The sequence below is a fragment of the Anabrus simplex genome, chromosome 10 (assembly GCF_040414725.1).
Source record: "Anabrus simplex isolate iqAnaSimp1 chromosome 10, ASM4041472v1, whole genome shotgun sequence".
Taxonomy (NCBI): domain Eukaryota; kingdom Metazoa; phylum Arthropoda; class Insecta; order Orthoptera; family Tettigoniidae; genus Anabrus; species Anabrus simplex.
The window spans coordinates 109,303,940-109,585,494 of NC_090274.1; the positions used below are offsets into that span (position 1 = coordinate 109,303,940).

The window sequence follows — 281,555 nt, forward strand, 5'->3', positions numbered from 1 at the left end:
TTTTGTTTATAAGGCAAAGGCGGTTAAAGATGCGGTCGGCCTAGGGATTCGAACACGTATTCTCTGTCCTCAGGATTATCAATGATCATAAATCCACCATAAGACTCACTCGGCTTCGGTTATAGTAAGCTTGGGATCTAAAATATAAATATAATGATGTCACTTGCAATATTGATAACCTAAAATACAATCCCATTCAACGGAAATTTTTCAAGCAAATTCATCGTAGTACCTACCTACCTACTTCAAAGGATTTTTGTTGCAAAAAACAGGGCAGACATGTGAGAACTTCTATTCCTCATCCTATATTATAAAATATTAGTTACCAGTAGGTACTTATGTTACATTTTACGGTACGGGACACCTTTATGTTACAAGATATTAGAATCATTAGAATCATATTGTGTATTGTTTAAATATGGCTGATGATGACCCCGAGTAGGGTTGATACCTTTATGGGTAAAAAATAACTAATTCTTCAATTAATTTTTTCTCTGTAGAATTTACTTTCCTAATAAATCTAATGAAAAAGAGCATTTATATCCAGTAAGTTACCGTACTTCAAAAGATAAGGGGTTCCTTAGGTGAGAAGTGCCCGGCTCACCAGGAGAATATGGCTTTATTTCACCATCAGGAAGGCGAAAAATTCTGGAAAGGTTCATTCAGCATACACCAAAAATGACTGCCAGAATAATTCCTGGGGTCAAAGGCAGCCAAGCTAACTCTTTGTTAATTATATATTTGTTTCATACTGTTCTTACTGCTTAGAAACATGTTTTAGGGTCAAATATTGTGTATTGTTTAAATATGGCTGATGATGACCCCGAGTAGGGTTGATACTAGTCCCATGTAATGTAAATACACGCAGTGTAAATATAACTATGTATTGAATAGGTGAAAAACTTTTATGTTTATAATTTATATGTAATTGAATCATTGGTGACACTTCCGTAAGCATTGGTAATCATTAGTAAAGATCCAAAAGTGAAGTTTTACAATACCTGAAGCACCAGAGAGGAGAGATCCTTCCTCTACGCTTGCTATAATCCCACCGTCCTTCCCCAAAAACTATTCTTATATAGGAAAATTGAAAGCAAGACAGCATGAAAGAAGAAATTGCCACCATCGTCATTAATCCTATTGGCCAGCTCTAATCAGCTGTGAAGACGACATGGCATCATTCCCAGAATTCCTAACTCGCTACTTCCGTCACCAACCCGCGCAAAATAAAAACACTCGTGCGTCAAGAAAAAAATGTAATTTAGTAGCTGTAACCTATCTTTGTAAATCCAGGCCAAGCTCTGTCATAGGAACAGTGGCTCCCTTTGGGGGCCACACTCCCTTTGAAAGGCTCTTAACTATCGGCGTGGCGCATACTGCCCGCACGGCAAGAAAAATGTTAATTTAGTGGTTGTAACTCCTGTCGTCACGTTTTCTCAACAGTTGGTGACAGCATCACCCGCCGCCAAGCCTCTGTGTACAGAGTGTGAGGCGTGCCGTGCCCGGCCCGCTTACGGAAGTTTTACTATGCAGGCCAACACACCACAGACGGCTTCAAATTAAGTTACACGTGGTGGAAGTTATATCCCATAAGCACGCTGGACATATTGCAAGGAGTACATCACAGAGTGAGCGATGAGGATGATGTTTGTTGTTTAAAGGGGCCTACCAGCTAGATCATCGGCCCCTAAGGGCACGAGATGCAACAAAATGAAAATTAAAACTTCAAAATGTATCCACTGACTAGAATCTAAAATGAATGATGATGAAAAAAATGATAGTGAAACAAAAACAATCAGTGGATCCAGTTCGCATTGTCTTAATTACTGGGACGATACTCATTATCTAAAGGGGTACAAAATCCAGGTCACTGGCCCCTCAAGCAACGCAGGCCCACGGTTTTACTCGCATAGTGGTACTAATCACAGGCACCAGCCAAACCTGTAGTGTTCCTTGCATAATGGTACTGCTCCTACATAACATAGACCCATGGTTTTCCTTGCAAGGTGGTATTAATCGCAAGTAATGTCAACCCATGGTGTTCCGCACATAATGGTACTAATCACAAGTAGTCTCATGGTCCTAATGTCATCATCCCTTGGTCACCCCTTTTAGTCACCTCATACAACAGGCAGGGAATACCATGGGTGTATTCTTCATCTGCTTCCCCCACCCACACGGGGTACACAGAGAGAGCATTGAAGGGAAACGATGAATATGACTTGTATTTTTTTTTAAACGAAGAGTTACAAAGCCGTAGAATATTATTGTTTACGTAAAACCACACAAATAATAAACACTAAAAATCCGAGACTTTCTAGGGACGAGTGATTAAATCTGGGGAGATTCCAGGGACGGGGGCAAAAAGCGAAATTTGGGAAACAAGGACTTCAGGCCTAGTCTAGTGACAAGCATCTCGGGTTCGAGACGCATCGACGCCTCATTTTTTTCTTAAATCTGTTCAGATTAAATAAATACAAGTTGCGTCTAAACACTTCGGTGAATGATACCTTTACACAAAGAAGTTGCAAACACAATACCTTTACTCATCTTTAAAGTACTCTCAATTGGCCATAACACACTTTTGGCAGCATGTATACAGCCGATGGAAACTGGCAGCGCAGGCTCCTTTAGAATCGAACTGCTGATGTTGGACGTCTTTGGATGTCTGGTACGTCAGCACTGTTTGTGCCTTTCAGGATTCCTTTGAGGTGGGAAAACAAAAGGAAGTCTGCAGGTGACAGATCTGGGATATTCGGTGGGGGTTCGAGAACAGTTACACGCCATTTAAGGCAGGATTCCACTGAGGCAGCATTTGGGTGACATGGAGCAAGCGACAGTGATGTATGTTGCAGTCGACTTTCAATTGAGGAAACACGTCGCGACATGTAGCGTGCGGCTTTGTGGGATGAGACACGTTGTGATCTGTCAAACACACTCTGGTGCTGCATACCTAAAAAATATGCTTGTCGCACAGTGTCGCCTGGGATCCAACAGTGTGTGGATCAGTGCTAGAATTTGTGTGCGACAAGATTCAGTGGGCTATTGAAAACACTGTGAATTTAATTGAGGATTGCCACAATGCTCTGGAATTGTGGAATGTAACTTTGAGTGATTATAAAAACAATAGCATTAAGATGGGTACGTTGAAACGACTCTTAGAAAAATGTGACTGCAGTGTCCAGGAACTGAAGAAGAAAATTTAAAAAATGCATTCAGCTTTGCACTGCGAGCACAAAAGAATTCAAAAAATGAAAACTAGTGGTGCTTCTCCATTCAGAAGAAAAATATGGTTCAAGTATAATAAACTTACCTTTCCTCTTGACATCGATGCCGCAAGGAAATCTACTTTAACATCAGGTGACAATGAGGTAAATTGATTTTAAGCCACTGTTTTCCTTTAATAAACAAAATAAGTTAACTGCTTATGAACTTTTGTAAGTAAGAATGTGATTTATTCATTGCCTGGTTTTCTGGTTATTAGTACTGACAACAGTTTGCACTAGAAATAAATAAATTAGAGACAGCAATGAAAATAGAATTTAATGACATACTTCTACTATTACGTGCGTCTCACGAGAAGTCGCTGCAGCTTGTAGGTACGGCACGAGTAACAGAGCTACCAACAGTGCGTGTTCATCATGCAGTACTTACAGTAAATGTGTACCTAAAGCACAATTGCACTTCACAACAGCACTTTAGTTCACGAGAATCACCGCGGCGGAACAGATGTTTATTGTCAGGCCTTGAGTCTTGAGATTGGCGCACGCACAGCAGCCAAGCTTACCCTCCTCACCCCTCATCCTCGCGACTTCTCGTCAGACGACCACAGTACTATTACCAACAACATATTCTACGTATCAGTATCGTATGACATTTTCATCCCTATGGATTTCTTGTAAATACGTCAATTAACAGCATAACTACAAACGGTTCTTGTTTTTACATGCAACAATTAATCTACTTTTTATTTAAGAAATCCATTCGCTGCTACACTAATTACGCAAAGTCTTCCAACACTGTTTCATCACACTCTTTTTTTTCCTCACTATGTCTGCTTCTGGTCATAGTTGCCACGAGTTATCTTCATTCTCCTGGTATAAATTAATGAGACTTGTGAACTGTAAGGGGGTAAAGTAATCAGAATATGGTTAGGATATTCTACTTAAAACTAATACATTTTAATTTAAAAAATGATTATTATTAAATTCCTATGTTCAAGAAGCTTCTAAAACTCCTGTACCGTGGTACACGGCCTTCATCTGACAAAGTACTCCATAAATTCATCCCTAATGGCTTTCGTCGCTTGAGAATTCCAACGTAGTTTATTTCCAAGAGAGTCCATGCCTTTATCAGCTTGAATCACTCCGCACCTCTTGAGAATTCTGACGTGGTTTATTTCCCAGAGGGTCCGTGCCTTTATCAGCTTGAATCACTCTGCGCTATGCGTCGAGATAATTCGTGAGATCCTAGGTTCAGAAACTCGAAACAAGTACTCCAAGGAAGCCACCGGTAGCTAAAAATTGAAGGGTAAGCAACATTCTAACCTTTGGCGGTACTGCTTCACGAAAATTGGTATCAGACTTTACAATCATCGGTCCAACCTTCTCTAAGAAAAATTCAAAATCTTCCTGGGTCATCTGTGTAAAATTCTAGCCTCCACTGCCGGGACAGTTTTCTGCTACGACCATGCTGAATATCAGTGTACGGTCCTGCTGCAATAGTCTGCAAAGACATCCTCCTCAGTCAAAGTTGGGTGAAAAACTGTTGCCTTGATGGAATAACGTTAATAGTTGGTGACACGTCTTCACACGTGACACACACTACATCCGGCAACACATGTAGCATGCCACATCTTTCCTGCCCCACTGATAACAAGCCACATGCTACATGTCACCCTTTGCTGCAGGCAGTGGAATCGAACCTTTAGCGAAGAAGTTGTGCACATACAGTAGATCAGTGTGTGGGCAGGTGTTGTCGTGGACTAGTGATGGGATATTTCATTTATTTTACTGAATAAATTCTTTTGATTCCGTTCACGTTACTGAATCAATACAGTGATCCGACTCACAGCACATTAGAGTCACCATTCCTATTCCATCTTATGTACTGATAGCAGCAATGGCATTCAATGCTCGCTGCTGCCATCTGGTCTTCATTGTATGAACTACATTCCTATGCATTTTCCAGGTTTCAGTTTCAGGTTTCTCCTGCAGCCATCTGTTTGCATCAGGGTTTCATGGTACAAAGTCTTTCCCTCCTAATGACAACTCCACTAATTAAGTACATAGAATTAGATGAAAAAATATCTGCACACAATTGACTACATACAGAGCTATCGCCAAGGTGGCAGATTTCAAAGAACTTACAAATTTTATTGTGCTCGTGGTTTTCTGTTCAACATTCTTTTAGTTAGTTATTGTGTCAGTCATCTCACTTACTCACTGTCCACATACACCGGTGATCTCGTTATTCAATGATTGAAGTCTTGTGCAATGATGCGATGTACGAACTGAGAGAATACTGGGCGGTTCTTCCCAATATAAATAACAGATACTTTTGAGTGGTCACGAGCATGACTCATAATCATAGGGTAGCCTAGAGAGCTGGGTTGAATTCATTGTCGAATGTTAATCAGTATTATAAGTTATGAATTTCATTATGGTCCGTATTGACAATTGATCACTATCAATATACTTAAAATGTAAGGCGTTTTTTGCAATCTGCCAATAACTCCGCACTGGGCCAATTTTTATGAAATGTTATTTAGATGAAAGGCACTTACATGTATATATGGCAGAACTACAGTAACTCACATCAAGATTTTAAAATAGAATAAACTAGAGGACCCGTGTTGCTCCGCAGCATTCGTTATAAATAGATCAGATAACTTGTCTTGATGCCTTTGCTGGCGAGATGTAGTGTTTACTGTCTTCTGGTATGGGCTAGAATACATTTGTTACTTTCATTGACCTGCCTCAGTTTTTCTCCAGGTACTCCGGTTTTCCCTGTCATCTTTCTTTCATTCCAGCAACCGGCACAATTCCTATCCTCGCTGCTAGACGGGGGCTTCATTCATTCCATTCCTGACCCGATCGAATGACTAGAAACAGGCTGTGGATTTTCATTGATCTATTATAATTTTACCTTCCGCAGCCCTGCATTCAGCTGCACGCTGTACGACTGTCGTTTGTTTGCACACTTGCGTAGAATGTTGTCGAGAGGCAATCAGGGCTGCCAACCTCTGTACTTAGGAACTAATGAGTGGTACTGTTTGGTGGTGATTATTGTTTAGGATTCTTGCCATGGACAAGACCATTGGTCTGGACAGTTAGGATTCTTGCCGTGGACAAGACAATTGTTCTGGACAGTTAGGATTCTTGCTGTGGACAAGACCATTGGTCTGGACAGTTACGATTCTTGCCGTGGACAAGACCATTGGTCTGGACAGTTACGATTCTTGCTGTGGACAAGACCATTGGTCTGGACAGTTACGATTCTTGCCGTGGTCTGGACGGTTAGAAGCCGTGAAGCGGCGTTAGGCACCTAGTTTCGTGAGGAAACACGATTGGTCTGGACGGTTAGGATTCTTGCCGTGGACAAGACCAATGGTCTGGACAGTTAGGATTCTTGCTGTGGACAAGACCATTGGTCTGGACAGTTACGATTCTTGCCGTGGTCTGGACGGTTAGAAGCCACGAAGCGGCGTTAGGCACCTAGTTTCGTGAGGAAACACGATTGGTTTGGACGTAAGTATTCAATTAAATTACTGCTGTTGTGTATTTCACATTGTTTCCTTTACATGGTGTTTTTCCTTTGTGCTTTTATTCAGCCGGGGTTGGTAACACAATGTACCTATCAGCATTGATGGCAATGACGTCACATTCCGTTCATGTTCACCAATGAGAATGTGAGTGGTTACGCTAGCCATGGCCAATGGCGGCTACTGCTCTTATTAGGTTATAAACGTAAATGTACTTCTGGGGGCGGGATGGTGGGTTCCTAGACAATGCAATGAACACATCTGTCCTTTACAAGGTATTCCAAGTAAGGTTTGCATTATTTTAGCTTCCTTATAATGTTATAAACTCTGGGTTGCGGAAGAAAAAATTATACCGGCTTGGCAGACTGATATGTAATAGCAACTTCTGGTCCGGTGAGGAAAGCAATGGGAAACTACCTCACTCCTCATTTCCCTAGTGTGCCTCTTCAGTGACACCTAGGCTATCTATGACAGCTGTTGCGATTATTGGAGTGATCATTTAATGATTTGATTTTATGATTACTCAAAGTTGGCTGAACTCAGAGACCTGTCAGTGTCTCATGATTCACTGGCAGGTAATTCCGGAGAGAATAAAACAAAAATGAAGTGAATCGGTCCTGTAGAATGGACGGACGGATTTGCCAAAGTTGTTTTTAGTAAACTCTTTTAATATATAGAGTCTAATCCTATCCTGTCTAACCTGTACTTAACTAGAACATGAATTTAAAACAAAGTATGTTCAATTTGTATTTTATCCTAATGCTGTTATATGCAATGTGTGGGAAAAACACTTACTAACCAACCTCTCTGCTTATAAATTTTATGATAATTTGTGGTGTAGTTTACTCTCCAGCACGTCAACATTGGCGTAATACATAATTACATGCTTGAATCCATTGTTACGCATCCATTTGAGGTAGTAACAAAGTATTAGGGTTTGTGTTTGGGCAGCAAGGAAATTTTATATATAACAATTAGGATCGTGAGTCTTTTAATGTATACACATACAGGAACAATCCTGCAATGATCTACAAAGTTTGTGTAGGAATTCAGTACAAGCCAATGAATGCTGTCTTTCGGCTAATCCACACCAAACTTAATAAAAGTTTGTTAACAAACTTCTTCAACAATATGTCCACACGAGAAAAGCTGTTTGTGAGGTTACGATGCATAGGGTCAGGAAGAAGAAAATAGACCCAAAGTGCGGCAAAGAAAAAATTGGGAAGACGTTTAGAATGAAGTTTGGAGAGAACACTTGATGTGTATTAAGTGGGTGGACCAAAACCTAACATTGTTTCTTAGTTTTAACTGTATCAATACGGATCTACATGATAAAGTTCGTAAATTGAGAACATTTATGTCAGAACTTTTAATTTGTGATGCAGCAGGCTTTCTTGAGAATGCCCCCACATGACTTTCAATTACTGCTGACCGTAACTGGGCCAGTAATTGCAAGAAATTATACAGACTATTGGAAAGCGGGCTCCACTAATGACTGGGTATTTTTTTTTATAGGTATACCTATAAGATTCCTAGCGACTGGTGACTCGGGTATTTCACTTATATATTTGTGTAGAGTATCAATACAAAGAAGTTCAGTTATTGTGCCTGAGTTGTCTGAAGCTTTGTACAACAATCTCAAGGAATTGGTAAAGGTACGAAATAAAGAAAATCTTCATTCAATCTAGTTAGGATAGTATTACTTTGATGATATACAAGTGATTATGGAGGATTAGGTTATACAGCGAGGAGTGAAGCTGGAAATGAAACTACACTAGAACACAGCTAAAAGAATATCACACAGAATTAAAAGAACTGTATATTAGAACTTTTGCTTGCGATTTGACTGTGAATTTTTAGAGGAAATAACAAAAGCATCATATTCCGTGCTACAAATTTCCCTGCTCTAATTGCGTCCTTACGCATGTGGGAATCGAAATGTTAACAAAAACACAAAAGTTAGCGAAAAGGTTCATTCACAAAACTTAAAGATATTTTGTTTATCAACATGCTTAAAAAGTTTACGGACACGCTATTTTTATTATTAACAGTCAAAAGTGTTCATGAACATTGTTGGTTAACAAAGTTAATGAAAACATCTTGGTGTGGACGCACCTTAAGATGTTGATAAAATATAAATTGTTTCCAAAATCGAGGTGCAAACTGTTACGTATCTTAACTTTTCGCCAACATAACTACTTAATGATCAGTGTTAAAGTACAGAGTTTTATATAAACTTGACACAAAAAAGGATGTAACAATATAAACATTGAACAGTCAGGAATATATCTTGCGAAGAATAACAGTCTTCAAAAAGGTAAATTAATATAAAAATGCTTTTGATCAACTGACCTGTTACAAAAAAAATATCAAAAACACTCTTAATAAACATATATAACAAACTCTAACATTACAAAAAAATGTATAAAATGTGCCTTTCTAAGCCTTCCCCTTAATTCTGTTGATAGATGCTTCAGAACAAGCCAGCTCTTTCAGTAATACTCGGGACCTGACGTCTTCATTACTGGCACGGGACATCTTGTTCAACACTTCGTTCTTACTGTCTTTATAAACCCCGACTGGATCTTGTAACTCGATCTGAAAATAAACAGTTTTCATGAAGCGACTCAAACATGTAACTGAAGAATTTCATTTAGAATATTTTAATATCCTTTTATCTTTCCCAGGTATTACAGTCGAGTTGCTCACGGTCTGGCCCAGATGTTTCTCAGACAGCGTTGTTCATTATCAAGCGAGTAAATGCAAACTCGTAAAAGCATTTTGTGCATATGTAGTTCAGATTCTGTGGTAATGCGATGGAAATGCGATATGGAAATACTGTACGTGAAAATTATCTCTTAATATATTGAAAACTAAGAAAACCATACTACCAAAACGTTACAGTCAAAATTAGTCACACTCCAAGAATAGCATAACTGCAACAACAACAGAAAGAATTAGTTTAAATGTAATAATAAAATTACAACATTAATGCTGCCATAATTATAAGTTGGAATAAAATGTAAACCTTCTGAATACAGCTGAAAATGTTTATTGCGACATCGATTTTAACGAGTTTATTATCTTAACTATATTGGTTAAATATTTATAATTGGTCCGTTGTTGTTGTTGTTTCAGTCATCAGTCCATAGACTGGTTTGATGCAGCTTTCCATGTCAGCCTATCCTGTGCTAACCTTCTCAATTCTACATAACTGCTGCATCCTACATCTGTTCTATCTGTTCTTATCTGCTTGTCATATTTATACCTTGGTCTACCCCTACCGTTCTTAAGGCCTACACTTCCCTCAAAAACCAACTGAACAAGTCCTGGGTGTCTTAAGACGTGTCTTATCATTCTATCTCTTCTTCTCGCCAAATTTAGCCAAGAAGTTAATATAAAGAACCACCTAACCGATACTTTATTTTTTGCCTCAGGCAAAACTGAATATATATTAACACTTACAGAACATGTTTTGACCACTTAGTGGTCATCTTCAGCTGTATAAAGAAAAAACTAAGATGTGAAAACATTAGGATAATAAGCACAAGTGATACTCTTAGGTTATAATGAAAAAAATTGCTGTGTTGACTGTTTGGTAAAAGTTCTTTGGAGACTCCTTTGTTATAAAATGGCGGTCACCTGATCAGAACATCTTGCCTCTCGTTCCTATTTGGAAAAGATGTTTATTCTGTGCTGTCCAGATGGTCTGTCTTTGAGCGTGATCTAGTGTAGTAGCGATGTGACACAGTCTTGACAGTTCGTGCAATACTCTGGAGAGAAGGGAAGTAGAGTTCTTTTAAATCTAAGAATTTCATTTTTGTCCGTATTGAACTGAGAATGGAAGATAGGAAACTTAAAAGGGTCCACCTTTTCAATACAATAAATGTTATAGTTTATTTACAACATATATTTACACTTGGAACCAGTTTCGACGCTGTTTGGCGTCATCTTCAACCAAAATGTGGGAAATAGGCTAGCATGTAGACATTTATATTACACAAGGTGTTACATCAGTGTGAATAAATGAGGGAACATGAAGACACAAAGTACAATGTCAGTTTCAAAGTGGTCATGAAGGGTGAGTCAAAAGTGTATAAACATGAGATAACATAATCACTTAAACAATAAACATATAAACATATAAACTGTAACAAAACCATGCGGAAGTATGAGATGATTGGTATTGGAGATTCAAATTATTTCAGACACTCTTCCATTGAATGTTGCCTGCCGCGAGTGTAGTACAAAACATCGGTTATATTTCAGTAAACACAATCTTCTCAAAAATGCACATAACATTATAAAATATTTGGGTTGAGATGAAATTTGGCAGTTAGGGATTGAAATCACTTATTCAATAAGTGTCAATTCAAAAAACAGCTGTGAAGGGTTAGACAAGAACTTCACAAGCGTGAGTTTGGACTCGATAAATGCAAAAAACACATGAAACACACTTGAAAATGTAGGTTCGTGATGGATTTGGCACAAAAGGTCTGCGTTTAATCATTCATTGAATGGCACCGGTACGAGTGTAGTTCAAATGTGAGGTAGGCTTTAACAGCCTCTTAGAATTGCACGTGACATCTGAACTCATGTTGCGAGATGAACTTGGCAGTGAAGGTTTGAATTGAAGATATTCAGTAATGTCAATTCAAAAACGGTCCATGAAGGGTGAATGCAAAAGCTATATCATACGAGTTAGGACTCATTAAATAATATTTTCAATACAAATAACATATTCAACTTTTCGTAGTACAAGGTGAAAATGTCAGTTAAAGAATTAAATTTTTTTGTAGAGTTCTGTCGTCATCTAATATATCAAGTGAGGGAGGAGGAAGTTTAGGCTGTGCAGAAGCAGACTGTGTCACATCGCTACTACACTAGATCTGGAGAGCGTAGAATATACATCTTTTCCAAATAGGAATGGGAGGCAAGATGTCCTGATCAGGTGACCACCATTTTATAACAAAGGAGTCTCCAAAGAACTTTTACCAAACAGTCAACACAGCAATTTTTTTCATTATAACCTAAGAGTATCACTTGTGCTTCTTATCCTAATGTTTTTTCATCTTAGTTTTTTCTTTATACAGCTGAAGATGACCACTAAGTGGTTGAAACATGTTCTGTAAGTGTTAATATATGAGGCGTATAGTTTCAAACATGGCCAAGTCCGTTGAGCTGTTTTTTTTCAGGAGAAGCAAAAAACTCATTTAGGTTATTAGTTCATATATATTCAGACACTTTAATCTTTATGTTGCTTAGCAGAGGCTTCTGATTCATTACCATACAATTTTTACCATCTAAATGTATTACATGAATTGAAAAATGTATTTAAAATTTGGACTTGACCATGTTTGAAACTAACTGTGGGACTTGGCCGATTTTGAAACTTACGTAAGAGGACTTGGCCATCTTTGAAACTTAGATTAGAAAATTTGGCCTAATACCTAAAGAAAAAAGAAATCTAGATTAGGCCTATTTTCCAACTGTGTTCATCTTGACTTTATTTAGAACAAATATGATTAAAAATGTTATACGATTTAGTGAAAAATCTTTAAAGATTATTATTTTAAACATTATGTTTGTGTAAAATTACCCAATATTGTAACCAATGTAGAGGCTAATTAACATTTAAACAGTGTATATTTTGCAAATATATGGATTCATGTAGCTACTTCAATGTATATTCTTCACATTATACCTATTCAATACCATCGCGCCTTCGAAACATATCACCGAGCCTTGATTAAATCACCACTAACAACACGTTGTTGATTGTACTCATCTCAGCTGTTTTTCCCTCATGCGCTTCAAGGTGGAAAGATCACGTTGCCGCTTTCTGGTATGGCGTTTATTAATTTCCTCCATTTTATTGCACAGCAAATATGAATACTATTAAAAATGACCAATTAATTATGTGTATATTTATTATTTATAAAATATTTATTAAAATACACACAAACAAAACCACCACATGTGACTCGAAAAAACATCAGGCCGCCATATTACCGGAAGAAAACACGAGACTGGATAGCTCAGGATTATTGGCCCGTGCGCGTTAACAGGGACTTGGCCGACTTTGATATGAAACCCCATTCTTTGCTGCAATTTTAAATGTGATCTGGCCGGATTTTAAACCCACTTTCGTTCCCGTTGTATTCATCTTGTAAAGAGGAATCCATGGAAGTCAAAACATCAGAACGTGAAAAAGATGGACTTGGTCGTGTTTGAAACTATACGTCTCATATATTCAGTTTTGCATGAGGCAAAAAATAAAGTATCGATTCGGTGGTTCTTTATATTAACTTCTTGATTATACTCATTGATACGGTCATGAAATGGACGACTTGTAACAAATTTAGCCAAATCGATCTCCTCTCACCAATTAGGTTTAGTATCTCTTCATTCGTGATTCTCACCTTCAGCATTCTTCTGTAACACCACATTTCAAAAGCTTCTATTCTCTTCCTTTCTGAGCTAGTTATCTTCTATGTTTCATGTCCATACAAAGCCACACTCTAGACAAAAGTCTTCAGAAACATCTTTCTAATTTCTATATCAATGTTCGAGTGAGCAAATTTCTTTCCTTAAGAAAGCCCTTCTTTGCTTGTGCTAGTCTGCATTTTATGTCCAGCCATCATTAGTTATTTTACTACCCAAGTAACAATATTCATCTACTTCCTTTAAGACTTCATTTCCTAATTGAATATTATCTCCATCGCCTGTGTAACCGGTTTCCAGTGGTTACACAATATACAGTTAAGAAAAGAGGAAAATAAATCAAATTACACAGCACTTTAAAACCTTAACACATAACAAACATCAGATGAACTGCACCAATACACAAATAAATATCAGGTTGGGCAATTGACGACTATAATAAAGGAACAAAAGTTGAGGGTTTCCAGAAAAATCAATGGTGATCCCTTGATTCAAGATATTATTTTCCAAAATAAACATTACAAGGTAAATTCTGAACAAAACAATCAAGTTACACCATTTCCAAAATACAAATTAGATGTACCTTGCCAAGAGCTTTGCTATTAGGTCAAGAGATAAACTAGAGATCATCATCATCATCATCATCATTTTCCTTTATCCAGCTGTAGCCGGGTAGGGGCAAATATGGTTCCTCTCCACTTTCTTCGGTCTTTCCACCACTCCTCCTCCAACACTGTGTCCCAGTCCAGGTTTCTTTCTATAATGCTGCGTTGGATGGTATCCTTCCATCTCAATCGTGGTCGTCCACGGCCTCTCCTTCCTTGGATTTGCATTTCCATCACCTTTTTTTGGCATTCTTTCGTCGCTCATTCGTTTTATGTGCCCAAACCATCTTAGTCGGCTCTTCTCTATTCTATCATTCATTTTTTCCACTCCAATTTCTTCCCGGATTTTCTCATTCCTTATTTTGTCTCGTCTACTCTTCTGTATCATACTCCTCAAGAATTTCATTTCGGCTGCCTGTATTCGACTCTCATCCTTCTTTGTCACTGTCCAAGTTTCTGCTCCGTAAGTTGTTATGGGTACATAATACATCTTGTACATAGTATCCTTTGCTTCCATTGGCACATCTTTGTCCCATAACATATTACTTACACTATGATAGAAACAACTTCCAGCTTGGATCCTTTTACTAATCTCAGCATCCAGTCGAGCATTCTCCATTAATTCACTCCCCAGGTATTTAAACGTTTCCACTACTTCCAGGGGCTTGTCTGCAAGTCTAATCGGAACTTTCCCTTCTTTCTCCCCTATAGTCATAACAAGAGTTTTACTCTTTTCTACACTTATTTTCAATCCACATTCTTCAATCTTCCCATTTACCACATTCAACTGTTCTTGAACCTTCCTGTCGTCTTCTCCCCAAATCACAATATCATCTGCAAATAACATCATGTTCATTTCTCTTCCTCCATATGCTGCTTTTGCTGTTCTCATGATGTCATCCATTACTATTGTAAACAGGATTGGTGATAGAACACTTCCCTGTCTCAGCCCACTAGTTATTTTGAACCAACTTGTCCTGCCAACTTGTGTTTGTACGCAACTACAACATTCCTTATACAATGCCATGATCATTTTTATTAATCCCTGTCCAATTCCTTTTTGCACCAGACTGTCCCAAACTTTCGTCCTAGGGACACTGTCATATGCCTTTTCAATATCAATGAATGTCATCACCATATCATTCCCGTACTCCCAATGCTTTTCCATTAGTTGTCTCATAATGAAAATGGGCTCTATTGTTGACCTTCCACTTCTGAAACCAAACTGATTTTCCTGTACCTGCTTCTCAACCCTCAACCTTATTCTACTTTCCAGTATCCTTTCCATTATCTTAGCAACATGGGATATTAACATAATGCAACTTCTACAACACAGTTTTGGTGATAAGAGGGAACACAGGATTCACATACAATATTAAATGAAAGTTAACGTGCTTTCTAAGACATCTGAGCCACATAATGGAAATGGGGGAAATCAGAAATATTTGAACTTGGTGTAGAAGCCAGTTTCAACTTGCTCCCACAGCAAAAACACTTCTGAAGCGGGGCAGCGGAAAAACTAGCGTGCATCAAGTGACCCTGAGGGAAATTAAATTAATCTACAAATTACATGTTTAGCTAAACAAAGGAAAGGGGAATGCCTCGAAAGCAAACAGGCAGGCCCAGCTGAAAAGCTAAGACATCTGAAGTAACTGAGTGGCGAGTCAGGGCAAGTAGGGTAAACTCCTATGTGAAAATACAAGCGAATATTAAATGTAAATTAAAGTAGAACTGAGATCAACAGTGCTTGCCCCAAGGTAGCCCATCCCGGAAAGGAGGATTCGCCGACATGCGTCTAATCGCTGGACTGACAAGAAAACGAAAGACCACGAAATCTTGCCTCGCTCTCTTAAAAAGGCAAGTCTGGCCCCGGTGTGATTACCAAGTGACCAATCAGAGCACAGGAGCTTCCCTATCACCACCCAGATCCACCAATCAAAACTCTTTATCAAGTAGCGATGTTTTCACAATATTCCGGAACATAGGCAGCCACTAATCGCAAACTTTCCATCTTTCAGAATTAGTAAGGACATGCTTCTAAAATCGACAGACACCGGGCTGAGTGGCTCAGACGGTTGAGGCGCTGGCCTTCTGACTTCAACTTGGCAGGTTCGATCCGGGCTCAGTCCGGTGGTATTTGAAGGTGCTCAAATACATCAGCCTCGTCTCGGTAGATTTACTGGCATGTAAAAGAACTCATGCGGGACAAAATTCCGGCACCTCAGCGTCTCAGAAAACCAGAAAAGTAGTTAGTGGGACGTAAAGCAAATAACATTATTATTATTATTATTATTATTATTATTATTATTATTATTATTATTATTATTATTATTATTATTATTATTATTATTAGAATCGACAGGGGCCTACACACCCTGATGGAGGAAATATTAAATTAGGAAATGAAGTCTTAAAGGAAGTAGATGAATATTGTTACTTGGGTAGTAAAATAACTAACGATGGCAGAAGTAAGGACGACATAAAATGCTACTAGCACAAGCAAAGAAGGCCTTTCTTAAGAAAAGAAATTTGCTCACCTCGAACATTGATATAGGAATTAGAAGGATGTTTCTGAAGACTTTTGTCTAGAGTGTGGCATTGTATGGAAGTGAAACATGGACGATAACTAGCTCAGAAAGAAAAAGAATAGAAGCTTTTGAAATGTGGTGTTACAGAAGAACTATTCATCTCCTTCATTTAAGACTTCATTTCCTAATTTAATATTACCTCCATCATCTGACTTTGTTCGACTGCATTCAACTACTTTTGTTTTGAACTTATTTATTTTCATTTTGTACTCCTCACCCAAGACTCTGTCCATACCATTGAGCAATTTCTCCAGATCTTCTGCAGTCCCAGATAAAATAACAAGATCATAAGCAAATATCAGGGTTTTGATTTCCTTTACTGCCTGTTCTATATAAATATTGAAAAGTAGGGGAGACAAACTGCAACCTTGCCTCACTCCTTTCTGGATTGCTGCTTCTTTTTTAAAGCCCTCGATTCTTATCACTGCAGACTGATTTTTATACAGATTGTAGATAATTCTTCGTTCTTGGTATCTGATCCCAATCATCTTCAGAATCTTCAATAGCTTGGTCCAATCAACATTATCGAATGCCTTTTCTAGGTCTACGAATGCCATGTACATGATCTTGTCCTTCTTAATTCGATCCTCTAAGATCAGACGTAAAGTCAGGATTGCTTCATGTGTTCCTACATTTCTTCTGAAGCCAAACTGATCTTCTCCCAACTCAACTTCAACTTGTCTTTCCATTCTTCTGTAAATAATACATGTTAAAATTTTGCAGGCGTGAGATACTAAACTAATGGTGCGGTAGTTTTCACACCTGTCAGCACCGGCTTTCTTGTGAATAGGTATAACAACATTCTGATGAATATCGGATGGCATTTCTTCTGTCTCATACATCTTACACACTAAACGGAATAATCTTGCCATGCTGGTTTCTCCTAAGGCAGTCAGTAATTCAGAGGGAATGTGCTTTGTTCCTATTTAGGTCACTCACAGCTCTGTCAAACTCTGACCTCAAAATTGGGTCTCCCATTTCATCAGCATCAACAACCTCTTCTTGTTCCAGAACCAAATTATCTATATCTTTACCTTGATACAGCTGTTGGATATGTTCCTGTTTTGTCTTCTTTCCCTAGAAGTGGTTTTCCATATCAGCTCTTAATATTCATACACCTAGATTTGCTTTCTCCAAATGTTTTCTTGATTTTCCTGTATGCAGCATCTACTTTTCCCAGGAACATGCAACCTTCAACATCCTTGCACTTCTCTTTCAGCCATTCTTCCTTAGTTATCCTGCACTTTCCATCCACTTCATTCGTTAATCGCCTATATTCTTTTCTGTCCTGTTCATTTCTTGCATTCTTGTACTTTTGTCATTCATCAATCATGTCTAGTATCTCCTGAGTTATCCATTGATTCTTAGTTGATCTGTCCTTTCTTCTTAACATTTCTTCAGCAGCCCTATTGACCTCATTCTTCACGATTTCCTCTATTGTGTTTCCTTCAGCTTTTTCATTTAATCCTTGTTCAACATGTTCCTTTAAACAATCTCTCACACTCTTTTCTTTCAACTTGTCTAGATGCCATCTCTTTGTATTCCTTCCTTTCTTCAATTTCTTCAACATCAGATGGCATTTCATAACCAACAAGTTGTGGTCAGAGTCCACGTCTGCTCCTGGGAAAGTCGTACATCCAACACCTAGTTACTGAATCTCTGCCTAATCATAATGAAATCTATTTGATACCAGGTTTCATCCACATATACAGCTGTTGTTTGTGGTGTAACCAAGTATTAGCAAGGACTAAATTATGATCAGCACAAAATTGTCGACTTCCTCTTTCATTCCTTTGTCCCAATCTGAATTCTCCTACTGTATTACCTTCTCTTCTTTGGCCTACCACTGCATTCCAGTCTCCAATCACAATTAGATTCTCGTCACCTTTTACATATTTTATTAAATCTTCTATCTCTTCATGTATTCTTTCGATTTCTTCATCATCCACTGAACTAGTAGGCATATAGACCTGTACTATTGTGGTGGGCGTTGGTTGTCTATCTTGACAGCAATAATCCTTTCACTATGCTGGTCGTAGTTGCTTACCTGCTGCCCTATTTTCTTATACATTATTAAACCATTTGCTGCATTTCCTCTGTTTGATTCTGTGGTCATAATTCTGTAGTCCCCTGACCAAAAATCCTGCTCTTCCTGCCAATGTACTTCATTTATACCAACTACATCTAACTTTTAGTCTATCCATCTCCGTTTTCAGACTCTCTAACCTACCACAACGATTCAAACATTCCACACTCCGGCTCGCAGAATGTCAGTATTCATCCACCTGATGATCACCCCCCTCTTGTTTAGTCCCCACCCGGAGATCCGAATGGGGAACTATTTTGCCTCCGGATTATTTTACCCGGGAGGAAGCCATCATCAATACATCATTCATACAGAGAGAGGTGCATGTCCTCGGGAGTTAGTTACGGCTGCAGTTTCCCGTTGCTTTCAGCCGTGTAGCAGTATCAACACAGCTAAGCCATGTTGAGTATTATTACAAGGCCACATCATTCAATCATCCAGACTGCCATTATTGCAACTTCCGAAAAGCTGCTACTCCCCTTTCTATGAAATATTCATTATTCTGGTCTCTCGACAGATACCCATCCCTGCGGCTTGGCTATCCTCTTTATTCGGACGCGCAAGCCTCGGCAGAGTCGCATGGTTCGCAGTGTTGCTTACATCTGCTGTTAAGCAACACTCTCTCGCAGGAATTGTGGTTGCCTTTTGATTGCATTACTGCAGGGGAGGAATTGGTCTGTCAAAACACATATGTTTCAAAATAAATTCTGAATTTTAAGTTGCCTTATCTTCGACTTCCATTATGCTAGTCTCACATTCAAAAGACACATGTTCAAAATAACTTTTAATAAAGATGTGTAACCATAAGATGGTGTATATTATAATGTTATAGATAATATTTCTAAGATTTTTGGATAATTTTATAACCACTGGAGAAGAGAGAGTTGATGTTCTCAAAACATGTACATGTATAATTTTGGGTATTGACTAGGCTGATGATATATGTATGTATGTATGTATGTATGTATGTATGTATGATTTTAACAATGTATTGCATATAATGACAAAATCTAAGAAATGCCAAAAGAGTTTATGGCATTAATTACATTACATTTTCTTGAAGATTGCTTGTAAATCATGTTAAAATATTCATAATAAAAGTCAAAATTTGAAATGTATGCACATTACTTCTACCTTTATTCTGCTATTGTGATGCTGTATTCATAGATGCAACGAAAGAACAAATTAGAAAAATACAAAGTTCCATGAATTCCTGCATCAGATTTATATTTTCGTTACGCTACAACACTCATGTCATACCTTATTACAAGCAACTTTCCCTCCTGAAATTTGAAGAACTCTGAAATCTTCATGTAGCCCTGTTGGTGTACAGATCACTAACTGAGAGAACTCCCCTGTACCTGGCATCAAACTTTACATACCTTTCCTCTTTTCACTAGCATAATACACGCTCTGTTACTACACTTGCCATTCCCTTTAGCAGGTCAGCTGCCTATAATCGCTCATTTATTGCGACGGGAAGTAGATTATGGAATTCTGTTCCAAATAACATTTGAAGTAGTAACTCACTAGAGTCTTTCAAGTCTTCCTACAGAAGGTATCTCTTAGATGCATAAGCCCACGGTGTGAATCTTGATGGGTGAATGGTGATGTATGGATGTGTGTATAATTTATTGTCGCGGCCACCAAATTAGGCGGGTCAGAGGAATTACACTGTAGCAACTGGCGAAGAAATGTCTAACTGAACACATCATTTCGGAGTGCGAGGCAAGATGTTCTCTCTCAAGCTCCTGATGTTACTTCATATAATGTTTCAAAAGAAATTATACTACAAGCTTCAGAAAAGACTGCTGATTTCAGTGGTTTAACTATTTTCCATATAAACCACTTCAAATAACTATTAAAAATAACATCTTGAGCATGTAAATTTAAATCTGTAGAATCATGCATTGAAAATTTCAGTAAGCGGCCAAGTTTTTATTTCTTCAGCCAATAAAATTTTGTCTGCAGGAAAAATGTAAAAAACTGCCTGACTTATTTTTATCTGAAACATATTTCCGTGAGTTTTGTAGTTTTCCTGAAAAATGGCCTGGAAAGCGATCATGTAAATGGCACAGGCTGCAGGACGCCGTAAATACTTTCGGATTACATATTAATCCGTATCAGTTTTATTACATTATAACTTTAAATATTTTAATACTGTATATTGTACTGAGTAATATGGAAAAAGAAGAATAGGTTAACATTAATTTACAATGAATTAAGAATAGGTTTCTAGCTTCAAGGCAGTATAATATTTCTTAGTCACTGTCATCACACATCTCACTATCTGTCGAGTCGTCATTTACACTGATGATGAATGGCTCCATTCTTTCGTCCCTTACTATTTCCTTGGCCCAATCATTTGTTTGAAGATTTTTCGCGCGATTGAAGCACTTTTCCCAATTAGCAGCAGTCACACGGTCGATGGCTTCTGACGTGAATTTTTCTACGTCCTTTATTTTGAATGTCTTGGTCCTCTCTGCCACTTCTCTCTTGACTTGAGCCCAAATCAATTCACATTCACTATCCATTTTAACTGCACTTACGATGCGAGCTCAACAGCTGCATGACAGGGAATGACTCGGGTAAGGTGGCCTGGAGCGGATGGGCTTCAACTAGACAGCACTGCACGATCAGCTTTGCCAATCCGTGCTCGGAGGTAAGCGACTCTCGACCATTATTTCAGATTCCCTATGGAAATCAACATCTGTATCATCTCGACCATCTGTCGCTTTGCCGTTCCCATATCTGAAGACAGTGCAGTTTTCCTCACCCGCCTAATTTGGTGGCAGCGACAATAGTTAATTTTTCTTTAAATTAATTTAAATTTATCATTAAATTTCATTTAGTAGTGTGACAGATGATATGTTCATATTGGTATAATTATGATGTATTTATTTTGAATTTATGATACAAATTAGTTTCTTATAAAATATTTAATATTCTCTACAGTTTTTCTGTATAATGACATGGTTAAGTGTAAGAGAGGACCATGAGTCCTAACTTCGCCACTATTAAAGACAAATAAATAAATAAATAATCAATATATGCAAATGTGCACATATATGCACTATTAAACTCAATAATTTGTCCAATTTCACCTTGTCAGTTTTGGAGGTTTATATATCGGCAAACAAAATATGCATTTGCAAACAAATCCAATGTTTAGTTAAAATGGGAGCCGTTCTTCTTCAGTTTTGACTAAATTTACAACTGTTAGGTCTTTCAGTCTGTTGAAATTAATTCAGTTTGACACAAATTTAGAAAATACCTAAATAAAAAAAGAAGACATTTATTAGCACATTACAGCTGTAAAAGATACCTATTGGTTTCAACAGGCTGAAGAACCTCACAGAATGATTCTTGAGATTAGCCCACACAAATATCCCATGGACTTTATGGTACAGAGCTTTTAGTACCTTAGGCAGAGGGTACGGCGTGGGAAAGACCGAGGACTGGCGGTAGTAGATGTCCACGAAGGTGGTGACGACAGCCACATCCTCGTTCCACACTCCGTACTGCAGCTGTCCGCTCAACAGGTGGAAGAATCGCCCTTTGCCGTGCTTCACTCCTTGGTACCACTCGCCCTCGTAACGGTTACCATTAGCTACAACAGAGAGCAGTGCATTCTCATCAACAAAATACACTGTGTTTGTCTCATCGGTTGGCCGACAAGCGCGCCCAGATTATCTGCACCCCGTTGACTCATCACTTCCCGTGCTTAGAACGTGTATTAAGTGTTGATCTGTCACTCGAATTGTTCTCGAGTTGTGAAGTGTAATTATCATACAGCCTCCATAAGTGTACACGGTAGAGGAAATGAACGATATTTATGTGAAACAGAGTCTTGCAGGGAAGTCGTGAGGCGATTTGTAACACAATTTCCAGGTGTACGCCTTCCACATAGAAATTGAGAGGGACTGGTTCTTTACTTGGTACGGAGAGAAGTGTTAAAAAATTAGAATGTATGCCTTCAAAATCCCTAAGATGACTTGGACAAGAAGCCGGGGTTTGAAAGAGCTCAGCATGGCGGGCCACAAAAATGTTAACATTGAAATAGCCTCAGTTACGGAAGACGAACTTGTGTGTAAATCAGAGTTTCCTAAGACGACGCCAGAAATGTGTGGATGCAGGAGGAGAACTTTTCCAACATTTCCTGTCCTATAGTGATGGGATATTTGATTCATTTTACTGAATTGATTAATTTTGATTCTGTTCACGTTACTGAATTGATACAGTGAGCCGATTCACAGCTAATTAGAGTCATTGATCCTATTGCATCTGTGTAGTGTGTACTGATTAAACAGCATCAACAACATTCAAAGCTTGCTGCTGCCATCTGGTCTTCATTCTATGAACTGCTTTCCTATGCGTCATCTAGCTTTCAGATTGTCGATCCTCCTGCAGCCACTAGTTTGCATCAAGTTTTGATGTTACAAAGCCTTCCCTCGACAGTGACAACTCCATTAAATAAGTATATAGATGTATATAGATGGAAAATATCTGTACAAACAATCATCAATGATCTGCTGTCGTGCAGGTGGGAGATTCCCTATCAATTGTTTGCCTAGTCTTTTCTTAAATGATTTAAAAGAACTTGGAAATTTCATTATATTCTCGCTAAATATATAATACAAAATAAATAAGTTAAACATTGAAATGCAGGAAAAAAATAGGTACTTGTGCAATACTATACACGTTTATTAAAACACAAAACTTATGTAGTTAATAATAATAATAAATATACTAAAATTTTATACACTACCTTACGGTTTTCCACAGTTCCCTGAAAGTCACAACTCTATTATATATACATAATTAGATGTAAAAATATCTGTGTCCACAATAAGTAGCCTACATATTAAATATAAATCAAATAAGTTGCTTTACGTCGCACAGATAGGTCTCATGACAACGATGAAATAGGAAAGGCTTAGAAGTGGAAAGGAAGTGCCCGTGGCTTTAATTAAGGTACAGCATTAGCATTTGCCTGGTGTGAAAATGGGAAACCATGGAAAACCATCTAGCTGATGATGATGATAGGATTCGAATCCACCATCCCCCGAATGCAAGCTCATACCTACACGACCCTAAACGCATGGCCAACTAACTTGGTCATCTTTGAAAAATGTCTCTTTCTATCAGCAGAGGATTTTTCGAATCATCATATTCTGTATAGGCTACCTGAGATGTACAGTAGCCCACTGGTTTTCTGATTAAACATCTTTTTATTTAAGCTATTGAAACAGTTGGCGCACTTACTCACTGTGGTGATCTTGTGATTAGATTACTGAAGTATTGTCCAATGATGCGACATACGAACTGAGGGAATACCGAATGGTTCTTCCCAATATAAAAAGCAGACAATTTTGAGTGGTCATGAACATGACTCATAGGGTAGGCTAATTGGCTTTACTTCCCACTAACTAATTTTACAATTTTCAGATACGCTGAGGTACTGGAATTTAGTCCCACAGGAGTTCTTTTACGTGCCAGTAAATCTATCGCGTATTTGAGCACCTTCAAATACCACTGGACTCAGTCAGGATCGAACCTGTGAAGTTGGGCTCAGAAGGCCAGGCCTCAACTGTCTGACGAGCCACTCAGCTAGGCGGGTAGACTAGAAGAGCTGAGTTTAATTAATTCTCTAATGTCAACTAGTTATAAAAATACTGATTGATTAAACTAATATGATAAATAGAATAACCTAATAGCCTACCTACTAACAAGCTAGGTACTTTGGAATTATGTTTTGACTACCTTTTTAACAGCTGAGCGCAAGAGTCTGTTATAGCGAACAAATCTTTCATTGTGCCACGGCTCTGTATGTCTCACTGCAATGGAGGTTCGGCTCCCCACCAATGTCCAGTGTTTTTTTCCTTTGTAAAGTGAAAACCGTTTATACAAAATGATTCTAATATCATGTAATGTCCAGTGTACTGATAATGAACCGTGTATGTGTGTTATGTCTCACTGTTCCGTGGCTGCATACGATTCTTTGAGTGTGCGATGGCTCTATATGTCTCGCTACTGTGGAAGTTCGGCTCCCCGCCTATGTCCAGTGTCCCGCTAGTGAGCCGTATGTGTATTGTGTCTTGCTGATCCGTGAGTACACTGAATTGTGTGCCGTGAGCTTGCCGTTCCTGTGAATCCATTCACTCGGACACTTGAATGAATCGACACACTGCTCCGAATCATACACCCAGTAGCCAACACTACTGTCATAAGGTACAAGCTTATTTTCTTAATTACTAATTTACTTATTCCTTATTTTCTTAATTTTCATTGTTATCTCGTGTTATGCACGGATGAAGTGAGTGAAGTAATGAGTCAACGGGCAGCAGATAAGCTGGGCACGCGATGAGAGAAACTCGCTGCACCTTGTTGTGTGCCTGTTGGTAGTATAGTTAAATCGGACCAAGGTTGATGTTGCGGATGTTTATTCTATTATTTATCTACAAAATCTTTATAACAATATTTACATATAATGACGAAAAACACGCAAGAACTTTTCCACAAAAGAAGGTCGCAGTGAGAGAACATAAGAGTTAACAACATTGTATGTTAAATAAGGCGGATAAAATTGCTATATTTTAACCATGATGAAAATGAATGACTAGGTTCTCTGTTATGCAACACTGTGAAATTACATGAACCTAACAATTGTTTTCTTCTTATTCCTCTTCTTAGTGATCCAAGGAGAGTAAAAGTTGTTATATTTCAGAAGGTACAACTGCCGTAACACTGCTTTGAATGGCTCTGAGGCCACAATCAAGTGTCGACAGTGTGCAGGATCCGCAGCTGTGCCTTCGTTCAAACCAGTGTTATGGCAGTTGTACCTTCTGAACTACAGAGGACTTTAAATTATACTACTGTAATTCAAGAGGAGTTGATTTGATGATGATGATGATGATTTGACTGAGGACACAGTTGAGGGATTCAAAGTAATCCTCCAGAATCTGGCTATTTTCTTTGTCACTGTGTGCTGTTTAAGTCCACGGGGTTGTGCCTGCTAAGATTTTGTTTGAAGGTTCTGTAGGTCTTGTATGTTATTCTTCTGTAAGTCCTGCTCAGTTTGTGCCAACTGGTTCTTGTTGAAAGCACATTTCACTCTGCGGATGTTTCTCACAGCATATTTTATTTCATTCAGGAAGTCTGCCCAGTTACTGTAATTTGGATCTTTTGAGTGTTCCATCTCTGTCATTGCTTTACCGCAGCATCACAATCACTGTTCCAGCAGGCATGTTTTCTTGGCTTTGTTAGTGAGATTGTCTCCTTAGCTGTTATGACCAGGGCCTCTTGTAATTCTTCCCACTTCTGGGGGTCAATGGATTCTAGCTTTTGGATGAACTCCTGACTAGATTTCCATTTTGTTTTTTGTATCAAATCTAATTATACCAGTCTCAGATGGCTCTTCCTAGTGTTTCACGGGAGCAACTTAATTTTGATTGTGGATAGATAGTGATCTGAATCTAGGTTCGTGTTTCTTAGAGCCTTCACATTTTGGATCTCTTTCTGAGCTTTCCGGGTGGTCACAACGTGATCTGTACATGGAATTTGCCAAGATTTCTGCTTACTGGGCAGGTGTCTTTAAGTGGTTGATTTCAGAAACAGATCGAGTACTTTATGTAATTCCATAAGTCTCTCTCTTCATTCAGGTATATATATATTTACTGTTGCACCAAAAAGAAAAGAAAAGAAGACAAATGAAGTCCTCAACATCTTGAACAAGAAGAAAGAGCTTCTCATAACCATCAAGGAGCATAAGCTTAGCTACCTCGGGCATGTCATGAGAGGTGAACGATATGAACTTCTCTGACTGATCATTCAAGGGAAGATTGATGGGAAAAGATCTGTGGGAAGACGGAGAAATTCTTGGCTGAAAGACTTGCGGTGGTGGTATGGACATACTTTAAAAATATGGTCAAATGTTTCACCTTTACAGTACTAAAAGTTTTATTATTTAATTATTTAAATAACATTAACGTCAAAACAAATCTTCCGTGCTGCCGTTTCACGTGTAATCATAATCAATTGAATCGCCAACTTTCGGAGGGAGACAGCGTCATAATAAGAAGAAGACTGACACAGATAGGTCTTATGACGATGATGGGATAGGAAAGGCCTGGAAGTGGAAAGGAAATGGCCATGGCCTTTATTAAGGTACAGCCTCAGCATTTGACTGGTGTGAAAATGGGAAACCACAGGAAACCATCTCACGTTCAAACTCACTATCTTTTGGATGCATGCTCAAAGCTGCGTGCCCCCTAACTGCACAAATCGCGCAGTCCATTCAGATTTGTTCTTTGGTAAAGCGGATAATTACCTACAATGTTTTGGAACTTCTATGCTTTGCCAAGCTGGGCACTGAAATCCCCAAGCACGATGGTTGTATGTTTGTCTGGGATCTTAGAGATGGTGTTTTCAAGCTCTTCCCACAATCTGTTTCTTCCGGGTCTTTCTTGTTTGTCTGATCGGTGCATACACATTCACGATAGCATACACTTTATTGCTGCTTCAGAGGGAGAGGGTTGAGACCCGCCTGTTGGCGGATGTAAAGTCTGTGACTGAACCCAGAATCTCCCTGCTGATCCAGTGCCTAGGTGGGGGATGACATATTTACCAGCTTTACTTGTAACATTGCAACTTCAGGGCATGTTCATCAGTAAATCTTGTCTCCTGAATTGCTGCTATCATGATTTGATGTTGGGACAAGGTATCGGTGAGTTGCTTTGGCTTGCCAATCTAAGAGAATTTGCAGAAATTCCGGCATTTGTCGCTGGTCTTTGCCGGAATCTCCAAGCATGTTGGTGCAGGCTCCCCAGAATCCGAATGCCTGCGTCCATCACTCAAGGTAGTGGTCTGGTTAACCACCTGTATAGTAGCTCCTGCTGAACTTTCCACTTTTTTTTGACAATAATCACAAGACTGAAAAAATCACTGTAAATCTTGGTATTGTCCCCTTCAAAATTGGCAAAATCATTTATTGGAAAGCATTTATTTCTACTGTGTGTTAAAATATTATTTTATGAACCAGGAAGGGAGTTTATCACGTCGAGTTGACTGAGCGAGATATGCCAGGTGGCTGGGAATTCCACTCAAGGCCAGGCGAGGGGAGAACGCAGAGACAGCTAGCCAAATAACCTTGGAATCAGCCGTGAATGACACGTGACCAGGCTGAATGTGTGTCAAGTGCTCGATCGATAATTGTGAAGGTGCATGACGTCTGACTATGGCAGCCAATCAAGCGATTAATTTGGTGCTAAGTTAATAAATTAACCAATCGCTTATGAGGAAAAGACGCACCCCTGTCTTAAGACAGTGAATAATGGATTTTCCTAGGGAAAATTTTCACAGAAATTTCTACCTCTGAACACGTCTTGTGGAGGATTACTCTAGCTTCAACAGCGGACGGAAGAAGACGTATTTCGCTTACTGAGAAGAATTACTCTAGCTTCGACTACAGGCAGAAGAAGACGCACTTCGCTTGCCAGGGAACTTCGTCGTTCAGAGCCTACAACTGGTTACAACTGCAGTTCAGATGTTTGCGGATTCCACCTATAATTCAGCAGATTTTAAAAGTTAAGTTTCCTTGTCATCTTATCAGATATCGGTGTGAGTTTTGGACTTTGTCTTAGACGTGATTTTTAGTTTCAGCTTCACAAGATTTCCACAGAAGAGGTCACCGGTTCGAGTCCGAGTCAGGATGTCAGTCTTCTTTCTTCGTGAACGGTGTGATTTCCAGCGCGCCAGCATGTCTCCAATGCACGAGTAAAATGTAAGGCAGTCCAGACGGGCGTGACGAGGGTCGATGGTGCGTAAGGTGATAATGCACTAGGTCATCAGCCCGAGTTCTACAACCGACAGTCACCACCAAGTAATATTTAAACTTTGTTATTCTTTCTTTCCTTTTGTAAAGTAATTGTAATGACATAGCCTCTACTTATTTGTTTAGACATTTTCTATTAGTTAGAATTTTTCCATCTCTTCTTTCTTGGAGATGGTAGATTGAGAATGAGTGAGTATTTGAACCTATTAGTTTGTTTTGAGTGGATGTCTTCGAGAAGTGTTTCAACTGTCCCGAGTTCATTGTGGCAGGAGAAATAAGTGTAAATTGACCCCAACGTTAAACTTGGACTATTTGAATATTTTTGACTTTTAATAAGATCAAATGGGACAGAAATTCCGTGGATTCTATCATGTCAGAGTTCATTCTTCAATTATGCGACATATGGTTGAATTTGTGTGCAATAGAGTCATCTGAAATATTATTGTGTAGTAGCTTCCGCACGTATGATCTTGTGCGGCCAGTAATAATAATAATAATAATATTAAAAATAATTTAACTAAATTACCGCGTAAAAGAACACCTAAGGTCATGAGCATAAAATTAGTTATTATTGAAAATGGTTGATGTGCGCTCATTATTGTAATTTAGGCCTGGGAAATGGCAGTATCTGACCGATACAATTTGTTATATATTTGCTGTGCTGTGATGATTAGTTGATTTATTGATGGATATTATTGAATGCAGCAGTCGAGCTGTGCATCCATTAATGAGTCAATGATGGAATAAATATGTTACTTGATGTAATGTCTTCGTTATGAGTGCAGATTAATCGAGAATCACAATTATAGTGGAGAAGTAAAAATAAATGTCGTAGCTCATGAACCGCGTGCGCGGAATGTTTATTCTGGCCTATGTTCAAGCGATTTATCGATGATTTTTTGGATGATTTTGTGTTCGTAAATTTTCTCTAAACGTTGTCGTATAACTGTGTTCTATAATTAAGTGATAATCCTTGCTCTGTCACATTTCCCAGTTGATGAGAGGAGGTCACCACGATAGTGTCATCGTGAGAATAATTTTCCTAACTTTGTCTAATCATAAAAATTAATAATCAAGGGCTAGCGTTCGTGTAAATATGTATATAATATTTTCGTGTATCCTTGTGTGAGTGTAGTATGTGTGATTTGACTGTGTTTTGCTTAATGTAAGTTTATAATCCAGATTTGTGATGATGCTCTTCATTATTTTGTGGAATTTTCGGCCTAATTTACGCCAACTTTAGTGGTTCACCATTTGAATGAATTCAAACCTTTAGTGAATTTTATTCGTTTTTAAGGAGGAATAGGATCTTATTTAACAAATACACATGAATAAGTATAGGCCATGTCAGTGGATTGAACTCACAAAGTCGAAAATTGTAAGAGTAATTTAATTAATTGTTTCGAGTAACGGATAAATGTAAATTGACATGAGGTCAAGTTCCGAGTTATTATGTGAGAAGCAACTGCTAAATAATTATAAAGTTGAGTTTATTAATTAATTTAAAGATCAAGGAAGACGACTTAACTATAATTTTATAAGAGAAAATTTTTTATTTAATTTTCAAAGAGAAATGAAAATGATCATTTTCAAATTTGTTTAAAATCAAATCCATGAAGGAAGGAAGTTTATTTTCAAATTATTAAATTATAAATGAGAGAGATCATCTCAAATTAATTATTATTAATTATTTAATTAATTTTTCACTAAAAATATGAATATTATATTTGCAGATACAGGCATTTCCTGTTTCGTTTACCGATGAAGTATCTATGTGACTACGACGTAAAAGAAGACAATCATATAAACAGAATACCTAGATTTTGTTAATTATTGTATAATTTATGAAGAGCAGTAGTTGTAATAAATGTCTAAAACCTATTTAGCTTTCTCTCATTTGCCACTAGTTCATTATCTATCCCTGTACTTTAAAATTTTCGCACAGCCGATAAGCGAACGATCTACACCCTGGAGATCTTCGCTCACCGGCCGAGCTGAGCCCGGCATGACGGGTGCAGTATCTGCCTTGTTAATACTAATAAATAGGGTTCGGAAGTTTATGGCCTAAAGAAGTACAAAGTATACAAGCAAATATGATGTAAAAACTAGCTAAATATGACTTGAACATTTTAGGGATAGGTAGAAAATATTAACCCTGTTTTCTTTGAAATTCACTTAAAACACTTGTAATCCATAGTAGAACATAACTATATTATATTAAGCCCTTACTTTTCAGGGTTTCATCAGCAAGTGCCATGTTCATATGTCACGCTTGGCGGATGTGTTAGCATTTCTTCAATATGTATAGATCTCACATCTTGGTATTGATAAATATGAAAAAAGTATACTAAGAGAGATTGAAGATAATAATTTATAATGAATATACACTAAATACACTCCCAAATGTCACAAGATTATTTATATACTGATTGTTGTAATGCATTACATACTTATGGATCACCTAATTCATAGAAATGAACAAAACCCCACAGTTCGCTTTGAAAGCCAAGTTGCAGCCGTCAGATGTCAACCTCGAGAAGAGGAATATTTACCTTCCAACAATTCGTTATTACAGGGAGAAATATCAGCTGGAGGAAATCGACATAGTGGGTCTGATAATTGGAGCGAGGGGAACAATTCCCATTTCTGCCGCCAATTTCTGGAAACAGATGTCTGCTAGTTACAACGTTACGGGAGATTGCCATCATAGCCATAAGGGGTTCATTGATAATTCTAAGAAATCACTTAACAGTTAGGTTACGATCAAAATTTCTCATGTATCTATTTCTCTTTGAAAATTAATGTAAAAGTACACTTCGTCACAAGGCAGCCTCTGCATGAAAGGAAGTATTTAATAAAATAATAAATAAATAATATGAAATAGCGCAAAACATGAAACAGAGATCAACAATGCATTTTCTGCATTTGGGACAAACAGTGTTGAAACATTTCTTTCCAGCTCAGCATTGTCAATTGTACGGTGTTACGAGGTGATCAATCCCATTGAAGTGTATGTCGTCACACACTGCTCTGCTGAATGCTATATCTTCTTCCTATTTGGCATCATTTTAAATTTCTTGAGATATGTCTGCACAATTTGGTGATTAAATTCTAAATGTGATAAATTACATCCATACCACTTCAGAAGGAACCAAGAATAGTGAACGGAAATGTCCATGAGGCATGTGACCAGCAACCACCATAATTTCTTTTCACATATGCCTACTCTGTAGTACAGAATGACACATTCTGGTCCATCCTGTCTGTTCTGTCCGTTTCACCATCATCAGCCAGTTGCTTGACATGTACCTTCCTGTCCTCTTCCTGGGAGTGTTGTGTCACTATAGAAACTGGTTCAGTACCATGGCAAGTTGATGTTATGGTAACTACAGAGTTGTCAGTCCAACAAACAATAGTTTTGCCACCAAGTTCTTTACCATGTTGTATATCCCTCGACCTTTTTCCTTCATCTCATTTAAAGATATCTGCAAAATTGCAAAATTTTAGATGAGCCGAAGTGCCATTTTGATAAAAATAATATCAAAACATAATCAAAAGGGCACATGTAACTTATCACCAGGTGGCTGATCAAGCATCAGTACCACTGGAGCAGCACACATTCCAAATCATTGTTCACAATCTATTACCATGAGGATTCTTTCCTTGGTAAATATGAACATTTATGAGATAGCCTGAGGAAGTGTTCGCACACCTGACCTTGTACCAAAAGCAGATGGACTTCCCATGGATAAATTGCTTGCAGCTGTTGCTGCCATGATATTCCACCATACATCCTTCAAAATCTAGATCCTGTCCTTGTTAAAAGATGTATCGTATTACTAAACATTAAACATGCCAAAAAGTGCTTAGCAGTAATACAGTAGACACTTTTAATCATACAAAGTGACAGAGCTGCAGTAGGTACGTTAAAACTGTATATGTTCATTCAGTATCATAACCATGATACCCAGTTCTCACTCTGTTAAAAAAAAAAAAAAAAAAACTCAAAATATTAGTATGCTTTTTTGTATCTGTCATCATACGTTTGTACGGCATCTCCTTCTCAGAATCATGTCTTCTAAATGTGCTATCTTTATGTTTTGGGAAAAGAAAGAAAAATACATCCAGTACAGTATTTTTAAATCCTGTGTTTGAAAGTCATTTTAGTGATATGAGCATACTATGAGCATTTTGGTTTGAAATTGAGGCATCATAAAGAATAAATTAATTCCATTCCCTTATCTATGAAGATTGGACAGCCGAAGTAGGGGACTGCTTGTTGTAGGGGTGAAGTACAGTGGGGACTTTGAGGGCCCTGGGACTGCTACGGTAGCCGTGAAGGCCCTTGGCTGTGGTTAAGACACAGCAGGTCGTTATGCAACTTAGGTACAAAAATGGGTAAAAAAAAAAAAAAAAGTGCAATGTAAATTTAAACCTTATTGAAGTTGTATAGTATTATTTGAAGTGATTCCACATACTGCATATGAGTTGATTATCTGTGTAAGTGCAGAAGAAATTAGTAGAATTTTGCAAATAATATACATTTATTAATGATGAGCTGTGGGTTTAATAGAAACATTGTTAGTGTAAATTGTATAATAGTGTATTTTAGGAAAATGTCTTCTTTTCTTTTTAATTTGAAATAATAATGTACTTTTGTGTATCATTTGCCATAATAATGTACTTTTGTGTATCATTTGCCAAGGTAGACACCTGATTTGCAAATAAAGTGATTTTGAACATACTGAAGAACAGGTGTTTAGTGTTATCTCAGTGGAACCTTTATTAGTTTAAAACCTTTTTTAAGATGCAACAGCTATATTTCAATTATTTGTTTCAAGTAATAGTTGACAATGAAATTAATTTGTCATTCTAATCAAGTCATAGGTAAATATTATTTCGGTGAAGAAGAGTATGATATTTTCTCAAAACATGTACAGTTAGATTTTATTTGTTTGTATCAGAAGCACTTACAATGATTGAAGTTAATACGGTAATAATGCATAATATGTTCATGATACATGAACAATATAACATTGAATTGAGAGTTCGTTTACACTTTTGCCGCCCAGAAGTTAGCAACATCGACTGCATGTGGTGTAGCACAAATCAGGTCTTCCAGAGTATATGATGTTGGACACTGACTAAATTGGAGCAGGTGGGAGGACATCTGCACTTCGCCACATTCACATAGCGGCGACTCCGTACGGAAATTCCATTTCATTAAGTTATTCTTGCTTTTAGTAACACCTGACTATAATCTATTGAGTGATCTCTATGTGGTCCATTTCTCTGTGTATCCAGCGGGAAGTCATCCCTCAGGGCTGTTAAACCTTGCATGCCAGAGATCAGTTCGGGAATGCTGTGGTGTCCCGACAAGAACCTTTGCTGTTCTGAGGAAGCTGTTCCTTGATTTTAGTCTTGGAGTTTCTGGTTGATATTCATGTAAAGGATGTGCTTGAGAAGTTTGCACCATGTACATCTCACATTTTGCCGCTATCTCTCTACGGATGTCAAGCGGAGTGGGCTTTAAGCACCCGGTGATGCTCCGACAAGTATCATTAAGGGCAACATCTACTAATTTGGCATGACCAGATCGAGACTACACTGGGCTTGCATATTCCCCGGCAGAGTAACAGATTGTAAGGGAAGATGTTCTTACAGTGGTATGGTTAGCTCCCCATGTTGTGCCTGTTAATTTCCTTATAATGTTTTTTCTGGCTGCCACTTATTGTTTGGTATTCAGGCAATGCCTCCTGTAAGTTAGAGCATGATTGAAGGTGATTCCTAGATATTTTTGAGTTGTGCGGTGTTCTAGTGTAATTCCTTACCAGGTATTATTAAGGGTTCTTGCTGCCTGTCTGTTTTTAAGGTGAAAAGTGCAAGTCTATGTTTTACTGAGATTTGGTCTCAGGTGGTTCTCCCTATAATAGTCAGACAATTCTGTCAATGCCTTAGTAAGTGTCTGTTCAACATTTTCAAAATAATGAGCTTGGGCGAGTATGGCACAATTATCTGTGTAGATGAAACTCTGCGTTCCCTCAGGTAATGGTTATCTTTAGTATAAACGTTGAACAGTACTGGAGCAAGCACGTGACCCTGCGATCTCCATCTGTTTCTTTGTGCTTGAAATTAAACAAAGAATCTTCTAATTTCAAGGATTATTCCTTGTGAAGCAAGTTAGTTGATAATCTTTGGTAGCATTATAAAGTTTCATCAGAAGTAGTCTGTGATTTATTGTATCAAAAGCTGCTGTTAGATCAATAAATACAGTTCCTGTAATCTTTTTCTTTTCGAAACCATCTTCTATGTGCTGTGTTAGTTTCAATACCTGAGATATGCAACTCCTCCCTGACTGATCTGAATCCAGCCTGTTGTGGTGTGTAGACTGCCTCTAGTTTCCCCGTTATTCTGTTTAGAATGAGCCTTTCAAGAACTTTATACAAATTACAGATGAGAGAGATAGGACTGTAACTTCTAGGATCATCCTTATCCTTTCCTGGTTTACGAATAGCTATAACTTTTGCTTTCCTCCAAAGTTTAGGAATCTTACAAGACTGGACACAGTTGTTCATCAGATCTAGCAACCAACACTTAGTTAATCGACCCAAAGTTCTTAATTGGCTCAACATTATATCATCAAGGCCTGCAGCCTTCCCATTTTGACATATACTTAGGGCGAGATCTAACTCAACCTGAGTAAAGGGTCGTACAAGGTAGTAGTTTCTTGGTGAGGTTGTCTCTCAGATGTCTTTCTACCGGGGACTTGGTTGTAGAAGGTGGTTTCCCATTTTCTAGGAGTTGACGGGCAAGTTAATCGACTCAAACATTTGCATATGTATTTGCCTGTGAAGGGTCATTACGTAGTCATCTTAGAAGTCTCCAACCTTCTTGGCTGCTCCTGCTAATATCACATTCTGCCATCAGTGTTTCCCGCTGTTTCTTCTTTACCTCGGAGATTGAGGAGAGAACGGATCTAGCTGTGTACTGTCCTCATATCGTGAATAATACTCCTCAAGCAGTGTAACTGTTTCTGAAGTCACACGCTGAAGAAAGGTCATCCTGCAACCTCTTGGAATACATGCTCGAGAACAGATTGTAACAAGCTCAACAAATTGATCATAACCATCAGGTACAGGTATGATTCCTTGAACTTTTCCATCCAGGGAATTTCAGCCAATCAGCCTTGTTGAAGTTATACCTTCTTCTGAAACCAGTTTCTTGGGGTCTTATGATGGAAAAAAGTCGACACATTATTGATCTGTGCTGTGTGCTGGGGATAGGAGAATGCACTGATTTATTGCAGTGCTGTGCTACGTTTTCACTTACAAGAGTAGATCAGGGTTGTATCCTCATTCTTTACTATCATGAATGAAGGATAGAGAGTAATTTTCGGCCCATGATAAGAACAGCTTCACCGTTTTCATCCTCATGTGTTACAATCTCCTGTTACTACAGATGTTTTCAAATCAAAGTATCAGGAGGAACAAAAGAGAATTTTTCTGAAGGTGATGTTATTCTCTTGGGTACAATGGGCACTCTTGACTTGGATTCCTGGTTGGACAAAAATAACACTTCCATATGTAGCATGTGAAATTTCTACCGCTAACTGCACATATCTGTATGAATTTCTTGTATGCAAAGGACATCACACTTCTCTTCACGGCATAATTCGTGTAGCAGTTCTTGTTTAGACATTGAAATGCCTTTGATATTCACTGAAATAACTGGCAAAATTGGTTCTGAGAAGAACCATTTATTTAATCGCATCTTGAGCTCATAAATGCTTCTGGAGTGCTGATGTTCACTTCAGTAATGGAAATTTAATTCCAAGTACCTTAGCAGGGGCACCACAAGCAGGAATCAGCTTCACCCCCTACAATTAGATTGTTGTTGTTAGTCATTTACAATTTATTAAAATTCGTATCCACCTTATTCAATACATTAAAATGTTGTTAAGATGAAATTACAACATATGTTTTATCAGAACTAGTTTCAACGCCTTATTTTGCATCATCATCAGCTGAAATACATTCTAGGAAATATTTGGCAAACATATAAGTTTATCTACATCACATAAAACAAATTTTAAAAACATATTGATGATTTAAAGCATGTTGTAATTAAACTATTTCCAAGTCCATATTATCTAAGACTTGCAAGTATTAAACTTTGAATTGATAAAATCCGATGTAAGATAGTTTATATTATCGTGGGTTTAACAAAAAAAAAACGCTGTTTAAGAAACGGACACCACGTTGCTTCCGCAGAACCATATTCGGTACTGGACAGGCTACTGTGACTCAGATCACTGCCCAGTTGAATGTAAGGAGGCAATTGCACCGCATAGGGTTCATCAGCCGACAACCAGCTCCTGTCCTTTTGCTGACACCTGGACACAGAGCTGAAGGACGTGCGTGGGCCCGTGAACATTGGCAGTAGACCATGGAACAGTGGCGGCATGTGGTAAGGTCCAATGAATCCCGGTTGAAGTTGTATCGAGCTGATTGGCGTGTGAGAGTGTGGCGTGTGTCGCATCAAACTATGGATCCTGCGTGTCAACAAGGTTGTGTTGAGGTGGAAGGTGGCTCAGTTCTGGTCTGGGCAGCATTCTCATGGTCACAATTAGGCCCCATTGTCCGGCTGCAGGGAGCACTGACAGGTGCACATTATGTGGACATTCTTTCAGACTATATGCATTCCTTTCTTGACCTAGAGTACCCTGCCATGTTTCAACAGGACAATGCACCCTGTCACCGCTCTGTGGTGGCCTGCAGGTGGCTGGAGAAGCACTCCAGTGGAGTTACGACCATGGATTGGTCCTCCAGATCCCCCGATCTTAATCCAATCGAGCATGTATTTGATGCTGCCGATGACGGTGGTACGCTCCATGAACCCTGCACCAGCTACAGAAGACCAGTTGTGGGAAGCAGTGCAAGATGCTTGGGTCCAGATCCCTCCAGAACGATTCCAACACCTTGTAGAGTCGATGTCTCACCGTATTGGTGCGGTTTTGAGGATTCACAGAGGAGCAACTCGTTATTAACATCACATACAGCATCTTCCCATGACTTTTGGGCGCTCAGTGCTACTGAAAAAAATTGAAGTGAATGAGTGGATTTCGAAACAAAAAATGTAAAAAAATAGTAATGCAGCCTGAGTAAGTATTTTTGACAAACCAAGTCAATGGGAGGTACAAACTGGCACATCTTTTAGAATGAATAGTTTGGAAAGGGGCCTCTGTGTAATAGTAGACAAAAAACATGCACTTTGAATACCACTGGTATAAGGATTACAGTATCTGTTCACATTGAGGTGGCATACTGCTGGTCTCGTGTCAGTAGCAGTAGCGCCAGTTAAATTGGGAAAAGGAGTCTTACAGGGATGCTAAAAGGTTATGTCAACTATTTCACACTAATCCTATTACAGTACTACTACTTCTTCATCACTCCCTCATCAGGCCTTCGAACCATCTTTGGACTCTGTTCTGCTCCGTGCCAATTGCCTTACTTCATTCAGGTCTTTTCCTTGATTCTCAGTTTCACTGAACGTCAGATCCTAATTCATCCGTGGACATGCCTCTCTTCTGGTTCCCTCATGTCTAGCGTGAAACACTTCAGAACCCAGTAGAGCGACTTCTTGGCTTTGTTCCAGACTCTTGTTGACGTTACTCTGCTGTCATGTCTATGAGCCATACAATAAAGTGGGGAGGAATGCAGTCCTGTAGATCTGAAGTTCGGTCTTCTGTGACACTTCCTTCTTGCTGACTAAGCTCTGACAATAATATATAAGTAATAATAATAACAACGTAAACGTTTCCACCTTTTCAATACTACAATATATTCACAAAATTACAAATTACACGGTACTAGTTTCGACCCATCTAGGGGTCATCATCAGCCGTATTGGAGCAAAGATCACCCCTAGATGGGTCGAAACTAGTACCGTGTAATTTGTAATTTTGTGAATATATTGTAGTATTGAAAAGGTGGAAGCGTTTACGTTGTTATTATTATTACTTATATATTATTCTCAGTTCAATACGGACCAAAAACATGAAATTCATAACCATCAATAAGCTCTGACAGCCGGTAATAAATGACATTAGTTTTCTGAACTCTGTTATTGATTTCATGTTCGATCTTAGGCTCTTCGGGAATGTGCCCAGATAATTGTAAGAACTGACTTGCTCCAGTTGTTCTCCATTCCAGTTGTTGATATCTTTTTTCCATGCCTCCAACTTTTATTACTTTGCTAGTAGATGTGTTAACCTGCATACCTGATTCTTCAATTTTTCTTGCCCACTCTATTACTGCTTCCTGTAGATCTTGGGGATTGCTGTTAATTAAGACGTCATTTGCATAGACCAAACTCTCGAGGCACAGGGGCTGTAACTGGCGGTTGCCTACTTTTAAATTTCTTTGTTCTTTATCACTTGGTTCATCAAAATGAAGAATAACAGAAGACTCGGGCAATATCCTTGTTTCATGTCCTCTTCCATTAATCCTGACCATTTCAATAACATCCTTATAGTTGCTGTGAATTCCTCTTAACAATCTTATCTCGAGCTTTTGAAGGTTCTGAAGGGCTTTCCATTCTTGTTCCACAGGCACAAAATTAAAATGCTGTACCTATATCAAAGAATGCCGGTTTTTTTCTCTTCTACTTTGACTGTTCATTTCCTCAGTCAACATTGTAATACAAATAATACAGTCTTGAGTTAGTCGCCCAGTTCTAAAAGCAGCCTGTTCTTCCTTCTCGTCTTATAGCCCACAGAGAAGCCAGACTAAACTTGCATAAATCATTGTTTTATTATTCATTTTACATCCCAAAACTACTTTTATGGTTTTCTGAGACACTGAGGTGCCAGAAATATTGTCCCGTACAAGTTCTTTTACATGCCAGTAAATCTAACGATACTAGGATGACATATTCGAATACCTTGAAACACCACCGGATTGAGCCGGCTTAGAAAACCAGTGCTCTGCCATCTTGTAACAGGTTATTGGGCGAGTTTGAGTTCAACAATTGAGAACAGGTAAGGAGGGCAACAATAGTAATAATAATAAAAATCAGTTATTATAATAGGCATGTGCAGGCCCAGAGGGTTCCAGGATTGTAGTGTGTGCCAACGATAAATAAAGTTAAATTAAATCAAATGATAGTTTCAATAATAACAGTTAGCCTACTTATACTGTATACATTTCCCAACCAGTGGGAGATAACAACTTACAATAGCAAGAATAATTTCCAATCTGAGTTTAAGATTATAACTTCCACTAAAATGTTACCCCAGGATGATCAGGTAATTACAATCAAAAACTGGTGAGGGTCAATTTGAGTTAAGAAGTTGACCTAGCCTGTACATGTGTATGCATCTCTAATGGAAAATTAACAAACTCTAATATGCCACAGGGAATGTATTTGGACAATAAATAAGAAGTGGAATATTAATTTATTCAAGAAAATAAGCTAATTATTTAACAAGATCAACCAAAAAATTTAATTTACCAACAATTAAATTCAGTGAAAATACCTAGATGAATGAGTGCAAAATACTACACGACAAGGTTATAAATAAGTGTAAGTAAAAGATATTTCCAAAGGGGGAATATTTAAAGCAAATAACAACATACATAAACATAATACAAGAAAGGTTAACGGACCAGAGGATCGAGTTAAATTCTTCTACAAAAAATATCCAACGGAAGTGTGCACTCTGAATCGATTTTAACAAGACAGACAATAGAGTAGGGAATGAAGGCAGTTAGGAAGCTGAGAGACATGAGCACAAACATTTCGTTATTAGATACACGCAGCAATGAGTTCGAAACACACGAGAATTTCCATAATGCATTAAAAGTTAGAGCTATTTGGATGCACTGAATGACAGAATTGGGTGTACAGCAGTTCAGAAGTCTGTAGCACATTCACACACAATGCAAAATAGTGGCCTGTGACTCCCTCAACTCCGTCAGTAACTTGAAGAAGAGAATAATCAGTTCAAAAGGCAGCGTTTCAGGAGCGGAAGAAACCAACAACTAAAAGAAAGTGGACTCAAGAAGAGAAGGAATGACACTCTCAAAGGATGAAGGAAATTTGGAAGCAAAGGAAATCAAACACAATGAAAAGTAACCAAAGTTGATTCATCGTACCCTCCAAATGGGTTATTCAAAAGAAGAAGAAGGAGGAGGAAGGTATATCACATGTTATTTTTCTCTCTATATCTGATCTGAAGACATTTGAAGTTGATGGAACAGAGAACCAGCTCTGTCCAAGAAAAGTAACGTGCTCGCCCATCCAGCCAGTATAGCACTCTTGTTCAGCCTGCCAGGTAAGGCAAGTGGCATGTAATTTATGTCATCATAAGTTCCTCATGGAAATTATGAGAGATAGAAGTGACATCATGGGAGCGGAAGAGTTCGGTGATCAACAAAGATGGCAGCCAAGGAGGTAGTTTTAGAATGGTGTACGGGGGATATGTGAAGTAAGTCAGAATATATGTATCGCAGTACAACCTGAGCAAATAAATCCAGTGAGCTGTTGTAAAAATGGGGTATTTCTGAAGTCATAGCCTTTGTGAACCTGTGAGAGACTGATAAGAAGAGAGAGATGAGTTTACTCACTATACACCATCATCCCTTCTCCGTGGAATTTGTCGCGAGCCCATCTTCCCTCATAATAGGAACCATCCTCGAACCACTGTCGCCCGTAGCCGTGCCGCTTACCCCGATACCAATTCCCTTCGTAGTAACTCCCATTGGCATAGTGACCCACACCAAAACCCTGCAAAGAGAAACATCACCAAGTCAACAGTTCTGTATTAAGTATGGTAATATACTTGGGGTACTTTGTATGTGCAAATTAATATACTTCCGGAGTGCATTACCTTCTTCCTACCATTTTCCCACTGTCCAAAATATTCCGTAGCATAATTTCCATCTTCTTGTTCGATGGTCAGAATTCCATAACCATGTCTGTAGCCTCGTTCCCAGTCCCCCTCATACAGCTTGCCTGAATGTGTGTAGAGAGCTCCTTTACCTGCAGACAGTACCATCATTCATTAATCACATCATGTGAGTCACTTTATTAATAATAATAAATGGGGATCCACAGCAACAACTTAACGAACTTCTGTGCTAAGTCTCGTGTATACAACAGCCCTTCCGTCTGGCTGAACAGCATAGAAACTGACACCGTTCTGAATCAGACAACACTAATTATCAGTGCTGTCATAAAAACAACCCCACTGCACTGGCTTCCACTCCTTACTACATCCTCCCACCAGGTCTTTGTCACATGTCTGAGAAACTCAAAATATAGGCCAAGACACCCACAGAATTGCATCGACCTGGCCGAAATCCAGACACTGTTATCTGCTGCTGGCAAAAAAAAGGATGAAAGAAAATTACCCTGGATGGTGAGTCTGGAATGAAGAATAGACTCCAATGAATGGAGAGTGATTTTCAACCCTATACATCCCCCGCCCAGATTTCATCTTCCGTGGAGAGTATGGGTCCCACTAAACAGACTGCACATTGGGCACGGAAGTTTGGGACCTACGAACTTGTCCAATCTGCGATTGCACGGAAGAACCTATTACCTCCAGATGCCCACACAGACCTTTCTCCAGGACTGTCGACGACCTTCTGACAGACATCCTAGTTTATTTCATCTGTAAATTTATGGGTATTTCATGGTGTGGGTTACTATAGTCACGCTCTGGTTTGTGAAGCATGGGCAACGGCTCAGTGACCTAGAAGTGCACCTGAGAGTTGGGATGCAGGTTGCCATGGAATGGGAGTGGGCATCTCAAACATATTCTGAATCATGGCCATCCTTGTCTTCAGGCAGCTAAGACTATGCAATCCACCAGTGGTCTCTAACCCGTTACAGGAGAGATACTCACTTGGACTATGTGTAAGTAAGGGTAGCATCCTGCTTCACAGAATCTTCATCGAGCACGCTCAGAATGTTTGAAGCAAGCCTCGGACCTATGGGAGCAATGGAGTCCCACTCCCATTTGACAGATGAGGGACACCTTAGAAACAATTTGATGAACGAAATAGAATTTGATGGGGAGCTATCAATATTAATGGGAAGAAAGTAGAACTGGCTGAATCAGCAAGATGGATGTGTTAGGAGTTAATGATATTCGGGTAAGGGGAGATAACGAGGTAGATATACGAGATTATAAAGTGTACCTGATGGGTGTTAAAAAGGGAAAGGCAGAGTGTGGGATAGGACTGTTCACCAACAATACTATTGCACGCAACATACTTTCTGACATGATATATGATACTGTGCCCTGCATCCAGTTCCCTGCAAAACATTAAGAATTTCACCTTATTTTCTTGGCACGGCATAAAAGCCTATACAGTATCATGCCTTTAAGTATGGGCTGTGAACGTGTTAATGACAACATAGATTTTGTGGTTGGAGAAATTAGTACGAGAATCTCAGTGTATTCAGGATGTGAGGGTGCAGATGAGGATGAAGTTGACAAGTTTTATGAAAATGAGTGACATCGTAGTCAGGGTCAACAGCAAGGATAGAATAGTGCCAATGGTCGATTTCAATGCAAGAGATGGAAATCGAACTGAAGGATACGAAAGGGAGATTGATAAATGTGGGGAACATATGGAAGCTAATAGGAATGGGAAGCATTTACTGGACTTCTGTGCTAGTATGGGATTAGCAGTTACAAATACATTCTTCAAGCATAAGGCTATTCACCGCTTACGTATGGGAGAGTAGGGGCATCAGATCCATAATAGACTATAACATAACAGACTTTGAATTCAGGAAATCTGTCAGGAATGTGAGAATGTGAGGGTATTCTGGGGATTTTTTGATACAGATCACTGATATGTTAGTAAAGTAAGTAAATCTAGGCCTCGGATAGAGAAAGTGAAAACTGTCTGCAAACGAATAAGGGTAGAAAAGCTCCAGGATGAGGAAATTAGACAGAAATATATGGATGTGATTAGTGAGAAATTCCAAACAGTGGACAGTAAGCAGGCTCAGGCTACAGAAAGAGAATGGGTGGCATACAGGGATGCTGTAGTAGAAACAGCAAGGAATATCTTGGAACAACTGTGTGTAAAGAAGGGAAAAGTGAACATCTTGGTGGAATGATAAAGTAAAAGCAACTTGTAAACATACAAAGAACGCATATCAGAAATGGCTCCAAACAAGGACTAGTGCTGACAGGGAGAGAGCGACAATCCAAGAAGTCGTGGGAAGATTTTGGTAATAACCTGGAAAGGCTAGGTCAAGCAGCAAGGCAACCTTTCTGGACAGTAATAAAGAATCTTTGGAAGGGAGGGATTTTATTTATTTATTTAGTGAATGGATTTTTGGATACATGTTGAGAAACATAATTACATTCATCACTGTAAACAAACATCTAGTTCTTGGATGTAACTGATAGAATTTAGGGTTGCCGTTGGGAATTCGTCATACTCTCCTCCGTAAGCTCTATCTCTGCAGTCTTCCCTAGCATGTTGAATGGTCTGCCGTGGTGCACTGCAGTCACATGTGGGTGAGGATTGCACTCTCCACTTGAAGAGCGAGTCTCCACATCTTCCATGCCCTGTTCTCAACTGAATGACTGTTGTCCATACCATACGAGGTAGATCAAACCCAGGGACCATCTCAGAAGATGCAAGGTAACGGCTGAAATGTTTCCAGAGCATTTTGAAGCCATTCTCTTCTCCAGGAATCAATGATGTTAAATCTAGTGGGACTGTTCCCAAGTGTGAGAGGAGGATGTCTTGAATGAAGTCTGTTGATTTTAAGATCAGGAATATCAGAATGCAGTGGTAGTCCAGGGTTTGCTAAGATTTTATGGTATTCCCTAATCAATGCTTTTTTCCTTCGAAGATTTGAGGCTTAGGACAGGCAGCCAAATGGTGGGTGTAGACCTAATTGTTCTTGAAGTAATACGCATAGTATTATTAAGTTGGGCATCAATTTTTTACTTGGGCACTGTTCAACCATACTGGCACACAATATTTTGACGCAGAGTATATCAGGCTCAATGCAGAGGTCCGCAAAGTTGTCACAGATGATGCCCACGGGGTTCCACAAAGATTTGATGTTATTTCACAGTTTAGCAGCAGTTTTTGTGAGGTGTGATTTATAAGACAGCCATCCATATATACTTCCAGTGTTCTATTGGATTCTCTATTATTAAGATAAAAACAAGACACTTCAGTTTTAGCTGTGTTTGGATGTATCCTGCTAGTATAGAGAGATCAGTTGTCAGTACTTCTTCCATGGTTTCAAACAGAGTTGTCAGCATAGCCAAATTTCTTACAGGCTGTTTCTGGCATATCAGCAATGTAAGAGAATAAATAGCAGAGGGGCTAGTACTGATCCTTGAGGTAAGCCATTTTTCAGAAACTTCTGGATGCTAATATTGTTTCTTATGGTGACTTGGAATCCTCTGTTACCAGTCATGTTGTCAATAATCTTTGTAATTTTTTGGCATGGAATGATCTTCATCAGCTTATAGAGTAGGCCTTGTCTCCATACAGTATCATAAGCTCCTGATGGATCTATGAAAGCCACAGATGTTTTCATCTTCTTCTGAAAGCCCACTTCAATATGTGGTGTGAATGCCAGGACTTGGGTCTGCACAGCTTCGGTTGGGATAAAAGCCGGCTTGTTCTACATGGACTGCCGAAAGTATTGTTTGTCCAATCCTGTTAAGTATTACTCTTTCCAGAAGTTTAAAAATCACACTAAGCAATACAACAGGATGATAACTTAGTGGAAGATCTCCAGGTTTGCCTGGTTTTAGGAGAGCAATTATCTTGGCATAATTAAGCTCTTCAGGTATGTGTACTGTTTTTAATAGTTTAATTTTGCTAGCCATGCCTTCATATATTTACCAGACTTGACAAGAAACTGTGGCAGGATACCATCAAAACCAGGAGCTTTGCCAGGTTTTATGTCCTTTATTGTCGCTGCATCTTCAGGAGTGATGCCATGCGAATATTCACTGTTACAATCAGCTGCTGCTTTCAGCTCTTTTAGATCCGGTTTATATGTGGGTTGTTGTCCCTTGGTGATTTGTTCCTTTAGATGTTTTAACAATGTGTGCAGAAATTTTGCAGGTGCTACGTGGTTTTTTTGTCATATGATATGACTGGCTCACTAGGTGACACGCGAACACGATTTCGGTGGCACGCCACATGACCATATTTTGTAATATAGACTATACATATCTCGTGCATTGCATTCGGCGACTCACGGTAGTCCGGCTTACTGGCAATTGATAGTTGCAAACGGAGAATTAACATATGAGTAACAACACAGAAAAGGTTTCCACCTATTCAATACAAAATATATTCACAATATTTTAAAATTACATGGTACTAGTTTCGGCCCATCTAGGGGTCATCATCAGCCACATCAAAGCAAAGATCACTCTTGACGAAATCCTAAGAACATGCTAATTTTAACAGTAAGATTATAACCCTTAAAAACGGAGAATTGTCCATAATTTGAACGATTCCAGCATCCTGTTCGGAAGTAGTTCTTCTTTTTTTAGCTATTGGCTTTACTTCGCACCGACACATACGTCTTATGGCGACAACGGGACAGGAAAGGGCTAGGAGTGGGAAGGAAGCGGCCGTGGCCTAAATTAAGGTACAGCAGCAGCATTTGCCTGGTGCGAAAATGGGAAACCACGGAAAACCAACTTCAGGGCTGCCGACAGTGGGGTTTGAACCTACTATCTCTGGAATACTGGATACTGGCCGCACTTAAGTGACTGCAGCTATCGAGCTCGGTAGTAGTTCTTCTAGGAGCCTTGTTACGTGTCCTATGATCTACCAATCCTTCTTCACCTCGTTCTTGCCATATTTCTACCCATCTTCAAACTGTCTTAAGACTGCATGGTATTGCTTGAGCTATTGTTTGGGGGACCATGTGAGCCTCCCACATGCCAATAATACGGCCTCGATTCACCTGTGATAAGATAGGAGCCATCCTACAATGTTTATAACGAAATGTAGGCCGGAATACACACACTGTGTATTGAGCACTACCTGCTCACTCCCTTCCCCTCTTTCTCGGTACTGTTGTTGTTGTTGTTGTCAGAGAGGTTATGGGCTCTATTATTTCACCCAGCCACTACACTTATTATCGTGATATTACACTTATAATGTGAAATCACACGCAATTAGTCCACAACGAAGGTCACACGCAATAAATTTCACTACGAAGGTCTCAAGAACAGTTGAGCATCAGGTCTATGTGCACATCTTACGTAACGCGAAACAGAACAAAGGAAGTGCGTAGAAGCAAAAAAACAGTGGAAGCAGGAGTATGTAACGGTGCAAACAAGAAACAGACAGTAATTTACAAATGAATATGAGAGTCATCCAAATATTGATTGATAGCGTGTATTAGAGCAGGAGACATATCGGTAAGCAAGCAGGAGACATTGGTGGGGAGAGCTTTCTGAAGACTGAGAAGACGAGAAATAAAAGCCGGACGAAAAGAATCATACACAGGGCATTGGAATAATAAATGATTTACATCAGCACTCAGAGTACCACATAAACAGGAGGAGTGAGGGGAGAGGTTAAAACGATGTTTATACAGAGGAGTAAGAGCATGGTTAAAGCGAAGACGAATAATGTTGGTAATGTGACGGCGAGAATAGTTACCCTTCAAATACCAAGGATAGGGAGGAATACAAGGCTGAATATTGTAATAATAGCGACCTTTATAAGAAGCTGATCGAGTCCAATCTTCTTGCCACTGAGCATAAGCATAATGTTTAAGAATTGGATAAAAATCGGGTAGAGGAACTGCAAGTTTAAGTAGGGATTTGCCACCACGAACAGCTCGCTTAGCGAATAAATCTGCCTGTTCATTCCCATAGATACCTATATGACTAGGGACCCAGACAAAAGTGAGAACCACCCCAGATTGATACAAAGTATAAATGAGACTTTTAACATGATACAAATACCAGTTAAAAGAAAGATGAGATGACTTGAGCGACTGAACCGCACTGAGGGAATCCGTATAAATAGCTGCGTTAGGTATAGAATGATGCTTAATGTACATGAGAGCTTGACGAATAGCAAAAATTTCCGCAGTGTAGATAGAAAAGTCACTGGGTAAACGATAGAGTTCAGCAACATTGGTATTGACAATATAGAACGCTGCTCCAACGCCAGAAGAGTTTTTTGAGCCGTCTGTATATATGTGGACGCCAGAATCACTTGGAGCAAAACGTAGCTTCTTAAAAGGAGGGCCAGTCAACGAAGAACCAGGAAGAGAAGAGGAAAAAGAATATGTAGGGGAGATAATGATAGAAGGAACAAAAAATAAACAATCAAAATTTACTGAATAAACGGGGAAAGAAGCAGTGCGTAAGATAGTGTTTTTATAGGAAAGAAGAAATTGATATGCATACAACAAAGCAGGCATCTTACGACGGCGGGCCTGTGAAAGAAGAGAATATTCATCTAATAACTGCAATTTAGGAAGCAATGGGTGTTGAGCCAGAGCAAATCTTTTAAGTAAATATTTAGATGTGATCATTTTACGGCGAATGGGAAGAGGGAGTTCACCGGTCTCGACAAGGAGAGCATTAGTAGGGGTAGACAACAATGCTCCAACACAAGTTCTCAGGGCTTTAAATTGTAAAGTATTTAAGTGGTTAAGAACAGAATCCGACGCAGTATCTATAACATGCGCACAGTAGTCGAGTCTAGAGCGAATAGTAGCGGAATATAACAACTGAGCTGTGCCAGGGTCAGCACCCCATGATCGTCTAGTAACCACTTGGAGAATTTTAATATACATATCAGAAGAATGACGTAACTGAGTAATATGATGTTTCCAAGATAATGAGCGGTCTAGCATAACACCAAGGTATTTATGGGAGGAACAAAAAGGAATGACATGTGAATCGAAAACAAGTGGCTCAGAGTTAAACCTACGCTTAGAGGTAAAAAACATTGCACAGCATTTGGAGGTAGAAAGTTGAAGACCATGGAAAGTAAGCCATGTAATGACTTGCTCCATTAGCTGATATATATGGTGACGACACACATCGACATTACTATGAGAGTAATAAAGAACTATATCATCAGCATAAAAGAGAATGCGAGCTTGTTGGGTAACCAATTGTTCAAGATTACTCATATACAGGGCGAAAAGCAGACCACTTAAAATGTCTCCCTGAGGAACACCGACAGATGACAGACGACAAGGAAGAGAAGAATAAGCAGATTTAAGTGAAAGTTTCCGATACGTAAACAAATTACTCAAGATGTGGAGAAAATGAGCAGGAAAACCTTTCTGTGCAAGATTAGTCCAGAGAAGATGAAGTGGTATGGAGTCAAAAGCTCCTCGTATGTCCAAAAAAATAGCAATAAGACAATCCTTACGAATTTGCGCTAATAAAATATCGATAAGTAAAATGTTAATAGCATCTTGAGCACAACGACCTTTAAAGTAGGCGAATTGATATTTGGGAACCAAATTATAATATTCAAGAGACCACAGGATTCGTTGAAGGAGAATTTTTAAAAACGTCTTGCGGATACACGAACCAAGGACAATCCCTCGAAAGCCGTTAGCGTCAGTTTGAAGGTGACCAGGTTTGGGGATAGGCACTAAAAAAAAATCATTCCAAGAAGTAGGGACAGAAGTAGTGAGAAGTATATTATTATAGAGAGCTAATAAAGCTTGTTTAGCACGTAGAGGGAGAATCCGAAGCATATCATATGATATATAATCAGGGCCCGGAGACGAACTCTTTGCATTACACAAGGTGGCCTCAAGTTCAGAAAGGTGTATAGGTTGGAGTAATACAGAAAAGCGGGAAGAGCATGGAGACAGGGGGATAGTAAAGTCAGGCACGACATAATCAGGAGTGAGGGAGTTGAGAAAAATAGATAGAATCTGAGGAGGGGTGACAGAGGGTGGAATGTATTGAGAAGCTCGGGTAAGGGAACGAATTGCACTCCATAAGTGAGAAGACGAAGTATGAGGGTTTAGGGAGGAAATAAAAGATCGCCATGCAGCACGGCGTTTAGAAAGAAAAACTCGTCTAGTATGAGCAATATGTTGTTTAAGACGGAAATAATGGTGGGGGGCTAATGTTTTCCTATATATCCGGAATAAACGGCGTCGTTTAAGAACCAGATTATGGCACTCCGAGTCCCACCATCGTAAAAAGGAAGAGGGGCGCGCAGAGTGGGAAGAAATAGGTTGATAGGGATGATAAAGATCGAGATAATCTTGTATAAATTGAAAGAGAGTAGAAAAGGACAAAATATTATCCGAAATAAGCTCAATACGATGGGTAACATAAGAAATAAAAGATACTCTATCAAAGTGACGGAAGGAGCGAACATTACTGAGACATGTAGGAGCAGAAGAAGAACTAGGAAACCTACCAAGACCATACGTAAGAATAATAGGGAAATGGTCGCTAGAATGTGTATCAGTAAGACGGTGCCAAGTTACAATCGAAGCCATTGCAGGACGACATAATGATAAATCCACAGCGCTGGGAGGAGAGCCAGGGGGAGTGAGGCGCGTGGGAGAACCATCGTTTAAAATGACAAAGTCATGCAATTGGGAGGCGGTGAGGAAATAAGAACCCAGAGAAGTATCACTACTGCTTCCCCACATAGAATGATGAAGATTGAAGTCCCCTAAGAGGAGAAGCTCGTTATGAGAAGAAAATTGCTGCAAGAAGCGACACCATTGAATGTGAGAAATAGAAAGATCTGGAGGGCAATAAAGGTTAATAATGGAACAGCGATTATATGAGATACCAATAACAAATGTATGGGGTAGACAATACGAGATATGAAGACGTTGATAGGATAAACTATGGTGAATAAATAAAGCAACACCACCGTAACCAACACCATCACAGCGTTCAACATTAAAGCCATTTAAATAAAACTCAGAGGAGGGGGAAAACCAAGTCTCCTGTAATGCTATAATGAATGGGGAAATTTCATTTATAAAAAATTGTAACTCATACCGTTTAGAAGAAATACTCCTAGCATTCCACTGCAGGATACGTAGCATCTAAAGAGAACATAGTGTGCACACAGTCACGAAGCTTAAGTGTATGTGCGACATGCGGCTGGTCCCCTAATAATTGAATAAGTTGTAGAAATAGTTGATGAATACCACTTTGGAGATACGCCTTTTGGCGTAGTACAGGGGAACTAGATGATTGAGAAGGAGCTGAAGGTAAACACTGAGAATTACGGGACGTAGACGGAATCGGGGACGGGGAGGATGAAGATGAAGTGGATGGAAGGACCGAGGTATGTGAAGACACTGGAGGGGGTCGGATGAGATTAAGATATCCAGACTTATCGAAACCAGGTGTTGGAATGGGACGGGGCTCTGTCATAACCACCTGAGTAAATTTACGTTTCCTCGGGGTTTCCACAGGTGAAGTGGAACTAGTAGAAGGAAGAGGTGGAAAAAGATGGGTATTATTGGACATGTCAAATTGGGTCGAGGGTATTCTAGCAGACGCCTCGGAAAAGGATAGATTTTCGGTACACATAAGCTTTTTAAGGGCAGTTTGCTGTTGATGAGTAGGGCAGTTTGATGAGCCAGTATAATGTTCCTGATGACAGTGAACACAGCGGCGAATATTTTCCTGACACTCTGATGTAAGGTGATGTAACGCGCAATGTCCACATCGGGGTGACTTAGCCTGACAGTTTTTAATCGTGTGTCCATATCGCTGACATTTTGAACAGATAATCGGGGAAAATATGAAAGGGGAAACCTCTAAATGCACTTGAAACAAAGAGACATATTGAGGAAGAGTCTGAGAACGAAAAACAATCTTAACTGTGCCAGTAGGAACATAGTTCACTCCACTGGGCTCCACAACCTTGCGGTTAAGCCGCTTGACCGATTTGACCCGAACATCAGATTTGAGGTATTTAAGAATGTCAGCATCAGAAACATCCTTTTCCACACCGCGTATAAGTCCAACACGAAAGATATTAGAACTGGGAATATATGCTTTCAAAGAGTGAGTTGCAAGTATTGAATGACGTAGAAAGGAATTAGCTTGGATCGCGGAACTAAATTCCACCAATAATCTATTGCGTCCTTTGGGCGTTATACCTTTCACAAAAATATCATGATCGTAAAACAAGCGCCTAAGCGCCATGGGATGTAGCCCACCAATATTTTTCGACTTAGTTGATTCAACAAATACAATAAATGGGCCAAAATGAGCCTGTTGATAAACCTCCAACTCTTCAGGAGGTGGGGGAGGTGGAGGAGGCGGCTGAGCGGCATTAGACTGTTGAGGTTGTAAAGGCTGCTGTAATGAAGTCGTATTTGAAGTGAGATTAATCAAATCGGTTTGCATCGGCACAGTTTCTTCACGGCCAACATTGGCATTAGATGAGGGATCCGGTGCCTCATCTCCTCCACTGTCAGTATCCATCACCAAAGCGTACACAGACACACACTCGCCAAACGGTCACACACTACTTGTCACCGCAGGCAAACACCAGACTGCAACCAAAGAACGATCCGCACCGTACGAGACACACGAACGGACTCGAAGGTTCTCGGTACTGGAGTTGCCTTCAGCACTAGTGTTGGCTACTTCTTCTTCTTCTTTCTTTGTGTTGTTGGGCGCTGCACACACGCAATTTACCCAGTCACCAATTGAACACTCGCTTGAACACTTTAGTCACTATGTTTTATTATTAATATGAAAAGGACATTTATACGATTAGACAATTTATTATTAGTAACAAGAAAAAGAATGTTGAAATTACGGAAAGCTAGATACATCACATTGAGGAATTTCAAGTGTGTGGGAGGATTCAAAGACAAATATTACATTGGTTTAAGTAGTCCGTGATGGCTAGTACAATTTCCGGTGTGGGATTGGATACCAGGCAAGAGACACATGTGGGAAAGGCAACCTTTTGTTCTAATAATCTACGAAAGAGAATATTTTGTTGTGAGTTAAATATTTTACATTGAAGAATAATGTGATTAGCATCCCCAATAGCGTTACCACAGTTACATAGCGGTGAGTCAGTTAATTGTATTTGAAATTTATAGGCCGGTGTTAGTACATGGTTAAAACGAAGGCGAATGATAGTGGTAACATGCCGACGTGTGTAGTTCCCTTTAGCAAACCATGGCCGTAAACAGATAGAAGGTTGCACTCTAAAATAAAAACCACCCTTAAAAGTCGCAGATCCTGTCCAATCGTCCTGCCATTCCTGACATAGTGCTTGTTTGATGAGAGGTTGAATATCAGTAGCGGGAAGAGCAATGTTACATTTGAACCCATTTCCTAAAGCAGCGTCTTTGGCAAGAAAATCAGCTTTAAGATTACCATGAATATTAGAATGTCCGGGAATCCAGACCAACGTTATATCCTGATGGTGTTGATCTAGGTTAAATAATAGTTTTTTAATATTGAGAACATACCACGAACTGTGATTTTGAGTTGAATGTATGCATTTCAGAACACTCAGGGAATCAGAAAATATGATGGTTTTGGGTATAGCATGAAGTTTGACATATAATAGGGCCTGTCGAATAGCGAATGCTTCAGCAGTGAAGATAGAAGCATGTTTGGGGAGTGAGAATTTACCGGATGTATTGGAGGAAGGTATATAGTAAGCTGCTCCAACACCTTGGTCATTTCGAGAACCATCCGTATAAATGCTTAAGGTATCCTGTTGAGGAGATAGGCATACTGGGAAGGGAAAAGAAGTATTAAGAGACGATTGTATACGTTGATGGGTATTGAATCCGAAATGGGAGATAATAAGTTGTGGTTTGTACAATGATATAGAATATGGGAAAGAATAATGAGGTAAAGAGGGACATTTAATGACTTGAGTGTTATAATCCCGGATGTTTTCAAAGGCTGTTAAGAGAGCAGGTGGTTTTAATTTAGTATTAGGGTATTTTTGAAAATATTCCGAAAGAAGTTGTAATTTAGGAAATAACAAATAGGATGTAAGCGAGATTTTTCTTAGTAAGAACTTGTTTGCAAGAAACTTTCTACGTAAGAACAACGGCATTTCTCCAGTTTCAACCAGCAACGCGTTGGTGGGGGTTGATTGCAATGCACCAATACATAGTCGTATCGCTTTGTATTGAATTACGTCTAATTTATGAACAAGGGTGGCAGCTGCCATGTTAAAAAAGAAGCAACCGTAATCTAACCTGGATCGTATGGTATTCTTATATATTGTCAACGCCATGACTGGGTCCGCACCCCATTTTCGCCTGACGATAGCTTTGAGAATATTTAAAAAAAGGTTTGTTTTATAAGATAGGGATTCAAAATGATATTTCCATGTTAACTTATCATCTAAATATATACCTAAATATTTATAGGTTGTACGAATTGGAATGCTTAAATTACTACTTTGTATTGGTGATTGATCATAACGTCGTTTATTGGTGAATACCATGGCAGCACACTTATTCTGTGAAACTTCAAATCCATGTTCATTGAACCACTGATGTGCGTTGTCGAGTACATGTGAGATGGTTTCTCTGGCTTCCAAAACGGTACTTTTAGTAACATATATTAGGACATCATCAGCATACGTAATTATACGAGCATCACGAGTAATGAGTGTTTCAAGATCCTTTAGGTATAATGCGAATAAAAGACCACTTAGGACATCACCTTGGGGTAGGCCCTTAGAACTATAACGAATATTAGGAGGCTGCCATGATGATTTAACGTGTAGGCATCGATAGTATAAAAGTTGCCCTATGATAGTTATAAAGTTGGGAGGGAATTTCATAGCCATTAGTTTTTGTAGTAAGACATGAATATTAACATTATCATATGCCTGTTTGATATCTATGAAAAGGGCAAGAGTATCATGTTTGCGAAATCTAGCTAAAGTAAGATCAGTTAAGAAAATGTTGATAGCATCAAAAGTACTTCGTCCTTTGATAAAAGCAAATTGGTATTTGGGCAATAAATTATGATATTCTAAACACCATAATAAGCGACTGAGCAGTATACGTAGAAAAACTTTCCTAATACAGGATCCCAAGGTTATGCCTCGGTACCGTGGATATACTTGTCCTTCAGTGGGGGATTTCTCTAATGGCACTAGGAGAAATTGATTCCAGTCCTGTGGAATTGTGGCGGACGTTAAAATCGAATTGAAGTACATGATTAGAATTTTTTGAGCTTTGTGAGGGAGATGATGTATCATTTTATAGGTAATGCAATCCGGACCTGGGGAAGTGGAAGTCTTACCTTCAACAGCGTTGAGGAATTCTATTAGTTCAATAGGTTGCAGAAGTGTGTCAAATTGTACATTATGTACGGACGTAGACAACGGAAATTGGGGCATTACAAAATCTGGAGTTAGTTCATTATAAAATGTTTGGAGATTATCATGATGAATGGTAACAGTATTGTGTCGTCGGGGTATACGACCTATGGATCGAATAGCAGACCAAATAAGTTGAGGATTAGTATTTCTATGAATAGTAGAAATGAATTTTTTCCAGGATTCCTTTCGTTTATGATTAAAGGTGCGTTTCATAAGTGCAGTATACTTCTGATAAAGGATATAATTATAATAGGTGAAGTTAGTTCGAAGTTTTCGAAATAAAATTTTGCGGCGTTTGACCATTGCCTCACATTGTTTATCCCACCATCGAATTACAATTTGTTCAGGCTTGGACTTGAATGTTGTGGGGTGTATAGGGTGATACATATTTAGATATTCGGTAATTGCGGTAAGAAGGGATGAATATTGTATGATAGGGGAAGAACTGACTTTGAGCTGGGCATTCAAATAGCTATTAAACATATCGAAATCAAAATCATGGAGGGACCTGTCAAGCCGGTGTTGGTTAGTTGTAGGGGAATCAAAATGCAGAGATCTAATATTCCCACTAAGTGAAAGAAATATGGGGAAATGGTCACTGAGATGAGTATCTTTAATAGTTTGCCAAAAACTTCGGTGACCCAATGAGAGACTACAAATAGAAAGATCGACAGCGCTTTTAGCTTGCCCCGGTGCTGTGAGTCGTGTTGGGGAGCCATCATTTAAGATAAGGAGGTCTAGGGTTTGTGTTACATTAAGAATTTTCCTACCTTTTGTAGAAATGTGTGGAGATCCCCATGCAGTGTGATGGGCATTCATATCACCGGCAATTATAAATTGAGAATAAGAAGTAAACTGATAGAAAAAATTATACCATTGTGTGGCTGTACCCTGTATACGCGGGGGACAATAAAGATTCACAATGACTAAGTCATTAATTTTTACTACTACAATAAAGGTGCCTGTTATATATTGAGCAACCTCCAAGCGTTGATATGGTATTCCAGTGGCAATAAGGGTTAGCACGCCGCCATATCCACCACCATCCATACGTTCCGCCTTATAACCAGCAAATCGAAAAGTATACATGGGTTTCAACCAAGATTCTTGAATTAATATGATATGGGGATGATATTCAGTAATAAGGTTAACTAACTCATGTCTCTTACCTAGTATACTTTTACAATTCCACTGGAGAATCGAAATTGCCATGTTCGAAAAGACTATTGACTTTATCATTGATACTCTTAACTAAGTGACTCCATTGGGGGTTACCCCCTAATAATTCCATGAGTAGTACAAACTCAGCACGTAGGGCCGATTGTAGTTTACTCGGGTTAAAGGATAATGAATTATCCTTCTGGAAACTACTTCCAGGTTCATTATTAGAGGATGAAACTGTAGACCGAGTCCCGGAACCACTCGGGGCGTGTGTAGTAGGAGTGTTGTGATATGTACGATGTTCAATTCTGGGAGTTCCAATTAATTGAAGATAACCTTCCTTATCATAACCAGGTGGAGGAGGGACCCGAGGTTCACGAGAGATAACTTCCGTAAATTTCCTTTTCCTAGGAAGCTCAACAGTTGGGTTGGATTCAGAAGAGTGTAATGGTGGAAACTGCTGCGTAACTGAAAGTGGGTTATATACCTTTGGCTGTACTTGAGTTTGTGCCTCTTCGAAATATATATTTTGAAGGCACATAATTTTTTTAATAGTAACTTGTTTGTGATGTACTTCACATAAATGTGATCCCACAGAATGATTAAGATTACAGTGGAGACATTTTAACAGCGTTTGCTGACATTCCCGTGTGGAATGGGATAGTGAACATCTCCCACAACGGGAACTGCTGGCTCTACAATTTTTTGCACTGTGACCATATCGCTGACATTTTTGACAGATAATAGGATTATAAATAAAGACTTCAACTTCTAAGAGCACATTAAAAATAGAAACATGTTCCGGTAGGTGTTGAGATTTGAAAATTACTTTTACAGAACCGGTAGGAACGTAATCTGTTTTATCACCAACACTAATCTTCCTGTTCATACGCTGCACTTGTTTAATGGGTTCGGGAGAATCAATAAATTGCATGATGTCTTCGTTGGATAAATCTTTATCCACACCCCGAATTATTCCGACACGATAAAGGCTGGAAGAGGGAATGTAGGCTTTAAGTTTCTTTTCTGGTAAGAGGGGATGTTGCAAAAAACTGTTAGCGTGTTGGCCAGACTTAAAGGCAAGTTGAATCCGGCGAGCACCTTTACGACTGACAGTTTTTATGCCACTGATCTTATTGTCATAAAAAAGGCGACCCAAAGCCATCGGATGTAAATTGCCGGTATTATTAGTACCAACAGGTTCAACATTAATCAAAAATGGTCCCCTATGAGTACGCGGATACAATTCGAGAGGTGTTGAGATATCGTTATTTGTAGAGAGATTTTTGTCGGCAGGAGGCCGTTCATCAGTAGAGTTCACTGCAACCTGTTCATTCTTTGCGGGAATTTCTTCTTCGTGATCGACCTCCAAATCCATGTCCAGATTCGGGGGACGGTTAGTGCCACCGCCTCCAACTGCTGTCGCCATGTATCTCACTTCACTCACCACTAACAAAACTACACGAAAGCACACGTCAGCGAAGAAACGATGTGTACCGCACCGCAGGTACTGACGAACTATGTGTTGGCTACTGAATGTATGATTCGAAGCAGTGTATCGATTCATTCAAGTGCCCGAGTGAATCGATTCACAGGAACGGCGAGCTCACGGCACATGATTCAGCTTACTCCCAGTGGACAGTGCTGAGTGGCGCACTCGCTGGACGTTGACGGGGAGCCGAGCTTCCGCTGCAGCGAGACAGTGAATCAGTGAATCATGGTACATCGAAAGAATCGTGAACGAGGGCGGCTCAGTGAGACACAAGATACACACGGCTCCTTATCGGCTCACTGTAGCGAGACACACAGTGAGCCATGCTACACTGAAAGAATCGTATGCTATAATGGACTCTCGAGCTCAGCTCCTTTGAAAATAATACCCATTTGCATTCACTGTCCTCTTCTTACAGGGAGGTTTAAATAATAGATGGATTTATTTGCAGTGTTAAAAAGGTAGTCACAACATAATTCTGAAGTAGCTAGTAAGTAGGTAGGTTATTAGGTTATACTATTTATTAGTTTAATGAATCTTAGTATTATAACTTAGTTGACATTTGACAATTAAACTCGACTCTAGCCTGTCCTATGACTATGAGTCATGCTCATGACCACTCAAAAGTACCTGTTTTATATTGGGAAGAAGGGCTCAGTATTCTCTCAGTTCATATGTCACATCGTTGCACAAGACTTCAATCGTAATTATGTGGACATCTCGGGTAGCCTATACAAAATATGACTATTAAAAAAAAATCCTCAGCTGATAGAAAAATACTTTTTAAAAAAAATGACTGAGCGAGTTGTCGTGCGGTTAATATCGCGTGGCTATGCGCTTGCATTCGGGGGATGGTGGGTTCGAATCCCACCGTCGGCAGCCGTTAAGATGGTTTTTCCGTAGTTTCTCCATTTTCACACCAGGAAATGCTGGGACTGTACCTTAATTCAGGTCATGGCTGCTACCTTCCTAATCCTAACCTTTCCCACCCTGCGTCACCGGAAACCTTCGATGTATTAGAGTAACTAGCATTTTTTCTAAGAAAGGAGTTCATAGTATGAAGACCAGATGGCAACTGCGAGCACTGAATGCTGTTGCTGCTGTCTTACCAGTACATAGGTCTACTTCACAGATGCAGTAGGAGCGGTGACCAATGAGCCGTGAATCGGATCACTGTATCGATTCAGTAACGTGAACGGAATCAAATGAATCGATTCAGTAAAATGAATCGAATGTCCCATCACTATTCAGCACTATCCCTTCACTCTCTCCCCTCCTTTTCAGTACTGGAGTGGGGCAGTGTTGATTGTTTATATCGGGACACCATTAATGTGCGTGCGTGTACTCTGTTAAGCGGCGGCTCTGTGCGTCGCCGACAGCGGGAATGTCACGGTCCGCTGAGAGACAAGACTTCGAATCTACAAATCACTAGCTAGACGAATCCTCACACATGGAAGTGAAGCATGAACAATTAAGAGACAAGATGAAATCAGGATCAGAGTTAGTGAGATGAAATTTATGAGACGTACAGCAGGATACATACGATGGGATCATAAAAGGAACGAAGATGTGGGGAAAGAACTAAAAATTAGAACCTGTATTAATGTACATAGGAACCTACAGAAAGAACTGGCAAGACCACATGAACAGAATGACTAGTGAGTACGATACCAAACCAGGCGGGGGCACGATCTATTGGACGCCCAGCTAAAGGATGTGTTGAGACCGTAACAGGCCACCTCACTGGCGTAGCCAAGGGGGGGGGGTAGGGGGGCCGGGCCCCCCCAAAATATTTTCTGAAACTAGAGCGAGGATCAGCCGTTGTTTTACGTACGGTACGAACAACTTAAAAACGTACGCCAAAATGTTAAATTAACGTAGCGACAAGAATCTACTAGCAGGGCTCAATAGGGCCATACATAATTCTCCATATTGTACTGCTTGAATGAAAGGAAAACACTTAGGATTGTGATGCGCGGGGATATTTCCCTGTAGATGTCTCGGTATTGGGAATGTAACCGTGTGTTGACAAATGTCAAGACATGAAGAAAGGGGCAGTTAGCAAGGGATTACTCAGTAGGGGGCCGGAACGTGACCACCGAGATAACGGGGGCTACGTGCAGAAACAGTTGCAAGCTCACAACATCGTGTCATCTTTTGCATATCGGTTCCAGGAAACAACAATGTCCTAGGGATCCTCGGGTTGTACCGTGGTTGAGAGATGTGCTGTGTTTAAGTTGCAGCGTTAGGAAGACTGTGACAGAATTGTGAGCTGCACGTTAGTTCCTCATTTTGTGCCGTATAAGTAACTTTTTTTTAAGAGGGGCCGTTTTGTCACTGAAAAGCCAATACTGTGCATCCTCGGTAAGTTATGAAAAAGTTATTTTTTTATTCTTACAGTAGCAAGACAATCGCGGATGCGTGCCTAAGTTCGATAGGTAGGCCTATATATTTTGTCAAAAGCCCGAGGACTGACTGAAACCTCAAATCGCACCTTCAAAAGTGCGGGTAATATTTTGTAATTGGCTGAAGAAATGTCATTTAAAGGGGAGTTTTAGTCGGATTGAGATTCAGAAGCTTCAAGATCAAGCACTGAAGGATGAAGTTCAGTCAGCTCTACGTGTAAAACTTGCGGAAGTTCAAAACAGCGTTAATATAAATGATGTTGAAGGCACTTGAAATCACATCAAATGTGCAATTAACGACGTAAGTCAAGTAAAATTAATGAATGCTGGAAGAAGGAAAAACAAGCCATGGATGACAGAAGAAATCCTAAAACTGATGGACCAGAGAAGGTCTTTTAAAAACAAAGATCCTGTAAAGTACAAAAGTTTGCAGAATTTAATACGACAAAGAATAAGGAACGCAAAAGAACAACAACTCTCTGAGGAATGCAACGAAATAGAATTAATGAATTCCAAACATGATTTTTTTAACATGTACAAGAAAGTGAAACAAGTAACTGGTGCATATAACAGGAAGGGTAGTGGAGTCCTCCTTAATAAGAATGGTGACATCTTAGCGAGCACAGAAGAGAAACTGAAGGAATGGATGGAATATGTACAAAATCTCTTCTTGGATCGCAGAAATGTGGATCATGGTGTTTGGGCAGACGATGGTGTGGAAATCACACGTGCAGAAGTAGAATATGCCATAAGAACAGCGAAGAATGGGAAGGCTCCAGGCCCTGATGAGATGTATGCCGAGATACTGAAACTCCTTGAGAAAGAAAAATCCCTTTCATTATTAGTTGACCTATTCAACAGTATCCACCGCAGTGGAACCATTCCTCGAGACTGGCTCAAATCGACTTTCGTAATATTGCCTAAGAGAGCCAATGCAAAATTCTGCAATGAATATAGAACAATTAGTTTGATGAGCCACGTTCTGAAAGTATTCCTAAAAGTCTTGCATGCGAGAATTTATCATAAATGTGAGGAGAATATCGGAACCTCGCAGTTTGGCTTCAGGCATGGTTTTGGTACTAGAGAGGCATTATTCAGTCTGCAGGTATTAGTCCAACGGTGCCGAGATGTCAATGTCGATGTTTTTGCTTGTTTCATCGATTACGAAAAGGCTTTCGATACAGTCCGCCATGATGAACTTATGAACATTCTTCGGGAATTAGGACTTGATGGACGGGACATTCGTATTATTGGTAATCTCTACTGGAACCAGTGTGCTGGCATAAGAGTTGATGGTCGTGTCTCGGAAGAAGTCTCAATTATGAAAGGAGTTCGCCAAGGCTGTATTCTTTCCCCCATGCTTTTCAACATCTATTCAGAAAAGATTTTTCGAGATGCTCTTTACGGAAAGACTCAAGGAATTGTGGTTAATGGTTTCATCATAAATAACATCAGGTACGCCGATGACACTGTGCTACTTGCAACCAATCTCCAGGATCTACAGGAACTACTTAATGCTGTCACTGAAGCCAGCAGCGCAATGGGCTTGAAGCTTAATGTAAAGAAGACCAAGTGGATGGTTATAAGTAGGAATGAAGATGGCATTCGAGGTAATCTCACAACAGCGAAGGAACAGATCGCGAGAGTGGCAACATTTAAATTACTGGGATGTCACATCAATGATGACTGGGACCTTACTCACGAGATCCGATGCAGAATTGAGCAGGCCAGAACTTCTTTTCAGAGACTTAGGAAACTTTTGACAAGCCGTGACCTTTCCATTTCACTACGGACACGACTACTCCGGTGCTACGTTTTCAGCATTCTGTTGTACGGCGTTGAGGCATGGACAATAACTGAGACCATGTGCAAGAGATTGCAAGCATTTGAAATGTGGACGTACCGAAGGATGCTTAAGATACCTTGGACAGCTAAAATGACCAATATAGACGTTTTGCACCGTATGAACAAAGAACCAGAAATTCTCACTACCATCAAGAGAAGGAAACTAGAATACTTTGGTCATATGATGCGGAACTCTAAATACCACCTTCTGCAAGTAATACTCCAAGGGAAAATTAATGGAAAACGTGGTCCGGGGAGAAGTAGGACATCATGGCTCGGCAACTTGAGCCAGTGGTTTGGGGTGACAAAGCTTACTCTGTTCAGAACAGCTATGAACAAACAACAGATCATGCTACTGATCGCCAACGTTCTGCGAGGACATGGCACATGAAGAAGAATAAGAATAAGAAGGGAGTGATAACTCAGCTCCAATGGTTCTATCAAATACAGTAGAGACAATACACGACACTTACGGATTTCGCCTTGCTAAAATGGGAGACAATTCGACGGTGGCGCTCCTAATGACTTGACCTGAACAAATCGCGCTAAATTCAAATATCAATGGAAATGTATATACGGAAATGGATAAATAAATTACGTCTAGAAAGAAAGTGGTATTGAGATACTAACTTCGAAGTTGCTAAAGCAATTCTGGATAAATGAATGAAGAATTATTTAAAAGGTTATTATTCAAAGACTGAAATTAGACATATCAACAAGGTGTGAAATGGACTGCTGTGAAATGGCTTGATCTTCCATTTATGCATTACTTTTTTAGCTTTAGCATACCTGCCTGAAATCTTACGGTTGGATTTGTCTTTTTTCCTCATTAAAAAACATTGTATCATCACATTAAGACATTTGTCAATAAAAATATCGGCACATTCCTTACACATATGATGCAATGAATTAACGTTTAATAGCTGGACAATTTTCCTCTTAACATGAAGCCTACTAACAGAAAGAAAATCTATAAAATCTCGGCTTTAATCTGAGAAGAGGGATAAAAGAAAGAAAAGTTTGAAAATGTTGTCGATAGTATGGCTGTATAGCCGAGGATTTTTAAAGTCGCTGGCCTGGAAATGATCTGAACAGATCTTATAATTCTTATACAAGCGTAACGTCCCTTCTTTCTTGTACACTTTATCCAAATCGCTTCTGTGACATTTCAAAACCCACAGATCACACCTACAACAACACATCGGTATTGAAGGTTAACTGCTACACTATACAATAAAATATGCGTATTATATTTTAAGCCCGTTAAAACATGGGTCGAGCAGGTCAGAAGATTATGAAGTACTATAAAAATCTCTGTCACTGGAAGAATATATATGCAAACGCAATATTACTTACATGTTCTTGTCACGAGGGAACCTGAAGAACGACCGCGCATTTTTCTCTACTTCGTAATTACTGCAGCCAAACACAGCACATACCTTTCCCCTCATGTTGAGACGAGATATCAAGGAATGACACACGCTACTATTTAATTATGCCAACTCACTGAAAACGCATAAATAACACCAAAAACTTCACACAAAAATACACGTGCTCTTATGAGAGAATCAGTACCGTTCAGGTCTATCCGCTAGAGTGAGCTCCAATAGCTGTCCCTCGATATCTCGCTCAGTGTCGTGTATTGTCTCTACTGTATTTGGTTCTATCTTCTCATCAGAACGGCCCAGGCTTGAAACACAGTCGATACACGAAACATTTTTAAGATGGGAAGTCAAGTTCTATTGATACGGATTCTACTTAAAACACAAGATCCTCATCCCTTACCTTTCCTTAAACTTTTGAGCCAGAACCGCATTTTTGAGTATTTTGTGTATCCAACAATTCTTTGGACTTACCTTGTACCTTAAATGGTGAGCGGATGCAGTGGCGTACCCACAAAATGATTTCATTGTAAGTCCAGGCCAGTAGTGTGGATACAACTTTTCCTTGGAAGGGGTTGTGAAAAGATTTTTTAAATTTTTTATTTAGAATTTGCTTTACGTCGCACCGTAGGTCTTATGGCGACGATGGGAAAGGAAAGGGCTGAGAGTGGGAAGAAGCGGCCGTGGCCTTAAGGTACAGCCCCAGCATTTGCCTGGTGTGAAAATGGGAAACCACAGAAAACCATCTTTAGGGCTGCCGACAGTGGTGTTTGAACCCACTATCTCCCGGATGCAAGCACACAGCTGTGCGCCCCTAACCGCACGGCCAACTCGCCCGGTGGATATGAAGAGAAAGCCGGTCCTACCGAGTGCAGTGACGGATCTTCAGTAGATACTGTTGGTTTTGATTGTTACCATGTACAATCATAGCTTCTGTACTTTTAACATAAACCGGCTGCATTATTGAAACTGTTCGTAAAATTGATAATATTGTTCTTCGTTTGTGAGGAAGTAGAATCTTCGTTTAATTTGTCCTCTTAAAAAAAGGAACCACTTTGGTACAACACCCCCTGAAGGTGACTACCTTCCAGGCCGTAGATATTTCGATTACGGGGGACTCAAGGAAAATTCTACTGCACCCAAAAACAAGGCTGCATCCTCCCCATCCCATGCCTTTCTTAACTCTGCCAGTGCCGGGAATCGAATGCAGGATGCCTTAAGTCAAATTCTCGGCCAGGTCAGGGAATTTTACCTGGATCTGAGGGCTGGTTCGAGGTACACTCAACCCACGTGTTTATAATTGAGGAGCTATGTGATGGTGAGATGGCGGCCCCGGTCTAGAAAGCCAGGAATAACGGCGGAGAGGATTCGTCGTGCTGACCACACTACACCTCGCAATCTGCAGGCCTCCGGGCTGAACAGCCGTCGCTTGGTAGGCGATGCCGCTTCGGAGCTGTTACGTCATGGAGTTTGGTTTGGAAAAGTGAACAGAGAAGGAAGCGACACCCCTGCAAGGCTCCTTAGCTACCAGCTGTCCGGCCTCGTGCATTTAGGACAGTAAGAAAACGTATGCCTTAATAAAGGCTCCTCATAAAACCTTTGCAAAAATCCTAACTGCATCTATTTATAACAATAATCACAAACGCCTCCTTTTCATGTGGCTCAGTTGGTTGAGTCGCTGTCCTTCTGAGTCTGAGTTCGCAGGTTCAAATCCCGGCTTGGATCGGTAATCCTTAAAACGGTGTTGAAATGGCAACAGCTCAATTTCGTTGGTTTCTGGCACGTTAATAAAAATTGTACATACGAATATTAGCGTCACAAAACTCTAACTTTATATTACTATATTCTCTATCCCAAGCTTGCGTGGAAAAGTAATTAACAATTTACTTTACGTCGCACCGACACAGATAGGTCTTATGGTGACAGTGGGATAGGGAAGGCTTAGGAGTGGGAAGGAAGCGGCCGTGGCCTTAATTAAGGTACAGCCTCAGCATTTGCTTGGTGTGAAAATGGGAAACCATGGGAAAACATTTTCAGGGCTGCCGACAGTGGGGTTCGAATCCACTATTTTCTGGATGCAAGCTCACTGCTGTGTGGCCCTAACCGCGTTGGAAACTAATAGGAGAAGGTAAACCCTACAAAGCATATGTTGTAACGTGTATCTATACCCATACGCTTTACATTATTTATTTATTTATTTATTTATTTATTTATTTATTTATTTATTTATTTATTTATTTATTTATTTATTTATTTATTTATTTATTTATTTATTTATTTATTTATTTATTTATTAGTGCCTTCAGTACAGTGGCGAAGTTATGGCTCCAGGCCCTCTCGTACACTTAACCACATACTAATCAGAATCTTAAATAAAATACTGAGATACTTAAAAACAACATAAATTAATAGAATTGAAAATAAATTTAAATAAGTTACTTACTAAATTAATATTAGAACTAATGAATATTAAAACTCTTAAAAATGGCTAATCCTCAGGAACGCACATTCATACTTCAACCATTCAGTCAGCTGTCCTCAGCAGGTAGTCACGGCAGGTGACCTTAAATCGTGATTTTAAAAAGCTAGTTTCTCTGACCTGAACTGGCAGGGAATTCCATAATCTGGCGACAATCGCCACAAATGATCTATTAATTTTATTTGTGCGTTGCAGTGGAATAGAAAGATGAATTTAGAAGAAATATACAGTGACTGACTTTCAGTTACCACTCTGATCACCATCGTTAAAGTGTGTAGCTGCGACGTTTATCAGACATCAGTCATGAGACAGCATGATAGTATGGGGTGATATGAACATCGTACCCGATATTGTAAATAAATCGCAGGCAGGAACTCAGTGCTCGTTGAAGTTTAAGTGTTTCTTCTCTCGCCATGTCCACTAAAACAACGTCACAGTAATCAAGAATAGGGGGAATAAGTGTCTATATTAGTTTGGCCTGTAGCTCAAATGGAAATACACCCCTCTGCCGTTTAAGAGAGCGAAGAACTCCAAAAATGTTTTTACGTATTTTTTCGTGTGATCAGACCAATCAACTGTTTCATTCATAATTACGCCGGGGTTTTTAACCGTTTTACTGTAGGGAATAATGTTACCATTCAGTAGGATAGGCGGGATTGCGACATTGTTTGAGCAGCTCCGTAATTTTCGGGATCCAATTATAATTGTCTGAGTTTTTTTGCAGTTTAGTGTAAGAGAGCTTCGTTGTGCATATACACTGAGTCATCGGAGGTCCCTGTTAATATCTGTCTTGCAGTGTCGATATATTTGAAGATCGTTAGCACAGAGGTCACTTGTGTTATTTCCTGTCACAGATGGTATGTCATTGATATAAATACAGAAAATTAGGGGCCGTAGAATACTGCCCTGTGGGGCAAGACTTAAGTTTCATTTTCCATTTAGAGGCCTTGTCGTTTACTGTTAAACGCTGTTGAGGTTGCTCAAATACAATAAGAACTAAAAACCTTAAGCGCAGCCAGGTCGAAATTTAGCAGTTCCACTTTCTTTATCATAGTCGGAAGTACTATAGTGTCATTGGCGCTACTGAAGTCAAGAAGGATACGTATAGTGAGCAGTCGCTTGTCCATGGCGTTTCTAATGTCTTCAGTAATCTTCAAAAGTGCTGTCGCGGTACTGTGACCCTTCTCAAATTCACATTGCAAAGGGTCCAAAAGAGCATTTTTATTTAGGTATTCTAGAACTTCATCGTATACTATACGTTCAAAGTTTTTAGAAAGCGCAGGGAGTACGGACATAGGACGATAGTCTGAGGGTGATTGTGGATCTAAACTCTTAGGTACCGATATAATATTGACTGTTTTCCAGACAGTAGGGAAAGTTCCGTTTAGTAAACAGTAGTTCAGTATATGCGTCAGTATAGGCGAGATAGCACCCATAATCTACATATATAAAATAAGAGTTTTGTCTGTACATTGCTCAGAATTTGAAAATAATGGTATTTCTGTATCGGTCATGTCCATAGTAACAAGAAAATGCATTTTTTACTTTTCCGTAATTTCTGTCTGTCTGTCTGTCTGTCTGTCTGTCTGTCTGTATGTATGTATGTACACGCATCACGAGAAAACGGTTGAAGAGAATTTAATGAAAATCGGTATGTGAAGTCGGGGGATGAGCCTCTACAATCTAGGCTATAAATCATTTTGCTCACGCTGAGTGAAATGGTAGTTTAGGGGAAGGCCTAAAATTGAATTCTCAACTATTTATGTTATTAGTGGTCTAATGAAAATCGGTATGTGAAGTCGGGGTATGAACCTCTACAATCTAGGCTATAAATCATTTTACTCACGCTGAGTGAAATGGTAGTTTAGGGGAAGGCCTAAAATTGAATTCTCAACTATTTATGTTATTAGTGGTCATATTTTAAAGAAAATGGGTATGCAAAGTTGGGGAATAAGTTGCTATAATCTAGGCTATCAATAATTGTATTCACGCTGAGAAAAATGATAGTTTAGGGGAAGGCCTAAAATGTAATTCTCAAATATTGTTGTTATTAGTAGTCCTATCTTGATGAAAATCGGTATGCAAAGTCAGGACATAAGTCGCTATAGTCTAGGCTGTAAATTATTTTATTCACGCTGAGTAAAATGGTAGTTTAGGGGAAGGCCTAAAATGTAATTATCAAATATTTCTTATTAGAGGTGTAATCGATGAATGCTACATAACTAAGGTAATATAATATTAAATTTCATATTTTTCATGTCTTATGCATTGTTACCGTACTGGCTATGATCACAAAGATATTCATGAATTTGGAGTTTTGTTAATAAGTCCATATCAGCGCCGAGTAACGAGAAAATGGGTAAACAGTATTTAATGAAAATCGGTATGTAAAGTCGGAGAATAAGAAACTACAGTTTATGGTATAAAATATTTTACAAATCACAGAGTCGAAAGAAAACTAAATGTGAAGGCCTACAATGTAGAAAGCTCATAACATTGATCAACAATAACATTATATTGACCATTGTTTGTCGTGATGTGCTTTGTGTCTTCTGTTGCCCCTCATCTCCGGTAGATAGGATTACTGCTGCATACAGAGTATTTTTTATTCGATTTACGTTGCACCGACATAGATAGGTTTTATGGCGACGATGGGCTAGGAGTGCCTTAGGCCTTAATTAAGCTACAGGCCCAGCATTTGACTGGTGTGAAAGTGGGAAACCACGCAATACCATCCTCAGCGCTGCCGACAATGGGGTTCGAATCCACTATCTCTCGGATGCAAGCTCACAGCTGCGCACCGCTAACCACACGGTCAACTCGCCCAGTCGTACAGAGTGTAACAGCCTGTCTGAATATTGATGGGAAGTAGCTGGGGAGTTAGATAACTTTCTTCTTTAGCATGCCATTCCCCTGGTTTATAAATTTTCTGATACTACTGGTACGTAACACACTGGATCATCATAGCATTCGGGCTATTCAATGCCTACTCTGAGGCACTGATTGGAATGAACAGTGTGCATATTTAGCGGAATAATGGCAGATGAGTGTTCATGGAAATCTGCGGCCTGGTCACCCCAGCTCTGGAACTTTGGACTATTAGATTAGCACCGCAATCTAACCGCAGCACTGTTCGTTAAAAGTGATAAAACGTGCGGCTTTCCATTTGATCGAGTATTTTATATGATAGCATTGCTTTTAATCGCTACATTCATACTTACGTTTTTGTAATGACCTATGTTGATCTCAGGTTAGGAAAACCACAAAGTCATTCTTTCTGAGAATCCCGTAGCGAAGCACGGGTACATCAGCTAGTGTTATGTATAAAAGTAATAGGAATATCATCTACACCTGTAGTCTGATTTAATCGAGTACAAAGCCTTTTAACCTGATTTTCTGTGACAATGTGAAATGTGAATCGTGGATTGGCTGGAGGGGAGGGCGGTGAGTCGGCGCAGTTAATTTGGGTAGGTTGAATATTTGGTTCGCCAAGTGGAATGTCAGGAGTTGTCTGTCTCCGTTGATTATTCCCAGAGCTCTAAGTTGGTCCCATGCGCGATTAGAATTTAAGTTGTTAGCTAAATTCCGAAAATATATACATTTTTTAAAATTGCTGATTAACTGCTTTGTGCGATTTCTTAAGATGCGGTTAGATTCGAAGTCTGTGTCATCTAGGGTTTGTTTATAATGTCGAAATAACGAGTCACGGTGGGCCATCATTCTCTTGCCTTTATCATCTAGCCATGGACAAGAAGGACGAGAAACCTGTATTCGACGCGTGTATGTATATCTTTGCCACATTATTTGTATAAAATGTCACTTCTTTATTGCTTATCGCATGACCATTATTATAATAACATTACCGTATTTATTCTAAACCAGAATATTGCATCCTTACTCAAACTGTTTATTCTTGCATTAATTTCACTTGTACTCGGAATATATGAAATGCTGCAGTTATGTCCAGGGAGTCCAGACACCCCAGGAGTTTTAACGAATGTACTTTTATTGAGCATTTTATATATAATGTACATTAATATTAGCTTCCGGAGTCCGACTCATTGGCTGAATGATCAGTGTTGAGGCCTTCGGTTCAGACGGTCCCGGTTCGATTCCCGGCTGGATCGGGGATTTTAATCGCATCTGATTAATTCTTCTGGCTGGGGACTGGCTGTTTGTCCCAACATATTCAGACAACATACTACACTACCAACCACCAAAGAAACACACAACACAGATTACATCCCTCTATATAGGGTTGGCGTTGGTAAGGACATCCGGCCGTAAAACAGGGCCAAATCCACATGTGCGACACAGTTCGCACCCGCAACCCCACAGATGTGGGAAAAAATAGGGAAGAAGAAGAAGAAGAAGAAGAAGAAGAAGAAGAAGAAGAAGAAGAAAATTACTATTAGCTTCCGGAATCCGCACGAATCCACCACTCTTACTTGGATCCCAGGACACTCATTTCCTTTTTTCGGTATTCTACACCACCTAAACTGTGGAACACCTATCAAAATAAAATTCTGAATGAATGCCCCCTCCCCCTCCCCCTCCCCCAAACTGAAATCCTGGCTACGCTACTGGGCACCTGGCCTAATACTTTACTAGCAGATTGTTTATCAAAACTAGGCATGAAGTAATGTACCTATCTCCTGTTATTGATTTTAGGGATTCAATCATACATTTATTGTTCTTCAAATGCCGTACCAAACATTACGGTATTTAACATATAAAAGGCAACATTTTCATTACTGAGAGTTGATGGAAAAGGTAGACCTAAAACTTACTCTAAGAGATAAGCTTGCAGCTATCATCACGCACAGTCTGCTATAACCTCAAAATGAATAGCTTGAAACTTTGTAATATACTTCTTTAAGTATTTCACTCAGTGCCTCCGGCATTACGTATATATATACTAGCAAGATACCCGTGCTTCGCTACGGTATTATACTGAAATTTATAATTGAATGCTTATTGTTTTAGATATATAATCCGACGAAATTCGCGATCTGACTCGTTTTCTGCGAGAATCCACCAAAATTCCCGATCTGACTGGTTTTCTATTATTTTACGGCACGTTTCCTCCCATTTTCAATCTTCCTTTCCAGGAATCGATTTCGTACTTCCCGGGCTAGGCTCAGGTATTCCTCCCGGTCAGATGGGTCCGTAAATCTTTGCCATCTTTTCCTATAATCATTTTTAATATGGATAAAATCCTTCAGGAGATCCGGCGTGGTGTCATATTGGGTGCCTTGGCGGCACTGAACCAGCGGCCGGACTGCATTCTTAGACATTACACGTCCAGGAGCCGTTTCCAGCGCGGTCCGCACATCTGACGACGGTCCGGAATATTATTATTATTATTATTATTATTATTATTATTATTATTATTATTATTATTATTATTATTATGTGTTGCTGGAATGGCTGATGACAGGGAAAACCGGAATATCCGGAGAAAACCTGTCCCGCCATCGTTTTGTCCAGCACGAATGTCACATGGAGTGACCGGGATTTGAACCACGGAACCCAGCTGTGAGAGGCCGGCGCGCTGCCGCCTGAGCAACGGAGGATCCTTATAAGTACATTAATAACAGTAAAATCAATTGGTCTCACCTCCTTCTACTCCCACCGCCGTTAAGTTTATTTACCGCCAACCCCCCCCCCAAAAAAAATTAAAAGAATGCTTGTTTCTTTATGTTTAAGGGAGATTCCAAACACCAATGTTCACGTCTATTACCTTCAGTTTTGAGATATAAGTATCCCAATAAAAATAATTTACTTTCTGCACTTCATAGCACTACTCCCCCCCCCCAAGTGAATTTTCCCGCAAAAAATACTTGTTTCTTTAATAGTAAAGGATCTTCTTAAATACCAATGATCACGACTCTAACTTCTTCAGTTTTTGATTTATGTGTCCTCATGAAAGGAATTCAACTCCTTTACACTCCCGCCCTCCAAGATGGTTTCCCCACCAAAACGCGCTTTTCTTTGTTTTTAAGGAGATCCAAATACGAATTTTCACGTCTGTAACAACTTTAGTTTTTATTAGATGTATGTATTCTCATACAATTAAGCCAATTAATTTTTCAATTCTCCCCCCCCCCTTCATTGGATTTTCCGAGAATACGTGTTTCTTTACTTTTAAAGCAGATTGCAAATATCAAATTTCACGTCTGTAACGTCTTAATTTTTGTGATATCAGTAGCCTAATTAAAAGAATTCAACACCATTTTCAGTCACTTTTACCAACCCCCTCCACCCTAGTGGTATTTCCGAAAACTAAAAACACACGTTTCTTTATGTTTAATAGAGATAAAAATACCTTCACTTCTGTAACATGTTAAGTTTTTTTAGATATACTGTAAAAATTCTCATTTTAAAATTTCACCCCTTTTGAGTTCCCCTTAAGTGGAGTTTCCGAAAACAAATCACCTATGTTTATTTACATTTACAGGGGATTCCAAACACCCACTTTTTACGTCTGTAACATTTTACGTTTCCAAGATATTCTGTAGATATAGTCTTTCAAAAAATTCACCCCAATTTGTCACTCCTGTTTAACCGCCATTAATTGGATTTCCCAAAAACTAAGAATTACGTGTTTCTTTATTTTCAAAGGAGATCCCATATACAAATTTTCAGTTCTGTAATATCTTTCGTTTCTGAGATATATGTATCCCCATTAAAGGCATTCAACCCATTTTTCACCCCTTTTACACCCCTCCTATTAGGATTTACAGGAAACAAAAAAATACGTGTTCCTTTATTTTTAGAGGAAATTCTAACTACCAATTTTTACATCTGTAAATTTTACAGTTTTAAGATGTAGACGCACTCATTTCAAAAAATTAACCCCCCCTTTTCACCCCCCAATATTTGGATTTTCCAAAAACGAAAAAATACGTGTTTCTTTACTTTTAAAGTAGATCCAAAATACCAATTTTCAGGTCTGTAATATCTTCAGGTTCTGAAATATAAGTAGCCTCATGAAAGGCATTCAACCCATTTTTCACCCTTTTACACCCTTCCTATTGGGATTTTCCGAAAACAAAAGAATACGTGTTTCTTTATTTTTAAAAGAGATTCTAAATACCAATTTTTACATCTATAAACTTTAAAAGTTTTGAGATATAGATACACTCATTTTAAAAAATCACCCCCTTTTCACCCCCCCGCATTAATTGGATTTTCCACAAACAAAAAAATACGTGTTTCTTTATTCTTAAGGGAGATCCCTAACACCAATTTTCAGGTCTGTAATATCTTTAGGTTCTGAAATATAAGTAGCCTCATTAAAGGCATTCAACCCATTTTTCACCCCTTTTCACTCCTCCTATTGCGATTTTCCGAAAACAAAAAATACGTGTTTCTTTATTCTTAAAGGAGATTCTAAATACCAATTTTTACATCTATAACCTTTAAAAGTTTTGAGATATAGATACACTCATTTTAAAATATTGCCCCCCTTTTCACCCCCCTTAATTGGGTTTTCCAGAAACAAAAAATATTAGTGCTCCTTTATTTTTAAAGGAGATCCCAAACACCAATTTTCAGGTCTGTAATATCTTCAGTTTCTGAGATATAAGTAGCCTCATTAAAGGCATTCAACCCATTTTCACCCCTTTTCACTCCTCCTGTTGCGATTTTCCGAAAACAAAAAAATACGTGTTTCTTTATTTTTAATGAAGATTCTAAATACCAATTTTTACATCAGCAAACTTTAAAAGTTTCGAGATATAGATTCACTCATTTTAAAAATTCACCCCCTTTTCACCCTCCCATTAATTGGATTTTCCAAAAACAAAAAAAATACGTGTTTCTTTATTTTTAAAAGACATCAAAAGTACCAATTTTGAGGTCTGTAATATCTTCAGTTTCTGATATATAAGTACCGGTGTCCTGATTAAAGGCATTCAACCCATTTCCCCCCATTTTCACCCTTTTTCACCCCTCCTATTGGGATTTTCTGAAAACAAAAAAATACGTGTTTCCTTATTTTTAAAGAAGATTCTAAATACCAATTTTCACATCTATAAACGTTTAAAGTTTTGAGATATAGATACACTCATTTTAAAATTTCTCCCCCCCTTTTCACCCCCTTACCGAAGGAATATCCAAAAATCCTCTCTTAGCGAGCACCTACATCATAATGTGAATATATCCCCAAAATTTCATTTCTTTATGTCCAGTAGTTTTGGCTCGGCGATGATGAATCAGTCAGTCAGTCAGGACAAGCTATTACATATATATATATCTAATGTTGAAGAAGGAGTAATTAGGAAGTACGGTGTAGGTCAAAGAGTAAAAATAAATTCATCCACATGCAATCGCGCAATTTATGAATAAACCCCCTGAATTCTTTTGAAAGCTAATACAGTATGTATTTAAAGAATCCCATGAACGAGCTAATTCTAAGTTACATAAGCTTTAGTATACTCACTATACCATGTTTCTTATTGTCTTTCCATTCACCAATATATTTATCTCCGATTACAGCGAATACAGCGTGGCGGAGTCCGGTTTTAAAGGTAATTTTTTCCCATTTCTTCCATGGTGGCTCTATCTTATTACGACTTTTTAGAAATGGCATATTTAATAATTTTCGTTACTAATCGTCACAATTAATTCGTTCCATCATAAAATTTTATTCACTCGCACCACTGAAGGTTAGAAAGGCCCTACCATAGGATGTCAAAAACCGACTCACTTCTCGTTGTCATGACGACTGGTGGGGTTGAAACTGGTCGAGAGATGAGTGAAAAAATCGATTTATTTGCAACCAGTACAAATCGATTTGCTGTTCGAACAAGTGCAGAGTTTTAGTCGGTTTTGGTTTGAGGATGCATTCACTTGTTTCAGAATTTGTTCAGAATGGCCGATAAAAACAAATTGTCTAGTGTGCTGGAAAGTAAACGTGTAGTCGATGAGTTGATTAACGATTCCAGCTCTATGAGCTGTATCTCAATTGATGGGGAAAGTGCTGATTCGGACTGTAATGGAGGAAGTGCTTCAGAAAAAGGGAAACCGGTACCTATATCAGGAATGTCTCCCCTGGATAATCGTGAAGATCTGGAAATTATAACCATTCGATCGAAACATGAACTTTCGTTAAATGATTCAGGTGACTTAAATGAAACACCGAGTGGTTCTGGAAGGAAGGTAAAAGAACAGAAAGGCGGTAATGGACCTATAATTAGTATTACTTTCCGAAATGAAGAAGTTGCGAGGTTAGTAACATTTTCGTCAGTGACAGTTTTGGTGACATTTTGAATTAAGGCGTTATATTTCTTGTGAGTAAAGTCATGTTTATTGTTTGCTGTGTTCGCTTACGTATTCACGTTTTCAACCAGGTACAGTTTTATTTACTTTCTTCTGGTTATGGCATGCGTAATGGTTTGTTTATGTGTGTTCTGCTTTCTGTTTCGAGCTTTTGGGTAACTTTTAACCTTTGTAAACTCAAGAACCAAGCTTGTATCACTGCTGCAAGTCGTGGTGCGCGAACGTCATCTGTCGTCAGCTGATCCGGTAAATCATCTGACCGGGCTTGTTTGGTTGATTAACATTTAACAACAACATGTTAAAAGTGTTAAATGTTAACTGGTGACACCATCAACATGTTCAATGTTAAATGTTGAATACTGTTTCATTTAACGTTGTGTACACACTTAATAGACATGTTAAACTTGACTTTCTTTGTTTATATATAGGCCCTAAGTAGTTCATCATATCAAATGGAGGTAATACATTTAGGTGGTGTCTATTATTTTCAAATAAGGACAATGGACTCAGATGAAGAGGATTTGGCACTTTGTTATTGCCACTGTTACTTCTTGTTATGACTTAGAAATGCAGTTTTATTAGACACATTTCCTCCCCTGATCCTACTCATTGCTTCAAAAGCAAACCACTTTGAAGTATAGGCTAAACTTCGTCTGCTCCCGCACCTGACTTCTGATTTTTTTTGCAATACTCGACTGTGCTGGGAGCGGAGGGACGCTAGGTTTTTTTCAATGCATTCACGGGAACAATTATAGATAATTTAGAGTTCCTGGAAACTGTCGGCTTTCTTCACTTTATCTCTGTATTCCTTTGATGAGACATCCCACAAACCAAGCCTTTCTATTATATCATTAAGTCCAAAGTAATCTTGGTCCACTCCATTTCTGACTATAAATTGGAGTATAGTGCAGAGAGAACGACATACATGCGCGTACCGGTACTGTATTTGTAGCTTATAGGCCGGTCTCCATTGATTAACATTTTACACCAACATGTTAAATTTAACATGTTACAATTGACATGTATATTGTGATTGTGTCTTCCAATTGACTTTGCATGTTAACTCAGAATGTTGAGGTTAACACTTTTAACATGTTGGCGTGTTTTCCGCTCCAAGTCAAGTCAATTCGTTGTTTGTGAGATGTTGGCACAAATGCAGCAACTTCCTTGTCGTTTCCATGTCAACAGATAGCCATACGACGCAAACGATGTGCTTCTCGTGAAGTAGGATCATAGTTACAACACTCCGCAACACTCATTCTCTTTGTTATAAGCTACAAATACAGTACCGGTTCGCGCACGTGTGTCGTTCTCTCTGCACTATACTCAAATTTATAGTCAGAAATGGAGTGGACCAAGATTACTTTGGACTTAATTAATGATATAATAGAAAGGCCTGGTTTGTGGGATGTCTCATCAAAGGAATACAGAGATAAAGCGAAGAAAGCCAATAGTTTCCAGGAACTCTAAATTATCTATAATTGTTCCCGCGAATGCATTGAAAAAAAACCTAGCGCCCCTCTACTCCCAGTACAGTCGAGTATTGCAAAAAAATCAGAAGTCTGGTCGGGAGCAGACTAAGTTTATACCGTACTTCAAAGTGGTTTGCTTTTGAAGAAATGAGCAGGATGAGGGGAGGAAATGTGTCTAATAAAACTGCATTTCTAAGTCATACCAAGAAGCAACAGTGGCAATAACAAAGGGCCAAATCCTCTTCATCTGAGTCCATTGTCCTTATTTGAAAATACTAGACACCACCTAAATGTATTACCACAAATTGATGTGATGAACTACTTAGGGCCTATATATAACTTCCCTATGTTTTGATTTAGTAATTGATGACAGATTCTGATGTAGGTCTACTTCCCGTATTTCATCTAAGGCCTAGTTAAATTTAATTAACATTTGTGTATTTTGTGTTTTAAATTTTAAAAAAACATCACTTTTTGCTCTAGGGCCTATCATTCTTCTAGTGAACATCTTGGTAATAATGCAAGTTTGGTATTCACATTTAAGTTAGTTAAACTCAACTTTTACAGTGACTAGCAGCAAATTAGATTTAATAATACCCTTTTTCAGAGCTGTATTTGGTCCACCTTTTCAATACTGGTTTGATATTGACTCAATTTAAATGGAATATGCATTCATATGTAAATTATGGTAAATGTTCCGTTCATCTTCAAGGAGATCCTCAGATACAAATTGAGATCAAAATATAAATTTCAAACTAAAAAAGACATAGGCCCTATGTATGTAAATTAAAAATATACAGCATTAACACATTAAAAGTTAAGAACAACAAATTGGCACTTTCTTCCCATTGTCTAAAACAATTTATTCTATTTCATATAAGCAAAATTCAGGAATGCCAACGTGAAGGCAAATTCACTTCTATTCTCATAAAACACAAACTAGATTTAGATGTTGATTACATGTTAAAATACTAAGAGTTGGCTGTGTGGTTAGGGGCGGGCAAGTGTGAACTTGCATTCGGGAGATAGTGGGTTTGAACCCCACTTTCAACAGCCCTGAAGATGGTATCCATGGTTTTATATTTTCACACCAGGAAAATGCTGGGGCTGTACCATAATTAAGGCCATGGCCGCTTCCTTCCCACTCCTAGCCCTTTCCTGTCCCATCGTCGCCGTAAGACCTATCTGTGTCGGTGCGACGGAAAACAACTAGCATTGCTGGTTGCCAGCAGTGGCTTCCACGATATGCACCAGACATGCGTCTTGGTAGGTGTGCTATTTACCAACTGATGAACCCAACTTAGCACGCTGCGGCGAAACATGAACTATAATTGTATTATTATTGTGAAATAACTTGTAAAAATAAATAATGAAATAAATGGAGTGTACATGTGATATCTCGAAACTATACAGTAAGAGTATAAGCTTATCATCTGAGTAAAGCCAAGCCAATGGCGCCAGTGGGGAGCTCCTTTTTTCAAGCACAAGAGGAACAATATTCTATCACAGTTGTACAATTTAATGTTCTCGATTGATCAAATTTTCTACTCGAGGTACAGTTCTGCAAGACTGTGTGGATGTGTCAGACCCTACCCACTGACGCTGGGGACTGAAGAGTCTAGTGTCAGACCTAACACGAAACGCTGGTTAATAGAGCAAACGCCGGAAAAGCCATACATCTAATTTTTTATCTGATTTTTGATATTCTCTATTGGTGGAAAATAATCTAATTCCCTTCATGGGAACTTAGAATTTCCATTCGGAATTGCTAGGCGGGCATTAATTCCATTGCGGAGTTTTATCTCCCATATGCAGTTATCAGACTGTACCTCATAAATAGGCTTTGATAAGTTCACCTGCATACACCCCACCGTCAGTGGGTAGGGTCTGACACATCCCACTCTGAAGAGTCTAGTGTCAGACCTAAGACGAAACGTTGGTTAATAGAGCAAACGCCGGAAAAGCTATACATCTAATTTTTTATCTGATTTTTTATAGGGCCTATGCTCTATTGGCGGAAAATAATCTAATTCCCTTCATGGGAACTTGGAAATTTCCACTACATATTTTGTTGAAAATGAAGCCATACTTTCCATGGCTCCACTGTGTCGAATACTGAATATAACAATTCAGCTCTCTAACATATCTGTAAAGAAACGCATTATAAAGGGGAGTTAAATGTTAAATTTAACAGACTTACATCCTGGTTTCTCTGGAATTGGGAACATGCATCATTTTCAAAAATATTTTTATTGAAAAGTACACCAATGAAATAGTACGTAAATGTATTACATTGTGGCATGTTGCCTTGTTTTCTACCAATAAAAAAATATTTAATAGTGCCTTTCCGCAAGGCGAGTGAAACGGCCTCTGACGTAAGCGGCGCGCTGTGACGTCACGATCCAGTACCGCATGGAGCTCTACCAGCCGTTGTGCATCAGCCGTTGCTAAAAGCCGATTGTTTATTATTCATGATCGCGAATAACTTCAAAATGATAGAAGAAAGGTTCAAAACAGCACAGTCAGACAATCTATCATGTGTAAATGTCATCATTCTTGAAAAATAGTGAGTTTTTGTTGCCGCAGAAATTCGCGGATAACAACCAAGTTTGTAAGTGGCGTCTTTTATATACGTGCAATGTACTGCAACCCATAGTATTAGGATAACAACGAACCTGGATAGATATCACATCACTTTCAACATTTCCTTCTAGACTGATTCCCCTATTAAAGAATAACATTACATTTTCGGGCTTTCGGCATTAGTAAAGTAAGAAATCGGATTTCAGCACTAACATAAACATATAGGTAGCATTATAGTACTAGTCCGCCTCTGTGGTGTAGTGGTTAATGTGTGCCACTCCCGGAGGCCCGGTTTCGATTCCCGGCTCTGCCATGAAAGTTGAAAACAAATAGTACGAGGGCTGGAACGGGGTCTACTCAGCCTCGGGAGGTCAACTGAGTAGAAGGGTTTCGAATCCCACCTCAGCCATCCTCGAAGTGGTTTTTCGTATTTTCCTACTTCTCCTCCACGCACCTAAGGCCACGGCCGTTTCCTTCCCTCTTCCTTGTCTACCCCTTCCGATCCTCCCATCCTCCAACAAGGCCCCTGTTGAGCATAACAGGTGAGGTCGCCTGGGCGAGGTAATGGCCCTCCTCACCAGTTTCATCACCATACTCAAAGTCTCACGTTCCAGGACACTGCCCTTGAAGTGGTAGAGGTGAAATCCCTCGCTGAGTCCGAGAGAAAAGTGTCCTGGTGACATTTTAGTCGCTCAATACAGGAATGTCTTTGGGTACTGTGACTTTTACTTTTTTTTTTTTTTTTCTGTTTGCTTTCCGTCACACCGTCACATATAGGTCTTATGGCGACGACGGGACAGGAAAGGCCTAGGAATGGGAACAAAGCGGCCGTGGCCTTAGGTACAGTCTCAGCATTTGCCTGGTGTGAAAATGGAAAACCACGGAAAACCATCTTCAGGGCTGTCGACAGTGGGGTTCAAAACCCACTATCTCCCGGATGCGAGCTCACAGCTGGGCGCTCCTAACCACACGGCCAACCGGCGCGGTATTTTTATCCTTCGGTTTATTGACTTGGCTTGTATAACCTAAAACTTAGGCTAAGTTGGATAATATTTTAAACACCTACATCACTATTTTCACCTGTGTGCAATTATGTTATTTATTTCATTAATATTATGATAATTATTATAATTGAGCATTGTTAACTTATAAGACCCCAACAGACAAGCATTGGTTTTGTGTAGAGTTATACATTTGTTAAATTCATGTTGTTTCCTTTCATGATGCACACGCCTATTCTTTGTTACATTATAGAGTATTTAGATATAGCCTAAATTTCTTTACCAATTAAGCTCTTCAATAAAGGCATACATAACATTCAAACAAATTCATCTTACGTTAAAATCTTCAAAAAAATAAACTGTAGACTTTTCCGGTATATCACCAGCATTTCTCCAGCTCGCCAAAATCCATTTCTCCCTAGTTTTAGCGTCTTTGGAACGTTTATAAACAATTTGTTTGGTATGGTATGCGATGTTCTATTGCACATCGGAACTCTACACCATTTATAAGTTTTCTGCCTTACTGTCTGTGCAGGATTCATTTTAAGTCTAAAATATACCACTCAGATTATTATCCAATGTATAGACCTCGAATTTAACCATACTAGACACTAACGTAAAGTAGAAATACGCGAAGTGTATCCTGCTTCTCACAGCACACTATGTGTTATTTCGTCTGCTAATTCAGTCAACCTGTACGATGACGTCAGGCCAATGAGATCGCGTACTTGCGTGACGTGACATTTTCATAGATTTTTATCATGTTTGGAGTTATTATTTGTACATTCTAATCACATTTTTGAATTCTGCATGCAATTTTGAATCAGATTAGCATATTTTTAATTAAAACCCCGGATCATGCATGTTCCCTATTGTCTGAGATAACATGAAATTTTGTTAAGATATAGATCTAGTATATTTATTGTTTTATTTTCTCGGTTCTACCTTTGTTAGAAATCAAGATATGGATTTTCAAAATCAAATGGCACTACAGTCCTTGAAGGGCCTTGGTGTACCAAGCAACTAATGTATCGACAAGGTGGGGGAAAATAGAAACTCAGTTGTGAAGCTCAGCCCGAAGGCATGCAGATTAGGTGTCATGTGGTCAGCACGACGAATCCTCTCGGCCGTAATTCTTGGCTTTCTAGACTGGGGCTGCCATCTCATTGTCCAATAGCTCCTCAATTGTAATCACGTAAGCTGAGTGGACCTCAAAACCAGTTCTCAGATCCAGGTAAAAATCCCTGACCTGGCCGGGAATTGAACCCGGGGCCTCTGGGTGAGAGGCAGGCACGCTACACCACCGGGTCGGCCAAAATTGATACACTTTTAAATGTCTTTACTTAAAAAAATTTTGATCAAACTATGTGTGGTAGGCCTAATAAATTTAATACAATTTGACGGTTTGTAAAAAGTTAAACTGTCGATATGGATCAAACATGAGATTAATAGTCAGTAATTGGTGGAATCGTGTGAGATGAATAGCAGAGGATATTTTATCTTGGAGATTTAATAGACTCTGCCGTGCATGGAAAGAGAAGTAGTGGGAGACTAGGGGGATGATTGTAGATAAGAGGTGCAGGACTAAACAAGGCCGCATAGGAAAGAGGCTTGCAAACTGAATGCTGAAGATATACAAATACAAGGTTCAAGCAATTATTTTCAGTGGTGCTCAGAATTTCTAATTGTTCTTTTTCTTCTTCCTTTGTGTGGTTTACTGTTATATTTTCTTTCTTTGTTCTGATACAGGAAGTACAGAAAGTCACTTAAATTGTTTCTGAAGGACTTGATCAAGAAACATGATCCCGAGAGCGAGGAGTGTGATATTTCTGATTTGGAACTCGACATTTGGGAAGATTCCCAGGATGAAGAAATCCTCATAGACGACTCGTCGCTCTTCACCATCGATAAAGATCCAGCGTCGAAGATCAGCTTAGATGTTCCAACATATAGTCAGGTAAGCTCCAAGCATGAGACGTGATTCATGCAGCACACCATTGTGTTACAAATGTTACAAATTAATGACATGTTGGGCTGTGTATACCATCTCTGTGATTATCATTGATGCTTTCACGGCCCGTTCTTGTAGACAAAAGTACTATTACACCCTGGGGTGTACAAAATTCTCTGTACTTGAGGCAAGGTATACATTGGCCAAACGTGCTGGTCCATTGGGACTCGCATTAAAGAATACCCGTCTCAACCAGCCAGACAAGTCAGCAATAGCATGCCCCATCGTCCGGTCGTGATGTTGTGTTCCAGGATGTTCGAGGTCTTACTCACATTAAACACTAAAGGTCTAGGATTATATGGAAGCTGTGGAAATACGTAAAATTCCTAACAATTTCAACAGGGACACTGGCTTCAATTAATACGTAGTTACCAGTCATTAAGGATTTACGTAGGTAGTTCTCTTCCCTGTCCTTTCTATATTGTTATTTCGTTTTGGTGCTTTCCAAATTCATACGTTCTTCATCACCTGGTGGTTCATTCTAAGTTATGTGTTAATGTCACTTTCATAATGTGTATACACCGGTTATGCCCCTCACACACCGTGTCTCATTATTATTATCCTATGGTTTTCTCCACATACTTTCTTTTTGTTCTTCAGCTCTGTTCTATTCTATGCTGTTGTCTGTCATTGCATTTTCTTATTCTTATGCCTGGCTGAGTGGCTCAGACGGTTGAGGTGCTGGCCTTCTGACCTCAAGTTGGCAGGTTCAATCCTGGCTCAGTCCGGTGGTATTTGAAGGTGTTAAAATACGTCAGCCTCGTGTTGGTAGATTTACTGGCACATAAAAGAACTCCTTCAGGACAAAATTCCATCACCTCTGCGTCTCCGAAAACCGTAAAAGTAGTTAGTGGGCAAATAAAGCAAATAACATTATTATTATTATTATTATTATTATTATTATTATTATTATTATTATTATTATTATTATTATTATTATCTTTCATTTCACCCTCTTTGGGGTACATTGAATCCATCACTTCCTTGTGCGTTCTTTTCGTAGTGTCCAGTATTTCTTCATTCTTTCTGATCTTCATTTCCTCTCGTCTTCCAAGATAATAGGTTTGCCTTTTAATGTAGATTTGTGTTGGAACCCTATATTTTTGTCTTTAGTTATTACTTTAGCTGTTTGATCGAATAGTGAATTTTTTGTAATTTTTAACTCTACTAGGCCTAGGTCTTTTTCAGTTCTTTAAATCAGTTGAGTTTTGTTTTGCAGTTGCAGAAGAAGTGAAAGATTTGGTTGGCTAATCTATTAGAGTTCATTCTGAGAAGATGACCGAAAAATTTATCTTTATCTCATAGTATCTGAGAGTTTTTTTCAATTTTCTTGTAGAACGTTTCATTCTTGATGTAACCGAGCTCGATAGCTGCAGTCGCTTAAGTGCGGCCAGTATTCGGGAGATAGTGGGTTCGAACCCCACTGTCGGCAGCCCTGAAGAGGGTTTTCTGTGGTTTCCCATTTTCACACCAGGCAAATGCTGGGGCTGTCCCTTAATTAAGGCCACGGCCACTTCCTTCCCACTCCTAGCCCCTCACTGTCCCATCGTCGCCATAACACCCATCTGTGTCGGTGCGACGTAAAGCAACTAGCAAAAAAAAAATATATATATATATATTCTTGATGTATGTTATCTTGTTGAATTTTCGTTTCTTTTAGCTCAAGTTTCTCCATCTGGCGTTTGAAATTCATGTTTAGTATTTCTGCTGTGTATAGTGCTTCTGGTTTAATCACTGTTTTATAATTTTTAATTTTGGACCCCCATGAGCTGCAAGGCCAGTTCAAGTTTATTTTCCCAGGATTCCATTGCTTTGCATTACACAGCATTCCAAATAATCCATTCTCAGAGATTATTATTATTAAGTGTATGGAATTTACAGAATGGACAAGTATATACAATATTATACAAAAGAAAAACCTGCGAAGAATACATGGTAAGTAGGGAACAATTACACATGAATATCTAAATTGTTTATCCACTGCACTAGGGATACTGAGACATCAGCAAAGTCTTTTCGGTCTCCACCATAAGCACGCAGAGGGCATTCGTCCATTATGTGATACATGGTCTGGACTAAAGCACCACAATCACACGCGGGAGAGTCCCTGAAGCCCCACTGGTGAAGGGAGAATGCAGATCTTCCACACTTTGTGCGGAACCTGTTTAGTGATGCCCACGTTCTTCTAGGCAAACTGAAACCAGCTGGGGCGTGGTTTGGATTAAAGTGGCTTGGCCACTCCGGAGCTGTACGAATCCATTGCTCTTTCCATTCCTCTTTTAAATTGAAACCAGCATCCATTAGATTCTTAGCTGTTTTCATCGGTGGCTTACGGCATTTCAGCCTTTTCTCCAGAAATCTGCAACATCTCTATGGATAGGTAGAGTTGGATTGGACATGATCTTATCATATTCTTGAACAAGGGCTCTTGAACGTCGCAGGCTTGGTGGAGCAATGTGGGACAGGACTGGCAGCCAGTGCGTTGCAGTAGGCTTCAGAGTACCAGAGATGATACGCATGGTGGTGTTAAGTTGTACATCGACTTTCTTAACGTGGCAACTGTTAAGCCATACTGAAGAGCAGTATTCAGCTGCAGAATACACGAGGCCAAGCGCAGTACGTCGTAATGTGTCCGCTGAAGCACCCCATGAAGTTCCACACAATTTAAACAGAATATTATTACGTGATCTCAACTTAGATCCGAGGTTTTCAAGATGCTTTCTATAAGATAGGGTTTGGTCAGGCGTTACCCCGAGGTACTTTGGATTAGGATTCTCAGAGATGTTTGAATTTGTTCCTATTGAATTTGTTACTATTTCAGTCTTTTGTTCTTGGACTTTGAGGTATTTATGTGGTTTTTGTTGTTTGCACTTTATTTTATTAATCTGTATTCATTTCTTCTACCACATTCGTCCCTGATTTGTTTGATGTCCTCTCTGAAACTCCTCACGCAGAAATGGTATGATGAACATCTTAAATGGAGCTTAATCTTAAATTCAAACCCTCATTATTGTAGAAGACTTCCTCGGGAACAGTCGGAGCAAAGTTCATTGCGAAACTTAGAGTTTTACCTTGTTTTCTTAACATGGCAGAGCACAAAATCCCATCTCTATTGTCAATTCTCAACTGCACGTTGTCATTTATTTATGTACTCTCATCTACTTATTAACACTCTGCCACTTGTTTACTCCCTGGAGACTTGCCATTTTCAGTGTTTGTTATGATTTTAAAATAAAAACATGCAACAAGTTATAGCACATCATTTACTATGTCCGCAAGATAAGTCTCTTGAGACAGGGGTGCGGGAAGGAGTGGGTCTCAGCGGCCTCGTGTGTTGTGCTTTGCTTTGGTCAATTTCTGAGCGGAAATCATAGTGCTAGCTGTAGCTGACCATTCTTTGTAAAATGAGGGTATTGCGACAAAAAAAAGAAAATGGGGAATTACTGTGTGTAGTGAGAAGCGAAATTTAATTACTCGAAACTGTGATGAGGAAGGCACAGAGGAAGGCCTTTATGTTACCCTAACGAAGCAGACTGCTAGGGCAGGGAAATATTGCAGCATTCGGTGCTACAAACCAGTGTGTTAGAAAAGAATGTGAACTTGTAGAAGGTAGCTTAAAACGGATGAATCAACAGATGTTCAATACTATTTATTTATTTCTTCTTCTTGTTTCGTTGAAACCCCTTGGACCACGTGATTCCTGACTCTATTACAAGTTGTCCATTTCATGACCGTATCGATGTTTAATCAAGAAGTAAGTATAAATAACCACCTAATCGATACTTTATTAATGCCTCAGGCAAAATTGAATAAAATTAAAACTTACAGGACATGTTTCGACCACTTAGTGGTCCTCTTCAGCTGTATAAATAAAGAACTGAAAAGAAAAACATTATGACATTAAGCACAAATAAAAGTTCTTTGGAGACTCCTTTGATAAAAATGGAGGTCATCAGAATAGGTCATCTTGCCTCTCGTTCTTGTTTGGAAAAGATGTTTATTCTGCGCTGTCTAGAGGGTCTGTCTTTGAGCGCGACCAGGTGAAGTAACGATGTGATACAGTTTGACAGTTCATGGATAGCTCTGGAGAGAAGGGAAGTACAGTTTTATCGTCATCTAAAATAACATGTGAGAGAGGAGGGAGATTGGGCTGTGCTTGTGCGATGTCGTGTTTGATTATATCTCTCGTTCGTCTAGTCTGTTTCATGTCTACCCATTCTAAGTATTTGCTAATATTCTCATATAAGATGTTTTTATGCTCGTTGTTTTCGTTGAGATTCTCTTCACCGTTTTCCAATTTATCAAGAACGATGTGGATGTTTTCCAGGTTGTTCATAAGATTACCTTTATTAATCATACAGATAATTTGAAGGTCCTGTTTTATATTGGTGAATTTGTGGTTGGACTCTTTCATATGGGATCCCATGGCAGAGAATCTTTTGTATCTTTCAGCATTCACAATTAAGTATTTATTTATTTTCCACCTAGTCGATACAATGATTGCTTAAGGCAATTTTTAATGGTCAAAAGTGGTACATGTTTCGTATATTATCAACATCTTCAGCCACATAACACTGTTTAGATGAAAAATATATAAAAATTGGCAAAGTAATGCTTTAGAGGAAGTGACCATGAAGCTGATTTTATGTAATCTTTCAGCATTGACGTGTTCTTGATATCTAATTGAGAAGTTCCTTCCAGATTGTCCCACGTAAGTTTTTTTACATTGAGCACAAGTCAGCTTATAAATACCCGATTCCTGGAATTCGTCATCTTTAAGTTTATTAGCTTTATTATGACTAAAGAATCTATGTTTCGTGTTGTTGTTTGTAGAGAAGACTACCTTGGTATTGTGTTTCTTGAATAAGTTGGTGATTTCGTAAATCTTCGGGTTATTAAAGGTGAATTTTACATATCCTTTTTCTTTTTCTGAATGCTGTTTAAGTTTGTTGTTGGTATTTGCATTTAGTGATGTTTTTATTGATGCATTTCAAACTGAAACCATTATGTAGAGCCTGTTGACGAATGAAAGAAAGTTCCTTTTTTCTGTCTGTTTCTGTGTCGGTAGATTTACTGGCATGTAAAAGAACTCCTGCAGGACTAAATTCCTACACATCGGCGTCTCCGAAAATCGTAGAAGTAGTTAGCGGGGCGTGAAGCCAATAACATTAATTACATTTGGCTTTTAACAAGCTGAGCATATCAGGAAAGAAAAGTGTCCTGGTGACATTTTAGTCGCTCAATACAGGAATGTCTTTGGGTGCTGTGACTTTTTTTTGGTTTTTGCTGTTTGCTTTACGTCACACCGTCACATATAGGTCTTATGGCGACGATGGGACAGGAAAGGCCTAGGAATTGGAACAAAGCGGCCGTGGCCTTAGGTACAGCCTCAGCATTTGCCTGGTGTGAAAATGGGAAACCACGGAAAACCATCTTCAGGGCTGCCAGCAGTGGGGTTCAAAACCTTCTATCTCCCGGATGCGAGCTCACAGCTGCGCGCTCCTAACCGCACGGCCAACTCGCGCGGTATTTTTACCCTTCGGTTTATTGACTTGGCTTGTATAACCTAAAACTTAGGCTAAGTTGGATAATATTTTAAACACCTACATCACTATTTTCACCTGTGTGCAATTATGTTATTTATTTCATTAATATTATGATTATTATAATTGAGCATTGTTAACTTATAAGACCCCAACAAACAAGCATTGGTTTTGTGTAGAGTTATACATTTGTTAAATTCACGTTGTTTCCTTTCATGATGTACACACCTATTCTTTGTTACATTATAGAGTATTTAGATATAGCCTAAATTTCTTTACCAATTAAGCTCTTCAATAAAGACATACATAACTGTCCCATGCCAAGATATATTGGTAGAATTAGAGCTGTCAAAATGGTTCATAACCCCTTTGATTTATTATCTTGACATGGATCACCCAAAACATAGGTTAGGTTTGGAGAATACTTTAATAATCAGCATTATTTAATGCACTGTTCATTACTTTCATATTCCAAGATGTAATTGAAGCATTTAAATAAAGCATCATACATTAAAATTTAAAGTTTTACCACTAGAACAGCTGACATAGAAAAATGATTTGAAAATTCAAACAAATTCATCTTACGTTAAAATCTTCAAAAAAATAAACTGTAGACTTTTCCGATATATCACCAGCATTTTTCCAGCTCGCCAAAATCCATTTCTCCGTAGTTTTAACGTCTTTGGAACATGTATAAACAATTTGTTTGGTATGGTATGCGATGTGCTATTGCACATCGGAACTCTACACCATTTATAAGTTTTCTGCCTCACTGTCTGCGCAGGATTCATTTTAAGTCTAAAATATACCACTCAGATTATTATCCGATGTATAGACCTCGAATTTAATCATACTAGACACTAACGTAAAGTAGAAATACGCGAAGTGTATCCTGCTTCTCACAGCGCACTATGTGTTATTTCGTCTGCTAATTCAGTCAACCTGTACGATGACGTCAGACCACTGAGATCGCGTACTTGCGTGACGTGACATTTTCGTAGATTTTTATCATGTTTGGAGTTATTATTTGTACATTCTGATCACATTTTTGAATTCTGCATGAAATTTTGAATCAGATTAGCATATTTTTAATTAAAACCCCGGATCATGCAAGTTCCCTATTTTGCCTGAGGCATTAATAAAGTATCGATTAGGTGGTTATTTTTACTTACTTCTTGATTCCTGACTCTGGTGAGCTTTTTTCCAGCATTCCTTAATCTTCGTGCTGTGGGTTGCTTTCCTTTCCTGAGTCCACTTCACTCCCACTCCAGGATGCAATGTTTCAGCTGTCAGTGACTGGAGAGTGTTGGATATTCTGATCATCATTCTAAATTTATCCCTGTTGAATATATCAGTGGGATCGATTTTTAAAAATTCTAGGTCTTTTCGAACCAGTTTCGTACATTTAACATTTGTCCCATTCCCTCGAGAAAGGGTGTTGAAGATTCTTGAGGTCAGTCTGGTGTTTTCCATTTTGACTATGAGACCGTAAAAGATAAGTCTCCTTTTTCTCATGGCTGATGTTACCCTCTATAAATGTTGGTAAAGCTCATTGTTATGCCTAATTCTGTATTCACCTCCCTCTTTAATGGGGCCCATGATTTTTCTCAGGATCTTTCGTTCTTTCAGTTCCAAATTCCTGAGTTGTCCCTTTTTGACCATGTTCAAGCATTCTGAAGCATACAGCACCAAATGTCTTTCTATGGTTTCATAGTGTCAGAGTATGAGGTGAAGGGAAAGGGATTTGGACTTGTCAGTGTTCTTACAGTGCTCTCTCCAGTTTGGTACACCTGGCTTTCATGGCTACATCCTCACTAACGTTCGAGGTTATCCATTCTCCAAGATATTTGTAGGAGTTGGTCTTTTTTATTACTGCATCCCCATGTGGGATTGAGATGGCTGCCTCAGATGTTGGTGATGAACTCAGTTTTGTTAATGGCAGTCCTCAACCTTACTTTAGTTGCTATTTCACTGAGGGAGGAGAGTTGGCGTGCAGCTTCCTCCGTACTTGGTTTGCTTGCTTGCTTTATTTATGTTTAGTTTTGCTTGCCGTTTAGAAGCGAGATTCCTGAAACACTGTGAGCTTGTTTGTGCGTGTATTTTGTACTCCATTCAGAAGTTGGAAATTCATTTTGTGTTGAGTGGTACGGTGAAGTGTAGCGAATATTTGAATATTTGTCGCTTGATATGGTAGCCTGTTTCTGGGTTAAAAAAGTAATCTTGTGAAACTGACTAGTGTGGTGCATATTTGTCTTGTATCTGTGTTGGTGCAACGTTAAAAAAAAAGTCTTGTGATAGCTAGTTATGGATACAAAATCATGAAATTCCTTTCTAATGAACACAAAATTAAAGTCCGTCAGAAAGTGGACTACCGGGCGAGTTGGCCGTGCGGTTTGGAGCGCGCAGCTGTGAGCGCGCATCGGAAGATAGTGGGTTCGAACCCCAATATCGGCAGCCCTGAAGATGGTTTTCCGCGGTTTCCCATTTTCACACCAGGCAAGTGCTGGGGCTGTACCTTAATTAAGGCCACAGCCTCTTCCTTCCCATTCCTAGGCATCCTGTTCCATCATTGCCATAAGACCTATCTTGAGTGGGTGCGACGTAAAGCAAAATAGCAACAACAACAAAAGATGGACTGGCGTCCACATGTTTAAGCACGCAGAGGTTGCGAATGTTGAACTCGCACTTTCGAGTTTCGTCTTGATCACTCAAGTTGGTCAACGTTTTGTTGACCTCAAAATGGCGGAGAAAGTCATTCCTCGTGGTCGCACATGGTCAAGCGTAACCTCCAATTCATTGTGTAAGAATGTGACCAGAAAATAATGCTTAATAATCCACTGCTACCCCTGTGGCTCAGGCGGCAGCGCGCCAGCCTCTCGCTGCTGGGTTCCGTGGTTCAAATCCCCGTCACTCCATGTGAGATTTGTGCTGGACACAGCGGAGACGGGACAGGTTTTTCTCTGGGTACTCTGGTTTTACCTGTCATATTTCATTCCAGCAACACTCTCCAATATCATTTCATTTCATCTGTCACTCAGTGTAATCATTGCCCCAGAGGAGTGCGACAGGCTTCGGCAGCCGGTACAATTCCCATCCTTGCCGCTAGGCGGGGACTTCGTTCATTCCATTCCTGACCCGGCCAAATGACTGGAAACAGGCTGTGGATTTTCATTTATTTATTCATTCATTCATTCATTCACTCATTTATTTATTTAATCAAATAGCACTTTTATAGAGAACATTAAATCAGTACTTCAGTTCTTCCTATGTTCCTTCTTCCTCCCTGCCCACATTTGTTTCATGCATTCTGATCTGAGTTTCCAGAGCTATTCTTTGTTTTGTGGCTGCTTTCGTGTTTCTTTCTTCATCCCCAAAGATCACTTTCTGAAGCTGGTATGGGTAGTCATTCAGAGGGTTAAAGCGTTGGTCTTCTGACCCCAACTTGGCAGGTTTGATCCTGGCTCATTCCGATGGTGTTTGAAGGTGCTCAAATACGTCAACATCGTGTTGGTAGATTTACTAGCACGTAAAAGAACTCCTGTGGGACTAAATTCCTGCATCTCGGCATCTCAGTAAACCGTAAAAGTAGTTAATGGGACGTAAAGCCAATAACATTATTATTATCATAACTTTGAAAATTTTGTCAGTCAGTCACCACAGATCTGCATTTAGGGCAGTCCCCCAGATGGCAGATTCCCTATCTGTTGTCCCTAAACAACTTGCCAGTATGTGTGTCCTTAATGTCAGTGTTTGTTTCTTTGAGGTCGTTTAATGTCTGTGTAAACGCTGCTGGTTGTACTTCAAGCTTTATGATTTTATTAAAGACTAGCTTATGTACCCGTTCTTCACACAAGAATTGGTCATCGATTTCACGATTCCTTTATGAATTTATGCAAAGTTGCATGCCTCTATTGAAATGTTAAACTGTTAAACTGATATTGTTCTACGGAAGCACGTGGCAGTAACATGAAGTACGATAAAGCTGAACAAAGTGGAGACAGAATGGGGTAGGTCACAGAGTTTATTGAACGATACAGTTCATGGTCCGAAGTTGTGAATAATTCTCCTTATTTCTCGGATACATAAAGTCGTTCATCTGAAACTGGGAGTGGTGCTTTGGCTGAAGACTCATGAAAGCAATCATTGACGATAACCTCTTTTATTATCTGTTCTATTGAAAAGAGTAAAATGGCTCTAGTTAAGCATTTAACCCAACTTGAAATGACATGACATCCTGTAAAGCAGTCCATTAACCCATTCGCTTACCTTATAAACATCAGTTCTGGATCTTTAAATTACCATTTATAAGGTCCATGCAAGACTGCGCCTAAGTGATAATATCAGTGCAACTACTGGCTCAAACATTGTCAGACTTTCATAGAAATACTCAAAAAATAATAATTTCAATGGAATGTACTATGTTACAGTGAAAAATATGAACTTTGCACTATAAACTCACCTAGTAATTCTTACGGTGATTTGGAACATTTACGTTCGTAATATTTACATCTGCTTCTTGACTCTTATTACTATCACTAACTTCACTAAGCACAGATAACGTATCCACATCACTAGATTCACAGATAGAACTTTCCGATATATTATAATCTTCACAGTCACTATTCAGTAAAATATCCATGACTTCTCGCTTGGTAATAGCCTCGCGCGTGCTCATCTTTACTCACTGAACACCCGTGACATCAGCTCAATGCTATTTTCAATTTATGTACTTAATCCCCTAAACATGACTCAAATAAAGCAGAAGAGACTTCCTTCAGATATAAAGAATGACTGTAATGCCATCTGTTGAGTTTTTAACGTACTACCTTCCCTTTACCATCGATAAAGCAGGACGCTGCATTACCCCGTCGCTTCGACGGTTAGGTAAACCGGTGGGTTAATGAAAACTTCCTTGCTATCCTCCTATCGAAAAGGTGCAAATGAGAAAAACACTTTTAGAAATTGATTCCCAGTAAGACTGGTATGTATGTATGTATGTATGTATGTATGTTGGGTATTCAGCCCGAAGGCTGGTTTGATCCTCCACAGCTATGCCAACAGCTGTCATAGATGGCCTAGGCATCACTGAAGAGGTGTACTGGGGAAATGGGGAGTGAGGTAGTTTCTCTGTTGCTTTCCTCACCGAGCCAGAAGTTGCTCACTTATCAGTCTGCCAAACCCACTGAAATGCGTGCACCAACTGACCCTATGAGTGTTATTTTCATACCATTCATAACAGGGACTGGCTGCGTAAGGAATGGTATTACTAGCATCGCTCATACCTCGGTCACTTTCATATTGTCAAAGCCAAGGATGAGACTGAGACAGGTCAATGATTAGTTTTCCATGTATTTTTGTGGGTGGTTAAAATCACTGTTTCAACTTCCTACAGACCCGCAAAACAATCCGGGATTCAGAAATGTTACTGATCTTAATACCTACCCAAGTACAGATATAAAGTTTGGTAGAAATATATAGATTAGTTTCCCAGTTATAAGAACTTGACAAACGGACAAACAAATTAATGAAAATTAAAAAAAAATCCAGACTGAAAAATGGTCCGTTAATGTGATATCTCCCTTATTGAAAAGATGCGCATGAGGAAAAAGTTTTAGAAATGGATTTCCATTAAGGCAGGTAGATTTCCATTAAGTTTGGTTGTATGTATTTTGTGGGAGTGCAAAATCACTGTTTCGGTTTGATATAAACCCCCAGTCATTTCAGGAATTTAGAAACAATATTGGCCCTAAAACCTACCCCAGGACAGGTGGATTCTAAATACGAAGTTTGATAGAAATGTATCCAGTAGTTGCAGTATTCAAACACCAAAGCTTAAAAATATGTAGACGGTCATTATTAGACCTGAAACGGATAACTGTATGAAAATTTTGTCAAAATAGTCAATGTACAGACACAGGGTCTATACAATTTTATTTACTCCTACTCCTCCCTCTGAACCACTTACGTAAACATACTGGAATGCATTGGCACCTGACACGCAAGCATGTGGCTCAATGTGCATACCTTGCTGTCGCCTCCACTTTCGGCAGGCATTTTCCCCACATCAACATTACTTATCAACCAACTCTCACCTTACTGCCAAGATTGCTTGTCACAGTGCTGAAATTTATGATATCTAGTTATTCGACAGTAAAGAAACGGTTGATAGTCAATGTAACCACCAGAAGGAAAAGGAAAAAATACACCATCCCTATTACACACAATAAACCTCATGATGGGTTCCGTTGTGACATACAAATCTGAAAAAAATGGCTCTTAATGAGAAAATAATTATATTGTGTCCATTTTTCACTACAGTACATCATCTAAAGGCAATGCTTTGTCTATGCAACCATTGTTCTCTGTCCTCGGCTCCTCATTTTGTTTCGTAGTAATGCTATGAAAACAGCGTGCATGTTCTGACAGCTCCCAGCGTTGAAGAAAGGGATAGCAGTTACTATGGCAATCAGAACACATCTCCTGTTTAAGCTAGTTCCAGCCAGGCACGCGCTCTACCTTTTCCTACCCTGTCTGTCTTAAAACTCCGCGAGGTTGTTGGTCTGAGTTCCACGTTGCCAGTTAGTATACCACAGCACATGTGGCTGGGCTGTATAACAGTGTCTGCCTTGAGTGATATTATCATTATCTATATAGTGTGTTTTGAAATCAGCTAAATACCTTATTTGCTCGCTTATAACTCGCAACCGCGTATATCTTGTACCCCTTTTTTTGGTTTAAATAATTATTCTGAAGAACATAGTAACAGAGCTGCCGGCCGAGAATTCCGTGTAACCGAGTTTAATGTTCGCTACTGGCGTAAACAGAAAGCTGCGCTAGAGACCACCAACCGAACACGTAAGGCATTCAGAGGGCCGAAAACTGGTAAGTTTCCTGAGCTGGAAGATGAGTTGCTTCATTACGTTACAAAGTTATGAAATGATGGCTTTAGTATCTTGCACGAGAAGCTACATTTCAAAGCGCACAAACTAGCGATTAAAGGAGGAATCAGCTGTTCGGATCTGAAAGTAGGTCTGTAGAAAGTAGATCTGTAGGTTCATGACACGAAGGAGATTGTGTCTGCGATGGCGAACATCTTTCTGCCAGAGAATGCCAAGTGATTTCAGCAACAAAATCATAGATTTTCAATACCTTATGATAGCAATGTGGAAGAAAAACAATGACCTCTTATCTCAATTTGGCAATGCAGATAAAACGCCGATAAACTTCGACATGCCATGCAACACCACCATCAACAAAAAGGGAGAATCTAGCTTCCTTGTACGTACAACTGGGTGTGAAAAACAGTGTTGCACTGTCATGCGAGCAATAACTGCTGATGGAAAAAAATTGCCACCATACGTTATTTTCAGTAGAAAAACAGTGCCTAAGCGAAGTTTCCCAATGGCATTGATATGTGGGTTCAAGAGGATGGATGGATGGATGGATGGATGGATGGATGGATGGATGGATGGATGGATGGATGGACGGACAGACGGACAGACGGACGGCCCTCCTGTACAGGACTGGGTTTGTACGGACTGGTTCGACGCCCAGCAATGCTAGTGTGGGAGAGTTTCCGCGGACACTTCGTGGAAGACACGAAGAAAAGTCTTCAGGTCAATGAAAGCTGATCTCGTAATTCATGGTGGACTCACACATTGTCTGCAACCCTTAGATGTTTCCGTGAACAAGCCCTTCAAGGACAACATACGTAAATCGTATGCCGAATGGATGGCAGGAAGGGAGCATGAGCTGACGTCAGCAGGCAAAATAAAGAGGTTGTCAGTTGCACTCGTGTGTGATTGGGGTATGTAGGCATGGGTTATGATGTCGACAGACATTATTGTGAAGAGTTTCTTGAAGACGGGCATTGCAAATGCGTTGGAAGTCAGGACGATGCAATATGGAATGGTGATCAGAATGATGCACGCAAGAATAGCTCTAAGATTGATGGCAGTGACAGTGAATAGGGTATGTAAGTTGTCTTCTTTCAATAGCCTAATGCAAATTTTACGTTTTTCTCGGGAATACGATCTTTCACCCACAAATCCCCGCATATATCACGCATTGAAAACGTTCACACTTACCTTTTGTCAAAAAGAACGAGTTAACATGCGAGCAAATACAGTATTTATAGTGCTATGTGTTCGTGCTCGTTATAATAATTGTATTGTTATCAAGACTGGCATTTGAGTGTAGTGTAAATTCTAGTATTGTGTAGTATAGCATAATTTTTAACACCTTGCTATTTACTGAACTACAAAACGTCGCAACCTTTTTAAAGCGCCGCTAAACGTTGAGTGCAACCAGGAAAAAGGCAAGCGTGGTGGGGACGCACGGCTTAGTTATTTGGTCAAGGTCGCGATATGTTGTGTTTGAGGGAGGGGAATGAGGATATTTGAGCTGAAGAAATTACTGCTGAACCACCTTGGAATAATGGCAACGATATTTCATGTTATTCTAATGTTCTCATGATCCCTGTACATGGGTATTATTTTCCGCAGCGCCTAGCGCAGAGCGAGAAGGGGTTGATTGTGATGGTATAAAACTAGTCTGAACGTGTGGCAACACGGCGCTCCCACTCCTTTGCTCGGCGCCACGTGCTACGAGCTGTCAGAACATGCACCTCTTTTAATAGGACTCCACAATGAAGATTTTGTGCCAAGTCTTGAAGAAATTTTTTTGTCGTTCATCCTCGGCCTTTCTTCCCCGTGAATCCAATACAATGTTAAAAACATTACACTATAATTACAACAATGAAAGGATGGTCCTATGTACAGTGCTGCTGTCACTAATGTTCCAGTGAGTATGATGCAGGTGAAACATGCATTTCATAATTATTGTTATAGTATTTTCAGGTGAACCATAACTTGATCATTCACAATCAGTAATTTTGCCAACTATTATGGATTATCAGAAATTATTACGGATTTCACTTCACGATTACGGCATTATGGTCAAAGGGGAAATTATTACGAAAAAGTGACCATATCACGAAAAAAATAATTTTATACGGGGAAAGAAGGAAAGCAGGAAAAGTGAATCCTTTTGAGCATTACTGCTTAACCCTCCTCGTTTCAACGCTTGTTAGTGGGCAAATTCTTTTTTTCTATCCATGAGCATTTTGAAATTCATTGTGATTGAAGGAGCTGTACCCTGCTCTTCTTCCCCCTGTGGGTGGGGGCGGTAGAATAACACCCACGGTATCCCCTGTCTGTCGTAAGAGGCAACTAAAAGGGGCCCCAGGGGCTCTGAACTTTGGAGCGTGGGTTGGCGACCACGGGGCCCTCAGCTGAGTCCTGGCATTGCTTCCACTTGCTTGTGCCCGGCCCCTCACTTTCATCTATCCTATCCGACCTCTCTTGGTCAACTCTTATTCTTTTCCGACCCCGACGCTATTAGGTTTGCGAGGGCTAGGGAGTCTTTCATTTTCACGCCCTTCGTGGCCCTTGTCTTCCTATGGCCGATACCTTCATTTTTCGAAGTGTCGGACCCCTTCCATATTTTCCGTCTGATTAGTGTTATATAGAGGATGGTTGCCTAGTTGTACTTCCTCTTAAAACAATAATCACCACCACCACCACCACCACCCTGCTCTTCTCCACTATATGTGATATTGTATTTTCAGTATTAAGTGTACTTGACAGAGTTTTCAGTGTTGATAGGAAAGATCAGAGGGAATTCAGGCCTATATTGATTACATTACACTGGAATTGCGTATGGTTCGGAAGGTATATGCCATCAGAGGGGGAAGTATGCTTCAAGAAAATCCACACTGAAAAGCAGCTGTTGGGTGCAAAACAAGCAACAAAGAATGTTTTATGACAGAACTAACTGGTAATGTGCAAATTTTATTTTGTAACTTAACACAATGCTGTCCGCTCACGTATCAATACGTGTTTCCATGCACGGTGCTCTGCAGCTGATCACGTATGGATACGTGTTGGTGCAAGTCTGTCTTCTGATGCTAAATAACGGTTATTGAGGAACTATTTGGAGGTGCATAGCCCAATGTTTTGAGGGCTACTATATGAAAACAAAAACTATTCCTAAATAGGTAAATGTTGTATTTTTAATGTACTTTTCTTTATTTGTGGCTTAAGTAACCACATTAAAAGATTCATTTTTATTGTTTGAGCAGGCTTATTGGTAAAAATTTAATGTAAAAGTTTTTCTCATGCATTTTAAAAAAGTTTTTCATAAGAGTAGTACAGCAGAACCTCGATTCTCCATTTTTAGAGGGACCACGAAAATAAAACGTACGACACGGGAAAACGGAAAATCTGGGAATGAATGAAAACCATCAACAATTTGGTTAAACATCACAAAAATGAAATATGTATAATTATAATCTTGCTAACACCCCCAAACCAAACTACAGCCCCAATAGGCCTTTGCCTGCCAAGCGACCGCCGCTCAGCCCGAAGGCCTGCAGATTACGAGATGACGCATGGTCAGTGTGACGAAGCCTCTCGACTGTTATTCCTGGCTCTCTAGGACCGGGGTTCGCCATCTCACCATTAGATTGCTCCTCAATTAAAGGTAATCACGTAGGCTCAGTGGACCTGGAACAAGCCGTTATATCCAGGTAAAAATGTCTGATTTGGCCGGGAATCGAACCCAGGCCCTCCGGATGAGAGGCAGGCAAGTTAGACCGCAAAACCGGCATCAGACATTAGTTACCGGTATGCAAGTTCAAAATCTCGATACTTTATGTCCAATTTTACTGGGGAAACTTCGTTATTTTCCCGTGAAAACTTCTTCAGTTCAGCAACTTTGAATATCCAAACTCTTTGAATAATATGATACCGGTAACGCCAAGCCAAACAACAATCGACCACAGGTAGTTTTTAATTCTCTCATCTAATAAAGCACTTTAGATACAAAACTGTCCATCATGATCACGAAATCCCTTCTTTTCTTAATCTTCCATTGTAATGTAATCTACGGTATATTGTTCATAGTCAGTGTCTGGAAATCTTGTACTGCGTAAATTAGGCTTACATCGACTTAAAGGTTAGGTTGAACTCGAGAATATGGTTTCGAATGTAAGTATCGATTCTCGAAAGTTCATGAATGAATTGTATTCAATTCTGCCCGTCACTAATCCAATCAAATTGGAAAGAGTAAAAAAAAAATTAATCAAAACTTCATAAATTACGGTTATTCGTAACCTTGAGCTCAGCTGGAAAACGTGCTCTCTGCACATTTCAGTACGAGTTGGAAATAATACAAACCATTTAAATGTAATGTGCGCAAATAAAACGACTGTGGTTTTTTATATTTCAACACGAAAACCTAAAATTCCCAGTCCTTTATTAGGACCGAAACAGAAATAGGCAATCCCAAGACCTCCCATGGCTTTTTGTTTGTAAGGTGCAACATCTGTTCTGGTCTCGATAACATAATTGTAGGCATAGATATCAAGGATAATTGTACCCGTATACGATAATATTTAAAATACTAGATTTGTGTTAAGAAGGAACAGTTTTGATTCATGCCTGAAAGCACAGTGACTATACAGTGCCCTGAGGAAAGTGCCGAAAACCTGTTCGGCAATACAATCGGAAAAAGTAAAATCTAAACATCTAACCCTGGACATAATGTGGATGCTTTATAAGTGCGAACATTTGACGAAACTCGTTCCGTCTTCAAGTAGAGCTGTCGAAATGCGCTGTCTCTCCTTACAGTTGTTGTGGCCACTCTCTCCTTCATGATTTCTGAGATTCTCTAAACAATACCACCCGAATGCGATGCTAAGATGGTCACTTATGCAAGTTCACCGCCGATCGCTTTTCCAGTACAGTACATACTCTAATTATCACAATGACAGGGCATTAATGCCAAGATCCATAAGTATGCCATAGCCGTCCTTTCGTGAGATAAAGTTTATTGAAAAACGCTTGATCGAGGATTTAGCGTTGATGGGACTGAAATTTCTGGACGGTTGTTCCGGGAAATCGTTTCTTCAAGGAATTGATTGTGCAGGATTTTTACAACGTGGTTTAATTACAATGCTCGTGGGACCACATAATTTGAACGCGTAATCCAGGAAAACATAGTTTCCGGTAACGGATAATCGAGGTTCCACTGTATAATTAAAATAATTTAGATATGTACTTCCTGATTAACATCTTCATTTTGGATGGCTGACTCCTTTAAATGATAGACACATCAGTTATGTACTATGTTTCACTGTTGTGTAGTAATGTAGGCTATTAAGTAAGACCCAGTTCGCTGCCAGCGTCCATGTTAAAATATGGTAGTGTTGAAATGTTCTCTCTTTGTCTAGAAATACAGTAATGTCCTCCAGGAGAACAAGGAGACCCCTGACAAGGAGAAGAAGGAACGCACTTCATTCCAGACGTGTTTCAACTGTTTGGGCGACCATTCTGTGAGAGACTGCCCCAAGAAGCGAGACGGAATGATGATAGCCAAGAACAGAAGAGCCTTCATGAGCAAGCATGGACCTGTGAAGGCGAGGTGCGTTACTCTTCATGAATTATTTTGAGTGATAGTGAAAGGTAGTCTTTCATGAAAAATTACTGCCATGTGCAAATTGAACATAGTGCTTAAAATATTTAATACAGTTGTAACCAGTTATAAAGACTCTGAAGGGACTGTAGGTGATAGTCGCGCAAACCAATATCTCTCTCTCTCTCTCTCTCTCTCTCTCTCTCTCTCTCTCTCTCTGCTCCTAAAACTGCTATCTCTGTAAGTTTTAGTTTGCACAGTTACATGATTAATTGACAGAATAAGTTAACATTTCAAAAAACATTGGCAAAATAAGTATTGTATATGCAGTACAATTCTTCTTTTCTGAATTTGGCCTTCTGTGGACCACATAGAACTTAAGGCTTCTTGGCCTTTCTTCTCTTCCCTTCTCTTCTCTTCTCTTCTCTTCGCAAAATCTCTTCATTCTTTCGCTTCCCGTTTTCAGAAAGAATCGGTTCGGGCCTCCTTTTTGAAGTGGTTTCTCTTCAAATGATTTTAGACTGTCGAACTGTCTTCTGAACTCTCTTCTATTGTGGATCATCTGCAGTGTAATTCCAACTTCTGCCGCATCCCTCTTGACCTCTTCTACCCACTTGGAGGTGATGTATTTGAAGATCCGTTTGGTTAGCCGTTTTGTCATCCATTCTTATGAGGTGTCTGTAGAATTTCAGCCTTCATTTCCGCATTGTGTCTGTGATCTTTTCGGTGTACTTGTAGAGCTCCTCATTTCTCCTTTCTTCCAAGTCCCATCAGGAGTCTTCTGCATTCCCAGAATCTTCCTTTCCTTCTTCTCGAATTCTTGCATCTCCCCTTTTTTTTAAAATTTAAAATAAGACACTCTGAAGCGTACAATCCTTCCAGTTTTATTACTGAGTTATAATGATGGATTTTGGCCTTGTAGGATATTGGTCATTTGTTATACCTGTTTTGTGTTAGCTTGTAGGCCAGATTTAATTTTCTGGTTCTTGTCTTGTTTGCCTCTTTGTGCAGTTCTTTGAGTTGGATCCATTCACCCAGGTATTTGGACTTATCTGTCCTTTCATTTTAATCTTGCCACGTTTTACCTCCATACACCTCTCGCTTTGGTGCTTGTACTCCATATGAACCAAACCCCACGGCACTTAACGCCCTTTGCCTGCCCAGCGACCACTGCTCAGCCTGAAGGCCTGCAGAATACGAGGCATCCTCTCTGCTGTTATTTTGGGCTTTTGAGACCGGGGCTGTCATCTCGCCGTCAGAGAGCTCCTCAATTCTAATCACGTAGGCTGAGTGGACCTCGAACCAGCCCTCAAGGCCAAGAGAAAAATCCCTGACCTGGCCAGGAATAGAACCCGGGGCCTCCGGGCGAGAGGCAGGCACGCTACCCCTACACCACGGGGCCGGCCTTATACTCCATATACTCCATATATTCTGTCTTTTCATAAGAAACAGTGTCCGACTCGTTGGCTGAACGGTCAGCGTACTGGCCTTCGGTTCAGAGGGTCCCGGGTTCGATTCCCGGCCGGGTCGGGGATTTTAACCTTAATTGGTTAATTCCAATGGCGCGGGGGCTGGGTGTATGTGTTGTCTTCATCATCATTTCATCCTCATCACGACGCGCAGGTCGCCTACGGAAGTCAAATAGAAAGACTTGCACCTGGCGAGCCGAACCCGTCCTGGGATATCCCGGCACTAAAAGCCATACGACATTTCATTTCATAAGAAACAGTAAGACCTCCTGTTTTTGGCAATTTCATGAATGCTCTCCAACATCTTTTAGCAGTCACACACAGTCTTGGCTAATAAATGAGCGTGTTCTTTCAAATGTAGAAATCGTTGAGTGTGATATATCCAATTCCTTTGGATACTAACATTTGTTTCCCCATTTTGTAATCACCATAATATGTGTGACTTTTCTTCAGTATTAAACACTTTCTTGTGTGACATATTCACGGTGATGCTTGCCTTAACTATTAAACAGACAGACATTTCGGCAAATATTTCTCCATACATACATACATTCATACATTATCATTATAGACCGTTATGCCTTTCAGCAATCAGTCTGCAAGCCTCTCAGAATTACTAAACGTCGCCACAATCCTCGATTTGCAACTAGTGTTGTGGCCTCATTTAGTTCTATACCTCTTATTTTTAAATTGTTAGAAACCGAGTCTAACCATCGTCATCTTGGTATACCTCTACTTCTCTTACCCTCCACAGCAGAGTCCATTATTCTCCTAGGTAACCTATTCTCCTCCATTCGCCTCACATGACCCCACCACCGAAGCCGGATTATGCGTACAGCTTCATCCATCGAGTTCATTCCTAAATTAGCCTTTATCTCCTCATTCTTAGTACCCTCCTACCATTGTTCCCACCTGTTTGTACCAGCAATCATTCTTGCTTCTTTCATGTCTGTTACTTATAACTAATGAATAAGATATCCTGAGTCCACCCAGCTTTCGCTCCCGTAAAGCAAAGTTGGTCTGAAAACAGACCGATGTAAAGATAGTTTCGTCTGGGAGCCGACTTCCTTCTTACAGAATACTGCTGATCGCAACTGCGAGCTCACTGCATTAGCTTTACAACACCTCGATTCAATCTCGCTTACTATATTACCATCCTGGGAGAACACACAACCTAAATACTTGAAATTATCGACCTGTTCTAGCTTAGTATCACCAATCTGACATTCAATTCTGTTGAATTTCTTACTTACTAACATCAATTTAGTCTTCGAGAGGCTAATTTTCATACCATACTCATTGCACCTATTTTCAAGTTCCAAGATATTAGACTGCAGGCTTTCTGCACAGTCTGCCATTAAGACCAAGTCGTCAGCATAGGCCAGACTGCTTATTACATTTCCACCTAACTGAATCCCTCCCTGCCATTTTATACCTTTCAGTAGATGATCCATGTAAACTACGAACAGCAAAGGTGAAGAATTACAACCTTGTCTAACCCCTGTAAGTACCCTGAACCAAGAACTCATTCTACCATCAATTCTCACTGAAGCCCAATTATCAACATAAATGCCTTTGATTGATTTTAATAATCTACCTTTAATTCCATAGTCCCCCAGTATGGCGAACATCTTTTCCCTCGGTACCCTGTCATATGCTTTCTCTAGATCTAGGAAACATAAACACAACTGCCTATTCCTCTCGTAGCATTTTTCAATTACCTTGTGCATACTGAAAATCTGATCCTGAAAGCCTCTTTGTGGTCTGATTCCACACTGGTTTTCAACCCACTTCCTTTCAACGATTGATCGCACCCTCCCTTCCAAGATGCCAGTGAATATTTTGCCTGGTATACTAATCAATGAGATACGTCGATAGTTGTTGCAATCCTTCCTGTTCCCTTGTTTATAGATAGGTGCAATTACTGCTTTTGTCCAATCTGAAGGTACCTTACCAATACTCCACGCTAATTTTACTACTCTATGAAGCCATTTCATCCCTGCCTTCTCCAATCTGAAATTAAAAATGAACTTATTAAGTTGTCATTAATCAGAGCATTTAAGTTAAAATATTATACTAGCAAAAGAATGATTGCATTATTGTGAAATACAGACTTGCCAGTAAACGATTTACTTGAAATCTTCCGTGTTGCTATTGTTCGTTTGGGTATCTGATGCGCTGTCCTTGCCGCTGCTCATACCAGTATCCGATTGTTTATCACTGTGCCACGCTGCGTCATTTTCAAAAGCCAAGTCTTTTTTAAACTTTTGGAGACGAGTTCAGGTGGTATAAGGTCCCAACTCTTCATTGCCCACGAGCATAACAAGTCATGAAGGGTGGATGCCTAATATTTCCTGCGTTTGTCAATTGCTGATTGCCGCTCATCATCCTCTCGTAAAATCGACGTAAATGATGTGCATGTATGTCCAGTGGCTGCAAAGTAGATGTTAGGCCACCAGGAATGACTACCTGTCGTGCGTAATTTTCATTCAGAATTTGCTTCACTTCGTTCACAAGGTGACTTCGGAATCTGTCTAAAATAAGCAGAGCACGGGGTCTTCTATCCCACACAGCATTAACTCAGTCTAGCATGAGTTCTACCACCATCCAACCCTTTCTTTGCACTCGTATATGAATTCCATAGGAAAACTGTGTGCTTAAGCATAGTATTCCTCTCGCCGAGAAGCGATAAAGAAAAATATACAAGGCAGCAACTTTCTTCCATCAGCTGTGCATCTTAATTTCTCACTATCGCTGATTTTCATAAAATATACACTCTGTGATCCTTTTAGTGCAATAGTGCTGTTGCAAGGCACATCGAAAATGACTGGAGCCTGGTCAGTGTTACCGATTTGAGAAAGTAAGTATTAACTTTCATGATGCAAACTTCAGACGAATTCTGTGAAAATTTACAATCTTGCCCGTGCAAATCAGAAAGCAACCTGTGACATGGTGTTGTTCTCCTTCATACCGATGGATTGTGTAATTGCATGAGTCTCATAACCCATCCACAACTTGCCTGATGGGAATGTTGTGTTTACGCGTTACCTCCCGTGCCTTCATTTGTAACACTTCATATGGTACACTGCAGCCATTGTTATGTATTTCATTGACGTACACAAACCCATTTTTTGGATACTTCCCTGTTTCTGGACATCGAAATGCGCTTTTAGAATAGTTTGTATTTTTTAGGTCGTGTTTTAATTTCCGCCAGTCACGCACCAAGTTTTCACTCACTGAAAATTTTCTTTCCACGTCTCTTTTACCATGCATGCTGTTCATCGAAGACGATTTACTTTAGCTTGAAGGCCGCAGAATAGTTTCTATAATTATCCATAATTACAGATATGTGCTTCACACATTAATGTGTTGCTATGTAAATTACTGTCCATAAATGTTCAGTAGTATTGTATTCAAAAACAAAATAAAACTTAAATTCTCACGTACGCATGTCTACAGTAATCAAGTCACTCACAAACACACACATGCATGTGTACATCCCAGAGCAGTGGATACCTCTGTGAGACGGGGAACGGGAAAAACCTACATGGAGATGTCCACTGTATGAATTTTAGGCATGACTCTCATTGTGTAATCCCAGGTTCATATTCATTAATCTGTTTCTTTAGCTGCAGGTGACTTTCCAATCGTCTAGCAAGAATGTAATAATTTTAAGCAAATTTTTGACAGTGGAAAAATGGTTATCAGTGAAGAAAGAGTGTATTTTATATAGTCATCTTTATCCACGATTATTGTTTTATTGCCTTTATCTGCTTTGGTAATGATGAAGTTACTTTGTTGAATTTTCTTTTGGAGGTTAAGCAGTAAGTTGTTTGTTAATTGCACTGTTTATTGTAGGTTCTGCCGGTATGAAGTGCATTTAAAGTATTTTCTATTTTATTTTTTCTCCAAATCTAACTACTTGTTTATTAATAAGAAACTTTGTGATTGGTAATTCTGTTTCATCAAAGATATTAAGTTGTTTCTGGAGAGATGATTTTCCCAATTATTATCCAGATCCGTTGGTGTGAAAATAGTGTTAGTGTGAGCATTGTTGAGTGGTGAATTAGGTTGTGTCGAGTTTGGAGTCTTCAAGCATGTTCCATTTCCTAACCAAGGTTTCTTGTTTTTTGGATAGTATAAATTGAAGCTTATAAGTTAAACGTGATAGAAGGGAAGTCCATTCCAGTAGGCAAAGGTATAAAGGGTTCCTAATTGAGCTTCATATAATCTACTATTTAAAAATGATTTCCTTCTATGATGAAATTTAATTTCTTCCCTGATCAAAATTTTATCGGTTTTAAGTTGTCTTACAGTATGTGTCCAGTTGATCTTCTTATGTTTCTTTTGGGTGAATCTAAGCAATTTTGGTGTTATGTTATTATATAAGCATTTTTTTTTGTGAATAAATTGTGATCATTGCCAATTTTTGCAACCTTTATTTTTAAATTCATATGTCGACTAGCCTTCTTTTTTTGCTTGGATGGCATTCTTACCGCAAGATATAAATTTCATGGTTTTGGTATTGACAGCTAACTTAGTTGTATAACAATTTATTACAAAGTTTTCCTCCTACTCAATACAGTAAAGTGTTTTTACATGTAAGATTTAAGAGGAGAAACACGGGATGCCCTAGAGAGAAAAGAATCATACCAGGAGGCACATCGTTCTTAAACATCCTGCCTGGCTCGCTGGAAGGAATTCATGATGGTGATGGGGGTGATGGCTTTAGCTGTTGGTAACCTAGGATTCGTGTTCATTAATTTGGCTGCTTCCCAATCGTCTAGCAAGAATGTAATATTTTTTAAACAAATTTTTAATATCTTTTTGTATTTTAATAGTGGGATCTTATTTTTTTGACTATGGACAAATGGTTATCAATGAAGAAACCAAAGTTATCGGCAACTTAAAGGAATCGTAAAATGGGGACACAATTGATGATCATCATTGATCAACATCTTGATAACAATCCGAAATCAACAAATCACTTGGTCGGAGGAACAGAAATTACAACAACCAGTGAAAATGAAGAACTATTCTGCAAGAAGGAAAGCTCAAGAAATCTTGATTCCATGGGGGTCCTAAGCAACCTATTCGTGCAGAATAATAATAATAAAATATCTTTCAAAATTTACAGGACACCGACACAGACTTTTAATACTATTAAACATCACTACATCCAGGAGCCCATAAAAAAGCGGCATATAATAGAATGATGCATAGAGCCTAACTCTGTTAAGAGGTTTTTCAAGGGACTGCAAAAAAAAAAAAAAAAAAAAAAAAAAAAAAAAAAACTTAAGCAGGAAACTTCTTAAAAGGGGTAATGCCCAAAAACTTATTCTGTACTTTGAAATACATTTGAAATACACAGCCAACAGATTTCCTTCTTTGTGAACAATACTGAAATAGGCTGATATATAAAAACTGCTAACAGAAAGCCACAATATAAAAATTTGATTATCATGACAATATTTTTAGAGATAAAGTAAATTAATTGAACATACCGTATTATAAATATATTTGATAAGAGAACGGAACATATTATATAAAAACGTAGCAAGGTTTGCTTATTTTAGCAGGCAGAACCATTTCCTTCCATGCTTCCCTTTCCTCCGCACTTACACTCTCTGCTTCGCCACGAATTGTTTTGTAAACAATGCCGGCTCGATTTTTAAAGCGGTCCAACCACCCGTTCGACGCGGTAAAAGGTACCCTTAATTTGCATGCGGCTTTCTCCTGCACAATAGTCCCACTGAAAGGTATGTTTAAACTTCGCTGCTGTTTAAACCATATTAGCAGAGCTTGTTCTATTTCATCGTACTTTTCAGATTTAACTTCCTTACAATTTGCTGAAGTATTCCCTGCAGAAGCAAAGATCTCTTCTTTTTTCGCTATAATGCCGTTCAAAGTAGACGGCAGCATCCCCAGCTCCTTTGCCAAAGCAACACGGGAAAGTGTAGACGACTCCACTTTTTTTATAATCTCCAATTTTTTTTTTTTTTTCATTGTTAGTGCCTTTCACCTGATCTCTTTCCTCTGAGTTCCGCTTATTTTCACTTAAAAAGTTTGTACGTTGATATTACAAGTACAGCTAACCTCAGTGACTCCTATTCATACTAATTACGACGCTACACTATGCTTGGCAATCCGTAGCTTAGGCTTACAAGACGCAAAGACAAGACGTGTACTACAGTTTGTTAGCATGTGCTTTCTATCTTCCTCACATCCCCAACACCTGCTTCAAGGATAATGGCAGCAAATGGGAAATCTGGCAATTTATTCTTAGAGATTCTTAGAACCTAGGCCTAAATCGCCCCTGCATTCCTACTGGTTGTCACGGCAACGGGCGTAGTTTCTTACTGTTTCACAAGTACCGAATGGCCAAGCCAATATTGAGTTTATTTTCCCGCTTCAATCCTTTTCATGCTATAGGTAATGAAGAAAAGAAACGCAGGTTCAAAATTTCAGAAATGAGTGCATGGGAAAATATCTGGGGTATTACGTTTGAGTGATAAAGGCGCAGTAGCAACGCTAGCACATCTAAACGTAAACTATTTCTTTCCCCGCGAGAATTTTATTTCATGTCTCCTCATCCATCTGCTATGTTCTAATAATGCGATGTAATAATTACGAGTGACACGATAATACAATGTTTAGCTTGTATAAAGGTAAAATTAAAAATAACTTTCAATTTCATGCCAACATGTGGTATTGCAATGCCTCTGTGTGCCTCCCACCAACACCTAGTTGGCTATCAACATTCGTTCAACTTCGTAAACGATTGGGATCTTTCGGTCGGCTGTTTGGCGGCATGTGTATCAGCTGGCTGCTGGCAAGTCGGCTGTTTCCTGCATAGAGTCGGGAAGTTGTTTTTGTTCATCTCACTAATAATGGACACGGAAAATCTTATCAGTTTAGTTCAAAAACATAATTTCCTCTACGGCAAGACCCATAAGTATTATTGCAACAACAACGTAAGAGAGAATGCCTGGAAGGAAATAAGCAAGGGAATGAAAAATCAAACAGGTTAGAATATTCAATTTTGTGGTAGATTAACAGTAATGTTGTGGACAAATACACTTTACGGTTTTTAATTAATGTTTAGGCCACCTCGATTAATGACTTCACCCTGTCGCGGCCCGCAAATTACTGCATTAAAGTTTTATCAAACCATCCATTGCGTGTTTTATGTTTCCCACGTAGAATCCCGTTCGATTCTATTCTGCTAGATGGAACGGTGGAGTGAAAATTTCGACTGATGGGTTTGATTTGATTCCACAAGGTGAAAGTGAGCATCTGGTGTCCGTGTTGTCATAGCATGACGTCGTATGTGGCCTTGGCAAACCCTCACAGGTTCCATGACTCCAGAGACACACTGCGAGCGTGCGAACGGTCTAACACAGGGTGCAATTTGCGTGGAGATGGAGGGTCCTAACCATGGGCTGGCTGCTTTGAGCGGATGTTTTCTATCTCAAGGGGCTCTAAAATTTGAACTGTTTAACTGGGAAATATCTTTACAACAGAACACTTCAAATGGGAAAAATATACATATATCTTAATACAACTGATCAAGGGACCAAGAATACCACACTTCTTTGGCAGGAAAACTTCCTATGTGGGAACTTCCCGAGTCTCACTGTAAATACTTTCTAAGCCATAGTTGAAAGCCGTGGGTATAAAAGACACTTTATAGACAACATAATTAACAAAATCAAGAATAAGCCTGATACCACTTTTAGTAAAGATCCGAACCTGAAGGAGGGCTATTCTTTTCCTCACAGTCAATAACAATGGCATTTATCATATTGCGAACATCTTCAGATAACACAATATAAAAATGGCATTTAAAACAACCAATAGTAACACGAATCTATTTTTGTAACGCACACTTTAGTAGTAGTAGTAGTAATATTATTATTATGTAAAAAATATCTGTACTTAGGAGTGCACAGAATTAATTGTCTATCTTGTAAAGCTTTCTATATTGGTCAGACTGGTAGGAATTTTACTATAAGATATCAGGAGCATCGAAATGCCATCAAGTACAACCGTTTTTCAGCTATGAGTACACACACAGAGTTCAACCATAACAAGATGTTAAACAATCAAGATTTTGAAATCCTTGTTCTGCACAAAAAAGCCTGTTGCTTATTAGAAAATATTCATCCATACAGCGCAATACAACAATCTAGAACACAGTTTAAATGAAATGATGAAAAATTTAATTTATTATATGAAATCTTCATTGCATTTCTTTGTAAAGATACGCCCAACAACACGTGGTGCCGCTCCGAACGAATGAGGGCTCTACCTTCCCCACTGTTAGTTCCTTTATGTACTTCCCGAGCCCCTCCTTTCTCATCCCTCTTATCACGAGCTCCGGTTCTCTGCACCAAACAAACAATTTAGTTTGTACTAGTCTGTGTTTAGGAGCACGCCATTAGACTGGGCAGTGGAAGGTCAGTTCATTATTCACTATTTAACTCAGCACTCCACCTTTTTCTTCTCTTTTGTAGACATTCCTAATTCTGCAATGGTCATTGCCGTTTTCAGTTCCATATTGGCAGCTAACCACATCATTATACAAGTCACACATTAGAAATTGTCCTCCCATTAGCCGATATTCATTTCTTTGACAACATTACTCAGGATACTAACCTAGTGTTAACATAATGAACTTTATAAATTGTAACCTTCAATTTTACTATTATCCATTTAGACCATGAACTCAGATCATCAAGGTAAGGATAGTGAAACGTATGTTGGTGAACATAATTTTAGTTGTTTTTAATTATTACCATGTTTTAGTAATACACAGTTCAAAAAAATGAGGGGTACATGTTTTGTAACATCTGGTATGTGAACGTTAATTTGGTAGATGAGGTTCCAATGGTCGTACAGCATACCTTGAGACCTTAGCTACTCAGGGCATGTCAAATCGAAGTTATACTCCATCTGCAGGCTTAGCCATGCATTAAACTGTCAGGTGACCCCTCAAAACAAAGTAAATAGCAGTGCGTCCGTGTGTCGTTATGAGGTACACAGACTACTGTGGTCATTAGACCACATGTAAATCAGCACATCACCTGAGACATCTTAACGAGGTTCAAGTCACAAGTGCCGTCACTTTGATCCAGGAAGGATGGACTTTTCATTGTGTTGCTGTGTATCTCAATGTGTCTCAGTCAGTTATTCAACGCTTGTGGAATCGCTACGTTGAGAGGGGCCAGTTTATTTATTTACTCGAGTCAGAAGCATACAATAGAACTTTTTTGATTTGATTTTACATTACAATATTGTAACAATATAACAGAAGGAATTTTACGCATATATGCCAAAAATGGTATTAAATAGTCTTTGCCCAGAAGCGAGCAACTGCGACTGCATTTCCTTGTGCCTTGAGCAAATCCTCCTCGCTCCAAGAATCGGGGCAACACGAGCACTGACACAGATGCTTGGTAGTCTGCACCTCATTGCATTCACATAGTGGTGACACATCCAGATATTCCCATTTCACTAAGTTGTCCTTAGACTTTCCAACACCTGTTTAGTGATCTCCATGCGATCCAGTCCAAGTTGTGTCCGGTTGGTAAGCATTCAGCTAGTTTTGTTCATGTTTGAAGATGACTTGTTCTGACTGCCCACAATTTTTCTCTGGCTTTCTTCGGAGATGTGTTTAGTGGAGATGTTGACTGTAGGAAGCTCCTCTAGATTTCATTCTAGGCTTTGGTGAAGTATGTCTGTGTAGTGGATGTAGCTCATTTTCTTCAACTTTTTTCTTTCGGCATTCGCGGCAACTTCCCGGCGTATATCAGGAGGAGCAATTCCTGCCATACAGTACAGTTTGTCAACTGGAGTTGGCTTCAAACATCCAGTCATTAGTCTCGCAGTTTTATTAAGTGCCACATCTACTTGCTTTGCATGGACGGATTTATACCACACTGGGCAGGCATAATCACCGGCGGAGAAGCAAAGTGCCATGGCAGAAGTACGGACCACCAGAGGTTCAGCACCCCAATTACTACCAAGAAGTTTCTGAATGATGATGTTACAGGCTGACACCTTGTGTTTGATGTTTAGGCAATGCAGTCGGTAGGTGAGGGACCTGTCTAAGGTAATTCCAAGGTATTGGGTGTAAAAGAGTGCTCCAATTCAGTGCCTTCCAAAGTCACTTTGTTTTCTTCCTGCCTCTCTGTTTTGAAGATGGAAAGCACTAACCTGAGTCTTTTTTTGGGTTTGGCTTTAGGTGGTTCTTGTTGTAGTAGTCAGAAAAAAAAGGTTTCTAGAGCTCCTGTAAGCATCTGTTCTGCTTCTTAAAAATCACTTGTCTGTACCGTTAAAGCGAGGTCATCAGCATATATGAAACTTTTGGTGGCATGAGGTCTGGGCTGATCATTTGTATAAATGTTGAGTATTGCTGACAATACACTCCCTTGGGGTAAACCATTCCTTTGGGTTCTCCAACGGCTCTGACTTCCTTGGAATTCAACGTAGAATCTTCGGTTATGCAATAAGGTGGCAATTATTCTCGTGAAACCGAAGTCCAGGGTCAAGCTGTAGATCTTGTGAAGCATTATGCGGTGTTGGACTGTATCATAAGCTGATGAGAGATCAATAAATGCCACTCCAGTGATCTGGCCCTTCTCAAACCCATCCTCTAAATGTTGTTTTAAGTGGGTTATTAGTGCTGTACAATTTCTCTGGGGTCTGAAGCCTGCCTGTTCAGATATGAGTAAATTGTCAATCTTTGGTGATAGGCGGCTCAATAGCAGCCTTTCAAATATCTTGGCACAATGAGGTGGGCCGGTAACTCTTGGGGTCAGAAGTTTCTTTCCCAGGTTTCAAGATAGCAATTATCTTAGTTTTCCTCCATATTTTTGGAATCTTGTTCTGCCTTAAGCAGTTATTAAAGAGTTCCACAAGCCATTTCAGTGTTGCTGGTCCAAATTTCTTTATTTGCTCTATTCTTATATCATCTAATCCAGCTGCCTTGTTGTTCTTACATTGTTGTATGGCCTTTTGCAACTCATTTTGTGAAAATGGCTTTGAGAGCTCATTAGTTTCCAGATGTTCTTGTCTAAATCTTGGGTCCTTTTCCTTGTTTGTCTGTTTTACCATTTTTCAAAAGCTGTTGAGCTATTTGATTTGGAGAAATGTTTGCATGGGTTTTCTTTTGCGTTGGGTCATTACTTAGATTCACAATTAAGTATTTATTTATTTTCCACCTAGTCGATACAATGATTGCTGATTTTATGGGTCATTACTTAGTCAACGTAGTAATCTCCATGCCATATAGCTGCTTTTGCTCATGTCTAGCCCTTCTATCGTTTCTAACTACCGAGTTTTCTTACCTTCCGCCACAGACTGAGTAAGTTTTATAGCAGCATCTGATGTTTGTTTGCTGAGTTTAATGTACTCTTCTAACAAATAATGTTGTCTTTACTGAGTCCTGGAATGTAGTTGGTACGGCATCCACGTGGGATAGATTTACGAGATGACTCCTGAACGGCTGCTATAAATTCATCATATGCTGCAGGACATGGATGTATTTTCAACACAAGGCTGTCTAGTGCCTCAGAAAACATATCCCAGTTTGCTTTCTTGAAATTGTATCGTCTTCTGAATGGAACTATTTGTGGTCTTACGGCTGCAGTAATCTGACATACAGTAGGTCTGTGTTGGGTATTCGGAATTGGGGAACCAATACTCTTGTGGCATTGTGAAGCTGCGTCTTCACTGGTGAATATCAGATCAGGATTGTATCCTCGATTCCAGCGTCCACTGTTAAAAGATGGTTGTAATTTACTGTCATTAATTAAGCGTAAGTTGTTGGATTCAGCCCATTGCATTACAGCTTCACCATTTTCATCATCATGGTCATATCCCCAATCATTACTATGACTATTGAAATCTCCTAAGATGAACTTACATTTTCTGATTGTGGAAATTAGTTGGTTCCTTAAAGATGAATTTTGTATTAGGTGGTTTGTGTACTGAGGTGACTGACTACACAGTTGTTCAGTTCAACACACAGGATTTCAATATCACCCTCCTCAGTACATGCTGTAGAAAGCACCGATAAGCCATGTTTAACAAATACTGCACTACCATATTGCCGATGGGGTGTTTCAATTACAAGGTTCATGCCTTGTACCTTAGGTCTTCTATGATATGTATCCCTATGGGCCTCCTGGATACACAATATATCACACTGGAATTCTTGACACAAATTATGGAGGAGTTCCTCTTTTGGTCCAGATATTCCTTCTATATTTACTGATATAATGTTCAAAGTTGGTCTTGAAAAAGACCTTTTGTACGAGAATTGATAATCTCTACAATTGCTTCTGGATTTGCCGTCAGCATATTTCGTAATATCGTCTGACGTTGCCCAGGGTACGCCCGATTGCTACTCATCGTATTGTAATTGTATAGTAGCAGTCTTCGTGGAAGCTCCTTTCGCGTACCCCAGGGGCCAGTTCACAAGGAGGGTTGGACAAGGTCGTGGACTCATGACAACCCCACAGGATGACCGATATCTGACCACATGTGCGTTGCGTCGTTGTTCAGCAACAGCCAGAGAACTGCAACAAGACCTCAGAAGGGTCACTGGAGTCACAGTGCCTGACCGGACAGTAAGGAACAGGTTAAAAGAAGTGTCCTTACGACCCAGACGTGCTGTTTGAGTGCCCCGTTTAATGCAGCAACATCACGCAGTTCGCCTTCTGTTAGTCCATACCCACATCAACTGGCAACTTCGCCAATGGAGACCTGTGTTGTTCACAGACAAGTCCAAATTTCCCCTGACACAGCGTGATGGACGTCAACATGTATGGAGATGCCGTGGTGAGCAGTACATGCCAAATGTTGTCCAGGAAGGTGACCGATTCTGACAAGGTTCTGTGGTAGTGTGGGGAGGCATCAGTATTGATGGCCGTACGGATCTTGTCATCCGTGGTAATCTTACCGCTGCAGGGTACATCGAGCAGATCCTGGTACAGCATGTGTAGGTTGCTGCATACGGTGTTGTCCCTGAATTCGTACTGGTGCACGGCAATGCCAGGTCTCGTATAGCGCGTATCACCAGAGCTGTCTTGTGAGAACTGGACATTCAAGAGATGGGATGGCCAGCAGTGAGTCCCGGCATTAATCCCATCGAGCACATGTGGGATAGGCTTGATTGAAGAGTTCATGGGCGTCCTGTCCCACCACAGACTCTCCAAGACCTCGAACAGGCTCTCAGCGTGACTTATACGGAGCATAGATAAGAAAAGTGTTTTTCCACCAATCAATACACAATTTATTTTAAATAGATTAAACTAGTACCGGTTTTGGCTCTTTAACGGCCATCATCAGCTAGTACATGATTTGTTTCCAGCCATTAGACAATTCACAAGTTGTTATTGTATTAGACATCCGGATGTCTAATGGGGGATGGAAATGTATACAGTAGCATGTAATTAAAATATCAGTAGTCAAGATAAAAAGTTACAATAAGTTAGAACATGAGTATGTAGGACATATTATATGGACATATATCTTATATATCTTGGATCACTCATCACAACTGATGGTAATATCGATGCAGATGTCAAGCATAACATCAGTGTTTGTTGGATGAAATGGCAGTCTGTTACTGGTGGTCCTGTCCGCCTCCATAACATAACCGTTAGTGTTATTAACCCTTTCCGGGTCACAGCGCAATATATTGCGTCTCACAGGAAGTTTCACAGCAGTTACGGCGCAATATTTTGCATGTCGAACTTCCGAGCATCATATCTTCGCTTCTCTTTGACTTCCAGCTATGATTGAAAAATTTGTTGTATCTGCCATCTATCGGCTACATTACGGAAGCTTGCGCAAGTTTGTATTCTCTTTGGGAGCACTGTTAACTTTCATTTTTTCATGTGATTGTCTACCACACTTGGGAGTCAATGCGGTCTGATAAACATGGCTGCTCGCAGGCATGCAGAAATTTTGAAAGGTGATGAAAAAGTGTTTGAAATAATGAATGATGAAAGTGAGAGTTCAGATTTGTGTGAAAGTGATTTAGAAAGTGTTGAGGATATTATACCCGAAGTTTTAACTGTCGACAATGAAGGTGTAAGTGACAGTGGTGAAGAATTACAACCAGCTACCGCGAAGAGGAAGAAACGAAATGTATCAAACTGATCACCAGGTCTGGGAAAAAGAAACAGGTAATAATAAATGTTTACCTACTGATTTCGGCTATAAGCCTGATCTAGCCAGAATCCAGGATCGATCTTTGACTGAGAACTCTCCAGAAGTAGAGATTTTCAAAAGACTTTTTCCGCATACCTTAGTGGAAAAAATAGTCATAGAAACGAACTTGTATCACGCTCAATACGTAGAGAAAAATTTGGTCATTTCTCCCACATCCCGAGCGTCAAAGTGGACTGATGTTACTGTCGACGAAAAGTATTTATTTTTAACAATAAGTATGCTAATGGGTCGTGTAAACAAACATAGCTTAGAAGAATACTGGTCTACCGATCCTCTCATTTACACTCCTGCATTTTCACAGTTCATGTCCTGTAATCGGTATAAAGCAATTCTACAGTTCCTTCATTTCAGTGACAACAACTTCCAACCTCAAGGTGACAGACTATATAAAATCCGGCCTATTATTGAGCACCTGAAACAAACTTTCCCTGCCATATTTCAGCCTTTTAGAGATTTATGCATCGATGAAAGTCTAGTTCTATTCAAAGGACGCTTAGCGTTCAAGCAAAACATTCCCTCAAAAAGAAGTAGATTTGGTGTGAAGTTGTTTGTACTTTGACTGTGAGACTGGATACATTTTAGATATTATTGTATCTACTGGAGCCACAACAGGACTTGAAGGTTCACTGATTGGGTTTTCTGCTTCTGTTGTCCACTCTCATGAAACCATATCTCAATCGGGGTCATACACTTTATATTGACAATTTTTACAGCAGTCCAGAACTTCTAGAAGCTCTGCATGTACACCGTACTCATGCCTGTGGAACAGTGAGGAAAATCAGAAGGGGAATGCCAGGGTCCACAACAAAACTACTAAGAGGTGGGGTAGAAGAGAGGCATACCTCAAATCTTCTTGGTGTCAAATGGATGGATAGAAGGGAAGTAAATATGCTCACAACTGCTCATACTAGTGGAGTGGTTGATACAGGCAAGACTGAAATGCCACAGGACAATGGAGAATTATCCCAGTGTCTGCTCAGGACTACAACCGGAAAATGGGACCAGTTGATCCACCTATTGGAGATTATAATTCTGAACAGCTTCATTTTGGAAAGGGTTTGGAAAGGGAATAAAGAGACCTCATAAGGCGTTCAGAATGGAAGTCATCCGATCACTAGCAGAGAATGCTCCTCCAAGAACCACACCACCTACTGGAGGCCGACCTTCAAATTGTTGATACACCTGCAAGGTTAACCCAGCAACATTTCCTTTCTGTTATTCCCCCAAACATTGCATCTGGGAGATAGTAGGTTCGAATCCCACCATCGGCAGCCCTAAAAATGGTTTTCCGTGGTTTCCCATTTTCACACCAGGCAAATGCTGGGGCTGTACCTTAATTAAGGCCACGGCCGCTTCCTTCCAACTCCCAAGCCTTTCCTATCCCATCGTCGCCATAAGACCTATCTGTGTCGGTGCGACGTAAAGCCTCTAGCAAAAAAAAAAAAATTCCCCCAAACCAGCCAGGAGGTAAACCGCCATCCAGAGTGTGCCATGTGTGTGCACAGACTGCAAGAAGAGAGAAGACCAGGAGGACAATTTACCAGTACAAGGACTGCAACAAAAATCTGTGCCTAGCCCCATGCTTTGAGGAATATCATACCAAAAAAACCTTTTAAGCAGGTAAATTGTGTGATATTGTTGTTTTCAATTTCATTCATCTGTATTATATCTAGAGTTTGTGATTTTTAGCATTTGCGATAAATGCGAAATATGTCGAAACTTTGTCAGTGTATGTGCCTTCATCTTATATGACCCTACGAGTGGTTTTTAGCGATGTCGAATTAGCGATAAAATGCAAAATTGATTCAAAATGCGAAATTATACAATTTATGCGAAATAGATGCGAAACTCGCAGTTTTATACGAAATAAAAATACATCTTTTTAAAAATGATGCATTTTTCTTAAAAAATAAGATATATGTTATTTATTTCAGGAGAAATTAATTATTACGGCGCCCATTGCGATCGTAAAGCGGTAACATGCTTTGACGGACACTTCCGTCCTGCTGCATGGAACATTTATAAGTTCATTATTGCAGTTAGCTGGTCGGAGAGATTTATTCTCTTTGTTTTGTAGCCTACCCGATTGATGTCGGATGATACCTGAAGCTATTTTCTCTGTGTAAATAGTAATTCTGAGCTGAAATACGGAAAATAAAAAGCACCTCATTTTGCAGCTTGTTGTAAACAATCATGGCGGCATTCAAGCGCGGCATGGATGACTTTATTCGTAACTGGTTTGAAAATAGTGATGTTGAAAGTGGAAATGATTCTCTGGAGAGTGAAAATACTTCTTCTTCAACTGACAGTGATGAAAGTGATTCCGATTTCAGTTCTGAGATTATAGTGCCAATTGAAACTACGTGACAAAACCAGAATGCAACAAGAGCGAGTGAGAAGTCTAGGTTTTTTTTTTGCTTTACGTCACACCGACGCAGATGGGGCAGGAAAGGCCTAGGAATGGGAAGGAAGCGGCCATGGCCTTAATTAAGGTACAGTCCCAGCACTTGCCTAGTGTGAAAATGGGAAACCGTGGAAAAACATCTTCAGGGCTGCCGACAGTGGGGTTTGAGCCCACTATCTCCCGGATGCGAGCTCACAGCTGCGCGCTCCTAACCGCACGGCCAACTCGCCCGGTGAAAAGTCTAGTAAAATGATAATTGGAATTATGATCTTGTTGATAATAAGCCTCTTTCTGTAACATGTAAACCAGTTTTTGAAATTCACTCTATAGTGGGGAGGGGTTGGGTAATAATCCGAAAAAATGGACGTAGGGAATGATTTTCTAACCCCACAGTTCTGGGATCACATTACTAAGGAAACCTCTACATTTCCTGCTAATTTATCTGCTTCCCTTGAACCCAGTAATTACGAACGAAAACATTAGTTTCCTGTTACTATAGACGAGCTAAAAGCTCACTTTACTTTGTGTATTCATATGTAGCCTACGTGATTAATCAAATTTATGTTAAAGTGATGAAAAAATAAATGGTATGTAAGGGATATTTCCTTTCACAAGTAATGGTAGGCCAAAGGGTTAAATCATTCAATGTGTGGAATTTCTTTCACTGGCTAAAGAGCACTGCAAGGAACAATTAAACAAACAGCAAATACACTTTCAAGCGCCACGTTCATTCTCTTTGTGTGTTGATCCTTGATCATAGTCAGTTATTCTTGACATTGGTGTTGAGTAGTAGTTCTGTTTGAAAGTACGGTAGCGATTTATTTTATTGTCTGGTAGCCATGGATAGAAGCGAAGTGACGATCAAACAGCATGCCAAAAGTCACAAATCGGGACATTTTTATGTAAGCGATACAGATGGCCTATATTGATGTGCTGACTCTGCAATCAAAGACTTGAAGAAGAAAAGAAATGTTTTGCAGTCCTTCCTTTGCCTTGGCAGCCCTTCTGTCCATTTGGGCTTCTACGAACAGTGTCGATGTAGAGTTGTTTTTAGCAAGTACAACATAATTGTGACTGATAAGCGGTCTCAAATGAAGGACACCTTTTAAGCAATTGGCATGTTGTACTTTAATCATCATTGGAATTCCTCTTCCTTGTAGGTGTGTTGTACTGTGATAAATGAATACGTTCAGAATAGTATTTTTCACTTTGAAATTGTGTTTGCAAATTTGAAAATAAGCATATTCGTGTGTGTGCGTTAATACTTCTTGCAGTCTTATGTTGATGTTTGTCTTATTTTCCATAGCGAATTCAAAACTGCATGATGAGCAATGTGTGATTAAACAGTATGATTTTACTCCCAACTATTGTGTGTGCAGTTTAGCAAATTATGCCTATTTTTAATCAATTTGCTACAAAACGCTAAATTTGAGACGTTTAGATGCTACAAAACGCTAAATTGGAAAATCAAAACGCTAAATGTCTGATTTTTAAATGCTATAAACCACGAACTCTAATTATATCCATTTTTATGAATATAGTGTCCCACGAGTGTGTTTTGCTATTTATAGAGAGGTTTATTAATGTGCCTGTAAAAACCTAAATTGTGGGGTATGTCAGCATTTAAAAAACCTGACCTTGAAAGGGTTAACTGCCATCCTCGGAGGCCCGGGTTCGATTCCCGGTACTGCCACAAATTTAAGAATGACAGGAGGGCTGGTATGTGGTTGAAATGCTACATGCAGCTCGCCTCTATTGGGGGTGTGCCTGAATAGAACTGCACCACCTCGGGATGAGGACATGAGTTTGCAGTTTGTCTGGTTCCATGGCTGAATGGTTAGCTTGCTGGCCTTTGGTTCAGAGGGTCCCGGGTTCGATTCCCGGCCGGGTCGGGGGATTTTAATCTTCATTGGTATGGGTGCTGCCTTCATCATTAGAATTCTTCATAGGTAGGGCTTCAATCTCACAGACGCACAGGTCAACTGTATACGGCGTCTACGCGAAAGACCTGCACCAGTCCTCTTCATAGGCCACACGCCACATTGGTGGTCTGTGTGATAAGCGGAAGCTAGTCAATTTAAAGGGCAAAGTGTACAAAACTACTGTCCAGCCTGCCCTCATGTATGGCTGAAGAACAGTGACCAGCGAATGCATATCACAGAGTCACCCTGTGTGACGAAGTGTGCAACGAACATGTGCCCATCAGCGACAAGATGGAGGATAAACAGCTTCACTGGTACGGTCGTGTCAGAAGAAGAAATGAACTCCATTTGGTACAGAAAGCTCTTGCCATTGAAGAGCTGAAGAGAGGAAGTGGGCATCCTGAGGCAACACGGAAACAAACTGCTGAGGCAGCTGTAAGGAAAAGTGAAGTGCCATTAGATTTGGAACATCGGTCATACTCTCTCCGAGTCAGACGAGCCGACCTTGAGTGAGCTCAGGAGTGCCCGTTTTATGGGTACCTATTTGGCCAGGAAAGAAGAAATTCACAAGTGTTGAATCTGGTGGTGGAGCATGCTTCGTACCTGGCACTTCCAGGAACTATTGTGGAGCCTGTGGAGGATTGTCCTGGTTAACATTCATTTCTTCCCAGTTACTATCACTATCAACAGCATTGTTATTGCTATCACTTGCTTGGTTATATACAGTCATATTCTGTGCAGGTAATTCAGTGTCTGAGGCAGAATCAGCACTTGATTCGTAACACACAAGATTGGAATCACTGTGCACGAAGTCTGAGAGTTCACCACTTGATTCTCTCTCAAACCATCCTTCCTACACTTCGACGCCATGCTTTTATGAGTCATGCCTAAACATAACATCGCTTGAGTTTATCGATAGACAGAAAACAACAGAATGTTGCCTGAACATGGTAGCTTGAACTCGCTTTAATGGTCATGTCAAGATTCGACACCATTTTCGGTCAAGAAGCCTCTCTAATAATAAAGAAATGAAGCATCTCTCATAATGATGGTGGCAAGTTTTGTTCATTTTTTTAATATCGCTCACGATGACTCTGGCACTAAGAGAGTAAGCGTTGCACTCACAAAGATGTGATCCATATTGACACTATAGGTTCATACAGTGAAATAAAATGGCATATGGCTTTTAGTACCGGAAGTGCCCGAGGACAAATTCGGCTCGCCAGATGCAGGTGTTTTGATTTGACACGCGTCAACATCCTGCGCATTGTGATCACGAAATGATGGTGAAGATGACACATACACCCAGCCCCCGTGCCAGTGGAATTAACCATTATGGTTAAAATTTGTGACCGGGAATTAAACCCGGGACCCCTGTGACCAAAGGCCAGCACGTTAACCGTTTAGCCATGGAGCCTGACAAACTCAGTTACATGTAAGGATGGACTGGGTGGTTGATTCAGAAAATGACATAATTAGACTTTTTGATTGGTGGAATATGACATCATTAGGTAGTAATCTAATTGCTTGAAAATAATGGTAATGATGACTTAGAAACAAAGACAATCACCCAGGCTGGGCCACATACTCAACAGAAGTGACTTCTTGTGACGATACATTAAATTTAGTTGATATGGTTGAGTCTTGGTTAGATTATTCTGCTGACAATTGATGAAGCGGGAATTCAAACTTAGAAAAGGGCAATGCTCTTGTCATAATAATAGTAATAATAATCGTCTACTTTACTCGTTTCTGAGTAACTAACTTCTTCCTATAAATTCACTTCTGTCTGTCGATGTAATTTCGATGACAGAAAAGACCAATCCTTCTGTGGAACAAGCATCCACACAGATTGCACATAATTGTTGGAGGAGGGCGTGGTTGTACTGCACAGAGTTTTCACACTTGTCTCCTCTCCTCTTCACGTCTGCAGGTAAGGTTTAAAAAGTCCTCATCAGAAGCAGCTTTTGCTCTTCTGCTAGTATTATTCACTTATATTTCCATTTTTAATTATTAAGAATATTTAGCAGCAGCGCACGAAAGGACAAGGACAGCACTAATGGTACAATGGGTGTGTTGGGAAGAGAAACTTAATGCCCATTGAAATGCATCCTGCAGTCGAAGGTAGAGACATGCTATAGTTTGATCTGTACTCTCATGGTTATCAAAGATCCTCTTAACACGTTCACTGCATATTTGTAGAGCATGACACATCCAGCAACCTGAGCAAGATATTTGTGTGGAGTTCTTTAAAGTTGTAATTATTTGAATTTTCAAACATTGGTACGGCAAGTTATATCGAACGTTTGGACTTATGCCACTCATGTGCCTGGTGCGTGACCCGCACGATGGTTGAAATCGATAGGTAATACTGGTTATCGGGTGGATCGCGCAGGCATGCGTCTAGATTGCTGTGCATTATTTGCCGCGGATAACAAACAAATGCATAAGTGTGATTAGAAACATAAATATATTCATATTTACACTTCTCTATTATACAATTTTATGTCACAATGTCTTTATCATTGCAAAATTGCCAACTGCTGAGGCGTTATTTCTTCTGTCAAAGCGCGCCATTTATTGGGTGGACCTCGTGATGCTGAAGGAACTGCATTGTCGGCCAAATGAACAAATTATAAATAAAATATCATAAACATCATGACTTGGTCAAAAATGATTACTCCAAGTTCTTTTATGTTACTCATGAATATGATGCAGGAATAAATGACAGTCATATCACTGAACTTATTTCAGGTACAGTAGTGGAATTTATTTCGAAAGTGGAATCACTCATAATTCTCTTGAAGTCATGATAAACAGAAAATACAGTATCTTTACCTCGTGTTGAAGTTGTCTTGCTGCTTTAAGATCCCAAAAAAGAATGATGATGTATGATGAAAAATGTGGAGAGGATGAGAAACTGAATACGCATGCTTAAATCTGGCTACGGATGATCCTGCTAGCAGATTGGACTTACACGTTATGCAGGTTGACGAGGAGAGTCTTCATTTTACAAGATATTAGAATCATTCTGTGTTGACGGTTTTCACTTTACAAATTCCTATTCAATACATACATATCTCCATCATTAGATGGAGTGAAAATCAATTCATTGGAGCCATCTTCAGTGAATTTTTTTTTACCTAATTGATGCTAAAAATATATTAAAACCTAATGAAGAAAAGAATGAAAACAAATGAGACAAGACGGAGACAAACAATAAGTGATTATGGCGAGGTTGTGCACCTCTTAGTTTAAATTAATCACTCACTACTGATCTGCATTTAGGGCAGTCGCCCAGGTGGCAGATTCCCTATCTGTTGTCTTCCTACCCTTTTCTTAAATGATTTCAAAGAAATTGGAAATTTATTGAACATCTCCCATGGTAACTTATTCCAGTGCCTAACTCCCCTTCCTGTAAATTAATATTTGCCCCAATTTGTCCTCTTGAATTCCAACTTTATCTTCATATTGTGATCTCCTACTTTTAAAGGCACCATTCAAACTTCCATAATAAAAACTTGCAGTGTGTTATAATTAAAAAACAGGACGAAATCACTGTGTTAAAAATTCAAAATGCCAGTCTGTTTCTGTTGAGTCACCATCACAAATAGTTAAAAGGGGAGCGAAAAACTTGAGAAACTAAGTTTGAGAGGAAACACGTGCTAGGTGAAATGCATGTGACACACAGTGGAAAACCGCCAATGAAGTTAAAATTTTTTTATAGTTACACTTTCGAAAAATCTGACCTCAATTTTAGTGGTCCCGTTCTCAATGATTGTGTCCAATGTTGGCTAGGTGTGTTTTCACTGACCCTTGGCGAAGTCCAATTATTTAGTTTGCTGGGTTTACTGATTTCATCCCCCATGACTACACGAAATGTTCTGTTATTTATAAGATGAGCCAGACTCCTACATGGAATCACTTTAAGAAGTTTGCTGATTACACCTTCTCTCCAAACTGTGTCGTAAGCTGCCTTTAAGTCAATAAATGATAGTGAAGTCTTTAGTCCTGCTGGAATCCTGCTTCAGTGAAGGTAGTTAGTGACAAGACTTGGTCAGCACAGCTTCTTTGTGGCCTGAATCCTGCTTGTTCAATAGGGATCATTTCCAACACTTTTGTAGCGATTCTATTCAAGATTAGCCTTTCAAGTAATTTATAGCATACACTGAGCAATGCTATTGGTCTATAGCTCTCTGGTGCATCATTAGGCTTTCCTGGCTTTAGGACTGCAATTACCTTACTCATTTTAAATAAGCAAGATAGATTACCTGTTCTAAGAATCTAGGTTAGAAACCTAGATAACCATAATTTCGTATTTGCTCCACAATTAATTAGAAACTCAGGATGAATCCCATCAAATCCCGGTGCTTTACCAGTTTTTATGTCTTTTAAAGCTGCCTCAATATCTTGCACACTAAATGGTATAGTGTATTCCGAATCGGGGGCCTTGTGGACTTAAGACTGGTTAATTGTTTTTTGATGTTGCTTGTATGATTTCTGTCTCTCTGTGATCTAGACATATCAACTATATGAGCTGCAGTTTTGTTTGGAGTGACTGCAGAACTTTTTCGAAAGATGGGAGTGGCCCCACCAAGCTTCCGTAACAATGACGATGCCTTTCTGCTTAGTTCTCTTGTAATTCATAGATGTTGCAGTTTTAGTCCATCTTTCTCTTCAAGCATGAAGCAGTTCATCCCCGATTTCTTGTTCACCGCTGGCAAGGAATTCTTGGTATAACTTTTTATTTGCATCAGTCCAGCCAGGAATATATTCCTTCCTATAGCCTTTAGGAAAGAATATTTTTTCTGTGGCAATTACAGCACCCACAGATCTCTCATAATTGTTAGTTGTTGGTGGTATCCATCTAATATATTTATCAAGGTCACACGAGAACGCTTTCCAGTCTGCTTTCCTGAAGTTCCATCGCGGACGAGGATAAGAAGTTACCAGGGGTATTTGCATTCCAACCTCAAGACAAATAGGTCGATGTTGACTATGTGGGAAATCTTGAAGTACTTTCCGTGATGTGAGCAGAGGTTTATTATTCTGATCACTGGAAACAAAACATAGGTCGGGGTTTTATTCCTGTTTCCATACAGCAGATCTAAATGTTCCTCTATCTTTTGCATCAAATACAAGATGAATATTATGTTCCTTGGCCCAGTTCATGAGAGTTTCTCCATTAGAATCAGTGACTGTTGAAGTCACCCAAATAGATGGTCCTGTACCTGAATCATCTGGAAGGGCCATGGTGAAGGTGGAGGCTTGTAGATGTTTATGATGGTGACATCGCCAACTTTGATGACAACGGTATGTATGTCGTCTTTTGAGCTAGCTGCGAGCAATGAGGCATTTTCAATAGTACTACGGACATACGTAGCTGTACCATATGCATGGTGATATGTTGCACCTACGATATCATACCCCAATATTAGCCCTCTCATTTGTAATTGGTATTCATCCTCAGTATGTGTTTCCTGAATGGCAGTCACATAGATTTTTCCATCTCATAGGATTCTTGACAAGTATTGGCATTTGGATTTCCTTATGCCTTCTATATTTAGATGAAGGACTTTAAGTGTAGGCTTGAAAGTCTTTGCCTGTTGGTTCTGAAAAGAACCGTTTGAATGATATTTCATTTTCATGTAAAATAGCCAGGAGATCACTAGGATAGTCTGGCAGCCTGATCGGTGTTGCTCGCTTAGCACCACCCAGGGAGCACATGTAGGGTAATTTTAGGTTAAAACCTACACACGTGAGCATTCCTCAAGTTTGACTATTGTTACTCCATCTAATGATGGAGATGTGTATGTATTGAACAGGAGGACATATTATATATCCTTTGTAAAGAGAGTCTTTCTTACCATGCGGGAAATATCTTAATTCATATTTTCTAGCACCCGTTCCATAACGCGCTAGGCACGTGATCTGCACTGAACGTGTTAAGGAGATGACGGAATGATGTAATAGCACATCTGCGGCAGTCCTACATTTCAGCACCTATGTTAGCAGTTGTCAAAAAGTTACTGGTAAGATAAGGGAAGTGTTTGATATTGTACAGTTATGGAAGGAACCGTCTTTTTTGGAGTTTGGTGTTAGTTGCGTTTTATTAATGTTAAGTTCTAAGTTGTATCTCACTGTTTAATTTCTAGAGAAAAACATGCAGCTCTAAATATGCTTGTAATTTTAAGATGTTTTGCATTTTTTCCCCCAGCCGTTACCATCTCGATGACGAACAAAGATTTGCACACATCACACCTGGTGAAATCAGCGATCAGTTACGAAGAGCTCTGGGCCTATCCAGATATGACATTCCTAAACACATTTATCAGATGAGAATGCTTGGGTATCCACCAGGATGGCTCGAGGAAGCTAAAGTGTCTCATTCGGGACTTCTGCTATTTGATGATCATGGGAATGGTGAGTACTGCAAAATGTGTCAATATTTTTCATTATAAATGTTTAAAATTAATCTTTGCTGCATTCGTTACTTCCAAAAGTTATTATTCATTTCCTTATACACATTAAGTTTTCCTAATCACTGCTTTCATTTGAATTATCGTCTGTGCCTCTAGCTTCATTGCTGTCGGCATTGTCATCATCCCAAATGACGTCTTCACTGCCATTGATGAGAGCATTCGAGATCCTGGTCTTTTTGAAGCTTTACAGTAGTTTTGTTCTTGCATTTCCTGATTAAAGTCCAAACAGTGAGAATCTATTCACAGATTGTTTCTAGAGATGGTCTCCTTATTCTCCTCCCAGTTGATGTGTGTATAGCAGAAGCTATTCTTTCGGAATAAAGCGGTGCTGTAGAAAGCGTGCCAACCCACCAGCTGATCACTTGGGACAGTCTGAACAAATATTAGGATTTGTATTTTCAAATGTGATACATATAATGGAGTGACTAGGAACATTCTTTGGATAATTGCGGCTGTTTATTGGCCAGACCTTTATTATTAAGTACAGTAGAAGTCTGTTATACGAAGGTTATGCTGAAAGTTTTTAGCAGCACGTAAACTGTAACTCTGAGGACAATGGGATTATTTTCATTTGAAAGAGCGATGTTTTTCGACCTTGGAACATACGCGCGCAACCCCTCCTAGCGGTAGTTCCTCCAGACCAAGGGAAGAAAGCACAGACAGTGCTGTCAGACACGGTGCAAGATGGATCTGTCGCGCCGCAATTTTCGAGCAATGATTTTTTATTATTATAAAAAGAAATTAAGGGCCGAAGAATAGCATTCTTCTTTGCTGCACGTTTTTGGTGAGGCTGCCCCTTGTAGAGCCACAGTTGGAAATTGGTCTTGCGAGTTTTCAAGGGGTCAGCAGTCAATTGAAGATGAACTTTGTCCCGGTCACCCAGCAACACCTGTGACTCAAGAAAACATTGATGCTGTGAGGGAAATGATCAAAGCAGTTCCACATCTTACATTTTGTGACATTGAAGGGACCTTAAATATTGGGTCAAGACCAGTGCAGACCATCGTTCACGATTATTTAGGCCTTACCAAGGGATGTGCCCGTTGGGTGCCACATTCCCTGACAGAAAGCCAAAAGGAGGAGAGAGTGGACTGGTGTCATTTCATGCTAGAAAAATTCAATGGAGGGCAGTCCGAAGACACCTACAATATCGTCACAGGTGATGAAACCTGGGCCTACCATTATGACCCTGAAACGAAGCGACAGTCTTCTGTGTGGTGCTTTCCAGGGGAGGAACCACCCACAAAAGTTCGACGAAGTCGGAGCTCCGGAAAGAAGATGGTGGCAACTTTTTTTACGAAAATGGGGCATCTCACCTCTGTGACCTTGGACACACGTCGTACAGTCAATGCTGAATGGTATGTGAATGACTGTCTTCCCAAAGTCCTCGCCACTTGGAGGTCACAGCATCCAAAGTCCAAGAGTGGGCACCTTCTGCTGCATCACAACAGTGCATCTGCACACAGGGATGCCAGAACAGTGGACTTTTTGGAAAGGGAAACAATGCAAGTGTTACTTCATCCCCCCTATTCACCTGACCTGGTCCCATGTGACTTCGTACTGTTCCCTAAGACCAAGGAAAAAATATGTGGGCAGCGGTTTTCGTCAGATGAAGAGGCCATTGCAGCGTACGAGAGTGCACTAAGTGATATCCCGAAAGAAGCTATGACTGAAACGTTTTCTAAGTGGTTTCAGAGAATGGAAAAATGTATACATGCTAATGGAGAGTATTTTGAAAAGTTGTAGTTGTTGTTTCGCAAATAAAATTTTTTTCTCACACTCTGCTAAAAACTTTTGGCATAACCCTCGTAGGGGATATAACGAGAACCCCATTGTAATGACAGGTTATTTATGTCCCTTCAAAATTCCTATAATAAACTGTACAATAGAGCCTCCGTGGCTCAGGCGGCAGCCTGCTGGCCTCTCACTGCTGGGTACCGTTTTTCAAATCCTGGTCACTCCGCGTGAGATTTGTGTTGGACAAAGCAGAGGCGGGACAGGTTTTTCTCCGGGTACTTCGGTTTTCCCCGTTATCTTTCATTCCAGCAACACTCTCCATTAACATTTCATTTCATCTGTCATTCATTAATCATTGCCCCAGAGGAGTGCGGCAGGCTTCGGCAGCCGGCACAATTCCTATCCTCCCCGCTAGATGGGGGCTTCATGCATTTAATTCCGGACCTGATTGAATGACTGGAAACAGGCTGTGGATTTTCATTTCAAACTGTACAATAGCCTTCGGTTACGAGAACCCTTTCACTGAGTCATCCGTTATTACGAGAGATTTTAATGTGTTTTATTTTCTGTTATTGATATTTATACACTTCAGTGTAAAAATCTAGCAAAACTTTCGCTTAATTTTTTTCTGCATAACTCTCGAAATTCGACAAACTAAAGTACGGTAGATATTTGTGTATTACTGTGATCGTTGTACACAATTATTTTATAAAACCTTCTACGAAAAGATCGACAAACATTGCAGCAGCGGGTCTCTTGCAAACTATTTTATTGGCACCATTATACTCTCGTTCATATCAAGAATTAACGCAAAGCGGTAGTTCTTTCGGATGTCACAAATCTGTTGGGTTGGTCAACCTGTTATGGCTATGCGTTGTTGCAGTGAAGAGTTCTTTATCGAGCTGCTATTATTGCTATAAAAATTGGTTGTTCCTCATAGCGTGACTGAATCTGACGCTTTTATTTATTCCTATTGTACGCAGAGTAAAACCATTTCTTGTGTTGCTTAAGTCGTGATATCCGTGAAAAAAGCAGTGTGAGCAAAGGTGAAATAGGCAGGCGGTATAATTTAAAATCTTTGACTCTGCTTACTATCTTTAAAAATAAGGAAAAAATCAAAGACGCTGTTTTAAAGGGTAGCATTCCAAGCAGGAGTAAAAAAAAGGTGTGTAGTGCAGACCATGAGACCTTGAAGCTGCCCTTTTTGAGTGGTTTACCCAGAAAAGAGCTGTAGGAGTTTATATTTCAGGGCCCGTGTTAAAATCTAAGGCTCAAGACTTGGCCCTCAGACTATATATTTCTGACTTCCAGTGCAGCGATGGATGGTTACACCGCTTTACAGCCAGGCGTGGCATATCACTTCACGGAATAAAAGGCGAATTGGGAAGTGTAGAAAAAAAAAAAAAAGCCGTGTATTACTGGCTTCCAATTCTCCATGAAATTCTTAAAATGTACGAGCCCAAAGATGTCTATAACGCCGATGAATCTGCACTATACTGTAATTTATTACCCTAACAAGACTCTTGCGCTGAAGGGCAACCCACGCAAAGGTGGAAAACGTAGCAATGAACGCCTAACCATTCTTGTGTATTGCAACATGGACAGTGTTTATTATCGGCAAGTCAGCCAACCCACGAGCATTTAAAGTCATGCGTAAAATTCCGTGTACATATGAAGCAAACACGAAAGCATGGCTTCAAGCATTTGATTCAAGAATGGGATCAAAGAACAGAAAAATCGTTCTTTTTAGAGACCATTGCCCCGCTCAACGAAATGTTGAGCTACGCAATATTGAATTGCTGTTCCAACCGCCAAATTGTACCAGTGTGCAGGGCATATTTAAACTCCTTAAACACCGCTTTCATAGCATACGGGTCAACTCATTGATGCGTAGGCTTGAGGTAAAAAGAGTACGGAAATGTAATGTACTGGAAGCTATCCGAGGTATTGCAGTGTCGTGGGAAACCGTATCTCCCGCTGCAATTTCTGCATGTTTCAGACATGCTGGCTTCCGACAAAGTGAAACAGAAGGCGAAATTATTGAGGAGGAACTTCCTCATCTGTAAGTGCCAGATAGCTGGAATTGTGTCTCTTCTCAGCTGGAAGTCGCCTGTCAATTTGATGATTATATAAAAGCTGACGTAGGTGTGCCTGTGTGCAGGGATCTGATTGAGAGTGAAATTCTTGAACTTGTTAAGCCTACTAACTCACATGATGAATCCGATGAGAGTGAGGAGGACGAGGACATCACAGACGTACCAACACAGTCTGCAGTCATGAGTGATGTAGATGTTTTAAAAACAGTAAATGGCACTTCACTAGATGATTTGGTGGCTATCCAGCGAGTGGAGAACTTTGTGATAAGGAACACCATTGCCGGCACAAGACAGAAACAAGCGACTTTGGACTCCTTCCTGAAGCCTCTGTAAGGTATCTACTGTATTCAAATTTGGTGTTGTGAATGAAAACTTCAAATGCAAATGTAACATAGCCTAGAATAGTTTTAACTTTCATTTTGCACGGTATATATGGCTTTACAAGTACACAAAAATCTAATATCAAATGAAACTGTCCAAATTTAATAACCAGTCCAGAGCACTCGGAGTCACTTGGTGTAGAAGCCTCAGATCACCGTTAAATGCTGAAAGTGGGCATTCCTGAACAATGTATTCCATTCACAGTCACTGTCAGCAGATGAACGGAAACTTCATTTCTTCAACATGTAACTACACCTCTCTTGACCCGTTCTAATTCGATTCTGCTTCGACCAGGTTTGACACAGCAGTTGAAATCCTTCAACCTTCTTTGTTGTATTTTGAACCAAGTGAGCGTTGTTGGGTGGATGTTCGTGCCAACATTGTCGCCACTCGGAGGTCGTGTCGAAAGAGCTGATACTTTTGAAATCATTCCAGGATTTCAGACGAGTTGTTGGTGGGTCTTGTAGGACATTGTACAAGGGAGAGTTCTTATGAGAAGAGATCTTCTTGAGCAAGTTTACCTTAACTGCTTTCCTCCTTAGATCGTGCAGGGCAATATTAGGTAAGACAGGCAACCACTGAATGGGAGTATATCTGACAGTACCAGTGATAACTCTCATGGCTTCATTAAGCTGGACATCAATCTTTGTTGTGTGAATGCTGTTTTGCCATACAGGAGCACAGTATTCACCAGCAGAATACACAAGAGCAACTGCAGCAGAGCGTAGAACTTCCGCACCTCAGCTACTTCCGGCAATCTTGCGAAGTAGATTCTCTCTGGAGCCAAGTTTCTTAGATAACGTGATGCACTGTTGTTTGAATGCCAAGGACCGATCCAGAGTGATTCCTAGATATTTTGGATTGTAGTTATGCAGTACTTCGGTTCCTTCGAAAGTCACATGTAGCTTCCTATGGGGCTTCCTTATTATTTAGATGGAATGCAGTAACTTCATTTTTATTTGGGTTAGGTTGAAGTCTCCATCTATGGAAGTTGTCACTCAATTTAGTCAGATCTCTTGTCAGTACATTCTCACAGTGCATAAGATCTTTACTCTGGAAGACTAACGCTAGGTCGTCTGCATACTGGATTTTCAATGAGTTAGTGTCTGGCATACCATGAATATACAAATTAAACAGAATGGGGGCCAGAACTGAAACATTCTTAATTTTTTAATTGCTGCACTTTTTGCCAGTTTTGGTAACTGGTCCTTGATTGAATTATGGTGGTGAGTTTTATTTTGTATTATAAAAAGTTGTGTGTTGAAACTAAATTAATGTCCTGTCGATCAAAGACTTTGACGGACTAGACCATTACAATGCGAGTATTAACGGTGCGCGCTAAGTCGCTAGGCATGCTGGGATTGCTAGGAATATGAACAACAAAAAATGGCTTCATGACCAGGGCATGTTGTGTGTGTAAAGTATGAAGCGCATCTCTGCCTTTATTCAGGGAGCTCCGTAAAGTACCACAATAAAATGGATAAAACGGAAGCGTACGAGAAGATAGAAGAGAAATTTCTCAAGGAAGTGGACAGCTTTTATATTTATTACCGTACGATAACATATGGGTAAACACAATCCTCAATGTTCAATTCATGACGATCTTCACATATTATTATTTGTAGTAGCGAATTCTCACAATATTGGAAGAAGTTAAGTAAATAACATGATCAATATTATTATTGAATTCCTAATATGTTTTCATGCAATTGTATTGCTATAATTTTTTATTCAAATCATGTGCATAAATGCAATATAACCTCTGCAAATGATTGTAAGGCAGTAAATACATTACAAAAATTATGTAGAAGAATATCACAATCTTTTTTCCACGTAAATTATCCGTTACTGTGTGTTTCTCTTCCTTTTAAGAATATATCTCACTACTAGTGCAAGAACCACAACTGCTGGTTGACTTTCCTCCATATTAAAACAACATTCTATCAAACTTTGCCTAATCTTTTCAAATCTTGTCAAACCTTCAGCAGTGTTGAACAGTCTTTGACAAGATTTAAAATTTTTCTTGTGAATATTGAACCGAAAGAAAAATGTGATGGTTTACAACATTTGAGTCGTGTGTTTATGAAGGCTAGATTTAAATTGAACACGACTGAACGACTTCTCACTACATCCACTACCCGCACTAGCAAGCTATCTTGCGCTGCTGATTGTTAATCCCCGTTGACACTGGTGAAAAGAAATATTCTAGTTTGAAACAAGAGTATGCCTACATTCTTCTTCTTAATAAGTCCGTAAATAACGTAACAGATAGCTTTCGTTACCTCGGTCAAAATAAAGGCTGAAGTAAACAACTTATTTCAGTAATAATAATAATCGTATGGCCTCAGCTACCGTTTGCAGACATTTCAATTTGACGCCTTTCTGAAATTTAACCCGACATGGTAATAAACTAACCTCTGAAATCAGCGATGCATACTGTCGTATCTCGAGATCTATCACATTTTTATTTATTTATTTACTGTACATGGTACTAAATTCAACTGCCGAGTTGAAGCTCAGCCGGTTGAGGCAGTAACATTCTGACCCCAACTTGGTAGGTTCGATTTTGGCTCAATCCGGTAGTATTTTGAAGGTTCTGAAATATGCCAGCCTTGTGTCTGTAAATTTACTGGTACATAAAATAACTCCTGTGGGACTAACTTTTGGCACCTTGGCATCTCCAAAAACCGGTAAAAGTAGTTTCTGGTATGTAAGACCAATTACACATAGTTATTACTGAAATAAGTAGCTGCCTCTGTGGATCCGTGGTAGAGTGTCGGCCTCCGGATCCCAAGATAGCGGGTTCAAACCCGGCAGAGGTAGTCGGATATTTGAAGGGAGGAGAAAAGTCCATTCGACACTCCATGTCGTACGATGTCGGCATGTAAAAGATCTCTGGTGATACATTTGGTATTAACCCGACAAAATTAATTCAATCTCAGCCATAGACGCCCAAGAGAGATCCGATTTACTCTAGGTCCGCTAGATGACAGACAGAGTAACCCGGAACGTCGAATTTGACGAGCAGACAGCCAGATGAAGGCTAGATTTAAATTGAACACGACTGATCGACTTCTCACTACATCCACTACCCGTACTAGCAAGCTATCTTGCGCTGCTGATTGTTAATCCCCGTTGACTGGTGAAAAGAAATATTCTAGTTTGAAACAAGAGTTTGTTATTTTTTGAAATGCAATACTATGTGAAAGTGTATGTTGAATTTCATTCTGAAAAATTACAGTTCCGTATTTCTCCGAATCCAAAACGATCCCCACTTTTTCCTTCAAAAATTTTAATCGGGCTCAAAAAGTGCTTTGTAAAATCATATGAATGCCTTTGTTGTACAGTACGCATTTTAATACTATTTTAGACACCAAACATTGGCTTTCGTTATGCCACATTTTTTTTGCGGCTGCACAATTATTCTTTATTTCTGCGGGTTTAATGACCATTAACTTAAAAATTGGCATCATAATACCGAAGAGAACCTGTTGAAAATTTGCCGGCAATACCTATTCCATGCGTCTCTACAATACGGCGATCCGTCAGGAAAACTGTTACGGTACTTTTACTCGGCGTCAGATATAACCGGCTACGGCCACACGCACATCTCGCTTGCCAAGTTCGGCTAACTTCAGTGGCAAGTGATGTATAGGCCTAATAGCGGACGTTGAAAGTCAACGAGTGAGTTTATTGCGCTACGGTATGGCCTTTTTGCCCTTGCGTTTGTCGTGCACATACCGGTACCTCACAATTTCATTTTCGTCTTCTTTAAAGCGTCCTTGTTGCGGACCAATGAATGCATTTTTTGTATCTTTGTCCTCACGCTGACGCCAAATATTGTCTTTAGTTAGGCCTGTGCCATATTTTCTTGCAGCTGCACAATTATTCTACATTTCCGAGTGTTTAATAACCATTAACTTAAAATTGGCATCTTAATATCGACGATAACCCGTTGAAAATTTGCCGGCAATACCTGTTCCACGTATCTATATGACTATCCATCACAAAAATATTCTTGTTGTCTATAGAACTTAATTTTACCAAGAGTCAGGCATAGTAGATGCGTTATAACTCTGCCACTGAGTAGCCGAGGCCTTTCTGATAATTCGAAGGCTCGCATGTTTTGATGTCATTCTGCAGATTTGAGAAAGGTTTTTGTAGGGGATAATAGAATGTCATTCTCTCTTCACTGTTTCCCGAGATCCAGTGACGTTACACACAGGCAATGTATAACTGGTTGTCATGGCTAGCGATGTATAATAAAGATTCAAAGATATGAGCCTCATTGATGTTTCTGTATTGAACTGAGATCACAGAGATGAGATATGTATTAGGTTCCACCCATTCAATACTAATTACACTATCACGTTACAATCCCCCACCACACTGTTCACAAGACCCACCTTAAACCTACTACTCCCCTAACAAGATCTTTTTCTCCCCCCCCCCCCAATCTGTCTTCTCCCTCCAGACCTACCACATATAACATTTTATATCTCCTTCTCACAAGACTAACGTCTTTTACCACCGACTGATTTCATATTCATCAGTGTATAAAATTTTTATCAGGTATAAATTACATACCAAGTGATTTAAATAAGTTCTCGATGCTCTGGTCGACGCATAGCATGTGTGAATGTTTTAAATGACTCTTTACTTTGGAAACCTGCTGGAGCCTTCTATTAAATGGATGCACAAATACTACATATTGAAGAACCTTCTTTTATTCTTTGATTAGTGAGAGACTATATGCATACTTCAATGTGTCACTGCGCCAGATTTAATTATTATGCCGTTGCTCTTCTGTTATGTCGATTTATCTTAACACATGGTGCGAATGGACGGTTAAAGATTTTTAATGATCATATTTCAATATGTATCCACAATAGTTTTGATTATTATGTCTTTGCTTATATATTTGTGATTCATTTTATGGCTGATGACATTTTATGTGTCGAAACCGGTCCCAAGTTAAATAAGTTATTAGTAGCATCAACACGTAGTTAGTATTGAATAGGTGGAACCTAATAGATATCTCATCTCTGTATAATAAAGAGTCGGTCGTTTATTGTCAAGGAATTTTATGTGTGCGTACGAGGGTGAAAAGAAGCAGCGTGGTTACCGCGAGAGTTACCAGTGATATTCATTACTGTTAGGTCGTGAATGCAAGGTGACCCTTGATTTTTCGCATGAGATTCTGAGGAAAAAGACGTCGTCTTGGATTAGGAGAAATACGGTATCATTCCAGAGTTTTCTTCTTCAAATGGCGTCACCTAACCTAACTGTATATGTGTCATGAAAACATTATTGAAACGCATGTAGAGAAATGAGTTATCCTGGCTAAAATTTACATGTGAATAGCCTTTCCGGAATTTAACTAGACGCAAGAAAATATGAACTATCCTTTGAAATTAGTGATGTATTCTGCCATATCTTGAGGTGTATCACATTCTTACTTAACTTCAGTATATAACAATAAAATTAAGAGATCGTTTACTTCAGCCGTTATTTTGAACGAGTTAACAACTGCTACCGGCCACGTTATTTCAGCATTTATTACGAAAACTTATTACCGTATCCTGTTTCATTTCGAATTTTCTTTAAAGAATAGCAGTCGTTGGGTATTACTAATCGACTCCAACATTGCCTTCGAGTGTCGACGAGAGAGAGCGCAAATGCACATAGTGAGAAAACTATACCGTACCAAAGATGATCGATCGCATTTTGTGGCAAACGTTTCAGTTTCCTTATTCAAACAGCGTCACCTATTCGTACTATACATATGATGAAAACATACTTCAAGCGCCAGTAGAGAAATGATAACCTTCTCGCTATAAATTTACATGATAATAACCTTTCCGTAATTTAACCACTCGCGCGAAAATATAAACTAACCTGTGAAATCAATTATGCACTGCCATATGTCGAGGTGTATCCCATTTTTACTTAATTGTAGTATTTAACATTAAGCGATCGTTTAGTCGGCCTTTATTTTTAACGAGTTAAGAACAGTTATCGGACACGTTATTTACGCATTTATTACGAAAATATGTTCTCCTTCATTTCGAATTTTCTTCACAGAACAGCAGTTGACTGGTATTACTAACAGACTCAGACATCGCCTTCGAATGTCGACGAGATAACTCGCTAGTGAACATAGCGAGGAAATGATACCGAAGATAATCAATTGCATGCAACATAATCGCTGGGGTGCATAAATATCGATAACGGAAAAATGTGCGCGCTTAATCGCTCGTAATAACGGATGCGTCAGTGATAGGGCTTTCGCTATAAACAAAGGATAATACACAGTTTAATATTGGAATTTTGAAGGGTCAGCAAAATATTGACGGTATAACAGGGTTCTCGTTATATACCGTACTTGCTATAGCAGACTTCTACTGTAATACTGTTGCACTTGACACACAAAAAAGGGCTATTAGAGAGTTTATCTGTGCGACACTGCTAATAGCGATAATAAGCATTCAGTCACTCTTATCACAAAATAACAAAGTCACTAAAGAATATTTAGAAGCAGTTATATACAATTATTTGCAGAAATCCATTGAATCCAGTTAAGATCAACACTGTAATGGATAATCAGTTTAAGTCATTCATATTTAATAGTACAGTTGGCACAGTCTATTGTACTCAAAGTTTATCACTAGTTAAGGAGCACTTAAGTATTCAGTGGCAAGAAATATGCAAATGATGAGATATCTCAAACACTTTCAAATATCACAGTTACTGAAATATTAAATAATGTTCTAACACTTGCACAGCAACGAAATAAGTTTAAACATTTCACTTGGTTTTTGATCGAAGAAACATTAAGTTCCACAGTTCGAGAATTACACTAAGTTCAATTCTTGGCGTGAGAGTTTACAAGTCGCGTTTTACAATCATCACATCATCACTTGACTTTACTTTCCAATAGACTGAATAACACAGGGTCTGACCAGGCAGAGCCCCTGCCGAAGAATGTCTGTCTTATCGCTGAGTAGTTGTCAAGGCCTAAATGTCATATGATAACGTGATTATTTCAAAGTGGATTTACTCGAAAATCCCTCGATAGATTTTCTTGAGATTCGACAACAAAGTCATTCTTGTGATTGGCTACAGAATGGCATGTCTCCCAAAACTATATGAGCATTATAAAGAAAGGTTTGTAAATTTCTGAATAGAAAATTCTCGAATGCATGACTCATGGATTCCAGATGCATCCACTTCTCACCACCAGGTAGGTTGACGAGTTAGACGGGCTAGTCTGTCTTGCTCCTGCATCTCCGTCACACATCGCTGTTCGCTCGCTCGCTGCCTCGTCCTGGCAGAAGTAAAAACAGCGAGCTTGGAGTTCTCAGCACGCGTGATAATTATATGACATAGCTCTTAATAAATACGGCATGTACTGTGCGTTTCTGGTACAATACATACATAATACATTCAGACAGACAGAAATGACGGAAGATTAAAAAGTGCATTTCCTTGTTACTGTGGACATGATTGACACAGAAATACTATTTATTCTTTTTAAATTCTGAGCAAACTATGGACAAAACTCTTATTTTATTATATAGATTAATCTCTGTATTGTAACGGTTCAAATCCCATTACAAGATGATATCTGTATTTTTTATTATTATTATTTCATCTGTGTTGTTATTATTATTATTATTATTATTATTATTATTATTATTATTATTATTATTATTATTATTATTCCGAGGTATCTGTGGAGCAGCAGAGGTGAAAGAAGGTGCGGGGGTGAACAGGTCTCAGGCTACGAAATTAAAGTTAATTTAAAATTTAACCAGGTTATATTTTCTTTGCAAAATCAAGAAATAACAAGCATGGCAGGTACAGAGTAGCAAGGCAACAAAAGTACAATTACAGTATTTACCGGATTTGTGCTTCGAGCCCCGAACTCGCAATTCTTGGGCAATTAGCCCAACTTTACTCCAAAATAAGTTTTAACAGAGGGGCAGAAAACCCCATTCATGCCCAGGAGCACTTGCTCCAAATTACACAGAAAAGCCTCCTCGAGGCATACAACACTCAATTTTCAAGAAAGAGCCACTCGCTCTCAAATTTTAAGCCTATCAAAGGCCACACCAAACTCCACCTTCAAGTTGTCCTCTAAGGACATAAACACAGGGGTAAAATACCCAACCTACTGAGGCCTATTAAGTGAGAAAAGGTTAATTACATGGCCTCTAAAATACCAATTTGAGAGGAGGCGATCTGCACTCCTAATACATTTTGTTTAAAACCTAATCTGGCTCTAGGCCGCTAATGCAAGGGCTAATCCCATACTAAAGAGGTGACTTTAGAAAGAAACAATTTACATTACGTTAAGGAAGAAAAGTAGTGAAAATAAGTTCACCTCAATGCAATATGAGTGGGAGCTCGAGAGGGTTAAGCACTCTCTATCCCAATATGTAGCTTAAAAGAGAATAGATGCTAAGAGTCTTTACATTTTAGGGAAAGTTACATGGTGGAAACGCTTCGGACCCGCCCCGAGAGTTAAACTGCTGAGCTAGCAAGAAAAGAAGTTATTAAACGGCCATTACCTTGTTGTTGAACTGCTGCCCGAAGAAAGAGGCGCTTCCCGCCCCCTGCTACGTACTTCACACTTTGAAAGTTGGTACTGAAGTGGCGCAGAGACCCGAAAATCAGCAGTTTATATACTCTCGTGGAAAGTTCGAGGCGTTTCAGAAATGAGAACACCCGCCCACAAAAACTTTATTGGCTAGGGTTAAGCAAGATATTCAAGTTGGAGAAGATACACCTGATTGGTCAGAAATTAATTAAAGAAATTCGGGATTGGCTAAATTCAAAACCAGGGGAAAGAAAGGGTTATACAGCCAACTTAATAACAGAAAGAAATTTAACAAGGAACAAACTTTTGAAATAAAAATTTCTCCAAAAAAACAGTTCTTTCACTTCGCACTAGGGCGCACCATTGTAGTTCTTCAGTAGTGTCCTCTAGAAGAGAAAGTTCACACTTCTTACTACAGGTAAAACAAAAATACATCAAAAACGACCCAGTTCAGAAACTCCAAAATTTCCAAGTAGTGACATCTTCTGAGAAACTTGAAAATTAACACCTTAGATAAAGTTCAGACTTCCTCCAGTAGGGGAGTTTCAACTGGCGCAAAGTTTGAATTAGCGGCGTGGAGGTGTACCGCCCGGTACAGTTATTATTTTATCTGTGAGATTACTATTATTGTAATATAATTATTATTCAATTCGATTATTGTGTTTTGAACATTAACTGAACTGCTACGATATGATACAATGTTAATTTTTTGCCTGTGTTCAATGTATTAGTTGTTTTAAGATCTTCAGTAATTGGCTGATGATGACACTTGAAATGTGTTGAAACCGGTCCCAATAAACAGGTTGTAATTACTTTTTAGTTCAACTTACAACGGAGTATTGAAAGGTGGATCCTTCCCTATAATATTGTACATCTGCAACGCTTGTCGCTTGCGTGATTGTAGTTAAACGTATTAACACCAAAGACATGTACAGTAAAGAGTTGCTGTATATCAGATGTGGATATGACATTGCTACGTCATCGTGAGCATTTATTACAAGGCATTTTATTCAATTTTGCCTGAGGCATTAATAAAGTATCGATTAGGTGGTTATTTATACTTACTTCTTGATTAAACATCGATACGGTCATGAAATGGACAACTTGTAATACGAATGCTAACCAAGCAGGAAACATTACGAACATCTAATTTTATTCAATTTTGCCTGAGGCATTAATAAAGTATCGATTAGGTGGTTATTTATACTTACTTCTTGATTAAACATCGATACGGTCATGAAATGGACAACTTGTAATACGAATGCTAACCAAGCAGGAAACATTACGAACATCTAATTTTATTCAATTTTGCCTGAGGCATTAATAAAGTATCGATTAGGTGGTTATTTATACTTACTTCTTGATCGTGAGCATTTAGCGATGCGCTCACGGTCTTGGAGTTTCCTAGGGAGCTCCGGGCTATTACACCATTGTAGGTAACACTTGTCGCGTGGTGGGAGTCGATAATAGTTATTTCTGGAGGTTACGTAGGTGCGTCAACCTAACGTCTATATAAGGTGGCTGCATATTGTAGCGTCAGTCATTATTCTACTGGAAGGAGAGGCACAGTTGGCCATTAAGTAAACGAGAGGCAGTGGCCTCAGTCAGTCAGTGGGAGTCATTAGTTAAACGGAAGGTGAAGAGTGAAGAAGTGGATGGTGAACAGTGATGGAGTCTTAGAAGGATACACTTGCAATGAACTCATACCATACACACTTACAAAGAAGTCACATAATATGGAGAAGAAGCAGTCACATGGATACATCACCAAATTAGGCAAGGAATACGTCGTAATTACACTCAAAGTGTTGAAGGTACAGTCAAGTGAACCAGTGAGGGATACATTTCGTATAAATTGTTAAATGTCCAGTCAAGAAGAATTCAAATTCATGCCTAGTTTCTTTCAGTGCAGTGTCATAATTTCATATTCACATCTGTTTTATCGCAACAAGACTTATTATTTTTTATACACAATTTCAAGAATATATTTTGTTCTATCAAATTAATCTTTCGTTTTATTTAAACAGTAAAATTTCTTAACCTCAAATTTAATGGGGAATCTCCTTTTCCCGGAACTTATATGGTACGTTGTCAAAAGTAAGCTTATTACCCCACACCCTAGAGATATTCAAGATTCTCATTCTATTATTGCTGCACTGAGTAGTAGCTGGCGCCCATCAAATAACGTATGTGTAAGTAAGCAGGTAAGAAGTAAGTGTGAGTACAAGGTTCGACGATTGTGTATTTTAATTAATGAATATTAATTTTCATATTTTCCATTTTAAATGCAGATATTTCAGATTTTCAATTTAAATTCAGAAAAGTATGTTTTCAAAATTAAGTAAGCGAGTTAGGAACCTCTCAGTATCTGGTGGTAAAAGGTACTCCCCAGTTGTATCCTACTAATTTCTGTATCCAGTCTTTCATTTCCTGTCATTTCAGTTCCCTAGTATTTGAAGTGTTCTACGTTTTCCAGTTCCTTATCTGCAACTTTGACAGCTCCTTTTCCTTCTTTATTTCCTTAACTCATCACCATAGTCTTTGTCTTCTCCACATCGATGCTCAATCGACTTTGTTCAGTCAGTGTATTTAGTACATTCACATGTTGTTGTACCTCCTCATCTTTTTATATGCGAGGTTAATTTTTGAAATTTTCCTTGTCCTGAAAAGCTAGGGATTAGAATATGCAAGGCAGTGTGAAATGCAAGTAAATATTGTATGTTTTCAGTAAATATTTTGAAATAAACCATAGTTTGTGAAGATGATCATGCTAAATTTGGTGAAATTCTGCCCAGCTGTTTAAATGTGATGTAATTTCGGAAGACAGGCATAATATCATTTTTAGTTATACAGATTGTCTTTCCGTGTCCTTTTTTCATGTGTGTTTTGTTTCAGATATGGCTCACCCAGACGACGAGGAGGGAGAGATCATTGCCCCGGAGCAGAGAGACAGATACGATCTCAAGAAGATCATTAGTTTCCCAGGTTTTAATGTGAAGCCAAAATCTGGCACAAGGGATGTAAGTGAGCTTTTAACTTAAGTGAGGATGAATGGTACATTGTTCGTTGGTGGTTTGTAAATGTAAAAACTCCTCAGCTGTTTTGGTTGTGATGATATAATGTAGCATTGTCCGTGATAGGTGTTTTTCTGCAATACTCCGTCATATTCAGCACATTACAAAGTTGTTGTTGTTTGAGTCGTACACCTCTCCGTGTCACCTAACCACCATGTCCTGTTCCATTCTAATCAGTCTACTACATTCGTCAATTTTTATCTTCTACTCTTCTACTCTTCTCTCAACAAGTTCTCAAGATGTGTCTTATCAGTCTATCTCTTCCTCTGGTTAAATTTCAGTAAATTGTTTTCCTCTCGCTAACTTTGTTCAGTATCTCTTCTTTTTTGTGATCCAACCCCCTGTGGGTGGGAGATGCACACGGAGAATACACCGACGGTATCTCCTGTCTGTTGTGAGAAGCAACTAAGTGGGGTGACCCAAGGGATGAACCATGAGATTACTTGTGATTAGTACCGTTTAAGTGAGCAACACCATGGGTCGACATTACTTGCGAATAGTACTATTATGTGAGAAACACCTTGGGTCTGGGTGTTGCCTGTAATTAATACCATCATGTGCATCCCACCGAGGTGGAGAAAGGGGTGCGTGGCTGCACACACTAGCGTCCATGCGGGAAAAGGTGCTGTACTGTGCACTGCACCAAATTGTGTTGGTTCCCCTGCATTATCTGTGAGTAGTACACTATGTGAGGAGCACCATGAGTAAATTTTACCTGTAGTTAGTAGAGTAGAATTCCATTTGTCCGGCATCCAACAGTCCGGAACGCCCTATGGTCCGCCACCATTCCAAGATTTTTTAATGTTATTTTTTTTACGTTTGTGACAGTGGTTCAAAACCACCCAGAAGTGTCCACTATGCGTCTGCTATTTTTCGACACAATCGGCATTGTTGGCTGTCACCTCACTCAGGTTCAGTTCATTGTTTTGATTGCGAGCATTTTTCGCTACAGTATTTTTTCTTGTGATCTAGGGTCCGTATTACAGTAGTGCAGTAATGTAAAGAACATATTCAACCCTCTATCCTTCCAGCCTTTGAAATGTGGCACGGGCAAAAATGAATCCCAGGGTCGCTAAACGGGTAAGACCCACAGAGATATCTTCTAATAATATAACTAACCTTAAATTATTGAACAGGAAGGATAAGAAAGAAGATAAATTAAATAAAAAGATCTGAATGAGAACCTTTTGGTAAAAACACAAATTTATTGAATAAAAGATAAACTTTGGCAAAGAAAAAAAAAATCCCTACACAGAATAAAGGAGTTCGGCTAACATTTCACTGTACATGGATACGTCACCCATAACCTCCGGTCAACTATAACCATATTATGGTTTAATTCATGTATACAATTTTTTTAATTTACTCAATTATTCACTCCAAGCCACTAACTAGTGCCTTTATCTATTGAAATTCGTCGGCCCAAGTATCCAGTCAATTTACTTCCATCATCAACTATTACCTTGAAGAACAACAATCTTATTAATGAATTCCAAATTCATCCAAATACATTTCATTTACTTGAACTCATATTACGTCATCATTTGCCGACATGAATTTAATCAACTTGCTCCTTTTACTAATACATCTCAGTTTTTATTATATTTGATAAGACCAAATTAAAAAAAAAATATATATATATAGCTGACCATTATTACATTAATCACTTTCATCAGAGTGACCTTTGAAATAAAAAATAAATTCAAAATTCATTCCTCTATATATAACTCATTACTCCGTATCCACTCTCCCTTCTATCCATGAACCATTGAAAAATATAAAGTCCTTCCTGAATATAAACATTTGAACTAGATACTGAATCACTAAATCATTATACCCTCAAAATGATTAAATTATCAAAAAAGATTATTATGATTATTAAAAATTATTAAATCATTACAATAAGTTTGATCATTGAATCATGAAGCTGTTAGAAATTATTAAATCATCCGAAATGTTACCTTTGTTAAAAATACTAAATGTTAGAATTATTAACTCATTACATTTATTAAATTATTCATGAACTCCAAAAATGATCAAATCTAAAATCATTAAATCTGAAATTATTTCATCATTAAAATCATTAAATCATTCTTTTTTTATCGGCTTCCTCCTCTCATCTATACAAACTTAACACGGAACGCGACCGGGTCGATAACTACCCCTGATACAAATAAATTTAATTTACTATTCTGATTCATCAATTAAAAAAAATATTTCACATACACATAATCACCTGTTTCACTAATACATAGAATAAACATGAACTATGTAGCGAAGTTACCTAAACTAATTTGAATTCCCACCAAAAACTTAATATACACTGAATCTATGACAATAGGACAGAACCTTTTGGCCTCAAACACACAACCACATGAAACGAATTCACAACATCAGACAGAAAGGTTGCAACTGCAAATCACAGTATCCATTGCCAAATGCACAGTAAAATACAAATCACATATGCAATGAAACAAAATCAGTCATATTCATAATTGCCAGGAAAATCATGTTCATTGGCCTGGTCGGGGATCAAACTTTCGACCACCTGGCTCGCAACATTACAGTGACCTATAATTTCCTATCTTACAATGGACTATCACGAAATATTATTAAATCTTTAAACCTCAATGTGCTGTTCCTAAATCATTCAATCGGAATTATATAACCCATGACATTTATTCTTTCATTTTATGATCCTAATCAACGCAGCTTAAATTTTCCTTTAATATACACGCAGAACAAGTAAGAACATCTTATCTGAGAACGCATCACTTTCATTTATTACACGGCAATCTTTCTGTCACCACACACTAATATCTCTTTGTTCTAATTAACTTCATATGTTTCTTTCAAAAATCGTCTTCCATATAACTTAGCTCCCTTTGGGCTACAATATCAATTATTCATGAGCATACAATGCTTTCAATACACAATATTTATCTCACACTTCACATGTCTACTGGTGCAATTCTTACCAGGATCTATCATAACATATCTAGAAACGTTTTACTTCATTTGCCAGCACTATATTAAAATATCTCGTTCCATAATATCACCGGTTCGTTACCTGCTGCTAGCATTCGTATGTTAAAGGTCTTACTTCAAAGCTAATCTCAACCAAATAACAAAAATTAATTATATGACAGAACATCTACTTCCTAACAGCACATTTTCATTTACTGGTCAAATGCATATTACTTATTGATGAAACAGGCTCTAAATATCCACTGTAATGTGCATATCTTCATGATGTCAATTAACTTTCTCTCGATGATTAAACTTATCCATGCAGCATGCCAAAAACTATCACTGTCCTATCCCAATGACTATAAAACACATACCGATTGCCATCTATCCTGATTAACATATTTACGCACACAAATATCATGTTAGAAGACCACACGTGATATAAGATCATAACACACGTTTCTTCTTATTATTACAGAAGATCATATCTCAACACACGTTTCTTATCCCACACATGTTCACTCCCTATATCTAGCTAACCCTTGCTACATCAAAAAATAAAAGTGAACTTCATCATTTCATGCAAGAAAATTACAAATATAATTTCAGCTAATCATGCATAGGTGAAAATAATATGAATCAGGAGGTAATTATCGAGTCCGGCGTTGTTCTCTGCTCAGCTGTACAGCATTTTTGCCCTCAGGTAGGCCCCTTGATGTGGTTCACACCATCATATCTGTAGCATTGACGTGTGCATAAATGCCTTCCTCGACATCCATTTCTTCACTCTTGTTTGGTTCAACATTGCACACGACATCACTCGCATTTTTACACTAAAATACACAGAAAAATATACATGAATTATACACAAGCACTCAATACACTCTTTGTCACAATTTAGTAAATACTCCGTCTCTGCAATCTTTGCGATTTCCGACACTTAGCACTGCAAAGCGTCCCGCGACTTTATACCATTTCAGTCCTTACTTCCCAAGGAACAGGTTTATCATGTGAGACTTTATACCTCAAAATTCTTGGTTATTTATACTCCCAATTCTCTAGTAAAATAAATCCCTTGGATCCAGTTATGCGTTCTCAATATAGTATGTATTAGGCTGAGAAATGCTTAAAATTCCGTTCGACGGCGAACACCACACATCTCCGAGTCGTCCCAAACCAAAAAGCAGAGCGAACCTCCTGGGGTGCGCGTGGCTTCCTCTCGTACGTTTGCCTCGTGGCATGGAGTTAGGGAATCCCCTGATCAGTTGTGTAATATCCTGCCTTTATTACTCACATTCATGAATTACAATAATTTACTAGGTTATATCATCTTAATTTTCCGACTATGTAGGAGCCTGAATCTTCTTCTATGTTGTCTCCCTGCAGATTTTTGCCAATATTTGAGGGCTTATATGTTGGCGTCCATATTTTTTTCCACTCAGCCTCGAGCGCTCTGTGCTTTGATTCACTGTTCAGAAGTACTACCAACTTAAATTTTGAATAGCTCTGTCGCAGACTTACTCTTTCTAGAGTGGAAGATTCTCTCTTATGCAATCAAATGGCCATGACATGTGTACTTTCTAGCTACAAGCTAGAACAAGCGGGATTGCCACACACATCCGGCCTCTCGTATAACTCAATTTCATTATTCCCGCAACTTTCTACCATAATTAATATTCTAGGTCAATGATATGACCCATTTGGGTTCAATACATATTAAAGTGCCTTGTGGAAGTTTTCTTGGTATTTAAGCCGTAACAGTGTTCTCGAAACCGAAACCTCCTTAAAGTTCCAAATCAGGAGAGAAATGTAAGCACATAACTCGACCATCAACCAGAAACTGGAATCGTCAAACGCCTGGAAAAAGGTGAGAATAGAAATAATTTTTTGAATGAATTTAATATTCATTAAAAAAAAAAACAGAAAAGATGACTAATGAAATTTGCTTCTCAATCGGTAACAACGGAAAGATTGGCTTCCAGACAAACATTTAAAAAAAAACCAAAACTGGAACAGTTAGAATGGTTCAGTGCAGTACGCTCCGAAGGAAAGCCGGTAACGGGGCCAATCGTTATTGAAAAGGCAAAGAAATTTGGAGAAGACTTAGGTGTTGCAGAAAGTGAATGCAATTTTTCTGATGATTGGCGTAGAAACTTTAAGTTTCAGCGTGGAATTCGAAGACTTGATGTAACTGGAGAGACACTTTCAGCAGAAAAATACAAAGACAAGTTTGAAGAAATAATCTAACAGCTGATCAGATTTACAATGCTGACGAAACAGGCCTACTATGGCAGTGTTTACCAACATCTACTTTAGCTGTGGGAGGTGAAAAGGCGGATAAAGGGTTAAAAAACAAAGACAGATTGACAGTTTCATTATGTGCTAATACATCTGGAAGTCACCGAATAACTCCTTTGTAATTGGTAAATCTAGAAAACCTCGGGCATTTAAAAATGTTACGAACTTGCCTGTTCATTGGGATGCTCAATCAAATGCGTGGATTACCGCCACCCTATTCAAAGACTGGTTCTTTCATCATTTTGTGTCACAAGTCAAAAAAAGCTTCAAAAACTTGGTCTACCAGAAGACAGCAAAGCCATCCTTCTTTCGGACAACTGTAAAGCACATCCACCAGTAGCTGAGTTAGTTTCTGGAAATATGTTTGCTACAATTCTGCCGCCTAGTGTTACGTCACTGATTCAGCCAATGGATCAAGGGGTAATCCAGAACTTTAAATGTTTTTATAGGAGTTCTTTCGTTCACAGCCTGTTAAACACTGAGTATGATGTAACTGAATGTCAAAAAAAGTTTAATGTACAAGATGCCGTCTATACTGTCGCACTGTCCTGGGCTCAAGTAAAAAAGTTACTTTACATCGGTGCTGGGGAAATCTTTGGCGAACTGCAGATCGTACATTTGATTCAACACCACAGACTGTTGAGGAGGAACAACATCCCGAATCAGTGTCTGAAGTTTTGGATGTGTAAGAAGTGTAACCAACAACAATCCTTTGGATAACGTATCTGAAAAGCAACTCGCGGAGTGGATTCAAATGGAAAACAATGAACCTACTGAGCAGGAGCTAGCCGTTGAAGACATTATCCAAAGTGTATTAAACCCTCAGCCTATACACAATCTGGAAGAGAGTGACTCAGATAAGAAAACTGAAGGAAAGAAGCAGAAGCTGCAGAGTCCCTAAATAAATATCCATCACTGTTGCTGAGTGTAATACTAATTATAATGCCATTATTGGTTTACATATCATCAGAAATAACTTTTATGCCAAGCGACAACGATCTCAAAAACGAAAAGATACTGGTCATTATTCTCATGGTTGTCCCGTATTGAATGATGTTATTCACAGCAGTTATAATAAGAAGTATTTCTTGTCCACCTATTCAATGCAAATCACCTTTCTTGGTGTTTACACTTTCATACAATTAATTCTTCTAAGGGACATGTTTCGCTCATATAAAGAGCATCTTCAGCCTTAATTTTTTTAAATCTTAAAATTATGTTCCTGAACAGTCGTAACCTGTTGCTAATAGGTTAGCAACTCCAAATCACAGGACGTACCTATCATCTGAATAATAACAATTCCCACTATCTGCATAAATTAGTCGGAGGTCATGCACGACGTTCTATACCTCGCACATTTGCATAACGTAACTTACTAACCCTCCTATGCGAACCATGTGACCTTGCCGCGGAGGGGAGGCTTGCGTGTCCCAATGATGCAGATAGCCGAGCCGCAGGTGCAACCATATCGGATGGGTATCTGTTGAGAGACCAGACTAACGAATGGTTCATCGAAAGGGGGGTGGCAGCCTTTCGGTAGTTGCAAGAGCGGCAGTCTAGACGATTGACTGATACGGCCTTGTAGTAATACTCAACATGGCTTAGCTGTGTTGATACTGCTACACGGCTGAAAGCAACGGGAAACTACAGCCGTAACTACCTCCCGAGGACATGCAGCTCTCTCTGTATGAATGATGTACTGATGATGGCTTCCTACCGGGTAGAATATTCCGGAGGTAAACTAGTCCCCCATTCGGATCTCCGGGTGGGGACTACACGAGAGGGGGCGATCATCAGGAAGATGGATACTGACATTCTGCGAGTCGGAGCGTGGAATGTTAGAAGCTTGAATCGTTGTGGTAGGTTAGAGAATCTGAAAAGGGAGATGGATAGGCTAAAGTTAGATGTAGTTGGTATAAGTGAAGTACGTTGGCAGGAAGAACAAGATTTTTGGTCAGGCGACTACCGAATTATCAACACAAAATCAAACAGGGGAAATGCAGGAGTTGGTTTAATAATGAATAAGAAAATAGGGCAGCGGGTAAGCTACTACGACCAGCATAGTGAAAGAATTATTGTCGTCAAGATAGACACCAAACCAATGCCCACCACAATAGTGCAGGTCTATATGCCTACTAGTTCAGCGGATGACGAAGAAATCAAAATAATATATGAGGAGATAGAAGATTTAATACAATATGTAAAAGGTGACGAAAATCTAATTGTGATGGGAGACTGGAATGCAGTGGTAAGCGAAGGAAGAGAAGGTGGTACAGTAGGTGAATTTGGATTGGGACAAAGGAACGAAAGAGGAAGTTGGCTGGTTGAATTCTGCACTGATCATAATTTAGTCCTTGCCAATACTTGGTTCAAACATCACAAACGACGGCTGTATACGTAGACGAGACCTGGAGATACTGGAAGGTATCAAATAGACTTCATTATGGTTAGGCATAGATTCAGAAACCAGGTGTTGGATTGCAAAACTTTCCCAGGAGCAGACGTGTACTCTGACCACAACTTGTTGGTCATGAAATGCCATCTGAAGTTGAAGAAATTGAAGAAAGGAAAGAATGCAAAAAGATGGGATCTAGACAAGTTGAAAGAAAAGAGTGTGAGGGGGATCTAGACAAGTTGAAAGAAAAGAGTGTGAGGTATTGTTTCAAGGAACATGTTGCACAAGGACTAAATGAAAAGGCTGAAGGAAACACTATAGAGGAAGAGTGGAGAGTCATGAAAAATGAAGTCAGTAAGGCTGCTGAAGAAGTGTTACGAAGGAAGAAAAGATCAACTAAGAATCAGTGGATAACTCAGGAGGTACTAGACCAGATTGATGAACAACGAAAATACAAGAATGCTAGAAATCAAGAGGGCAGAAAAGAATACAGGCGATTAAAGAATCAAGTGGATAGAAAGTGCAAGGTAGCTAAGGAAGAATGGCTAAAGGAGAAGTGCAAGGATGTCGAAGGATGTATGGTCCTGGGAAAGATAAATGCTGCATACAGAAAAATCAAGGAAACGTTTGGAGAAAGGAAATCTAGGTGTATGAATATTAAGAGCTCAGATGGAAAGCCACTTCTAGGGATAGAAGACAAAGCAGGAAGATGGCAGGAACATATCCAACAGTTGTATCAAGGTAAAGATGTAGATAATTTGGTTCTGGAACATGAAGAGGCTGTTGATGCTGATGAAATGGGAGACCGAATTTTGAGGTCGGAGTTTGACAGAGCTGTGAGTGACCTAAATAGGACCAAGGCACCTGTAATTGATGACATTCCCTCTGAATTACTAACTGCCTTAGGAGAAACCAGTATGGCAAGGTTATTCCATTTAGTTTGTGAGATGTATGAGACAGGAGAAGTCCCATCCGATTTTCAGCAGAATGTTGTTGTACCTATTCCCAAGAAAGCCGGTGCTGACAGGTGTGAAAACTATCGCACCATTAGTTTAGTATCTCATGCCTGCAAAATTTTAACACGTATTATTTACAGGAGAATGGAAAAACAAGTTGAAACTGAGTTGGGAGATCAATTTGGCTTCAGAAGAAATGTAGGAACACGTGAAGCAATCCTGACTTTACGTCTGATCTTAGAGGATCGAATCAAGAAGGACAAGCCCACGTACATGGCATTCGTAGATCTAGAAAAGGCATTCGATAATGTTGATTGGAGCAAGCTATTTATGATTCTGAAGATGATAGGGATCAGATACCGAGAATGAAGAATTATCTACAATCGGTATAAAAACCAGTCTGCAGTGATAAGAATCGAGGGCTTTGAAAAAGAAGCAGCAATCCAGAAAGGAGTGAGGCAAGGCTGCAGTTTGTCCCCTCTCCTTTTCAGTGTTTACATAGAACAGGCAGTAAAGGAAATCAAAGAGAAATCTGGAAAGGGAATCACAGTCCAAGGAGAGGAAATCAAAACCTTGAGATTTGCCGATGATATTGTTATTTTATCTGAGACTGCAGAAGATCTCGAGAAGTTGCTGAATGGTATGGATGAAGTGTTGGGTAAGGAGTACAAGATGAAAATAAATAAGTCCAAAACAAAAGTAATGGAGTGCAGTCGAACGAAGGCAGGTGATGTAGGAAATATTAGATTAGGAAATTAAGTCTTAAAGGAAGTAGATAAATATTGTTACTTGGGTAGTAAAATAACTAACGATGGCAGAAGTAAGGAGGACATGAAATGCAGACTAGCACAAGCAAGGAAGAGCTTTCTTAAGAAAAGAAATTTGCTCACTTCAAACATTGATATTGGAATTAAAAAGATGTTTTTGAGGAGTTTCGTGTGGAACGTGGCATTGTATGGAAGTGAAACATGGACGATAACTAGCTCAGAAAGAAAGAGAATAGAAGCTTTTGAAATGTGGTGTTACAGAAGAATGCTGAAGGTGAGATGGATAGATCGAATCACGAATGAAGAGATACTGAATCGAATTGGTGAGAGGAGATCGATTTGGCTAAATTTGACGAGAAGAAGAGATAGAATGATAGGACACATCTTAAGACACCCAGGACTTGTTCAGTTGATTTTTGAAGGAAGTGTAGGTGGTAAGAACGGTAAGGGTAGACCAAGATATGAATATGACAAGCAGATTAGAGCAGATGTAGGATGCAATAGTTACGTAGAAATGAAAAGGTTAGCACAGGATAGGGTGGCATGGAGGTCTGCATCAAACCAGTCTATGGACTGATGACTCAAACAACAACAACTTACTAACCTACATTTGTAAACAAGTTGAGCAGCATCTTTCAACCAGTGCCCACATTTGACTCCTGCACACATTCTGCGTCCTGTCTGTTGTGTTTAAAGCAATACGGATTATTGTGTTTTCACAATTGAGCTTGTGGCACTCTATTTTAACTTACATTCTGGAAATACATCACTTAAGTTGCATTTTAATTTTAGTCTTTCCGTAAGATTGGTGTTCACCTTGGTGCTGTTTTTTTTATAGAAAAAACAATTACTCCTGTTTTTAAGACGAAGATTCAGTAATAGTTTCAGACAAGGTTTTAAAGTGACATTGTGAAAATTTTAATTGTTTATGTTATCACGTTTCCTGAGGACTGGAAGATGGGCATCATTGTACCTCTGTTCAAGAAAGGAAGCCGACGAAAATGTACTAATTACTGTGGTATCACACTACTGTCTCATGTCCTGAAAATATTGGAAAAAATAATAGAGACCAGAATCAGAGATATTGTTGAACAGATTTCGGAAGAAGAGCAGTATGGTTTCAGACCAGGAAGGTCAACTACAGACCTTATATTTGCAATTAGGATGCTAATGGAAAAATACTGGGAGAAGAACAAGCCTTTATTTTTAATATTTTTGGACATTGAGAAAGCATACGATAGTGTACCAAGGGAAAGAATTTGGCAATGCATGAAAGAACTTCAAGTGCGAGACAGCCTCATAGACAAAGTGAAAATGTTGTATAGTGGGAACAGAAGCTGTATTCAAGTAGGATGTGGTTTGTTGGACTGGTTTGAAACAAAGAGAGGAGTGCAGCAGGGCAGCTCATTGTCACCACTTCTATTTATTATTGTAATGGATGTAGTAATGAAATCTATTAAAAGGAAAGAACATGGAGATATCAAAGCCTTCACATTTGCAGATGATGTTGTGATCTGGAGTGACTCAGAAGAGGAATTGGGAGAGAGAATACAAAGCTGGAATGAGGAGTTTAAGAAATATGGTTTAAACATCAGCAAGACCAAGACTGTGGTGATGAAAGTGTATGGGGAAGGAGCAGAACCAATAGTCATGTTAAATGAAGCTCAACTGGACAGCGTTCCAGTTTTCAAATACTTGGGTAGCGTTACATCAAATGACAACCTAGCAAAACATGAGGTGAACATTCGAATCAATAAGGCAACACAATTTTACCACCAGGTAAGACACCTGCTGTGGGATGAGCCAATACCCATGAAAACAAAAATGACATTGTACAAGTCCTATTATACACAAATTCTTACATACGGTCTCGAAACCACAACATTGACCAATAGAGATCATTCCAAACTTCAGGCAGCTGAAATGAAATTCCTACACACTATGATCCAGAAAACCAGGAAAGACAAGATTAGGAATGAGAAAATTAGAGAAGAAGTAGGAATAGATGATTCTCTCGTCAATAAGATTCAGATATCAAGACTGAAGTGGTTTGGTCACATGAAGAGGATGCCAGTAAACAGAACTGCAAGGAAGGAATTTGACAGAAAGGTAGAAGGAAGACGACCCGTGGGAAGGCCACGAAGGAAATGGATAGATTTAGTTAAGAGCGATGTACTGCTGAGAGGTCATGATTGGGACAAGTTGGTGGAGGAAGAATGGTACAAGGACAGGATGAGATGGAGGAGGCTCATATACCACACCCGGGAAACTGGAGATGGTTTAGGATGATGATGATGTTATCACGTTTTTAGTAGTGCCTTAGTGTTGTTTTTAGATTTAATTTGGTTTTTAGGCTACTGTAATTTTAATTTTGACTATAGTCTTTTTAATATGTTTATGTCTGTTCAGGAACATCATATTAAGATTTAAAAAAAAAATTAAGGCTGAAGATGCTCTTTATATGAGCGAAACATGTCCCTTAGAAGAATTAATTGAATGAAAGTGTAAACACCAATAAAGGTGATTTGTATTGAATAGCTGGACAAGAAATAATTATTATTTTAATTGCTGTGATAAACGAAAAGATATTCGAGATTTTTTTTTAAGTCGCACTAAAATATTGTACAGTATATGTATGTAAACTGAATGTGTTGAATGAAAATTTGGTGCTGCCCTAATTTTGAGCTAAATTTATTAAACTAATGATTTTGCTGATCAACATTTTACTGCGAAACGCCGTGTTACAGCTGTTTATCGCTGTAAGCCTTAAACTATATCGTAGTTGTAACCGCTACTACAGTGGTTACACAAAACAAGCACTAAACACAATAAAGGGGGGAAGTAAGAGCAACTACACAATATCAGAAAACACTACACACTCAGCGAAACATCAGCTGGACTACGTGGATCTCCGCCAACAACAACATAATACGAAATATCAGTAGGGCCAACTAGTGGACAATAAACCAGGAAAGTGAAAATAGGCAGTACCTACCGAGGGCATGGACATGGCTTAGGTTGCAGATTCTGAAATAAATCAACCGTGATCCTTAAATTTGAACAATGTTATTTACCAAAGGGTTTTACAAATACATTCCGAACAAAATCCGCCAACTTGCAACTTACGAACTATATTCTCTGTGATACACATAACTTAGAGGTTCTTTGATGTCTTTCTACAAGTTCAAAATTTCAAAGCAACTATACATCTAGTTACAAATCCAGTTGTACAATGTAATTTACAGTGAAGTAAACGTACTCTCCTAAACTCTAGGGTACATCAAGAGACACTGAACTACCAGAGGCAAACCCCAAGGTAAATATATTAAACTACAATCTACATATTTAGTGAAATAAGAAAAGGGAATGCCTCGAAAACAAACAGGCAAGCCCAGCTGAAAAGCTAAGGCGTCATAAATAATTAAGTTGGCGAATCTAGGTTAGGCTAGGGCAGAATCCTATACGAAATAGCAACCGAACATTGCGGAAATTTTAGCTGGAACGGAATGCAGGAGTGCTTACCCGAAGGTGGCCCATCCCAGTAGCGAAGCGTCGCACACGACGTAAAACTTCAAACAGACCAAGATAGACTAAGGCAGACCAGGCCAAGACAAGACCAAGACAGGCTGAATTACGAACGCTGCCTCGCTCTCAATATATAGGTAAACCCTGGCCTAGGAGTAGCCAATCGGAATGCACGAGTCCGCTTATGCCCACCTAGGTTCACCAATCTCAATTCCTACTACAGTCGCGAACTTTAACTAACATTCTCTAATACACACGCTTGCGAACCTTCCATTTCCAGAACAGTCAGAAAGTATATTCTAGAAGACATAACCAACAAAATACAACACACCCTGCTCAAAATTTCATGTAACATTTCTGGATACTTCCAGTAAGTACAGAACTGAAATTACTATTTACAAATACCATATGTTACAAATATTACACAGTACAGGTTAGGTCTTTACAAATAAAACATACTACCACACTTTACAAATAAAGTCTTCAATAAACATTTTCCACTTCCACTACATTGTTCATCTGTGACAGTAGTAAGAGGTACCGCCCGATACTCCGGCATTTTAGGTAATCCGGCACCGGGCCGGTCCCGAACGTGCTGGACTATCGGACTTCTACTGTACCACATTGTGAGGAGCATCATGTGAGTATACAGTATTTACACGAATAATACCCGCCGTCGAATAATGCCCACACCCTCATTTTAGGAAAGCACATTTTGAAAAGAAAAAAGAAAGAACTAGAAGTCCTTCCATCAAAAAAGTAACATAGGCATAAACATATATTTTGTATCACTCCATGAGGTCCACGTGGTCTTTATGCAAATATCACTGCTATGAAATATATTTTCCATGAAAATGAGCAAGTAGGCCTTTAAGGCCCGTATTCACCAACGCGAGTAAAAGCTTTTATCTTAGTTTAAAGCTACGTAATCCGAAATAACGGTTAAGTTTGTATTGACCAACAGCATTATCTAGGTTTAAAATTTTACCGGAGATTGGTTGGCCGGTATAATGGGAAATCTAAGATAATAGCCTTCCAAGATGGCTACTCGTAGACGGCTGGAATGTCTAATTGCTAGAGAAAATTACAGCGACAAGTAATATGATTAAGATTATGCAATTAACAAACGTCTTAGATGGATGAAAGTACGTGCGGCATATTTCAAGGACTACGACGACATTGATTTTCAGACACATTTTAGATTATCTATAGCAATAATTAGAAACATAGAAAAAGGGAGGATGTTGAACGAATTAGAAAGTTTATATATCTATTTAGATCAGACGTACAATAAGCAATAGAATCTTAATGAAACCACGGACAGTAAAAGTATGTTACACAAATTAATGCCGAAATTGTTAAAGTCAGTTAGTTCGAATAAATTTAGGATACCTGAAAATGAAATAAAACAAACCGCACTGTTGGCAGCCTCGAAGATGGTTTTCCATTGTTTCCCATTTTCACACCTGGAAAATGCTGGGGCTGTACCTTAATTAAGCCCACGAGCGCTTCCCACTCCTAGTCCTTTCCAATCTCATCATAGCCATAAGGCCTATCCTTACCTGCCAGTTTTCCCGATTTAGGTGGGAGACCTTTCGAGAGTTTTTCCCGCCTCCTGATTATTCTATTATTTCTCCTGATTTTAGCTTTTTTTTTGGTGAACTTCAAACATTTGTTTTCACATCCCGCCATTTCAGCTTTTTTACGCCAGTGGCCGGAAGTCCTTCACTCATTGGCCGCTCTCAAATGAAATATTGACGTTTATTAATGCGAGAAATGTGCACGAATGTGCGATGTTTATTGAAACCTGTATATCGTGACACGTATATTGATTGTCAATCTTTCGTTCTCGCGTACTCTGTTCGTGTTCGTTCGCATCATTGTAGTCGATTCCATTCTCTTTGGTCAATTTCGGAGACTAGTCGCTAGATATTGAGTCTTACCAAATACAGACAGAATTTCAATGATAATGACTACTGACTTTTCTAGAGATTTTAGGAGCCTTTTGAGACAATTTTGACTAATTTTAATTTATCTCAATATAAATAAAATAAGAGTTTTGTCTGTACATTGCTCAGAATTTAAAAAGAAAGATATTTCCGTACCGGTCGTGACCATAGTAACAAGGGGAAATGCACGTTTTAATTCTCCGTAATTTCTGTCTGTATGTATGTACCGTACGTACGCACACTTATCACGAGAAAACGGCTGAAGAGAATTTAATGAAACTCGGTATATAATGTTGCAGAATAAGTCGCTACAATCTAGGCCATAAATAATTTTATTCACGCTGAGTGAAATGGTAATTTAGGGGAAGGCCTAAAATTTATTTCTCAAATATGTATGTTGTTATTGGCCATATCGATAAATACTGCATAATTAAAGTTATATATTATTAAATTTCTTATCAATTATGTCTTATACATTTTTACTGTACTGGCTATGGAGAGATATTCACGAATTTGGATTAAGTCCATATCAGCGTCGAGGTACGAGAAAGTGTGTGAACAGAGTTTTATGTAAAGTCGGGGAATATGGAACTACAGTCTACACAATAAATAATTTTATTCACTCTGTTTGAAATGGTAGTTTAGGGGAAGGTGCCAAAAATTTAATTTTTAAGTACCTGTCTTACTGGTCATATTGAAAAGTATTACATAATAAAAGTTCTAGAGAATACAATTTCCGATTATTTATGTCTTATTCTGTTTTGCAAGAGACCGTTGTCATGATTGATCCGTATTGAAACTGACTTAACCCATTCGCCTCACATTTAAATACCATAGGAGTTCACTAAGAAATCACATTTAAATACCGCTCTACGACCTTCGTCATCACACTATTATTTAGAAAATCATACAAAACCAACCAGTAAATATTCCTTTCTGAAAATTTGCATGCATGATAATGAAGTAATAAACTTACCAATGCCGCTATTTTAGTACGTGTGCTGGGTGTGGTACACCTCAAAATATTCTTCTAAGTGAAGAGCTACGCCTCACTTTTTGCACTGCCAGCAACTTTCGCTTCTTTTACCCCAGCTGTAGCACACAACACACCTTCTTGTGACTTTTGATTTCTTCTCTGTAGGGGGAATATGCATGGGAAAGTGGGCCCATGATTTAGGTTGTAATCTGGTTGGGGTGGTGCTCGCTGAAGGTCGACCTTGAACCGAGTACTCTGGTAACTGAACAGTCTCTAGTAGCTGCTGTGCAATGCTAGTTCGGAAGTCCGTGTAGCTCGTCTTTCTGCTAGCAGCGATCTTGTGATACACAGTGAAGGAATTGAAAATGCACATATCTAGGAGGTAAAAGAATATTTTCCTATTCCCTTTCACTGTGAGTCGCATGACGGGAAACAGAGCTGTAACCTAATCCTGAAGGTCAACACCACCCATCCCCTTCTGGTATTCAAGGCCACACTTGGGCTTTATCACTTCTTCCCTCGGGGTTTGTCCTCTCTTTCGTCTGAGTTTGCCTGTCCCTGTCATGTTGGCTGATTTGTGTTTAATGGTGAGAAAGCAAACATCCCTGTTATCTTTCCACTTCACACACAACATACTGTTGGCAGCCCACGTCTCATACTCTCCACGTTTTAGTTTCGTCTTACTGATATCTCGAGGCATGTATTTTCAGTTCTATCTAACAGTTCCAATTACATTCATCTGCTTGTCGTGTAGCCTTTTGAATAAATCTGGGGAAGAATACCAGTTATCTAAAAACAATGTATGTCCTCGGGCTATCAAGGGTTCACACATGTTGAGAACGTTTGTACTTGCTGGCAGACTTGGATCCGTTACATCATCACCTTCATAAATTTTGAAAGACAGACCGTAGCCAGAACTTGATTCAGAAATTTTGTAAATTTTTATTCCAAACCTAGAACGTTTAGACCTATTACATTGGACATATGAAAGGCGGCCTCTGAATTTCATTAGACTTTCATCTAGAGCAATGTCTTGTGAAGATAAATATAATTCTGAAAATTTGGAGCAGAACTGTTGTATTATAGGCCTAATCTCTCTTAGTTTGTCACTACTATCGACTTGTTCATCGTCAACAAAATGTAAAAATCGTGAAATTATAATAAATCTTCCCCTGCTCACGGTTTCACGAAAAATAGGAGTGTTTATACACCTGTTTTTACTCCAGTATAACTGTATTCTTGACTTTCGCACTTGTGACATTAGTATAACTAACGCAAAATATGCCCTAATTTCGTCGGGTGTAGTCTCAAACCATTTGTCATCATCTTTCAACTTTTTTCTGGCAGGATTGCTCAACTGTTTTGCTGCATATGAATTTGTCTCGACAGATATTTTATCAAACAAAGGGTCCGTGTATTCACAAAAAACTGAGAGTTCAGATAGTGGCTGCGTATCAAACTTTTTCAATAAGTTTTCACTAACCCCACTGTATTCACTAAACTTATGTACAACAGGTTTATTGTCATTTTTTGTCCAGTTCCAATCAGTCGAGTTAGTCTTTGCCGAGGTACGAGCTCGTTTCGAAAGACTCGGCACACCGTCGTTATTTGCATCACTTTCCGTGTCATCAGAACTATTATACGCATCACTAGTACTCGAACTAAGGATTTCAGGGTCTATTTCGTCGTCACAAACATCACTGCCTTCAATATCACTCTCTAAAACACTATCTATTAGCTTCCGTATTCTTCTTCATCAACGCCAGCACATCTGCTTGACACCATGATGGCAACTGACAAGAGCGAATTTATATGGAAAAAGATTCTCTTATCTCATGTTCCGGAAGTGCGAGAGAACCCGGTAAAAGGGAAAAAACCGAAGTCACATGTGTAAACTTCAGCTCAGAATGCATACAAGTGGTGTCTGTGGGTTAGTGACTGAACTACATGGATTGATGTACAGCTGTGCATCGCCACGAGCAGAGCTCGTCATTTGATTCATATGCCACAAATAACTATGGCGAGCTAGGGTCGTCAAATGATGCGATTGGGTGAAGCAGATTATCACAAAAATAATTTATTTTATCATTGCCACCTATTCCGTACAAGCCACGTGGTTCGTGGATGAAATGTACATAATACTGTATACACTTCTCAGGGACATGTTTTGCCCCTTGTTAAGGGCATCAGCCTGTAGGTAACCTTAAGGTCAAATGTCTGAAACATTATCTATTCATACATGGATTACAATGAAAAATATGTTACACATTAATGAGAAAAAAGTCGTGAAGGAACGATCGCTTGAATAATAACACAAGAGGGAGTCATGAAAGAAAGGACGACTCACTTTACATTAAATCATCTAATATCACAGATTCGGAAGAAAACTAAATGTGAAGGCCTCCGTATAGAAAGCTCATAAAATTGATCAACAAGAACATTACATTGACCATTGTTTGTTGTGATGTGCTTTGTTTATTCTGCTGCCATTTATCTCCAATAGATGGGATTACTGCTGTGTATCGATTATAACAGCCTGCCTGAATATTGGCGGGAAGTAGCTAGGGAGTGGAGAGTTAGATCTCTCCCTTCTTTAGCATGCCATTCCTCTGGTTCATAAATTTTCTGATGCTGCTGGTACGTAACACACTGGACCATCATAGTATTCTAGCTATTAAATCCCTACTCTGAAACAGTGATTAGAATGAGCAGTGTGCACACTTAAATGGAATAATTACACAGGAGTGTTCGTGATTGTCTGCAGCCTGGTCATTCAATCTCTGAAACTTTGAACTGTTAGATCGACACCGTAGTACTTTACAAGTAATAAATCTCATTGTAGACCGTATTGGACATCAGACATGAACATTAAAACAAGAATAATAGTTAACACCACTTTTCCATACTTATCTTTCCTTCAAGAAAGTTCAGGAAAGTTTCTCTCGCGAGTTCATATACAAGTTGAGATATTGTAGTCTTTCCTTCAAGATAAGTATTGCAAAGGTGGTGTTAACTATTATTCTTGTTTTAATGGTCATACCGTAGTACTTTTCGCTAAAAGTGAGAAAATGTGCAGTTTTCATTTGATCGAAGATATCATATGATGGCATTTCTTTTAATCGCGACATTCATGCTGGTGACATTGTAATTATCTATGTTGACTTCAGTTAGGAAAACTATAAGGGAAGTCTTTCTGAGAATTCCGTGGCGAAGTACAGGGTACATCAGCTAGTTATTTGATACAAACAGCATTGCATTTCGCATAATCGTGCGGGCGCTTGATGCAATATATTAATCTAGGCATTTGCTAAGTGATGGCATGTAAGTGCATGAGTTCATACTATTTTCGATAGGCTTATCAGAGACCGATCATCTCACTCACATACTTTCTGTGAGGGAATAGAGATGTGTAATTTTTAGCCTTGTAGCTTTGTATAGCAACAGTCGGGCTTTGAGACAATAAGTATTATAAATATATCGTAGTACAGTATTGCGCAAGACATGTAGAATGAGCAGTTTTGACCAATTGTTTCTCCTGATTTTCATATCAAAATCTCCACACAGTTTTAAAAGTCCCCTATTTACATTGATGAGTACAGCGGAGTGAGCTTTCTGCCAAACAGCCGCGATTTGAACTTGCTTCGCTCGCTACACTGATTCTCTCGTAGACGGTGGTGCCAATGCTACCTCTAGTGTATCATTTACTAACTCTATGGGAACACCCTAGCTCTACGTTACCTGCGATTAGTACCACTATGTGAGGAACCCCATGAATCTACGTTACCTGCAATTTGTACCACTGTGTGAGAAACACCTTGAGTATACATTACCTGTGATTAGTCCAACAAAGTGATGAGCACCCTGGGTCTACGTTACCTGTAATTAGTACCGCCATATGAGAAACACCATGCGTTTACGTTACCTGTGATTAGTACCACTAGGTGAGAAACACCATGTGTCTACATTACCTGTGATTAGTCAACTATGTGAGGAACACCATGCGTCTACGTTAACTGTAATTAGTACCACTATATGAGGAACACCATGAGTATACTTTTCCTGTGATTAGTCCAACTAAGTGAGGAACACCATGGGTTTGTGTTGCTTGTGAGTAGTACCATTATGTGAGGAACACCACGAGTGTTCGTTACCTGCGATTAGTACAACTAAGTGAGGAACCTCATGGGCCTTTTTGGCCTTGATGAGGTGCAGTGACTGATGATGCCTTCTATGAGGGGCGAAGCATGTCTCGCGTTCATAAGGTAACAATGGTCCATTCCTAATTGTATAAACATTTTAATGTATTGAATAGGTGGTTAAATAATAAATTAATTAAATAATGTATTGCGCACAATGTGCATAGAGGATCACAATTAGATAAAAACAGCGTGGTGTCTAATGCACTCTGTATAAGTGTTAGTCCTTAAATTCACTAATCGAACAGGACCTCGAGGAACACTTCTGGATATGATATCTTTCCCATCCTTGGTCACATAGCCTACACACACAGTTTATATTCGGTTTGTGAAAACTTTGTTTTTACACATCTTGAAGTGGAATCCGTGCACAGCCAATCTCGTAACTATGTGTCTCAGTTGGTAGCCTGTTTCCATCCATTTACGATCCGTCATGGCCTCCGCTGAGTAGAAGTCTTCCCAAGTGTCCCTTTTTTTACCCTCTTAGTTTATACAACAGGTTATCGTATGCTGCACCTCCTGGTAAAACAAGGTTGTATTTTAGGTCCTCAGTCAGGAAAGTTTCTCTCGCGAGTTCATATACAAGTTGAGATATTGTAGTCTTTGATACATTCAGGACTCACTTCAGATATCTGGATTTTATCTTTTCCAGGTCTTCTAATTGCTTCACATTCAGAAATTCCCCTATGATCTCAAGCCCATAGGTTAACATTGTTGCCGGGCTGAGTGGCTCAGACGGTTGAGGCGCTGGCCTTCTGACCCCAACGTGGCAGGTTCGATCCTGGCTCAGTCCGGTGGTATTTGAAGATGCTCAAATACGCCAGCCTCGTGTCGGTAGATTTACTGGCACGTAAAAGAACTGCGGGACTAAATTCCGGCACCTCGGCGTCTCCAAAAACCGTAAAAGAGTAGTTAGTGGGACGTAAAGCAAATAGCGTTATTGTTAGCGTTAACACTGGTAGCACTATTACTCGAAAAAGTACCATGGCTGTATCTACTGCAATTTGTGTGAAATTCTCAATGTCATTCATCGCTTTCAGAGCTGCAATCATTCTAGCTCTTATTTGGATCCTGAAACTGCTGCATGTGGTTTGCAAGGTTACACCTAGGTATCCGAAACTGTTAACTCTGCGAAGGCAGATGTTATTACACCATATGTGCTCTGTTTCCTTTAGTTTACCTCCTTTCCTGAATACGACTAGTTCAGTCTTCTCCTCATTTATTTTAATTTCATTTCTGTTTGCCCAGTCCACTAGCAACTTCATCGCATGTTGTAGTTCTGTTATGTCTTCAGCAGCAGTTGCCATGTCATCAGCATACAGTTCCATTTCTGTATCTGTCTTTTCCTTTATCTCTGACACTACATCAGAGGTGAAAGTGTTAAATAATATAGGGCTAAGTGGATCACCTTGAAGAACTCCTATAGTCTGTGGCATCCAATCTGACGACCCAATGCCGTCGTCCACCTGTATATAATTCTCGGCTAACAGATTTGATATGAGTGTTGTGACATTAGATGTTTCGATTAACTTCTCCAGCTTATCTATGAGTAACCTTCTGTTTACCCAATCAAATGCCTTGGAGTAGTCAATGAATGCCACAAATAATTTGCCTCGTGGCATTTCTAGGGAAAGACGAATGTGGTTCAGTAAATTTTCCAGTGCCATCGTTGTAGATCTTTGCCGTCTGAACCCACATTGCTCCTCTGGTAACAGTGGATCCAATTTATTAATCACTTTCTTCGTTAAGATCCTCGTCAGGAGTTTCAAACCTGTTTGTTCCATCGCGATCCCTCTGTAGGAATTAGGGTCCTCTGCATCTCCTTTCCCCTTGTATAGCATTCGGATTGTTGCCTTCCTCCAATCTGTTGGGACCCTTCCAGTTTCGAGGCATTTGTTCAATAAGGCACTCCATACCGGTAACATTTCCCTCACTGTCTCTTTTAGATGCTCATTTCTGACTCCATCTGGTCCTGGTGTTCTATTGCTTCTTCCTTCGTTGATGGCCTGAACGATTTCATCTTCTGTTATGGCACCTGATGGTTCTCTGTGTTCTGGACACCTGAGTGTTGGTCTCGTGTCTCTCGAAGCAATTGTTTTGTTGAGGTGTGATTTCCATGTTTCCATGTCGATATTAGAATATATTTTGCTCGTTTTTGGTTGTAGAGCCTTGTATGGGACCAATTTAGCTTCTTCTATGATCCTTTTCTGTTGTTCCTCTATGTACTCAATCTTTTTACTCTTCAGGAGCTCTTTGTACTGAGCTCTCTGTTGCCGGTACTCTTCCAGGTTTTCAGTGTTCCTTCTTTCTCTTGCTCTGTTCAATTTTTCTAAGGTGCTTCTCCTTCCCTCATAACATTGTTCGTCGAATCAAGGTTTTGACTTTCTTGTTCCCAGGCTTAGAGGAGCCGCTTCTTCATAACAACTTGCTATCCACCATCTGCGGAATCTATTTCACCTTCATCTATCATTTTCTTCACCTGGTTGATCCGGCTTGTCTTTGCTTTCACTTTGTTTATGTCTGTATTTTTTCTGATTTTGATTCCTTTTCTTAGGTCAGCCGCCTCTTCTTTCTTTGTGATGATCTCTGTGTTCACTGGTAAGTGCTTTCTTACAACGGAACCTTCTTTGAGGACCAGCCTTGTTGTTCCTGATGTTATGAGACCCCTTGAAAGCATTAAATCTATTGTGCTGCTTCCATTTGGTCCTACAAATGTCCATTCCTGTTTCTTGTTTAACAGCACGAATCCACTGTGTCTCAGGTAGTCCATAACTTCTTCGGTTTTCCAGCTGTGTTTATATACTGGACAGTTCAAGTCACCGGCAATTAACACCTTTACCTTGATCATTTATCACATTCAACGCATTTCCAAGCGTATCAACTATGTCTGCTGCAGTGCGTTCAGGGCTGAATATACTGCCATGATCACTAATATTATTGTTCGTAAAATCAATAGGTTTTTGTCTCTCAACAGTTGTTTACATGGGGTTAGATGAGGTTTAACGAGTACTGATACCCCTCCTGATGGCCGTCCCCTTTCCTTGAGTTGATTGGAGTACACATGGTAGTTGTAGAAACCTGGTACATTTATTACTGAGTGCTCCCTCATGAATGTATCTGTTAGTACACATATGCCAAATTCCTCTAGTATGTTACTTGACATTAGGTTTAGTGCACCTCTCAGTCATTCTACATTCCAAGTCATGGCTCTAACCCTGTCATTGCTGTGTACTACGAAATTTCCAAGGTTTCTGAAAATGCCGGCATACTACACAGGCGGGCCAGAACGAACTATCATGCACTCGTTCTAAGTCTTTGTACGGAAATTAATTAGCATCCTACTTTGTTACCTGTCGGGAAGTGGCCTCCTCAAGTAAGAAGCTTTGAGCTGTCCTCTCCTCGTGGACCGGTCTTTATTTCTTCCCGTGCTGATCTGTATTTATATTATTTCATGTAGCAACAAGCATGGTCTTCATTTACATAATTGCCTAATTTGTTCGGGGGTGTGGGAGTGCCAATTACTTCCAAATATTTTTTCAGCGGAGACAAAGCGACCTGAGCCCTAGAGTTGGTGCTGCTGGATTATGTGTAAGCAAATAATAAGTTACAAGATTTTACTTTATATTTTCTTTGTATTTACAATAATTTGACGATAACGGAAGAGTGACGGAGGAATGTGCACAGACCTCCCATCGTACTATCGTGTGTAGTGTGGTTAACACTTTCAACACTATGCCCGTACGAGCACACTGCTTTCCTGGTTCTGGACGGTGCCCATATGGTATGGGCGTGATCTGCGCGTGTGTTTATAGCCAGCTGCATGTATCCCATACAGTTCCTGTCCATTGTTTGGAGGTAGTAGTTTATCTAGTGTCCGCTAGAAAGCAGCCGTTATCAGGAAGTTCAAACCTAAGCTATAAAAATAGTAGTTTCTCCTTGCCGTGACCTCTATGGCAGCACTTTATTTGCCGGGTGCTGAGCGCGCCAAATCTTTCAGCTGCGTTACTCTACAAACAGGTCCTCACGCCAGCACAGTGATGGTGATATCCTGGGACATTTTATCGAGAGACGTGGGTGAAGAAAGGTGACAGTGATGAATACTCTACTTGCGAACCAGATAACGTCTTCTTTTTCTTTTCTTCATGGGGCTTCTAAATATTAGTTCCTAATTAGCATCGACCTCTAACATCTTTTGCTACCACATTTTTCCTTCATTCCCACCTAGATATACCTGCTCCCCTTCACAAAGCTGCAGGTTGTTCTTATTGGATCTTCTTGGATGTTTTCTCTCTCTTCACCTGGTAGTCCTAGAGTGGAGAGTCTGATTCTACCCAGCACCTCACATTCGAAAAGTATGTGTTCAGCTGATTCCTCTGTTCCATTTCATTTCCTACATATATTGTCTCTTATTACTCCAATTCTGTGTAGGTGTTTTTTCAGATGGCAGTGTCCTGTCAACAATCCTACTACCCATCTTATATTTTCTCCGCCGAGTTTCAACAGTTCTATAGTATGCCTCTTGTTTGGTCCTTTTATGAGTTCCTTTGCAAGCCTGCATCCTGGAGTATTTTTTCCAGTTCTCCATTTGTTTCTTTTGTACCCATTTTCCTATGTAGTGTCGGGCTTGTCCATAGGAAATCCCACATACAGGTTCTGGGCCTACAAAATATGTTTCTGCCCTTTTCCTGGCCAGTTTATCTGCCTTTTCATTTCCTTCTATACCTGCATGCCCTGGTACCCATATTATTTTGACAGTGTTGTACTTTGAGAGCTTCAGGAGAAGTGAATGGTAATACCAGACAATTCTGGATATTATCTGGACTGCTTGTAGTGCCTTAATGGCCACTTGGCTGTCCATAAAAATAAAAATGTTCCTATTCCTATAGTTCATTTTCAGATTTTCTTTAAGACATGTTGTGATAGCTATCACGACTGTGATCTCTCAGGTCTTCCCCTGTTGATCCCTCCTCCTGTGCCATCCACAGTTTTTGAGCCATCAGTCCACCACACTATATTGTCTTTTTCAGTATTCCATTTGTTGATATCCCAGTCTTCTTTTTTTATTATCTGGGTCTCAAACGGTTTTTCAAAGTTGCACTTTGGTATCATATGATCAGAAGGCATGTGTAGAACTTCCTCTGTTATTACTCTGTTTTTACAGTGTCCTAGATTGGGTCTTTGTGCATTCAAGCACTCTGATTGTGCCAGTCTGTATGAACTCATTCTAGCCTGTCCTTTTATGAAATTGCTTAGTGATGGGAGGTCTAGCAAAGTTAGCGTAGTTCTCATAGCCCCCAGTTAAGGCTATGCATGCCATTCTCTGTAGGCTATCTAATCTACTGCTGACTTTTCCTTGACTTACTTTCTGCCACCAGATGATTGCAGCATAGGCCATCAACGGTCTAATGATCATTGTGTATATCCACATTACCAATGATGGTCTTAGACCCCATGTCTTCCCGACGACTCTTTTACATGCATACAACAAGTTCTTGGCCCAAGTTATGTTCCTTTTTATCTAACACTACACCTAGGTGCAGTACCTGTTCTTCCACATATATATTTTGTCCAAATAGCTTCATTGATCTCTTTCCCCCTAATTTTCTCCTTCTTGTGAAAGAGACCAGAGTTATCGTTTCGGGTTGACTGACAGTTGTTCTTCCCGACACCAGTTCTCCACAAGGTTGAGGAATCTTTGCATGAGGTCATGGATAAAACTCACCACCTTCCTCGTACCACAATCACTAGGTCATCTGCGTATCCTTGTGTATAAAAACCCTGTTCGTTGAGCATAGCTATGATTTTGTTTACCACGAGGTTCCACAGCAGAGGCGAAAGAACTCCCTGAGCACAGCGTTTCTTCAAACAGGGTGCTTTTATCTTCCTTTCATTTAACATGGATTTAATCCATTTGACGACGGTTTTACTCACCTTGCTCTGTTCTAATGCTTTGATCATAGAGCATACCTGCCAACTTTCCCGATTTACGGAGGAGACTCCCGATTTTCGACACTTTTTTCCGCCTCCCGATTATTCTATTATTTCTCCCGATTTTAGTTTATTTTTTGGTGAACTTCAAACATTTGTTTTCAAATCCCACAATTTCAACTTGTTTACGCGAGTGGCTGGAAGTCCTTCGTTCATTGGGCGCTTTCAAACGAAATATCTCACGTTTATTTTTGTGAGAAATGTGCGTTGTTTATTGAAACCTGTATATCGCGACGCGTATATCGATCGTAAATCTTTCGTTCTCGCGTGCTATGTTCGTGTTCGTTCACATCAGTCTAGTCGATTCTAGAGACTACTCGCTAGATATTGAGTCTTTTTTAGTAATTTAGTGATAGGATTTCAATGATAATGACTAGTGACTTTTCTAGAGATTTTAGGAGCCATTTGGATACAATTCTGACTAATTTTAATTTATCTCAAAATAAATAAAATAGGAGTGTCTGAACATTGCTCAGAATTTATAATGAATGATATTTCTGTACCGGTCGTGACCACAGTAACGAGTATAAATTCATGTTTAAATTTTCCGTAATGTGTGCCTGCCTGTCTGTCTGTCTGTCTGTCTGTATGTATGTATGTACGTATGTGCATCACAAGAAAACAGCTCAAGAGAATTTAACAAAAATCGATATATAAAGTTGGGGAATAAGTCGCTACAATGTAGGCCAAAAATAATTGTGTTTACGCTGAATGAAATGGTAGTTTAGGGGAAGGCCTAAAATTTAATTCTCACATATTTATGTTATTATTTGCCCTATCGATAAATACTACATAATTAACGTTATGTATTATTAAATTTCCTAACATTTATGTCATATACATTTTTACCGTACTGGCTATGATAACAGAGATATTCATGAATTTGGATTTTTGTTGCTAAGCCTATATCAGCGCCGAGGTACGAGAAAATGGGTGAACAGAAGTTAATGAAAATCTGTATGTAAAGTCGAGGAATAAGAAACTACAATCTACGCTATAAATAATTTTTTCACCCTGTTCAAAATGGTAGTTTAGGGGAAGGTGCCAAAATTTAATTTTTAATTACCTATCTAATTGGTCATAACAAAAGTACTACATAAAAAAGAGATATAGAGAGTACAATTTCTTATTATTTATGTCTTATTCAGTTTTACCGTACTGACTATACTAATATTGTGAAGATGATTTTAAGAATGAGAAAAAAGTCATGAAGGAACGATCGATTGAATAATAACACAAGAGGGAGTCATAAAAGAAAGGACGACTCACTTTACATTAGATACTGTAATATCACAGAGTCGGAAGAAAACTAAATGTGAAGGCCTGCAATATAGACAGCTCATAAAAATGATCAACAATAACATTACATTGACCATTGTTTGTTGTGATGTGCTTTGTGTATTCTTCTGCCATTTATCTCCGATAGATGGGATTACTGCTGCGTACCTAGTATAACAGCCTGCCTGAATATTGGTGGAAAGTAGCTGGGGAGTTAGATCTCTCTCTCTTCTTTAGCATGCCATTCCTCTGGTTCATAAATTTTCTGATACTACTGGTACGTAACATACTGGATCATCATAGTATTCCAGCTATACAATACCTGCTCTGAGGCAGTGATTGGAATGAGCAGTGTGCACACCGAAATGGAATAACCACAAATCTACTTCGTTGGCACAGCAGGGGGAGAGGTAATACTACCACGTGGCGCGTTCCGGCGGACTTGAGCAAAATAAAATAGCTCTCGCGGACCACACACACTCCATGTGGATGGGGGACGCAGGCGAAGAATACACTCACGGTATCCCCTGCTTGTCATAAGAGGCGACTAAAAGGGGCGAACTAGGGATGTTTGAATTAGAACTATGAAACTACTTATAATTAGTACCACCACGCTGGGTTGCTTTTACTTGTGCAAAGTACCACTCTTATGAGCGACACCATGGGTCAGCCTTGCCTATGATTAGTAGCCACTATGTGAGAAACACCGCTTTTTGAATTCTGGTCAGTGGATGATTTTGGACTTCTAAATTGTCATTACTTTTCGTCTCATTTTGTACCATTAGGGGCCGATGACCTAGATGTTAGGTCCTGTTAAACAACAAGCATCATCTTAAATGGAATGATGACACAGGAGTGTTAGCGGCTGTCTGCGGCTTGGTCATTCTACCTTTGGAACTTCGAACTGTTAGATCGACACTGTTGTACTTTTCTTTAAAAGTGAGAAAATGTGCTGTTTTTCATTTTAGCGAATATTTCATATGGCAGCATTACCTTTAATTGCGATATTCGTACTGATGTCATTGTAATGACCTGTATTGACTTCAGTTGGGAAAACTATAAGGCTAGTCTTTCTGAGAATTGTGTAGCGAAGCACGGGTACGATACAAATAGCATTGTGCTTCGCATAATCGCGCGGGCGCTTGGTGCAATATATTAATTTATGCATTTCCTAAGTGATGGCATTTAAGTGCATGACCGATTCATACGTGTGGAGCATGAGTTCATACTATTTTCGGTAGGCTTATCAGAGACCGATCATCTCACTCACATACTTCCTGTGTGGTAATAGAGATGTGTAATTTTTAGCCTTGTAGCCTCGTTATAGAAACAGTCAGGCTTTGAGACAATAAATGTTATAAATATATCATAATATTGTATTACGCAAGACATGTAGAATAAGCAGTTTTGACCAATTGTTTCTCCTGATTTCTCCTGATTTTCATATCAAAATCTCCTGATTTTTGGTTTTGTAAAGTTGGTAGGTATGATAGAGTCATAGGTTGTATTGCTGAAGGCTCCTTCTGTATCTAGAAATGCCACAAGTGCAATTTCTTTATATTCTAGGCGTTCCTCTAGTTTACAAACTAATTGGTGGAGTGCTACTTCAGTGGATCTGCCAGGTCTATATGCAAACTGATTTTCATGTAACGTTGAGTTCAGTTGCACCGTTCTTCTCTTATATTTATCCTGAATTTTCTCCATTGCTTTCAGCATGAAGGAGGTTAAACATAATGGTTTGTATGCTTTGGATTGGGCATAATTTGCCCTTCCAGGGTTACGTATGAATACTGCTTTAGCTTCTGACCATGATTTCGGCACGTACCTTAAAGCTAGACTAGCTCTGAAAAGGTCCATCAGGTTATTGACGAGTATCTCCCGTTCTGCCTGTAGGAGTGTCGGAAGTATCTCATCTGGCCCCGGAGCTTTTATAGGATGAAACATGTCGATTGCCTATTTTACATAGTTATGTTTTATTATTGTGTTGGCACAGTTCCAGTCTGCTCTTCGAGCTCCGGTCTCTGTTCCAACCGTTTCTTCTTCTAACATCTCCTCAGCCTCAGGAAAGTGACGCGCCATTAGTATCTCCAGCATGTCGCTACCCACCTGAGCAAATGACCCATCTGGTTTCTTCAGTGTCTCCACTTGATTTATATGGGTTGCTTTCAGAACCTTCTGGAGCCTTGCTGTTTCAGTGTGTGATTCCACTTTCTCACAGAACAGTCTGCAAGATTTTCTTTTTGCTTTCCGTATCTTTATGTTATACTCGGTGAGTTTCCTATGATATAGGTCCCACATACCATTTCTAGATGATATTCTATACAACATCCTAATCTCTTTTGTCATTTTGGTTAGTTTGTTGTTCCACCACCTTACTTTTTTGGTGTTTTTCTTTTCTTTGCGAGGACAGTTATGGAATGAATCTATAATGGCCTCTACTAATAGTTCCACTGCCTCATCCAATTCTTTCTGTCCTCTCATGTTAGTTGGAATTTTTTGTACAGCCTTCCCGAGAACTTCTCTGTATCTATCCCATTTAGTTCTTTTTGGGTCTGTGGACATCTCAATCCCACATAGTTCCCACAACGTTCCCAGTTCATTGCGGACCTCAAAAGGTCGCTGTCTTTGCGAAGCGCAATGAAGCACAGCAAGCAGTTCTTGACAACATCTCAAAGGACTTAGTTGCTCGTTTCTACCTCATTAGGATTGCTCCATTAAAGGGACACTGTAGTTTTTATTGAATTATTTCTACTACGATACTACATGAAGTTTTAAGAAGTGCAATAAATTAAGCACATAGTGTTTCAAGACTATTCTATTTTATAATTTGTTCTTTTTAAATTCACTTTATAGCATAAGTGAGCAAACCGGTTTGCATATGTTTTTATCTGTTTATGGCATACGACTCGCAAGTCTTTGACTGATTGAAAATATGAACTTAAGAGACAGTATATTTTTAACACAGTTTTATGTTGTTAATATGGTTTTAAATTGTGATCAATTTGACGTTGATAAACTTATATGACTTATTTTTTTCCTCGGTCCCCACAAAAACGTCCTAACCAGTTTTTACTGTATATTAGTCTATGAATTTGTTAAGTAATGGCATCCGATTCGCACGCATGGAGCATGATTTCATACTATTTTTGGAAGGCTTATCAGGGACCGATAATCTCACATACTTCCTGTGAGGGAATAGAAAATGTATAATTTTTAGCCTTGTAGCCTTGTATAGCAACAGTCATGTTTTGAGTTAATAAGGGCCAGTTGCATAAAAATCGCTAACTGTAGTTTAGTTTTGATCGAAGATCAGAAATGAACTTCGTTCTTTTCTCTGTGTGAGTTGTATAACACTAATCTCAGATCACTGAACCAAGTTCAGTGTTGAACTAAGGTCGACGAAACAGAGTTGACAACATCGCTAAATAAGAGAGAGATTTGCGATTGTATCGAATCGAGTTGTATCAAACTTGTGATTTAGATAGGAAGATCGACAATTCTCGACGCCATTCGACATTCATTTGTCTGCGATACGTAAATAAAGCAGCAAAATGGAGAACCAAGAGTAGTAAGAAGACGCGTACTGCAAATTTTAAGAAAGAGGAGAAAGATATGCTAATTGATATTGCGTTAGGACACAAGGAAATCATAGAAAATAAAAAAACCGACAGCTCCACTACGAAGTCTAAGGGGGAAGCTTGGAAACGAATAGCATTGGAGTACAATTCCAGGAACGAGGTCCAGCGGGAATGGAAGTCTCTCAAATTATGTTACGAAAACATGTAGAAGAGGCAAAACAGGCAAATGCCGAAGATAAGGTACAGTTATACAAAACGGGGGGCGGTCAGTATGTGCCACCTTCTTTAGACGAAAGTGGGCAAAAACTTATTGCTGCACTTAAGCCGCAGTTTCATCCCATCGTCAGCGAGTTCGACGATGATGTTGGCTTCCATGTGGAAGTCATCACTGCAGATCCCCGAATGTCCTTCAAGTTTTTTAGTGATAACTGAAGGTCAGGAATTTCGAGTAGATGAGTGAAATGGAGAGAGCGTGTGCAGTTCCAATCCAGGACCTTCAACTTCACTGCCTGAAAAGAGGAAGAAAGAAGATGTAAGGGAGACTTTTTATAAGAGGAGGCTCGAGTGTCTGGAAGAAGAGCATGCAGTGAAAATGAAGATATTGAACTTGGAACTAGAAATGAAAATGAAAGAATATCAGAAAAATGAATAAGCATTAATACCAAGTTTATAGTGCAATTAAAAGTTCAGAAATACCTGAAAGTGTTGTTAATCAGTGCAGTTCTAAGTGATGTGTTTTCTCTTCCATTTCCCTGATTTACAGCATGTTCAGGCAGTTCCTGATAAATCATCCTTCCTCTGAAAACAGCATCATCATCATCAGGAGTGTGATCATCTGCATTAATGGCCAAGGTATGTAATACAAATGTTGCCACTATGATAGGTGGAACTCGAAGTAACTTTACTGCTAGTTTAATTCTTTAACATGGAAATCTCCTTTTGACAACACCGAAAGACCGTTTGATTACTGATCTCGTCTTCCTGTGCGCCCTGTCATATGCTAGTTCTGAGCGGCTTTCTTCGTGCATTGTACGTGTAAGTAAATAGTGATAACAACGGTATGCACTATCTCCCAAGAGCACACCTTGGAGAAATTCTCCAGCTTCAAATTGGGCATGAATTCTAGAATTCCTAAAAATATTGCTGTCATGCGCAGATCCTGGCCACCTGGCAACAATATTTTGAAAACGAAGTTTTGAATATCAGACAGCTTGTACATTTAAGGAAAACCAACCATGGCGATTTCTGTATATTTCTGCATTGTTGCCACCAGGTGATATAATTAGTATATGTGTACAGTCTATTGCATCTAGAACTCCAGGAAAGTTGCAGATGTTATAGAAGTCTCGCATTACCCTTCTTATTTCATGCTCCTCAGTAGGCATCTTGATGAATTGAGGTTTCAGAGCTGCAATCGCTCTAGTGACTTTGTGTATAGTCCTACTTGCAGTTCCTTTATTGACATTGAATATATCTCCAATTACTATTTGGAAGGTTCCAGTTGCGTAAAATCTTAGTGTGAGAAGGATCATGAACATTGGATTCAGTGCAGGATTTCGTTGAGTTTGTGTCCTTTATTGTAGATGTAATCTTTGTTCTAGTTTTTTAACTACACGTTTTCCTAATCGAAATCTTATTTTAAATTGTCGATCATTTAGTTCTAAAAAGGGATTCTTTCTATGTTGAAACACGCGAGGAGTTCTTTGTAGTTCATACTCTCCATTCTCGGATGAAACATCAGAGTAATGTGAAATCTGAAAATATCATAACCTATAGGCCGTAAGCAAAAAACAGTAAACAAACAACTTGTTAATAGTAGGATTATTGTTCAAATAATTACAAATAGCATTACTTACCATTTTACTTTAATCAACAGTAGGCCTATTTGTTCTTTTTTGTTATTATGTTATAGACACCTAAACAGATTTATTTCCCACAAAAATAATAATTAATTCCTTCTGCTGAACTTAGTTCAACCAGGTTAATCTGAGAAAATTCACCGGTCAGATTTGATCTTCCATCAAGAAGACATGATCTTGGATTAATGTTTATACAACCAAAATTCTAAGTTCAGCTTGACTGGAGATCAGTTTCAGGTGGTTGAACTCAGATTAAATTTTATGCAACCGGCCCTAAGTGTTATAATATGTACCATAGTACTCCTCTATTGTGCAAGACATGTAGAATAAGCAGTTTTGACCAATTGTATCTCCTGATTTTTCTTGATTTTCATATCAAGATCTTCTGAGTTTCGGTTTTGTGAAGTTGCCAGGTATCTTAAAACTTTAATGTAAAAGTTTTTTCTCATATATTTTTTTATGTTTTTCATGACTAGTATAATTAAAATACTTAATATATGTACTCGATTATCATCTTAGTTTTGGATGGCCAACATACCTTCATATGATACAAAAGTCGGGTATGTAGTCTGTTTCACTGTTATGTAATTATATATTAAAATACAGTAGTGTTGAAAGTGTTAAGAACAATTTGTGGTCATGTTCCTATCTTTCTGTCTATGACTTATGTTTATCACTCTGTTGTTAGAACCACGAATACCTGGGCTACCCACCAATGAAGCCTGACCAGAGCAAGGAGGCGATGCTCTCTCAGCTGGAACCTAAGTCGGTGCAGGCTTACAAGAGAAGAAAGCTACAGCTAAACTCATCTCTCAAGAGCAAACTAGAGGAGTCACCTCAGCCTCTTGCCGACATGGAAGTTGAAGAGATAGGTACAAAAGTATTGTTATTAGTCTTCGTACTTAGATAGAGATAAGTGCCTAGTCTGGTGGCACCATGAACCAAACTCTTGTGACTCTTTCCTGCACTGCTTCAACTCTTAACTACAGTGTTCAGACACATCCACCTCCGAGATTATATAATGGAATTAACCCCTTGAAGGTCATGGCGCAATTTATTGCGTGTAGCGGTAAGTGCCGCTGTGCTTACGGCGCAATATATTGCGTGTTGGAATTTGAAGTGATATATGTTTGTAACTGTATGTCTTTGGACAACGATTAAAAAACGGATAGCTCCCTACATCTGTTGGCTATATTTTGAAGTCGTTAGGTTATTGTTATCTCCACGGGGAGCGCTGGAAATGAAATGTTTTTAAGCAGATGTCCTCAGCTTTAGCGAGTCAATTGCAAACAGTTGAACATGGTTGCACGAAGTCGAGCTGACTTGCTTACATGCGACGATACAGTTTGTGAAATTCTTATGAATACTGAAAGTGATTGTTCAGTATTTGAAGACAGTGATGAAGACGATGTAGGAGGTATATCTGGAAATAATTCAAGTGGCGTAGACTTAAGTGAAAGTGAGGATGAGGTCTTACAGCCGCCACGTCCGAAGTGAACAAATGTAAATAAAGTGCCTAGTAATCACAGAGTTTGGGAAGACGAGACTATAACTAACCAATTTATGCCAACTGCTTGAGCTTCGATGGCAGGAATTTAGAATGTTTCACTGACGAAAAATTCTTCAGAAATGGACATTTTCAAAAAATTGTTGTCCGCCTCTGTGGTGTAGTAGTTAGTGTGATTAGCTGCCATCCCTAGAGGCCCGGGTTCGATTCCCGGCTCTCCCACGAAATTTGAAAAGTGGTACGAGGGCTGGAACGGGGTCCGCTCAGCCTCGGGAGGTCAACTGAGTGGAGGTGGGTTCGGTTATGACCTCAGCCATCCTGGAAGTGGTTTTCCGTGGTCTCCCACTTCCCCTCCAGGCAAATGCCGGAATGGTACCTAACTTAACGCCAGGGCCGCTTCCTTCCCTCTTCCTTGCCTATCCTTTCCAACCTTCTCATCCCCCACCAAGGTCCCTGTTCAGCATAGCAGGTGAGGCCTCCTGGGTGAGGTACTGGTCATTCTCCCCAGTTGTATCCCCGACCCAATGTCTCACGCTCCAGGACACTGCTCTTGAGGTGGTAGAGGTGGGGTTCCTCGTTGAGTCCGAGGGAAAAACCAACCCTGGAGGGTAAGCAGATTAAGTAAGCAAAAAATTGTTCCCTGTACCTTGTTTTGAGGATTATCATACCAAAAGACATTACTAAAAATGTTTTTCCACAATGTTTGTGCTCAAACTAGTTGTTTGATGTCTTGTTAACACACTATGTTAAATTCATTCGTTTCATTAAAATATAATGCCTCCTGAGGGTTGTTTTGCCAACATCTGCAATAACCTGAATTTTGGGGTGTGCAGTGGACTAAGAAACCTGACTCTCAAAGGGTTAATCTCATAATGGAACCGTGTTGAAGTTGATATATTGAAATTATAATTTTTATTTTATTTACAACCACCTATTCGATACATTACAGTATACTCATTGGATTATACTACAATCATGAAGTATCTTAAATAATGGGACATGGGAACTCTGAAAAGTGGTGGCAAAAGGGGCTCTGGTTAAGACGCAGCAGGTCGTTATGCTACTTAGGTTCCAGAATGGGTTAAAAAAAAAAGTAAATAAATGCAATGTAAATTTTAATCTTATACCAGTTGTATAGTATCATTTGAAGTAATTCCACATACTGTATATCAGTTGACTATATTTGTAAGTAGTACAGAGATAATTATAATTATAAGTAGTCAGGCCGTGATGCATCTACGCTGGTTGAATTCTTCCTTTCCATTGCAAGTGGCCTGTACATTAATGCTAGGGACGCCTTTTCTGTAAATGTAGTCATTCACATGAACATGTGGCTTCTGAATCTGTACATGAGTACAGTCTACAGTTCCGACAGCATAAGGGAACCTCAAACGTTCTTGCCACTTAGCCCGTGCTTCCTGCATCTAAGAAACATTTGTCGGAATGTTATCTAATAATATGCTTTCATTTCTGTTCATGTCAAAACCTGCGAAAATGTTTTTGATACAGTTCTCCGAGATGTCTTCACCAGCTCCACTCTGAAACACAGGGTCACCAACAAAACGCAAGAAGATTTGCATTTTTTCTTCATTTGTTAGTGCACCACCTCTTGTTTGTTTGTTTGGAGTGCTCAAGGAAATGCTCCGCTAACCATTCAGCATGCTCCTTGAAAATCCATAGCCTGTTTCCAGTCATCTGGCCGGGTCAGGAATGGAATGAATGAAGCGGTCAGGATAGGAATCGTGCCGGCTGCCAAAGCCTGTCGCACTCCTCTGGGGTAATGATTAATGACTGACAGATGAAATGTAATGATACTGGAGAGTGTTGCTGGAATGAAAGATGACAGGAAAAACTGGAGTACCCGGAGAAAAACCCTTCCCGCCTCCGCTTTGTCCAGCACAAATTCCACATGGAGTGGCCGAGAGTTGAACCACGGAACCCAAAGGTGAAAGGCCGGTGCGCTGCTGTCTGAGCCACGGAGGCTCTTCAGCATGCTCCTTACTGGACCTTTATAACACTCTGTAATCAAGTTGAGATCATTTTCTGCGAAGTTTATATAATTTTCTTTTCCGATTAACCACCACCATTACCTCTGCCATGCTATTGAACTTGACACTATCATTTGGAGTCACCTACTGAGTTAGCTCAAGGAAACATGAGCAGGCGCTTACCGGAAAGAGTGCCTGCTTTATCTTTATTCACCAGAAATCCGGAGCGCCCACTCTGCTACTCGAGCAACTGGAGTGTGTGCTCAAGGTCACAGGTCTGATGTGAGTGATTGCTTCCGACAGGCGGTTTTTATTCACCTCACTGCGAGTGCCTGCTCTAAATTCGCGAGTAAAGAGTGTGTGCTCATTTTTATTCACACCACCCATTATGACACGGTTACTCTTTTGATATGAGGATACTATTATGATCATATTTGAACTCAGGGCCCTGACCTAGTCTTTGTGCATTAATGGCTGATGATGTTCACTATGCCGAACGAAACATGTCCCATTATTTAAGATACTTCATGATTATACTACAATATTATAATGTATTGAATAGGTGGTTGTAAACAATTTTTTTTTTTTTTTTTTAAATCTATAATTTTAATACAATTTTAAATGGAAGCCGGGCTCAGTAACTCAAAGTTTAGAGCATTTAGGTTCCGTCCTTGCTCAATCCGGTGGTTTTTGAAAGTGTTTTAAGTTCACCTGAACAGGTGGAAGGAATAATTTGAAAATCTTCTCAACGTAAAAGGAAGTCTTCCTGGTGACGTTGCGAACAACCAAGCTCATGGGGAGGAGGAAAATGATGGTGAAATTATGCTTGATGGTAAATAAACTCCATTATCCTAAAGCAGCAGGAAAAGATGAAATTAGACCTCAAATGGCGAAGTGCTGTATAGTAGGAAGACAGAGATAAAATGGCTTCTTAGAGTAATAAGATTAGCGTGGAGTGTCAGTAAGGTACCTTCTGATTGGACAAAAGCAGTAATTGCACTTACCAATAAGCAAGGGAACAGGAAGGATTGCAACAACTATCGAGGTATCTCATTGATTAGTATACCAGGCAAAGTTTTCACTGGCATCTTGGAATGGAGGGTGCAATCAGTGGTTGAGATGAAGTTGGATGGAAACTAGTGCGGTTTCGGACCACAGAGGGGTTGTCAGGATCAGATTTTCAATATGCGGCAGGTAATTGAAAAATGCTATGAGAGGAGTAGATAGTTATGTTTATGTTTTGTAGATATAGAGAAAGCATATGACAGGGTATGAAGGAAAAGATGTTTACTTTACTGGGGGACTATGGGATCAAGTGTAATGAAAATTCACAGCCTGTTTCCAGTCATTCGACCAGGTCAAGGATGGAATGAATGAAGCCCCCATCTAGCGGTGAGGATAGGAAATCTGCCCGCTGCCGAAGCCTGTCGCACTCCTCTGGGGCAATGATAAATTACTGGCAGGAGAAGTGAAATGATGTTGGAGAGTGTTGCTGGAATGAAAGGTGATAGGGAAAACCGGAGTCCCTGGAGAGAAACCTGTCCTGCCTCCGCTTTGTTCAGCACAAATCCCACATGGAGTGACCAAGATTTGAACCATGGAACCCGGTGGTGAGAGGCTGGTGCACTGCCGCCTAAGCCATGGAGGGTCGGGATAAAGGGTAGTTAATCAAAATCAATCAAAGGCATTTATGTTAACAATTGGGCTGCAGTCTAATATCTTGGAACGTGAAAATAGGTGCAATGAGTATAGTATGAAAATCAGCTTTTCCAAGTCTAAATGTCAGTAGGTAAGAAATTCAAGAGAATTGAATGTCAGATTGGTGATACAAAGCTGGAACAGGTAGATAATTTTAAGAATTAGGTTGTGTGTTCTCCCAGAATGGTAGTATAGTAAGTGAGATTAAATCAAGGTGCATTAAAGCTAACACAATGAGCTCATAGTTGCGATCAACAGTATTCTACAAAAAGGAAGACAGCTCCCGGACGGAACTATCTATACATTGGTCTGTTTTCAGACCGACATTGCTTTTTGGGAGCGAAAGTAAGGTGGACTCAGGATATCTTAGAAGTAACAGGTGAAAGTAGCGAGAATGATTGCTAGTACAAACAGGTGGGAACAATGGCAGGAGGGTACTGAGAATGAGATAAAGGCGTAGTTAGGAATGAAATTGATGGATGAATCTGTAGGCATAAACCAGTTTCGGTGGTGGGGTCGTATGAGGCGAATGGAGGAGGATATGTTACCTAGGAGAATAATGTATTCTGTTATGGAGCGTAAGTGAAGTGGAGGGAGACCAAGACGATGGTGGTTGGACTCAGTTTCTAACGATTTAAAGATAACAGATATAGAAGTAAATGTGGCCTCAGCACTAGTTGCAAATAGAGGATTGTGACAACGTTTGGTAAAGTCACAGAGGCTTACAGACTGAACGCTGAAAGTCATAACAGTCTATAAAGATGATGTAAGTATGTATGTTAAGTACTGTGCCGTTCCCGTCCTAGAAAACTATGCCGTCAGGAGCTGGGTGTTAACGGTTCGTAAAGAAAAATAGGCTGATAAATAAAACTTATCATCTAAGACACAAATACCGTGGGTATATGAACGGTAACAGCAATATAACGACGTGAATAAGACCCCCTTTCCTTGATCCAGACCAATGGCCTAACCAATCCAGACCAATGGCTTTTTCAAAAGTAGTACCGCTGCACTAAGACTAGTTCTTTATATGAACAGTTGGCAGGTCTGTCCACCGCACGATCACGCCCTTCGCGAGACTCGAGTGAGAGAGAAACAAATGACAATGCAATCGTGCCTAGATGCGTGCGCTGGAATATGGTAAGTTGTTCTGAACTTTTGCCGCAGTTTTTTCTATCTTCATAGGATTTCTCGATGTATTGGCGGAGTATGACAGTGGCGGAACTTACAGGGTTTGATTTTTGTATCAGACTACAAAGTCTATTGTCCAGGAAACCCCAAATTTCATAACTATGATCGTCTTGAGATACAGTACCAGTATTTGTTTCAGACACACAGTTTTCACTTGATTCTTCTTCGTCCTCTTTGCAAAGCACGTCCAGTCCTCTCATTATGTACTGATGGGCTACCTCGAAATTTGTAATTACTCCAATGCTGCCTTCTTGAATCTTGGATCCAGTAAAGCAGCACTGGCAATAATTACATTCTTTTCAACAGATCCAAATCGGTTTTGGATACCTTGAACTAGCTCCTCTTTTAATGAACCTCCAACAGTCGTGTTAGTCATCTTACCCTTTAGGCTAATTTGAATTCCTCTAACCAATGGAATGACTTTTGACACTGTTGGGTACTTCTCTCCAGAAAGTTTCTGTGTCATTACTTCCATTAGTTTTAACAATGGAATAGTCTTCAACAACTTGCCATTGGTTGGCAGTTAACCCCTCAGCGCCGACCTCTATATGTGGTATGGACCTTCTTTTCTTCCGTAGCCGCCGACCTCTATATGTTTTATGGACCTTCTTTTCTTCTGTAGCCGCCGACCTCTATACGTGGTATAGACCCATGCATGGTTTCGCCTTTATGGCTATAGCGTGAAGAGTTTTGGAGTTATGGAAATGCAAATTGTTTTGTTTTAAAGAAGACATTTTCGGGTTTATCAGTGTTGTAAATAAGAAATGATAATCATTAACATGTAGTTGTTTTTGCAAGTATTTGTCAAGTAAGTCTGAGCACTAATCTCTGTTTTTTTTTTTAAGTCTGTTAGCTTCATTCTTTTCCACGGAATAAAATAAAGACACGATGATCTGAGAAGTTTGTCTTTTCGCATGATGTTCTTTTCTCTAATTTTACATTAAGAGTGCGGTTTATTTATTGTATTTGTTTTTATTTCTCAGCTTGTAATATTTTTGTAACTCTCCACGAGCGCTCTGTGTAGGCGTCAGTTAGTACTGCTTTCTGTCATACAATACGAGAACCAGTTGTTCATGGTATATATCTCGTTTGAAAGACGATATCTCGACCTTTCATCTGAAATATGTATCGAGTTGGTTTGTTATTCCCCTCATTCAGTTTCGTCCTGCTGCTTTCGGTCCCGCTGCCGCTTCATCAGCCCGTGTGACGCGATGCGCTCAGCCGTGGTTGTGACAGTAACGTGCTTGAAATGTTGTATAATTCAGATGAAAGTTTAGTCGGAAATAGTAGTGGCAGTATGAGTATCAGTGATAATAAAATAGATGATGTGGCTGTGGCGAATGCAGCGGTAAATGATGAGAGTGACGATGAGGAGGAACCAGTACTTGGAAATTTCGTGTATGAGATTACAGATAATTATACAGGTCAAACGGGAGTTTTCAACAGTGAATTCGGATTCCTAAATTCTCTAGGAATATTCAGACAAGTCACAGGGACAAACATTGAGCAGATATCTTATCGGGTTCAGCTGATGGAAGGTTTGTTTACAAAATATGCTCGCTCGGGCAGGAAACGAAATATTCAAGGCCGGCGCGCATCAGCTAATACAGTTCCAAGGTTGCAGGAAAGACATTTTATCTGGAAATTAGCACCCAGGAGTGAGAAATATAAACCTCAGAGACTCTGTATCGTGTGTTCAAAACACAGCGAAAACAAGACGTCGGTGTACTGCTGCCAGGAGTGTGACTTGGGTCTCTGTCTCGAAGAGTGCTTCTAACTCTATCACACGAAACTAAATTACTAACGAAGTGTGAAACAATTATGTAATTATCTGCATGTACATAGTTCTTTCGTAAGGAATTCCAAATTTTGTGAATATCGGGCTACTCTCATACTTGTAGTAACGCTTTGAGTGAATCAATGTATTTCATTCGCACGTAGTTTAAATCTCGTCTGGCCGCGGGGTAGGAAGCTCTTTAAATTGCTGTGACGCTGAGGGGTTAAGGGCTCTGGACTTTTAGGTAAAGACACAAGAGTAGCTGAAAGGGGCTGCTTGGTTTCCTTCAATCGTTCAAGCATTGTAAGTGTGGAGTTCCACCTGGTACATACATCTTGCTTCACATTGAGTTGTTGAAATCCCATTTGACTTTGCATTGACCTGAGTTTATCTGCAGCAACAATACTTGACTTAAAATGTGTGACCAATGCACGGCAGACTTTAAGAATATTTGCTATAAAGTCTGTAATAAATGACATAGTAAGTGTGTAAAAGTTGAAACACAAGGAAATATTTTAACAATTTCAAGATTTATATATAATTGTTCTGTTGAAGAAGACCACAGGGAAGACCAAGAAAACATTGGATAGTGACTGTAAGATCAGATGTAGAAGAAAGAGGATACAAGTGGGAGGATGTACTGGATCAGAAGATGTACGAAGACAGAACGAGGTGGCGAGCGCTTGTACACCACACCCGGGAAACTGGAGTTGGGAAATGATGATGATGTTCTGTTGATAAGTATATTGTACCCATGTACCAAGTCCAAAGATTATTGATGTTTTGGCACCGTTGAAGAAGAGAGTAGTTAGCTCTCGAAACATGTACGGTAATTAGGTGTAATAAATTATGTAAAGTATTGACAAGGCGGGAAAGTGTTCTATAGAAATTTGACCGTAGTCATTTTCGTTAAAAGTGCGAAAATGTGCTGTTTTTCATTTTATCGAATATATCTTACGAAGCATTGCTTTTAATCGCGACATTCGTACTGACATCATTGTAATGACCTATGTTGACTTCAGTTGGGAAAACTATGAGTCTTTCTGAGAGAATTCTGTAGCGAAGCAGGGGTCTAGTTATTTTATACAAATAGCATTACCCTTCGCATAATCGTGCGGGCGCTTGATGCAATATATTAATCTATGCATTTGCAAAGTAGTGGCATCTAAGTGCATGACTAATTCATAAGTGTGGAGCATGAGTTCATACTATTTTCGGAAGGCTTATCAGCGACCGATCATCTCACTCGCATACCTCCTGTGAGGGAATAGAGATGTGTAATTTTTAGCCTTGTATAGCAACAGTCGGGCTTTGAGACGTTAAGTGTTATAAATATATCATAGTACTGTATTGCGCAAGACATGTAGAATAAGCAGTTTCGACCAGTTGTATCTCCTGATTTCCCCTGATTTTTCCTGATTTTCATATCAAGATCTTCTGATTTTTGGTTTTGTAAAGTTGGCAGGTATGGATGAACTTAACTGTCGAGAATACAAGTATTACTCAGAGAACTACCTACACGTGAACGTAACAAGCCACCATCTTAATAAGGTACCGTATAATCTCAAATACCACCCGCACTGTTTTTTCGAAAATATCGCTTCAAAAATTGGGTGTCGGTCTTACTTAAAATTTTGGGAAATTTATCTTTCTGAATGCCCGTAAATCGGGCATAATCGCCGGTGCGGCTTGGCAACAATGCTCTCTCCGCTCTCAGTATACGCTACTTCCGTGCTTGGCGTTAGTCTCGCGCATGTTCTCAGAGTGTCAGAGTATCAACATGAATTCCACAAAGCGCTTGCTATCTTTTACTGCGAGTAAGAAACTGAAACTAGTTTGGGAAGCCGAAATTATTGGAAATCGTGCCGCCGGTGGGAAATACGATATTGACGAGTCGTGTATTCGCAATTGGCGAAAGAAGAAAAATGTGCTATTAACATGTAGTGGTAATCAGGGAGCTTTTCGTGGACTGAGTGTACAGTTTCCAGAAATTGAAAAAAAAAAAGACTATAAATATGTGACAGAAAGGTGGGAATTGAGATATGGTGTGTCAGTCGAAATGTGTCAGCTAAAGGCATTAGAGATTGCAAAGGAACTTTCATCAGAAGGGTTTAAGGCAAGCCAAGGATGGGTTTGTATTTTTTATGAAAGAAATGGGTTGAGCGTATGAAGGCGCACCTCAATTTCACAGCGCCTTCCTGGTGCCTACGATGAGAGTTATTGTTGTTTCAGCGTCACATAATTCGTTTGCGGAAGGAAAATGCATATTTGCTTTCCCAAATTGGCAATGCAGATCAGACGCCAGTCTACTTTGAAATGCCAGTGGACAGGACTGTGAATGGTAAGGGTCCGAAAAGTGTTACCATTAGAACTGCACTCACTCACTCACTCGCTCACTCACTTGTCGGTGCTACAGTCCATGTAGGTCCTTGGCCTCCTTAAAGGAGAACACAACACAAAAATCAAGTTGCCTCAGAATCAAAGTGCTTTTGCTGTGCGCCGCTCTGTAGGCCGGTGAACTAAGGAAACACGAGTAGCTGTGACGTCACTGCGCTGTAAGAGCCATCCAGTTGATTATTGCAGTACGCGCTCCGCTGCTCTTCCGTTTACTTGAAGTGTTGTTTATTATAATAGTGCGATGACTGTTTGTCGAAATGCCTTCCTGTAGTGTGTACGGCTGTAACAACACAACGAGTAGAAACCGAAAGTGTAGAGAGAAAGAAATACATTTCAATAGGTTTCCAAATCGAAGTAAGTCCCCTCGAAGGTTTAGCAGTTGGGTACAATTTTGCAAGATGAAACACTTTTCTCCCGGTAAGGGCGCTGCTGTGTGCTTGGTGCATTTCAGAAATACAGACTATGATGAAACGCAACTTTTGAAAATGAAGGTGATGCCTACGGAAAGGCTGAAAGGTCCGTAATTGAAGCCAGGGCCTGTTTCTTCAATAAGACGTCTGGCGTCGACAGATGGAGATACTTCCCAGGCAGGAATGCTAATTCATACGCCACTTCACAAAATACACTGTAGGAGTACTCGTCAGAAACTAAAAAGAGCAGGACGGAAAGGTATGAGGCTAAAAGACGAAGGGAGTTTGTTGACACAGTATTAAACGGAAGTGATAACGATAATGATGTACACGACGTTCAGAATGATGTGAGAGAAAATATTTCACCAGACAGACACGAATGTAGTGTAGAAATACAGTGTGAGTTAGGAAGTGAAATAGCTAGAAAATACTTCGACGTTGCAACTTCCGGCACAGCCTTGAACAGTGACGTAATGGGAGAACAGTTGAATGACAGTTTCTATGAACCAGATGAAAGTAACAGTGAACGTTATATTAGTGATACTGTTAACGAACACACTCAGGACGATGTACATATTACAGGTTCATATTTCTTTGTAGCGGGGACAAGGTTGCTCACACTCTTTGAAATTTGTTACATTTGTAAAAGTAAAGTGAAAAACATTTCACATTACATTAAAGGGACTATGTTGTGCTTAAAATCACTTTGCGATTATGGTAATAAAGTCCGTTGGTATTCTCAACCTATGGAAGGAAAGAAACCGGAAGCAAATGTTCTAATATCATCAGCATTGTTGTTGTCAGGCATTCTGTTTGAACCATTTCGGTCGTTCTGCAAGTCCATTAACTTACATATGATGTCACAAACTGTATATGATAGAATTATCCATAGAGTAACTGGTCCGATAGTGGAGGGTGCTTGAGATCAAGAAAGGACTAATGTTATTGATTGTTTGAAAAGCAGTGCCAAACCCATTTGGTTAGCCGGAGATGGCCAGTATGATTCTCCTGGCTTTTCAGCCAAATATTTAGTGTATTCACTAATGGATATAAATACAGGCTACATAGCTCATTTGGAACTTGTTCAGAGAGTGATGGTGAAAGGTGATCTTGAAAGGGCTGCGTGTGAAATCGCGATGAGGAAGATTGTACAGGAAGAAAATTGTAATATAAAACGCTTCCTTTCCGATAGACACAAAGGAGTAAGGTATTAACTGAAAACGCAGTATCCTGATATTGAACATGAATTTGATGTTTGGCACATATCAAAAAGTCTAATGAAAAAGATGAAAGCTCTCTGTAAAAATCATCCAGAAGTTCAAGCATGGAAGGCCAGTAAATAATCATTTATGGTGGGCAGCACAAACATGTAATGGAAACAGTTCTGTGTTAATTGATAAATTTACGTCAATGAGAATAAGTGGTTAGAAAACGGTGAATGGAAATCCTGTGGGCACGATACATTAATGGAGGAGGAAGAGAGAAAGAAAATGTGGATTAAAGGAAATTCAAGTTCATATGAAGCCTTGAAGAAAATAGTTTTAGACAAATCTTTTTTAAAAGATGTGGAACATATAAAACACTACGTTCACACCGGAAGCCTAGAAAGTTATCACAACCTTCGTTTGAAATACGCTCCTAAAAGAGTTCATTTCTCGTACAGAGGCTTAAAGCTCAGGTCAGTGATTGCTGCATTGGACTATAATTGGAACATCACTAAATTGAAAGCTGGTATCAAAACTCAGTACTCAAAATCAACAGGAGCCTGGGTGATAAAACAGAAATATGAAGCATCAAGCTATGGATGGAAGAAGGCAATAATGAACAAGATAAATCTCTTGCAAACTACCTATATTAGAACGTCACCTGAAGATCAAGCAATGGATCTGTCACTGCCTAAAAACATCGCTCCAATACCTCGACCTTCCAATGATGACCTGATCAAGAAGCACTTCTCACAATTTCACGATTTCATTCACAGGAATAAATGAGGTACCGTACTTCATGTCAAAATAATACATTATCTATATTTATCATACAAACAAGCTTAGGAAACTCTTACATAATTCTACTGTTTTAATTTCATTTTTTCATTTACAGCTTGAAGCCCACATAGGTGCCATCGGGTTCCGGAAATGTGTTCCTTACGGTGTTGACAACTCATGATGGTATGACAACTCTGTGCTTTTTACCAATCGCAGTCCATGAATTTACCCACGAAGTGAACTGTTTGTAACAAATAAAACGCCAAGTTCTGTTTGATGGATTTAAAGCTGTCAGTAAACGTTTCCTTGCCATGTTCTTTGTTTTTAAGTTCATGTTATGCGTTGCCATTGTCAATACTTCACGGTCTAAAATAAGCCTTGTAAACGAGGAATTTCTTGTTATACACATAAATTTCTCAGATTTCACTGCTTTTATATTGTCTACTTCACAACAGCATACACTTTCTTCATCCGTATCCATGATGGTACACTCATTACATTTACACTAAATTCGCGTGCTGGCACGGCCTGTAGTGTTTGGCATATCCATCTCAAGATCGCTATCTGAATGGACATCAGTAAACGTCGTTCGTTCTGGCTCATATTGATACGGACGACAGTAAACATCGTTCGTTCTGGCTCATACTGATACGGACGAATGATATTTACATCCATTATAAATAAAAATAAGCCCACTAACACTGGCACAACAGAAGAACACGCCAGTAGCAGATGTAGTGTGGGAAAAGACTGCGCGAGATTACTCCCAGCGTCAAGGCTGCCAGGTAGACTCTACAGCGTAGCGACGTCACGACCAGTTACTACTTCCGCACATAACTTGAGAATGGTTGGATATAGAGGCATCGGATTGACGGCATTGTTATTACATTCCCATAATACATCTTTAGCAATGAATAACGAAATATGTGTTTTTGTGTTGTGTTCTCCTTTAATCATCTGCCTCCATTCGTCCCGGTCCTCGGCTTTCCTTCTCCAGCATTTAACTCTCATATTTCCAAGGTCATCCTCAACATCAGAAATCCGTCTCTTCCTGGGCCTTCCTCTCTTCCTTCTTCCTTCTGGTTTCCCTATGAAGACTTTTTTGACAGTACTGGTTTCTGCCATTCTCTGAACATGACCAGCCCACCAAATTCTTCCCTTGTTAATTTTAACAACAATATCTGGCTGGCTAAACAATCCCTGCAGCTCTGCATGTCCTCATTCTCCGTCCATCCTGATCTCTAACTCCTCCAAATACCTTTCTCAGTATCTTCCTTTCTCACTGTAACAGCCACTGTTCTTCTCTAGTAGTCATTACCCAGCATTCTGAGCCATACTTCACTACAGGTCTTCGTACTGTTGTGTATATTTTTATTTTAGTATTCCTACTGACATTCTTGGATTTAAACATATTTTACAAGGCGTAAAAGCGTTGGTTCCCACTTGTTATCCTTTCCTGTATTTCCACAGAGGTTTTATTGTCTGCAGTTATTATTGAGCTTAGATATTTGAAAGTTGTAACTCTCTGATATTCCTTCCCATGTATTCTCACTGTGGTCCTTTCTCTTGCTCCCTCTGTCTCTCCTATCTTCATATATTTTGTTTTATTTATATTAACTTCTAGCCCTAAGTCCCATGCTTTCTCTTCTAACAAAGCATAGTTCTCTTCAAGAGCTCATTAGTTTCGTGCAATAATTGCCACATCGTCAGGATATGCTATCACTTGTACTAATATGTTCAGGATGGTTCACCCTGGGTTGATGGGTAGTTGGCGTATTACTTTTTCCAGTGCTAAAGTGAATAGGAGTGTGGAGAGAACATCCCCCTGTCTCAGCCGCTTTTCTACTAAAAATGCCTCTGACAGATCCTGTGTTCCACTCTCACCTTGCATACTGTTGTTTTCAAAGTCATTTCGGTCAACCTAACCAATTTCCTTGGGATTCCAAACACACTCATAATTTTATAAATTTTGCTTCTATCTAAACTGTCGTATGCCTGTTTAAAATCAACATACAGCTGGTGCAGCTGCTTGTCATACTCATAAAACTTATGCAGTAATTGTCACAATATAAAAATCTGATCCAGTGTAGAGTGAATTTTTTTTTTTTTTCCTAAAACCTGCTTGGTAATCTCCTAGGATCCTTTCCATCCATGGTTGCAGTCTTGAGGCTAATATCTTACTGAAAACCTTGCAAGTTCCATCCAGCAAAGTAATCCCTCGGTAATTTCTGCATACTGCCGTATCTCCTTTCTTATGTATTGGACATATTATGCCCAATGTCCAATCCTTGGGCATTTCCTCCTTCACCCAAACTTCCTTTATCAAATCATGAACAGTCTTCTCTACTCCTTCTCCCCCGTACCTCAACAGTTCTGTCTCCATCCCATCTTCACCTGGGGCTTTGTTATTCTTTAATGCTTTAATTGCTATCCTGACCTCTTCTAAATCTGGCTGCTCTATTAACTCTTCATTCAATTCGCCTTTTTCCCCATCATCACTGATGTTTTCCTCTTCTCTGTCTTCCTCATTATTTCCATTGAGTACCTTGTAAAAATACTCCTGCCATCTTTCGAGCACTTTGCTTTTGTCACCGATGAGGTTTCCATCTTCATCCTTAAAGAAAACAGCTCTTGGTTGAAATCCTCTCTTAAGATCTTTTGTTCCCTCATAAAACTTTCGTACCTCATTTCTATCCTTCATTTCATTCAGTTCTTCGGTTCTCTTTCTCTCAAAAGCTCTCTTTTTGGATGTACATATCTTAATCGGCTCTTCTCCGCTTCTCTCTGTACTCTTCTACTGCCTGCCTTGTCCTCCTTTGAAGCATTATTTTCCTAGCTTCATTCCTCTCTTTAATTAGTGTTAAGCATTCTTCTTCAAACCATTCTGCTCTCTTTACACGTTCCTTCCTCCCCAAAGTATCATCTGCAACTTCACTGATAACTGTTCTCAGTATCTCCCACTTACTTTCCACTTCTCCTTTCTCCCATAACTCCTTTCTTATTTCCAATGATTCTGCTATTTTCTTCTTTTATTTTTCTTGCAATTCCTCGTTTTTCAGACCCTCTACATTATGCTTTGTCTTTATTCTTACTTTTTCCGTCCTTGCCAAGTCTATTTTTTGTCTGTATTTTATTCTTACAAGATAATGGTCTGAATCAGCATCAGCACCTCTACAACTTCTAACATCCATGATATCTGATGCATGCCGTCTGTCTATGATAACATGGTCTATTTGAGATCTTGTTACACCTTCTGGTTATCCATGTCTCCTTCTTTATGTTTTTCCGCAGGTGCCAAGTACTTTTGATTATCATCTGCTTCCTACTTGCAAAGTCAATAAGTCTCAAACCATTATCATTACTGACTTCGTGCAAGCTTCCTTTCCCTTACAAGCACTTGCCATCTCCTTCTGTCTTCATACATCTTCTGATCCAGTACATCCTCCCATTTGTATCCTCTCTCCTCCACATCTGATCTTACAGTCTCTATCCAACATTTTCTTGGTCTTCCCTGGGGTCTTCTTCTTACAAGATTAAGGTCCAAATATTTTCTGGCAGGTCTTTCCCTGTTCATTCTCATTATGTGCCCATTCCACTGAAGCCTGCGTTTCTTTATAATAGTGATACCAGCTACTTTCCTATTCACTTCATTTCTGATCTTGTCCTTTCTGGTTGTTTGGTTCATGGTTCTAATGAATCTCATTTCAGTTGCTTAGATTCTACTGAAGTCTTTGTTTAGTCGGGTACATGTCTCTAAACTGTACGTGAGGATTCGTATGAAGTAAGTGTGGTACATGATTCTTTTTGCTTTCTGTGGTATTTTGCAGTCCCAGAGGAGATTCCTGACTTGACTGTAGAAGTTTGATGCTTTCTGTGTCCTGCTGAGTATTTCCTGCCTAACAGTGTTGTCTTTCGATATTGTGCTTCCGAGGTACTTGAAGTGGGAAGCTGATTCGATTTTTGCTTCTTCCAGATATATATTTGATCTTGTTGTTTCCCTGTTGATGGTCATTTCCACTGTCTTTATTTTGCTCATCTTCAGTCCAAAATTTTTGAATGTGTTCTTCCATTCATCATCATCAGCAAATACCAGGGCGTTTGGTTCACTGTCCATTTTCTTGATAGATTTGATGACCTTGTCCATTACTATTACAAACAGGAGTGGTGACAGAGCACTTTCTTGTTGGACATCTCTCTTTGTTTCAAACCATTTTGATTGTCCGTTGCCTATCTGGACACAGCTGTAGCACTTCTGGTACAGCATCTTGACTTTGTCAATTAAGTACTTTGGCACCTTTAGGTCTTCCAGACATTCCCATATCTTGTTTCGAGGAACACTATCATATGCTTTTTCAATGTCCACAAATGCAATTACAAGATTTCTTCCGTATTCCCAGTACTTTTCTGTCAGCATCTTTACTGCAAAGATAAGATCCACAGTACTTCAACCTTTCCTGAACCCATGTTCTTCTTCAAGCAAAGGTTCCAGTATCTTCCTAAGTCTTGTTTCTATGATCTTTTCTAGCAGCTTCAGTGAGTGTGACAACAGCGTGATGCCTCTGTAATTTCCACATTTCCGTAGGTTGCCCTTTTTGAACAGTGGGATGATGACCCCTTTACTCCAATCGTCTGGAATTTTCTTACTTTCCCAAATCACTGATAACACTCTATATAGCCAATTTTAAGCCTGGTCTTCCAGCTGCCTTTATCATGTATGAGCTGACATCAACAAAGCCTGGGGACTTCCCATTTCGCATGCTCTTTAGTGCTGTTTCTACCTCAAGCCATGTTAATGGGTATTTGTTGTTTTTGGCTTCATCTACACTACAGTCATTGGTGGTGGTGTTGCCCCAATCTCCATTTAACAGCATGTTGAAGTACTTCTTCATTTCATCCCTGATCCCTTCCTCTGTTTGTATTAAGCTACCATCATCTGTTTCCAGTGCAAGGATGTTAATATTTTCATTTCTTTTACTGTTTACTATTTTGTATAATAGTTTCCTACTTCCTTGACAGTCTTCCTCTATCCTTGTAGTAAAGTCATCCCAGCACTTTTCCTTTTCTTCCTGGATCTTTTACAGCCAGTTTCTTTTTCCGGTATTCCTGTGCTAGATGTTCAATTTCTAATTCATTTCGTCTATCATCTGTTTTCTGTTTTTCGAGGTCTAATTTTCTTTTCAGTATATTTCTATCTTTTACTGCTGTCTTCACTCGGTCATGCCACCAAGGTGTTTCCTTCTCTTTTGGTGTGGCACTTGTTTTTCCACAAATTTCCGTGGCTTCTTTTACAAGGGTTTCTTTGAGTAAGGACCATTCTTCTTCTACTTCCCCCTTTCTCAGTTTTGGGTAATTTAGCTGTTATCCTTGCTTCATAGTTTCCTTTCTTCATGTCTTTCAACAGCCATGTCTTAATCTTTGGCATTTTCTTTTGTTTAATTTTGGGCACATGAACATCTTTTAGGTCAGCGATTAATAGCCGATGGTCGCTATCTAGGCACTCGCTGGGTTTGGCTTTAACATCTGTAACATACTGACCCGCTTTTCTATCAGTGATGATGAAGTCGATCATAGTCTTGAGCTTTCCATCCCAGCTGTATCTCGTTATTTTATGGCTGTCCCTCTTCTGATACCATGTGTTCTGGATGATTAAGTTGTTTCGCACAGAGAAATCAATCAGGTTCTCTCCTTCAGAGTTTCTGTTACCTTAGCCATGGGGGCCAACGATGTTTTCACAGTCTAGTCTTTCTTTACCAACTTGGGCATTCAGATCACCCATAATGATTGTGTTCTCCTCTGTTATTTGTTCCTCAAGTTCGATAACGAATTGCTCTTTCTCTTCTGTGGTGCATCCTGTCTGTGGTGCATATACTTGCAGGAGAGTTTGATGTGCATTACCAACACTTAGTCTCATCTGGATGATCCTATCACTCACATATTTGACATCTGTCTGTGTGTGTGTATCTTTATGAAGGAGGAAGCCAACTCCATTTTTGGATTCTTCATTGTTACCACTCGAGTACAGCACATATCCATTTCTCAAGAGCTTCTTCCCATATCCTTTCCATTTTGTCTCACTCAACCCCAATACCTTGAGCTTACGCCTCTCCATAAGGTCCACAAGTTCTTCATATTTGTTGGTGAGAGTAAGGATATTGAGTGTACCAATTTTCAGTCGCTCTTTCTTGGGAGGGTTTTGTGTCTTCTGGTATCTCCGATGAGCATCAGGCTTTTGGCCATCATAAATTTGGACGGTACGAGAAGAACTGTCATGTCCAGTATTTAATTTATTCTTCCATCCAAGGCTTGTTTTAGGTTTAAAAGCAGTATATTCATACTCAACTGTTGACTTGCTAGGCCTAGCACAGGTGAGAATTTTCTTTCGGGGTTTACTCCCTTAGCCTTTGAAGATCCCTCTTCTCCACAAGGCAGTGGTGTCCTCTTCTAATTTTCCCCAGGGAGGATGGGTTGCCTCATCCGCCATCTCTGCCATTCCGAAGGTCTCCTTCTCTGCCAAAGATGCCGTTAAGATCTTCACCCATAACCCTGGGCATGGGCTCCACTGGTGCTGGGTCCCTGTCTGAACTTAGCCATCCTTTCACACCGGCCTACTGATATGGAGGATGCCCACCCCCGCAGTGTGGATGCGCCAGGCAAGAATTACTCAAGTAGAGAACAGGGAAGGTGACCCTCTCTCCCTTGAGCCGGGTTAATGGTTGCGTATAATGCCACAACCTCCTAGATAATAAGGCCTCACAACTGTTCCGGATGTCTACTGTGACGTCAGCACCGGGAGGCAAGTTTGAACCTTCTCAGTGTTAAGAAAGCAATGAGTGTGGCCATGTCTCACTGCAGTTATGTAGAAGTGTTTTAATTATTTTAATTGTACCAGTTGCAAATCGTTGTGTACAATGGTGCTAAAGTGTTGTGCGCCCAACTGCAAGGGAAATTACGAAAATGATAACAAAACGCATGTGTTTAAGTTCCCGAAAGATGAGGTTATGCAGCAGAGATGGTTTCGTGCAATTCCAAGACAAGATTACCGAGTTACTAATTACTCAGTGGTGAGTTACTGTTACTTTCACATTCTCACACAATCATAATGCACATAGGCCTATTAGGTATTAAACTACACGCAGCAACTGGTGATATGTAGGTCTACGTATGTTTACTCTCGTAAGATATGAGGTTATGTTAGCTTACAATCAAGGGATACATTATTATTATTACTCATATTAGATTTATTATACACATTAAACTACATGCCTACATATGTAGGCCTATTCACTCTGTAAAGGCATGAAGTTGGCTCACAGTGGTATCTTATTTTATAGGTATGCCACAGACATTTCAAAGCCAGTGATGTTTTGTGGGAAGTAACTGCTACTGATTCAAAGACAGGAAAAACTTTTAACTGCTCCTCTTCCAAGACCACGACTGTCAGAGAATGCAGTCCCCTGTATCTTTCCCAACTGTTCATCATATTTATCTTCACATTCTGCCAGTTCAAGAGAAGAACCGGACAGAAAGAGAATTGGAATAGAGAGTGAATCAATAAACAGAGCAATTGAAGATAGTATCAACAGTCATGCCTCATACACAGACAGAATTTCAGTCCACAGTCTAACACAACTGAAAAGTAAAATAAACATGTTGATGTTACCTGATGGTTGGTGTACTGTTGTGAAGGAAATGCAAGTAATTTTTCTGTACATGGATACATTAAAGCAACCACATTGCATAGCATATATAATAATTGAAGAGGACATGACCTCAAAAGTATATTCTAAAGGGGTTTTATTGCAGTGTAAATATTCTAATGTAGACAAAATTACCGACACAAATGAAGTACATTCTTTAGTTACAAAATTCCATAGCTACATTACAGGGAATGAGTGTAACAGTATGCAAAAAGATACAACAAATAAGTTAATTCTAGGCCTAGTGGATGAATTAATCACTGAGGAAGATGACCCCACGTTTAATTTAATAAAATCTCAGTTAAAACTTTCCTTAGTTCCTAAATACAAAATTGAGTATGATAATGATTTTCTTGTTATTTGTTCAATCTTCAAACTGCATACAGATTTATGAGACATAGAAGTAATTTGCACCATATTTGCTTTGTCCATATAGGCTATTGTTACGATGGGCTCGCCACACCCAAAGGCATTTTATACCTACTGCCAGGTTCAAAATTAGGCCGCCCCTAACATGGAGACAGACGCCTTTCGTAGGCGCTCCTCTGGAGTACAGACGCTACGGGTATGCCCCTTCCGCCATCTCCGCCGTACCGAAGTCCACCTTCTCCGCCGTAGATGCCGTTGAGGTCTTCACTCGTAACCCTGAGCTGGGACCCATACCAGATGTTACACACCGGGTCAGTGTGCTCTGGGACTCACATAGGCAGGGGCGCCACTCCCTGGGTAGGGCTGCCTCCGAAGAGGGTCCCTACCTGCTCATAAAGCGAATGAGCGACGAAAGAATGCCAAAAAAAGGTGATGGAAATGCAAATCCAAGGAAGGAGAGGCCGTGGACGACCTCGATTGAGATGGAAGGATACCATCCAACGCAGCATTATAGAAAGAAACCTGGACTGGGACACAGTGTTGGAGGAGGAGTGGTGGAAAGACCGAAGAAAGTGGAGAGGAACCATATTTGCCCCTACCCGGCTACAGCTGGATAAAGGGAAATGATGATGATGATGAGAAGTAATTTAATTTTTCCACATGTTAATACTTTGAAAAGAGTGTGTTCCAGTCTGAATGGTAGCCCAATATTAGAACAGAACCCTACATATTTTCTGGAATACATAAAAGAGAAAGTTCAAGGTTTTCAACAGAATGACAAATTTGTAACATTGATGGTAGATGAAATTCACATTAAACCATACATGGACTTCAAGGGAGGGAACATTGTAGGCTCATGTGCTAACACTACCAATGTTGCTACATCAGCACATGTATTTATGATCCAGAGCATTTTATCATCAAAGAAGGAAGTAGTTCATATTCTCCCTGTGTCCAAGTTAACAGGTGATGATTTACACAGTATCATGTCAAAGGTTATTGTTGGTCTGGAATCTATGAGTTTTAATGTTCTGGCTGTTGTGACTGATAATAATGCTCTCAACAACAAAGCAATGTCAAAATTTTCAATGCCACCTCAACTTAAAAACTGAGTTATTGTAATCCTGGAAATCCTAACAAGTCTCTTTTTTATCTCATTGACACTCTGCATTTATTTAAATGCATCAGAAATAATTGGCTCAACCAGAAAACTAATGGTTTGGAATTTGTGTATCCTGACTTTGATTTTTCTAAAGTTAGTGTTGCATCTTTCAAAGCTATAAGGGACTTGGTTGAGGCTGAAGGGAATGACCTTGTTAAGCATGAGTATGGTTTGACTGTCAAAGCTCTATGGCCTTCAAGTTGTGAAAGACAAAATGTGAAATGTGTGTGTCAGTTGTTTAATGACCATATAGTAAATGGTTTACTAGTTGTAGGAGAAAAGCACAATTTAACATCATATGAGGGCACAGCTGAATTTGTAAAAGTAATCACCACCTGGTGGCGCATTGTTAATGTAAAGACCCTTTCAAAGGTGTAAGACTTAATGATACATTTCAACAGCCTCTTGCCAACAAACCTGGTGATGAACAGAAGGGTTTTTTAATGAGGTTTGTTCAGTGGTTAGATCTCTGGGATAATCTAGATCTGAAATGTGGCAAATTGTCTAGTCAAACGCATAGGGCTCTTACTCATACAACTCGCTGCCTTACACAGCTAACAGAGTTTTGTTCTGAAGTACTGAAATGGTCATATTTTCTTCCTGGAAAGTTTCAGACAGATGCATTGGAGGTACGATTTGGTGAATACAGGCAAATTGCAGGTGGCCAATACCATGTTTCTGTTAGACAGGTGTTTGAAATTGAAAAAAAAAAATCAGAATCTTGAATTCAATTGAACTGCCCATTTCTAACGGTAGGAAAATTGTTGTAAATGATATTGTTGATGAACATATACTGTTAGATCATGATTATTGTGCAGTTTCCTCATTTCAAACATTTACAGGCGAGCTCAATGTAACAGACTCAGATCTTGACAGCACATCTGGTGTTGCAAGTGTTTTAACATACACTGACTGACAGAGCAAATGCAACACCAAGGAGGAGTGGTTCGAAAGGGATGAAAGTTGGGAAAAAACAGAGACGGCACGGACGAATAATTGATGTTTATTTCAAACCGATATGCAGGTTACACAATACGCACGGCATCGACTCAGTAGGATGTAGGACCACCGCGAGCGGCGATGCACGCAGAAACACGTCGAGGTACAGAGTCAATAAGAGTGCGGATGGTGTCCTGAGGGATGGTTCTCCATTCTCTGTCAACCATTTGCCACAGTTGGTCGTCCGTACGAGGCTGGGGCAGAGTTTGCAAACGGCGTCCAATGAGATCCCACACGTGTTCGATTGGTGAGAGATCCGGAGAGTACGCTGGCCACGGAAGCATCTGTACACCTCGTAGAGCCTGTTGGGAGATGCGAGCAGTGTGTGGGCGGGCATTATCCTGCTGAAACAGAGCATTGGGCAGCCCCTGAAGGTACGGGAGTGCCACCGGCCGCAGCACATGCTGCACGTAGCGGTGGGCATTTAACGTGCCTTGAATACGCACTAGAGGTGATGTGGAATCATACGCAATAGCGCCCCAAACCATGATGCCGCGTTGTCTAGCGGTAGGGCGCTCCATAGTTACTGCCGGATTTGACCTTTCTCCACGCCGACGCCACACTCGTCTGCGGTGACTATCACTGACTGAACAGAAGCGTGACTCATCGGAGAACACGACGTTCCGCCATTCCCTCATCCAAGTCGCTCTAGCCCGGCACCATGCCAGGTGTGCACGTCTATGCTGTGGAGTCAATGGTAGTCTTCTGAGCGGACGCCGGGAGTGCAGGCCTCCTTCAACCAATCGACAGGAAATTGTTCTGGTCGATATTGGAACAGCCAGGGTGTCTTGCACATGCTGAAGAATGGCGGTTGACGTGGCGTGCGGGGCTGCCACCGCTTGGCGGCGGATGCGCCGATCCTCGCGTGCTGACGTCACTCGGGCTGCGCCTGGACCCCTCGCACGTGCCACATGTCCCTGCGCCAACCATCTTCGCCACAGGCGCTGCACTGTGGACACATCCCTATGGGTATCGGCTGCGATTTGACGAAGCGACCAACCTGCCCTTCTCAGCCCGATCACCATACCCCTCGTAAAGTCGTCTGTCTGCTGGAAATGCCTCCGTTGACGGCGGCCTGGCATTCTTAGCTATACACGTGTCCTGTGGCACACGACAACACGTTCTACAATGACTGTCAGCTGAGAAATCACGGTACGAAGTGGGCCATTCGCCAACGCCGTGTCCCATTTATCGTTCGCTACGTGCGCAGCACAGCGGCGCATTTCACATCATGAGCATACCTCAGTGACGTCAGTCTACCCTGCAATTGGCATAAAGTTCTGACCACTCCTTCTTGGTGTTGCATTTGCTCTGTCAGTCAGTGTACATAGCAGGTTATTGTTGTCATTCTCTTCTCAAGGAATTAAATTGTAACAACTGTGCAGATTTCTTAGTTTTGAAAGAGGTTACTGTTAGAAATAGTCATCATAATGTTATTGACAACCTCAATAGGGGCAATTTGAAATATCCTGCAGAAACAGCTGTACACTTAGTGACATACACATGTCATCATAAAAAAGATGTTGAGGCCAGAAAGTAAGAGAAAATTTCTTAGCTTAAATAACCATTAAGAAGTATGTAAGTGATGTGACCCTGCAAATTGTTCTCTCAGCTGATGAATGTATAGACGACAGTAATGAATGTAGGGAGCACACTTTAGAATATTTGTATTAAAACATTATTTGGAAGTGTAAAACTATTCTAATAAATTACTACTGCAGGAACAAAACTAATGAATCCATAAAACATTGTACAAATTCAAGAAAGTATGTAATTTTCTCAAAATAGGTATGTACAGTATTCATGTAATAGGCAAAAGTATTGAAGTCTTTTTGCATTCCTAGCATGCTTGATATATGATGTATATCTTATTAACTTTAATGCCAATGTGTTTTAATTTGGACCTAGGCCTACCTACAGACCAGGTGAATGTTATGCTCCTCTTCCTTAATATTATTAATTCAGTGTCTTTCTAAATTTACTACTATTATAAACTTACTTTAATTCAAAATAAAAATAGTCATTGCATGCACAAAAGACTATACAAGTTAAGAAAATTTGTTATTTTCGCAAAATGGAAGTCTGTAAATAAATGTTAGGTTAGTGTATCATATTTTTGTAGTACAGTCTACATGTTAGGCCTAAACTAATTTTATGCATTCTCTTTATATTTTAAAATCATTTACTGTCTATTCAGTGCCTATTTACATTGAAATATGTTTGTGAAATTCAGTTCTCTGTGTTAGCAAGTCAGCCTGGAGTAAGGTTAACATTGTAAAATGCTGCCGTGATTTAAAACAGTGTGTTGTTTATCTTTAATGACAGAGTCTCTAAGATACGGTAATAACGGCAATATAATTCAATGTCCTTTAAAATTTAAACTTTATTTGTTGGTAAATAAGTTATTCCACAAGCTAAAAGTATTAAAATTTTTTTTGTGTGTGACCATGCTTTGTGTTTCTTTGGATTGCAATCGCCTCCTTAGCGTGACGTCACAGTGCTGTTGTGAGGTCTTATTATCTAGGAGGTGTTGGTTTATACACCTCTTCTCTTCCAATGTTTGCATTCAGATCTCCAAGCATCATCTTCATGTCATGTCTTTGATCTTCGTTAATTTCATCCTCCAATTTGGTGTAAAATGTATCTTTTTCCTCTTCTTCTGCCTCTTCTGCAGGGGCATACACACAAACATTGTAACATTGAAGAACTTTGCTCGATGTCTCAAAGAGCACATCCTATCGTTGATTGCAGTAAAGTTAATCACGCTTTGCTTTATAGACTTTTGTATGAGGAATCCTGTGCCATCACTGCCTTCTTCTTCTCCACTGTACATTAGGATATGTTGACCACACATTATCATCCCTTGCCCCTTTCATCTTAGCTCCTGCAATGCTGCTATTTTCACTCCATACTTATCCAGTTCATTCCTTAATTCCTTCAACTTGCTAGGTCTCTTTAATGTCCTTATATTCCACGTTCCTTCTCTTAAGCCGTTTTTCTCGCCAGGTCACCACCAAGTATTCTGCTTTTCCTGTAGTATGTCTTACAGTATCCGTAACATTTGTCTTTTTACAAGGTAGGGGAGTTAACCCTACGTCCAACCCCCAACCTGGAGGACTAGGGTATCACTCAGTCTGGATCATTACCTTAGACCTGTCTGGCTTGGGTGGCCCTACCAGGAGCATGTGGTCCCGCCGGCATAGCCGTAAGGATCATTTGAACATGCAAGCCTCCAAACACCCGGCAAAATGTATTTTGCCTTCGTCAAGGTGGTGATACCTTCGGGGAGATTAGAACAGGTGGTAATGAAAAATAACGGTGTACAGTAATGTTGTGTATTCTCGCAGATGGAACCTAATTGCTGCCGTACATTGTTCTCAAGCGAAAGACGCTTCCTAACAATCTACCCGCTGGTGTTATCGTCAGATCTCCAGCTGGATGGACAGTTCACTTGTGGAAGACTGGGTAAAGTGTGTCTGCCAACGTCGCCCTGGTGCATTATTGGGACAAAAGAGCTTGCTTGTTCTCGACAGTTACCGCGCTCACACAACAGACGCTGTGAAGAAACGTATCAAGGATGGGAAAACCGACCTAGCAGTCATTCGGCGGGATGACGTCTATGCTGCAGCCTTAAAACAGTTCTATACAGAATGGATGGCAGCTGATAATCGCACACTGACACCAACTGGTCGCATTCAGCGCCAGGAAGTTCAGCTGCTGTGTTCGTGGATTTTGATGGCATGGAATCGTATCCCTGGAGACCTCATATGGAAGAGCTTCAGGAAATGTAGCATTTCTAATGCTATGGATGGCAGCGATGACGACATTTTTGTGGGAAGGTGATGGTGATGAAAGTTCCGAAGTTGGTACTGATGATGACGATGATGATGATGAATGTACTTGTTGGATGTCGTTCTGGAAATGTTTCCTTACTTTTATTTATATTTTATAATCATTTGATGTGTGTTAGTAAAGATTGTAAATAATTTTGACTTCACTTTTTTTTAAATTTTGTTCTTTCAAAATAAGGGTGCGGGTCTTATTCGGTGGCGGGTGGTATTCGAGAGTATACTATCATTTTACAACATAAGTATCGGAAGGTTTGATTCTCATTTCAGCCTTAGTTGAGTTAATGCCAGTGCGGAATCAGAACAGTGATATAAGTTGTAGCATCTTGTATGAAATAAGACTGTTAGTTTAGACTTATAATTAGGGCTCGGATGTTTAAGACCTAAAAATAGCCCAAATAAGCAAGCAAATATGACCTCAAAAGTGACAAAATATGACGTAGAAATTACAAAATATAACCCGAAAATGATTAATCTAAATATGGCCATTTTAAAATAAGTTATAATTCGAAACGGCAAATCCTTCGATACGTATTTGTTAACTAAATTCTGTATTCTTACTTTCATATTAATTTTCTGAATATACATGTTTAGCAGTTATTCACAGTCTATTGTCCTCGATTCACTTGTGAATGCATACCTATAAAGTACCAAGTTCGCTAAGATTATAGATCACACAACATCTTAAAAGTAAAAATATGTTTGTACCCTTCACTGGTCATTTGAAATACGAAGAAAACTAGAAATCAATCTATTTTTAAAACATATTTTGGAACGTTTAAGCCCAGATTACATTAATATTGTTCAAATGCGTTAAAATTTAAATTGAGCACCACGAAACGAATTAAGTAGATGTATTTTGATACATTATGGTAGGGCAGCTCGGCGTATAGTGCAAATTCGCATAACTTTTTCATTCTCTTCCGCAGGTGCTATTGAAGTGTATGACAAGCTTCATCTTCAAAGCATCAGGCGCAAAAGACCTCCGATTATCACTTAACACATTCTTGTAAGAAGGGAAGCTCCTTTCTACGTTACAAGACGTTATTGGTGCATATTTAAATAATATTAAATCACTGCTGTCGAGTATGCACTCATCTTGAAATGTACTGGTACCTTCTACTCTAAGAACATCATTTATCTTGCACACACAGTGAAAACCGACACTTCGATTAAGCACATTGTAAAGTTTCCATTTTAGACTGATGTAACTATTCCATGTGATTGTTGTATTCACAGTTTCAATACTTGCATGAATTTCTAAGCTCGCAGCTTCTAAACGAGTAATTGCACTCAGATATAATTCCAAAGTTTGACTTAATATATGTCGACTTGCTGACAAACTGTAGGAAAACAATTCCTGCGCGATCTTGATAGAAGAGGCAGAGTATTACATTTGTATTAACTACAGATGTGATATGGAAAAGCAGTTTTGTAAATACTAGTTCTCATTCAGAAAGTTGACGATTTTGCACAGCTACAGCTGTTGCCAAACCGCCGAAATATGACGTTTCTACGAAAATAGCTCAAAATATGACCTTATGACAAAAAACAGCCAAAATATGCATTTATATGACAAAAAAAATCACTTAATTGTGACTATAATCACCTGATTTGTACCAAAATCCAATCAGGCAAGAAAATAGAGGCAAAGAAAAAATATGACTTTTCCTAAACATCCGAGCCCTACTTATAATTAATATTTAGTTCAGAAAGAATTGTTCGTTGCATGTTGCGATTTTCATACCCCTCTGGAAAATGAACGTTCAAATTATAATTTTCAAAAATACGTAGTGAAAGGTGTAAAATTTACTGTGCTTACATCCCAGTGTCCATAAATATTATAAGATTATTTAAGTTGTAAAGAAATATGTCATAATTGCTGCTACAGGGCTTTCAGTGTGTGAACTTCATCTGTTAATAGCAACACAGTTGATAGGCTAACCATTTGCATTTTTTTTCCCTCTACAGAAACTGTGCTGCTGCCTTCAGATGATGACTGCAGATTCATTCCACCGTTACCAAAAGAAGAACCTCAAAAACCTCCTCCACCTCCGTCTACGGAGAGCGACTCGGAGGGAGGTGAAAGCAGGAGTCTAGGACCTCCTTCGCCACTCTCCACTGTAAGTATTGGCTGGATAGATGGGTGTTGAGCAAGCCCTCTCCAAGTTTTCTGTCTAGGTATGCAATGTCTTCCTAATGGCCTTCTTCCTGCTACAGTTCTAAGTTGAAGTATTGTTGCATCTTTTTTTTTTCCCCCCCCCCCCATGCCTCAACCATCGAAGCTATGCTAATTGCAAAGTCCGTTCCAAACATTTCTCAGTTCCCAATTTCCTCCTGATATTACAGGGTGTTTCAGCCACACATAGGATGTACTGAATCATACGTCAGGGACTCTCGGTATTTTGTCAACAAGCTTCAACCTAATGCACTTTTGGTGAGTTTCGATGTTGAGTTCTTGTTCACTAAAGTGCCGATTGACTTGGTCATATCTCTCATTGAACACCTGTTCCCTGCGGACATTACTAAGCTATTTTACCACTGCATGACTTCCAGCTATTCCTTGTGGGGTGAGAATTTTTACGAACAGACGGACGGTGTGGCTATAGGAAGTCCACTTTCACCCATAGTGGCTAATTTCTTTATGGAGCATTCTGAGGAGGAGGCTATCGCTTCGGCGCCCGTCAAACCTATGATATGGTGGAGGTATGTTGATGATACATTTGTGGTCTGGACAGAAGGTCCTGAGAAACTTCATCTATTTCTAAACCACCTAAATCGGCAACATCCTTCAATTAAATTCACTACGGAGATGGAGTCTGACAGATGCCTTCCTTTCTTGGATGTTCTAGTAAGAAAGAAACTGAATGACTCCTTAGGACATACCGTCTATAGTAACCCACACAAATCACTATATTTCTGCAGATTCTCACCACCATCCAGCACAAAAACAAGGCATTTTCATGACACTCGCCAAGAGGGCGAGACAAATTTGTGAGCCATCACATATCCAGGTGGAGATGCACATGCTCAAAGTCACATTCAAGGGTAATGGTCACAGCGATTTGCAGATTCATAGAGCCCTGCATCCCAGAGAAACGACCAAGCAAAGCTCACGAAGGAAGAAGTGAAGGGAACTGCCTACTTGCCTTACATTCACAACACCACAGATCAAATTGCCAAGGTCCTCCGCAAACACAATATAAAAACCGTGTTTGGCACCACCACTAAAATTGCTCACAGTCTGAGTAAAACCAAGGACAAATTGTCCCCACTTTTACATCCTGGGGTATATGAAATTCCCTGTACTTGCGGTAAGGTATACATCGGCCAAACATGCCAGTCCATTGGTACCCGTATCAAAGAACACAAACTTAATATTCGTCTCAACCAACCAGACAAATCGGTAATATCTGAGCACGCTCTATCATTGGGTCATGATGTCACGTTCCAAGATGCTCTAGCTCTTACCCACACTAGACACTACAGGTCCAGGTTTATATGGGAAGCTGTGGAAATATCACAAATATTATAATAATATTTATAAAACCACCTATTCAATACAATACAATCCACTATTATATGTGGTTAAAATTTATACATAATACTTAAAAGTCTTTTTATGGTCATCATCAGCCTATATCAATCCTGAAGTTATTGGATATGGGACCTTTCTAATCTTATAAACTATAGAATAAAATGTTGAACAATGATCTCATAAAATATTATACAAGAACATCTAAAATAAGGACAATGCACAGAAAAGTTGTTAAGAATACTGAAAATTAACAGTTTTGAAGACTATAACGTGGTTAATCTCGAATATGTGTGTTTAAAACCAAAACGGATCCTGTTCTTATACACTATTAGGATTATGACGGCCTTGAGTGTGAAAGCACATTCATCCAAGGGGAATATTTGTTCCACTCCCATAACATGAGTTCAAGATAGTAAGACCAATGTCAAATATATTTAAAGCAGAAGTGTGAACGTATCAAGTGTGTTAAAAAATATATATGGTTGATATATCAGAAATTCATAGAAAAGAGGATGGGACTTCTTGTAGGAGACGTTAATGATAAAATGTTGAGGTGTCAAAGTTAGCTGATGCCAGTGCTTTGTTATGTTAGTATGGTAATCGATTGGTTCCAAAAGACGGTCAAGTGGGTATTACTATCCCTGTTGAAATATTTATTCGAAGAAATGATTGTGTTTTACCTAAAACAAAAATGTTGGAGAGAACTAGTTAAATGGTATTGTACATGAGACTTCCCATACATCAAAAATGCCTAAGGCAGTACTTACTCGTACGGTACGTGTTAAGTACGTCAGACTGTTCCAGCAGCGCTAGTTTGACTGACCTTTCTACTTCTACTGTTATAATGATGTGGCTGAGGCAGTAATTTTCAGTATTCTCAACAAACTTTCTGTGCATTGTCCTGTTTCTCCTCGAAATTGCAACATGATCAACTTGGAACTCCCCGAGAGTTTGGACGGGAATTTTGTTCAATTTTTCATCCAGTAGGTCCCAGAAATTATCAACGTCCGGATCAGACTTGTTCTTATCGTTTGTAGGAGCATGTGCGTTAACTAGGGTGTAGGTTTTGTTCGTGCATTTAATTGTGAGTATAGACAATCTGTCATTCACAGGTTCGAAATTTGCAACCGATTTAAGGATCTTGGTTCTAACAGCAAACGCGGTTCCAAGCATCACAGCTCCATTGAGGATTCCTCTTTGCGCTTTGCTCTTAAAAAATTGGTAGCCTTCAGATTCAAAAAATCTCTTCATCTGGGTACCTTGTTTCCTGTAGGGCCACTATGGATATCTGATTTTCGTGAAGAGCTTTGGTGAGGGTTTTCAGCTTGCCAGTTTGTGTAAGTGAATTTATGTTGTAAGTTGCTAGAAAGGTTTTAGATTTTGGCCTGAGTTTTTGACTCTTCGGGGTACACCGAGACGCTCCAACTCGTCTCTTGCATGATGTCGAGTCTCCCCCAGAATCCGAACGAGACTCATGCGCCGTGGCGTTCACGACGAGGGATTTATCCGAAGATTTACCCCCTGGGGTATGTTTCTTGAAATGTTGTGCCATCATGCTTTTTGACTTGAATTTGCTTTGGACGGGTACCCATCCTTTTACAACTAGGGTTGTTAGCCCTAGAGGTTGCCTCAAGATGTTTTCTGGCTTCTGGTCATTTACCAGTCTTCGCCGTAACCCTGGCAAGGGACCAGTTTTTTTTTCACGGTGGTATTTTATTTCCCTACTACCCTCTGACTCTGACTTATTGTTGTTGTTGTTATTATTATTATTATTATTATTATTATTATTATTATTATTATTATTATTATTATTATTATTATTATTATTATTATTATTATTATTATTATTATTATTATTTAACTGCAAGACATATCTATGAAACTTGGCACAAATTTACAAATCCCTCAAGTTTAGATTACAAAAATGTTCAATATCTCCTCCACCAGTAAATGAACAATTGTTGTTGAGTCATCAGTCCATAGACTGGTTTGATACAGCCCTCCATGCCACCCTATGCTGTGCTAACCTTTTCATTTCTACATAACTACTACATTAACAACTGCTCTAACAGGGTGTCCACCAAATCCAGATTTTAAAATTCCCTGACATTTCCCTGTTTTCCAGACATAAAAACCAGTTTTTCCCTGACACATGATGACAAAAATCATAATAATAAAGGAAGTGTCAGTAATATTAAAATACATCCAAAAAAATAAATGAGCAATTAATGTGCATATTAAAACTTGGAAGTTTAATTTAGTCTGATTAAATTCACTTTAAGTTTTTTTTTTTTTTTTTTACATGTATTACCATTACTGCTTCAGCGAAGAAACTTCTTTGTAGCCACCAACGACTCGAGCTTCTGCCATCACCCTCCACTTCTTTTCTTCTAATTCTTTGAGCAACAAAGCGGCTTTCTCTTATTTTTTTGCAAAGAATCTTCTACTTCCAATATTTCACGTTTCTCCTTTAGATTTTGAACGTACAAAGCATGAGCACTCCTTGCAGCATGGAGCATGTTATTAATGGAGACCTTTTCAATTCCACCAGGGTTTGGGATAGAATCATATATTATTCTTTGTGCTACAAGGGATACTTGTAGCATGTTCTCTACTATAATTTCTTTATTAACAGGAAAACCACATTCAAGTGAAGCATTTCCATGAAACAATATTAGTATCATTTTGAGAAATGCAGCCAACTTTTCTGTTTTCAAATTTACTATTGGAAGAACAGTGCGAAGCCAAAAGTGATCTAACCTCTCATCTTTAGAATACAAAGAATTCACTTCTTTCAAAGTACCATTCTCACAAACAGAAGTGAACTCCCTTTGAACATGAATGGCTTCATTACCCGAGATCCATTTGTTTTCAACAAAGGCATTTAAAGCTATCCTTAGCAGTCTGCTGCTTAGAGGCTACTTGGCTACACTTGGATCGAAACAAGAAATTAATTTAGTCAGTTTATATGCTAGCGGTGAGCAGATGCGGCCAACAGCTGGAAACTGCAGATGATGACGACGATATGCCAGCGGTGACCTTTCCAGTAACTATTTGCACAAAGCTACCATTCCTCTTAGACAATCTGTGCAAAACACTAATATATCTCTATCCTTTAATCCAGGATTGCCACGAAGTGCTGCTTTAACAGCAAAACCTATGTCAATTTTAGATGCAGGCAGAAGATTTTCTTTACTGTCTAAATACATTTTAGGAGATCTTCTGAAGACTGCAGTGACTCAGACTTAACAAACCTTGTCATGATATTTATCATCAATGAAAGATTCATAAAGGAGTGATGCAAATGGGAGATCTGTCTGAAACTTTTAGGAATGGTTCCAAATCTCCAACAAGTGATAATATAAGTGACAACTTGGCCTTAAGAACCTTATCTGTTACAGCTTGAGATTTTCTTGTCTCTGTTTGTTCCTTCCACATATTTTTCGACATTACGTAGGATATCTATAGCATGTTCAATGACTTGAAAATTTTCAAGCCATCTTATAGCACAATATTTCGAAGGAAATACATTTGAACCTGAATAATGTATATAATCAGCACGACTTGCAGGAGCGTAGCAAAACAAGAAGTGAAGAGCACGAAGAAATTCTGCAATATTCCACTGGGTTTCTTTTACTGCCATTTTATATGAATTGTGCACACTTTGCAAGCCACAAGATCCAATGTTCAACAAAATAGGAACATCTAGATCATCTAATAAATTACGAAAATCCTGAAGGAACTTTTTATTAACATTTGGATGATCCACTGAAATTTGTAATTTTTTTAGATAGAGTCCTTGCTGTGCTTGCAAAAAACCATTTAACAAATCTGAGGAGGTAGAGTGACCAAGAAACATGGAATCAAAATAAGAAGTGCATACTTCATTAGTATCAGGATTGAAACAATGAACTACAAGATCCATTTGGCCTATCTGAAAAACTTTATTCAGTGACTCGTCAAACCCAACAGTGAAATGTGTGCACTCACTACCCATCTCAAGAACTTGTTTATGGAAGTAGAGAGCCAAACCATGAGTGATTGTATATGCAACTTTTGTTCTGTGCAGTTGAACTTTCGAAGCTGTTTCAGAGTCTGGAAACATTACTGGAAAAAACTGAGAACGCAATATAGGTCTAATTCATCGAGCTCACCATTCCCCAAGAACACAGAATATTCAATAGTAAGCAGATCAAAACATTGAAAATTCGATCGATCAATCATATAGCTATTGATATTATTGATTACTTCACATTCGAGATCACACTAACTTTTCATTAAAATTTATTCCTGGCATAAAAGACATGCCCTAGATTAATGTTATAAAAACTGAAAAATGTGTTTGTATTACACAGATAAATACGGTATGTCAATTTTATCTGGCAGAAGAATGAATTTCCAGATTTTTTCCTGAATTCCCTGACATTTCCAGGTTTTCCCATTAATTATCGAATTCCCTGACATTTCCCTGTTTCCCAGGTTTTCCATACGGGTGGACACCCTGTCTAATCTGTTTGTCATATTCGTATCTTGGTCCACCCGTACCGTTCTTACCACCTACGCTTCCCTAAAAACCAGCTGAACAAGTCCTGGGTGCCTTCTTCTGGACAAATTTAGCCAAATTGATCTCCTCTCACCAATTCGATTCAGTATATCTTCATTCATGATTCTGTCTACCCATCTCACCTTTAACATTCTTATGTAACACCACATTTCAAAAGCTTCTACTCTTTCTTTCTGACCTAGTTATCGTTCATGTTTTGCTTCCATACAATGCCACGCTCCAGGCGAAAGTCTTCAAATACATCTTTCTAATTCCTATATCAATGTTCAAGGTGAGCACATTTCTTAAGATTACTTGTGCTAGTCTGCATTTTATACGTCCTTACTTCTATCATCATTAGTTATTTTACTACTGAAGTGACAGTATTCATCTACTTCCTTTAAGAATTCATTTCCTAATCTGATGTTTCCTGCATCACCTGACTTTGTTCGACTGCACTCCATTACTTTTGTTTTGGACTTATTTTCATCTTGTAGTCCTTCTCAAGACACTGTCCATACCATTAAGCAATTTCTCCAAATCTTTTGCAGAGTCAAATAAAATAACAAATCTCAGGGTTTTGATTTCCTCTCCTTGGACTTTGATTCCCTTTCCAAATTTCTCTTTGATTTCCTATATCACTTGTTCTGTGTAAATATTGAAAAGGAGAGGGGACAAACTGCAGCCTTGCTTCACTCCCTTCCGGATTACTGCTTCTTTTTCAATGCCGTCAATTCTTATCACTGCAGACTGATTTTTGTATAGATTGTAGAGAATTTTCCTTTCTTAGTATCTTATCCCAATCACCTTCAGAATCTCGAACAGCTTGGTCCAATCAGCATTATCGAATGCCTTTTCTAGATCTACGAAAGCCATGTACATGGGCTTGTCTTTCTTAATTCGATCCTCTAAGATCAGGCGTAAAGTCAGGATTGCTTCACGTGTTCCCACATTTCTTCTGAAGCCAAATTGATCTCCCAACTCAGTTTCAACTTCTCTTTCCATTCTTCTGTAAATAATGCATGTTAAAATTTTGCAGCCGTGAGATACTAAACTAATGGTGCGGTAGTTTTCACACTTGTCAACATCGACTTTCTTGGGAATCCCGAAAATTGGATGGTACTTCTGTATCATACATCTTACACACTAAACGGAATAACCTCTCCATGCTGGTTTCTCCTGAGGCAATCAGTAATTCTGAAGGTATGTCATCAATTCCCGGTGTCTTGTTACTACTTAGGTCTCTCAAAGCTCTGTCGAATTCTGGCCTCAAAATTGGGTCTTCATGCTATCAACATCAACAGTCTCTTCTTGTTCCAGAACCCTATCATCTACTTCTTTACCTTCTTACAATTGTTGAATATATTCCTGCCATCTTTCTGACTTGTCTTCTTTCCTTAGAAGTTGTTTTCTGCCTGAGCTTTTAATATGCTAACACCTAGTTTCCTTTCTCCAAAGGTATCCTTGATTTTCCTGTTACGCAGCATCTACCTTTCCCAGGGCCATACATCCTTCAACATCCTTGCACTTCTCTTTCAGCCATTCTTCCTTAGCTGTCTTGCACTTGTTATCTACTTCATTCTTTATTCACCTGTATTCTTTTCTGCCTTCCTCACGTTTTTGTCGTTCGTCAATCCAGTCTAGTATCTCTTGCATTATCCATTGTTTCTTAGTTGATCTTTCCTTTCTTCCTAACTTTTCTTCATCAGCCTTACTGATCTCATTCTTCATGATTGTCCATTCCTTCTCTACTGTGTTTCCTTCAGCTTTTTCATTTATTCCTTGTGTTACATGTTCCTTGAAACAATCCCTCACACTCTTTTCTTTCAACTTGTCTAGATTCCATCTCCTTGCATTCCTTTCTTCAATTTCTTCAATTTCAGATGGTATTTTGTGACCAACAGGTTGTGGTCAGGGTCCACATCTGCTCCTGGGAAAGTCTTGCAATCCAACACCTGGTTTCTGAATCTCTTCCTATTCATAATGAAGTCTATTTGATACCTTCCAGTGTCTCCAGGTCTCGTCACACCACTAACATATATACAGCCGTCGTTTGTGGTGTTTGAACCAAATGTTAGCAAGGACTAAATTATGATCGGTGCAGATTTCAACCAGCCGGCTTCCTCTTGCATTCCTTTGTCCATATCCGAATTCTTCTACTATGTTACCTTCTCTTTCTTGGCCTACCACTGCATTCCAGTCTCCCATCACAATTAGATTCTCGTCACCTTTTACATATTGTATCAAATCTTCTATCTCTTCATATGTTCTTTCGATTTCCTCATCATCTGCTGAGCATATAGACCTGCACTATTGTGGTGGGCATTGGTTTGGTGTCTATCTTAATGACAATAATTCTTTCACAATGCTGGTCACAGTAGCTTACCCGCTGAGCTATTATTCATTATTAAACCAACTCCTGCATTTCCTCTGTTTGATTTTGTGTTGATAATTCGGTAGTTGCCTGATCAGAAATCCTGTTCTTCCTGCCAACGTACTTCACTTATACAACTACATCTAACTTTAGTCTATCCATCTTCCTCTCCAGATTCTCTAACCTACCACATCGGTTCAAACTTCTAACATTCCCCGCTTTGACTCTCAGAATGTCAGTATCCATCTTCCTGATGATTGCCCCCTGTCGTGTAGTCCCTACCCGAAGATCTGAATCTGGGACTATTTTACCCGGGAGAAGCAATCATCAGCACATCATTCATAGAGAGAGAGTTGCATGTCCTCAGGAGTTAGTTACGGCTGTAGTTTCCTGTTGATTTCAGCCGTGTAGCAGTATCAACATAGCTAAGCCATGTTAAGTAATATTACAAGGTCATATCAATCAGTGATCTAGACTGTCGCCCTTGCAACTTCCGAAAGGCTGCTACTCCCCTTTCAATGAATCATTCGTTAGTCTGGTCTCTCGACAGATACTCATCCGATATTGTTGCACCTGCGGCTCAGCTCCCTGCTTCATTGGAACATGCAAGCCTCCCCACCGCGGCAAGGTCACATGGTTCACAGGGGAGGACATGAACAATATCACATCAATATTCAAATTCCTCCCATACTCAGGTAAGCATGTTATGGCAGTATGGCTCTAGTTCTTCAACTCTTGTAGGTTCTGTGGTAGTGGTGGTACATAAACATTATCGTTAACAAAACCCCACAAGAAGAAGTTGCAGGACATCAAATCCAGTGACCGTGGAGCCCACCTGAGTATTGTATTGCTAAGTCGTGACCAATCCAACGTTCAGTAGAGGGAACTTCAGTGAAAAATGGACGTTGTCCTTGTACAGCCTCGGAAACCACCACTTTTGTAACGTGACAGGATACTGCTGATTGTTAACCGCGTTTCCATCAAAGAAGACTGGGCCATAAATTGACGAGTGCGATATTGCACAAAACACATTGACCTTGGCGGAATCTTATACATGTTCAGTGTATGCATTTGGGTCCTGTAAATCCCAAATTTGGACATTCTGTTTTTTTTACCAGCCCACTAACATGGAATGTCGCTTCATCACTGAATATGATGTGTTTTGCAAAAATCGATAGTGTTATGAATCTCGTCACAAAATGCCACATTTTTACGTTTGTCATCAGGACACAGAGTCTGTAATAGCTGTAACTTGTATGGCTTCATAACCAACTGATGTCTCAAAACATGCCCATTTGTTGTTGTAGGCAGTTCTAACTCCCGACTGGCATGACGAGTTGATTTCTTAGGACTACGCTGGAAAGTGGTTTTGAATTCGTTCGATATTTTCTTGAGAAACACGAGGGCGGCCCATATTCTCTCCTTCACGTACACATTCTGTCGATACCATCTGCTAATGTTCCATTAATTCGGAAGATCAATTTGGTACATCAACCCGGACCGTCATTGCACTGTAATCGCGGAATTACACTTCGCAAACTCGAGGCCACAAAGTGATTTCTGCTGCGGAGTAGCCATTTTACATTGAAGTGAAATGTGTGACAGTAACCAAGCAAAAGAGAAGACAAATGACATCTAGCGGCAATAAATATAAACTTGACAATGTATTCATTCCTCCCGTAACTGAGCCTGGCACAACGATTGGTTTTTTGACAAAGTAATGCTTTGTAATATGTAAATGCTTTTTGAAACACCCTGTATTTTTATTCCTCATGTGATTCTGCTTTGCCCTGCTGATGGATTTCATTTTAAAAGCCTGTAGTTATTGTTCCTAGTAGTAGGTGTTCTTTTGACAGTCTGATGTAAGTTACCATATTTTTAAAGCATACCTGCCAACTTTCCCGATTTAGGTAGGAGACTCCCGATTTTCGACAGTTTTTCCCGCCTCCCGATTATTCTATTATTTTTCCCGATTTTAGGTTACTTTTGGTGAACTTCAAACATTTGTTTTCAAATCCCGCCATTTCAGCTTTTTTACGCCAGTGGCCGGAAGTCCTTCGCTCATTGGCCGCTTTTAAACGAATTATCGACATTTATTAATGCGAGAAATGTGCGATGTTTATTGAAACCTGTATATCGCAACTCGTATATCGATTGTCGAATCTCTTGTTCTCGCGTGTTATGTTCGTGTTCGTTCACATCAGTCTAGTCGATTCTGGAGATCAGTCGTTATATGTGGAGTCTTTTTTGATAATTTAGTGACGGAATTTCAATGATAACGACTACTGACTTTTCTAGAGATTTTAGGAGCCATTTGGAGACAATTCTGATTAATTTTAATTTATCTCAATATAAATAGAGGGGAAATGCAAGTTTTAATTATCCGTAATTTATGTTTGTATGTATGTACGCGCATCACAAGAAAACGGCTGAAGTGAATTTAATGAAAAACGGTATATAAAGTCGGGGAATAAGTCGCTACAATCTAGGCTATAAATAATTTTATTCACGCTGAGCAAAATGGTAGTTTAAGGGAAGGCCTAAAATGTAATTCTCAAATATTTGTTTTTATTGGCTCTATTGATAAATACTACATAACTAAAATAATATTTTATTAAATTTCGTATCGTTTGTCTTATACATTTGTACGGTACTGGCTATGATAAAAGATATTCATGAATTTGGATTTTTGTTGCTAAGTCCATATCAGCGCCGAGGTATGAGAAAATGGGAGAACAGAATTTAATGAAAATCGGTATGTTAAGTCGGGGAATAAGGAACTACAGTCTATACCGTACGTAATTTTATTCACCCTGTTCGAAATGGTAGTTTGGGGGAAGGTGCCAGAAATTTAATTTTTAATCACCTATCTTATTAGTCATGTCAAAAAGTATTAGATAACAAAAGTTATGAAGAATACAATTTCTAATTACGTTTTATTCAGTTTTACCGTACCAACTATATTAAAATTAAATCATGAAGATGATTATAAGAATGACAAAAGAGTCAGGAAGGAACAATCGCTTGAATAATAACACAAGAGGGGGATCGTGAAAGAAAGGACGACTCGCTTTACATTAGATGTTCTAATATCACAGAGTCGGAAGAAAACTAAATGTGAAGGCCTGCAATATAGAAAGCTCATAAAATCGATCAACAATATCATACTTTACGGTTAAGTCAATATTCCACCTTTACAATACCAAAAGTTTATTGTCTAATTATTTAAACAACATTATTTAAAATATGACGGGACATGTTTCGTCTAACTTGTAGACATCATCAGCCGTAAAATATTCAAGAAAAAGCACAAAAAAGACAAGGACAGAATAACACATTGAAATAAATCGGGTTACTAGTAACTATTCTCATTTTGGTTCCGTATTGAATTTAGCGTATATTTCAAATATTATTATAATATTTATAGGTCCACCTGTCCAATACAATACAATATAATGGTTAAAATTTATACATAATACATAAAAGTCAATGCTACATGTTTCACCCTTTTTTTACGGGCATCATCAGCCTATATCAATCTTAAAAGTTAATGGATATGGAATCTTTCAAATCTTATAAACTATAGAGTAAAATGTTGGACAATGATTTCATAAAATATTATACTATAACGTCTAAAATAACGATATTGCACCAAAGTATGTTTAAAGAAAAGAAACCAGTGAATTAACAGTTTTTGAATATTAAAACATGGTTAATCATGAATATTTGAGAGTTTAAAACCAAAATGGATCCTCTTCTTATATATCTTTAAGACTGACGGCCTTGAGTGTGAGCACAATCATCAAAGGGGTATATTTGTTCCACTCCCACAGCATGAGTCCACGATAGTAAAATCACTGTCACCGTTATAGTACTAGAAGTAGAATGCTCAGTCAAGCTAGCGTTGCTGGAACAGCCCGACGTACTTAACACGCACCGTACGAGTAAGTAGCGCCTTAGGCATTTTTGACGTACGGGAAGTCTCATGCACAGTACTACTTAACTAACTTTCTTTAACATTTCTTTAACTTGATCATTTCTTCCAACAAATGTTTCACCGGGGTTAATAACACTCACTTTGACCGCCTTTTGGATCCAATTGATTATCTCGCCAACATAACTACTGACATCCGCTAGCTTTGACACAACATTTTATCATTAGCAACGCCTCCACAAGAAGTTTCATTTTCTTTTCTACGACTTTCAGATGTATCAACCGTACACATTTTAAGATATTTGTTACGTTCACACTTTTGTTTTAAATAACTGACAGTGATTTTACTATCTTGGACTCATGCTGTGGGAGTGGAACAAACATCCCCCTTTGATGATTGTGCTTACACTCAAGGCCATCAGTCTTAATGATGTATAAGAAGAGGATCCATTTTGGTTTTCAACTCTCAAATATTCATGATTAACCATGTTTTAATATTCAAAAACTGTTAATTCACTTTTTTTTAAACATACTTTGGTGCAATATCGTTATTTTAGACATTATAGTGTAATATTTTATGAAATCATTGTCCAACATTTTACTCTGTAGTTTATAAGATTTGAAAGATTCCATATCCATTCATTTTTAAGATTGATATAGGCTGATGATGCCCGTAAAAAAAAAAAAAAAAAAAAAAAAAGGGGGTGGACCTATAAATATTATAATAATATTTGAGATATAAATCGGGTTGCCGAATACGTCAGTGTTTGTGCTCGGAACAATCTAGAACAGCCTCACTATTTTAATTGACGTATTCGGCAACCCGATTTATTTCAATGTGTTATTCTGTCCTTGTCTTTTTTGTGCTTTTTCTCGAATATTTTACGGCTGATGATGTCTACAAGTTAGACGAAACATGTCCTGTCATATTTTAAATAATGTTGTTTAAATAATTAGACAATAAACCTTTGGTATTGTAAATGTGGAATTATTGACTTAACCTTAAAGTATACGTACGACAATACGGACTTTACAATGAAATTTATTTTATGTAACAACAATAACATTACATTGACCATTGTTTGTTGTGGTGTGCTTTGTGTATTATTCTGCCATTTATCTCCGATAGGATTACTGCTGCGTACCGGTATCGAGTATAACAGCCTGCCTGAATATTGGTGGGAAGTAGCTGGGGAGTTAGATCTCGCTCTTCTTTAGCAATCAATTCCTCTGATTCATAAATTTGCTGATACTACTGGTACGTAACACACTGGATCATCATAGTATTCCAGCTATTCGATCCCTACTCTGGGGCAGTGATTGGAATGAGAAGTGTGCACCATTAAACGGAATAATTACACATGAGTGTTCGTGGCTGTCTGGTCCTGGTCATTCTAGCTCTGGAACTTTGAACTGTTAGATCGACTTTTAGTTCGAAGTAAGAAAATGTGCTCTTTTTTATTTTATAGAATATTTCATATGCCAGCATTGCTTTTAATCGCGACATTCATACTGACATCATTGTAATGACCTTTGTTGACACTTCAGTTGGGAAAACTCTAAGGACAGTTTTTGAGAATTCCGTAGCAAAGCACGGGTACATCAGCTAGTTATTTGATACAAATAGCATTGCGCTTTGCATAATCACGCGGAACCTTGATGCAATATATTAATCTATGCATTTGCCAAGTAATGGCATCTAAGTGCATGACGAATTCCCACGTGTGGAGCATGAATTCATGCTATTTTTGGAAATATTATCAGAGACCGATCATCTCACTCACATACTTCCTATGAGGGAATAGAGATGTGTAATTTTTAGGCTTGTAGCCTCGTATAGCAACAGTCGGGCTTTGAGACAATTCGTGTTATAAGTATATCATAGTACTCTACTGTGCAAGATGTAGAATAAGCAGTTTTGACCAATATAGTATCTGCTGATTTTTCCTGATTTTCATATCAAAATCTCCTGATTTTTGGTTTTGTAAAGTTGGCAGGTATGTTTAAAGCTACCTTGGTGGATCAGTGTTTAAAGTGTCAAGTTCCCGGCTGAGGTAGTGAAAACTAGCTAATTTCCGCTTACCTGTCTAATGAAATAAAATAACTGAAATTTAGAACTTAAAGTCTGGTCATATTCAGTGACCTGAGGTGTTAAAATAATCCTTCAGGTCTCCCGCATAAGCATGTAAAGTGTAACCTCGATTATCCGTTCCGGAAACAGCATATTTTTGGATCATTCGTTCAAACTACATGGTCCTGCAAGGACCCTAATTGAATCGTGTTTTAAAAATGCTGCGTTATCTGTTTCTCGAAGAAACATTTTCCCACATCAACCTTCTAGCAATTTCGGTCCCATTAACACTAAATCATCTAACAAGCATTTTTCAGGATGTGTAGAATTGAATATAATGCATTCAAGAACTTTTTGAGAATCATTACTTGCACTGGAAACCATATTCTCGAGCACAACATAAACTTTAAAAGGCTTATGGTAATTTACAATAGAGTAAAATAATATATTATTATTGGTCCACCTTTTCAATACAAAATGAAAATTACATAGGGACTAGTTTCGACCTAGTAATAGGTCATCATCAGCCTGAAGTAAATTAAAGCGTAAATATCGAAGAAAGACATAAACAATGTAAACACAAGTACAGTCTTTTTAAAGGTACATACCATGTGGGAATTTGAGTAGAGATATATTAAAAATAATAACTCTTCCAATTGACGAAGCACTGAGCGGAAGTTATGTAAAGTTCGGTGCGCCGTATATTATAAAAGACCACTGTGCACTAAATGATGTAATAAAGAAGAAGAGTAGGTTGAATGCTGGCTTCTTCTTAGCTGTTGTATATTCGAAGAAGATTACGTCGTATTTTGTAAGGTATTTAAAGACGTCAAAATACATGGATGTTGGAAAGGCTCTTCATTTTTTGGAACAAGGCAATTGTTGCGCGAGGAGGCTTAGGAAACCAGAGAAGCGCTATATTATGTTAAAAAATAGAGATCCTTAAGAAAGTTCCGTGCGTCGTATAAATTGTGGAAATGGAAATCGAAAAAACTTGGTTCTTAAGCGATAATGTTGTTCATTCAGAGATCAGTTGAAAATAAAGAATCGTAACATTGTCTTCTCAAGATGTTTATAAAGTAGAATTAATAGACGATGCGAAGTATGTTACGATTCTTTATTTTCAATTGATCTCTGAATGAACAACATTATCGCTTAAGAACCAAGTTTTTTCGATTTCCATTTCCACAATTTATACGACGCACGGAACTTTTTTAGGGATCTCTATTTTTTAACATAATATAGCGCTTCTCTGGTTTCCTAAGCCTCCTCGCGCAACAATTGCCTTGTTCCAAAAAATGAAGAGCCTTTCCAACATCCATGTATTTTGACGTCTTTCAATACCTTACAAAATACGACGTAATCTTCTTCGAATATACAACAGCTAAGAAGAAGCCAGCATTCAACCTGCTCTTCTTCTTTATTACATCATTTAGTGCACAGTGGCCTTTTATAATATACGGCGCACCGAACTTTACATAACTTCCGCTCAGTGCTTCGTCAATTGGAAGAGTTATTATTTTTAATATATCTCTACTCAAATTCCCACATGGTATGTACCTTTAAAAAGACTGTACTTGTGTTTACATTGTTTATGTCTTTCTTCGATATTTACGCTTTAATTTACTTCAGGCTGATGATGACCTATTACTAGGTCGAAACTAGTCCCTATGTAATTTTCATTTTGTATTGAAAAGGACCTATAATAATATATTATTTTACTCTATTGTAATCACAGTTCAATATGAATCTATCATTATGAAACTTATTTCTTTTAATTATGGTAATTTATGCAGCACAAGACGTTATAAACGCATACTACATGGTCTAACTGTTCACCACAGAATTTATCGAACAAAGGTTTGAAATGTGCCACAGCATTAGTCAATGGACCTACAGTCGTTCGGGTCCTAATAGACTACAGTTAGTTTTCTAGACACACAATATTATTGGAACGATATATGTCTTTTATAAATGAATGAGGTTAGGGAAGGATTCTATATATATCACAGAAATGATAACCAGAATTGTTTTCCTTAGGAAGGATGTTCCAATATAATGTAGTTAAGAAAACAGAATAGCAATTAAAACATTATCTAATCACAGTGTGGGTATTCTTTGGAATTAGCAAGTGGCATTTTTAATTATTTATCCCTCGAGTACTCACGATGGTGCAGTGAGTGCGCTACGTGAAAAAAAAAAAAAAAAAAAAAAAAAAAAAAACCTGATGTGCATTGTTGTGCCAGGAATCTGCTGACCTGTCTTATTAGCTATTCCTTCAGTACAATTCTAGCTATATGTGTGAGAAGTCAAGTAAATATTTCTCCAAAAGAAGCGAATTAAACAGCGTTTTTAAGTTCACAGTGTTACAACTGACACACTCAGTGCACCATGCGTGTCATCATGTAAGTATTTTTCTATTTACAAATTATTTTATTTTTCATTAGAATTGTCTTCCTTTAGTCTTTTGTTCACTGTTGCCTTCTACGGAAAGTCTCTGTAATCATTCCGTTATTTAAGGTTGAAAAAACTGTCAAGTCCACAATTGTGCTGGTTACAAAATTATGATCCAGATTTTGACATAGCGATGACTGTGAAAATAGAAATGACAATTCTGAAACTGAAAATGAGCAAATAATTTACAATAAATAAATACACTGGAAATCCTCTATAGCGAGTACAGCATCTACTGTAGTGTGAACTCAGTTGAAAATTCCTATATTAAACTGTGTATTATCCTTCGGTTGCAGCGAAAACCCTATCTCTGGTGCATCCGTTACTACAAGCGATTAAGCGTTCGTTATTATTTCCATTATCGATATTTATGGACTCCAGCAACTACAATCAATGCGAACGATCATCTTCGGTGCAGTTTTCACGCTATGTGCACTAGCAAGCTCTTTTGTCGACATTGACTATTGTTCTGTAAACACAATTCAAAAGACGAATTCATTGCTGATATGATAAGGCAGCAGGAAGCATTGGACTATAGTGGTTATACAGAGCCCCGAGTGCCATATGGAATAATGAAAGGATACCTGAAGATTGGCAGCAAGGAAGCTTTGTACCACTGATCAAAAAAGGAAATATGAAGAAATGTGAAAATTATAGAGGTATAACCCTATTATCACACAGGCTAAAAATAATGGAGGAAGTTATAGACAGAAGACTGAGGGATATAATAGCATCACAGTTAGAGGTAGAACAATATGGCTTTAGACCAAATAGAATAGAATGGAATGGATAGAATAGAACATGGAGACGCAATGAAGAGATAACTTCCATATTTACAGTGCGAACAATAATTGAAAAACATCTGGAAAGGAACAAGGAAATCATCTTCGTATTTTTGGATTTAAAAAAAGCTTATGGTACAGTTAAAGGTGCGTACACACTTGCGAGCATCTTGCGAGCTGAGCGGCTCATGAGCCGCTCATGGAAAACATTAAACGTCCGAGCGGCTTGCGAGCTCTTCTTGATCCATTTGCTCATCATTTGCTCGCAAGATCAATCTTTGAATTCCATGCAAAGATGTTTGCCATTACCAGAAGAATTTCCGGGTCGTCAGATGAAGTTGCCGTACTTTTTCGTAGGTGATAGTGCATTTGCACTCAGCGAAAATGTTATGAAACCATTACCAGGAGATCATGCCTCTGGAACTCACAAGATAATCTTCAGCTATCAATTGAGCAGAGCTTGATGAGTAGTGGAAAATAGCTTTGGTATATCAAGTTCAGTGTTTCAAGTTTTAAGAAAACGAATGCTTTTGGAGCCCCTAAAGCCGAAATCATTGTTATATCTGTAGTAGTTTTGCATAATTACCTGAGGATTAATTCCCCTAACTCATACACAACACCCGGTTCACTAGACCATGAAGCGAACAGAGAGATTATTGACGGAACATGGAGACGCAATGAAGAGATGACTTCCATGAGACAGCTAGGAAATGTTCCTAGGAGATCTTCTGCTTACGTAAAAAAAAATGAGAGATGAAATAGCTGTCTTTTGCACGAAAGAAGGAGCCCTGCCATGGCAAAATACGTACGCTTGAAAAAGATAAAGAAAAGGGAAAATACTCCCTGTGTTTTGCGTCTGTCTTGGTTTATATCTTTCATTGAGGAACCAAAGCTTCATACGCAAACCATTGGCTTTTGTAAATTTCCGTAACTCCTTAAAAAAAAAAAAAAAGTCGTTCAAACCATGTATGATTGAATACGGTATTGTATAACTACTACCTATTGAATTGCAACATGTGTTCACTTTTGATATTTATTGGTTATTACATCATTACTTGTTTACAACAATTGTTGCTTTAAAAAGATAATAAATGAATACATCAAGTACAAAAAGGAAGTTGAAACTTCATTTTATTTAAACACGAGAACTTATCTTTTCCAGTAGTGCGACTGCTTTTCTCTTTGCTCCTTTCCCTCCGGTATGATCCCAACAAAGAAATAATTTTCTTCTTACATTCATCCGCGGGTCGTCCAATTGTTGTACCAATATCCCGCCATGCATCCTCTTTCACACTGTTTGTCAAGTGATCGCCATTTTTCGGGTCCCACAAAACAGAATGTGTCCGATAAGTGTCTGTTAGCCTAAGCACATCTTCATCCGACCAGGCCACCATGCTCGCGGGATGCTCACTTTGCCGTACACACTTGCAAGCATGGTAGTGTGAGCGGCTCATGGGAATGCCTACTGAAAAGGAATGTACCAAAATAATTAATTAACAAGATTAAAATGTTGTATCATAAGAATAAAAGCAGTGTACAAGTGGGGAGTGGTGACTCTGAAACATTTTATATAAAAAAGGTCTCAAGCAAGGAACTGCACTGTTGTTATTGTTTATTATGTTGATGGATGAAATCATAAAACGAGTAAAGCAGAGTATCAGTAGTGATGAATGCTTTGGTATTTGCAGATGATGTGGTGATTTGAGGAAAGGGAAAAAAAGGAATAACAAAGGAGATTGGACATTTGTAAGGAAAATCTGAAGCAGTTTGGAATGGTAATTAGTAAAAAGAAATTTGTAGTCATGCACTGTGGAAAAGAGAAAAAGAGAAGCCAAGTGGACATAGATGAAGAACGGTTAGAGAATGTGGAACAGTTTGCATATCTGGGTAGCATTATTAATGGAAGTAATGAAATCAAGCCTGAAATTAATAACAGACTAAGTAAAGGTACAACATTTTATCATCAAGTCAAAGAGCTTTTATGGGATGACAAAGTATACAAGAGAATGAAATTAACATTATAAAAACAGTATTTCATACCAATTGTTACATATGGGCTAGAAATGCTGGTAACTAATAAGAGACAGGTAGTGGAAATGAAATTTTTAAGAACATCGGTTAAAAAGACAAGAAGAGACAATTCAAAATATTAAAATCAGAGAAGAGCTAAACATAGAACCGTTAGTACAGAAGATAACAGAAAGCAAGACTGAGATGGTTCGTACATGTAAAAAGAATGGGAAAGGAACGGGTAGCAAGAGGGGAATTGCAAAGAGAAGTTAAGGGAAAGAGACCAGTTGGAAGATCGAGAAGAAAGTGGATGGATCAGATTTGGAAGGACATTAGAGAAGCTGGATTGGATGTGGCGGAAGTAATGGAGTGGGAAAAGTGAAAGGACAGATAGGAGTGGAGGAGGCTTGTTAACCACACCCGGGCGACTGGAGTGGGACATTGATGATGACTATGATTTCTGCTACCAATTTCGTCCCTTATTCGTCTGACGTCCTCTCTGTTACTCTTCACACACACACGGTATGTTACATCTTAATTGGAGATAAACCCATTAGCACCTGAATTAATTTTTTCTGAGATTTGTTTATTTATTGTGTTTTGCCGCATGTTTGAGACCAAAATAAACTAATAAAACAATTTTCAAAATTTTGGAATCGCTAGGTCATAAGATAAGCCGGCCCCGTGGTGTAGGGGTAGCGTGCCTGCCTCTTACCCAGAGGCCCCGGGTTCGATTCCCGGCCAGGTCAGGGATTTTTACCTGGACCTGAGGGCTAGTTCGAGGTCCACTCATCCTACGTGATTAGAATTGAGGAGCTATCTGACGGTGAGATAGCGGCCCCGGTCTAGAAAGCCAAGAATAACGGCCGAGAGGATTGGTCGTGCTGACCACATGACACCTCGTAATCGGCGGGCCTTTGGGTTGAGCAGCAGTCGCTGGGTAGGGCAAGGCCTTTCAAGGGCTGTAGTGCCATGGGGTTGGGTTTGGTTTGGTTTAGGTCATAAGATATTTGCACTACCTATTTTTAAACAATGAGTTTTGAAAGTTGAATTTAGGTTGCAGTTTTATTGTTTTCGTGCAATAACAATGTTGAAATATCTTAGCATTATATATTGTAAGAATATGGAATATCCGTTTTTATTCACATCACAGCAAAAAGAAAAATAGAATTATTGAACAAAGGAGAAAATATTTGTTTGCAGTACATAGACACATATGTACAGTTCGTTGCCTGTCAAAACAAAACAGTCACTGGAACAATAGAATAAAATCAAAAATAAGTAAATGAAGAATCAAAGAACTTCAGATGCAGTAACAAACTATAGAGTAACTACAGTAGTCTATATTTTCGAGGGCATATAAAAGCCCACCCTCAATACTTGCGCGTTAGCCACAGAGATAGAGAATGACAATCTTTCAGTCTTCATATCATCCTGCGTGTCCCAATAAGAATTCTTGGAGGGCAACCTATTATATCCAGAAATGAAAAGTATGGCGATAAAGCAACGAATTTCATCAGAAGTTATTTTAGTCTCTCGAACTAAATGTTCGATCAGCTGGTTATCTGTAAACAATTCAAAAATGTCAACAACAGTCATGGTTTTTCATTTGCTATAACTAGGCTCCGGAAATGTCAACAGTCGCCCAATATTGAAATCAGCCCCATCTGTCTATCTTGGTTTGTTATTTGATTTATTATTTCCTCTATCAGTTATCCACTCTTTCGCAGCATCGGGTATTGAAACAGATCTTGCATCAGTAGACAGAAAAGGCACGTCATCCTCTAGTAACACACCTTCACCATCGTAACTAATCCCGATTCTTTCATTATTCACAAGCTTCATTTCAGCACTGACACGTAACTGTTGAGAGAGAGAGATTATCAATCTATATCACCAGGAGCCCTCATCTGTAAGTACATTTACATAGGGCGGTTCCACAAAAATATCACCATCGAGATCTTCAGTCAGTAGAATATCCAGTGCTTCTGAAAGGGGTATAAAGTACGATATGATCTGACAGCTGCAGCAATTTTACTGAGCATAAACGCCTAGCGTTGCCATATGGCAATGCTAAGGATTCGACAAACACTACAACGGCATTGTGCGCCTGTACTATTTCAAATGCTTACAACTTAAGTGTGCACAACTCTACTGTAAACATATTCCAGTGAAAGAACTTCACTTATAGATTTTATATTCTTACGTGAAGCCGGCAGCCATTTCGCAGGAATCTTAAAATAACCAAGAGTCCACCGGTCTTTGTGTCCCAACAATAGATTTTAAAATTAAATAAACGTGATTACTCGATTCTACAAACTCTTCTCTAACTGTCGGATCACACTACAATCCTCCAGATTATTTCTTGTTGCCAAAAGTATTAAAAGAAAAAGGTGCTAAAATCGTTGCCATATGGCAACGCAAGGCGCAAATGGGTTAATGTTGTCGTCAGCTCCCCATTGGAGCTGTGCCAGCGTATAGGGAGCCACCTGGTGACGAATGAGCATACCACTACAGCTCCAGCGGTAAAGCATTCTTAAATTCAAATGCTCATTATTGTAGAAGACTTCCTCGGGAGCAGTCGAGATTTTCTTCTGAAGGCGCGGAACAAAGTTCTCTGCGAAACGTTTTCCTGACACGGCAAAAGCCCAAAAGCCTATATCATGTCTATATCAATGCTTAGTCCTGTATGCTGTTAACAAGACTGTCCTGCGTAGACCAAAACCAGGAACATGGTCTGCGATGCAGGGTAAATCCAAAAGCAGATAATCACATATTTAACTGCCTAGAAATGATTATGGTACAATCACCAGATCTGAAAATTCTTTAAGTATGGCCAAACATGGTCACCTATGGCTCCCACGATGATTGGATTTAATGTTTTAAAAGTTTAACATCGTCATAATCTTTTATATATATTCCACGCAAAGTTTCAGTGAAATCACACGCAAACACCAAATTTCACACTTTGTCAGTTTCAGTAGGATTGATGATTGGTATGCCTCAAAAATGAGTGTGGTATGCCTTACCACGTGGTCTCTCAGTATAAATCATCCTCGGTTAAAATTAATGCAAACAAGTTCATCTTCTTCATGCCCAAAAAATTAAGGGAAGAAACTTCTTCCAGGTCATCCTACATCCAGAATCATCGTTCCAGCCTGAGCAACGTCCATATTATGCAAATCCATGGGGGGCACAGCAGAAGCCACGCTGTCCGTACAGCAACTGAATGGCGAAATCTGTATTGGTATCCACAGACAGAGTTAATGCGCATAGCAGGGTGAATGCTGCTAGGTAGCAGTCAGATGCACTAATTGAAACTCTTAGATTATGTACCTATTGTCAAGGAGTTGGAGGACAACAGATAATATTGACAAGATTGTCATTTAAATTACGAGAAGGTTCTAGGCGTTGAATGACGTAAATTTCAAGGAATATATTTTTCTGTCCTAAAGTCATAGGGAGGGTATCAATAGCTACGCCTCGCGCTTTCACTCCAACGACGACAACTCCTAAACCATTCATAAAGGGAATACTTATCTTAATGAGGTTATTGAACAAATATTAACTTTGATGGTGATTAATTACGTGATTTTTCTCAAAATGTGCTTTCTAATTTTAAGAGTGATACTTTACTGCTGGTAGTGAGTGCTCCCTTTTTACAGAAATACAGTCACACTTTTTTGTAGAGCTATTCAGTGTTCTCCCTAGGACATTTTTAATGGGCTAACATAACCTAGATATATGCTAGTTACATAATATTACTACATATTTGTGCCGTTGGGCACTCCAAATTAAAACGTAAATGCTCTAAAACTGTTTATTTAACAATCTTCATTATTGCCAGCTAAATTGCCTCAATTACATTGGAGTTTGAATGTTTAGGTTGACTAATGTGTAGTGTCGTGCGCGAGTGGTGCATGGATTAGCGTGGAATCGCATACGAGCACTCTATTCCTCATGATATTACAAACCCGTATGACACTCCACAGCAAGCGAATGATAAGCCCCGGAGTTACATGATTATTAACGAGCAGTAGAACACTAATTCAAAATACTCGTATGTCTTGTTCGTGATAACACTAAAATAGTTCAGTTTCGCAGTTAATGTTTACCTGTCTATTATTGTTAATGCCCCAAGGAGAATAAATAGAGATTTTTATCATATTAATTTTTAAGTAGAATTCCCTGCCCGGCTGATGGGGAGATCACTGCTATTTATGTTCGACAATTCTTGTACACATGCAGCGGGTGCTTTCTTCAACAGTTTAGGCAGGATGAGCCAAGAAAGTTCCTTATAGTTTATTCACAAAAATTGCCACTCTGCAACTCCTTTGTGTCACTGAGTAAAGATTCATACACCTAAACTTTCAATGATCCTTGAGATTAACCGACAAAGATGCCTGCCAGGGACTTTATTTTATAATATGTTTATAGATTACGCTCATTATATGCTTGACTTCCTGTAATTTGTGTAATTTCATTCTGCAGTGCTCTTTACTTAGACAGTGCATTTCTGTGTTAATCCCTAACCCTCGATTTTTTATCTGGCTCATTTTCTTGTGCGGCATAGATTATTAACCATGTTCTGGCTTTCTGCAGGGACAGAGCAGTATTTCTTCACCACGAGGGCAATCTCCATCACTGTCTGATCTGGAGGTGAAGAAAAATCTGCTCCTCACTGAACTGGAAGATGGTGGCAGTTCGAGTGACACGACGTTGCAGAAAGGCACTCCCCAGAACATGACTACTCCGACGCTAGGAAGAGTGAAGTCCGTCGCATTGGGAACTCCTCTCCTGAAGAGCACGTCTCCGTACTCCAATTTACCCGAACCCATTAAATTCTCTAAAGACATCTGCGACGTGATCAATTTTGAAAATCTTCCCGATGCTACTGGTAAATACGAACAAATGACCGGCCTCATCAAGAAAGTCCGCACGGTTGTGCAGCGCATACAGAACGAGAACGACAAATGACAACGGCCTCAAGATGAATGCTTGACCAATGGTCAGACATACATAAAAAACTGGTTAAAGAGAAACTACAGTGGGAGCGATTGAGATCACCAGAAAATAGTACTGTTCTTGATCTCTCTCTCTCCTTCGGTAGAACAGCTATTTTATTTTCATACAACGGCTCGATATTCATCACTAGGATCTAATGAAATATTATAAAATTTTTATTGTATAAAATGGATATATACAAATATTGTATATATCAATATATAAAAATTTATAGTATATTTCATTTTAGAATGCATTTAATGCATTTATTGGGTAGTGTGATGTTTCTAGAACATCATCTATATCTGCATGGATATTTCTTGCACATATGAACTGTACAGATTTTAAACTTTCAATGAAATGTGTTGTAGTTTTAAGTCAGTGCCCTAAAACTTGATTCATTTTTTATTTTATTTTTTTACACTTATGTATATCAAAGTGCTTGTGATTCATTGAATGATCAGTTCTATATTTTGATGGGCTATTACTTCGTAATTGGGGACTCGTTTGAAGGAAAATTGGTTGACTTTTGAGTTTTAGTCAGAATTTATCACTTGGACTGTGGTTGTTAAGTGTCTGTTTCTGCAGAGTTATCTCTCGTGTTCATTTGTTTTCAGTTGGGAAAAATTGATAATACATAATTCCATCCTATCCATTTCCTTGTATATAACATTCATATGTATGTACGGTAAATATTGTCTTGATGCACACTTCAGACAAAAATCTGTGGAAGTGGTAAGAAGTCTACATGTTAAAAATCAATATTCATAATTACGTGTTCAGTATTACCGTATTTCTCCGAATCCAAGACGATCCCCACTTTTGCCTTCAAAAATATTAAATCTGGCTTAAAATGTGCTTTGTGAAATCATAATTTTGTTTATAAAAAATTTTGTATTTATTTTGAGAAAATGTAAACACATACAAGTATCATATACATCCGACCTACTTCCTCGGTCATTTTCATTAGAGGTATCTGTTACTGCCTTTGAAAGTTCAGAGAATTCCTCTGCGAGGCCACATTTGTATCGTATCTTGTTTATGACCATTCCGACCTTGCGTTTTTCGTGCACAAACTTCACAATTTAATGTTCAACTTCTTTAAAGCATCCTTTTTGCAGGCCACTGAATGCATATTTTGTACAGTATGCATTTTTTAAGCTACTTTGTCTTCACGCCAACGGCGAACAATGGCTTTAGTTATACCATACTTCCTTGTGACTGCACAATTAATCTTCATTTCTGCGTGTTTATTAACCATTAACTTAAAATTGGCATCGTAATACCAACAAGAACCCGCTGAAAATCTGCCAGCAATACCTGTTCCATGTGTCCCTACAATAAAACAATCCAGTGCGAAAATATTCTTGCTCTCCATCAAACATTACTTGTATTAAGTGTCAGGTAAAGTAGACACATTATCACTCTGCCACTGAGTAACCGTGGCCTTTCGAAAAATTCTAAGGGTCCCATCCTTGCTATTCCAATCTGAATGACATTTCCTGTGCAGCTGGGGCTCGGAAGTATATTAGGATCGACCTTTCAATAAGCTCAGTTCGCGCGCACGTGGTAGCAGTCAGTGGTGTTCATTACAGTTAGGTCGCGAGTGCAGGATGATCCTTGATTTTTCACATGAAATTCTGAGGAAAATAATCTGTTGTCTTGGATTCCGAGAAATACGGTAATATTCACTTTGTTCATTCAATTTCCTATAAAAAAAACTTCAAATCTGAAATCACCTTTTTGTTTTTGTTTGAGTTGGTCATTGGCTTTTGTTTTATTCTGTTGCCTGCTGTCATGAATGTTGAGTGCACATATTCTTGGTGTACATTAGAAAGGAAATAAATATATCCAAGAGTTTGCTTTGACCCTGCCATACTCGCCCTATCTGCAGGGGTCTCTTTGAAAAAGTTCAGAATAATTTTTGTTTTTTCACAACCAGAATTTAAAAATCAACACGTAAACAATTTAACACATCTAATGAAAAGATCTTGCTAATACTTGAAATTATGCACACTAGAAAAAATATACCTGTGCCATATTATTAGCAGGAACATGGACAAAAATTACTAAACTTTAAAAATTGGTTCTTGGTGACAGAATATTACATACTAATATACATGAATTTTTGACTTCAATATGAAAGAACATTTAATTCTAAATTATTTGATTGCTGTATGATTTGTGTCCTGCAGTTCACTCGTGAAGCATAGTTGCTTTCATCAAACTTGTCTTCTTGACTTCAGATACACTGTGAGCATTTGTAACTGTGAGGTATCTTCAGGAGTACAGGCGTCACTTCTGGCATAATCAGAATTACTGTACTTTCGGCAGTCACTCTCTGAAACACTGAAATATGAAAGCACTTTAGAAAAATTCAGTGTTGAACTTGGTCCACCTATTGAAATAAAAACACTGGCTTAAGCAGAAGTAGGAAAGAACTGTTAAAAATGGTTTGGGGAAAAACAGCTAACGCACAGAATATCTTGTAAACAAAATAAACTTTAGACTTAATCTGCTAACAAAAATAAATTAATATACGGTATTCATAAGTTGAGCAAATCCAAATCCAGGCAAGGACAACTTTGAACTTCCACAGTACAAACATTTATGGTAAACATAATTCATTTGTTTAAAATAAAAGTATTGTAACGTGTTGAATAAATGAGTACAGAACCTGGTAGCGTCCTATTTCTAAGATTTATTAACTTAGCACTACAATTACAGATTTACACACACACACACACACACACACACACACACACACACACACACACAAAAATGATAGCCGAGATTACAACTTACGCAAGTACACTCACACGGTTCGCTCTCTCTCTCTCTCTCTCTCTCTCCAGGTTCTCCTCCAGCAGCCAGCCTCAAGGGACACACACACATGACATCAGGGAAACAGGAACGAGCCCTCTGCTGCAACAGGCAAATGCTCCATCAGGCTGCACTCTCCCAGGCCACACTGACTGCGCTCCAGCGAACTCAATCTCACTCTCTCTTACTCACTAACGCCGTCTCTCACTGACTGACTGTCACTCCAAGTTACTCCTCTCCTTATATACCTGCTCTGGGCCTTCTAGAACAGTCCGGATGCTAGATTTATCCAGGAATCTCGCGAGATGGAAGACTCCAGATTAATAGTCGAGTAATTTCCGTCATCCTCTGCTGTGGGGCCACAGACGGAGGCGAAAGGCCCGGCCTGCCACCAAGTGTTGCTCGGAATTGGCGCGCTCGAGCATAAGGGGGGTGTTACATGTTATAAACCTCATTTTAGGTCCGTATTGAAAATTTAACAGTTCAACAATGATAAAGGTGTTTTAATTTATTCCACCTATTCAATACTTATATTATCACGTATAGTTGTTACATAATTAAATTCTTAGTTACATGGGACATGTTTCGCCCTCAATTAAGGGCATCTTCAGCCTAAATACAATAATCAAAAATACAACTAAAATAAAAAGTGGACGTTAAATACAATCATCAAAAATACAACTAAAATAAAAAGTGGAAGTTAAAAGTTTAGTCTGTTCTTAAAATTCAGAACAATAAAATTGTGAAAAATGATAAAATAAAAAGATGCTAATGGAAAACTGTCTTATGATTAAACTATAATCTTGTCAGAGACTAAAACTTCTATTAAAATTCGAATTAAAACAGTTCATATAAAATATTGGAAAATCAAAGTGGTAGTAATAAAAAGCCAACGACATGAGGGCGTGTACACAAGCATAAACTTACAGTATGTTGTTTGGTAGCAAGATGGAAGATAACGATTTTGCTGAATATTTTGCATTTCATGCATGGAATGCTTTCTGTACACCCAAAAGATATTTGGGAGACATGGAAAATACTGTAGAAATCTATTGTGACCAACAGTTCAAAGGAAGGTTTCGTTTGAGTTAATTGACAGTAATGAATACCGTATTTACTCGTGTATTAGATCCCCCTTGGTTTTTCGAGACAAAGAAAATGCAAAAAATAAATCTTGCATTCAAGACACCCCAACATAATTCGTCAGAGAAGAAACTTCGAAGCAGGTACAAGTCTTATTGCAGCTCTGATGACATTGCGCAAATTTGTGAATAGTTTCATCTGTACGACCCACGCAATGAAAATGCGCGTCGAAGTCTGTGTTTTGTAGTTAAGAAATTTCCATCTCCGTAGCGTAGGCCTACTGCAGCTCTGACGACGTCGCACAAATAGGTGAATAGTTTCGTGTCCGTCCCGCGCATTGCTAGCATGCATCAGTCATGCTATATTTCTTGTGTTTTGTAGTTAATAATGTCCATCAGCGTAATGGTTAGCGCAGTTAGCTGCCGTTCTCGGGAGTCTTTAGTTAGATTCCCAGTACTGTACTGCCAGAGATTTACGAATGGCAGGAAGATTGATATGCAGTAAAAATGGTACATGTAACTCCCTTCCACTGCGGGTCTGTCTAAAAAGAGCTGCACCACCTCAGGATGAGGAAGCGAGTTTACTTTTATGTTGCCATTGACAGCCATTTAGGATTTACTTAGGTAGTTCCCTTTGTTTTGGTTCTTTCCAAATTCGTATGTTCATCACCAGAAGTTTCAGTCCGAGCTTGTGTTAATGTCATATGTTGTGTACACCTCTTATGTGACCCTCTCAGACTGATTGATGGTTCCGTCAGCTTCTGCTTCGAACGCTAGCGCTGTACCGTGTCCAGGGAGCCATCTGGTGATGAAGTACCATTTCCACTTCTATTATAACGTCTAAATTCAAATCTCATTGTTTGATAGTCTTTCTCGTGGACAGTCGAGATTTTCTTCTGATGATGTAGATCAAAGTTCTCTGCGAAACGTAAAGAATTTCACCTTACTTTCTTGACACGGCATAAGCCCAAAAGCCTATATCCTGAGTTTACTTTAGTTAAGAAATACTCATGGTTGTTGCTTTTAACATGTTCAGTACCTGCTTCTGAGCGGGACACTTGAATGCCTGGACCAGCCATTTTCATGCCCGGCCCTCTTGACGTGCATCACTTAATACAATTTACAATTACTCCTAAACTATACATGTTAGAAAAATGATACTTTGTGCTTACCTCTAGTAAATATTTAGGGTGTGATATCTGGTGTCACAGGTTTCAAAATACGTCAAATTTTATACGGCCTATCTGTATTTTCGGCATAATGATTACTGTCACCGAAGTGAAGAAATGAAAGAATATGAAGGAAGCATATTCGGAACATTGTATTAGAAAATATCGGAGTATGAGAAACAGGGTCTTCGGTCCAGTACATTTTTATATCAGGATTTTGCACTAATCGGTTTCCACGATTGCATGATCGAATTCTTTGTGAAAGGCCGGGGCACCGCACTTGACTCGCGTATAGATTGGTCTGCTCATACACATACTGATAAAATTCGTCATTTATGAAAATGCTCACGTAACTCAAAATATCCTGCTTATTTTCTGTTTGAACGTTTATACCTGAATTCTCTGTAAATGGTGGAATGGGTGGACAATAACTAGGATGATATGTATCAGGCACTTCACTTTTCTGTATAGGCCTATCGGAATTTCCTCGTCACTCTCACTTTCACTATCTGAGTCTATTTCAGGAATAAGTTCATCACCAGAATAATAATTGTGAACAATATCTAATAATTAATCTTCCGTAAGAAACTTCGTTTTATAAGCCATTATACTACAGTCGGTAAGAACGACACGCACTGCATTGGAATCTCAAGTACCATCTTGACGCGTGAGGAAGTGCTGAGATATTCCCGCTGAAACAGCTAAGATAAACGTGCCCACTCAACGCGAGGGTTATCTCAAAAATGTCAGCCACTTCCTGCTGCAACCAGTAATGCTGACTAAGGTGTAAGAATGCATAGATGACGAATATAAACAGCATTGCTTCGCGCGGAACATTAAACGTCTTACGCCGTCCACGGTCCGCAATGAGTTAATATAGCAGGCGAGATCATTAGCAAAGTGATTGTTTAATATTTCGTAACTCGGACCAGTATAGGTATTTTTTGGAGAGAAGTAAGTTTAATACTTGATAGTTACTATCCAATCATAACTTTTGTTTTACTCACCAGTATACCTAACAAATAATGATAATAATAATGATTTTATGTCCCCACTTGTAACGATTTCTGGAGATGCCAAACAAAACATACTAGGCATGCGTAAATAAAATAATAGAGATAATGAACGTACAAAATTGAACATTATGATAATAAAACGCATTACCGCCACACCTGTAGATATTCATAAATGCGGCAAACTTTCCTGTTGTTTATCTTTATTCTTTCCGTCGTGGAACGTTTGGTACTATCCGGGCGGATAGCATACCTAACCAAAACAATGCGGTCTCTCTTACCTCATTTTCAGCTGTTTAGGTAAATCCTGATGTGATAAATGTACATAACAAGCATGAAATATATTTAAAAACAAGGTTGGTTTTCAACAGCCGATATTATCAAAAGATTGTTTCCAGTCACTATGTATTAAATTCGGAAGTACTACTAGTAACATACGGTAGTTATCAGCTGGTGGTTTTGCACGCTTTCTACAACACGGCTTTATTCAGAAGGAGTGGCTTCTGCTACACATACACCAACTGGAAATATAAGAGACAATCTCCAGAAACCATTTGGGAACAGATTCTCACTGTTTGGACTCTATAGTCGGGAACAAAACTATTTTTAAAAGGTTCCAAAAGACGGAACCTCGAATGCTCTTGAAAGTTATTTTGTATCAATACTGTATAATATGATACCCTTATCTCTACAGGGTCGAGTGTGAAGTGAGTCGAATCTTCTTAGCGAGGTTTTACGACTGCATGCCCTTCCTGATGTCAACCTCAGAGGAATTAACGAGATGAAATGAAGGACATGATATGAGCAACCAAAACTGACTATATTTACTCTGAAGGGCTAAAAGTTGTGATAAACACTAATTGTATTTTTATATTTAGAAATACTGCCTTCTGACAAAAATAGCCAATATAACTCAAATACATTCATAAGTTTGTTAAAGAATAGTGTAGATTGTTTATATGAATAATTTGTAGCTTTTTATAGCCTAGAAGTCGTGTTCACTGCACAAAATTTGAGGTTATCGCATTTGGACCCTCCTTTACTTTTTTTGGCTGTAAAAGTGGGAGGAAAACAGGGTGTAATATGCGAGTAAATACGATATTCTTGTTCCTTTGGTTGAGAGAGTGAACATAACCTCTAGAAAACTCCCTATCTCACCATTAATGAAAATATTAATTGCTTTGAGATTTTATGCCACCTCTTCTTTTCAGGTGACTTATTGATTTATTATTATTTCTTGGTTTAATTGGAAAGATGTTACAAGTTGATACGTAGGCTTATTGAACAGTAAAGACTTACCTGGAAAATGAACTTAATCTCTTAACATAGCAATTATTTACAAAATTGTGATTTTTTTTAACCTAATTTTTTATTGTTAAAATGGACTCTTTACTGAGAAACAGTGACAGTGGTAACAGTGAAATATAAGCCGCTGAAAAGTTCCTGTTTCAAAATCCGGAGTATACTCGTGATATTTTTATGGGTTCTTCTTTTAACTTCCATGTAAAATAAATAACACAGCACTAAACAGATTGCAAGTAAGATAACACGTGACACTCATTGGGTGGTGTGAATAAAAATGAGTGTAAGTGAGTGAGCGTGTGCTCACTGAGTGCCTGAGTGTCTTCCTGCCGATGAGCTTCCACTCCGCATTTGCGGTGAATAAAAATATAGAGCGGAAGCACAGCGTACACTCGAGTGTCTGGAGCAGCCACTCATTGTCACTGATCAAGGTCGTGCACGTCCATGTTATATAACACCATAGACTGTGATAACACTTCGATGACTTCCGGGTAGTTCAATGCTTAAATGGACTGACAGTGTGGAATTCCAGTCCGCTTTTATCTCCATTTTAAAGGAACATACAATTATGTTTTCTATTGCTATTTGCTTTACGTCGCACCGACACAGATTGGTCTTATGGCGACGATGGGACAGGAAAGGCCTAGGAATGGGAAGGATGCGGCCGTGGCCTTAATTAAGGTACAGCCCCAGCATTTGCCTGCTGTGAAAATGGGAAACCACAGAAAACCATCTTCAGGGCTGCCGACAGTGGGTTTCGAACCCACTATCTCCCGGATGCGAGCTCATAGCTGCGCGCTCCGAACCCCACGGCCAACTCGCCCGGTAATTTTGTTTTCAAAGTCACAGTTGCGGGATAAGAAGCACAAGAAAACAAGTGCAATAAATGCAGTTCAGTGTGAACTACTCGCTAAATTTAACTGAAACATTTCTGTCCAACAACTGTTGGTAAAAAATTACAAAACATGAAGAGAAGACTGATATATAAAGTAGAATTAAAGGATACGGGAAACAAATGCATATCGTTAAATAATGGGAGAAGCGGCTGATGAATCTGATGCAGAGGGAGAATAACCCTACCATCGGTAGGTACCAAAGGTAGAAAATCATAGCCTGAATATTACGACATTAATAAATTGAGGAAAATGGTAGGCCTATAACATAAATAACAATAATTATGATGAAAATAATATATTGACACTTGAATGACATTTTTTAGGAGCCAAATCTGCAGGACCGGATGAGTTGGCCGTGCGATTAAGGGCGCACAGCTGTGAGCTTGCATCCGGGAGATAATGGGTTCAATCCCCATTGTCAGCAGCCTTGAAAATAGTTTTCCGTGGTTTCCCATTTTCACACTAGGCAAATGCTGGGGTTGTACCTTAATTAAGGCCACGGCCGCTCCCTTTCTACTCCTACGCCATTTCTATCCCATCGTCGCCATAAGACCTATCTGTGTCGGAGTGACGTAAGCAAGTTGTAAGATCTGCAGAACATAAGAATAATAGTGAAGTCTCCACCTTATCAATACATTTATTTATATACTATTAGTTACAATAATCACAGTACCGGTTTCGACCCTTCTAGGGTCATCCTCAGCTGTCATATGCAAATATAGTAATTAAAACATCACATAAAAAGGTGTTGTACATACATGAACATTGACCAGTTTGACAGGTCGTTTAAAATAAATTATATTACATGTTAAAATGAGTCCTCTCTTCTTCATTTATAAAACGATTCCATAATGTAAAAGACATGTCATTATAATGTTCTTGTTGATTTGATAAGTGTAAATTGAGCTTAGCACTGTCGTGTGTGCACTGATGTTCTTAAAGTAATCACTATTCTACGCTTAAACCTATAAGTAACTATTAAAAAAATTTTGAAATTTTATTCTTCTGGTGAAAATGTTGCTTATTTCACGATGTCCTTCTGTTGATAGTATGTGTGTCTTGAAGTGATCTGGAACTTTCTATGGAGAAATGTTGTAGCTACAATCAATACGGAAATGAAGCTTATAGATTATGATCAGATTGCAGAAGTTGTCATCCCTTCAACTTCCTACAGAGACATCTCAGAGAACTGTGTCAAAAACATTTTCACAGGTTTTGACATGAAGAGAAATGAAAGCAGATTACTAGATAAAATTCCAGCAAATGTTGCTTAGATGCAGGAAGCAAATTCAGAAGTCATAGACAGAGTCAGGCCGTGATACATCTACACTGGTTGAATTCTTCCTTTCCATTGCAAGTGGCCTGTACGTTAATGCTAGGGATGCCTTTTCTGTAAATGTAGTCATTCCCATGAATATGTGGCTTCTGAAGTTGTACACGAGTACAGTCTACAGTTCCGACAGCATAAGTGAAGCTCAAACGGTCTTGCCACTTAGCCCATGCTTCCTGCATCTAAGCAACATTTGCTGGAATTTTATCTAGTAATCTGCTTTCATTTCTCTTCATGTCAAAACCTGTGAAAATGTTTTGGACACAGTTCTCCGAGATGTCTTCGCCAACTCCACTCTGAAACCCAGGTTCACCATCATAACACAAGAAGATTTACAGTTTTTCTTCATTTGTTAGTGCACCACCTCGTGTTTCTTAGGAATGCCCAAGGAAATGCTCTGCTAACCATTTAGCATACTCCTTGAAAATCCACAGCCTGTTTCTAGTCATCTGACCGGGTCAGGAATGGAATGAATGAAGCGGTGAGGATAGGAATCGTGTCGGCTGCCAAAGCCTGTCTCCCTCCTCTGGGGCAATGATTAATGATTGACAGATGAAGTATAATGATATTGGAGAGTGCTGCTGGAATGAAAGATGACAGAAAAAACTGGAGTACCCGGAGAAAAACCTGTCCCTCCTCCGCTTTGTCCAGCACAAATCCCACATGGCGTGGCCGAGATTTGAACCACGCAACCCAAAGGTGAAAGGCCGGCGCGCTGCCGTCTGAGCCACGGAGGCTCTTCAGCATGCTCCTTACTGGACCTGTATAACATTCTGTAATCAAGTTGAGATGTTTCTCTTCTTTCTTTCTTTCTTTCTTTCTTTCTTTCTTTCTTTCTTTCTTTCTTTCTTTCTTTCTTTCTTAATCTGCTTACCCTCCAGGGTTGGCTTTTCCCTCGGACTCAGCGAGGGATCCCAGCTCTACTGCCTCATGGGCACTGTCCTGGAGCTTCAGACGCTGGGTCAGGGGATACAACTGGGGAGGATGACCAGTACCTCGCCCAGGTGGCCTCACCTGCTATGCTGAACAGGGGCCTTGGTGGGGAATGGGAAGATTGGAAGGGATAGACAAAGAAGGGGGAAGGAAGCAGCCGTGGCTTTAAGTTAGGTACCATCCCGGCATTTGCCTGGAGGAGAAGTGGGAAACCTCGGAAAACCACTTCCAGGATGGCTGAGGTAGGAATCGAACCCGTCTCTACTCAGTTGACCTACCGAGGCTGAGTGAACCCCGTTCCAGCCCTCGTACCACTTTTCAGATTTAGTGGCAGAGCCGGGAATCAAACCCGGACATCCGGGGGTGGCAGCTAATCACACTAACCACTACACCACAGAGGCGAACGAGATGATTCTCTGCGAAGTTTATATAATTTTCTTTTCCGATTAACCACCACCATTACCTCTGCCATACTATTGAACGTGACACTATCATTTGGAGTCACCTACTGAGTTAGCTCAAGGAAACATGAGCAGGCACTTACCGGAAAGAGTGCCTGCTTTATCTTTATTCACCAGAAATCTGGAGCACCCACTCTGCTACTCGAGCGACTGGAGTGTGTGCTCAAGGTCACAGGTCTGCTGTGAGTGACTGCTTCCGACAGGCGGTTTTTATTCACTTCATTGCGAGTGCCTGCTCTAAATTCGCAAGTAAAGAGTGCGTGCTCATTTTTATTCACACCACCCAATACTGTACAAGAAAGACATTGTTCATCTGTTTGTGGCTGTGTGAAATGCCCTAAAACAAGGATCAACACACAATGCACCTTAAAACGAGGATCAGCACACAATGCTACATCGCACTCCTTACACATGTACCTGGATTCCCTTCGTGCCTTCTTCCCTCTTGCATCGCGCACACTGCTACACATCCTGCACATCCTCGTTGGGTTTTGCTTCTTATCCGTTGGAGAAATCACCGAAGGAAAATGGCGGCCAATAAGTTGCATTGGGGTTGCTTTTGCTGATGGGCGACCTACTGCTTTTGGAGAAAAATTTTTCTCTGTGATATGCAATTGTTTTCTCAATGACGGCCACACAAAAGTTAAGATCATTCTTCTTTCCTCCATGATTTTTGAAGAGGACAAAAGCATTCCATACTGCTAGTTCCAAGAGGTGAGAAAATATCTTCCTATAAAACTTTTTTCCTCTCTTCTGTGGCATGAGTTTAGTTGCAGTGTGTTGATCTACTTTATCAACAACCCCTATTGTTTTATTATACGTGAACACAGATTTTGGTTTCACAACTTCGTTTCTCTGTCCTTGGCGTTTTTCCATTTCTGCATTATGAATAGTAGGTAGGATGCAGACATCTCTCTTGTCCTTCCATTTTATTGCAGTCGATGTTACCTCGCTGGAATGCTGCAATCTTCTCCTTGAGTTTCATGCTCCGGAAATTTGGAGGCATATCTGCTCAATTGACATGCACAGTGCCTAACATATTTGTGTGATTGGTAATCAGAATTTCGGCCAGTTGGAGAGAACTGTAATAGTTATCCACAGTTAGACAGTACCCTTTATTCAGCAGGGGTTTCATATGTGTCATAACTTGTGATGACATGGGTAGATGTTTGTAGTCATCATGAAATTTAGATCCCTTGCCCATGTATATGATCAGGGACCAAACATAACCTGTAGCAGACTCGCATAGCATGAATGTTTTGATACCAAATCTGGCTCTCTTGAGAGGGAGATATTGGACCCAGCCCAATCGCCCTTCATACACCAGCAAGCTTTCGTCAATTGTCGCATTCTTTTCTGGGGTACACACAGTTCTAAATTTAGTAGACGTGATTCAGGATAGGCCATATTTTGTTTAGTTTAGGTTGGGGATGATTTTATGCAATTGTGAATAATAATGCACAAGTCCTTAGCTTAAGGAAGAAGTCGACGAAAAATTGGTATAGTTAATACAGGTGTCTAGGACCAATACATTTGATATGTAGGTTTCTTTATAATGCTTTGCAGTATTGTCAGTGTGGTAAAAATGTACATTTCATCAATTGTCGTGTCTTTTTTCCATTCCGGCACATTAGTCTGTCTTGAGCATCTATTAGTCTCAGGCACCAAAATATCTATAAAATCGTCAATGAAGTGACTAATATAGAGCATAACATCTTAACTACATGGCTGGAAATGTATTTCAGGATTAGCCTTGAAAGGAAGACTGGTGGGGCAGGTGGTTGTGTTCCGGGAGTATAAATTTCATACCACTCTCTGGCACTTGCAATATCACAATCAGATGAACTTGAGCTATCACTTTCTTCTTCCGAACTGTCCTCAAAAACTTCTTCAGAATTATCAGAGACACTAAACTCAGTGTGAAACTCTTCTTCGCTCTCCATTTTCACGTAACAAAGTACACTTAGATAGCAATAAATATGGAAAAGACGCGAAAATGAGCTCCCTGAATTGCCGACATCCAGTACGGTTGAGTCAGAGACATCTTTTGGCAAAAATAGGAACCTGAAGTAATAAGTTTATAAATATTAGGTACTGATCAGTGAGGGATTTTACTGAGTGTAGTGTAAAACAAAAGCTGAAGGTTTCCACATATTCAATACCTACTGCTTGTTGTAACCTTAAAAAAAGTTACATATATTTGTTGAAACTAGTTTCGGTCTTACCAGAGACCATCATTGGTCAAAATCAAAATAAAGGCAAGACATGAATTTAAAAAAAAATATATATATATATATATATATGAAGCAAGTATGAAATTCAAGAAAAGTGAAGATTATAAAGACACTCATCACATTCACATGTCCTGTGCAAGCTCTCAGCTTTCCTCAATTTTTTTACTTTTTTATTTTCAATTTTTTAAAATATATCGGCCAAACAAATAGAAACTTTGACACGTACTTAGAACATGTAAATTCATGTAAATATAAGAGATTTTCAGCTATGGGAAAACATAATGATGAATTCAAACCATAAATTCACAAATATTGATCAGGATCTAAAAGTCTTAAAAATGGTTAATAAGGGGGCTCTGCTCAAATCTTTGAGAATTGTTTTGTCCACCTGGATCAATTCTTCAATCCCAATTTCAACCTTAATGTAATATCTGAAAAACAAATCCTTTATTTGATCTATCAATTCCTATTTTAAATAAAAATAAATTAAGTACTCTTAAATCCCCTTCCTTCCCTCCAGCAATCGCTCACCATTCCACATCCCTCAGCCCCACCTTAGGGGCATTTTTTACTTTATATTTTTTTTAGTTTTATTTTTTTCCCCTCCATGTTTGTTTCTGCCATGTTGGAAACAAATGAACATCTCAACACTTTCCCATCAACATCATTCTGTTCACACTTGTTTCAGCTGAGCTGAGTTCTAGAAGATTCCTCTAGTGCTGATATTTTAGTGTTCCACCTGGTCTTCTGTGGGGTGCAGTCTTCCAATTGTAGGAAAGCTGAGAGCTTGCACAGGACATGTGAATGTGATGAGTGTTTTTAAAATCTTTACTTGTCTTGAATTTTACACTTGCTTCATATACACATATTTTTGTTATTTTTTTTATTCATGTCTTGCCTTTACTTTGATTTTGACTGATGATGGTCTCTGGTAAAACCGAAACTAGTTTCAACAAATATATGTAACTTTTTTAAGGTAGTATTGAATAGGTCTAAACTTTTAGCTTTTGTTTTACACTTTATTGCTCTTCAATAGGGATTAATATGAAATTTATTACCTATGATGTGTGATTTCCCGAATATACTCGGGTATTTATTTTATATAGATATATAAAATCCTGGGTATACTCAGGCTTTTATGCTAAGAGGTTAAAAATAACATGCTACATTATTACCTTTCCTTTTTTCAGTTGATTTGTGCTGATTTATATCATGTTAGTCAACCAAACGTCAGTCGGATTATATCAGAAGTTTCTGAAATCATGGCATCCCACATCAAAAGATACATCAAATTTTTGGCAGACCAACATATCTTAAATGGAATAAAAGTTCAGTTTTTCAGAAAGGTGGCTTTCCAGGAGTTATTGGTCTTATTGATGGAACTCGCATCCTTATTAAAAGTCCTGGAGGGAACAATGCTAAAGAATTCTGCAACAGGAAAACATTCCTTTCGCTAAATATACAGATATCTTCGATATGCTTGCTAGATGGTCAGGTTTAACAGTGATATTACACTGAGGTCAAGTGAGGGGCACTAGGGGACAGTAGCTATCCTCGGCACACACCAACTACTTGTGGTGAAATTATCTGCCCACAGAAGAACTAGGAGTGCCGTTGAAAGGACCATCGGGAGATGGAAGAGAAGGTTTCCATGCCTATATTCCAAACTTCAAAATCAAGTGAGAATTATCACAGCTTGTCCAGTTTTATACAACATAGGGATGCAAGCTGGAGCTTAGCCTACAAGGAATACAAGGCCTGCTCACTCGCAGGACTCTATTCAGAAACAGTGTCCACCTGGCAGTGCGCGTCTTGATCACTGCAGCGCTAGTATACCACCTCACATCAGCATTCACTAGCATTGCTAACGGGAGTCAAAACCAGCACAAATTTACCTCTACACTACACTTCCTGTATATTATATACATGTTCACCTTTTAGCCCTAGGAGTTCAATTCAGCTGTGGATTTTCATTTCAGATAACACACACAACTGTCAAAATTTATGTCTGGCATTTTAAAGGATATAAGGTCTGCACTAGATATTTTTAATACCACACCATAGATTTTCAGTGAAAAGGAATGACATTTAACTATTTTCCTTGATATTTTCTTCTCAAGAAGTATTCTCGGCGATACTCATCTGCCATGCCATTAGCGTAGTTAGTGACAGAGGGGCGCAGAAACTTCTGCAGTATTATTCTGCTTAATTCCTCAGGATGATTTTTTTTTTTTTTTTTGGCTTTACGTCGCTTCAACACAGATAGGTCTTATGGCGACGATGATCACTTTTCCCATACTGTAGAATAGGATTTTTAGCAACATGTGGCAACAGTATTTCGGTTAATGTTTGTGCTATTTCTGGACTGCCCAGCGTTACAGATATCATTTCGTCCGTTAGTTGCCCCAGTTTCATCAGCAATGGAACAAACTTGGCTTTGGATACCTGAGACCACCTCTGTCTTCGATTTTTATTAATGACGGTAGTGGAGATGGACTCTGGATACTACTAATTTTATCAACACACTCTTGACATGGCATATGGTCTTCGACAACTCTTACCAAATACTCTCCAGTATATGACATTACACCACTTGACATAGAAACGCAAGGTGCTCCTTTGGTTTCCTTTTCGATGCTTTCCAGATGTCATAAAAAGAAAGAAATTTATAAATCAAGCTTTCCAGATGTGTTTGAAAATTTCTTGCTAACTCAGGATTCGTTACTGCCGGTTCATTGGAAAAAGGTACCTTTTATTTATTTTGTTCCGAAAAATAAGAAAACCATTTAGAATCTTATAGGAGACCATTTATTCCTTTTCTGGTTATTTTTCACGAAAAACTGAAAGATAAAAAGGAACTACTTATATTTGATCACTTTACATTCCACAACTATTCCTCTCTTCCTCCTGCATACATGAGCACATTAACTTACGCTCCGTGATAAGAATGGACAGCTGCACTCTTTGAATATTCCAAGGTTCAAATCACAATTGGCAATTCTTACTGTGAGTTTCATGTAGAGTATACCATGGAAATCATGAAAGTATGAGGGAGCCTCCAATATTTGTGCCAAATACGATAGTCATTACACCCGATATGCTAATGTTGATGAATCGTGTAACTACTAAATATTTTCATTCCTCCCCTGGAGAGGGAGGCAGGCTTCCTAGACGGTGACACAGACTCGGGCCAGAAGATTTGTATCTAAGATAATATTATCATCAGAACAGGAGCAATAATAATAAGTAACCTAATATTTGCCGTCACGTGGTCTGCATATTTACTGTATCATACTTTGTCTGCTTATCACTTTAATCCATAATTCCCTAGTTGGCTCTTGGCAAGGGAATTCATGGAAACTAGTTCCAGGAATTTCATTTCTAGAGCCTTATTTACAAAACGGTACGCAAAAGTTCATCATTGTAATGTATTTGACGTATTTTAACAGTAGGACGCCACCAGTAAGCATACAACGTGTAGAAATACCACCAACCGAGGTGTTCATGTGAGGTTGAATTGCAGCGCCTCTAGCGGCAAATATAGCATCTACAGGGCGGACAGCTATGAGTGGCTATTGGGCAGGCCTCGTATTCCTTGTAGGCTAAGGTTGGAGGAAGGAAGGGAAATCCTAGACGTTCCTGAAGTTGCTGAAAATATTAGGGGCAATGTAATTGGACAAAATTTTATAGACAGGCATTTTTATAATTTATTGCACTTCCATTAATTACATTATCCTTGTAAATTCCAAGTCTTGTTTCAGTTTATGAAACTGTTCTTCATTTCTCGCCATTTCTAATTGCTGCTTTGCTACTTATATTTCTACTGCTCTTTTATATATTCTATCAATCAATACTGATCTGCATTTATGGCAGTCGCCTCAGGTGGCAGGTTCCCTTTCTGTTGTTTTCCTAGCCTTTTCTTAAACGATTTCAAAGAAATTGGAAATTTATTAAACATCTCCCTTGGTAAGTTATTCCAATCCCTAACTCCCCTTCCCATAAATTAATATTTACCCCAATTTGTCCTCTTGGATTCCAAATTTATCTTCATATTGTGATCTTTCCTACTCTTAAAGACGCCACTCAAACTTACTCGTCTACTAATGTCATTCCACGCCATCTGTCCGCTGACAGCTCGGAACATACCGCTTACATGAATTTCATCAAATGTAACATACCACTTAGTCGAGCAGCTCGTCTTCTTTCTCCCAGTTCTTCCCAGCCCAAACTTTGTAACATTTTTGTAACGCTATTCTTTTGTCGGAAATCACCCGGAACAAATCGAGCTGCTTTTCTTTGGATTTTTTCCAGTTCTTGAATCAAGTAATCCTGGTGAGAGTCCCATGCACTGGAACTGTACTCTAGTTTTAATAAATAGTCTGCTTTGTCTATTCTTGATTGCACCTCTTCCAAAAATAAATTCCTCTTGCTAACCTAACCCCTATGGCACTAAAGCCCTTAAGGGCCTTGGCCTACTAAGCGACCGCTGGTCAGCCTGAAGGGCTGCAGATTACGAGGGGTCGTGTGGTCAGCACGACAAATCCTCTCAGCCGTTATTAATTGGCTTTCTAGATTGGACCTGTTATCTCACCGTCAGATAGCTCCTCGATTCTAATCACGTAGGCTGAGTGGACCTCGATCCAGGTAAAAATCCCTGACCTGGCCGGGAATTGTACCCGGGGCCTGTGGGTAAGAGGCAGGCACGCAACCCCTACACCACGGGGCCAACAAAGTCTTCTTGCTGCCTTTTCTAATTTCTGAAAGGAAGAAAGTTCCATTATAAAGTTTTGAAGTGCCATTAAATACTGTGCCCATATTATAACGTAATTATAATCAAATACAAATGAGTAAATGTACCTGGTGTGCTTGATTGCTGAATTTGTCTGTTGCCATTTATGTACTCCGACGCCGAGAATTCTCTGAAAATATATAAAAATAAAATGAACTTACCATGGTATAATTGTAATCGAGCAGAAATGGTTTTATTTGTTCTTGAATTTCATTTGACTGTTTTATAGATATATCAGTATTTTGATTCAGCAAGCAAATATGTACATCTATAAAATAAACTATATTTTAACTTTCAATAAATTGTTGACATGAGGTTACACGGATTCCCAAGAAACATAAGTCATCTGGGCTCCTTTAATTAAATCGTGCAGGGAGCTGTTGTTTTTGTTACCTCCTCTTCTGGGTCAACATATGGTACTAAACACCCTCTCAATCGGGAATATTCTGTGGCCTTGGTTAACTCACCACGTTCAGTTGAATTTAGCCCTCTCATGCATAAATGAATGGGATGAGGATAAAAATGTTAAATACAGTGTTTTTGTAATATCTGGGGTCCAATGGGTAACCCAAAGCTTTATTTCAGTAATTTACACCAAAACCTCTCCCCCCATGTCACTACAGCCCTTGAAGGGCCTTGGCCTACCAAGCGACCGCTGCTCAGCCCGAAAGCCTACAGATTACGAGGTGTCGTGTGGTCAGCACTACAAAACCTCTTGGCCGTTATTCTTGGCTTTCGAGACCAGGGCCGCTATCTCACCGTCAGATAGCTCCTCGATTCTAATCACGTAGGCTGAGTGGACCTTGAAACAGCCCTCAGGTCCAGGTAAAAATCCCTGCCCTGGCTGGGAATCGAACCCGCGGCCTCCGGGTAAGAGGCAGGCACGCTACCCCTAATCCACGCGGCCGGCGTAATTTACGCCAAACACCATGGAAATAACACCATGTCCACTGGAGTGGACTTCATGCATGAATAGATTCATCCTATGCATATCATTTCATTCACTGTCTTTCATTTTCTTGTGTGGAAAATGGCAAAGCAGTCTGGACAATGTGACACATTACTTAGTACAACTCATTTTCTCCCAAAAACGGAGGAAGAGGACCACAAAACTTATTGTCTGTCCTTGTCCATGTGGAACTGGGCTTATTTTTCATGTCATGAGAAGTGGATGCCTGCCTTTGTGATGTGTCTGAACCAGGGCGACCAAAATGCTGTTCGTTCTCCTCACCTTCTTCTGGACTCTGGAATAATGACATTGTGGGGGATCACAGGTGTTGCTTCCCAGTCTTCATCTACATCATTATCATTAGCAATTGTGCAGTCAGAGTCATCCGGATTTTTTTCAATTATCATTTGTATTGGAAAAAGAAAGTAATATTTTTTTTTTTCTTTTGCTAGCGGCTTTACGTCGCACCGACACAGATAGGTCTTATGGCGACGATGGGATAGGAAAGGCCTAGGAGTTGGAAGGAAGCGGCCGTGGCCGTAATTAAGGTACAGCCCCAGCATTTGCCTGGTGTGAAAATGGGAAACCACGGAAAACCATCTTCAGGGCTGCCGATAGTGGGATTCGAACCTACTATCTCCCGGATGCAAGCTCACAGCCGCGCGCCTCTACGCGCACGGCCAACTCGCCCGGTGATAGTAATAATAATAGTAATCATACTAATAGTAATACCAGTAATAATAATAATAATAATAATTATAATGTAATAAACATATGATGGTTGAAAGTAACTAAATGATGATTTTGCAAATATGCTCCCTATATTTCTATTGTTAGGCTATTATTATAATATAAGTATGGGTACGGTTTTAAAAATAAATTAAAAATACACGGATATACCATACTAACTACAGAAATCAGAATAATCCCGAGTACTGCGCATGCATGACATACACCACAGTGGGTACAGCCATGCTCATGGTTGTGACCATTCATGCATAAGGTCCACCACAGTGAACATGAACATATAGCGCAGTACACATACAGTGAGGAAGTTTCTGGATAAAGGAAATGTCTCACAACACCATTTGTACTATAATAAATGATATTATAATTTTTACGCTATATTTACATCTTCCCCATCTGATCTGTTTTTGACAAGCTCTATTGGTGAAAAATATCTAATTCCCTCCATGGGAACTTAGAATTTTCCATACAGAAGGATTTTGTCGTTATTGTGGGACCATCTACATAGCTATCGGTCACACATTTGTAGAAGAAAGGCGCCTGCTGCTTCAACAGTTGCTTTTTCCGCCATAAGAATGCAGCACTGAACAGAACACGTCCACCAGAGTGGACTTCATGCAATAGGGGATACGGATAAAGTGCTATTGAGCTCTAATATCGGCCCATAGCAGCTGTCCACTGCAGTGGACGTGATGCATGAGAGGGCTAGACTGCCAGACCTCACACCACGAGGTATGAGGGTGCATGTTGAGTACTCAGCTGGCTCGTCCATTGTGGTAATTAGTATCTACAGAGCCAAAGTTCGAGGACTTCAGGGAACTAGTAGTGATGATGACAAATAATTGAAAGTGAACACAACAGCGATACACAGAAAGTAACTAATGATGGTGAGGAAGATGATGCAGGAAGTCAAGAGATACTTTTATGGAAAAAAATCGGTTCAAGTGGGCTTTAGATGAACCCACAAGAGACGTCATTCTTGTGCGCTTATATCTTCCAGCTCTCCATCGCCATGCAAGAGTCGGTGAAAGTGTACAACTACACACTCCGTGGGATTTGATATTTAGTGAAGCCCAGAAACAAAAATATTGGAATTCTATATATTACCAGCTAAAGGTTAATATATTTTTTCTTACAATTTGTTTTACGTCGCACCGACACAGACAAGTCTTACGACTATGATGGGGTAGAAAAAGGCTAGAAGTAGGAAGGAATTGTTTGTAGCCTTTGTCAAGGTGAAGTCCCAGTATTTGTCTGGTGTGAAAATGGGAAAACCACAGAAAACCATTTTTAGCGCTGCCAAGAGTGGGGTTCAAACCCCTTATGTCCCAAATGCAAGCTGACAGCGCTGCGTGACCCAAACATGAGAGCCACTCGCTCGGTTTTAAGGTTAGTATTAATTACATTGTAACAGATTAATAGTATCTACCTTCATTGCCAGCTGTAGGTGCTTTGATTATACCACCTCCTCTGTTTGATGCTGGCTGAGAATCAGTTGCACCATTTCCTGATAGAAAAGAAAGTAAACACTGATTGGAACTCATAATAATCTTTATGAGGTAGTGATTCTATAATGCTAGCATGCAAAATTCCTTTATAGTTGAATTTCACAGTTATTAAAAATATATATTTTTTTAAAGAAATATAAAGGTAGGCCTAGATTTTGTTCAGTGAATTCGACATTGCTCCCCCCTCCCCCCCTCCTCCTTCGACCTACCTGTGACCAAAAAAAAAAATCTTGGACTCGAGTTAAATTTGTAACGTGAAGCAAAGCCTCTGAGAAATGCACAGTGGAGTGAATACTTCATTCAAACTTGAGACTGGTAGCAGTTTGAACTATTTCATTAAAATTGTTACGGAGTTATCCGTGGAAGTCAGAGGTGAAAGAAGGTGCGGGCTGGAATGGGTCTAACTACAAGTTTGAAAGATGAATTAAAATTTCAACAAAGGTTATATTTTCAAAATTTAACAATGGTGACATAGAATTTAGAGCGTGCAACAAATAACAACCAGTTAAATCAGGTACAAGGCAACTTTACAAATTCTGGACTACGAGCCCCAAAGTCTGAGCTCAGCGCTCACACCCACAAATTACCAAAGGGCAGAAAACCCCTTCGTTACATGGAGCTCTTGCTCCCGCTTAGTAATACCAAGCCTCCTAGAGGCACCTTCCAAAATACCAGAAAGAGCTGGCCTGCTCTCAATTTTACAAACCTATCAAAGGCCACAACAAACTTTACTTCTAACTGCCCTCAAGGCACACAAAGAAACGGGGGTATTTAATACCCAACCTACAGGGCCTTCGCATGAAGAAAACAAAACATCAGGTTAAGTTACTGGCCCAAAGTACAGAAAGGACTGGAGGCATGAGCTTGCACTCCTAAATACACATTTTAAATCCTAAGTGGCTCTAGGCCGATACACAGGGGCTAATCCCAAGCTAGGGAGGTGACTCGTATGAGAAAACTTTAACACATTAAGGAAGAGAAGAAACGGTTACGAAAACGTAGTCACCTCAATTTCAAATGAAGGGGAGCTCGAGAGGGTAAAGCACTCTCTATCCCCGAATTAAATTTCAAGAAAACAGAAGTTTTACCAGGAAAAGGGGTTTACATGTTTAATAGTTTACATATGAAAGGTTTCGAACCCTCCCCGAGAGTTAAACTGCTGAGCTAGGAAGAAATAAAGATGTTAAAAGGCCATTACCTTGTTGGAGATCTGTTACCCGAAGAAAGAGGCGCTTCCCGCCCCCTGCTACATATCCACACACTAAGCTAGATGTTACTGAAGTGGCCCGGAGACAAGAAAATCTGCAGTTTTTATACCCTCGTGGAAAGTTCAAGACCTTTCATGAATGATAACAACCCGCCCTCAAACTTTTATTGGCTACAGTACACAGTTACAAAATTGGAGAAGAAAGCCCCGATTGGCCGAAAATTAATTACAGAAATTCCTGATTGGCTACATTCAAAACAGGCGGAAAGAAAGGATTAATATTGCCAACCCACAAACGACAGAACAAAATTTAGTAAGGAGAAAACTTATGAATACAAAATTTCTCCAAGAAGGTTCATTCCTTCACACCAGAGCGCATTATCATAGTTTTTGGTCGAGACATCTGTTAGAGAATGTCCACACTTCTAGATCAATGAAAAACAAAAGCAAATCAGAAACACACAGTGACATCTTCTGATAACCAGTAGAGTTAGTTCAGTTTTTAAAGTTCAGAGCTTCTCCTGTAGAGGAGTTTCAATTGGCGCAAGATTTGAACTTGCGTCGTAGAGGTGTACTGCCCGGTACAAAAATAATTATCCATTAATGCATCCCATTCTTACCTTTGGTGCTCTGTAGAATGAGGACATCGTCTACTAACACATGCTCCAGATCCACTTATCGCTATCAATAAAATCTCTCATTTCAGTATCAATATTGCAGCAAGAATCCAGTTTAGGATTATTTCCTGCTGAAGTTTCTGGAGGTGGACCTCCTCCAGTCTTCACGACAGCTCTTTTCTCCGCAGCCAGCTCGGCCCTCTGCGAAATTTAATATTCTCCCACATTTTTTGCAATTGTACAACATCCTTCTGAAAGAAGAACATTTTTAAAATAAAATAATATTCAGTATCTACAGTATATAAAGAGCTGTAGGTGTAGGGATGTAGTGACCCCATTGCCCAGCGGGAAACCACTGCAATCAGCTACCCGAGTATTGGCAGGAAAACGATAACATTTGAGGAAATGCCTGCTCCCAGTCTTGAACAACTAGGATGAAATACGGCAGAAAGCCTTCTCCACAGTTTCATAAAATTGTCCATCTCTCATCTTCACACATTTAGAATTGTAACTCTAGGATTTATCCTAATCTCAAGGTGACACCTTAGACAGTCGACCATGATAAGTCTCTTGAAGAAGAATTCTACCGACTGCAATAATATATTGACTATTTTCACCATTTTGGTCCTATTGACTTACTGTATATACAAATTTCTATAAAATAACTTTCCGCCTTGTCAATACTTTATACACTTTGAAAACCTACAACCTGTTTTCCAGTCTTTGACTGGATCAGGGATGGGATGAATGAAGCATATATAGGCTATTGGTACGATGGGGTCGCCACTCCCAAAGTGATTTATGAATGACTTTATACACTTTATTCTATTTAATTACCGTACATGTACATGTTTCGAGAGCCTCTGCTCTCTTCCTCAGCGGTGCCGAATACTAATTATCTTAGGACTATGGTTCATTGGTATCATATTTCAATTATATATTAAAATATATTAATTTTAAATTAGTTACAATATTACTGTAAGTTTTTCTTTTGCCCATTTACATTGTCATTTGTCACATATTTTACCAATCATAAATGATAAAATCTAATTAAATTAATCTCTCTATGTTAATTTATGTCCTTATTAATATCTGAAAATTAATAGTAACTCTTTCTTCATCTTCTATAAAATCTATAAAATTATTCTCTATCCTGAATTATAAAATAACAAATAATAAACAGCCACTTTGTAAATTAAATTAATAAACTACATTTATGAAGTTAGTCGTTTTATTAAATATTTCTTCACTCTTCTTTCTTTACGTCTGCTTTAATTTTCTAGACTTCTTATAAATTAGAATTTTCTCCTCTTACTCTCTTCCAACTCCGTAAATAAACAAAACCAAACAAACTAAAATTTAGAGACTCTTTACGAAAAAGAAAACGACGACTCAGATATTTGGAGAATTTTCATTTTTCATTACTTCATTCCTTTAATTTATCCACAAATTGAAATGATGTGATGTTTGTCTGAACCCAAACAATATGTCCTCCTTCCCTCCTTGCTACTTTGCTGTTGGTTGCGCGATGATCTGCTCGTTGTTTCTAAATAAACAAACTAACAACCAACCTTTAGCGACATGTTTTTTATAAAAAAAGATGATATCTTAGATGTTCAGAGAATTGTATTTTACTTTAGTTCGTCTTGTTGTCAAATTTTAACCATGCTCTCAATATATACTTGTGTTGGTTTGAAAACAAACGTGTTCTACTCTCTGCTGTCAGTGACCTTGTTGTGCTCGCTGCTACTAGTCGCTGTGCTGCCAGTTACGTAATGTAGGGGGTGGAGGGGAAGCGTACTTGTGGCTCGGAACTATTTCTTTCTCTCTCTCTTTCTTTCCTTCCTTGTATGCCAATTTGTACATCGCATTTTCTTCATTTAATGGTTCATTTAAGTTGTTTTCATTATTGTTTTCCTGATCAGTATATATATTTATCTTCTCCAAAACATCCATTAGTTTTCCTTTTGTTGTCGTGTGCAGTATTTCCATATCTTTGTCTATTTCCGTAAAATTATGATTGTGTTCCTCCATGTGTTCGCCCATTGCTGAGAACCTCCTATGTCTTATCGCATTCACGTGCTCCTTGTATCTCATCTCTAAACTCCTCCCTGATTGTCCAATGTATTTTTCCCCACAATTTTGGCACTTGATACAATATACTCCTGATTTACTAAATCTGTTGGATTTGTTGACCTTATGCGAGTTAAATAAAATTTTCTTGTTACTGTTGTTTGTCTTAAACGCGACCTCAATGCCCTTTTTGTTGAATATCCTTTTAATTCCGTATGAGTGAGTGTTATGGAAAATTATTACTGCTACATTCCTCCTTTCTTTCTTTTCTTTTTCCAAAGTTGATTTTTGTTATTTATTAACTTGTCCTTTATTTTATCTACATATTTCTTGGTGTATCCATTTTTCTTCACGATCTCATATATGGTGGTCATCTCTTTTTCGAACGCTTGTCTTTTTAAGGGAAACTTAAGGGCTCTGTTTATCATATTATAAAATGTTGCTTTCCTCTGCTGTCCTGGATGGTTGGAGTCCTTCCTAATAATTGTACCAGTGGTCGTTTCTTTTCTATAAACTTGATATTCTAATTCCCTCCCATTTCTCATTATTTTGACGTCCAAATAGTTCAGTGATCCTCCTTCCTCTGTTTCTATTGTGAATTTGATATCTTTGTCTATTTCGTTCATCCTTTTTAGTATTTCTGCCGGGCTTAATTATTTCTCATCTATGATAATAAACACATCATCTACATATGTCAACCATTTGACTAATCCCTTAATTTTCCCAATTATTTTATTAGATTCCACATGGTCCATGTAAATATTCGCCAGAATACCCGACGCCGGGGAACCCATAGCTAATCCCTTTTCCTGTTTGTATATCTTGCCGTTGAATCCGAAATAATTGTTCTCTATTACGTATTCTAACAATTTGATAAATTCTTCGACCTCTACTTTACTTAAACCACTATGCTCTGTTAAGTTTTTCCTAACAATATTTATTGTTTTAGATGTGGGGATGTTGGAGTACATGTCTTTAACATCTAGACTATGAATTGTGTAATTTTCTTCCATTCCAATAAACCTTGTTTTATTACAGAAATCGTTTGTGTTGTTGACTGTTGTCTCAGCTGTGAATTTAATGTGTTTTTAAAAAAATACTTGTATAAATTTGGCTAACCCGTACGTTGGACTACTTCTCTAGTTTACTATCGATCTTATGGGAATGTCCTGTTTATGGATCTTGGGCAATGCTCTCATGGTGGGCATTCCCAGGTTCATATTTTTTAGACTATTCGCATCCTTTGAGTCCATAATAAATGTTACCTCTTTCAACATCTTTTTTTAATTTTTTTGAACTACGTTCGTCGGATCTTTCTTAATTAAACTGAACTTGTCATTCATTCCTGTTTATTCATTAGAACTACTGTTACCCTTGTCTGCTTTGGTTACTGCGATGTTATTGTTTTCGATTTTCCCTTTCAATCCTTTAATTTTCTTATTCATTACATTCACTTCTTTATCTTTGTACTCTATTATCTTGGACAGTATTTTCCCTACTTCATGTCTTGTTGCTTCTTGCTCCTCAACTTCTACTTTGGATATGACTTGTTCTACTTCTGCTACTATTTCCACTATTTCCTTTTATTATTATTATTATTATTATTATTATTATTATTATCTTTACCCATTTTCATCCAATTATGTTTTGGTCCCTTTTCCAATATTGCCATTTCTTCCGCGCTAAACTCCATTTCTGTTAAATTCTTAACCGGGGGATAGAAACTAATTTCATCATTATTCGATCTCTTATTGTCGTCTTTATCGTCTCTTTCCTCTTCTTTCCGGCCCTTCAGTAATTCAAGTTTTTTTATCTAATGCATTCTGCTTTTTTTTTTTTTGAGAATGAAATACAATGAATTCTCTACATTATCTACTATATCATCCCATACTAGACCTGATACATCTTTCGTGATCTGCAGATGAAGGTCATATAAGTCCTGGTTCAGACGACTTTTTTTAATGTATAAAAATCTAATTTCACTTTTTAACCATATTTGATTCACCTTTAACTGAGTCACCCTCTCATGTTTTCGCAAAATGCCCCTTCTCTCTACCGACTTCAAGTGCTTTGGAATTAAATTATTTGCTAGACAATCCTTAAGAAATTTCAAGTCCTTAGATATTTTGGCTATTTTTATTTTTGTGTTTTTAAATTTGTTCATTAATTTTCTAGCCTGGCTGGCATGCTCAGAATTGACTATTTTCACCATTTTGGTCAGTATTGACTTATATACAAATTTCTATAAAATAATTTTCCGCCTTGTCAATACTTTATACACTTTATTCTATTTAATTACCGTACATGTACATGTTTCGAGAGCCTCTGCTCTCTTCCTCAGTGGTGCCAAATACTAATTATCTTAGGACTATGGTTCATTGGTATCATATTTCAATTATATATTAAAATATATGAATTTTAAATTAGTTACAATATTACTGTAAGTTTTTCTTTTGCCCATTTACATTGTCATTTGTCACATATTTTACCAATCATAAATGATAAAATCTAATTAAATTAATCTCTCTATGTTAATTTATGTCCTTATTAATATCTGAAAATAGTAACTCTTTCTTCATCCTCTATAAAATCTATAAAATTATTCTCTATCCTGAATTATAAAATAACAAATAATAAATAGCCACTTTGTAAATTAAATTAATAAACTACATTTATGTGATGAAGAATGTCCCACAATTTGGAACAGGAACAGGATTTTTGGTCAGCCTTAAAATAATAAACTCAGTTCAAGAATTCAGATCACAGTCTCCACGACTCTCAACGCTCACCTTAAAGGCATCTAATAAAATCTATACTATAATAAATGCCCATGCTCCCACTAATGATAAAAACAACTCCTCAAAAGACCAGGAGGAAACAGGAGAATTTTGGGACCTATTGGACCAGACCATAGATAACATCCCCAAACACCATATAAAATTATTAATAGGCGACTTCTACGCTCAACTAGGCAGAGAAAGAAAATACCGTGACATCATCGGAAAATGGCCAGCACACAAGAAAACAAATAAAAATGGAGAGAGACTAGTTGACCTGTGTAGAAACCATAATTTAATCTCAATCTACATGTTTTAAGAGGAAACCTCAAAAACTCAAAACATGGAAACACCCTGACTACACTAAAGGAGAATGGCAACTGGACCACATCTGCATGGACAAATACCACCACAAAGAGATCTATAACGTCAAAGTCCTCCGAGGAATAGACACAGGTTCAGATCACTACGTAATTACAATTAAACTCACTCCCCAGAGGAGACAACAAAAGCAAGCCCTTAAAACTAAAAGAAAAATAGATCCTACCCAGCTAATCAACAACAAAAATTACCAGAAAGCAACTGAAAAAATAAAAATCACAGACAAACTTGAAGACTTAGTACACAACCTTAAACAAATTGCAGAAGACCTAGCTCCAATTAAACCACGTAAAAAACACCAATGGTGGAACAGTGAATGTGATGAAACAGTGGAGAAAAGACATCAGGCATGGCTATTACATCAGTCCCAAAAGACAGAAATATCCTATCAAAAGCTAGTAAAACAGAAAAGAAACTACCCAAGTCTTAAGAAGAATAAAAAGACAACATCATAAGGACACCCTGCAGTTAATTGAAGAACAGTTCAGTAAAACTAAATCAAGGGACTACTACAAAACCTTCAGAAAGCAGCTCCAAAAATATGAACCCCCGACCCTACTGATGAAGGATGAAGATGGTAAGCTGGCCCATAACAATAAAGACAATGCAGAAATTCTGGCTAAACATTTCAACAAGCTTTTAAATTGTGAGGAACCTACAGAACTCCTTCATTTGGACACCAACACCCCGATAAAAACATCACCAGAAAACATCAATCCCCCCACAATAAAGGAAGTCTACCAAGCTCTGAATAAATTAAAAAACTACAAAGCGCCAGGAGAAGATCAGACCTTTGCGGAAATCTGGAAATATGCAGGAACCTCAGCAAAAGTTGCCCTCCATCAACAACTTGTCTCTATCTGGATTAAAGAAGAACTACCAGAACACTGGACAACAGCCCTCATTCATCCTCTGCACAAAAAAGGGGACAAAACCGACCCTAATAACTACAGGGGAATCTCTCTCCTAGACATAACATACAAAATATTTTCAATAATCATCCTTAATAGGATAAGTTTACAACTTGAGAAAGAACTAGGAGAATATCAAGGAGGTTTCAGACCCTGGAGGAGCTGTCCTGATCAGATCATGAGTCTTAAGTTGATAATGGACTATAACAGGAGAAGAAACAGAGATATGGTGATAACATTTGTAGATTTCAAGAAAGCTTATGATTGCATCCATAGAGAATCTCTGTTTAAAATTTTAAGACACCTTGGACTACACCCCAAATTAATAAACATGATAAAATTGACTCTCACCAATACCAAGTCAAAAGTGAAGTTTAGGGGTGAAACATCAGAGACATTTGAAATTAAAACTGGACTACAGCAGGGAGATGGGCTCTCACCACTATTATTTAACTGTGCTCTAGAAATGGTAATGAGGGAATGGTTTAGAAAATGTTCCCCCAAAATAAAGATTGGCCGAAAAATCAAAACAAATTGCCTGGGTTTTGCTGATGATTTAGCATTACTAGCAGTGGACATAAAAGAAGCAAAAACCCAGATATCAGAACTTCAAAACATTGCAAATAAAATTGGCCTCAAAATATCATTTGAAAAAACAGAAATTATGCCCCAAAAACCAACACAGCTAAAAGAAGTCACCATAAATGGTAATAAAATCAAAATAGTAACTCAGTTTAAATATCTTGGAGAAGTAATAACACATAACTTAAATGAAAAAATCTCAATCCAAGTAAGAACAAATAGATTAGCTAAAGCACAAAAATTAACATGGGATATCTACAAAAAGAAATGTCTATCAATAAATACAAAAATAAAACACTACAACACAGTTATAAAACCGGAAGCTACATATGCAGCAGAAACACTCTTTTACCTGAATAAACAAACAAAGAGTGACAGACTTCAGAAAATTGAATGGAGGATTGGAAGAACCTGTATCAACAAAAAATATCAGAAAGATGGACAGTGGCGGTTAATACCTAACAAAGTCGTGTACAAAGAGCTAGAACCCATTACAGATACTATGCGTAAGAGGAGACTGGGATTCTTTGGACATATCATGAGGATGCAGGACTCGAGACTTCTGAAACAACTAGTACAACACAATCTCGTCTCAAAAAATACCACAACAGGATGTAAATGGATCAGAGAAGTAAGAGAGGATCTGAAGGAAATAGGCCTTACAACAGAAGACACCAAAAATAAGATAAAATTGAATACAAAACTCAAGAATACAAACTGTAATGTGAAAATGGGAACTAATATTTACTGGACATAACTGAATTATTACATCAAAGCATCTAAGTGTATTTATTTATTCATCTGTCATGTCGACTTGTGTATCCAGCCGTTATCTGTATTATCGGTCATTGTTGGAACTGTTTCCTAACTGTGGAAGTTACCAGACCAATTTAATTCAAGTTATCTATCCATTATCGTCAGGCATTTGACTGAACTCTGTAGTGCGCCGAATTATCATTTGTAACTTCTGCGCATTTTCGCGGTGCACGCATTGAATTATGGGACTGCCTCTCGGGTAGCTCGGTGTGAGCTCAGTAGTCGGCTGTAGTCAGCTTGCCGTTACTCTCCAAGATGGCTGTGTTGTATGGAGTTCCCAAGCAGACGGCTTGGCGAAAAGGGAAAGCTATTATAATGGAGCTTGACTCCGGCGGTTAAGGAGTAATGTGAGGGCTAGGCCCTATTATTCCTTCAAAGTTATCCAGTGTGCTCCAACCCTTTTTTGTTCTTAATGTAACATGTAAACTTGGTGCAGTGAGTTATCCGTTATCGGAATTTAAAGTTTCAAGTGTCTTGTAAGTTTGGATATCTTTACTCCAAGTAAGTACTGAAAATTATAATTTATTGAAGGGATCCCAGTCGTTCAGGCACCTATGTGAGTAATTTCATCTTGGACATGAGCAACATTATAAACGACTATTTTGGTATTGGTTAACCTTGTAAGCAAAATCTGATATATATTTGAAGTGAATGCATTTGAAAAAGAAAATTTAATGTAATGTAGGGAGCTCGAGGATCGCTAGTTATGCATCTATGAGGTGATATTTTGTGTAAGTGATTTTATCTTACGTTTTTGTCGGGGTGCATTATTGCCAACTGTGTTTCTTGATGTTCATTATGATGCCGATTATTATTATTATTATTATTATTATTATTACTTTTATTTTTTGGTAATTCATTTCGGTGCGTGTTTTCTCCCTTAGTGTTGTCCTGTTTGGTTGATATTGCTGTCTAATTTTGTCCTATTGCCTTCGTGGCTGGTTATCTGTATGTAATGATTATCGCATTGTTACGGGCCTCAATTAATGACACCTCATATTCGCATCGTAGCGCATTCCACGGCCCCCTCTGTTCTAAAGTATGTAAATCGCTGGTGATTTAATTAAGTAAGGCTAATGTAAACTGGCACTATCACCTCTTGGATAAATGATAATTATTATTATTATTATTTTAATAACTTAAAATCTTAAAATTGAAATTTGCTGGTCGAAATTAAGTTTAATAATGGGACTTTTCTTTCGTTGTCTTATTATCTTTTCTCCCATTGTTTGGGTTCCTTGCTTTTGTCTTTATTACGTCATGTCACCCCTTCTTATCTTATCTGATGATACGTTAATATTTTGGGTGGCTTTGATGATTATTATGGGATCTTGGCTTCGCGTCGGTAACGGGTAGCTTCTGTTTGGTTTTCGGTGTCCTTTATTATTTTTATGAGTGCACCGTTAATTGTAAATTTCCTTTAATATACTTCGTTTTGTTCGGATTGCTGTGCACTGTTATTTTATTGTGTTTTCATCTAGCTCGTTTCTTTAGTTTAATGTTTATTCGCGGTTGGAGCCACTAAATTTTCTTCTTTTTCGTGTGTCCTTATGTGCGTCTTGTAACTTAGAATTTTGTAGTGTAGCAAATTTCAGTTTTAAAGTGTTTTTATATCGCGGGCCCGCATATCGGTTGCAACCAATTTTTAAATAATATTATTTTCTGTACGTAAGGTAATGAGTTATTAATGAATTTTCAAACCTTAATTTCGGCGGAAGCCTATGTTAATGTGAGCTTCATTTTTCCTTAATTTCTACTTTATTTTAAAATACTGTTTTCCTCGTCTAGCTTGATTGCATTTTTAAATTTCAGAAAAAGAATTTTATGTATTTTTTTTTATTGTTCTTATTTTATACCATTTTCAAATTACATTTGCTTAGTAAATTTTCTTCATTTCAAATTTATCTGGTGTGTCATTTAGTAGCTAGCAATATTTACCTGGCAACCTGTCAAAGTTATGTAAGATCCTGGCCTTTTTAATTCTCGCTTTGCCTTCCACGCTTCACATTTTATGCTACTGCCTTTCGGTAAGTATTGTGCTTGTTTTCTTCTTGATGTTTGTGCTTTTCTTTTGAATGTTTGGTTTACTAATTGGTAAGGTTGCAGTAGTGAGTGGTAGCAATTCGCTGTGGTTATTGTTATTGTTATTCTAACACCTTGATAAGTTGCCCAGGTCAACATTACTAGTTGCTCAAAATAAAATAACTGGTATTTAAACTTGTATTTGTAAGACCAAGTGTAAAGTCTAATCTAACTGTTGTCTGTTTCATGTCAATCATGGAGTCTCGCCCCTTGCCAGTTCCTAGAATGTTGCGGAAGCTGGAGTTAAGCTATGAGGTGCAGATTCGCGGTAGGAAGCCATCCGGTACTATCCAGGGTGACGTAGAATTACTTTCAGAAATTGCTGATCTCCCCATTGTTGTACCTGACATGTCAGAAGCAGAGATTGGTGAGTCTGTTTTGTTCATTACTGATGCCTTAGATGAAATAAGTGAATTAACTGATGCCTTTAAAACATCTCAACCTTCAGAGTACCAGGTACAGAGACAAATAGCTCGTGTAACGCATTACACGAATCGCCTCCAGGATCTGTTTACCTTAAAAATGGATCGGTCCACTCTGAACCAGTGTACCGTGTTGCTAACTAGGGCTGTTAACATATCTGCTGATTTGAACGTCATCATGCAAACTCTTAAATTGGGAAGTATTAATATTAATGCTGGTTCTCAAGATAATGACCCCAATATTTCTGCTGCTCATGATTTTAACCAACCCATTTCTGGCTCTGTTTTGGGTAATCACTCATTAGCTGCTTTTCATGGCCAACCTGTATTATTGGTTGATAATCCTGGCATGCTAAGGTGCGATAATGTGAACCCTGTTTGTGATTTGCTTAAAGGGGTTAACAAGTTGTCCATTGATTCAATTGAGGAAACAGTGTCCTTTTTGAGATTACTGGTCGAGGTAAAAGAGACCGCAAATTGTTTTAAACTTAGCTCTTCCAGTGTATTCCGAACCCTATTTTCCCATTGTGTTGGTATCCTTAAATCTGAGATCTTAGAAGCTTGTTCGGGTGATACTACCTTGGACCAATTTCATGATGGAATTTTAAGGAAGTTTATACCTTTCAGAGCGCTCAAGGATTTAACTGCAAAACATTGTTTTCGGGTACAGTTGTATTCTGAAAGCCTGTTTAACTATGTCAATGACCTTAAGTTTTATTGTAATGTGTTCAGGCTATCTATTGATGAGGCAAATATGGTAGATAGTATAATGAGTGGTGTATCCCCTGAGTACCGTTCATACCTGTCCTTTAGGAAATGTCCTGAAACCTTTAGTGAGCTGAAAGTGGCTTGTATTAAGGCTGAAGAAGCCAAACATGGTGATAGTTGTAGACCTGTTAATGTACCCCCTCCAACTGGTCCTTCTCCTAGGCAGTCGTCTGGCCTGAACGCCAGTAGTTTAGGTGCTGTTTCAAAAAAATGTTTTGCTTGTGGGTCTAAAGACCATCTGAGGAACAAATGCCCATTGGTAAAGAGGAAGAATTTGCCTACTAGTAATTTTCCTAGCCCCCAATTTCAAGGCGTTGCTTACCCGGTGCCAAATTATCCACCTCCCTCTGCTAATTTCAACTTGAGTAATACTAATCAGCGCATCTGACTAGGTGAAAGTACTGATAACGCAAGCCCCTCCATGAGTAATTTGAATGACCATGATAATACTTATGTCTATGATAATGATGTTGTTTGTCCTGGTGACTGTAAAAGTATTTCAGGGAGTGTCCATTCTAAAATTCCGATTATTCCTGTAGAAATCAATAATGAGCCTACATTTGCACTAGTGGACTCTGGCAGTGTTACCTCTGCTATTAATTGGTCTTGGTTTTCTAAAAATCAATCTGTCTGTAAATTTCCGAACCTTGAGCCCCTTTCAACTGTGTTTCATGCCGCAAACGGCTCTGTCTTGAATGTTAAAGGTTATGTAAAGGTCAAAATTCGTATTAATCATTTCACCTGGAAATTTAATTTCATTGTGGTCGAAGGATTATCGCATGATGTAATTCTTGGTTACGACTTTGCTGTTCATGTAGGATTAATTCTTGATGCCCATAATCGTTGTCTGTCTTTCAAGTTTTGTACAGATTATGCTCTGCCATTGGTCAATTATCTCCCTTGTTCTGGTAAACATCTCTGTTCTATTGATGCACACGACCAAGTTACTGAGGAAAAATGTGACCTGAGTCATTTAACTAGTGAACAAGCTCAACTGATACATGAATTGTGTGATGAATTCCCTGAGGTATTCACGGATAAGCTAGGGGTAACTAATGTGCTTGAGTATAAAATTGATGTGAGTGACACCATCCCTGTTCGATCTCCTCCCTATCGTCTATCTCCCCCACGTATGAAGGTTCTGAAAGAAATTATTGATAAGATGCTTGAGGAAGGAGTTATCAGGCCTTCAACTTCTGCTTATGCGTCCCCCATCTTCCTAGTCCCTAAGCCCCAAGGTGGCTTCAGGCCTGTGATCGACTACCGATCTCTCAATAAGAAGATTATCTTGCAATCAATTCCACTACCTGACTTGCATACTTGCTTTTCATTCTTCTATGGTGCTAAATTTTATTCTGTATTTGATCTCAATCAGGCGTATCACCAGATCCCTCTGGCCGAGGAAAGTAAGCATTTAACTGCATTTATCACGGACTGGAACTTATACGAGTACGAACGAATCCCGTTTGGCCTCAGTACGGGCGCAGCTGTGTTGTCGAGACTACTAGATTCCATATTGTCTGACATTAAGTTCAGGTTTGTGTACAATTATCTTGACGATGTCGTCGTGTACTCGGAAACCTTTGAGGAACATCTCTCTCATATCAGGGAAGTGGTTCGTCGCTTTAAGCAAGCTGGTCTCACTGTCAAGCGATCTAAAGTTTCCTTTGCGCAGCCTCGTATGTCTTTCCTGGGTCATATCGTATCACCTAATGGTGTAGCTGTGGACCAGAGTAGAACCCAAGCCATCTATGATTTTCCAGTACCTAAGGATCAGAAGGGAATAGCCCGCTTCGTTGGTATGGCCAATTTTTTTTCGAAAATTTATCCCAAATTTTGCCCAGATTGCTGCTCCCCTTAATGCCCTTCGGCGTAAGGATGTTAAATTTGTCTGGAAGGAACCTCAACAAATTGCTTTTGATAAACTTAAATCTGCTCTGGCAAATGCCCCTGTCCTGGCAATTCCTAACTTCTCAAAACCTTTCATTATTCAAACTGATGCTTCTGGTTCTGCCGTTGCTGGTGTCCTCCTCCAAGAAGATGAGCTAGGTAGGAGACCCATTGCTTATGCCTCGCGTACCCTGAATTCAGATGAAATGAAGTATTCCATATACGAACTTGAATGTTTGGCCGTTATTTTTTCCCTTGAAAAGTTCCGCATGTATGTAGAACACTCTAAATTTCTTCTTGAAACTGACAACATGGCACTTAGTTGGGTATTGAATAGACCTAAGCGCACGGGTAGATTGACCCGTTGGGCAATCCGCATTTCCGCCTTTAATTTTGATGTTCGCCACATCCGTGGTACTGAAAATGTTGTAGCTGATGGATTGAGTAGGATGTTTGGTGAAAAGCCTCTTCACCCTCCTGATTTTGATGTCAATTCCCTTCCTAACCATTCTGCATGCCAATCCAATTGCATTAATGCTATCTTGACTGACTCTCCGTTGCTGTTCCATGATATGTCAAAATTGCAAGCTAGTGATCCTGAAATTAGTTCTATTGTTAAACAACTTGAAGATGGTAATGTTGTTAAACCTTATAAGCTTGTTAACAATGTCCTATGTTGCAAGGCCAGACATGACAATAAGTACAAAATTGTGTGTCCTCAAATCCTCATCCCTGAAATCTTTAAGTATTACCATGACTCCCCCATGGGAGGACATTTAGGTGTTTTCAAAACTCGACAAAAGATACGAACGCATTTCATATGGAAGAATATGGATTTTCACATTAGGGAAATGGTCAAAGCTTGTAGACTGTGCAGTATAAGTAAACCTAGTTTGAATACCCGTGTTGGGTTGTTGTCCTCATCTCACCCTACTAAACCAATGGAGAGACTGTTCATTGATTATGTCGGAGCGTTCCCATTAAGCTCTAAAGGAAATCGATTTGCACTAGTGTGTGTTGACGGTTTTACCCGTTTTACTTGGATTTTCCCGACGAGAAAGATGGATGCTCAGACCACTATATCTTGTCTCAATTCGATCTTTTCTGTATTTGGTCCTCCTAAGTTTATTGTGTCTGACAATGCTAGATCCTTTGCATGTAACCTGTTTAGGAAGTTCTGTTTTGATCTCTCAATATCTCACGTCACCACTACTCCTTACTATCCCAACCCCAGTTTTGCTGAAAGAGTTAACCGCAACTTACGTGCTGCCCTCATTGCATACCATCATAACCAACAATCTAAATGGGATTCTTGTATTCATTGGCTTACTTATGCGTTTAATTCATCTGTTCACGAGTCTCATGGCCAAACACCCATGTCTTTAATGCTTGGATTTACCCCATTTTCCCCCATTTCTAATGTGCTTAACATTGATTCCCTCCTCCCTGATGATCCAGATCCGGAGGAGATTCGTAAAATGTGGAACAGAGCTAGAGCAAAACTTGTTGTTTCCTATGATAATGTGCAAAAGAAGTATGACAAAGGACGCAGGCCTACCAATCTATCTGTGGGTGACACTGTTTTTGTCAAGTCTTATCCTAGTAGTAAAGCTGTAAATAAATTTTCTGCTAAATTAGCAGCTCGTTATCACGGTCCTTGTACGGTATTAGAGTTCTTAACTCCAGTATCCTTGTTAGTTAACGACCCTATTGCCAAACGCATTAAACGTGTACACTTGAGTCAAATTAAGCCTACTTAATCATCAAAATTTTGTAAACATATTTATGGTCATGTAAACTGAATTCCTTAAAAATAGCGTTTATTATTTTCTTCAAAATTATGTAACTTACTCACACGCAAGATACATTGTCAGATATTACTATCGATGACAGACTATGTAAATTATTATGATTATAAACTTCAAGTGACATCAAAACTTATACATCTAAATTTTCAACGGTATCCTCCATCAGACATTTTCGAGTGCTACTTCGTTTCGGCTGTTCGAGTGATTAGTTATGTGCCATGCCACGACGCCATTAATGCCTGTGTTGTGTATTTCGACCTGCAAAATTATTTACGGTCTTTAGAACATTATTCTGTGCTCCGACATATTATGTTGCAGTTTGTGTTGCGCGCGCTTTTCCAACCATGCAACTACCTTAAGAGAGCAAGAATGTATGATACCTATGGTTGCCTACTACGCTCTGTACTGGTATGATAATCCTACTCTGTGTCATGTACTGTCAACTTGTGTGGTGTGTGATGAGACGCTGGCCACGTTGCATCCCATTCTGTTCACACTCAACATGTAATCTGCTAGTATTGTGTGAAGGTCAACATTCCTGCAACCAAGTAAGACCATTCCTTGTTATTTGAACCTGGAAAAAAAAAAATTTGGTGTCTCTCTTCCTGTATCCAACGTATGAAGATTTGTTTGGACATTGAAATTATACCATTGGCATGCTATCCATTGTTTTGGACTTGCGCCTCCCCTGTGTTCTGGCTTCGGGAGGGGAGAACTGTAATGTGAAAATGGGAACTAATATTTACTGGACATAACTGAATTATTACATCAAAGCATCTAAGTGTATTTATTTATTCATCTGTCATGTCGACTTGTGTATCCAGCCGTTATCTGTATTATCGGTCATTGTTGGAACTGTTTCCTAACTGTGGAAGTTACCAGACCAATTTAATTCAAGTTATCTATCCATTATCGTCAGGCATTTGACTGAACTCTGTAGTGCGCCGAATTATCATTTGTAACTTCTGCGCATTTTCGCGGTGCACGCATTGAATTATGGGACTGCCTCTCGGGTAGCTCGGTGTGAGCTCAGTAGTCGGCTGTAGTCAGCTTGCCGTTACTCTCCAAGATGGCTGTGTTGTATGGAGTTCCCAAGCAGACGGCTTGGCGAAAAGGGAAAGCTATTATAATGGAGCTTGACTCCGGCGGTTAAGGAGTAATGTGAGGGCTAGGCCCTATTATTCCTTCAAAGTTATCCAGTGTGCTCCAACCCTTTTTTGTTCTTAATGTAACATGTAAACTTGGTGCAGTGAGTTATCCGTTATCGGAATTTAAAGTTTCAAGTGTCTTGTAAGTTTGGATATCTTTACTCCAAGTAAGTACTGAAAATTATAATTTATTGAAGGGATCCCAGTCGTTCAGGCACCTATGTGAGTAATTTCATCTTGGACATGAGCAACATTATAAACGACTATTTTGGTATTGGTTAACCTTGTAAGCAAAATCTGATATATATTTGAAGTGAATGCATTTGAAAAAGAAAATTTAATGTAATGTAGGGAGCTCGAGGATCGCTAGTTATGCATCTATGAGGTGATATTTTGTGTAAGTGATTTTATCTTACGTTTTTGTCGGGGTGCATTATTGCCAACTGTGTTTCTTGATGTTCATTATGATGCCGATTATTATTATTATTATTATTATTATTATTACTTTTATTTTTTGGTAATTCATTTCGGTGCGTGTTTTCTCCCTTAGTGTTGTCCTGTTTGGTTGATATTGCTGTCTAATTTTGTCCTATTGCCTTCGTGGCTGGTTATCTGTATGTAATGATTATCGCATTGTTACGGGCCTCAATTAATGACACCTCATATTCGCATCGTAGCGCATTCCACGGCCCCCTCTGTTCTAAAGTATGTAAATCGCTGGTGATTTAATTAAGTAAGGCTAATGTAAACTGGCACTATCACCTCTTGGATAAATGATAATTATTATTATTATTATTTTAATAACTTAAAATCTTAAAATTGAAATTTGCTGGTCGAAATTAAGTTTAATAATGGGACTTTTCTTTCGTTGTCTTATTATCTTTTCTCCCATTGTTTGGGTTCCTTGCTTTTGTCTTTATTACGTCATGTCACCCCTTCTTATCTTATCTGATGATACGTTAATATTTTGGGTGGCTTTGATGATTATTATGGGATCTTGGCTTCGCGTCGGTAACGGGTAGCTTCTGTTTGGTTTTCGGTGTCTTTTATTATTTTTATGAGTGCACCGTTAATTGTAAATTTCCTTTAATATACTTCGTTTTGTTCGGATTGCTGTGCACTGTTATTTTATTGTGTTTTCATCTAGCTCGTTTCTTTAGTTTAATGTTTATTCGCGGTTGGAGCCACTAAATTTTCTTCTTTTTCGTGTGTCCTTATGTGCGTCTTGTAACTTAGAATTTTGTAGTGTAGCAAATTTCAGTTTTAAAGTGTTTTTATATCGCGGGCCCGCATATCGGTTGCAACCAATTTTTAAATAATATTATTTTCTGTACGTAAGGTAATGAGTTATTAATGAATTTTCAAACCTTAATTTCGGCGGAAGCCTATGTTAATGTGAGCTTCATTTTTTCCTTAATTTCTACTTTATTTTAAAATACTGTTTTCCTCGTCTAGCTTGATTGCATTTTTAAATTTCAGAAAAAGAATTTTATATATTTTTTTTTATTGTTCTTATTTTATACCATTTTCAAATTACATTTGCTTAGTAAATTTTCTTCATTTCAAATTTATCTGGTGTGTCATTTAGTAGCTAGCAATATTTACCTGGCAACCTGTCAAAGTTATGTAAGATCCTGGCCTTTTTAATTCTCGCTTTGCCTTCCACGCTTCACATTTTATGCTACTGCCTTTCGGTAAGTATTGTGCTTGTTTTCTTCTTGATGTTTGTGCTTTTCTTTTGAATGTTTGGTTTACTAATTGGTAAGGTTGCACAAACCTCCGCTTTACCCTTACACAAAACAAACCAACAACACGCACATTTTCAACTGAGGAAAGGGCACGAAGATCGGAGCGTCTGAAGAAGTACTGGGAGGACCGCAAAGCCCGAACAATCCCTTCAAAAAGAGACCTGAACGACGGACTGACTAAAGTGATCCTATGTGGTCATAAAAGAAGCAGAAGAAGAAACTACATTTATGAAGGTAGTCATTTTTTTAAAATGTTTCTTTTCTCTTCTTTCTTAACGTCTGCTTTAATTTTCTAGACTTTTTATAAATCAGAATTTTCTCCTCTTACTCTCTTCCAATTCCTTAAATAAAAAAAACCAAACAAACTAAAATTTAGAGACTCTTTACGAAAAAGAAAACGCTGATGATTCATCCACAACACAAAAATATTTATTCACATACCATTTCTGAAACAAAATATAACTTAAAACAAATTAAACTGCACTTACAATAGAATCATTGTTGGTGTGAGGGAAACGAGAGATGACATGAGAAGAGTTACTGTGTAGCACTGCTTTCTGTTGGCTCTCTGGAACTTTAACAAGGAACCTGTCCAATGACTGTTGTTTTTGCTCTTTTTGAGGATTTCATGAAAATGTGACATTGCATTGTCATTGAACTGATTCATCGCTCGTACTGCTACAGCCTTATTCGGGTGGTGTTTTCCTACAAAATTTTGCAGTTTTCCACATTTTGCACTTCTCCCGAATCTCAGTTGAAGTGAGAGATTCCATTGACTTTTCCTCCTCCTCTTCCCCGCGTGAGATCTCCTCCATAACCTCCTCCTATTGTTCACGGTGCAGGTTCATCAGTTCGTTGATGGACAGTTCCTGGCTGTGTTCTTCCACCAGCTCTTGAATGACCACATCATTCACCTCCAGCCCCGTAGTCTTCCCTAAGGACACAATTTCATCGGCGGCTTATTGTCACCAACAATCCCCTCAAAGTCACGTCCAAGAACACAGTCAGGCCACAGCTTGCCACAAGCGGAAGTGAGAGTTCTCTTAGTGACTCCATCCCAGGCTTTATCAATGATCTTCAGGCATTTCACGATGGGGAAATGATTTCTTTCAAACTCTCAGAGTTTGTTCCTTCGGTCACTTCGAAGCATCACTGAAATAGTGCTTTGGTGTATATCTTCTTGAAGTTTGAAATGACTTGCTGATCCATAGACTGGAGTAGTGTTGTAAGGAAGGAATTTAACCTTAACAAACTTGAATTCTTCTAGTAAGTCAGCCTCAAGGCCTGGAGGACGAGCAGGAGCACTGTCCATAACCAGCAAGACTTTGAGCGGCAGATTATTTTCTGAAAGGTATTTCTTCACTACAGGACCAAAGACCTCGTTCATCCATTCAACAAAGGCACGGGGGAGGGGAAAACATACGCACACGTGACGCTCGTGTGGCAGAACCTCACTCGCTTATCAAGTTACAATTTATTTAAAATGCTTGCTCGTCTTGCAAAGCAGTCGTAGACCAAGTTACTTGCATTCCGAGGTTTCACTGTACATGGCATCTCCATCAGGGTACTCTAGGGCCAGAAAGGGATGCAGATGGCCTAAAAGAATGCCCACATAATGAGCACCTGTCAGCGCTCCCTGCAGGTGGACAGTGGGGCCTAATTGTGACCATGAGAATGCTGCCCAAACTAGAATTGAGCCACTTCCCGCCTGGACACAACCTTGTTGACATGCAGGATCCATAGCTTCATGGGGCATACGCCCGTCAGCTCAATAAAGCTGGAACCGGAATTCATCGGACCATACCACACGCCGCCACTGTTCCATGGTCCATTGCCGATGTTCGCAGGTCCATGCACGTCGTTGAGCTGTGTGTCAAGGTGTCAGCATACACAGTATACTATTCAATGTTGTATCATCATCATCATCATCGTCATCATCATCATCATCATCATCTGCAGTTTCCAGCTGTTGGCTGGGTCTGCTTTCAATGTTGTATATGTGAGGTAACTGTACAAAATCCCAGTATTTTTGCACCTCGACTCCTTCCTTGTACCCTAAGCAATGTATCTAATAGCATTTGACGGAGCTTACAAGTAAACTGACAATGGTCGGTTTGTGTACCGTAACCCAACAGATAGATAATGCTGACTGCTGGAGCAATTATAAAGCAACAGATCCTGATTTCATGAAATTGCCATTTACAGTGGTTTCAGGTTACGTACCACTGCAAGTTATGAAACCAGAGACTGAATTAGAGTTTTTAATTGTTTTTTTTTACCGATAATTTGTTCAGTGAATCACTAATGAAATCAATTGGTATGCAATAACAATAATAACAATTGTTTGTCCAACCTTTGTCCCGTTTCTCTACGGGGTTGAGTATGAGGTGAAATGAATCTGTCGTGGTGGGTTTTTATGACGGGATGCCCTTTCTGACGTCAACCTTGTGCGGGCCACTTTCTAATGAATGGTTTCCTAGCATGGTGTTCGCTGGTCGTCTCTCTCTGATTATTGCCATCAGTACTACTGTTTTGGGTTTGCTTATCTTGAGATTGATTTCCTAGTATATGGGCTATTATTACGATGGGGTCGCCACTCCCAAAGGCATTTTATACCTACTGCCAGTGTATGTGGAAACACAAATGTGTACCAGAAGACTGGAAAAAAAGGATAATAATACCAGTGTTTAAGAAAGGGGACAAGAAAGTTTGTGGTGACTCTAGTGGTAGTTAAAATACTGGAAAGAATGTCAGAAAGAAGAATGAGAAGAAAGAATGAAGGAGAGTTACAAGAGGAATACTATGGCTTCAGGAGTGGAAGATCAACAGTGGACCCAATCTTTAGCATGAGACAGTTGATGGAAAAGAACAGGGAATATGGAAGGGATCTGGTCATGACTTTCATAGATATAGAAAAGGCATATGATAGTGTCCCCAGAGAGAAGGTTTGGGAAACCATGGTTAAAAAGAGACTCGGAAGAGAAATGTTAGAAATGGTGCAAGCAATGTACATCAACTGTGTTAGCAGGGTACTGACCTCAGTTGGAAAGACAGAATGGTTTAGGAATAAGACTGCACTAACACAGGGGAGTGTGTTGTCACCTCTTTTGTTTAGTTAGCTCCATCACTGCTAATCATTACAATTTCAATTGCAAAACAGGAACTGGTAAATGTTGATTCTGTAGTCAAATCATCAATCACCAAATCTACTTGAGTGGTGTTAGCAGTATGCAAGCCACTGAATCCCACTGTAAATAGCCACCAGCTGGCACAGAGCTGCTAGATGGTGTTTCCACATCGAAATAAAATGAAATGTTCCTGTAGTGCTTGTTAGAATCATGCTGAAATGTTGTTGGACGACATTGTCAGGACGGCACATGAAGATGGGGTTGGCTGGTATAAATTCGCAATTCATTGCGGTGTCCATGATTAGTTTTATCTCCTTTTTTGAATAGTGGATGGATTACGCCTGAGGTTCAGTGTTCTGGGATTTTCTCTGTGATCCACATTTTGACTAGATGCTGATGTAAATTTATGATTGCTGGTTTCCCTGTATTTTTCCATTTTTCTGCAGAGACTAGGTCTTCACCACATGCCTTATAATTTTTTCATTCCTTAATTGCAAATTCTACCTCATTAATAGTTGGAGGATCTATTAGATCTGGGGTGGTTAGAACAGGTATGTCAGTATTTCCTTTCAAGGTTTCCAGTGGGTCATCGCAATTTAAAAGTTTGTGCGGCAGAGCGTTGTCCTGATGAAAGATGACCTTTTTCCTTGCCAAACCAGGCCTTGTTTTATGTATCTTTTCCTGTAGTTGGTCTAGGAGGTTTGCATGGTATTGTCCCGTAATTATTTGGCCAGTAGGAAGATAATCTATCAGCAGAATGCCTTTTGCATCCCAGAAAACTGAGGCCATGACCTTTCCGGCCGAATGCACTGCCTTTGCTTTCTTTGGTGGTGGTGAATCAGCATGTTTCCACTGCTTTGACTGCTGTTTTGTCTCTGGGGTATAGTAGTGGGCCCAAGTTTTATCTGTAGTCACAAACCAACGCAAAAAATCTTGTTGGTTGCACTGAAAATGGGCCAGACTTTGTTCGGACATTTCCAATCTGGTGCGTTTATTGTCCAATGTCAAGAGCCGCGGCACCCATCTTGTGGATAATTTTTTCATACCCAATTCTTCGGTTAAAATATAATATACCCATTCAGAAGACATCCCTACAGCTTCAGCAATCTCCCGCACTTTCAGTCGACGATCCTCCATGACCATTTTATGCACTTTTGTGATGAAATCTGGGGTCGTAACACTTTTTGGCCGTCTACGATGCGGATCATCATCCAAGCTCTCCCGACCAAATATAAACTCGCTGGTCCACTTGGCAACAGTTGAAAATGAAGGAGCAGAGTCCCGCATTGTGTTCTGAAAGTCGGCATGAATTTCCTTTTCTTTCATGCCTTTCTTTACAAAGTATTTAATCACTGCTCGAATCTCAGTTTTTTACATTGTCACAAATCACTACACGGGAACAACAACAAAGAGTCGTCACTATCGCACTCCTGCAGCTAGAGCAATGATGCGCCACGTGATCACTCATAAAGGATGTGTGATTATTGCACGGGAAACATCTAGTGGTGATTCCGAGAACTTTTCAAACCGTCCTCGTATGTGCAGTGGAACAATGTAAAGCAAGTAATATCAGGGCCCAAATGGTCCTGAGACAGGATGGTAGGACTGACTAAGTATGATGTGGACAAGCTTGCTTCGTGTGTTGGGGGAACATACACGGAAGGCGATACTGCAGCTGGGCGACTCATTTGCCGAGAGATATATTGCTTCATGACCGGCTAAGATGATGTAATGCAGTACGGTAGCGATAACCATTGCTTCACAGCAATAGTTTAGTTCAACATCTGTGCTATTGGTACCGTGTTCAATGTGTTCGCTTTAAAACAGCGTAGTTTCTATAGGAATACCAATCGTGTGTTTAACACAGTAGAGCAGTGTGTATTCATTGTGTTGTGCTATGCGAAACATTCTTCTTATATAGAATGTCGCTTTTGATTCATTCGCAAATTTCCTGGCATCCTCCTTCCCCATAGGAATACGGTACGTAAATTAGTAAAGAAGTTCCCCACGACTGGGTCCATTCTTAACAAGAAATCACGCAGGGCATGAACCGTTTTAACAGCGAAAAGGTTGACGAAATAGGAGCTCTCTTGGAAAGAACTCCAACAAAGTCCCTGTCGCGTCTCGCCGTACAAGCTAATGTGCCATTATCTTCTGCCTTCAAAGCAAAAAAAAAAAATGTTAAAAGAAAAACCCTACAAACCCACCCCTAACTAATATATAAGAGGACCTGATAGTTTCACTAGGGTTTGGTATTGTAACTGGTTGCTTCAGTCAGTTCACGATCGGTATGTTGACCCAGAACTTTTATTTTATAGTGATGAAGCATGGCTACACTTAAGTGGCTATTCGCTACTGGTGTACAGAAAATCCTCACCAGCTGCATGTCCGTCCACTTCATGATGTAAAGATAAGAGTTCGGTGCTCAATAAGTGCTCGCAGAATTAGAGGGCCTATATTTTTCCGTGAAACAATAAATGTTGATTGATATATAGACCTCATTCTCAGACCATTCTTTCAAGAGCTGACGGAAGAAGAAAGGAGCAATGGTTACTTTATGCAAGATAATGCAACGGCACACACTGCTAATTGGTCTATGGAGGTAATACCAATATAAATGGTCCGTTATTGGACATTATAAATTTTCCAGCTAACTCATTCCTGGTTGCCAGCGTTTTGCCTCAGTGTGGTATGTTGGGCTAATCAGTTGGTAAATAGCACACGTACCAAGATACATGGTTAGTGCATACCATGCAGGCCACTGTGTAGGCTACTTGGAGCCACCGGCAGTGCCAATGGAGGTAATATGGAAAGTTTTCAAAGATCGTATGGTTAATTATCCCCTAGATCTCCTGATTTAAATCCCTGTGCTGAAGAGAAAAATGTATGTGAACAACCCTCACACAAGAGAAGAACTACAAGAGAACATCACACAAGTTCTTTTGAACATCACACGGGCTGAGATTCGCCAAGTGTCTGCAAACTTATTTACGTGTGAGGCGTGTTTGACAGCTGAGGGACAACATTTTGAATATTAAATGTAATGCCAGTAGGTTTTAGACTAATAGTTTCACTAGAAATGGATTTCTATAAGTGTAAATTACCGTAAGTAGTGAGGAGGAAAAGCACGCATTATGCTGGCTAGCGACGGAGTGTCTTTGTGCCAGCCGTGCTCCGAGTGGTGCTGCTGAGTGAGCCAAAAGAGAAAGACCCTGTATATACTCTATATTTCCATCCAGTGTTAAAGTGAAGGAAAAGAAAATGACATGAAAAGCATGGAAAACATCTAAGACTGAAGAAAGTAGAAGAAAATATGTGGAGGCAAAGAATTTGGCCAAGAAAGTAGTGGAGGAAGAAAAGAGTTTAAGCTGGGCCTTATTCACACAGAAATTGAGAGATGATATGTAGGCCAGCAAGAAATTATTGTATGGTTTCTTAAGAAACAAAAAGAGAGATCAAGTAAACACCAGATTTGTGAAGCCAGAAGAAATAAGAAATAGATGGAGAGAGTATTTTCAGAAGTTGCTGAACAGGAGAACTAATGACATTCAATGGTCGACCAGGAAAGGCAATTAGTTGATGAAAAAATGGATAAAGAAATTACAATGAATGGAATTGAAATGGCAGTAAGAAAGATGAAGAATGGAAAAATTCCTGGAATAGATGAAATTTCAGGGAGATGATAAAGGCAGTGGACATATTGAGTTCTCAGGATTGTCTGGGAGAATAAGGAGGTCCCTGAGGATTGGCAAAAAGGAATAATCATTCCAATTTTCAAGGAAGGCGATAAGAAAGTATTGAAGAACTACAGGGGAATTACTCTGATACCCCATGTTGCTAATGGAGAGGATACTGGAAAGTAAGATAAGATTGAAAGTTGAAAATCAGATACAGGAAAATCAGTTTGGTTTCAGAAGTGGAAGGTCAACAATAGAGCCCATTTTCATTATGAGACAACTAATGGAAAAGCCTGCCTGCTGTCATTTCTTGATGGATACAGTACTTTTGCATCCATCTCTTGGCACAGGCCAGAGCAAAGTGTAGCTTCCACTGAAGTCCCAGTCTCATCCATGGCTGTGACAGTATGGAAGCTGCTGGGGTATGGGTGGTGCTGAGTAATGACATTCAGAGCACAACCAGTGTGTGAATGTCATGAAAGGTGTTGCTCATAGGGTTAGTTGTGCTACAATAGCACTGTCTGACCCAGTGAGGAAAGCAATGGCAAACTACCTCACTCCTCATCTTGCCTAGTACGCCTCATTTGGGTACTGCCATTGGTTTTTGTGGTTTCCCTATAACTGCATAGCCTTTGGTGATGCTATTTGAGGATCCAACCAGCCTCTGGGCTGATGACCTACCAGACAGACAATGGAAAAGCAATGGGAGTATAGGAATGATATGGTGATGACATTCATTGACATTGAAAAGGTTTATGACAGTGTCACCAGGACTAAAGTTTGGGACAGTCTGGTGCAAAAAGGAATTGGACAGGGATTAATAAAAATAATCGTGGCAATGTACAGGGAAAGTTGTAGTTGCGTGCAAACACAAGTTGGCAGGACAATATGGTTCAAAATCAATAGTGGGCTGAGACAGGAAAGTGTTCCATCCTTTTTTACAAAAGTAATGGATGACATCATGGGAACAGTGAAAGCAGCTCATGGAGGAAAAGAAATTAACATGTTGTTATTTGGATAGAAGAGGACATGAATGTTCAAAAACAGTTGGATGTGGTGAATGGGAAGATTGGATATAATGTTTTTTTTAATTTTTTAAATTTATTTATTTGGGAAACCAAAACAGCAAGAAGCCGAATTACAGAGTTCTGCAAAGGAAAAATACATTTACAGTGGAGTAGCAGAAGGCAAACATAAAAAAATAAGTGGAAAAACAATGAGGAAAAAATATCTAATGATAAAAATAGAGGAAAAAATTAAAAACTAACAAAATAACAATAGAGACACAATGATTAAGAACAAAATATAAAAGCAAAAGAAACAAGGAAAATTGAAGATTGAACGTAAAACGAAGAGAAGAACTTATAGCTGGGCACAGTAAGATAAATGAAGATATAACACATAAGTAATGGTATAGTACAATAAAAAATAAATGAATATTACATTATGTATAAAAGGGAAGACAGCCATGAGAAGAGAAAAAAAGGAATATGAAGAAAATGAACTAGGTTAAGTTAAGGAAGAATCGATTAAAGGAGGCATACGAAGAAAAAACGTCCAAGTTCCTGTCAGAAGATTAAGAGTTAAGGAGGGTTGGTACGTGGATAAATAAACTCCTTTGAATGAGAGAGAGGCGGGAATACGGAATATGAAGGGCGGATTAGTCCTGGTTTTGCGAGTTGGAATATGTAAGGAAAAGAAGGATGCAGGTTCAGGAGAACAAAGTAATGGAAAATTCTAAATTCCTATGGAGGGAATTAGATATTTTTCCTAATAGAGCATGTCAAAAATGTAAAAAACATATCAGATGTAAGGCTTTTCAGGCATTTGCTCTATTAACCAGCGTTTCTTCTTAGGTCTGATACTAGACTCATCAGAGTGGGATGTGTCAGATCCTACCCCCTGACGCTGGGGTGTATGCAGGTGAACTTATCAGAAGCCCTTATCAAAATCTCTTTATTTGCAAATGAGGTGTTTACCTCGGTGGCAAATGGTACACTAAAATACATTATTGTCAAGCACTAAATATTAAATTAACAAGAGAATAAAATTTTCCTATAATACAATATTATATAATTTACGCTAACAATTTTTTTCTATTAAACACACAGCTCATCCTTAATAAATTTACCTCGTTTACAAAATTCTACTTATATCTCCTGTACTACTTACAAATACAGTCATCTGATATACAGTACGTGGAATTACTTCAAATGATACTGTACAACTGGTATAAGATTAAAATTTACATTACATTTATTTACTTTTTCTTTTCTTTACCCATTCTGGAACCTAAGTAGCATAACAACCTGCTGCGTCTTAACCAGAGCCCCTTTTACCACCACTTTTCAGAGTTCCTGAAGGGCCTTCACAGCTACCGTAGCGGTCCCAGGGCCCTCGAAGTCCCCACTGTACTTCACCCCTACAGGCAGTCCCCTACTTTGGCTGTCCAAACTCCTTAGACCAGGGGATGGAATTAATTTATTCACACACATTTTTTATTTACATTAACCTGCACTGGTCGAATGCCCTCTAACATTTCATTTATTTTCTCTGTTGCTGTTTATTCTCTTCTTGAATATCTGTATAAGAGGCAGGACAAGATGGTTCAAAATCACTAGTGGGCTGAGACAGGAAAATGTTCTATCCTTTTTACAAAAGTAATGGATGACATCATGGGAACAGTAAAAGCAGCACATGGATGCTGGTTGATAATCTTTCCACAGATGAGCGACAGGGTGGGTAATATAGAAATCAGACGATAGTTTCTGACATCAGACCTCTTCCACTTTTAAAAACCGGAGGGATGTTAGCGATTTTCCAGTCGTCAGGAAAGTAGCCGGCTAAGAAGCAACGGTTAAATATAACAGCAATGGGATGGGCAAGAGTCGAAACGGTATTCTTAAGGAAGATAGGACTGAGACCATCCGGACCAATAGGTTTATTTTCTGGCAGGGAAGAAAGTAAAGAATAGACTTCTGACTCAGAGGTGGAAAGATTACTGAGACAATGAGAAGGAACTGGCTAAATTATCATCCCAAGTCACTGTGTCTGGCACATGCTTTGTATTTTTCCTGCTGTTTATCAGAGACCAGAATCTTTTGCTATTACTTCTCACTTCTAGGCAGGCAGAGTTTATGTAGTCCTGGTAATCCCATTTTAGAAGCTGTTTATGGTGTTTGCGAAGGTCAGAAAGAGTTTTATAGCTGGCTTCAGAAGGTGACATTTTCTGGTCTTTCCAGGCTTTCGTTTTATTAATTTCTGCAATTTTGGTGTCACTTTCCTTCCAAGCTGGGCATCTGGCGGATGTTTTACGAGTGGAAACAAGGTGACGAATCACAGCATGGGTCCAGTCATAGAACAGGTCCACTGCTTCTTGGACTTCACCCAGTTCAGCAAGTGCCAGGGTAGAAGAGAGAGGGTGTGATTGACAGTCTGCCAATCAACCTTTTGCCACATGGGTACACAGTTCCTGGTATAGGGTTGATGACATTTCGGGGGGCGGGGAGGGGCAATAGAGAATGTTGCCTCTACAGACTTGTGGTTCGATTTAAAAATATTTCATCCCACAGAAATAACTGAAGGCTCAAGGGAGCAGAGCAGGTAGTCAAGAAGACTATCGCCACAGGTGTTCTCAAGGATGTACTGTTGGAGGCCTAGACCCGTAATATAATTTTCGAGGCTATTAGAAAGGACACCTTGCTCCGGGGAATTGCAAGATATAGAGCGATTAAAGTCACCCAGTATAATTACATTAGGATTCACATTAATGGCTTTCATTACAGAAGAGAGAAAATTTTCAAAATAATTGAGGGTTGATCAAGGTGGTCTGTAAAAACAAGCAAATAGACATTTGGAATGCTGAAATCTCACTTCTACCCAAATGGCTTCACAGTCACTACTTAAATCAGTACGTAGGTTAGCATGCCATATGGATTTAATGGCCAGGAGAACTCCCCCGCCCCGAGATCCACGGTCCGTTCTGAAAATGGAAAACTCTTTGGAAAGAGGGATAACCGTATCTGAAACAAAGTCAGTTAACCAACTTTCAGAGAAGGCGACAATATCGAAAGAAGATAGTTCTTGTAGGTAGAGCTCACAGTCAGTAATATTGTTTTTAAGAGAGCAGATATTCTGATGGTAAACTGAGGTCGCACTATTCGCTGCGGGTCCTGGGTTTATCTCCATATCTCCAGCTAACAGTAGGAATTTCAACAACAAACTTAAAGTAGACCAAGTAGAAAACCAAGATAATTTACTGGAGGCTGGGATCGAAGCCGGTGCTATAAGAATGCAAGGGAGGTTTGCAGTCGGCAAAATGAAACTCACGAACGGCAGTCAACCAGTTTCCAACCTGAGGTATATTCAATCTTGAGACGGCGAGTCGTATACTCCCGGCAAGGGAGGCTTGGGTACGCCAGCAGCCGCCGTAGCACGTGGAATAAAAACCAAGCCGTTTAAATTGTTCAAAATTACTTCCGAGCACTTCACAACGCAAGGAATCACTGGCTGGAGCGTCTAGATGAACATCACTATATTCTTTTGCGCACTCTACTTGTTTTGACACCAGAACTCCTAAAAGAACACACAGTTACTCTCACTCGCTGCCATCTTAGGAGAAGTGTAGAAAAGAGTAAAACTCTTGTTATGACTGGAGGGGAGAAAGAAGGGAAAGGTCAGATTAGACTTGCAGACAAGCCTCTGGAAGTAGTGGAGACTTTCAAATACCTGGGGAGTGAATTAATGGAGAATGCTCGACTGGATGCTGAGATTAGTAAGAGGATTCAAGCTGGAAGTTGTTTCTATCATAGTGTAAGAAACATATTATGGGACAAGGAAGTGCCAATGGAAGCAAAGGAAACTATGTACAAGATGTATTATGTACCGTTAACAACTTACGGAGTGGAAACTCGGACACTGATGAAGAAGGATGAGAGTCTAATACAGGCAGCCAAAATTAAGTTCTTGAGGAGTATGATACAGAAGAGTAGAAGAGACAAAATAAGGAATGAGAAAATCCAGGAAGAAATTGGAATGGAAAAAATGAATGATAGAATAGAGAACAGCCGACTAAGATGGTTTGGGCACATAAAGTGAATGAGTGATGAAAGAATGCCAATAATGGTGACGGAAATGCAAATGCAAAGTAGGAGAGGCCGCACACGACCACGACTGAGATGGAAGGACACAATCCAACGCAGTATTATAGAAAGAAACCTGGAATGGGACACAGTGTTGGAGGAGGAGTGGTGGAAAGACCGAAGAAAGTGGAGAGAAACCATATTTGCCCCTACCCGGCTACAGCTGGATAATGGGAAATGATGATGATGATTTCCATCCAGCGGAAAGATAACAAGTCATTTATAACAAAGGATGATGCAGGTGATATTCTGATGAAAATGAAATCCACAGCCTGTTTCCGGTCATCTGACCAGGTCAGGGATGGAATGAAGCCCCCATCTAGCGGCGAGGATAGGAAATGTGCCGGCTGCTGAAGCCTGTCGCACTCCTCTGGGGCAGTAAGAAATGACTGACAGATGAAGTGAAATGTTAATGGAGAGTGTTGCTGGAATGAAAGAT

At 39.1% G+C, this 281,555-nt stretch overlaps 2 protein-coding genes across 2 annotated transcripts; one reads left to right on the forward strand and one right to left on the reverse strand.

Annotated features, from left to right (window-relative positions):
- Positions 1-9,202: 9,202 nt before the first annotated feature.
- LOC136881832 (MORN repeat-containing protein 3-like) lies at positions 9,203-74,047 on the reverse strand. The gene is made up of 5 exons (XM_067154267.2): positions 73,903-74,047; positions 41,208-41,359; positions 40,945-41,104; positions 21,909-22,096; positions 9,203-9,361 (listed from the first exon to the last, which is right to left on the reverse strand). Exons 1-5 carry the CDS (start codon positions 74,045-74,047, stop codon positions 9,203-9,205), a joined length of 804 nt encoding a protein of 267 aa, XP_067010368.2.
- Positions 74,048-74,295: 248 nt separating this feature from the next.
- On the forward strand, positions 74,296-228,946 carry LOC136882297 (zinc finger CCHC domain-containing protein 8 homolog). The gene is made up of 8 exons (XM_067154867.2): positions 74,296-74,684; positions 81,542-81,749; positions 99,639-99,829; positions 126,077-126,282; positions 142,053-142,177; positions 175,655-175,838; positions 203,966-204,117; positions 228,303-228,946. Exons 1-8 carry the CDS (start codon positions 74,329-74,331, stop codon positions 228,675-228,677), a joined length of 1,797 nt encoding a protein of 598 aa, XP_067010968.1. The 5' UTR covers positions 74,296-74,328; the 3' UTR covers positions 228,678-228,946.
- The last annotated feature ends 52,609 nt before the right edge of the window (positions 228,947-281,555 follow it).

What these genes read in the sequence shown, in the direction of transcription:
- LOC136881832 (XM_067154267.2), bottom strand. Translation starts at nt 74,047, where the DNA reads ATGCCATTTCTAAAAAGTCGTAATAAGATAGAGCCACCATGGAAGAAA. An exon ending in AGAAGGGATGATGGTGTATA is followed by an intron (nt 22,097 to 40,944) that starts GTGAGTAAACTC and finishes TCTCTGTTGTAG; the next exon opens with CTAATGGTAACCGTTACGAG. An exon ending in CGCCGTACCCTCTGCCTAAG is followed by an intron (nt 9,362 to 21,908) that starts GTACTAAAAGCT and finishes GTTTATTTTCAG; the next exon opens with ATCGAGTTACAAGATCCAGT.
- LOC136882297 (XM_067154867.2), top strand. Translation starts at nt 74,329, where the DNA reads ATGGCCGATAAAAACAAATTGTCTAGTGTGCTGGAAAGTAAACGTGTA. An exon ending in ATTTGATGATCATGGGAATG is followed by an intron (nt 126,283 to 142,052) that starts GTGAGTACTGCA and finishes GTTTTGTTTCAG; the next exon opens with ATATGGCTCACCCAGACGAC. An exon ending in CAAAATCTGGCACAAGGGAT is followed by an intron (nt 142,178 to 175,654) that starts GTAAGTGAGCTT and finishes CTCTGTTGTTAG; the next exon opens with AACCACGAATACCTGGGCTA.